Below are 243,528 nucleotides of genomic sequence, written 5' to 3'. Positions count from 1 at the left end.
GGTATCAAAAACACAGAGGTAGGGGCTCTCCGCATTCCAATATTCCCCAAGGGGGCTTCTAGAAATGTGTATGCATTATGTCGGGTCCCCCCATGCTGAACGCAGCTTGTGTGCACTTTTAGGAGACAGAGGAAGCAGACTCTCGGCTGAGCTCAGGATTCATACATCTGCCACCTGTTGCTGCTGCGTGTGTGCCCTGACTCAGAGCGCTTTGAAGCGAGATAGTCATCCATTTTTTAAAGAAGTCAGCAGTGGCAACAATTATATTTATCTCATAACAGGTTTCCTTTAAAAATAAGGCAGTGATGGCAGTTACTATATTTACATGCCTACTTTAATTGTATATACCGTATGCATTATGCAGTTAGACTGCTAGTGTTGACTGCATAATTTGTAGTCTATCATTATGGCATTGTGATATGAATAATTCCCTGTATTGCATATTTGTCAGTATACAAATAATGGCAGGCCACTGCGATATGATGCCTAGCAACAAGTGTCCTTCTGGAATACTAATAATAAACAATACAAGAAAAAAAAGACAAAATTCAACAAAACCCAAATATAATGTCTGAGCGCTACAATATACTTTTATCTATATATTTACAGTATGTTTTACTTTTCAGCTAGCAGTACTTTGTGCTACTGCTAACTACAATACTCACTAAGATGTTTAATGGGTACATGCATTGTAGTTATGTACAGTAATTGAAGCCTTTTTTATTTCAATGCCATTGGGAGGCATGGTGATGGTTGGAGTTCCAGCCATTTGTCATTACCTGGGAATTGCACAGCACAAAGTAGACATGTGCATGATGAAAAAATGTGTTTGTTTTGTTTACATTTGTTTAGATTCGTTAATCTAGTTATTTTGTTTCATTAAATTTCATTGATTCATTCAATCAGTATTTGGGATTTGTATTCGTAATTCATATTTGGAAATCATTTTATGTCTTTTTTTAAATTATCTTGGAATTTAATTTTTTTTTGAATTAGAGACGTTCAAATCAATAAATTTTGAATTGGTTGAATCTAAAAAAAAAATATGTATTTGAATGTGGCAAAGTGGACAAACAAAAGAAAAATCAAAAGAAAAATCTTCATCAAATGATTACAATGACTCTTTAAATCATCTTTGGCTTAACAAAAACAGCATTATTTTGAAATAGTACTCTAATAACACACAGGCTGATTTACTAAAAAACAATGCACTGCGCCGGTTCACGGCTTAATTGGCATGCCAAATAAATCCTTAATTGAGCGCATGAACCGGTGCAGCTGAGGGTGCAATGCAATAATAAATCTGTAAAGCCGCCAAACTCTCTTTAGGAGTCTATGGGAGAAATCAAAAGTGTTCATTTTAAAGGTTAATATGCTAGTTTTTGTCCTAAAAAGTGTTTGGGGACCTGAGTACTGCCATAGGGGACATGTATCAATGCATTTTTTATTTTTTTAAATGGACGTTTTTTTGGGAGCAGTGAATTTAATAATGCTTAAAGTGCAACAATAAAAGTGAAATATTCCTTTTAATTTCGTACCAGGGGGGGGAGGGGTATAACGTATGCCTGTAAATGAGCGCGTGTTTCTCGTGGTTAGAACTGTCTCTGCACAAAATGACATTCTGGCAGAAAAAAGTAATTTAAAACTGACTCGCGGCTATAATGAATTGTTGGCTCCCGGCAATTCAGAGCAAATTAATTCATAAAAAAAAAGAAAAGAATGGGGTTCCCCCAAATTCATTTACCAGGCCCTTCAGGTCTGGTATGGATATTAAGGGGAACCCCGCCGTCAAATAAAAAAATATATAACGTGGGGTTCCCCCCAAATATCCATACCAGGCCCTTCAGGTCTGGTATGGATTTTAAGGGGAACTCCACCCCAAATAAAAAAAAATGGTGTGGAGTTCCCCCAAAAATCCACACCAGACCCCTTATCTGAGCACGCAACCTGGCCGACTGCAGTAAAAGAGGGGGGGACGAGAGAGCGCCCCCCCTCCTGAACCATACCAGGCCACATGCCCTCAACATGCCCTTTTGGGGACAAGGGCCTCATCCCCCACAACCCTGGCCGGTGGTTGTGGGGGTCTGCGGGCGGGGGGCTTACCAGAATCTGGAAGACCCCTTTAACAAAGGGGACCCCCAGATCCGCCCCCCGTGTGAAATGGTAATGGGGTACATTGTACCTCTACCATTTCACCAAAAAAAGTGTCAAAAATGTAAAAAAAGACAATAGCCGGTTTTTGACAATTCCTTTATTAATGTCTTCTTTCCACGCTTCTTCTTCTTCCATCTTCTTCTGTTCTGCATTCATTCCAGTTTCTTTCTCCATCTTCTTCCTCTGCTTCTTTCTTGGGTCTTCTCGTCCGCATCTTGCACCGGTTTATTCCTCCATCTTCTTTGTCCTATGCTCCTTCTTTTGGTCTTCTCGTCCGCATCTTGCACCGGCTTCTTCTTCCCTGGACAACCCGCTTGCAATTGAAGTTCCCGCCATGTGACGCTCCCATTCTTCTGACAGTAATTTTATAACTGAGGACGCGGCGTCATCCGGTGACCCCGCCCCCTCTGACGCCACTGGGAAAGCCATAAGAAAGTCCCTGTGTGGTACATGTGCGTCAAAGGGGGGCGGGGTCACCGGATGACGCCGCGTCCTCTTTTCTTGCAGCCGGCCAGGTTGCGTGCTCAGATAAGGGGTCTGGTGTGGATTTTTGGGGGAACTCCACGCCATTTTTTTTAATTTGGGGTGGAATTCCCCTTAAAATCCATACCAGACCTGAAGGGCCTGGTATGGATATTTGGGGGGAATCTCACGTCATTTATTTTTTTAATTTGACGGCGGGGTTCCACTTAATATCCATACCAGACCTGAAGGGCCTGGTAATTGAATTTGGGGGGACCCCCACACTTTTTATTTTTTGAGCAATGACCGTTCTCTTTTTTTCCTTATAGCCACAAGTACTTTTATATTACTTTTTTTTCCCCTTCAGAAATGAAATCTTGTACAGGGACAGTTCTAAGCACGGGAAACATGCACTACTTCACAGGCATACTATACCCCCCGTATGAAATTTAAAGGAATATTACACTTTTATTGTTTCACTTTAACCACTTCCATACCGCGCCTATTCTGGCACTTCTCTCCTTCATGTAAAAATGATATTTTGTTTCTGGAAAATTACTCAGGACCCCCAAACATTATATATATATTTTTTAGCAGACACCCTAGGGAATAAAGTGGCGGTCATTAAATCTTTTTATTTCCAACGGTATTTGCGCAATAATTTTTCACGGTTTCATGAATTAAAAAATAACAGAGCAGTAAAGTTAGCCCAATTTTTAGGGATCATGTGAAATATGATGTTACACCGAGTAAATAGATACCTAACTTGTCACGCTTTAATATTGCATACACTCATGGAATGGTGCCAAACTTCAGGACTTAAAAATCTCCATAGGCGACGCTTGAATTTTTTTTACAGGTTACCAGTTTAGAGTTACAGAGGAGGTCTAGTGCTCTCGCTCTAATGCTTGCGTCAATACCTCACATGTGTGGTTTGAACAGCGTTTAGATATGTAGGCGGGACTTACATGCGTGTTCACTTCTGAGTGTTCGCTACTAGGGACAGGGGCGTTTTTTTTTTTTACAGATTTTTTTTTAGTTTTGCACTTTTTTCCCCTTTTTTTTATCACTTTTATTCCTATTACAAGGAATGTAAATATTCCTTGTAATAGGAATAGTGTGTGATAGATCCTCTTTATGGAGAGAGGCGGGGTCAATAAGACCCTACTTCTGTCCTCCAGGCTGGAAAGCATAAGATCGGAAAAAAAACACTGATCTCATGCTTTCAGCCGCAATCATGCTAGTTCAGCACAGTGGTGTAGTGGATAGCACTTTCACCTAGTAGCAAAAAAGGTTGCTGGTTCGAATCCCGCCCGTGACACCATCTGCCTAGAGTTTGCATGTTCTCCCTGTGCCTGCGTGGGTTTCTTCCCACAATCTAAAAACATGCTGTAAATCAGATCCTGTCTAAATAAGCCCTAATTTGCAGTAGTATATTTAGGTTTTGTGCTTTCCTAGCCCTGACTAAACTTCTGCACCTCCTAATAGAAAAATGACCCACCCCTTCCTGTCAAGGCCACACCCTGTTTTTTTATGACATCCCCAGAAATTTTCAGGGGGGGGGGTACACACTAGTTCTGGGGGGGTATTGGATCCCCTTAATTTGCATAGTTTTTCTCTCACTTCCTGTTTGGCTATGGAGCAGGAAGTGAAGGGAAATCTCCGCAATTGGACAGGGATGGTACAAAACTGACAGGGGCTGTAACCCTCCCTTACTCTATCCAAAATGAAAAAAAAAATCACCTCCCAAATGTTGTCACTTTCTACTTCAAATTCATTCACTTCCTGTCACATAGCCAAACAGGAAGTGAGGTAAAACCTTACTAATGTATTTTCTTGGGGACACACAGATCAATCTAAATAGTTTCCCATTATGTAAATTGCACTCTAGCATTTTGCTGTGTACACCCCAAATTATTAGGGATCTTGGACTTTGGGGTTCATTCACTAAAGGCAAATCCACTTTGCACTACAAGTGGACAAGCAAGGAAGAAAAGAAAAAAAATATTTGCTTCTACATGATTGGATGTTAACATCATCAGTGCTTCCCCTCAGATTTACAGCGACTACGCTTGTACTGCAGAGTGGCTTTGCCTTTACTAAACCCAAAACTAACTAATCATTTGGGGTGTACACAACAAAGTGCTGGAGTGCAATTTGCTTAATGGGGCACTAGTTGGATTGACCTGTGTGTCCCCAAGAAAAGACATTGGTAGGGTTTTAACCTCACCTCCTGTTCAGCTGTGTGACAGGAAGTGAAGGCAATTTTAAGAAAAGGGACACAAAGCCCAACCCAAAAAATACAAGCAGGGGTTCTAACACTCACTTGGTTTCCCTCAAACACCCACAATTAGAATATGATTGCCTTGCGCTAGATTTAAGCACAGTGCTGTAAATCAACACTTCAAGCCTGTCTGCCAATACCCCCCCCCCCAAACAGGCCATGTTTGCAGGTTTTCCTTCATCTTGCACATGTGCTTTAAAAGACAGTCTGGACAGCAATTCTTGATAAGATAAATCCACAAAACATGTCCTGTCGGGGGTACTTGAGGACTGAGGCTGAGAACCACTGCAGTAAAAAGGAAAACATTAAATACTTACCGCTCTGTATTTTTCCTTTCCTGGTGACTATACATGGCAGCACAAAATCCATGCATATGCCATCATGAAGGCACCAGAAGAGGAGCTTCAAAACAAAATCACACCTGTTTTGTTTTGTTTGGTCAATCAGCCTATTTCTGCTGCAGCTGTCAAAATCTGTAGCATGAAAAAGTAACAAAAAACAAACTTCAAAATTTGAAAGTAATTTTATTGGTCAACAAAACAGGACTTTTAAAAAAGAGCAAGGGAAGCAAAAACAAACAAAAATCAAACAAAAATAAATAATATAAAAAATAAAAATAAACAGGTTAATTTGAGACAGTAAACAAAATATAGTTTATGCAATGGAAATTAACAGAAGATTAAAAAGGCCCACAGACATCTATTAAGGATTGAAACATTAATAAGTCACAACATCTTAAGAAAGATTTAGCAAAATAATGCAGCACAGACAATTACATCAAAGTGAACACCCTAAAAACAACATACATTGACAACCTCACAAATATTTCAGGCGAAGATAGCCCCCACCCAAAATAAATAAATAAACCAGTCAAAAAACTCTTGATCAAAAACATATCTGTTTTGCAAAGACATAAATAAAATAGACATTCGATAAGGACACACAAATATAATCTTGCCAGCCGGCCCCACACACATTCTTGGCTCTTTTCAGGGCAAGGTAATAACTGCTCTCTGCAAGCTTAATATAACATAGGCTTGTGCGCTAGTGAGGCAATTGAAAACACATGCACAGCCCATGAAACACACAAAACGCAAGTTCACCCAATGTAGAGACTGAATTTTAAAGTGGGTACACCTGTTAAGGATATCCTTAAATTATTAACCCAAAAAACACGCTCTATGAGCATGCCCAGAAACATCCAAGTGCTGTTCACACACAAAAAGCAACACCAAGAAATCTAAGTCCCTGGGCATGCTCAGATCAACAGAAATGCAGCTAGCAGAAAATAAGGCAAAGCCCTGTCTAAAATGAATCACATCATCCAGCATGAATATAAGTGAATTATAGAGCAGGCACTGTTACATTAGAGTATCCAAATGCATCTATGTCCCTAAATAAGGTTAGGATTAGAAAAAATCCCTGAATCGGGGTAGGATATGGGACTTTCAAGATGAAAAAATTGGAGGTATGACACAAAGTAATGTTCATAGATAGCAGCGATTTTCGCCAAACCCACAACACATGAATTGAACAAACTAGTGTTTTTGATAAAAAAAAGTTTAGTCATTTATTAATACATAGCATTTGAAAAGATTTTTTAACATTCTTTAAAAAGTCACAGAAAAAGTGCTACTTATGCAGTAATGTAACAGGACTTCTTCATAAAATCTGTGTTACTAGTTCTACATGTTTCGCCCTAATACGGGGCTTCTTCAGGAACACACAGGTAAGTAGTGATCTACATGAAAAATATCAAAAAACTAATAATGATAATCCAAACAAATAAGTAAAAATAATAATAATAATAATAATAATAATGATAATAATAATAATAATCATCATCCATCAGTTAGATACTTTTAAGTTTTGGGACAGCATACATAAATTTAGCAGATTTCATGAAGTGTAAATTACATTCAAAAGTTGTATATGTTGTACAAGAGGTCTATATTGTTCAATTAGTTAAGATTTGGACCATATCTCCAAAGGTAAACTGGAGAGTTTCTCGAGCAGCGCAGTGAAAACAGTCTCCACTGGGCAGATAACCCTGTCTCATAGGGTGTATCTAGCATCCAGCCTGAATGGACAGGAATGGGGGTGGGGACGAGCGAGCAGTACCCTGTCACCGAGAACCAGAGTGATGAGATCACGCTGAAAGTACAATAACGGCGGCAGGTACTGTATGTCCCTTAGGCTGGGACCTGGGCCCCCATACCTATTTAAAGGTCAATTAATAGAAGATAAGCCAGCCAAGTGGGGTCTAGCAAAATGAACAAGTCATTTCCCATAGACTGCAATGGTATTTATGGTATAATTTTTGCCCATGTTAGGCTCTTTGTTTGCCCACCCAGACCAGGGGGTGTTTGTCCCATCTCTAATTGTGTAGCATGCTGGATGATGTGATTCATTTTGAACAGGGTTTTGCCTTATTTTCTGCTAGCTGTATTTCTGGTCATCTGAGCATGCCCAAATAACTTTTGGAATAACGCTGAGACACAGCAGCGCCCTGCACATGCGTAGCTCTGCATTGTAATGCAGTCGGTGTGCTGCTCTTAAGCTGGCCCCTGGAGGGCATCCTGCCTCGTTGGAGATGTGCCTGTGCCTCCTCCTCCTCCTCTCTCCTATCAGGCACCCACGTAGAGTCAGTGACCGCATCATCCCCTCCCTCCTCATCACTGAAGAAAACCTGGCAGTATGCTGCAGCTGGGGGAACATGACTGCCAGATTGCTGTCCTTCTTGGGCACCCCCTCTCTCTGGGCTCACGTTACTGCCTTCCTCTAGCTGTGTACCATCATCGGAGCCTTCAAAACGATGCGCATCCTCATGCAGCATGTACCCAACACTGTGTGCAAACAGTTCGGGGGACTCCTCAGGAGGACATGGTGGGGAAGGAGTGACTGATGCCATTGAGCAGAGGGAAGAGGACGCCTTGGCAGCTGCTTTGCCAGACAAAGTACCCTGAGCCTGGGTGAGAGAGGATGAGGAGGATGAGGACGGCTTGGTCATCCACTCTACCAAGTCTTCTGCATGTTGCGGCTCAACACGGCCAGCTGCCGAAAACAAGGACGCGCGTTTCCGGCCACGTGCTGATGAGGATGCACCGTGTCCACGACCAGCACTGTTGCCTCTAGACGCAGAGCCTGCTTGCCCTCATGACTCTCTGCCTCTCCTTGTTGTCCTTCCAGACATACTAATAGCCTGCAGAGGATACGGGCAGTACACACCAAGTAGCTTTAGGTGGAAACTACAGAGGACACGTGCAGTACACACCTAGTAGCTTTAGGTGCAAACTACAGAGGACACGTGCAGTACACACCAAGTAGCTGTAGGTGCAAACTACAGAGGACACGTGCAGTACACACCAAGTAGCTTTAGGTGCAAACTACAGAGGACACGGCCAGTACACACCTAGTAGCTTTAGGTGCAAACTACAGAGGACACGTGCAGTACACACCAAGTAGCTGTAGGTGCAAACTACAGAGGACACGTGCAGTACACACCAAGTAGCTTTAGGTGCAAACTACAGAGGACACGGCCAGTACACACAAAGTAGCTTTTGGTGCAAACTCCAGAGGACACGTGCAGTACACACCAAGTAGCTTTAGGTGCAAACTACAGAGGACACATGCAGTACACACCTAGTAGCTTTAGGTGCAAACTACAGAGGACACGTGCAGTACACACCAAGTAGCTTTAGGTGCAAACTACAGAGGACACATGCAGTACACACCAAGTAGCTTTAGGTGCAAATTACAGAGGACACGTGCAGTACACACCAAGTACAGTAGGTGCACGCGATATTGTGTCAAACTCGCTCCCTTTCTCGGCGAGATTGAGCACCTACGAGCCCCATCGCGGGAGCCAGCGCCGAGCTGGCCAGCCGCGATGGAGACAAAGCCGTCATAGAAGCGACGGGAGATCCGACTTGGATTCCCGCCAATTCTACACGTGTGCGCCGTTTGTTATGAATCCTGAAGGGGAAGTCCCCGCCGGATTTTAAATAAAAATTCGGCAGGGGTTCCCCCCTCAGGAGCATACCGGGCCCTTAGGTCTGTTATGGGTTGTAAGGAGAGCACCCCCTACACCGAAAAAACGGCGTAGGGGGGTCCCCCTACAATCCATACCAAACCCTTATCCAAAGCACGCTACCCGGCCGGTCAGGAAGGGAGTGGGGACGAGCGAGCGCCCCCCCCCTCCTGAGCCGTACCAGGCTGCATGCCCTCAACATGGGGGGGGTTGGGTGCTCTGGGGCAGGGGGCGCACTGCGGCCCCCCCACCCCAGAGCACCCTGTCCCCATGTTGATGAGGACAGGGCCCCTTCCCGACAACCCCGGCCGTTGGTTGTCGGGGTATGCGGGCGGGAGGCTTATCGGAATCTGGGAGCCCCCTTTAGTAAGGGGGCCCCCAGATACCGGCCCCCCACCCTAAGTGAATGAGTATGGGGTACATCGTACCCCTACCCATTCACCTGCAAGAAAAGTGGTAAAAACACAAATAAACCACACAGGGTATTAAAATATTTTATTAATCTGCTCCGGAGGCCTCCCCTGTCTTCTTTAGCTCTTTTACCAGGGGAGGCTTCTTCTTCCGATTTCCGGGGGTCTTCTCCTGCTCTCCGGGGTCTTCTCAGCTCTTCTGTGATGTCTTCTCCACTCCGGGGGGTCTTCTCAGCTCTTCTGTGACGTCTTCTCCGCTCCGGGGGTCTTCTCAGCTCTGGGGGGGTCTTCTTCTATATTCGCCGCTCTCCGCTCTTGACTCGGCGCACCCCGGTTCTTCCTCCCGCTGTCCGGTTCCTTCTCCTTCAGGGCTGGCCGCCGCTATACTGGCGGCGGTCAGTCCGCTCTTCTGTAACGTCATCTTCTTCTCTTCTCGTCTTCCGTCTTCTCCAGATGTTGACACGCCGGTCGGCTCTTCTCGCTGCAATGACGTGTGCCCGGCTTGCGTCGGATTTATATAGGCCTCACAGTCCCATCATGCTCCGGTAGGTACCACGTGGGTAGGTATCACATGGGTAGGTACCAGAGCATGATGGGACTGTGAGGCCTATATAAATCCGACGCAAGCCGGGCACACGTCATTGCAGCGAGAAGAGCCGACCGGCGTGTCAACATTTGGAGAAAACGGAAGACGAGAAGAGAAGAAGATGACGTTACAGAAGAGCGGACTGACCGCCGCCAGTATAGCGGCGGCCAGCCCTGAAGGAGAAGGAACCGGACAGCGGGAGGAAGAACCGGGGTGCGCCGAGTCAAGAGCGGAGAGCGGCGAATATAGAAGAAGACCCCCCAGAGCTGAGAAGACCCCCGGAGCGGAGAAGACGTCACAGAAGAGCTGAGAAGACCCCCCGGAGCGGAGAAGACGTCACAGAAGAGCGGTGAAGACCCCGGAGAGCAGGAGAAGACCCCCGGAAATCGGAAGAAGAAGCTTCCCCTGGTAAAAGAGCTAAAGAAGACAGGGGAGGCCTCCGGAGCAGACTAATAAAATATTTTAATACCCTGTGTGGTTTATTTGTGTTTTTACCACTTTTCTTGCAGGTGAATGGGTAGGGGTACGATGTACCCCATACTCATTCACTTAGGGTGGGGGGCCGGTATCTGGGGGCCCCCTTATTAAAGGGGGCTCCCAGATTCCGATAAGCCTCCCGCCCGCATACCCCGACAACCAACGGCCAGGGTTGTCGGGAAGGGGCCCTGTCCTCATCAACATGGGGACAGGATGCTCTGGGGTGGGGGGCCGCAGTGCGCCCCCCTGCCCCAGAGCACCCAACCCCCCCCATGTTGAGGGCATGCAGCCCGGTACGGCTCAGGAGGGGGCGCTCGCTCGTCCCCACTCCCTTCCTGACCGGCCGGGTAGCGTGCTTTGGATAAGGGTCTGGTATGGATTGTAGGGTGCTCTCCTTACAACCCATAACAGACCTAAGGGCCCGGTATGCTCCTGAGGGGGGAACCCATGCCGAATTTTTATTTAAAATCCGGCGGGGACCTCCCCCTCAGGATTCATAACAAACGCCGCACACGTGTAGAATTGGCGGGAATCAAAGTCGGATCTCCCGTCGCTTCTATGACGCGCTTGCTGGGATGTGCTGTCACTATTCCAGTGAGTGCGAGATGTCGGCGAGTTCTCGGCACCATGTCGCCGAGAATCAGCGCGATGCTGTCGTGCTAAAAACACAATATCACAAACACCTACTGTAGCTTTAGGTGCAAACTGCAGATGACACGTGCAGTACACACCGAGTAGCTTTAGGTGCAAACTAAAAAGGACACGTGCAGTACACACCAAGTAGCTTTAGGTGCAAACTACAGAGGACACGGGCAGTACAAACCAAGTAGCTTTAGGTCAAAACTACAGAGGACACGTGCAGTACACACCAAGTAGCTTTAGGTGCAAACTGCAGATGACACGTGCAGTACACACCGAGTAGCTTTAGGTGCAAACTACAAAGGACACGTGCAGTACACACCAAGTAGCTTTAGGTGCAAACTACAGAGGACACGTGCAGTACACACCAAGTACCTTTAGGTGCAAACTGCAGAGGACACGTGCAGTACACACCAAGTAGCTTTAGGTGCAAACTACAGAGGACACGTGCAGTACACACCAAGGAGCTTTAGGTGCAAACTACAGAGGACACATGCAGTACACACCAAGTAGCTTCAGGTGCAAACTACAGAGGACACGTGCAGTACACACCAAGTACCTTTAGGTGCAAACTGCAGAGGACATGTGCAATGCACACCAAGTAGCTTTAGGTGTAAACTACAGAGGACACGTGCAGTACACACCAAGTAGCTTTAGGTGCAAACTACAGAGCACACGGCCAGTACACACCAAGTAGCTTTAGGTGCAAACTACAGAAGACACAGGCAATACACTGCGTGAGAATACTGCAGCTAGCACAATCAACTGCCTGCCAGTAAATTAGGAATAGCTGATCTAGCTAAACTATACAGTGTATAAATATATGTACAACACCTGGGATGCATATATATCCTCTACACACTGTAACTTTAACTAACTAGCATGCCTGCTCTATCTACCTAGAAAAATGACACCGTCTCTCTCTCTCTGTCTTTAACCACCGCCGCAACACACTAAACAAGACCGACCTGCAGGTGGCCTTTTATAGTGTGGGGCGTGTACTAAACCCCCTGAGCCATAATTGGCCAAAGCCACCCTGGCTTTGGCCAATTATGGCTCTCCGTTTTTTGCGCACTGTGATTGGCCAAGCATGCGGGTCATAGTGCATGCTTGGCCAATCATCAGCCAGCAATGTACTGCGATGCCGCAGTGAATTATGGGCCATGACACGCCACTCGAATTTGGTGCGAACGGCCCGTAACATTCGTATTTCGCCAAACGGCCGAACATGGGTTCGACTCGAACACGAAGCTCATCCCTAATTACCTGTCACCGTGGACACTTCACTGCTACTGTCTATATGGACTATTTTTTATATTCCACAATCTTATAATCACCAGTCACTAGCACCGTTCTTTTCAGTGTGTTTACTGGTTAATTTTTCTTTTTTTATTATATAATTTTTTATATGGACTGATTTATTTATCAGTCACTGAGGATTTACATTTTTTCTGGTGGTTGTTGATTGATGCTTAGTTGCACAGTCATCTCAGGTGTCATTATTTATATTTAAATGTATATTCACTGTTATAGGGGGTGATTCACAGAGAGTTAGGCCGGCGTATCAGTAGATACGCCGACCTAACTGGGAATCTGCGCTGACGCAAATTTAGGCTTATTCTGGAAACCAGATACGCTTAAATTAGGCTCAGATATAAGCGGCGTAAGTGTCTTACACCGTCGTATCCTAAAGTGTAATTTTTAGGCTGACCGCTAGGTGGTGCTTCCATTGTGGTCGGCCTAGAATATGTAAATGAGTAGATACGCCGATTCACGAACGTACACTTGCCCGACGCAGTAAAGATATGCCGTTTACGTAAAGCACTTTCAGGCCTAAAGTTATTCCATCAAATAGCTGGAATAGTAATGTTAAGTATGGCCGTCGTTCCCGCGTCAAAATTTGAAAATTTTACGTTGTTTGCGTAAGTCGTCCGTGAATAGGGATTTACGTAATTTACGTCCACGTCGAAAACAATAGGACCATGCGGCGTACTTTGCCGCAATGCACACTGGGATATGTACACGGACGGCGCATGCGCCGTTCATAAAATACGTCAATCACGTCAGGTCACCCCCATTAACATAAAACACGCCCCCTCAGCCGAATTTGAATTAGACGCCCTTACGCCCGCCCGATTTACGCTACGCCGCCGTAACTTAGCAGGCAAGTACTTTGTGAATCATGTACTTGCCTCGCTAACTTACGGCGGCGTAGTGTAAATATGATCCACTACGCGTCGGATTTATATAGGCCTCACAGTCCCATCATGCTCCGGTAGGTACCACGTGGGTAGGTATCACATGGGTAGGTACCAGAGCATGATGAGACTGTGAGGCCTATATAAATCCGACGCAAGCCGGGCACACGTCATTGCAGCGAGAAGAGCCGACCGGCGTGTCAACATCTGGAGAAGACGGAAGACGAGAAGAGAAGAAGATGACGTTACAGAAGAGCGGACTGACCGCCGCCAGTATAGTGGCGGCCAGCCCTGAAGGAGAAGGAACCGGACAGCGGGAGGAAGAACCGGGGTGCGCCGAGTCAAGAGCGGAGAGCGGCGAATATAGAAGAAGACCCCCCAGAGCTGAGAAGACCCCCGGAGCGGAGAAGACGTCACAGAAGAGCTGAGAAGACCCCCTGGAGCGGAGAAGACGTCACAGAAGAGCTGAGAAGACCCCCCGGAGCGGAGAAGACGTCACAGAAGAGCGGTGAAGACCCCGGAGAGCAGGAGAAGACCCCCGGAAATCGGAAGAAGAAGCTTCCCCTGGTAAAAGAGCTAAAGAAGACAATGGAGGCCTCCGGAGCAGACTAATAAAATATTTTAATACCCTGTGTGGTTTATTTGTGTTTTTACCACTTTTCTTGCAGGTGAATGGGTAGGGGTACGATGTACCCCATACTCATTCACTTAGGGTGGGGGGCCGGTATCTGGGGGCCCCCTTATTAAAGGGGGCTCCCAGATTCCGATAAGCCTCCCGTCCGCATACCCCGACAACCAACGGCCAGGGTTGTCGGGAAGGGGCCCTGTCCTCATCAACATGGGGACAGGATGCTCTGGGGTGGGGGGGCCGCAGTGCACCCCCCTGCCCCAGAGCACCCAACCCCCCCCATGTTGAGGGCATGCAGCCCGGTACGGCTCAGGAGGGGGGGGGGGCGCTCGCTCATCCCCACTCCCTTCCTGACCGGCCGGGTAGCGTGCTTTGGATAAGGGTCTGGTATGGATTGTAGGGGGACCCCCCTACGCCGTTTTTTCGGCGTAGGGGGTGCTCTCCTTACAACCCATAAAAGACCTAAGGGCCCGGTATGCTCCTGAGGGGGGAACCCATGCCGAATTTTTATTTAAAATCCGGCGTGGACTTCCCCCTCAGGATTCATAACAAACGCCGCACACGTGTAGAATTGGCGGGAATCAAAGTCGGATCTCCCGTCGCTTCTATGACGCGCTTGCTGGGATGTGCTGTCACTATTCCAGTGAGTGCGAGATGTCGGCGAGATCTCGGCACCATGTCGCCGAGAATCAGCGTGATGCTGTCGTGCTAAAAACACAATATCACAAACACCTACTGTAGCTTTAGGTGCAAACTGCAGATGACACGTGCAGTACACACCGAGTAGCTTTAGGTGCAAACTAAAAAGGACACGTGCAGTACACACCAAGTAGCTTTAGGTGCAAACTACAGAGGACACGGGCAGTACAAACCAAGTAGCTTTAGGTCAAAACTACAGAGGACACGTGCAGTACACACCAAGTAGCTTTAGGTGCAAACTGCAGATGACACGTGCAGTACACACCGAGTAGCTTTAGGTGCAAACTACAAAGGACACGTGCAGTACACACCAAGTAGCTTTAGGTGCAAACTACAGAGGACACGGGCAGTACAAACCAAGTAGCTTTAGGTCAAAACTACAGAGGACACGTGCAGTACACACCAAGTAGCTTTAGGTGCAAACTACAGAGGACAAGTGCAGTACACACCAAGTAGCTTTAGGTGCAAACTGCAGAGGACACGTGCAGTACATACCAAGTAGCTTTAGGTGCAAACTACAGAGGACACGTGCAGTACACACCAAGTAGCTTTAGGTGCAAACTACAGAGGACACGTGCAGTACACACCAAGTACCTTTAGGTGCAAACTGCAGAGGACACGTGCAGTACACACCAAGTAGCTTTAGGTGCAAACTACAGAGGACACGTGCAGTACACACCAAGGAGTTTTAGGTGCAAACTACAGAGGACACATGCAGTACACACCAAGTAGCTTCAGGTGCAAACTACAGAGGACACGTGCAGTACACACCAAGTACCTTTAGGTGCAAACTGCAGAGGACATGTGCAATGCACACCAAGTAGCTTTAGGTGTAAACTACAGAGGACACGTGCAGTACACACCAAGTAGCTTTAGGTGCAAACTACAGAGCACACGGCCAGTACACACCAAGTAGCTTTAGGTGCAAACTACAGAAGACACAGGCAATACACTGCGTGAGAATACTGCAGCTAGTACAATCAACTACCTGCCAGTAAATTAGGAATAGCTGATCTAGCTAAACTATACAGTGTATAAATATATGTACAACACCTGGGATGCATATATATCCTCTACACACTGTAACTTTAACTAACTAGCATGCCTGCTCTATCTACCTAGAAAAATGACACCGTCTCTCTCTCTCTGTCTTTAACCACCGCCGCAACACACTAAACAAGACCGACCTGCAGGTGGCCTTTTATAGTGTGCCCACCAAGTATCTTTTTGTATTTTGTATAGACCCTGACCAGGTCTCTTGGCTGGAGCACCCCTCCCCCTCTTCATTACCTCACATTAGTGGCCACCAGTGTATAGGAAGAAACCCTTCAGTTCTCCCACATAGAGGAGTATATCTCCCATGGTTGAGACCCAGGTTCTTTCATTCTATTACTAGGGTAGGACCCACTAATTCGGGGTACTTTGTCGCAGTAAGTGGGCTTAGCACTATATGACTATATAGTGTGACCAAACCCCCGTATTTTTGAATATGTTCAGGTGTTTTTAACTAGCCTTGCAGGATAAATGTCATTTTTGCATGTGTGCGCTATAATCTGTTTTGTACTGTATTTGGTCTTATAGCAGCACCAGCTTAGATGTATAGCATTTTTAGGGTGTGCCCACCAAGTATCTTTTTGTATTTTGTATAGACCCTGACCAGGTCTCTTGGCTGGAGCACCCCTCCCCCTCTTCATTACCTCACATTAGTGGCCACCAGTGTATAGGAAGAAACCCTTCAGTTCTCCCACATAGAGGAGTATATCTCCCATGGTTGAGACCCAGGTTCTTTCATTCTATTACTAGGGTAGGACCCACTAATTCGGGGTACTTTGTCGCAGTAAGTGGGCTTAGCACTATATGACTATATAGTGTGACCAAACCCCCGTATTTTTGAATATGTTCAGGTGTTTTTAACTAGCCTTGCAGGATAAATGTCATTTTTGCATGTGTGCGCTATAATCTGTTTTGTACTGTATTTGGTCTTATAGCAGCACCAGCTTAGATGTATAGCATTTTTAGGGTGTGCCCACCAAGTATCTTTTTGTATTTTGTATAGACCCTGACCAGGTCTCTTGGCTGGAGCACCCCTCCCCCTCTTCATTACCTCACATTAGTGGCCACCAGTGTATAGGAAGAAACCCTTCAGTTCTCCCACATAGAGGAGTATATCGCCCATGGTTGAGACCCAGGTTCTTTCATTCTATTACTAGGGTAGGACCCACTAATTCGGGGTACTTTGTCGCAGTAAGTGGGCTTAGCACTATATGACTATATAGTGTGACCAAACCCCCGTATTTTTGAATATGTTCAGGTGTTTTTAACTAGCCTTGCAGGATAAATGTCATTTTTGCATGTGTGCGCTATAATCTGTTTTGTACTGTATTTGGTCTTATAGCAGCACCAGCTTAGATGTATAGCATTTTTAGGGTGTGCCCACCAAGTATCTTTTTGTATTTTGTATAGACCCTGACCAGGTCTCTTGGCTGGAGCACCCCTCCCCCTCTTCATTACCTCACATTAGTGGCCACCAGTGTATAGGAAGAAACCCTTCAGTTCTCCCACATAGAGGAGTATATCTCCCATGGTTGAGACCCAGGTTCTTTCATTCTATTACTAGGGTAGGACCCACTAATTCGGGGTACTTTGTCGCAGTAAGTGGGCTTAGCACTATATGACTATATAGTGTGACCAAACCCCCGTATTTTTGAATATGTTCAGGTGTTTTTAACTAGCCTTGCAGGATAAATGTCATTTTTGCATGTGTGCGCTATAATCTGTTTTGTACTGTATTTGGTCTTATAGCAGCACCAGCTTAGATGTATAGCATTTTTAGGGTGTGCCCACCAAGTATCTTTTTGTATTTTGTATAGACCCTGACCAGGTCTCTTGGCTGGAGCACCCCTCCCCCTCTTCATTACCTCACATTAGTGGCCACCAGTGTATAGGAAGAAACCCTTCAGTTCTCCCACATAGAGGAGTATATCTCCCATGGTTGAGACCCAGGTTCTTTCATTCTATTACTAGGGTAGGACCCACTAATTCGGGGTACTTTGTCGCAGTAAGTGGGCTTAGCACTATATGACTATATAGTGTGACCAAACCCCCGTATTTTTGAATATGTTCAGGTGTTTTTAACTAGCCTTGCAGGATAAATGTCATTTTTGCATGTGTGCGCTATAATCTGTTTTGTACTGTATTTGGTCTTATAGCAGCACCAGCTTAGATGTATAGCATTTTTAGGGTGTGCCCACCAAGTATCTTTTTGTATTTTGTATAGACCCTGACCAGGTCTCTTGGCTGGAGCACCCCTCCCCCTCTTCATTACCTCACATTAGTGGCCACCAGTGTATAGGAAGAAACCCTTCAGTTCTCCCACATAGAGGAGTATATCTCCCATGGTTGAGACCCAGGTTCTTTCATTCTATTACTAGGGTAGGACCCACTAATTCGGGGTACTTTGTCGCAGTAAGTGGGCTTAGCACTATATGACTATATAGTGTGACCAAACCCCCGTATTTTTGAATATGTTCAGGTGTTTTTAACTAGCCTTGCAGGATAAATGTCATTTTTGCATGTGTGCGCTATAATCTGTTTTGTACTGTATTTGGTCTTATAGCAGCACCAGCTTAGATGTATAGCATTTTTAGGGTGTGCCCACCAAGTATCTTTTTGTATTTTGTATAGACCCTGACCAGGTCTCTTGGCTGGAGCACCCCTCCCCCTCTTCATTACCTCACATTAGTGGCCACCAGTGTATAGGAAGAAACCCTTCAGTTCTCCCACATAGAGGAGTATATCTCCCATGGTTGAGACCCAGGTTCTTTCATTCTATTACTAGGGTAGGACCCACTAATTCGGGGTACTTTGTCGCAGTAAGTGGGCTTAGCACTATATGACTATATAGTGTGACCAAACCCCCGTATTTTTGAATATGTTCAGGTGTTTTTAACTAGCCTTGCAGGATAAATGTCATTTTTGCATGTGTGCGCTATAATCTGTTTTGTACTGTATTTGGTCTTATAGCAGCACCAGCTTAGATGTATAGCATTTTTAGGGTGTGCCCACCAAGTATCTTTTTGTATTTTGTATAGACCCTGACCAGGTCTCTTGGCTGGAGCACCCCTCCCCCTCTTCATTACCTCACATTAGTGGCCACCAGTGTATAGGAAGAAACCCTTCAGTTCTCCCACATAGAGGAGTATATCTCCCATGGTTGAGACCCAGGTTCTTTCATTCTATTACTAGGGTAGGACCCACTAATTCGGGGTACTTTGTCGCAGTAAGTGGGCTTAGCACTATATGACTATATAGTGTGACCAAACCCCCGTATTTTTGAATATGTTCAGGTGTTTTTAACTAGCCTTGCAGGATAAATGTCATTTTTGCATGTGTGCGCTATAATCTGTTTTGTACTGTATTTGGTCTTATAGCAGCACCAGCTTAGATGTATAGCATTTTTAGGGTGTGCCCACCAAGTATCTTTTTGTATTTTGTATAGACCCTGACCAGGTCTCTTGGCTGGAGCACCCCTCCCCCTCTTCATTACCTCACATTAGTGGCCACCAGTGTATAGGAAGAAACCCTTCAGTTCTCCCACATAGAGGAGTATATCTCCCATGGTTGAGACCCAGGTTCTTTCATTCTATTACTAGGGTAGGACCCACTAATTCGGGGTACTTTGTCGCAGTAAGTGGGCTTAGCACTATATGACTATATAGTGTGACCAAACCCCCGTATTTTTGAATATGTTCAGGTGTTTTTAACTAGCCTTGCAGGATAAATGTCATTTTTGCATGTGTGCGCTATAATCTGTTTTGTACTGTATTTGGTCTTATAGCAGCACCAGCTTAGATGTATAGCATTTTTAGGGTGTGCCCACCAAGTATCTTTTTGTATTTTGTATAGACCCTGACCAGGTCTCTTGGCTGGAGCACCCCTCCCCCTCTTCATTACCTCACATTAGTGGCCACCAGTGTATAGGAAGAAACCCTTCAGTTCTCCCACATAGAGGAGTATATCTCCCATGGTTGAGACCCAGGTTCTTTCATTCTATTACTAGGGTAGGACCCACTAATTCGGGGTACTTTGTCGCAGTAAGTGGGCTTAGCACTATATGACTATATAGTGTGACCAAACCCCCGTATTTTTGAATATGTTCAGGTGTTTTTAACTAGCCTTGCAGGATAAATGTCATTTTTGCATGTGTGCGCTATAATCTGTTTTGTACTGTATTTGGTCTTATAGCAGCACCAGCTTAGATGTATAGCATTTTTAGGGTGTGCCCACCAAGTATCTTTTTGTATTTTGTATAGACCCTGACCAGGTCTCTTGGCTGGAGCACCCCTCCCCCTCTTCATTACCTCACATTAGTGGCCACCAGTGTATAGGAAGAAACCCTTCAGTTCTCCCACATAGAGGAGTATATCTCCCATGGTTGAGACCCAGGTTCTTTCATTCTATTACTAGGGTAGGACCCACTAATTCGGGGTACTTTGTCGCAGTAAGTGGGCTTAGCACTATATGACTATATAGTGTGACCAAACCCCCGTATTTTTGAATATGTTCAGGTGTTTTTAACTAGCCTTGCAGGATAAATGTCATTTTTGCATGTGTGCGCTATAATCTGTTTTGTACTGTATTTGGTCTTATAGCAGCACCAGCTTAGATGTATAGCATTTTTAGGGTGTGCCCACCAAGTATCTTTTTGTATTTTGTATAGACCCTGACCAGGTCTCTTGGCTGGAGCACCCCTCCCCCTCTTCATTACCTCACATTAGTGGCCACCAGTGTATAGGAAGAAACCCTTCAGTTCTCCCACATAGAGGAGTATATCTCCCATGGTTGAGACCCAGGTTCTTTCATTCTATTACTAGGGTAGGACCCACTAATTCGGGGTACTTTGTCGCAGTAAGTGGGCTTAGCACTATATGACTATATAGTGTGACCAAACCCCCGTATTTTTGAATATGTTCAGGTGTTTTTAACTAGCCTTGCAGGATAAATGTCATTTTTGCATGTGTGCGCTATAATCTGTTTTGTACTGTATTTGGTCTTATAGCAGCACCAGCTTAGATGTATAGCATTTTTAGGGTGTGCCCACCAAGTATCTTTTTGTATTTTGTATAGACCCTGACCAGGTCTCTTGGCTGGAGCACCCCTCCCCCTCTTCATTACCTCACATTAGTGGCCACCAGTGTATAGGAAGAAACCCTTCAGTTCTCCCACATAGAGGAGTATATCTCCCATGGTTGAGACCCAGGTTCTTTCATTCTATTACTAGGGTAGGACCCACTAATTCGGGGTACTTTGTCGCAGTAAGTGGGCTTAGCACTATATGACTATATAGTGTGACCACACCCCCGTATTTTTGAATATGTTCAGGTGTTTTTAACTAGCCTTGCAGGATAAATGTCATTTTTGCATGTGTGCGCTATAATCTGTTTTGTACTGTATTTGGTCTTATAGCAGCACCAGCTTAGATGTATAGCATTTTTAGGGTGTGCCCACCAAGTATCTTTTTGTATTTTGTATAGACCCTGACCAGGTCTCTTGGCTGGAGCACCCCTCCCCCTCTTCATTACCTCACATTAGTGGCCACCAGTGTATAGGAAGAAACCCTTCAGCTCTCCCACATAGAGGAGTATATCTCCCATGGTTGAGACCCAGGTTCTTTCATTCTATTACTAGGGTAGGACCCACTAATTCGGGGTACTTTGTCGCAGTAAGTGGGCTTAGCACTATATGACTATATAGTGTGACCAAACCCCCGTATTTTTGAATATGTTCAGGTGTTTTTAACTAGCCTTGCAGGATAAATGTCATTTTTGCATGTGTGCGCTATAATCTGTTTTGTACTGTATTTGGTCTTATAGCAGCACCAGCTTAGATGTATAGCATTTTTAGGGTGTGCCCACCAAGTATCTTTTTGTATTTTGTATAGACCCTGACCAGGTCTCTTGGCTGGAGCACCCCTCCCCCTCTTCATTACCTCACATTAGTGGCCACCAGTGTATAGGAAGAAACCCTTCAGTTCTCCCACATAGAGGAGTATATCTCCCATGGTTGAGACCCAGGTTCTTTCATTCTATTACTAGGGTAGGACCCACTAATTCGGGGTACTTTGTCGCAGTAAGTGGGCTTAGCACTATATGACTATATAGTGTGACCAAACCCCCGTATTTTTGAATATGTTCAGGTGTTTTTAACTAGCCTTGCAGGATAAATGTCATTTTTGCATGTGTGCGCTATAATCTGTTTTGTACTTTTATAGTGTGGGGCGTGTACTAAACCCCCTGAGCCATAATTGGCCAAAGCCACCCTGGCTTTGGCCAATTATGGCTCTCCGTTTTTTGCGCACTGTGATTGGCCAAGCATGCGGGTCATAGTGCATGCTTGGCCAATCATCAGCCAGCAATGTACTGCGATGCCGCAGTGAATTATGGGCCATGACACGCCACTCGAATTTGGTGCGAACGGCCCGTAACATTCGTATTTCGCCAAACGGCCGAACATGGGTTCGACTCGAACACGAAGCTCATCCCTAATTACCTGTCACCGTGGACACTTCACTGCTACTGTCTATATGGACTATTTTTTATATTCCACAATCGTATAATCACCAGTCACTAGCACCGTTCTTTTCAGTGTGTTTACTGGTTCATTTTTCTTTTTTTATTATATAATTTTTTATATGGACTGATTTATTTATCAGTCACTGAGGATTTACATTTTTTCTGGTGGTTGTTGATTGATGCTTAGTTGCACAGTCATCTCAGGTGTCATTATTTATATTTAAATGTATATTCACTGTTATAGGGGGTGATTCACAGAGAGTTAGGCTGGCGTATCAGTAGATACGCCGACCTAACTGGGAATCTGCGCTGACGCAAATTTGAGCTTATTCTGGAAACCAGATACGCTTAAATTAGGCTCAGATATGAGCGGCGTAAGTGTCTTACACTGTTGTATCCTAAAGTGTAATTTTTAGGCTGACCGCTAGGTGGTGCTTCCATTGTGGTCGGCCTAGAATATGTAAATGAGTAGATACGCCGATTCACGAACGTACACTTGCCCGACGCAGTAAAGATATGCCGTTTACGTAAAGCACTTTCAGGCCTAAAGTTATTCCATCAAATAGCTGGAATAGTAATGTTAAGTATGGCCGTCGTTCCCGCGTCGAAATTTGAAAATTTTACGCTGTTTGCGTAAGTCGTCCGTGAATAGGGATTTACGTAATTTACGTCCACGTCGAAAACAATAGGACCATGCGGCGTACTTTGCCGCAATGCACACTGGGATATGTACACGGACGGCGCATGCGCCGTTCATAAAATACGTCAATCACGTCAGGTCACCCCCATTAACATAAAACACGCCCCCTCAGCCGAATTTGAATTAGACGCCCTTACGCCCGCCCGATTTACGCTACGCCGCCGTAACTTAGCAGGCAAGTACTTTGTGAATCATGTACTTGCCTCGCTAACTTACGGCGGCGTAGTGTAAATATGATCCACTACGCCGACGCAAAGTTAAGGCGCTCTACTTGAATCTAGCTAATAGAGTTTTGATACGTATATCCACTTATAATTCTTTTTGGTTCACGCTTTTTGCTCATGTATTCATCACGGTAATTTCTTTTATTTCTGCTGTGAGTACACCCTATATGAGTATGGTTGCTTAATGCATACACAGGTTCATATGTATAGCGCAACTTTTCTTTTTTACAGATGTTGGGCCAGATTCACATAGAATCCGCGGCGGCGTAGCGTAAGCCATTTACACTACGCCGCCGCAACTTACTGGAGCAAGTGCCGTATTCTCAAAGCACTTGCTCCGTAATTTGCGGCGGCGTAGTGTAAATGGCCCAGCGTAAGGCCACGTAATTCAAAGGGGGCGGCTTGTATTTGAATTAAGCGTGCCCCCGCGCCGATCGAACTGCGCATGCGCCGGCCGAAAAAATAGCCCAGTGTGCATGCTCCAACTCACGTCGGAAAACGCCAATGAAGCCGACGTGAGCGTCATTTCCGCAAATCCCTATTCGCGAACGACTTAGGAAAACGACGTAAAAAATTCAAATTTCGTCGCGGGAACGAAATATGGACATATTTAACATTGGCCATAGGTATTTCTTATTGATACTCAAGATACTCAATTGGTATCCAGAGCTTAGGGTATTCCTTAATGCCGACTGAGGAATAAATGATCCGCACTCCAGTAGTTGCTCTTTAAAAATCTTTTATTGACAAGCCACAGTGAACAAATGCAAATGATTTCAGCCTATAAGGCCTTAGTCATAACCGCCATTCCTTAATGCTGACTGAAAGAAGCTGTGATGTGTGAAATATTTCCCTAGGTTTTCGCTTAAAGGGTAAGTTCACCTTTACAGAAATATCTGTAAGGTGAACTTACTTTTTCAGGGCCTGTGCTGTGACCGGCGGCTCAGACGCACATGCACGGGAGTGATGTCATTGCGGCTCTGGCCAATTACAGCGCTGGAGCCCACAAACCCAGAAGTAACTTATGCGAAAGATGTCGGCCATGGGAGCGAAATGCTCCCCCGGTCATGAGGGCCACTCAAGGGGGTGGTGGGACGACTGACCAGGAACGGACGATGGCGACCCAGAACTAATGACGTCTGTCCCTTAAGTACTCTCCCCCAGCATGCACAGCGAGGCGATCAACTCCCACTGATTGGCTGCCGAGGAAGAACACCCAATACACCTTGACTCGACTGCTGCCACCCTCAGCCTGGAGTGGTACCAAGACCCCAGACAACAATAGTGGTCACTCACAGTACAGCCACGGCTGGAACAGAAGTCCAAATTTGGCAAAACAATACAGTCAGATGTAGTTAAATCTCTGACTACCCTCTAAATTTAAGGCAGTGCCAGCTATAAAAGTAGCAGGCCGCTACATATACTATATAGACTTCACTATATACTTATATTTTCCCTACTCATCTTTTCTGACTGTTTTTCACTAGTTTTGCATTTGGCTAGGGTCAGTGTCACTACTGGTAGCACGAGGCGATACTTGGACCCTATAAAGGTTGCACAGGCAGTCCAACTCCTCCATGATGGCACATTAATACGTGTCATTGCCAGAAGGTTTGCAATGTCTCCCAGCACAGTCTTAAGAGCATGGAGGAGTTTTCAGGAGAAAGGCAGTTACTCTAGGAGGGATGGACAGAACCGTAGAAAGTCCTTAACCCATCAGCACTGTGACAGACCTAGCTGTGACAGAGGATTTTGGAGAAGACTGAATGTGAGCCTCTTGCCTTCCGATTATGGGTTTGGCTGTTTGTGTACTTTGATTGCCCCCTGGGGCTTCTGTCTCATTACACATAGCAGTCCTCCTATTCAAGCTATCGGACCAATACCTGCTGACCCTGTTTCAAGTCCTCATTTGCATGGCTAAGAGGACCTAATTGAGATATACAATGTACTTTACAATTGACAAATAGGAAAACAGTTGTTGGGGGCGGGGTGTTCAAACTGCTTTATAAAAGTGTGTTGTGTGCATCCAATAAAAGAGTCTCCTGTTTGAACTTACATACAGCCTGCCTGGTGTTTGTTCTGATGGATTTCGAATGGCACATAGCTGTAGTTCGAATCCCGGAGCATTGGATGGCCGAACAATCAGACATTGCGATCTGCAATCTGATTCAATAGTAGCAGAGGAGTGTCGGGAGAGCGGAACCGAGCGAGCAAGGGTCTCGTTACAAGCACCTATCAGCAGGACCAGTATCTGCTCCTTTGTGCACGGAGGAACAGGATGAGCACTGCCAGAGCCCTACAAAATGACCTCCAGCAGGCCACTGGTGTGAATGACCAAACAATCACAAACAGACTTCATGGGGTGGCCTGAGGGCCTGATATCCTCTAATGTGCTCTGTGCTCACTGCCTGACACTGTGGATCTCGATTGGCATTTTCCATTGAACACCAGAATTGGCAGGTCTGCCACTGGTGCCCCATGCTTTTCACAGATGAGAGCAGGTTCGCCCTGAGCATATGTGACAGACATGAAAGGGTCTGGAGAAGCCGCGGAGAGCTTTATGCTGCCTGTAACATCGTTTAGCATGACCAGTTTGGTGGTGGGTCAGTGATGGTCTGGGGAGGCATATCCATGGAGGGACACACAGATCTCTACAGGCTACATAATGGCACCCTGACTGTCATTAGGTATTGGGATGAAATCCTTGGACCCATTGTCAGACCCTATGCTGGTACAGTGGGTCCTGGGTTCCTCCTCGACAATGCCCGGCCTCATGTGGCGAGAGCATGCAGCCAGTTTCTGGAGGATGAAGAAATGTATACAATTGACTGGCCCCCATGCTCACTTGACCTAAATCCACAAGAACACCTCTGGGACATTATGTTTCGGTCCATCTGGTGCCACCAGGTTGCACATCAGTCTGTTCAGGAGCTTGGTGATGCTCTGGTCCAGATCTGGGAGGAAATATCCCATCTGTCGTCTCATTAGGAGCATGCCCTGATGTTGTCAGGCATGCATACAAGCACTTGGGGGCCATACAAACTACTGAGGACCATTTTGAGTTGTTGCAATGAAATTTCAGCAAAATGTACTAACTTGCTGCATAATTTTTTCACTTTGATTTTCAGAGTGTCTTTGAATTCAGCCCTCTGTAGGTGGATCATTTTCATTTCCATCAAATTATGTGCCATCCTTTCATTCCTAACACATTACCCAGTCCATATCAGTATAGATATGATTGGGATCTGATATGTTTTCAAAGTGTTCCTTTAATTTTTTTGAGCAGTGTATATACTACACAAGGCAATATATACTCTGAACTGTATAATATATACTACACTAACTGCACTATATACTCTGAACTGTATACTACCACACTGGCTGACTGCACATTACACTACACTACCTGCCTAATCTCCATTCATTCACTATATACCGCTGCTGTGTAAGCAGCAGCCTTATATAGTGTGGGGCACCCTTCCTTTGGCCATTCATAGCTCTCACATCACATCGCGCTGGGATTAGCCAAAGCATGCAGGCCGGGTGCAATCACCAGCCGTCAATGCACTGTGATCTCGCAGTGCATTATGGGGTGTTCGGTGCTTGAATTTGGAGTGAACACCCCATATGTTTGTTTGCTCTGCGAACAAACGAACACCCAATGTTCGAGTCTAACTTACATTTGACTCAAACATTAGGACCATCCCTAGTATTCTGATGAAGGGGTAGTCTCTCCACTGTCAGAATAAGAATGAGGAATAAATATACATGCTTGTCAGCACACCATGGATCTTGAATTGCAGTCCAAAATCTTTATTGTGGAAAGATCACATGACAACAGGATAAGTGCCACGCACCATTTAGATGTTCAGTGTTTTTCCAGCAGGTGACATCACTGGCGCATGTGCTTGGGAAGGGAGAGCATACCCATGCCATTCCTTCAGAGTTCTGTGCAGTGGCTTTGACTCCCATGTGCAGGCATGGGAGTGACATCATTGCTTATCTGCCATTCAAATGCCCAGAGCCCATAAACCCAGAAGAAAGACCGGGTGAAGATCGAAATGCTGATGCGATGCATACTAGCACATTATGCTCTTAAATTGCAGGGAGACTTTTTTCTATATACAAGAGTTTACTACCACTTTAAGACAGACTTCATATACAATTTTGACAAGGAACAAGTTGAAAGGATGACTCATGAATGCCGCTGATGCATAAGAGCAGATGTTTACATTTAGTAGCTGTTTGTGTTCCATCTATTTTAGATGTAACTAATAAAGTTCAGAAAAGATAAAATTTGTTACATCTAATTTCTCTTGTACAGAGTGATTCATTGCCCAATATCAACTTCAGAAATGCTGTACAATTTGAGACACTAATATTCTTCAGTACAAATCCTCCACTGATGTGCACATATAAATCCACTTCCATGCATCTGTACATGCTGGATTTTAGTAACCTATGCAGCAGCATATATTGAATCTTAATAAACCACCCTGAAATCATAGTGTTACCCATCCTACATCCACTTGCCTTCAGTGTGGGATTTATGAATTGTGGGGATCCATTCAGTAAAAATGGAATCCTCTTGCAAACCAGAAACAAATGCATTTTGTTTGCTTTGATTTGGTGATCTTTTAAGGTTCCCTCCAATTATATATTTTTTAGATATTTGGTCATCAAATGTTTAGAGTTTAATGTTTGGTTTGGGGACAGTTATTTCCTTGGTAAATGCAAAATTAGAGATTTTATAATGCATTTTAGATGGACTTTTATCAATTGCTGACCCCAGGAGCTAATGAAGAACTTTAATGCCATCCCCATCTTTGGAACTAGATTTAGCCCCATCAAATATTAATTGTTCTGTTGGCCTATGGACATGGGCTGATTATTCAGTTGCATAATTTAATTGGTGCTTCTTTTTTCTGCATTGTCTCCTAGCAATGCGCTGTTTTATGAATTTCCTTTGATCTTTTATTGGCCAGTTTATGCAAAAGACATTTCCGCTTCTCATAACAATAGATGTTTAGATGTTCATTTAAATTGTAATTGACCAGTTCTAGGCACAGTCATTTGCTGGACAGCCTGGCGGCGGACATCACCGGCGAGTCTGTGTGTGGTGCCTTGGTGAACTGTTTTACAGGTAAATTGTTATGGATGGCGTTAGGGATGAGCCCGATGTTTGAGTCGAACCCAAGTTCGACTCGAACATCAGGTGTTCGCCTGTTCACCGAATAGCGAACAATTTGGAGTGTTCATGGTCAATTCAAAAGACACGGAACACCCTTTAAAAATCCAAGGGAGAAATCAAGTGCTAACTTTAAAGGCTTATATGCAAGTTATTTTCATAAAAAGTGTTTGGGGACCTGGGTCCTGCCCCAGGGGACATGCATCAATGCAAATAAAGTTTTAAAACTGACGTTTTTTCGGGAGCATAGTCATTTGACGTCCACAGAAGGGATCTGCAGCTAGAGGCATCATTCAGATATTCTTAAGTGCCGGCGATTCTGTGCACCATAAGAATGATCATAGCCACCGGGGGCCTGGAGAAAGAATCGTCCAGTGCAGGCTAGGAAGCATAGAGAGTCATCTCTATGACCGTCGGAGGCCCGGGTGCGATGTGATGACGTCACGCCCGGGTACCTGGAAGTAAACAAAGCCGCGATTGCGGCTAGTAAGCAATACTAAGCATGAGATCTGTGAAATTATTTTCACAATCTCATGCTTTCCAGCCTGGAGGAGAGATGCGGGGTCTTAAAAAAAAAAAATATTAAAACGCCCCTGTCCCCGGTAGCTCACGCGCAGAAGCAAACACACACTTAATTCCCGCCCACATATGTAAACGCTGTTCAAACCACATATGTGAGGTATCACCATGTGCGTTAGAGTGCCAGCAACAATTCTCGCACTAGCCCTCCTCTGTAAATCTAAACTGGTAACCTGTAAAAATGTTCAAAGCGTCGCCTATGGAGATTTTTAAGTACAGAAGTTTAGCGTCATTCCATGAGTGTGCACAATTTTAAAGCGTGACATGTTAGGTATCTATTTACTCGGTGTAACATAATCTTTCATATTTTACAAAAAAATTGGGCTAACTTTACTGTTTTGTTATTTTTTAATTCATGAAACCATTTTTTTTTTTTTTAAAAAGGCGTTTGAAAAATTAATGCGCAAATACCGTGCAAGCTAAAATGTTGCAATGATCGTCGTTTTATTTCCTAGGGTGTCTGCTAAAAAAACATATATAATGTTTGGGGGTTCTGCGTAATTTTCTAGCAAAAGAATGATGATTTGTACATGTAGGAGAGAAGTGCCACAATAGGCCCGGTATTGAGGTGGGTATAAAAGCCCGGTATTGAAGTGGTTAATAATGCTCAAAGTGAAACAATAAAAGTGAAATATTCCTTTAAATTTTGTACCTTGGGGGTGTCTATAGTATGCCTGTAAAGTGGCACATTTTTCCTGTGTTTAGAACAGTCCCTGCACAAAATGACATTTCTAAATTAAAAAAATATAATGAATTGTCGGGATCCCGGCAATACAGATAAAGTAATTGAAAAACACGGCATGGGTTCCCCCAGTCCATTACCAGGCCCTTTGGGTCTGGTATGAATATTAAGGGGAACCCCGAACCAAAATAAAAAAAATTGCGTACCTGGCAGGCCACAGGAAAAGAGGAGGGATGAGATAGCGCCCCCTTCTGGGTACAATTGGGTACAATTTTCCCCCGTTATCAATTCACATAGGGGGTGGGATCTGGGGGTCCCCTTTGTTAAAGGGGGCTTCCAGATTCCGATAAGCCCCCCGCCCGCAGACCCCCACAACCTCCGGGCAAGGGTTGTGGGGATGAGGCCATTGACCCCATCAACATGGGGACATCCCCCCCATGTTGAGGGCATGTGGCCTGGTACGGTTCAGGAGGGGGGCACTCTCTCGTCCCCCCTCTTTACCTGCGGCCTGCCAGGTTGCTTGCTCAGATAAGGGTCTGGTATGGATTTTTGGGAGGACCCCCACGCCAAGTTTTTTTTTTTATTTTGGCTCCAGGTTCCCCTTAAAATCCATACCAGACCTGAAGGGTCTGGTATGGATATTGAGGGGGACCCCTAGGCCATTTTTTTTTACATTTTAATATTCATACCAGACCCAAAGGGCCTGGTAATGGACTGGGGGGGAACCCATGCCGTTTTTGTCAATGATTTTTATCTGTATTGCCGGGACCCGACAATTCATTATAGCTGTGAGTAGTTTTAAATGACTTTTTTTCCTTTAGAAATTTCATTTTGTGCAGGGACTGTTCTAAACACGGGAAAAATGTGCCACTTTACCAGCATACTATAGACACCCCCCAGGTACGAAATTTAAAGGAATATTTCACTTTTATTGTTTCGCTTTAAGCATTATTAAAATCACTGCTCCCAAAAAAAACTGAAGTATTTTAAACTTTCTTTTGCATTGATACATGTGCCCTGGGGCAGGACCAGGTCCCAAAACACTTTTTATGCCACCAATTTGCATATTAACCTTTAACCTTTAAAATTAGCACTTTTGATTTTCACATTCGTGTCCCATAGACTTTAACGGTGTTCACGTATTCGAACACATTTTTTGCCTGTTCACATATTCTGCTGAGAACCGAACCGGGGGGTGTTCTGCTCATCCCTAGATGGCGGTATGCCCTATAGATTAATTACACAGGAGGCTCTATTGTCAATGGACATTTGATGTGTGGGGGTGTGAGTCACTCATGGATTTAGCTATAACAGGTTATAAGCAGAGGGAGTACAGGGGGTGTCAGTGGGTATATTTGCTCTATCCTCGTGGGATTAGGAGGGTGGGATGGTTTGGAATAGGTAGTAGTTTGAAACTAGGGGACTGCTTGTTGTTGTGCTGCCTGTGCTGGGACCCCTGCCCCTAATCCAATGGGGAAGCAGTTGTTTTGGAGTGGATGGTTGTTCTGTGTGGATTATGGTTGGTAGTTGGCTCTGTATGTGATCATGTGGAAGTATGTGTGGTGGTGTTTTGTGCGATGTTGTTCTCCTGATGATATGATTGGGTATGGATGTTGTTTTGTTGAGTGAGCATATTCATGCAGCACATGATTATCCTGTGCTGGTCTGGCTATATGATATTTTGTGTTTATACCATAGTATTCTAGGCATATAAACTGCTTTCCGCCTGAATCCACCTGTGTGCGATTTAGTCTCTTTGAATGGTTTGGCATGTTTGAGATCCCAGAGATGTGCATTTTAATAGACAACGTTGTCTTTTAACCCTTTGCAGTTTTCTATTGTAATTGTTCTCTGTCAATTTTTTTAATAAAACATTTTGGAGTATACCGCTGACATTTCCCATTCCTCCTTTGATGTATGGACCTCTTTTGGGACTTTCTATTGTACACAACTCCCCTCTTTTTCCAGTGATGTCCAGGTCCCATTGGTGAACTCAACCCAAGACTGGGTGAGTTGGTACTCCCTTTCCAGACCCTGACCTGTCCACCCTGCTCCTGGGTTCTGACACCATGGACGACTTGGCCAGCTTGCAGTCCTGGTCCCTTGCATCCATAGAAACATACACTGATATAGTCTGATGAAGTTGGTGAGCATTTTCTAATGGTTTATTCTTTGTATGTACCATTGATCTTTCTGAATAAGATGAATATATATATACTGTATATAGACCTGAAGGGCCTGGTATGGAATTTGGGGGGACCCCCATGAATTTTTTTTAAATTTTGGTTCAGGGTTCCCCTTAATATTCATACCAGACCCAAAGGGCCTGGTAATGGACTGGGATCGGGACGCGACAATTCACTATAGCCACGAGTAGTTTTAAATGCCTTTTTTTTCTTTATAAAATTTAATTTTATAACAGTAACTTGCATATTAAAATTTTGATTTTTCATGTTCGTGTCCCATAGACTTTAACAGTGTTTGCGCATTCAAACACATTTGTTGCCTGTTCTGCTGCGAACCGAACCAGAGATGTTCGGCTCATCCCTACTCTATATCAATGAACCCAATTTATATCCTTCCTGTAAAATAAGTATTAAAATCAACTCTAGCTTTGTGCTATTGTTTACACATTGTGATATGTTTTTATTCTTCTACGTGTAATTTTAACTATGTTTGTATAATAAATAAAATCATTTAACCATATTGATTGTGTGCTCACCTCAGTGACAACCTTATATCCTTGAAAGCCTTATTTTTTTAAAATGGAAGTTAATCTCCTTTCCATGTGTAGTGTAGCGCCCCCCCCTTTTAGTTAGTGGGGCGTTACGCTAAAGTTAGTGGGGACTGGGAGATTTAAGTTGCTCCCACTCACAAATTGTTTAGTTTGTGCTGTTATCAGTTTGGTACTGCCTCATTGGTCAGTCTGAGTGCCAGGGGTGTGTTATCACCCATGGGCGACAGTTGGCGCTAGAGGATTTCTGACGGACCTATCTTTCCTCAGCAGCCAATCAGAGGGGTTTTCCCTCTTCGGGCATGCTAGCGGGGGGTATATCTGTGGCGACCGCCATGAGTAGTTCTGTTCTACGTGGGGACCGGGTCCCAGGTGCGGCATCCACCTTCAGGGTGCGCGCATCCATGGGCCCCCGCCATTGAGGCCTGCCTGGCCGAAGCTACGCACCTACCGAAACCACACCTTGATGCTGAGAGGGACCCCAGCAGCTCGCTGGGTCCCAGATCCTAAGCTGGGAGCTGTACGATGGGGGTCTGCTCGGGAGAACCTAGATACAGAGGTTGTCTGCGAGGTCTGGACGTGCCATCGGGGATCCGGTCACCACACCACATGACAGGTACATTTTAGATCTCTATTGGTGACCCTGAATTGGACTTACTGGGAGGATTCGCTAGTTCTACCATTTAACCATTTTCAAATATATACCAGGCCTGTGCAGGGGCCCTGCTTTCCTCCCAGTGACTTTATTTGCAAGTGACCTTCTGGCTGCCCGGCTCAAGTTAATCACCTGTCCAGGGGCACTTTACCTACTCCGGCGGGAGTGGCGACGTTTGAACTGTCTATGCTGAGAGCAGACTTGCTCTCCATGCTCTTGATATCCAAGTCCTGATACTGCAGTTTTTTTTCTCTCTGCTCATCAACTCTTTTCCTATTGTGTGCCATGTTGATGTTGGCTATGTTGGCCTTGGAATAAAGCATTGGAAACTCACACTGTTGTCTGAACATTTGCTCCCTATCCACTTTTACTAGTTGTACCCCTAGACAAGACAACTTGGTAACATAATACGCCGATCCCCAAATTATCCAGCGGCTCTTTCGCGCTACAGTAGATTTTTTTTATAAACAACAACTGCTTGTAGACTATGTTGGTTGCTCACACTCCACCTCCTCCCTTTCTAAAATATCTTGTATTCTTTTCATAAAATACAAATTATTTGATATGATTGGAGAAGAGGAGATTATGACATGAATCTTTTCTTTATCCAATCATTCCCAAAAATGACAAGTTGTCATGAGAAAAAAAGTTTGGTGCTTTCTACTTAAAGCGATAGTAAACCGCTGAGAGAAAAAAAAACCTGCAACACAATAGCATGAAAAATCAAAAGTGTTAATTTCAAAGGTTAATATGCAAGTTATTGTCATAAAAAGTGTTTGGGGCCCTTGGTCTGTGCAGCGTCTCCCCGCCGCTATGTGGTCCCAAGAGAGGGGGCGAGCATGCTGACTAACCCCCAGCCAGAACGGCTCGGATGATGGGGGCAAGCTTACTGAGGAGGAACAGGAAGTAAAAAATTCAGACAAAGAAAAAAAGAAGGGAAATCACAGGAAAAGTTAAGTGAACCTACAGGGCACTAGCTTAAAGGAACATATTTATAAAATTAAAAACAAGATTAAATAAAATTAAAAACAACCCTTACAACCCCTTTAAATCATTACCCTTTCTTATGATTTTTGAAACATGTATGTGCATACACAAAGTGTTTTAATAATTAAAAAAATATATCTGCATGGCATGTATCCCACAATATCCAGAAAACCAACAAGTTTTACATACAACCTTGGTATCACTGTTGTGAGACATCAGGTAAAGGAACTACAATATAACATGTTTGAAGATGTTCTAAACATTTTCCACACCATGGGAAAAAATTACTGGAGCAGAACTTTTAGTTTAGCTAACAACATTATTTATTTATTTTTCACAATAATAATAATTCTTATTTTCTTCCTTTTTTCTTGATTTCTGTTTTTAAACATTGCTTCGAATTTGCATGTTTTCTTTTGTTAAATGTACTCTTTTGTTAAAAAAAAAAAAAACAGACTCAGCTACTGGCATTGAAGTGAAATGCTTGTCAGAAATAAATTTAGAAATAATAAGCATATTTTATTTCCAAGGTTAAACTTTTCACAAAACAGATTTCAGAAAGAGAATAGGTTTGCTGCGCTGCATAAATGGAGTATACATATGATGAAATACTGCAAAATTAAATGGTGTGCACAATCTAATAACACCTGTGCAAAAACATGATCAAACGTAGTAATGATAAATTAATAATAAATCAGTGACAAAGTTTATTCAAACAATAGTCCAATAGTCTATTCTGCTATCGGACACGGTTTCCTAGGACTATTCCTATTTGCACTTCTTTTTAATTTACCGTGGAATCACATGGGAATTCAAATTTGTATGGACTATTTTTTGAATACACTTTGTCACTGATTTATTATTAATTTATCATTACTACGTTTGATCATGTTTTTGCACAGGTGTTATTAGATTGTGCACACCATTTAATTTTGCAGTATTTCATCATATGTATACTCTGTTTATGCAGCGCAGCAAACCTATTCTCTATTCTGACACATGTTTATATCTGACATTTATTGCAGCAGCAGCGTTTTTTTTTTTATTTAACCTCTTGACCACCGCCCCATGTCAAAAAGACGTCCTCTTTTTAAAGTTGAATATCTCGATAACGGCAGCAGCTGCTGCCACAACCAAGATATTTATCTTTTCAGGGGGCGGTGGTGTACACGATAACGGCGGTCTCCGCGGCGGATTCGCCGCGAGATCGCCGTTATCGGTGGCGGGAGAGGGGCCTCCCGCCGCTCTCCCGCGCCCTCCGCCGCTTACCGGAGCCGTCGGTAGCGGCGGAGGGGATCGGATGTGTCCGGCAGCTGAGCGGGGACGGGACTGAAGGAGAAATCTCCTTCACCCGTCCTCATAGCTCTGCTGGGCGGAAGTGACGTCAAAACGTCAGTCCCGCCCAGCCTCTTAAAGAAAAATTTTTTTTTTTGTCATTTGAAAAAATTACATTTTTTTTTTTTTTTTTTTGCATTTAAGTCTAATTATGAGATCTGAGGTCTTTTTGACCCCAGATCTCATATTTAAGAGGACCTGTCATGCTTTTTTCTATTACAAGGGATGTTTACATTCCTTGTAATAGGAATAAAAGTGATCAATTTTTATTTTTTTTTTTCAGTGTAAAAAATTATAAAACTAAATAAAAATAAATAAGAAAACCAAAAAAAAATTTTTTAAAGTGCCCCGTCCCGACGAGCTCGCGCGCAGAAGCAAACGCATACGCGAGTAGCGCCCGCATATGAAAACGGTATTCAAACCACACAAGTGAGGTATCGCCGCGATCGTTAGAGTGAGAGCAATAATTCTAGCCCTAGACCTACTCTGCAACTCAAAAAATGCAACCTGTAGAATTTTTTAAACGTCGCCTATCGAGATTTTTAAGGGTAAAAGTTTGACGCCATGCCACGAGCGGGCGCAATTTTTAAGCGTGACATGTTGGGTATCATTTTACTCGGCGTAACATTATCTTTCACAATATATAAAAAAATTGGGCAAAATGTATTGTTGTCTTATTTTTTAATTCAAAAAAGTGATTTTTATCCAAAAAAAGTGCGCTTGTAAGACCGCTGCGCAAATACGGTGTGACAAAAAGTATTGCAATGACTGCCATTTTATTCCCTAGGATGTCTGCTAAAAAAAAATATATAATGTTTGGGGGTTCTGATTAATTTTCTAGCAAAAAAATTGTGATTTTCACATGAAGGAGAGAAGTGCCAGAATTCACCTGGTGGGCAAGTGGTTAATTTAATTAATTTTATTTTATTTATTTCAAGAATTAATTTATATTCACTATATAAATGTTTCACTCAATCAAGATTTGCGCAGTATGAACCCACAATTTTGCAGATTTCAGAAAGAAGCTTAAAATGTCAGCGTGGGCCATAAAATAATTATAATTTTTCAATGTCATTTTTATGTTTTCTGCTTTGAAAAAAAAAAATAAAGTTTACTATGTAGGAATTTTTGTATAGTGTAACTTTCTCATTAAACTGCTTCCAAACTGCTTCTCAAGCTCCTTAACTTCTCCAAGTTGCTTATATGTGTATACCCTTTCCTCTCCTCCAAGCATACAAATCATATCCAGGTATGTATCATGCTATAATCTTACCCTGATCTGGTGAGCGCATAATATATAAGAGGTGGTGGTGACACTAAATAAGGGTGAAAAGTCACAAAATGTTGGCAACAACACACGGCACTATTTCTTGGAAGTTTGAGACATTTTTTGGAAGTCTGAGATATTGGACTTTATTTCTGCATGTGCACATTGTATTTACATTTATTGGATACTGAGGGTCACGTAATATATGTTTTTGAGAAGATTGGTGTTATTTTATATATATATGAATATTATTTTATTTTATTTTATGCACGTGATATATTCACAGTGTCAACGAATTTCTGTTTGGGGTCAGCGCAGTAGTATATGTTCCACATATACGAATATCCATATTTTTCATACCACTGCACCTCCTGGAGGTGCCTATAGCAACTGCAGCAGACCTAGTAAATTATTAGATACCATTGTTGCGCCGGTGATAAACACACACACATATATATAAAAGCCGGTTTTTGACAATTCCTTTATTAATGTCTTCTCCTTTCACCGCTTCTTCTCCCATCTTCTACTTTTCTGCATTCAGGTTTCTTCCTCCATCTTGTTCTTCCTCTGCTTCTTCCTTCGGTGTTCTCGTCCGCATCTTGCTCTGGCTTCTTCTTCCCCGTGGGGAAGAAGCGGGGAAAGACATTAATAAAGGAATTGTCAAAAACCGGCTATTGTCGTATTTTTTAAAAAATTTTACACTTTTTTTGTGAAATGGTAGGGGTACATTTGTACCTCATTACCATTTCACACAGGGGGGGCCAGGATCTGGGGGTCCCCTTTGTTAAAGGGGTCTTCCAGATTCCGATAAGCCCCCCTCCCGCAGACCCCCACAACCACTGGGCAAGGGTTGTGGGGGATGAGGCCCTTGTCCCCATCAACATGGGGACATGGTGCTTTGGGGGGTCACAGACCCCCGAAGCATCCTCCCTATGTTGAGGGCATGTTGCCTGGTATGGTTCAGGAGGGGGGCTCTCTTGCCCCGCCTCTTTTCCTGCAGCCTACCAGGTTGCATGCTCGGATAAAGGGTCTTGTATGGATTTGTGAGGGAACTCCACGCCATTTTTTTTTAATTTGGGGTGGAGTTCCCCTTAAAATCCATACCAGACCTGAAGGGCCTGGTAATTGAATTTGGGGGAACCCATACGCATTTTTTTTTAATCAATGACTTTTCTCTGTATTGCCGGGAGCTGACAATTCATTATAGCCACGAGTGGTTTTAAATTACCTTTTTCCCTTCAGAAATGTAATTTTGTGCAGGGACAGTTCTAAGCATGGGAAACAAACTCTAATTTACAGGCATACTTTACACCCCCCCATAGGTATGAAATTTAAAGGAATATTTCACTTTTATTGTTTAAATTTAAGCATTATTAAATTCACTGCTCCCGAAAAAACTGCAGTTTTTTGCATTGATACATGTCCCCTGGGGCAGGACCCAGGTCCCCAAACACTTTTTATGACAATAACTTGCATATTAACCTTTGAAATTAACACTTTTGATTTCTCCCATAGACTTCTAAAGGGTGTTCCGCGGCTTCTACCGTTTACATATTTATTATTGCATTGCGCCCGTCTGCTGCGCCAGTTCACACGCTCAATTAATGATTTATCCAGCGCACCAACTAAGGCATGAAACGCATTGTTCATAGTAAATCAGCCCCATGGTGTGGATGTGAGACACTCAGGATGCACAGAAGTGTAGTCCTGTGCCTTCTGTTGTGAGTGCTGGCCGGGTAGGAGTCAGAAGGAGTTTTTTAAATGATAGATAAGAGCTGAAGATCCTGGGAGCCACACATTAGAACAAGACCCACTCTGTAAGAACAAGTTTAAATCTGGACCCCACTAGGCTACTCCCCCAATTTTTTTCACTCCACCCACTGCAGCTTACTCCCCATGAGACTGCTACTTGTTCTCACATAGCGGGTCTTGTTTTGATACTTGGACCCAGGGGTCTTCAGCTCTTACCTATTACCTCTTTAGCCAAATGTATGCAAATTGTTCTGTGTTTTTGAGATGCCTACATAGAGAAAATAAATAAATACGTAAAAAAAAAAAATGTAAACGCCCCTGTCCCCAGTAGCTCGCGCTCAGAAGCAAACCCACACGTAAGTCCTGCCCAAGTATGTAAACGTTGTTCAAACCACACATGTGAGGTGTCGCCGCGTGCGAGCATGTGCAACAATTCTAGTACCAGACCTCCTCTGTAACTCTAAACTGGTAACCTGTAAACAAAATTTAAGTGTCGCCTATGGAGATTTTTAAGTAACTAAGTTTGGCGCCATTCCATGAGTGTGCGCAATTTTAAAGCATGACATGTTAGGTATCTATTTACTCGGTGTAGCATCATCTTTCATATTTTACAAAATATGGGCTAACTTTACTGTTTTGTTATTTTTTTAATTCATGAAACCATTTAAAAAAAAGGCGTTTGAATACCGTGCAAGATAAAAAGTTGCCTAGGGTGTCTGCTAAAAAAAACATATATAATGTTTGGGGGTTCTGAGTAAACTTCTAACAAAAGAATCATGATTTGTACATGTAGGAGAGAAGTGCCAGAATAGGCCCGGTATGGAGGTGGGTTTTAAAGCCCTGTATTGAAGTGGTTAAAGAAACCTATTTAGAAAATAAAAAACAAACCTTTATAACCCCTTTCCCAGCTCATTAGATCTCTCACTCAGCGCTTCCCTGGCTCAGGAGTACCGCTTTGTTTAGTAGATCCTCCGTGCAGTTTCCCAGCCCAGTAGTAACACCCCTTACCCTTCGACGTACCCTCCGATCAGTAGTAATCCCGCCTGCCCTCACTCCCTCCTCACTCTGCTGATATCCCACTCTGCTGATCTTCTTTTTATCCTCCATTCTGCTGATCACCTGCTCTGCTGATCTAATTTCGTGATTCCCCACTGCTCAGTTTCTCGCTCAGTCCACACTCCAGGTCCCTGCTCTCCTTCCTGCCTTATCACTTCCACATTGTACACCATGTGTGATATCTGCTGATTCCCCACTCTGGTCCCCGTTCACCTTGCTGCTGCTCAACACTGAACATCACAGTCTGGATGTGAACACAAAGCACAACTAATGCTGAATAAGCACCTCTTTAACAGTTGCAGGTTAGGTTAGGGAGCACTATCACTACCATATTTAGACTTGCGATTGAGGGGTGATAACCTCCACTGCATTTTTACTACTCCTCAACCGCTCCCCCTGTTGTTGACTTGGCAGCAGTTGGGAGTGTATACAGTACATGCCACGGCTAGAAAATCCGATCGCGTTCAACGCGGTGACGTAAAACACAACATGCTGAGAAAAATGAAGTCCAATGCTTCCTAGCATGCGTCGACTTGATTCTGAGCATGCGTGGATTTTTTACTGATGGATTTCCCCACAGACGATCGTTTTTTTCTATCGTTTTTTTAACCATAAGAAAAATTTAAAACAGGTTCTATTTTTTTTCACTGATGGGGAAAAATCGATGGGGCCCACACACGAACTGTTCGTCTGATGAAAATGGTCCGTTTTCATCAGACGAACCGATCTCGTGTACAGGGCATGAGAAAACCATACTATTTAGTGAGAGGTGCTTTGATTGGCGTTCAAAGTGCTTTAAAAAATAGGGGGGTCAAATGCTCTATTTTGAAGCAAGTGTTAATGAGGCCTTATATTGTAAGTGTTTTTTATTCTTTTTATATTTAGAATACCAGACCGAATATAATAGTTTTTTTTTAGGTGTCACACCATTTAACATAGAATATTTGTTTTTCCAATGTTATTTTAAGTTTGCCTCTAGTAGTACCATAATCATGTGAATGATCATATACTGTTCCTGTACATTTACCCTATACAACTTACATCTCAGTACAAACACTCTGACATATAAGTCGAACAGAAATTATCTTTCAGACTGCATTGATGTTTTAATTGCAAGATGGTGGCTAATAGTTGTTATGCTTTTCTCAGACCCGTCTACTTCATCAGACTTTACTGGAATATTTACAATCCTGTAAACATACTGTTAGTACCAATGATAGTAAATTATTTATCAATAAACTAATTGATTGTCCATATTAACTACTTACAAAAAAAGTTGGAATCATAAAATGTGTTTGCACAGTACCCTGTGTGAACACACTGAGCCCATAGGAGTCTGTGGGGGGTAAGAAAAGGCCTAGTGGACTCTACCATCCCAAAGGAGACTACAAAAAAATATCATAAATACATTAGAATATGCACCGGGTAAAATAAGTATTGAACACGTCACCATTTTTCTAGGTTAATATATTTTTAAAGGTACTATTGACATGAAATTTCCACCACATGTTGGTAGCAGCCCATGCAATCTATACATAAAAAGACATCAAAACAAATAAGTTCAGAAATTAAAATACTTGTAATAAAATGGACTGACACAGGGAAAATATATTGAACACTGATTGGCCAGAGCCGCGATGATGTCACTCCGTGCGGGAGTCGGCAGTGACGGCACAGCCTCAATGAGGAACGGCACACCACAATGCGCCTGCCCCGCTTGTCTATGGCGCATGCGCCATAGACATTGGCGCCCGTGATAATAGTAAATATCTTCTAAACTGTGGACGATATTTCGTGGATATTTCAAGCACCTACAGGTAAGCCTTAATCTAGGCTCACCTGTAGGTTAAAGTGGTTGTAAAGAGTTTATAACCACTTTAACAACCAGGTTGTTTACTGTTTGTTAAGAATGCCGGTTCATAAACCACTTCAGCCCCGGAGGATTTTGCTGCCCAATGACCGGGCCATTTTTTGCGATTTGGCACTACCCTTTTTTCCCACAAATAGAGCTTTCTTTTGGTGGTATTTTATCACCTCTGCGGTTTTTATTTTTTACGCTATAAACAAAATAAAATCAATATTTTTTTACTTTTTGCTATAATAAATATTCCCAAAACCCCCCCCCCCCCAAAAAAATATATAAAAAAAATATTTTTTCCTCAGTTTAGGCCGATACGTATTCTTCTAAATATTTTTGGTAAAATCGCAATGAGCGTTTATTGATTGGTTTGTGCAAAAGCTATAGCGTCTACAAAATAGGGGATAGTTTTATTAATATTTGTATTACTAGTAATGGCGGCGATCAGCGATTTTTATCATGACTGCGACATTATGGTGGACACATCGGACACTTTTGACGCTATTTTGGGATCATTCACATTTATACAGCAATCAGTGCTATAAAATGCACTGTTTACTGTATAAATGTGACTGGCAGTAAAGAGGTTAACCACTAGGGGGCTAGAAAGGGGTTAAGTGTGTCCTAGGGAGTGATTCTAACTATGTGGGGGTGGGGCTTACTGTGACACAACACTGATCACTGCTCCCGATTACAGGGAGCAGACAATCAGTGTCCTGTCACTAGGCAGAACAGGGAAATGCCTTGTTTACACAGGCACCCCCCCCCATGTTCTGCCTCTCTGTGACCCGATCGCGGGACACCGGCAGACATCAAGTCCGCTGTTACCTCTGGCGTGGTCACAGGGAGTGCGCGCCCACCACATGCATTCTTAAAGGGGATGTACGGATACACCCATTTGCCTACTGCTGCTATTCTGCTGATGTATATCGGTGTGCAGCAGTTGGCAAGTGATTAAATACCTCATGTTGGAACCACTACTACTGCATTTTATTTTTTTATTTTTTGTGAATTGACTTTCACTCCTGTCGTATGCAGTATCTACTGAGCATGTTTGCTTTATGACATTAATACAGCATAAAGTAGTAATGAATTGACATTTTCAGGATTGCATGCAGTATTTGGGAAAACACCTAAATACCGCATGCAATCTAGTTCTGTAAATGGAGCCCCATATTTGTTCAGCCCAGTTTCTAGTTTAAAGATAACAATTCTATTAGTATGTTGATAAAAAAAAAAACGTATTTCTGTTCATTTACATATACAAACTGTGCTCTTTGGATAGCATCAAATGACAATTATGTGCTTCACTGCTTGTTGTATTTTAATGCAAATTAAACAAGAAAGCTCTGCCAACAGTTTATCACTAAAACCTTGGCTCATCCTAGAACAGATTTTTTTTGGAACAGTTGTTCCCTGACTGACATTCATATACTACAGTGTGTACCTAATGTGTGTACCTAATGATCTGCTTATTAAATATGGGAGAACATAAGACAAGTGAAAAAGATGTCATCCATTTTAAAATTCAGAGAAAATATTCAGTGTATTTATAGATCCATTGTCAGCTTTTCTACACCCCCGGAATTTTCTCCACTTGAGGTTTAAAATGATTGAAGTGATTAGACAGGGATTATTTGTAACAATATGTATATGTTTTGTATTATGATTATTTACAGGTACATGAATGACGAAAATGTGTTCATATACTGTAAGTTTAAACCAGCAGGTAGAAAAGTAATAACATCAGAGATGGGCCAGATCATTATCTGTAGGCAATTTGTTTCATACCAGGGATCCTTTTTTTTTTGTAGTTGTTTCCTATGGGCGATGCCAAAGAAACATTTTTTAATGGCCGAACAAGCTTTGGGAAATTATTTTCTACAAAGCTAAGCGCAGCTTAATTTTCTGAGAACATCTGGTGATTTTGCTTTTAACCATTATTGTGAAAATTGGCAGTCATCATCAACTGTTGAATGCAATATATAATTGTATGACTTACAGAAGCTCAGCTATTATTTCTACAGTTCTTGGTGTTCCAAAGAAAATTTTTGTCAAAACAAAAAGGCAAAAAATGCTGGCCTCTTCTTCGTAAAAATGCTGATTGCCTGGCAATCATACTAAGCTAATGCTTTCATATTTTTAGTAAATGACCAAAAAGGTGGATCACTGACTAAAAAAGTGTTGACGTCAAAGGTTCAGCATTGATGTCAGGCAACTAACATTTTAGAAGACAGCAACGGAGAACCCATAAGTCATAAATTGCATTGAATTTCTGTTAATGGAAATATATAGGGGCAGATCCACAAAAGGATTACGCCGGCGTATCTATTGATACGCCGGTGTAATTTTAAAATTGCTGGATCGTATCTTTGTTTTGTATCTACAAAACAAGATACGACGGCATCTCGGAGGGATCCGACAGGCGTACGTCTTAGTACGCCGTCGGATCTTAAGGTGCAATATTTCGGCGGCCGCTAGGTGGCGTTCCCGTAGAATTCCGCGTCGAGTATGCAAATGAGCTATTTACGGCGATCCACGAACGTACGTCCGGCCGGCGCATTTTTTTACGTTGTTTTCGTTCGGCTTTTTCCGGCGTATAGTTAAAGCTGCTATATGGTGGCGTACTCAATGTTAAGTATGGCCGTCCTTCCAGCGTCGAAATTTTTAATTTTTACGTTGTTTGCGTAAGGCGAATAGGGATTTGCGTAGAATTACGTCACCGTCGGAAGCATTGGCTTGTTCCGGGTTAATTTCGAGCATGCGCACTGGGATAACCCAACGGACGGCGCATGCGCAGTGCAAAAAAAATGTCGTTTACATCGGGTCACGACGTATTAACATAAAACACGCCCCCATTACATCCATTTGAATTCCGCGCCCTTACGCCGCCAAAGATACACTACGCCGTCGTAACTTACGGCGCAAATTCTTTGTGGATTCGGAAAAAAATAAATAAGTTGCGGCGGCATAGTGTATCTTAGATACTCTGCGCCCGGCGGATTCTTACGCGCAGGTATGTGGATCTGCCCCATAGTCTCTAAGGTTTTTTAGGTGCACGTGTAGAGTAAAATAATATAGCCTCTGTATCAATGTGTGCTATTGTTTTAAGAACCTGGGGGCAGATGCAGAAAGAAATACATTGGCGCAGCGTATCAGAGATACACTACGCGCAGTACCTTACCTGGCACATTTTCGAATCCTCAGCGAGTTCGCCCCGTAAGTTACGGCGGCGTAGTGTATTTCTGGCGCCGTATTTCAAATTGGGCGGGTTGGGGCGGGTTTCATTTAAATGAAGCGCGTCCCGCGCCGAATGAAATGCGCATGCGTCGTTCCTAAATTTCCCGCCGTGCATTGCGCTAAATCAACAACGTCATTTTTTTTACTTAGACGTGACTTACGTCCATCCCTATTCACGGACGACTTACGCAAAAAAATTGCATCTGCGATCCAAAGGTGTACGAAGCCGTACGCCTGTCAGATCGAACCCAGATGCCGTCGTATCTTGGTTTGAGGATTCAAACTAAAGATACGACGCGGGAAATTTGAAAGTACGCCGGCGTATCAGTAGATACGCCGGCGTACTTGCTCTGTGGATCTGCCCCCGGATCTCTATATAAAATATAAAAAATATACTATACACACACATATATTACGCAATAATTACTTTTCTGCTTCTTCTAACAATGAAATTAATGGTATGCCAGACCTTCAGAGTGCATGCGCTGTTGACGTCACCGGCCGCATCCATTTATCGATTTGGATTATCTCCTAAACACCACAAGTTTAGGAGATAATCAATGTACTGGTGAGCGTAGGGTTGCCAGCTGCCCAGGATTCACCCGGACAGTATGGGTTTTGAATCCTTTGTCCGGGTTTCAGTTTGCCTGAAACCTGGTCACATTATTAAGACAGGAATGTGGCTCCGAACAGGGCCTGACAGAAGGGGGAGGGGGCACTATGCAGGCCACATTGCTTAACTTTTTGGAACACAGTGTTACCTTGGATTATGAGCATAATTTGTTCCAGAAGAATGCTTGTAATCCAAAACACGTGTATATCAAAGCAAGTTTCCCCATAGGAATCAATGGAAACTCACATAATTCGTTCCACAGTGACTACTATTGTATACAGTAGCGCATGTGGCCAGAGGTGGGGGGCGCCAGAGACACTCGAACACACTCTGAGACTGCTCAGACCTGCTCAGATGCACTCGGATATACTGAGTGCAGCTCCGAATGCATCCGAATGGCTCAGAGCGGCCCTGAGTGTCACCGGCGCTCCCACACCTATGACCAAATGCGGTACTACGCACTCCATTGGCTTGAATCCTGCTCATCTTGCGAGACAACGCTTGCAAACCGAGTGAGGATTTTTTTGAAATATTAGCTCATATTGCGCAACGCTCGTAAACCACGCAATCCGAGGTATTACTGTACGTTACTTTATACAACTAAGGCAAGCTCATCAGGTACAACAAATAATAAAACACCAGGTTGGTTACAATAGGATCAGCAGTGCTGGACCAATGCATTGGTTAGCACTAATAGGTATGCCGACTCACCAATTTAGGTGGCGTTCATCAGGTATATGTCAGTACTTGCAAAGATATAATATCGCAATAAATTAATATGACTGTCATGGAGATCTGTGCTGAATATATATTATTAAAATGTTGCTAAGTCATACACTTTGAGATTGAAGTATATTTTTGTCTGCATGTTTCCTGTCTGCACAGGGGCCTGTTTAGGACATAATGCTACCCCTACCTCATTCAGTCAGTGCTAGGCAGAGGATGACAGCAATGTATATTCAGGTATTGATGCCTGCTTCATGTAAAACTACATTCAGTTGTTTTAAATGAACATCACCTAAATGCCGTGTTTTTACATCTGCCTGAAGTTCAGCTCTCACCCAATAGAAGCTAGGGCCAGATTCAGGTACAATTCCGGCGGCGTAACGTATTGCATTTACATTACACCGCCACAAGTTTTACGGGCAAGTGCTTGATTCACAAAGCACTTGCCTGTAAACTTGCGGCGGCGTGGCGTAAATCCCTCCGGCGCAAGCCCGCCTAATTCAAATGGGGCGTGGATCATTTAAATTAGGCGCGTTCCCGCACCGAACGTACTGTGCATGCTCCGTTTAGAAATTTCCCGCCGTGCTTCCTGACGTCGCACCGACGTAATTTTTTGAATGTCGACGTGAGTTACGTCCTTTCCTATGCACGGACGACTTACGCAAAAATAAAAAAATTTAAATTCGACGCAGGAAACGACAGCGATACTTTCCAAATGTTTTGCCTAATATATTTCTTTCCTATGATCATCAGCCCCATCTAGTGGCCATTAAGTTTTTTCCTGACTGAGGTATTTCAGTAAAATACTGCAGTTGCTAGATGACCCTGATGATTACAGGAAATAAATGTATTAGGCAAAATATGGAAATATTGGTGACAATGGACCAAATGCTTGAGACATTCGCACAGCAATTTTATGTAGAAATAGACCCCTTAGATTGTTTATTGAAAACTTGGCTGGATGGGCTAGAATCCATGCATGTTTTTTGTCTGGTGCTTAGCATACTCATACATCAAGCTCTCATTTTTTCATTTCTAACATGACCAGTTCTATCTATGTCTGACCTAGGGGTACAGTAAAAAAGACAAGGGGCCTGCTTTCCAAACTAGAGTATTATACATGATGAACAGCCAATGTAATTTATTATTTATTTAATACTTACAGTATCTCACAAGTGAGTACACCCCTCACATTTTTGTAAATATTTTATTACATCTTTTCATGTGACAACACTGAAGAAATTACACTTTGCTACAATGTAAAGTAGTGAGTGTACAGTTTGTATAACAGTGTAAATTTGCTGTCCGCTCAAAAAAACTCAGCACCCAGCCATTAATGTCTAAACCACTGGCAACAAAAGTGAGTAAGCGAAAATCTCCAAATTGGGCCCAAAGTGTCAATATTTGTGTGGCCACCATTATTTTCCAGCACTGCCTTAACCCTCTTGGGCATGGAGTTCACCAGAGCTTCACAGGTTGCCACCGGGGTCCTCTTACACTTCTCCATGATGACATCACAGAGCTGGTGGATGTTAGAGACCTTGCGCTCCTCCACCTTCCATTTGAGGATGCTCCACAGATGTTCAATAGAGTTTATTTCTGGAGACATTCTTGGCCAGTCATCACCTTTACCCTCAGCTTCTTTAGCAAGTCAGTGGTCGCCTTGGAAGTGTGTTTGGGGTCATTATCATGTTGGAATACTGCCCTGCGGCCCAGTCTCCGAAGGGAGGGGATCTGCTTCAGTATGTCACAGTACATGTTGGCATCCATGGTTCCCTCAATGAACTGTAGCTTTCCAGTGACGGCAGCAGTTTTTACAACCCCTTTAAGTACTCTGATTCTTTTGATAAGTTGCAGAATGGCTGATCGATTTCTGTATTTCTGATTTTCTATTTCTGATGCCACGTACACACGATCGGAATTTCTGAATCTGAAAGTCTGAAATTTTGATGTTCATTCTTGCGAGGTCAGTGATTTAAAGTCTTTAATTCAGCAAATCTTTATGATAGCCATGAAAATAGTTATTTTTAGGAGAGCAACAGTAGTAGCATATGCATTTATTTTGTAGAAGGTTATGCTATATTTTCTCATAACTTTTAATTTATGAGAGAGCAGTAACTGCATTTTACCTACACATTTGCAATTATTTTTCAGGATGAAATTTTTGATTTTAAAAATACCCTACAGGACATTAGGTGTCTTGATGCTGATAATAGAGCTACGGAATTGTGTACCTTAAGGATATTCTATTGACATACATATTAAACAGCTAGCTATCATTGCTTTGAAGCTTTTTAAACCCATACTGCAGTAATTGCTGTAAATACTGAAATACATCATTTGGAAGGGATGATTAAATCATGCAGAATTAGAAGCTCAGAAACATTTTATGGAATGCTATTACTTTCTGCCAAGCTTGAAATTGTATCTAGAACATTTTCACTTACATGATACATTATTATACATTAGTATATGCATATTCAACACATTATATAGACAACAAAACTCCATTATTTTCACTCTGCTGTAAGTTATATACTTCACACTTCTCTATTGCGCACCTTTGCAATGTACCATTGTCTACTGTGTCCATTCATTGTCATGAACTATTCTGTAAATAAAAAGTGAAAGGGGGCAACAAGATATGAAATAAAGTGCATACAGTGTCAACATATATAACACAACACAACTGTCCATAATTTAAGCAGATGTTTAAACAGTTTATAATGTGATATAATGAAAACAGTGATTAAATCGTCATTTTCCTGATGACGCGCGCATGAGCGTGAAATGCATAGAGAGATTGGTGCACAGCACGCCTGATACATGCACTTCCTGTCCCATTGAATCAGCTGAGACGCATGCCGTATTGTTTTGTATCACTTGCTAGTGACAGGACCGGCCCCTGCCTTCCTTCAAGCTGTGCCGCAACCCTGCTGTACCTAACACAAGATATAAGCCTTGTAAGTGATTTTGTTGAATAAATAAGACTGTATTACACCATATTTGCCTCCTTGTGGCTCATTGCGCTGGAGCCATACATTTTGCAGATTGAAGGATAAAAGGGGACCACAGATGCCTAATCTTATGAAGAGCAGTTTCATGATTATTGGATTAAGGTGGTGTCCTGTCAATCTCTGGAAGTATTGATTATAGCCTCTGAGAGGCTTGCAAGAGGATGGCTTGAAAGAGGATGGATCCTGATGAAAGATTCTCATATATGCCTGGTGGTCATTTATGACCTTGAATAACCTTGCATTTTAGCATAATTTGGACAACCAAAAATGTAAATGTATTTTATTGGGATTTTTTGCGATATATCGACACAAAGTGATACATAATTGTGAAATGGAAGGAAAATGATAAATGGTTTTCATTTTTTTTTTACAAATAAATATGTAAAAAGTGTGGTGTACATTTGTATTCAGCCCCCTGAATCAATACTTTGTAGAACCACCTTTCGCTGCAATTACAGCTGCAAGTCTTTTTGGGTATGTCTCTACCAGATTTGCAAATTTTTGCCTGTTCTTCTTTGCAATTTTGCACTGTCAGATTGGATGCAGAGTGCCTGTGAACAGCAAGTCTTGCCACAGATTCTCTATTGGATTTAGGTCTGGACTTTAACTGGGCCATTCTAACACATGAATATGCTTTGATCTAAAACATTCCTTTGTAGCTCTGGCTGTATGCTTAGGGTCATTGTCTTGCTGGAAGGTGAACTTCCGTCCCAGTCTCAAGTCTTTTGCAGACTCTAACAGGTTTTCTTCTACGCTCTCCCTGAATTTAGCCCCATCCATCTTCCTATCAACCCTGTCCCTGCTGAAGAAAAGCATCCCCACAACATGATGCTGCCACCAACATGTTTTATGGTGGGGATGGTAGTGTTATTTATTTATTTATTTTTTATTATATATTTTATCATTTCCTATTGAGTTCAATCCTAAACCATTTCCATTACTGTGGATGGTAGGCTCCCAATCTCTTACTATTTATTTCTTAATGAACTACTTCCTGTTGCTACTTCTTTCTATATTTCCCAACCATTATGATCTTTTGTGGTCTTCTCTGGTTTGTACACCCATCTCCATTTACCTTCATCACTATTAAACTACCCTTGGGTATCTTGGTATCTTGAATGCTGCTCTATGTCAGTGGTTGAGAACCACTGACATAGAGGATCGAGAGATGCTGTTTGATAATTTTAAGAATTTGATTGTATTCTGTTGAGCTAACTTTTTTGTTTCTACATTTTACCCAGTGTTTAGACTTGATCACAGCACTGCCCCCTATGAGCTCCTTTCGATCTTTAACCAAGGCTGTAGCTCTGCTGGTAGCAATCTGGAATTCACTATATCCTCTATGCTTTCAAACTGTCAGAAACCACTCCACACTCCCGATCAGAGTCGAATTGTGTGGAGCAGTTCCTCCTGGCTCTAATGAACTCTTCTGTCGGTTAAGACTTAATGGTGTGCGAAGGGTGACAGCTATTAGCCAGCAGCAAGGAATTGCTTGCACATTCCTTTCTATATATTTTTTGTAGTGACCGCTCCACTAACTGCATGTCCTGTCAGAGTGAGGTCCAGGTAAATGATGTGTTCTGAGTGATGACTAAAAGTACATTCCAAGTTAATATGGTTACTGTTCAGATAAGAAGTAAAAGAATCAACTTTGCTAGCTGAACCCTTCCACACCCTTACTAGGTTGTCAATAAAACGACCGTACCGGACTATATCCAACATAAAGGGGTTATTATTACACTTTCTTAACTGGGTTTTGCAGAGATGTGTGTCACATATGGATATTTTCTTCCCTGTACATTGCTGTCTGGACCCTAAATGAGCTGCATTCTAGCCTGCACTCACAGTGGTTGGCTTTATTGATTGAGATTCCTACAACCTGAGCTGCATCCACAATATTAGTTTGGGGTCTTGTGCCTGGGCTTCTACACCATGCAGGGTGTGCCCCAGCAAGGAGACCAGCGGGACCATGAGCCTAATTGTGGTACACCCTTAGTGACCATATAAGACCATTAAGAAGAATGGTCACAGTGCAGGACACAAGCAGCACCACAAGCTACAGCATTGTGACAAGTTGTCCATCCTTCACAATCACCATCTTATTTGTCTGGTTTGCCATGAAGTTGATACACTTCCCCTCCCCATGCTTACTTTACTACATGTTTGACACCTACAAAAAAGTTGCTTGTGCTTTTATATATAAACTAAATAAATAAAAACAAACTATAAATAAATAAAAACATAAAAATAAAACGTAAAATAGTGCACAGTGCTTAAAGTGACATCAATTGAGTAGTCTAAAAATTGTACAATGGCATATGTACTATTTAAGAATTTAGTGATGAAACAGTGGAGATTGCTTATTGATAGCACTGTTTGCACTTTATCATATACAATATTATTATTTTTTTCTGGAATGATTTACTTTCCTTATTTTAGTGTTTATGTACTTGCACATTTTATCACTATATACTTTTTATATTGTTGTGTCTTCGAAGCTGTGACCCAGCTGGTGAAGGGCTGGCAAAGCTTTCTGGACAAACATTGGTGTCTGGTTTCCTCTCCAGCACAGGCCATAAACTAGTGGGCATGTGTGTGTGTGTTTGGGGAGGGGGGGGGTTGAAAAAGGGCAGGGCCTAATTCTATGCTACTAAACTAGGGTTGGGTAGGGGTAGGCTTTGGCGTTTTCAGTTTGGGTGGTCAAGGACCTTGTCCTGAGCATGGACCCTTTTCTGCCTATGTTCCCCATTGCAGTGCTGCTCCCACCCAACTATTTGATACATAGTTCTATGTTTCTTCATGCACGCAGTAACCAAATGACTGTTTTTTTTTATCACTGCTGTTGCACTGCTTTCAGAAGCTGCAGACCATGGTGCTGTTGGCAGCTGACACATTAAAAAAAAAACACATTAAAAAGGGACTAGACTCCAGAACTCTTTCAATTTTCTGCCTATTCAAGTGTTTGGTTATATCTTTGAGTATTTTGGGAAAATTGGGGATGAAGGAATTGGAGAGGGGGTTTGGGAATTTAGGGATGTGGTTTTGAAGTGTTTTATGCTGTTCTCTTTGTACAAAGTTGAGCATGTAAGCATTATTTTTGAAGAGTACAATTCTCTTATAGCTTTCAAATCTGTTGTTGCTGCCTGCCAATCTTACAAAAAAATTCATGACTATTACAGATGGCTAAATATATCAGATGTCACATCAACAACTACCTGAAAAAGCTTTTTTTTCTGAGTTTTTCCAATAAATTTGCTTAGGAAGATGCTGATGCTATACTTAAGCCAAGCAATATTTTAATAGTAAAAAAAAAATGTATTACACTTGCAAATTATGTGATGCCACATGCTCTGTTGCCGCTGATGTTTGTGAGAATAATACTGTTATCTAACACTACATGCAACTTAATGACATCTCGAAAGCATGTAATTGAAAGGATTGCTGTTTTCCAAATGACACCCTCAAAGTCACCAACAAATTATAAAAGTAAGACCCTCTTCCAGCTGAATGATACTGATGTTTTGCATAGATACTTATCCCCATATTAGTGCCCAGCTCCACATGCTATTTGTTTGACAACCCCTTTTCTATTAACCTTGCAATTGGCCATTGGCAATTTTTTTTAATTTAAATTTGTAGCTTCTGGAATTTTTGGTGAGTTTGACCAAAGACACACAAAAGAACATTTGCTTATCACAGATTTTTCTAACATGTGTTGTGTAACTGACCTAAGAATAGAGTATTATCCATCCTTGTTATGTCTTTCCTTAAAATTAGACCATTTTAATCAATTGATAAGCATTCAAAAAAAAACTTCACATGTACTACACACTGTACATAAAAAAGTGACATAGTCACCATTACTTAATATAAGTTCTGTTTCAATCAATATGTTGGAATGTGGATGTGATAAAAAAAAATTACAGCCACAAAACGATATCTTGTGTATAGTTTCAAAGATTGTTTCCAAATATAAGAACTTTGTGGAAAAGTGCAATGTGGTGCGATGGCAATAAACACTCCTCGTTCTCATTGGAGCGAATTGTCATGCAAATTATGACAGCATTCAAAAGAAAACAGGTGGCATCGGGACCTAGTGCATTATCCTTAATACATTTTTATTTAATGGAATAATATAAAGGTGAATGTACTCAGAAATCCTTGTGTCAAAGCCTTATCATAAAATCATCCGCTTAAGTCCATATGCAAAATTCGTTATACTTATAGACACATCAGCTAACACGTTTTTAATGTTTCCCTCTTCTTCGGAGCCTTGTTTGGATAATAATTGACGCTCACCACAAAGGTAAATTTAGCCAGTTGGCAGGCACCAGAACCACAGAAGTATTGTGTCTTTTTCACTTGGAGCACACATTCATTGAAGAAGCCTGGTTTTACACTACTGGGATTTATGTTTTTCTTCACTTGGGACTGTTTATACTTTGAGATTTTTAAACCATTTTTTTTGTGTATTTTCAATTTTTTTTAAAGTGATTGGAAAGTCTTGTTTTCTCCCTATAAAAATAACAAACATGTTATACTTACCCTGCTCTATTGCAGTGGATTTGCAAAGAGCAGCCTAGATCCCCCTCTTCTTGGGTCTTTCTTCTGTGATCCTGGTCCCTCCCTCCTGTTCAGTGCCCCCACAACAAACAGCTTGCTATGGGGGCACCCGAGCTGAGTCACAGTTCCCTGTGTCCATTCAGACATGGAGTCCTGGCCCGCCCCTCTCTTCCATGATTGGCTAAATGACTTTGACAGCAGCAGCCAATGACACTGCTGCTGTGTTTGAGCCAATCAGGAGGGAGAATTCTGAATGGCTGAGACACTCGTGGACATCACTGTACAGAGAGAGACCTCGGGTAAGTGTTAGAGGGCTGAGGGGAGCTGCTGTACACAGAAGTTTTTTTTTTATCTTAAAGCGTAACTCCTTTTGTTGAGAAAAAAAAAACATTCCCCCGGGTGATCTATGTACATTGTGGGGATTATAACAACCTTTGATGCAGATTCCTAAATGTTGTTATTCCGAAGAAATCCGTGTGTGTGTGTCTGTGCCTCTGTGTGGGTCTGATGGGAGTGGTTTCACTCCCTAATTATCAGTCAGCTGTGGCAGCTGCAGAGCACTAATGAGGAAAGCTGCTGGGCCTGCATCCCTTTAGATGTGTTCCTATTGGGAGTATTTCTCCAAAAATGAGATTTTTGTTGCAGGGAATGCCTGAAATCTGACTTGTACCTTAGACAGACTTCTGGAAAAATTGGTGAGCCAATCACAAAAGCAAGAAAATGTTTCTGGGGAGGGGTCAGTACACACTCTGTGTACAGAACACTCCATGTAGCCATATTGCTTTGCATTTATAGAAAATTACAGCGGCTGCAGATTAAAAAGGAAATGTAATTCTTAATAACATTCAATTACAATATCGCTTGTCTCACAATTGTACACGCTATATTATTTTTTCTTTATTTGCTATTTTTTTCCCCACTAAAGTGGTGTTACCCTTTGATATATAAAATGCATTAAGATAAAAAAAACTTCTGCCTTTACAACCCCTTTAAAAAGATTTATACTGCAAAGATTTACATCTTGTACAGATCATTATGTCGTTTTCAGCGCAGCACGTTTATACCCATTTGTTACACATATAGGTGATTCAGGATGCATGCAGCTATAGTTAGGAATACATTACAAGTGCTATTATCACAAATAGCTAAGCAGATAAACATAACATTTTAAGAGAATAAATGGAACACAGCCTTGAGCAATTCACATTCTCTTTCTTTACAAAAATTACTTTACAATGATACACAATGATTTAATTACAATAATTCAGCCTACATGCAATAATATAAATGCAATATGCACAAAACTATTAAGTAAGCTACTGAAAGTTTAAGCTAATACAGTGTAACCTTACAAAAGGCTGAACTAATTAAAAAGGTAAAAGCAATTTTTGGCTCTTTGTCTTTTATCTTTTTAAGGGTGCTTTGCCAGTTATACCATTAAAGCTGTATTCCAACAGTTCTTTTTGTTAATTTGTCATTCAAATTTCACATGTTGTCTGAATCTTAATTGAGCTTCAATCCTTATCAACAAAAACATGTAAAATAAAAATATATCTATAAAAATCTGCTACCAGTTACATTAGGCAGTAATAAGGAGCAGAACTGATACATCTTTGAAAAAAGATGTAGAAAAAAAAAGACTGTGATGCCTCGTACACACGACCAGTTTTCCCATCGACCGCTTTTGGCCGGGAAAACTGGCCGTGTGTATGCTCCATGGCAGTTTTCCCAACAGGAAAACTGCCGGGAATCGCGGCAAGAAAAATGAGAACATGTTCTCTTTTTTCCTGCCACGATTCCCGGCGGCCTATTTCTCTGCAGTTTCCCTATGGGAAACACTGCAGTGGAGCATACAGACAGCTGGGATTCACGGCCAAAGCTCTCACCGCAGTTTTCCAGATGGGAAAACCTCTGGTGAGTACTTACCGTTTTAGAGATAGATGTTCTCCGTGGCTTCCGGGTATGGGCTGCGGGACTGGGCTTTCCTATTTGATTGACAGCCTTCCGACCGTCACATACAGCGCGTCACGAGTTTCCGAAAGTAGCCGAACATCAGTGCGCAGGCGCCGTATAGAGCCGCACCGACGTTCGGCAACTCGTGACGCGCTGTATGCGACCGTCGGAAGGCTGTCAATCAAATAGGAATGCCCAGTCCCGAAGACCATCCCAGTAAGTACTGCATTGATTTTAAAAAAAAAAAACCCGATTCTGCTTCCCGTAATTAGCCTCAATCTAATGTTAAAACATTTTTTTCGGGTGAACCCCCGCTTTAATGTTATCCTGGGCTTTTCTATACAAGATTGCCTATACTCGCCCTCTTTTCTCTCCATTGTTCCATTTGGCCATGGGAGCAAAATAATAAACCTCTAAAACCTCCAAATCAGTATTTTGCAATCGTATTTGCTCTGAGGAAACCTTTAATTTTTGGGGGTTTTGTGGGAACTCAAACATTTACTTTCATACCTACAGCTTGCAGGATAATAATCTGATCAGTGAAATTAGTATAATCATACACTAAGTCTAGGTTCACACCTTTGCAGCTGCGTTTGATGCATTTTTCAGGCACGTTTTTCAGGGCATTTTGCGTTTTTAAACCAGCATTTTTTATGTGTATTTGCATGCAGTTTACATGCATTTTGCGTTTTTTTTTCTTTAACCACTTAAGACCCGGACCAAAATGCAGGTAAAAGACCAGGTCCCTTTTTGCGATTCGGCACTGCGTCGCTTTAACTGACAATTGCGCGGGCATGCGACGTGGCTCCCAAACAAAATTGGCGTCCTTTTTTTCCCACAAATAGAGCTTTCTTTTGGTAGTATCTGATCACCTCTGCGGTTTTTATTTTTTGCGCTATATAAACAAAAATAGAGCGACAATTTTGAAAAAAATTCAATATTTTTTACTTTTTGCTATAATAAATGTCCCCCAAAAATATATAATTTTTTTTCCTCAGTTTAGGGCGACACATATTCTTCTATCTATTTTTGGTAAAAAAAAATCGCAATAAGCGTTTATCGGTTGGTTTGCGCAAAATTTATAGCGTTTACAAAATAGGGGATAGTTTTATTGCATTTTTATTCATTTTATTCATTTACACACAGCTCTCCCTGTTCTTCAGCTCCAGGGACCGATCGCGGGACTCCAGTGGCGATCGGGTCCGCGAGTCCCGTGCCCGTAGTCACGGAGCTTCGAACCGGGTCGCGGGCGCGTGCCCGCGACCCACCGCTGGGCTTTATACAATCATGTACAGGTACGTAAATTGTGCCCAGCGGTGCCATTCTGCCGACGTATATCGGCGTTAGGCGGTCCTTAAGTGGTTAAACGCACTGTAAAACACACTGTATAAAGCTGGTTGCCACATCCCTAACAATGGATAAGTCATTAGCTGTCAGTGGGGTTCCCGCTGAAAGCTGAATTGAAATAAATAAAAATTGCAGGCAAAAAAATATCACAAACAAAACAGTGTGGGGTTCCCCTCCCAGTTCCATGCCAGGCCCTTCGGATCTAGTATGGATTCGGAGAGGACATCCACACCGGAAAAAAATGGTGTGGGGTCCCCTCAAAATCCATACCAGACCCTTATCCGAACATAGCAGCTTGGCAGCTCATGGAAGGGAGGGGACGAGTGAGCACCCCCCTCCTGAACCACACCAGGCCGCATGCCCTCAGCATGGGGGGTACGGGTGTTTTGGGGCAGGGGGCTCTGCGCCCCCACCCCAAAGCACCTTGCCCCATGTTGATGAGGACAAGGGCTTCTTCCCAACAACTCTACCCAGTGGTTGTGGGGGTCTGCAGGCAGGGGGGCTTATGGGAATCTGGAACCCCCCTTTAACAAGGGGACCCTCAGATCCCAACCCACCACCCCATTCATCAAAAAAACAGTGAAAACTTAAAACAAGAGCCAGATTGACAATTCCTTTATTAGTAAAATAGCTCTGAGCTGCCATCTCTCCCGGTGCCCTTGTGTTCTTCCCCTGCCATGTTCTCTCTGTGATGTCATTTTCCTTCGTCGTCATCTTCTTCTTCCTCCTCGCATTGTCCCCGTCGTCTTCTTCTTCCTCATCATCACCACTAAAAAACAAAAGCTGGTCTTGTCGCAAAGCTATCTTCCTCCAGTCTTATGTTCCCGGCTGTCTGGCGCCTCTTATATAGGCATGGGGCATAGCCATCCAATGACATTGTCCAAAGAGCCAGCCCCTTGTGACATGTGATGTCGCATGTTACAAAGGGTGGGCTCTCCGGGCGACATTATTGGATAGCCACTCCCCATGCCTATATAAGAGGCGCGGAGAGTGGGGAAAACAACAACAGGGGAAGACAGCTATGTGCCAAGACCAGCTTTTATTTATTTTTAGCAGCAAGGGCGAGGAAGAAGAACAAGACGGTGGCAACGAGGTGAGGAGGAGGAGGAAGAAGACGACGACACTGGGAAATGACAGCTCGGGGAGAAAATGGCAGTGGAAGAAGGCGAGGGCACCGGGAGAGAAGACACCATGAGAGACGGCGGCTCAGAGATATTTTACTAATAAAGGAATTGTCAAAAACTGGCTCTTGTTTTTTTTACTTTTCACAACTTTTTTGGTGAATGGGTACGATGTACCCCTACCCATTCACATAAGGTTGGGGGCCGGGATCTGGGGGTCCCCTTGATAAAGGGGGTTACAGATTCCGATAAGCCCCCCTTGCAGGCCCTGACAACCACCGGGCAAGGGTTATCGGTTAGAGGTCCTTATCTTTATCAATATGGGGGCAAGATTCTTTGGGGTGGGGGGTGCAGAGCCCCCCTGCCCCAAAGCACCCGTACCCCCCATGTTGAGGGCAGGCAGCCTGGTATGGTTCTGAAGGGGGAGCTCACTCGTCATTCATACTAGATCTGAAGGGCCTGGTATGGACCTGGAGGGAACCCAAAACCGTTTTTTTTTCACAATTTTTTTGCCGGCAACTTTTTTTTTATACATGAATTTTTCAGCAGAGAACCCTGCTGACGACTCATCGGTTGCTAAGGACAAGGTGGCTGGCTTCCAGGCCCCCAGCTTAGCAACCAGCTATATACAGTGGTAAAATAAGAAACGCAAAATGCAAAACACATCAAAAATCGCATTAAAAACTTGCGTTTCTGGTGCAGCTCCATTGAAATCTATTAGCTGCAAATTGCTGAGAAAAAAGTCCCCTGCACCTGCACCAGCCACAAAACGCATAGATGTGAACTAGTACTATAGGAAACCATGTTAAATGGACTGTAGTGCATTTCTGCAAACTGCAAAAAGCACTAAAAAACACATAGGTGTGAACGTAGGGTAATAGTGCTAAGGCTTAAGTGAAAAACAGAAGACTCTTGGCCAGAGAGCAAGCATACACAACATCTATGAGGTTTTTTGCAAAATGACTTTCGACATTGGAAGCATTATGATGTAACCTTTGCTGTCTGCATAGGAATTAATACAATAGCTTACCAAAAAATGATTGTTTAATACAGCATTTTCCAGGGCATGCCTGCAGAGGTTATTTGCTCTGCTAAACATTGTGAAAAGTACTGTTTCTTTTTTTAGATAAATTCTTTCTTTTTTTCACAAAGATAGTAATACAGCATTACATAGAATACGTCTATACAACAGCTCTGCTATTTTACGCATTGTGGCCCGGATTCAGAAAGAAGTTATCTATTGATACGCCGCGTAACGTCTAGGATGCGCCGGCGTATATTTTTTCTGTATTCAGAAAACAAGATACGCCGGAATTTTGCTAAGATCCGACTGGCGTAAGCCTCTTACGCCGTCGTATCTTAGTTGCATATTTACGCAAGGAATATGCAAATTAGGTAGATATGCCGATTCACAAACGTACGTACACCCGGCGCATTTTTTTACGTCGTTTACGTAAGGCTTTTTCCGGCGTAAAGTTACCCCTCATAAGGCAGGGGTAAGTCATGTTAGGTATGGACGTCGGAAACGTACGAACAGCGTCGTATTTTACGTAGTTTGCGTAAGTCGTCCGTGAATGGGGCTGTGCATAAGTTACGTTCACGTCGAAAGCATTGACTATTTGCGGCGTAATTGGGAGCATGTGCACTGGGATGCGTTCATGGACGGCGCATGCGCCGTTAGTCAAAAACGTCATTTACGTGGGGTCAGCCTTCATTACCATACAACACGCCCAATGCATGGAAAATTTGTATTCCGCGGGCTTACGCCGGACGACATACGCTACACTGCCTTAACTTAGGGCGCAGGTTCTTTCTGAATACAGAACCTGCCTCACTAAGTTACAGCGGCGTAGCGTATCTGAGATACGCTACGCCCGCAAAATTTACACCGGACTTTCTGAATCCGGCCCTGTATCTTCTTTACATTGACATCAATTACTATTTCACAAAAAATCGAAAAGTAAAATTTTTGTTTAACTGTATCACCATTTTACACGTACATACTGTTTCTGGATGTTAGAAACTGAGTCTTAGGCAGGTCATACATGGGTCGAATTTCAAAAGAATTTTTAGGAAATCTTATTTAAGAAATTTTCGTTCTAATTTTGCACCAATAGTGGGCTGCAGCAACAGCCGATTTTTGTGCGGCCATTGAACTTGAGTAATCCGACATGTTGGAATTTTTTTAAAAAGCTAACTATTTTCTAATCAATGATGGGAGAATTGTGCGAGAAATGTAATCGAAAAAGAAATGCGCATGTGCAAGAAAAGAAAATTCACGGAAAGAAAAGAAGATTCCTAGCCACGAAAATTGTTTTTGTAGCAACAGGAGGTGAAATGAAAGGCTTGGTTGGTCGAATTTTGAAAATAATGTTGGCACTATCGGATCTCAAAACGCATAAAATTTCTCATTTTCAAAAGAAAATTATTTCCAAATTTGACCATGTGCCAGCCTAAGGATAGCACTCACAAAGTGAGCAGCTTCTGTGCTTGTTATTTATTTTTGTTAGACATTAACTACTTCCCACCCTGCGGCCGACTATATATGGCCGCAAGGTGGCTCTGATCTGCCAGGAGGCCGTCTATATACGCCCACTGGGGCACCCGCGTTTGGCAGTCACAGAGCCAGGGACGTGGAGCTCTGCGTGTAAACACAGAGCTCCATGTCCTGTCAGGGAGAGGAGACCAATGGTGTGTCCCTTGTACATAGGGACAACCATCAGTCACCTCCCCCAGTCAGTCCCCCTCCCCCACAGTAAGAATTACTCCCAGGGTACTTTATTTAACCCCTTGATGCCCCCTAGTGTTAACCCCTTCCCTGCCAGTCACATTTATACAGTAACCAGTGCATTTTTATAGCACTGTTTACCAAAAATATGTAGAAGAATACGTATCGGACTAAACTGAAAAAAATATATATTTTTTTATATGGGATATTTATTATAGCAAAAACGAAAAAATATTGGGCCAGATTCACATAGACTTACGACGGGCGTATAAGTAGATACGCCGTCGTAAGTCCGAATTCCCGCCGTCGCAACTTTAAGCGTATGCTTAAACTGAGATACGCTTAAATGTTGCTAAGATACGACCGGGATAAGTCTCCTACGCCGCTGTATCTTAAGTGCATATTTACGCTGGCCGCTAGGGGCGTGTACGCTGATTTACACCTAGAATATGTAAATCAGCTAGATACGCCGATTCACGAATGTTCGTCTGGCCGTCGCAGTAAAGATACACCGTTTACGTAAGGGGTTTTCATGCGTAAAGTTATTCCACCAAATACATGGCGCAGCCAATGTTAAGTATGGCCGTCGTTCCCGCGTCGACATTTAAAAATTTTACGTCATTTATGTAACTCGTCCGTGAATGGGGCTGGCCGTAATTTACGTTCACGTCGAAAGCATGACGATTTGCCGACGTCATTTGGAGCATGCGCACTGGGATAGGTCCACGGACGGCGCATGCGCTGTTCATTAAAAACGTCAAATACGTGGGGTCACTAGTATTTTACATAGAACACGCCCCCAACCGGCCTATTTTGAATTAGGCGGGCTTACGCCGGCCCAGTTACACTGCGCTGCCGTAAGTTTCAGCGCAAGTTCTATGTGAATACAGGAATTGCTGCTCAAACTTACGGTGGTGTAGTGTATCTGAGATACGCTACGCCCGCCTAATTCTACCTGAATCTAGCCCATTGTGTTTTTTTCAAAATTGTCGCTCTATTTTTGTTTATAGCGCAAAAAATAAAAACCGCACAGGTGATCAAATACCACCAAAAGAAAGCTCTATTTGTGGGAAAAAAAGGACGTCAATATTTGTTTGGGAGCCACGTCGCACGACCGCGCAATTGTCATTCAAATTGTGACAGTGCCGAAAGCTGAAATTTCGCCTGGGCAGGAACGGGGTATATGTGCCCAGTAAGCAAGTGGTTAAGGTGGCATTTACATCCTTATGTTATTCTTTGAAAACATTTTTTTTTAAAACAGTCCAGCTATCTGTGAGTGATGAATTGCTCTTCTTGCCGTCGCCGCCATCTTGCTACACCCTACCTTTGCCTTGGAAGCTACCGCGCATTCGTCAAAGTCATTTCGAGCATGCGCGGGTTTCCACGGCGACAGGTAAGTATACAGAGGTTCGGGTTTCTCAGCAGGAAAAAACTGCAGAGAATTCTGGGCAGTTTTCTTGACGAGAAACCTTAAAGCCTCATACACACGCACGGTTTACACTGCAAGAAAGCTCTGCCAGCAGCATTCTTGCCGAGAAAACCGTGCGTGTGTACGAGGCTTAAAAGAATATTGTTGTGCTAATATCAGCCATAGCAATTCAAGGCATTTATAGTTCTTTCTGTATTACTGGTAGTAAGTATGTATTTTGCTGCTCTCAGAATACACATATCAGCACTGCAGCAGATTGGCATTCCTGCAAAGCAAACAACAACAGTTACACACAGTAACAAGATAACATTAACAGCCCCGGAAGGATTTGCCCCCTTAATGACCAGGCCATTTTAACTGACAATTGTGCGGTCGTGCGACGCTGTACCCAAACAAAATATTTGTTTTTTTTCCCCACAAATAGAGCTTTCTTTGGTGGTATTTGGTCACCTTCAAGGTTTTTATTTTTTGCATTATAATCAAAAAATACCGACAGTTTTGAAAAAAAATGTGGTAAATGTTTTACTTTCTGCTGTAATACATATCCCCAAAAATCTATATATATAAAAAAACAATTTTTTTTACATCAGTTTAGGCCTATATACTGTATATTCGTCTACATATTTTTGGTAAAGAAAATCGCAATAGGCGTATATTGATTGGTTTGCGCAAAAGTAATTGCGTCTAGAAAATATGAGATAGATTTAGGGACTTTTATTTATTTTTTATTGTTTTTACTGGTAATGGTGGTGATCTGCAAATTTTAGAGGGGCTGCGACATTGCGGCGGACAAATCTGACCCCAAATTACACTTTTTGGGGACCAGTGACACTATTACATCGTATAAAAATTCACTGATCAATGTAAAAATTACACTGGCAGGGAAGGGCTTAACACTGGGGGGCGATCAAGTGGTTAAGTGGGCTCCATGTGTGTGTTCTAACTGTAGGGGGGATGGGCTAACAGGGACATGACAAGGATCGCTGTTCTCGATCACTGGAAACGGAAGATCTCTGACATGTCATTTGGCAGAACGGGGAATCGCCTTGTTTACATAGACAATTCCCTGTTCTGCCTCTGTACACTGCGATTGTGGGTCACCAGCGGACATTGAGTCCGCCGAGCCCGCGGGCATGCTCCCGCGACTCCCTGCGAGGCATGCGCCCGCTATCTCCTGTGCAAACGCTGATGTACTCCTACGGCGGTTTGCACAGGAGAGCAGACCTGCCGCAGTATAATGACGGTGGCTGTTTGGCAAGCGGTTAATAAAACAACAACTATGATTTACTTTTTTAACATTTTTTTGTAACGTAACTTTTCAGAACAATAACCTTTCCAGCCTTTGATTGTAGGGTCTCTCAAAATGTGATAGACAGTTTCTTGATTACCTACATCTTTAGAGACCCTTCTTGTGCAGAATTGTATGGACCCCATACACGGTGTCATGCTTTACCCCAGACTAATAGTACACTATGTTGTGGTAGCGACAGAAGCAGTCCTTGATGCAGAGACCAGGTTGGCCAGGACAGGAGGGCCAACAAAAATGTCTGTCACACCTTTTTTTGCGTTGAGGTAGGTGGGAGGACATCTGGAAAATGCCTCTTATGCAGCTGGCTAACTGCATCTCGATTTGGGATTTTGACCACAGCGCCTTCTGAATACAAAAGGGCTGAGATGATAGCTTCCTAAAATTTTAGGAGGGATCCAGTTTTACAATAATATAGACACTTTTTTGTGCCAGTGTCTAGCTCTGCGGGTGGCTAAATACTGTACCAATTCATCATTTGTTTGCTGAACTCTACACAACCAATATTTAGATTATAGCCATGGGTTCAGAGAAGCTTTTCAATGAAACCAGTCACCGTGTGAATTTGGACCGTCATGTCTGGATGAATGGAAGACAGGATGAATACATCACATTTCCCCTCTTTTTTTACTGTGAGTAGTTCCTCATTCACAAGCAGGCTTTCTCTCCCATTCTAAGTGGGGTGTTAATGAGCAGTTGGGGGAAGCCCTGTGATTAGATTACATGGTGCTAGGGCAGTCAGTTTTATTAATGAACACATTTCTAAAAAGTGGCATGCTTACATAAAAGTTGTCCATGTACAAATGGTACTCCATATTGAACAAGGGTGACAACAAATCCCACACTATCCTACCACTGCTCTTCATGTAGTCAGGGCATCCGGGGGACTCCACTTGACTGTCTTTTCCCTCATAAATTCTAAAGCTGTATGTATAGTCTGTGGCTTATACATTTTGACCCAATATCTGGTATGCTTAATAGCAAGCCTGTCAAATGTATAAGGGACTCGTCTATGCAGAATGCAAATATCTGGGACAGGTAATTTATGAGGGGCTGAATTTTGTGGGGTCAATTATAGTCAGGGCCACCCCAGGGACAATAGAAGGTATTGTCTCTGAAATGCTTAAAACACATTATTGTCTTATATTTCTTCTTGGCCATTGCAGACCATGGTCATATGATGAATCAGGTCTGGGGACCAATATGACCACAACTCATGCTTTTTGTAATGATAATGTTAAGCATTAGGCCCAACAAAGGTTTAAATTCAGAAACCATGATAGGTTTTCACCCAAATTGTCTGGCAAATTGTCTTGTCTGGTTGGCAGTGATGTACTGTTGGGCATAAACATTCCATTCCACAATCACATTGTAGGGGTCTTAGGTGTAAAAAGGTCAGAGTGTTAGTAATTTTGCTGCTTCCACCTGAACCCTGAGCTGTGATAGTGATAATGTGGTAATGTGATGTAATAATCTTTATGGTATTTACCAGTCCAGCTCTTTTTTTTTAATCCACAGTGGTGCAAAAACCTAAAACAGAAAAACCATTAAGGGAACATTTTCACACTGTGGGATCCCACACCCAAGTGTTGCTAAGAGCACCCCTGGGGTATTGCTTCAGATAACGTGAATTCTAGAAACGCTTTGGGTAGAGTCCATTTCTGTGAGGTACTACGCATGTTAACCCTGTATACTGTTCGATCGACTTCTATGATGCCTTGGATCTATTAATGCTCATTTTATAATGGATTTCTGTAAGTGTTTACCATTGATTTCTTTAAATTAACTGTCAAGCAGTTTTACACTATGTGGCTGTTTTATCTTTACTTCATGGGTCTATCATGGAGTAAACTTTACCATCAGCCATGACAGTACCACCACCATATACTTCATCACTTGAATCTTCTATACTATATCACACATATCTAGACTCTTAAGCCCTGTACACACGATCTGATATCTGATGGAATCTAATCCGATGGATTTTTTCGTCGGATATCCAATGAAGCTGACTTTCATCAGTCTTGCCTACACACCATCGGTCAAAAATCCGACCATGTCCAAACCCGGTGACTTAAAACACTACGACGTGCTGAGAAAAATGAAGTCCAATGCTTCCTGAGCATGCGTCGACTTGATTCTGAGCATGCGTGGATTTTTGACTGATGGACTTCCACACAGACGATCGTTTTTTTCCATTCTTTTTATTATCCATAGGAAAATTTTAAAACATGTTCTATTTTTTTTCACCTATGGAAAACAAACAAACACACAAACCGATCGTGTGTACAGGGCTTTATAATTTGGAGTCTAGATCTCTGGTGAGGAGTCATTTTATATCAATATTGGTGGAGATGCACTTGGGCGATCAAAATGTACATCAGTTATACTGTAATTGGATGTTTATCAAGGAATTTTCCTGCATTGTTCAGAACAGCACCAGTTGTTTACACTTTATAGACACTTGTTTATTCATTATCTATGTTTAGCGTGGCAACATTTGTTCCTTTCCTTCCATACAAGCCTGTTGAGTTGGTACATTCTTTTTCAGTCCTGAGAACTCCACAATGGCAGTGTTTGGTGTTAGGATTTGAGCAAGAAAACACTCAATGCCCTGGACCCTAACATTACCCAAACTCCTAATCACGGTGACGCTAACACATATTCCCATCTTTACATAAGCCTTAAAATGTAACTCAACACATAACATAATACCTCAACTTCTATCACCCCTAACATTAGACATGTAAACCTTAAACTAACCTTAAAACATAACCCCTAAAAGTCAATTAACCTCATCACCTAACCATTATCCTTGTCTAAGGGCTCTTTCACACGGAGCGGATCCATATTGATCTGCTCCGTTAGCCCGTTTGGCTCAGCGGGGATTCCTTCGTAAATCCCCGCTGAGCTGTCGGCGGACAGGGCGGTCCCCGCACACAGTGCAGAGACCGCCCTGTCTCTCCTCCACTCTCCCCTATGGGGAATCGGATGAATACGGACCGTGTGTCCGTATTCATCCGATCCGTTCCGACGGACGGAAGAAAAATAGGGTTTTCTTCCATGCGCAAAAGCAGATCTTTGCGGACGCGGATGGTGGGGGACGTTAGCGGATGCATCATCCGCTAACGTCTGCAATCCCATAGGGATACATTACAAGTCCGTAAACGGACTTGTAATAAACGGACCGGTTGTCCGTACGTGTGAAAGGGCCCTAACACTAGACATGTAAACCTTAAACTGATCCTAAAACATAACTCTTACAACTTAATATGATCTCATCACTTAACCATTAACATCATCCTAACTTCAAAGCCAAGCTCCATTCTGAATGTCTGTGAGGGTTGTATTGCGCTCTGTGTTCTCACTGGGGAGATTTTCCCTCACACCTTAGCAATAAATATATCTGACAGAGGTTTTCCACCCTGGCTGTCAGGGAAATGGCCGTAGGAGAACTGGCAATAGTGCCAGTACTGGTAATAGACCCTTCCAGTGCATTGCCATGTGCACTGGCACAAGAAGAACAAACAGGCGTACGCAGGTTAGCGATGGCGCTAATGTGAAAATGTGCATGCGAGACGGCACTAATTGGCGAACGTGCATGTGCAATAGGCGCACAATGTGACAGATGCTGCCATTTACTGACCTATGTAAGACTGCTGCTGAGCCCATCACATTGCTGGATTGTTGTCAGCCTTCCTGTGTTCCTGAGCATCTGTGCATATTCTACTTGGATTTCCTGTTGTGACCCGACTTGCTCCTGACATGTCTGATCTGCTCTCCTGGTTTGACCCCCTGGCTTGCTTTAACAACTTTGCTGTTGTCTCCAGTGTCTGATCACAGCTTGCATCACAGACTTTTACCATTACCTGTCCCTGGCTTGCCTTCTTGTCTTTGACCTTGGCTTGACCCTGTTCCTGCTACCTGCCTCTTCCTCCTGTCAGGTCCACAATGTTTGACCCCTGGCCTGGCTTCCACTACCATCTCCTGCACACACCATTGCCAAGTGTTACTAAGGATCCCTAGAGGCTTTGGCCCAGCTGTGTATCCTGCATTATACAATATACTTCAAGTGACCACCGGTTCTACCCTCCTTTACCCATCTGGCAACCTGTGCTTCTTTGGGCACTCCACCTTCTGTACCATCTTCAGGGAAGTACTGCACATAGCTGCAAGAGGAGCCCTCTCGGCACTGGTTGTGAAGATCTGCAAGCAGAGGGTTTATTGAAATCTGGAAGTTCATCCTATGTGAATAAATGAGGAATACATAGTACCCCTATTCAACCACAAAAAAGTAAGCTGTAAATTAGAACACCGTACATACATTGGCAACACAAAAAATATGTTTCATCATGTAAATTGGTCATCAATCACATTGTTTATCAATGCAGATCATCATCCATGATGATTAACTGCCAAAAAAGTTGTAATTTTGTTCAGCTAGTTTGTGATTTAATGCATTCCTGTTAGAGGGCACTGGCAGCATATGACCTCACTTTTTACTATCATAGTTACTACTTTGATAAAGACCATGCCTGTGGTCAGATAGTTAAAAGGCAGCAGAACACTAATGAGTTGAACCCTGTGCTCTGCCTCTTTTAGCCATATCCCTGCGTACTGTATATTGTAATAAAGACTGTTTTGGCTTACTGTGCTTCCCTCTCTGTCCAAGAATTATGTCATGCATGCAACCACAAGAGGCAAATACAAAGACACAATATTATCTAGAGACACTTTCATGGAGAAAAAAATTACATTACTGTAGGTATAGAAGTGTCTGCACTAACTGGCAGCAGTCTCCCTAACTCCTTTGTCAATGTTCAGTTATTCTGAAAGGCAAAGCCCTGCCATGTTTGATTAGTAACAGAGCTCAATGCTAAGCCCCACTCCCACACATTTCTATTAGTCCAGGCAGGAAAAGGCTGGCGAGCTTGGACACTGCTGAATCTCTCTGACTGTAATGCCACATACACACCATCACTTTATGTGATGAAAAAAAACGACGTTTTTAAAAACGTCACTTTAAATGACCGTGTGTGGGGGAAACGTTGTTTTATGTCTTGTGAAAAACGACAAAAAAAATTGAAGCATGCTTCAATTTTATGTGTCGTTTTTCAAAACGTTGTTTTTTACTTCACAGAAATTGACCGGGTGTAGCAAAAAACGACGTTTAAAACAACGTTTTTACACCCGCGCATGCCCAGAAGCTAGTTATGAAGCGAGCTTCAACGGAAAAACGTGATGAACGTAACCTCGCTTTGCTAGAGCATTGTGAAAAAACGATGGTGTGTAGGCAACTTCGTCTTTGAAAATTTAAGTTTCAAAAACGATGTTTTTACTTCACAGAAAATGTTGTTTTTTTTCATCACATAAAGTGATGGTGTGTACGCGGCATCAGAATAGTCAGCTATAATGGGTGGGTTTAGGAGGATGCTACAGGTATGTGGAGGAATCTCTAGGTGCCTGCATTTTATACCTGAAACCGTTTTGTGTTTTTATAACCTCATGGCAATGTCCCTTTAAGAATGTTTTAATTATTACATAACTGGGTTCAGTGGAGGTATTTTCTATCTGCCTACACTTCTGCTTTAAATGGAAAAAAAATGCAATTAAAAGGAACCTTCGGGCTATAACGAATACTTTTAACGTATGAAGAGCATGAAGCTCCTTATACTGAAAACATGCAACTCCAGAACAAATATAAGCAAATTAATTCATTTGTAGATGCTACACTAAATATAATATTTTCATTTTCATTGATACAGGGCCTTATTTTTTGTTATGTGCCTGATCAGGTGTTTGTTTTTACACTGAACACTACAAATTGTTGAACACATCACACTATCATTTACCCATACAATTTTAATTTGTTTTTACAAGTTATAATATTTGATACTGACAAACATTGGCAGCAGTGCTTGAAATCTTTTACTATATTAGGAAATATGGGAATCAAGGTTAGGTTGTCATCTTTCCCAAGAGGATATGTTTAACAAGGAATAAATAAATAGGCAACCTTGAATATAGCTCTGTGCTGCAAGGATAAAGCATTTTAAAATATTTGGAAAGTGTTGAGGAAGCTTAAACATGTGTGTATTCTGGTGTATTCTGAGTTTAATTTCCCAAAGGATTAGCAATCTTTCTTTGGGTTAAATTGAATTGGATGAATAAACATTTATTTTGACTATAATTATAATGACCTTTTTTTGACAATTGCATAAAGACTTGCGATGGGTGAACCATCCAGATTTGATTCACCAAGGGTTTGGCAAATGTTATGCCGCGTACACATGTTCGGAAATTCCGACAAGAAAAACGCATTAGTTAATGGACCCAAATTTAAAGATGAAATTAATGAGAGGGTTAATCTTGTTAAATTATGTAATTTTTTTTTTAACTATTGTAATAGGCAAATTGGATGCTGGGCACTGCCATGCGGGACATGTACCAATGCAAAATATATATATTATATATATATATATATATATATATACCATATAGCAAGCAGAGTGTTTTTTCAAGTAGCTTTCAGGGCAAATGCGAAAATCCTTTAAATGACAAGTGACATGCTTGGGTGATGCCTTATAGCTCTACATGGTGTTATGGAACTGCTCTCATTGATACAAATGTACCCTGCTTCTTCCAGTCTCCCAATAAGAATTAAAAGACTGCAGATAATAGAGCAGGGTAGGTGTTTAACAACACAAATTAATATATTACAGAGGTTACACAGCAGTTTAAAACTGACCAGCAGCAGGACAATTTTAATCAGAGATAATAGGAGGTGCAAGCCTAACTTTTAAATATAAGGTGATTTAGGTGCACATTGTTTTGCACTTAGTCCTTAAAGGGGTTGTAAAGGTACAATTTTTTCCCCTAAATAGCTTCCTTTACCTTAGTGCAGTCCTCCTTCACTTACATCATCTTTCGATTTTGCTTTTAAATGTCCTTATTTCTTCTGAGAAATCCTCACTTCCTGTTCTTCTGTCTGTAACTCCACACAGTAATGCAAGGCTTTCTCCCTGGTGTTGAGTGTCGTGCTGGCCCCCTACCTTGGACTACAGGAGAGTCAGAACGCTCTCTATGTTGCAGATAGAGAAAGGAGCTGTGTGTTAGTGGGTGTCCTGACTCTCCTGTAGTCCAAGGGAGGGGGCGAGCATGACACTCCACACCAGGGAGAAAGCCTTGCATTACTGTGTGGAGTTACAGACCAGGAAGTGAGCATTTCTCAGAAGAAATAAGGACATTTAAAAGCAAAATGGAAGAATGAGGTAAGTGAAGGAGGACTGCACTGGGGTAAAGGAAGCTATTTAGGGAAAAAAATTGTACCTTTACAACCCCTTTAACAACCATTAATCATTACCTGCCAGCGGGCTTCCCCACTGACAGATGAATGTAAAGAAAACAATGCTGGCAATTGTCCGGCAATAGAAATGTTTTAAAAAATAGTGTAGGGCCCCCCCAGTCCATACCAGACCCTTATCTGTGCATTCAGCCTGGCCCCCCTACTGAACCATACCAGGCCACATGCCCTTAACATGGGGGGTGGGTACTTTGGGGCTGGAGGGTGGGTGTTGATGGGGACAAGGGCTTCTTCCCAACAACTCTGGGCTGTGGTTGTCGAGGTCTGCAGGGGGAGGGCTTATCGGAATCTGGAAGCCCCCTTTAACAAGGGGGCCGCAGATCCTGACCCCCCATGTGAATGGGTATCGGGTACACAGTACACTTACCCATTCATCAAAAAAAGTTAAAAAAATATATAAAAACACAGACACTTTAAAAACATGGGAACAAGGGGGGTAATCCACAAAAGGGATACGCCGGCGTATCTACTGATAAGCCGTCGTATCCCTGTTTCTATCTATGGAACTGATCCACAGAATCAGTTTCACATAGATAGGGAGAAGATCTGACATGTCGGATCTTAGGATGCAGTACCTCAGCCGCCGCTGGGGGCATTTCTCGCCGAAAAAAAGCATTGAGTTCTAGCAATTAACTACTTCTAGAAAGCCTAAGGGTAAATCAGGGAGGAAACCAAAACTGACAGCTGAAATAATAGAACAATGCTCTCAATGTTCTGAATACTTTAATATCATTTAGTAAGGTAACTTTTTAGGGCCCAGCCATGACAAATTCTTATTGTATTTTAGCTTAATACATTGGCAAGGTGACAATATCTCATAAATATAAGTGAAACCTGGGGCAAATTTCTGAATATTTTTAGACACAATTAAATTACCTTACTAAATACACCTCAGCATGTCATTCATTATTTTTGTTGCTATTATTATTATTATTATTATTATTATTTGTAATAGATTAAGCTATGGTGAATGTTTTATTGTCAATTTAGCATTTTTGTGTTCTATTGTGGGTGTCAGGCTGTTACATTGGGCAAAATACACTCAAAGATAAATTGTTAATATGTTGTTGATGTTTGGCAAACCATAATTTATTAGCAGTATTACTTGACATTGTTCTGTTTAAAGTGCTAAGTTACACAGGTACCTGGCTACCTCATTTAACAAAAAAGTTGATTGGTTGGTTTTCTTCTGTAAATTCTGAACTTGTGGTAGTGTAATGTGTTATATCACTGAATGTAAACTTTAATCAGTGCTTTTGAAAGTCATCTTAATATTATGATTCAATTCTAAGTGATATATGACAATCCAGGGAAACTACTGATAACTTAGGTTTCATTACGCCAACCTTTCTAAACTACCGCAAGCTACTTTCTAATTGAATGATATGAGTAAGAACAATGACTTAAGTTGTACATAGATGGTTTGAAGATTCAAACCATCTATAGGCAGGCTTATTGTACTCATTGATCGACTTGGATACAACCAGCATGTTGGGAGACTTACACATGGTCACAGGAAAGAAAATATTATATGCCTGCCTTATCTGGATGTGCTTTAAGGTAGGAGCAATTATGCTGTACATTCAATGTTGAAAAAATACAATCAGAAATAATCAGGGATAACCAAAATGCCAATTTCTCTTACTTTCATTGATGGACACAACGCTACAACGCTTTTGATTCTTGACCATAGAGTTTTATAGCACCACCTACAGGAGTAGGACACTAGGTATGGACAGTCCCCATTGGTTTAAAAACCCCTTTCTGCCACAGGCAAGCCAGTTATTCTTTTTCCTAGTGTTTCAGGAGGGAGGAACTAGCTCCCTCCTGGGACCTGTGGTTCCATAGATTTTTTTTTTCTTTTCCTCTGTAGCTGATGAAGGAGGCCAGTTTTGGCCATCGAAACACATTCTGCTTGGTCACAGCACCCTGGATGGTTGACAACTTCCTCACATCTCCTTGACAAATTAAGTCTACCGTGATGGCTTGCTTTCTAGGAAACCTGCCCTGGCTTTACTGTGCTCCTGTCAGTGGCTTTGGTGTGGACTGGAATCAGAACTGATGACTTTTACATTAAGCTTGTTTCAATGCATGACACCAGCGATGTCTGTGAGTGCATAACCTTTGCATCTTAACTTTTTCTACTAATAAAACTTGCTACACTATTGGCGGCTTGGTGTCTCTCCCCTTATCCCTTTTCTACAACTGAACAATGTCACCTAAGTCACCTAAGTCAACCACTAGAGTGGCATGAGAAGTGTGCGGCAACACGTATTCTGAGGTGGGAAAAACAGTATGCTTTGGCTCACTCCAACCCCAGCATCGAGAATTGGCAAGCGAATTGCCTCAGTTGTCAGACGCTACACCCAGATATGTTTTCATTAGATTTACCTATGCTGGGGGACCCTAGGAATGACTTTTATGGTGATCCGCCTTAACAGAAAGGTTCCACAGTTTGTAGCATGAAGGCAGAACCTTCTAGCAGATGCAATGAATGCTCTGGTGGCACTGTGGGATCAGTATCACATCATTTTTGCATTTCCATTTCCTCCTCTAAGCTGCTCCCTCACCTGCTGGGCAGGATTTAGGCTGAAGGGATTCTGGTAGCTCCAGACTGGCATTGTCATTAATGATATGTCAGCATGGTGCAGCTATTCACAGAAGCTCCATGGTGGTCGCCCCTTCAGGAGGACCTCCTGTCCCAGGGTCTGGTAAACCATCTGGCTTCTCCAGCTTTGATGGCATGACTATTAAAAGCCACGTTTTGAGGGGCTTATGTCACCTGGTGCAGGGCTTTAGGTGCTCATCCATGTTCCTTCTCAGGGTCTCAGGTTTTGGCCTTTCTCCAACAGGGTGTTGATCAAAAGCTTGCCTTTAGTACTATTAAGGGTCAGTTTTTTTTATAAAATTGCTGAAAGACAGGACATTTATGACAGAAGAGACCCATTGTTTTTTTCTGTCATAAAAGCTCCCACCTGCCTGTCAGCCCTCATATACACTGAGCCGCGCATGCACAGCTCAGTGTAGATTTTACGGACCTAGATCAGTGTAGCGTCGATGTGACTCCCACACATGCATGCGGGAGTCACATCGATGCTGCACAGATCTAGGACCGTAAAATCTACACTTAGATGCGCATGCATGGATCAGTGTATATGAGGGCTGACAGACAGGTGGGAGCTCATGATGGCCCGCCCATTCAAGCAACCAAAAGCATGCAACCCAAAAGGATGACTGGGTGAAGATGGAATCACCAAGGGCCTGCTGGATCAATGACACTGCAGCGCTGGAGGGTTTATTTGTCAAGTAAGTCTGTCATAATGTGCTAAAATGTCATGCATACTAGCACATCATGGCATAACCAACCTGAGGGCCCTACAAAAATAAGTTATAGTAGACTTAATTACCGCTTTAAGGGTCAGGTCCTCCTTTCACAGTTACAGAACACTCCACCAGGGCGATTAGTGCCCCCTGGGCATTCTAACCTCAGGCACCTGTGTCATCAATGTGCAATGTGGCGACCCGCCATCTGTGCATACTTTTACAAAATTTTACAAAGTTGATGTGTTTGTATCTTCTGGTGATTTTTTTGGCCACAAGGTATTGCAGGCTGCTGTTTTAAGTTCCTTGTTTCCCACTTGGGGTTGTTTTGGGTGGTTGGCATGTTTGTCTGGTTTCTCCAGTTCTTGCTTTGCCCACCCCCCATTGGTGCACTGCTTTGAAACATCCCTATGGTCAAGAATCAGAAGAGCTGTGTCCTTCAATGACCATATGAGAAAATGGGATTTTTTTTGTTACTCACTGTAAATTCCCTCTCACCCTTTTCATTGATGGACACTGCATCCACCCCTCTATAAGAGTTTATGTTTATGATAGTGCTTTGTAACTAACTGGACTGTCTATGGCAGGGAGGGTTTTTTTGTTTTTTGTTTTTGTTTTTTTACCAGAGGGTATTGCCCATAGGCTTTTCTGTTCTACTCCTAGAGGTGATGCTATACAATCCTAAGGTCAATTATCAGAATCAGAAGAACTGTGTCTGTCAATTAACTCAGAGAAAGGGATTTTATGGTGAGTAACACAAATCCCATTTTATGTACAAATCAGTTTTTTCATCTGTAGTACAGCCATATAATGTCACCATAAGAAGAATAATGATTTAACATTTTCTCACAACTTCAATTTTAAATTATTTTTCTATATGTATTTGCACTTGCTAGTTTTCTGAATAGAATTGGGATTATTAAAATTACCAAAGGTTGTTGATTTGCTGTAATACATTTTATTCTTTTTCACCTTTATCAGGTTTTAGTGCATGTAGAACAATGAAAGTAGTTGATTGATATGTATTTATTCACACAGTTTTCATTGTAATCTAAAAATATATATATGACAGTACATTCTAGTTAAAACCAAGTTGGGAAGGGCTATAACCTCTGCCAGGTTTTTATTTCCACCTGTTTCTCTGCTGTGGAGATATCACAGGAAGTAAAGAAATGCCAGAGACAGTAATTAAAACATCTGGAGGTAGACCATTTTGAAAAATACTATAATTACTTTATATATTGGTGACATAAGACAAAAAAGCTAAGATATTTTTAGTTTCCTTGGGCACCCTATTCACCTAATAAGCTGGGAGATTTATGTATATAGCAGTGGAAAGATATAGTTCAGTTGCATTGTGTATATTTAGGGCTTCATAAGATGGTAGTAGGACATGCCTAAGCCCCAAAATCCATTGTCAGTTTTATCTTACTTTACCCTTGTATGAAATAATTAAAACTCTTCTTGGAATCTATGACCCTGGTATAATACTTCTCTTTAATTTTCTTCCTCCTGAATCTATTCTATTCAGGGTGCCCTTTTAAAGTGTTTGTAAAGGCAGGAGGGTTTTTATCTTAATGCATTCTATACATTAAGATACAAAACCTTCTGTGTGCAGCAGCCCCCCTCAGCCCCCATAATACTTACCTAAACCCATCTCTATCCAGCAATGTTGCATGAGAGACTCTGCTGCCTAGGACTCTCCTCCTCATTTGTTAAGACAGCAGCGGAGAGCCATTGGCTCCCACTGCAGTCAAAGGCAGTGAGCCAATGAGGAGAGGGGGGGGCAGGGCCTAATCGTGGCTCTGTGTCTGAATGGACACATGGAGCTGAGGTTTGGCTCAGGTGCCCCCATAGCAAGCTGCTTGCTTTTGGGGCACTTGTCAGGAGGGAGGGGCCCAAGAAGGGTAGGATCTGAGCTGCTCTATGCAAAACCACTGCAAAGTAGATAGGTAAGTATAACATGTTTGGTATTTAAAAAAAAAAAAAAACAAGACTTTACAATCGCTTTAAGTCCCTGGTTTATGAGAGCTACCTAACCAGAGCCAGAGAATCAAATTTGGTCTTGGCTATATTGGACTCCAAATGTGGGAGATTGAGTACCTCACCTCACTCACATATCTCAGCAATAAAAACAAAGCACAGGTTTTCACTTTTCCACACTTTGCAAAAAGTATTCATGACTATTTGTGCCTCTTTTATAGAAATGTTGCTTGATTCCTGCCTCAATGATCACACAGGAGAAGAAAACATATCCCTACTGGCTTTAGAAACAGCAGTAAAAACCTGCCATTCTGTCAAAAACATTTTTGGTGGGAATTAGGCTCTAATATTCTGGGATATTTGCCCATTATAACGTATTCATGTCATCACCATGGATCATTACCAAAGTTCTATTTAAGTAAAAAAAAATCTAAAGGACAACCATCAATTAATTTTTATTAAGAAAGTACATATTTAACAAAATGCATAGATATAAATTCCTAGAGCACCAAAGACATATTAAACAGTTTCTTATTTACAAGTAAGTTTTAAAGATGAGGAATCAGTGCTCTTTATTGTTTCTTGTGAATAAAGCTACCAAATTTTTGCATGAACCTACCAAATTTGTTTTCATTAGGCTGAACCTGAGTTGAGTTGTAAACATTGGAACTGTAGTTTAAGACATGTTGTGGTCTTGAATAGGTAGTCACATTATTTACCATGCTTTTATTTTGATAGTCTAAACCTTGAGGAGTGCTAGTTTGTTGATGTGAAGGAGGGATATTGTTTTGTAACCTATACAATGGTTCAAAGCGACTATACACTCTTCTTTCACTTGTGCGAGAAAGGCTGGAGTCCTCCTGAGGCTTTGCAAAATCTGACACAGATGGTACTCTGTTTATATCTCTACGTAATAACTCGTTATGATGGTGCATATCTCTGTGCTGTGAGTGCCTTAAGTGCATTTCTCTTTGCAGCATGGGTGGTATTTCACTATGGTGCACCTCTCTTTGAGACAATTCTCTGTGGATTGTTTCTTTTGGATGCCTCAAAGAAAGCTCCCTGTGAATTGTAGGTGCTACTATTCGTCCATATGGGTTGCTGCTGGTTTGCATTTTTGTATCCTGGAACTGAATTTGCTCTGTATTAAATCGTGGAGCAGAAGCATCACCAGTGTTTTCGAGAAACTTGTTTTCAACAGTGCTAAGACCCGAAGACAGGTTTGATTTACCTTCATCAGCAAGATTAATATTCGACTTCCCGGAACCTAGACCTACATTCTCCCTACTTTTGTTAAGGCTAATCTGAGAAATTGATAGTGTTGCCTTTTCTTTCTTAGGAGATGAATCATTTTTAGTTTCAGATTTCTTAGGACTTTTAGGAATTTGCTGGTTATCGTCTTCAGAAATAAGCGTATCAGAGCTACTGCACATTCTGTAGAATGCAGGGGCTTTATTTTTAGATAGGGTTTCTTTTTTATCTGGTGCAAGGTTAAGTAATGACTTGAGCTTCTTTGAACCCTTTTTAAGAAAATTAGGTGAACCTTTGCCTTCCTTCTTGCCAGGGGAATCTTTGTTATTTTCTTCATCTAAGGACTCAGTGGACAGTGCACCTTTCACAGGTTCTGCTGGCTCATTGCTGACCTTTTCATTTACTTGATATGAGCTTATTTCTAATATCTCGCTGCTATTAGCATTTGGGGGGGTTTGAGGTACAGGGGTTTCAGTCTGCCTCTTCACCAGTGAATTGTAAATATAGTTTGGTGGAATAATATTGTTACTTTGACCTAAATTTACTTTGCGGTTTTCAAAAAGTGGCAAGCTACGTCGTTTTAGAATATTGTCATTTGGTTGTCTTACGCTGTCTGTTTGCCTGTTTTTAGAAAGTGATGTATACAGGTAGCTTGATGGCCCCGGGTTAGTGTTGTAATGTAAACCATGAGTCATATACTGAGAATTATCTGGCACTTGCAGACTATGCCTTTTTAAGACATCATGTTGTTGTGACAAATGGGGTGTGTCATGGCTTGTGAAATTGCTGACACCTTGTGATTCTGCATATCTGATACTTTGTGGTGTTGATGCTTTTGGAGTGAGGCTACCCTGAGAATCTACAATAGTGGAATTTGAGTGAGAAGAGTTTGTAGTGCAACTGCTAGCTTCTTTTTGCTCTGGTAAAGTGGGCTTGTACAGAATTGATGAGCGGAGCCGTGTCTGGCTGTACAGTTGATTGTCCATTGCATTTTCAACTCTCTCATTACTGTCAAGTCTGTCTGCCATAATCTCACTTGTATCCGGAGGTATTTCAGTGTGATCGTTCAAGTACGATTCAATTCTCCAGTTTCGGAGGAAGGACTTAGTTGTATGCTCCAATGTGGGCATCCTCTGCTGCACTGATCTCACATGATTGTCTGTGCCATGGAAAGACCTTCGTACATTTGAATTTCTTTCAGGAAGGTTTGGTGTTATTCTTTGTGGCAGCCGATTTGTAAAGCTTTGTGTTGTCGAACCATTATAATTGCTAGAATAGCCTCCTCTAGATGAGGACCCTATACTGGGCATATCGGGCTGCCTATTCCAATGCATGTGAGGATTGTGCATTCTGCCGTTCATAGCTCTGTTCAGCATTGAATATGGAGTTGAATCTGTCTTTTCCCCTGCTGCATAACTGTGTCTTTTCCAGTTGTCATTGCGATCAAACTGTTGGAACTGATTGATTTTATTTTGTACATTGAAACCTCTAAATGAGGGGTTCCTTGTGTTGTACTTATCATCGTCATTATTTATAAATCTACTTCGTGCATTTAAATAAGAGGAGTCCAATGTGTGCATTTGGTCTTTTCTTCCAAAAAGGCTTCTTTGACTTGAAGCAGATAGAAGGGAAGGAATTGAGTTTTGATAGGAATATGAACCATTTTCCCATGGGATTTTTTTGTGTTTTGCTATGACAGATTCCTCTGGGCCAAATGCTGCAGGTACACAGGAGCGAGCATAGAGAGTTCGAAATTCTTCATCAAATGCCTCAATAAGTTTACCAGTGATGACTTGAATCATACTTAGGTGAACTTTTTCAAATGACCACATGAAGCTTAAAAAAATAATATGTAGTTAGATTATTGCAATGAATATATTAAAAACAATATTTAGAGTAAGCATTAATACGCTATTTAAAACACTTTTGCTCTTTGATCATTGTTATGTCAATCTAACTGATCTTAGTGAATCTTCATAACTATTAAACTGTTACATGAAGTAGCTATTTATTAAAAGACTAATCACAAACCTAGGTAATTCAAACTGACCATACCTGAGGCTCCCGTAGTGAAAAGTACAGGGTGGGCCATTTATATCGATACACCTTAATAAAATGGGATTGGTTGGTGATATTAACTTCCTGTTTGTGGCACATTAGTATATGTGAGGGGGGGAAATTTTCAAGATAGGTGGTGACCATGGCGGCCATTTTGAAGTCGGCCATTTTGAATCCAACTTTTGTTTTTTCAACAGGAAGAGGGTCATGTGACACATCAAACTTATTGGGAATTTCACAAGAAAAACAATGGTGTGCTTGGTTTTAACGTAACTTTAGTCTTTCATGAGGTATTTACAAGTTTCTGACCACTTATAAAATGTGTTCAATGTGCTCTCCAGTGACATGCGGTGAGTGCTACGCTGTGGGCTCTTGCTGAATTAAGCCACTGATGTTTCTTCATTAGACCCCTTTCACACTGCATACGCCTATAGCGAAGCGTTAAAATCACGGTAAAACACTGCTATTTTACAGCGATTTTACCGCTCCGCTATTGGTGTATCCAGTGTGAAAGGGGTCTAATGAAGAAACATCAGTGGCTGTCCTAGCTTCATTCAGCTAGAGCCCACAGCGTAGCACTCCCCGCATGTCACTGGAGAGCACATTGAACACATTTTTTAAGTGGTCAGAAACTTGTAAATAACTCATTAAAGAATAAAGTTACGTTAAAACTAAGCACACCATTGTTTTCCTTGTGAAATTCCCAATAAGTTTGATGTGTCACATGACCCTCTTCCTATTGAAAAAACAAAAGTTGGATTCAAAATGGCCGACTTCAAAATGGCCGCCATGGTCACCACCCATCTTGAAAAGTTTCCTCCCTCACATATACTAATGTGCCACAAACAGGAAGTTAATATCACCAACCATTCCCATTGTATTAAGGTGTATCCATATAACCCCACCCTGTACATTTCAAAATGATCACATGGGCCAAATAAACAGGACATAGAATTTGTTTAATCTCTTTGTCTTTGTTTAAGCTCAGCCTTGATTTACCAAACAAATAGAAGTAAATAGAGGTAAAACATACTGAAAAGATACTTAGCAAAGAATATCCAATCATGTGCAAGGATAATTAAATATAAAGCAGGGATATTTCTTGCACATAATTGGATGAAGTTATTATATGTTCATCTTAGTCACTAAGTGAATTTATTTTTTGCATAGAGAATTTTCCTTTAGCTTAGCAATTAGAATTTACACTGACTCCAATCATTCAGTCATGTCCAAGCAATAAGCCTGCTTTATTTTTTTACTTTCATTGTACATCATCAGGTAGTCTTTGAAAAGTGAATTTTCACATTGTTTTATCTCATTCACTAAGATACATGAAAATTCACTTTGCAAAGTGTAAATTCCCATTGCAAGTGCATATCCTTTACTCCTTTAGTAAGTCAGGGTTTATGTGCCTTTATTGTGATGCATGGTCTTGTTAAACTAAAATCACACTAGGTGCTGTTGGAAGTATTCTTCAGGTACTGTAACTATAGACAAATACACCTCAATGAGGGGAACAGTTCACAGCAATACACTGATGAGCAGCAAAATAAGAACTGAAATTATTCTTCTTAACAGGTACATCCCAAAGCATTCCTTTTGTATTCTATCCAAAGATAAAAAAAAAAAAATATTAAGGGGTCTTACTTCATTCAGTAAAACATTTTATACATTCATGTAGTATCCATCCTTATTACTTACATTTCTGAAACCTGTTTGATCATTTAGTCTATTATCTAATCTGTTAAAACATTCTAGGAAACTAAGAACTTCCTTTTCTTGGTGTGATTTTGCACAAATCTAAATTGGTTTGGCTATCACAATTGTTCACTAACTAACAAAAATAGATCTTTAAAGTGTAAGTTCACCTTTACAGAAAACTCTGTAAGGTGAACTTACATAGGTGCCCCTCCCCCCCCCCCCCCCCCCTCGATCCCACTCACCTGGACTGACACTATCTCCAGTTCTAAGCCCAGTATATCCAGGCCAGGACCCCCGAGGGACATTTGGAGCATTCTAATTAGTCAGCGCAGTCACGTGGGCGGCTCCGAACAATCAGCAGCCGCATAGCCGTCCTGTCAGCTATGGAGAAGAATTGAGGAAGGAGAGAGGATTTCTAAGCCCCAGGCTCCTGATGTGGATATACCGGGGCTTAGACCCGGAGATAGAGGCAGTAGAGGTCAGTGGGATGGAGTGGGATGGGGTGGGATAGGGAGGGGGACCTATATAAGTTCACCTTACAGATTTTTCAGTAATGCTGAACTAACACTTTAAATATCTATTTTTGTTAGTTAGTGAGAATTTGTGCTAACCAAAATTTAGATCTGTGCAAAAATCACACCAAGAAAAGGAAGTTCCTATCTTAGAATGAGAGTTTAATATTACGGAAAAGTGAGAACTGGTGCTCCTTCATAATCTTTGCCAGTGCACTACTTCCTATGACTCGGAATTTATAGATGTCTTTGAAACCATTCCAATAGCAAGAAGTATTCAATATGCAGAAAACCACTATGATTTTGAGGACATACTATAAATACAAAGATATCCCATCATTTTATATAGGGAGTTTATCCATAATTAATTATTTAAATTGATGTAAAAAATATATATATATTTTTTAGGATTTTATATACTGTGCATGTGGTGCCTCAACAGTCCACACTTTTCCTGTTTCATGAATTCTAATCCCTGATAGGTAGGACAGAACTATTACAACAAATGAAGGTTCTACAAGGGTTTTTACAAAGGCCCTTGCTACTGATTTCTCTTTAAAGCAGTAGTGGAGACAAATTACCTGTAAGTGCCATACATAACTTTCTCACAGTCAACTAGCAGAAACTTCTGTTCCATCTTCCCACAGAATTTGGCTCCTGATTTGGAAGTATATTCTTGTCCTTTAACTGTTCTTACTCGCATATTCTGTGGGAAAAAAAAATACAACATAAAAACAATAGTCAGTAGGTGAACTGCTTATCTGCTAGGGAAATTGTGAAAATGCAGAGGTGATTTCCCTTGCACAACTAACCCATAAATACAATATATGCTATATATACTGTATATGTAATAATTTCTGCCCGATATTGCTGTACTATTAATTCTGTCAACCTATCACACACATTTCTTCACTATTATCTTGGAAGGTCAGTACACAACCTTATTAAATGTATATAATCAATTTTCGATTATTTTAGATAAATGGTTGTGATAATAGCAGTCAACAGTATCCATGCAAACCATGCTAAAATCACCATAGTTTAAAGTGTATCTATAGCACAATTCCTTTTATTTGGGTAGAATAGGAAAGGATTCAAATAACTGCGGAATTTATTGCTGTCTGTGCCCTCAATAAAAAGCCTCTATATTTTTTAGAGGGAAATAACTATGCACTATAATCACATAATAATGCATGTGAAACATTAAATTGAATTCCCTTTCATTTAAATATAATGGGCCAAATCCACAAAGACCCGGCGTAACGGCGAAATTCTAATTTAAGTTACACTGCCTTAAAATTTCTACCTAAGTGCCCGATCCACAAAGCACTTACCTAGAAATTTCAGACAGAAGGGTCTGCTTTTACATGGTGTACTAACTTTACACCATGTAAAAGCAGCCCTAATTTTGCCTATGCAACTTAATACTTACCGAGAAAAAACGAAGCAGAAAAGCTTTGTGGATCTCCGTAAGTGCTAATTTGCATACCCGAGTCGGCATTTACAACACAAAATGCCCCCAGCGGCGGATGCGGTACTGCATCCTAAGATCCGGCAGTGTAATTCAATTACACATGCCGGATCTTCTCCCTAACTATGGAAAACTGATTCTGTGGATCAGTTCCATAGTTAGGACCAGGGATACGACGGAGTAACAGCAGTTACTCCGTCGTATCTCTTTTGAGGATTTGGCCCAATGTCCTTTTCATAAAAATAAAAAAAAATACAAAATAAATAAATATATATATATATATATATATATATATATATACATATATATATATATATATATATATATATATATATATATATATATATATATATATATATATATATATATATATATATATATATATATATATACACTCTTTGTGCACAATTGTAAGTATGTATACCTCTTAGATCATAAAACTCAATGTAGATTCATATTGTATATGAGCATCATATTTCCTTGGGGAAAGTTACAGGATGCCAAAAGTCCAATCACCCCTTTTGCATAGATGTCTAGCTGTAGGGATGTCAAAAATAATTGAACTCTCACCCAGGAGGCAATGGCAATGGTTTAAGGTTTAGAAAGAAAAATGAAAAGTGAATAACGTTTGGGGATTGATTATGTTCATGAAAGACGATAAGATATAAATATATAAACAAACAAACATAAATAAGATTTTTTCACTTTTCAACATGAATATTTGAAAATCACATACAGCAGAAAAACTGAATATGACTTATGACAAAAAACAAACAAAAAAAAACAAAAAAAAAACAAGACAACTCACTATGCTAATTGCATGTAAATAAAATAGCTTTGGTTTATTTATAAACGACAGACAAAAAAAATGTGTCACTATGTACATCAACCAGTTTATTGTGTACTTCAATTTTCAATCTAAACTCTGAAAATGAAAATTGAATCATGATTGGTTATTCTGGGCATTACTTCTACTTCTCCTTGCTGCAGCACCACTTAGTTTCATGATTTTGTTTAATATAAAAGCCATAGGGGTTGATTTACTAAAATCGGAGAGTGCAAAAGTGGGTGCTCAGAAACCAATCATCTTCCAGTTTTTTTTGTCAAAAAAACAAGCTGAAGTTAGAAGCTGATTTGCTAGCATGCACAGCTGCACCAGATTTTCCAGTTTTAGTAAATCATCCGTATAATCTCAAACAGATTCTCCCGTTCATTCACCCTCACTTTTTTGGTAGAAGTAGAGGGATCAAAATAATGTATTTTGAACTAGGGATGTGTGAATCTGCCTGTGTCATTTGAGGATGAGGCAAGGGGTATCTTAACACTAAATTAACACTAACTTTAAATGCTAAAAGGCAAGCTTTGGCAAAAATGGTATGGAAGCTGGACATACAACAGGGAGAGGGGCTTTTCAATGTGACTTTGAGGACAACATGGAAAACCCACCAAATTCTTCCAATTACATACTTGGGAGATACCTTTAAGCTCAATGTGGTGGTATGGAATACAGTGGAACCTCGGATTGCGATTAATGCAGTTTCCGAGGTTTGCCGAGGTCAGCCGAGCTGTCCTCTGGCCTTTCCTTGCATTTTCGAGGCTCTCCGGCGCCACCCCACCTCTGGCCACATGTGGTATTGCATGCCATTGAAGTCAATGCAGAACAAATAATTTTCATTTCCAGTGACTTCAATTGGGAAACTCGCTTTGATATGCGGGTACTTTGGATTACGAGCATTCTCCTGGAAAGAATTATACTCGTAATCTGAGGTTCCAATGTATAATGTTTTTTTATGTATAGCATCAGCAATACTGTATTCTAGACTTTAATATTTTGGATGTGTGATTATCTTTTTAAGTAGTACTAAACTCTCCTCTTTTTTCATGAATACACTACTAACATGTAGTGAGGTGTGCTCCTGTAAATATAAATGCACCAATGTGTGCCCAACACTCACAAAATGTAAACTTGATAAAAATTATAAACAGAAGTCCCTGGCTCAACATTGCTTGTGTGGATGCGATGATCTGAGAGTTTTTTTTCTGTTCAACCGGTAGGTGTATATAAAAATACATTATAAATACCATTTTCCATTTTTTTTAAATGATCATATGCCCTCTGTTCTCAGCTGCATAAGAGCTGGGAGGAGAAGAAGCAGCACAACAAGCTTCCCAGTGAATGGCTGTGCAGGCAGGGCGTGTCAGGACAGGCATAGATAAATAATTGACTACGGTGTACTATCTTGCTTAGTGTGGTCAGTTTTTATTAGGAAACCAGAAGGACTGGCAAGAACCCGAGTGATTTCACATAAAGGAAGCATACAAAGTGAACAGGATACTTTCTCATACAAGTACATGTTACAGCAGGCACATATCAGGAATATGAAGTTTTGGGGTAACAAACATTTTAAGTCCACCTAGTCATGTTGAATTAATGATAATTTGCAAGAGCTGAATCTGGACAACTGTATATTAAGTACAGTTGTACTTTATTATTGCCCTTACCAATGGGAGTGCAGTCTACCTGGGTAAATGTTTACCTTCTTCCCCAAGCCAATGGCATTCATTGTGGTGGCCAACAGTTCAGAGCAGTACAGTTTTTCAACAGGAAGAAACAGGTCCATGGTAAAGCAGTTTTTGAGGGACAAGGCTATGTGGCAGTCCAAGGTCATTGTTGGTCAAAAGGCTAAGTAGACCCTGACAGGACTGTACAGGAAAAAATCCTTGGGCCAGGAAGGAAGGTAAGTATTTAACCTGGAGGACATCGCTCATGGGGTGGGTGACATTAACATACAACTGTACTAATGGCACAATTTTCCTTTAAGACCTATGGCCACCAGTACAGCACATTTCATTTACAGAAGCCACTTTTCAAGGACACTTTATGAACTTTTGTTGGTGCTTCCAGGTGCTTCCAGAAACTGAAGCGCTAAGTTATTGTTCGTAACAAAGAAACTATTCAGCAGTATAAGCTAAGAAATGCAGACCATTCTAATGATAAAATAAACAACTATATTTATAAAATATGTTTGCATTAATTTAGGGGGCGTTACATTTTTTTTATAATTGTACATATAGGAGAACTGCCAATTCCCTTGTGCTGGTGAATAATATGCAGTCTGGTAACATACATTTTGTCTTTTAAATATTCCTTGAATCCTTAAAGTGGAAGTCCATGCAAAAACTAAAATCTCTGCATCTATAGCCACTATAGCCACCAACATTTTAACACTAGCCTCTCTAGTCCTGTAAAAATAAAATCACTATACATACCCTTTCTGAAGCCAATTCGACCCGATCAACCCAAGCGAAAGCTCTGCAGAGTACACGTCCGACAACGGCTGTAAAATGAATGGGAAGTGACATCACCCATAGAGTTACTATGGGGCTTCCGTTGACGGATATGTTCTCTGCACCCGTGACCACAGCCATGCCCAGGTTGACAGCTCAACGTGGGATCAGAGCTTCCGCCGCTGGAGATTGGTGCAGATCTCCTGCATAAAAAGGTATGTATACAGATTTTTTTCATTTCAGGGCTAGAGATTTTAGTGTTAGAATGTTGACGGCTATACAGTAGACACAGGGATTCTCGTTTTTGCATGGACTTCCACTTTAAAGATATATTTACACAGTGCAAGCATTAATATTCATGATGACTTACTCTGGAATCACACATGAAGCTGTACCTGGAGTAGCTCAGAACCTGCAAGTAGGACGTTCTACTTGGCAACAAAAGTGCTGCCATGTTTGCAGTGTGTATGTATCTTGACATAGAGACTTCTGGATGTTGAGAGCACACTCTTTTTTGAAGGGACATTTTGATGCCATCATACAGTAATTAGTTTGATTGCAAATATCTGTGATTGTGTCAAAGTGTTTTTTATTGTGTTTAAGTCTACATCAAAGCGATAATATATTCTGTAATATGTACTATTTACCTATACAATGCTGTTAAGTGTTACCATTATAAAGTGTACACTGAAAATAATGTAAAAAGCATAGCAATACAAGCTATTCCATAAACTATGTTTTACAGACACTGTGGTGTACTTATAGTTTCTGTATTGATACGTGTAATTATCTCCATAGGATAAATTGATCCTACTGTGGTAGCAAGATTTAAGGTACAACGTAAATGATATAAAATACATTATGAACTGTTATGCATGCTGAACTGAAACAGAGAACAAGAATACAGTTTTATGCAACTGGTTACAGTAGGAACTGTGCTGCAGTTCGTAGGCTTGATTAGGTAATGTTCAATTATCGAGTTTACATTATAAGTTTTATCACAGTTGCATGATGTTTGGGTGCATGTGAGTAACAGGAATTAATGTTAATAAACTATGCAGGGCTCGTTTTCCTCCACAAGATGGTAGCAGCAGGTGTGCTTGTTGTTGGAATTGAACTTAGATTGCAGAACACTAAGAAATGTAGTTTGGGCAGAGAACAACGCCATTACCACTGTTGGGAAGATAACTACTATACCCAAGTGCACCTAGGAGCAGGAGGCATGGATACAAGGGTGTATAAAAAGGAAAACCTGGGAAGCAAGAGGGGGGAGTTTGAGATAGTCGCCAACTGGAGAGCTGCTGCATTATGGGAGGTGCTGTTTAGGACTCTCTGGGGAAGAAAAAATGGTTGATCTAGTGCTGAGCACTGCTGTATCTTGACACAGACTGCTGAACTGAGCAAGACAAAGCCTGCACTGTTGGCTGCCCGGGTGCTAGTTTAAATCACCAACCAGTGATCTAAGTCACTGCTGTCTAGGCCTGATGCAGGAGTAAGGGAGGTGTCACACTGCTTCTATAGCCATCATTTTTTCCTGCCAAATAGATAAAGAGCTTGAAAGGGAGGGCCCTCCAAAATCTTGGCAAGTTGCTAAGGGATATCCCAAGGGAGAGCGGTGAGAGGGTCAAAGACCCACAGTTAAGCTGGAATACTGACATTATTTATACTGTTCACTCGCAAATTGTTTGTGTTTTCAAACACATAAGTGCCCTAGTATTCTGTTATTGCTGAACTATGTCCAACTTAGGCTTAGTCCTCATTGTGAGAGCTCCCAGGTGACATATCCCATACTCAGGTATGTTTACCCATGTGCTGCAGTTCATCTTAAGAGGAGAGTTATAGATAGTGAGGTTTCAACTTTAATCTGTGAGAGCCTCCATGCTGGAGCATATAAAGCACTGGATAAATTGAGGCCAGGAAAGCCTGAAGGAAACCCATTCCTGTTCTGTTATCCACATGTATGCTGTTTCACATATTTAAGTGTTTGCAGAAACATTATGTTAACTTACCCTAAGCCTTTGAACTTGTATGCCTTGCTTTTCAGCCATTTTCAGAAAATGAGGAAAGTTCACATCGTCAAGAAGAAGGTAAACAGGAACTCCTCTAGTTGATGCCTCCACGACTTCTCTGAATATGTCAATATCAGTAAACATATCCATAACAATGGCAATCACCTGTAATAACAAAGGACAATAACATAAGAATTTAATTTTGGACTGTAAGTAATTAAAAATGCCTTATTCAATATGATGAATAGATTTGTTTTAATGTGAAGGTATTAAATAGTAATTTATAAAAAAAAAAATCAAAAAATAAACTGATAAATCTATTTTGTCTGTGAACTGACTATATACTGAATATCTCCCAAGATATTTATTTATAATACAATATAGAGAATCAATCATGGGAGTATAGCATTAGCATTATGTATACTGTATATCTCCTGGCAGATTTGGGCAGAACAGGGAGTTCACACTAACTACAGTAAGTTTCAGGGAAATCTAAGAAGCTGGTATGTGGTTTAATTTGAGCCTTATGAGGTATTACATTTTATTGCCATTGACTCCTAAAGTACAGATAAAGCAGAAAAAAAATGAAAAATAAATAAATAAAGAGGAGCATGGGGTTTTCTTTTAACATTCTGTCTTTAATAATGTGACGTGTCATACAACACTGACAATTTCATGATCGAGTCCTATCCTGTCATGTATACTGGAGAGAGATAAAATTGACGATATTTTTTTGGAAATTAAGAAAAGCCGGTTCACTAATATAAATTTTTGCTGTGAAGTGCAAAAACTATACAATCCTACAATCATTTAGTTTTTAGGATATTCATTACTGCATCAATAAATGGCTACATTAGCATACCCACAATATATTGTGGTGGATCACTTTAAAAATATCTGTAAGCATTAAATCAGACATTTATGAAAAAAAAAAAAATTCAAACACTATTTGTGCAACCACCTTGAATGAGTATTGATTAATATATATTCTATCCTTAGAGGGGTATACAGAAAATAGATACCTTTTTTCTTATTTATCACATATTACATACCCATCACCACTACTACTATCACCACATTAACCACTTGACACCCGCCCGCCGTAAAATGACGGCGGGCGGAATGCTCTATTGTTCAGACAGGACGTCATATGACGTCCTGTCATTTAAAGCCTCTAGGGCGCGCGCGCGCACACCCGTCGCATCACTGGGAACACAGTGCGCGTGCCCGGCGGCCGCGATGGCCGCCGGGCACCCGCGATTGCCCAGTAACTGAGCAGGGACGTGGAGCTCTGTGTGTAAACACAGAGCTCCACGTCCTGTCAGGGAGAGAGGAGACCGATCTGTGTTCCTTGTACATAGGGACACAGATTGGTCACCTCTCCCAGTCACCCCCCTCCACACACAGTTAGAACACACCCAGGAAACACATTTAACCCCTTCCTCGCCCCCTAGTGGTTAACCCCTTCCCTGCCAGTCACATTTATACAGTAATCAATGCATATTTATAGCACTGTTCACTGTATAAATGTGAATGGTCCCAAAAATGTGTCAAAAGTGTCCGATGTGCCCGCTATAATGTCGCAGTCCCGAAAAAAAAACGCAGATCCTAGTAAAAAAAAAATAAAAAAAAATCATTATGTCCCCTATTTTGTAGGCAATATAACTTTTGCGCAAACCAGGTTATTGCAATTTTTTTTTTTTTAACAAAAATATGTCGAATAATACATATCGGCCCAAACTGAGAAAAAAAATATTTTTAAAAAAAATGTGATATTTATTAGCAAAAAGTAAAAAATATTGTGTTTTTTTTCAAAATGTACGCTCTTTTTTTGTTTATAACCCCAAAAATAAAAACCGCACAGGCGATCAAATACCACCAAAAGAAAGCTATATTTGTGGGGAAAAAAAAGGACGTCAATTTTGTTTGGGAGCACGACCGCGCAATTGTCAGTTAAAGCGACGCAGTGGCGGAAGCTGAAATCTTGTCTGGGCAGGAAGGGGGTGTATGTGGACAGTAGGCAAGTGGTTAACAGAAATGAGTATATAAGTGATTGCAAATATTTGCTACCAAAACACTTTGTGATTTAATGCTTTTCAAAATTACCTTTCCATTTCAATCTACAGCTAAACAATGATTTTCTAAATCTTTTCAGAAATGTGATGTCACTTTCTTACAATCATGGTAACAATGGAACCAAGTAGTAGGATGTTTTGTTACAAATCATCCCTAGAAGTTTAATTTTCTCCTTGTGTGATTGGTTACCTCCTTTTCTGAGAAGTTGCGAAAACAGAACATGAGGTACCCACCAAGAGACATAGTATGCTGCCTGGTCAATTTTGTGCAAAAAGAGGACATACTGCGCTTAGCACGCAACCAAGCTAACCTGGAATATGAGGGAGCTCGCATCCAGTTATACCAAGACCTATCAGCCATCACATTGCAGCATAGAAGAGATCTGCGCCCATTGCTACAACTCTTACGTGATAGGCACATATTGTATAAATGGAAGTTTCCGTTTTGTCTTCAAGCCACAGCTGGGAACAGATCTGCCTCTCTGAGAACACCTGCTGACCTGCAACAGTTTTGTGACACATTGGGCATCCCTGTTGCCAACGTCCCTGACTGGTATGGCACGTTCTCCCAACCTGACCCTTGGATCCCCACCAGGATGGATGACACCCCAAGATCGCAGAGGAGCAGGCAGAGACGACGCAGGCCTTCCGAGACTTCTCCACACAGAGCTCGAGGAGACATGGAGACGGAAGAGAGCCCCCGGGCGTCGCCGTCCTCGGTACGACGGCGGACGGAGAATTAGGTTCACTTTGGAGACTGTGGTAGGCTGATCCCATTTCCTGGCATATATTCCCCCCCCCCCCACTTACACACACTTGGGCATTGTAGCTCACAAACTGAACACATGGTCACCCCAGACCTGCTTCATCTTGAACTCCCATATACTCCTGAGCTTTGTAGCCTGTAGGTAGAACCTGGATAGCCGCCTATGCTGACTGGCGGAAATTTTGGGGAGAAGAGGATGAACTCGCCCCGTGCTATGGGGTACTGACTGGTAAATCTGGGGTGTCCACTCCGACCACTTCTTCCCCCCCTCTCACATGTGTAACAGAGCCCAGTATCCGGGAGGTGAGCTAACACCTTCCGTGCTCATGTCCCCTCCTTGTGGCAATGCGAGATCATCTAGGCACAAGGACTGCAAACCTGCTGGAGGAGGGGTATACTACTGGCCTATATTCTGACACTACCATCTTGCCTCCTGAGGGAATCTCTGCACCTTTGGACAATCATTGCTCACTTCCCTCACGAATATGTGGGTCAAGGGGGGTACATAAGCATAAGTATATTTTGATGCTCTACTATTGTATCTGATGACTCATATGGGAGTTCCCTAGACCCCCTTCCCTCTCCCTCCCCCCCCTCCTCTCCCCCTAAACTCCCTTTTTCCCTCCCCCTCCTCTATCCCTTCTCCCTTCCCCTTCTTCCTACTTACCCTCTCCCCCCCTCCCCCTCCTTTGTTTTTTTTTTTTTTTTTTTTTTTTTTCAGGGGTGACCATGTCATGAATACACTATTGAAATATCTATGATGATAACTTTCATGCTTGGGGATGGCAGCATATGATGTAAGGACCAGCCTACAATAACTTTATTGTGTCCTAACTTGATATTGTGATTCTTAGGTGGGACCCTTGCGGTGCCTCTAGATTTCCGTCCTCAGAGGAGTCGAGGTGGCACAGCAGGAGGCCCTAAACGCAATCATATTTGTGCAGGATGAGTAGATTTATGGAGTCATCTGAGTATGGCTAATTTGATGCATATTGACGGGGATCTGCATTTGTGCTATCGCCCCTGCGGGGGTCGCCTATAGAAGTTTATACAAAATAAGGGTGCTTTTATAGTTATGTTATACAGTTAATTTAAGGTTCACTATGGTTATATTCCGCGATCACTGTGCAGATGTCCTATGTACAGAATATGCTCCCTCAGTGAGTGAAGTTATGAGGTTGGTATTAACGTTCAAATTCCCAACATACATAACGGTCACTCACGTGGGGAAGGGCATCCAGGCGTTATTCAGGGTAGTTCAAGTTGCTCAGGTTTTTCATGTTTTTAAATCCAGTTTCCATACCTACCTTTGGGATAGGTTTAACGAACCATATGAGAGCTTTGGGAGTTGCCGTGGGGAGTCCTTCTCCTTTTGAGATGGGTGCCCTCACAATGCAACCTTCTTACTCTGGTATTCGCTGAAGGGTTCTTCTTTTTTTTTTTGGATCAGGTACGATCCCATATTAGTCTTGGGGATCTGGACGGCGGGTCCAGTAAGTCAGTTCAGGTACAGGTTCACATTCCCACCTCAAGTGAGGCTGGATCTCCCTTGTTCCCTCCGGAATAGTACTGGGTTTTCTACTTTTTGGATCGCCCTTTACCCTATATAGGTAGTTCAGCGGGACTTGGATTACCTCCGGTTTTTCTCCTAGGTCTCTTATTAGGGATCTTCTTCTCTCTATTTCTTTCCTTCTCTCCCCCCCCCCTTTTTTTTTTTTTTTTTTTTACTTGTTGTCTGTCTGTTTGTGTTACCCCTTCCTCCCCCTCACCCTCTCCGTCTATTTCTTGGAACACAGATATATATTCATACACTAAACGCTCATGGCTTCCATAATGCAGTCTGCAGCTCCTCTATCGCTCAAGATTCTATCGGTGAATGCTAAAGGCCTTAACATTCCTGAGAAACGTTCAAGCTTTCTCGCAGAAGCACGTAGACAAAAGGCTCAGGTAGTCTTCTTTCAGGAGACGCATTTCAAAACAAATAGTATACAGCGTCTTACCGACAAAAGATATTCTGAGGTCTTTCATGCGACTTGTGCTGAGTCTAAGACGAAGGGGGTAGCGATCTTACTAGCAAAATCAATGGCATTCCGTCTCTCTGACCAGATGGTTGACCCGGGGGGCAGATTCATTTTTATTAAAGGGATGTGGAAAGACAAACCGCTGACATTTGCTAACATATATTGCCCTAACTCCAGACAGATATCCTTTTTGAAGGATATCCTTGCGAAGCTTACTGCTTTCAAATCGGGTCTCTTGATCCTCGGGGGGGATTTCAACATGGCTCTTGACCCGACCCTTGACACATCCACAGGAGCCTCGTCCCTCCCCTTCTCAGCTCTGAGGCAAGCGAAACGAGGTCTGGCCTCTTTAGCTCTACATGATACGTGGCGCACCCTGAATCCCAAAGGTAGGGACTACACGTTTTTCTCGTCCCCGCACCAGCGATATTCGAGATTGGATTATCTCTTTCTTTCCCAAAAAGACCTTTCGTATTTGCAGGATGCGACGATTGAGAACCTGGTTTTATCGGACCATCATCCTGTTACTCTATCCTTACGATTCCCTCAAAGAGAACCTTTCACGAAGGTTTGGAGACTAGATGCCTCCTTGCTTACAGATGTGGCGAATGTGGCGTCTTTGAAACAGTCAATTGGAGAATACTTCCTCCATAACGACACGCCTGATGTGTCGCCCATGACTCAATGGGAAGCACACAAATGTGTGGTGAGGGGACATCTGCTCTCCATGGCAGCGAGAAGGAAAAGGGAACATATGGCCCTCATTCAGGAGCTTACAGATAAAATTGCAAGGCTTGAAACGCAACACAAAGGCTCCCGAGCTATAGAGGTGGCGGATGAGCTAGCGGAAACAAGAACACTCTTACGAGAAGAACTGTTTAAAAAGGCACGCAAACGCATAATGCTATCGCAGAAACTTTTTTACGAACACGGCAACAAGCCAGGTAAGCTGCTGGCAAGGTTTACGCAAAAACGTGTTCTGACTTCCACTGTTCATCATCTGAAAGATAAACAGGGTAAGATCCATACTAAAACAGAAGATATTCCTCGTCAATTTCAAGAATATTATAACACGTTATATAACATTGGGGAGAAGGAGAAAGGAGTGGGGTCATTGGCTGCTAGGGAGTTCCTGATAAAAGACTTTCTAAGCACATACTGTCCCAGAGCACTGTCTGCAGAGGATCGACAAATATTAGAGTCACCGTTATCATCTGAGGAATGGGTAGAAGCCCTAAAAGCCACCAAACCAGGCAAGAGTCCAGGCCCGGATGGCCTAACGGCGCAATATTACAAGTGCTTCTCTGACCTCCTAGTACCGGGCTTCCTTAAAGCTTTTAATTCCTTGACGACTTCCTCTTCCAACTCTACCTCTTTGTTAGAGGCGTATATCGCAGTTATACCTAAAGAGGGTAAAGACCCCTCCGACGTGGCGAACTACAGGCCGATATCACTCCTAAACGTCGACGTGAAAATCTTTTCAAAAATCTTGGCGACTCGACTAGCCTTTTATGTCCCGGCGTGGGTAGGTCTAGACCAGGTGGGCTTTGTCCCTGGCAGAGAGGCCAGGGACAACACCATAAAGGCCATTAATTTACATCATTGGCTTACCTCCACAGACAATGAGGGATTCTTTTTATCACTGGATGCGGAGAAGGCCTTTGACCGGGTGGCCTGGGACTACATGCACTCGGTTCTAGAGGCCCTGGGTCTTGGGACCAAATTGAGGGCCCTTATTGGAGCTCTCTACGCAAATCCCCGAGCTAGGGTCCGGGTCAATGGTCACCTGTCAGAGGCCTTCTCCATCCATAATGGCACCAGGCAAGGGTGCCCCCTCTCTCCTATACTATACATCCTCACGCTGGAACCCCTACTCCGCTGCATTCGGGCACACCCTGACATTACAGGGATTAAATTACCCCAAAAAGAATATAAGCTAGCGGCCTTTGCCGATGACATCTTGCTTTTTCTTTCCTCCCCTCTAATATCCTTACCTAACTTACTACAAGTGTTTGAACAATTTCGTTTCATTTCATACTTGAAAATTAACTACTCAAAGTCGTTTGCTCTCAATGTCTCGCTCTCTTCATCACTAGTTCTCCGCTGTCAAGAAAATTTCCCATTTCGCTGGAAATCTGACGATATCACTTACTTGGGTATCCGGCTCCCGGGAAAACTTTCAGAACTCTACGAAAAGAACTTTGCGCCCGAACTGAAGGCCATACAACAAGATTTGACCCAATGGGACTCTCCAGTAATCTCCTGGTTCGGACGAGCCGCCATTTTGAAAATGACGGTTCTCCCCCGTATGCTGTACAAACTCCAGACGATTCCGATCGCGCTCCCGCCCTTTTTCTTCACCACATATAAAAGGATATGTAGGAAGTTCCTTTGGGGGTCCAAAGCGCCCAGAATTAGCTGGACGAAACTCGTCTTGCCCAAAATAGAAGGAGGCATCAGTCTCCCGGACCTGCAGAAATATTACTGGGCCACGCACTTAACGCGTGTGGTAGATTGGCGGATACACACGCGATGTAAAGACTGGGTAAGGTTGGAAAACCAGATAACAGAAGCGCACCTAGGAAAATTGCCTTGGATATCTAAGAGACACTGGACACCTGATGTCCTGTCCCATCCACTTGTAGGGGCAACCTTATTGGCATATACGAAGACATGTCATAAATTCGAAATATCGCAGACAGATTGTAGACTAACCCCTATTAGGGGTAATCCGGACTTTATCCCGGGACGAGAAGATAGCTTCTTGGCGGCTGAATGGCCACATACGGATATGCTGGCCAAGCATTTTTTCTCAGGAGATAGGTTTTTATCCTTGAAAGACCTTGAGAAGATGTCTCTTACAAAGAAGTTTCCCTTCTATGCATATCTCCAACTGAGACACTATCTAGATACTCCAAAGTTCAGGGGTAGCCTCACGAAACCGCCCACAGTGCTGGAATCACTATGCTCCAGTAAGTTGCCTCAGAGACATGTGATCTCGATGATCTATGCATCCATGTTTAAGGAACCCTTTCTGGGTATGCAGGCAGAACAGGCCTCCTGGGAAACCCGGCTGGGCAGACCAGTTGAAAGGAAAGACTGGGAAAGGATCAATTGGCTTATCTTTAAAGGCTCACTAAATGTGGGCATTCAGGAAAATGGATACAAGCTTAGGACACGATGGTATAGGACGCCAGATATCGTACATAAATTTTCTCCCTCGATAACGGATAGATGCTGGAGATGTGGACGGGCTCTAGGCACTTTCCTCCACATTTGGTGGGAATGCTCCCTGATTCAATCATTCTGGCAAAAGGTACATGATGTGACGACAGCAGTTTCTTCGCTCCCCCTGGAGTTCTCACCAGCACAATATCTTCTTCATTTATCAAAGATTAACAAAAAACGGTATCGCGACTCGATAGCGATACATATGATCAATGCCGCTAGACTATGTGTTCCTGTACATTGGAGAGCCACAATGCCACCCACTATCAAAGAATGGATGGCACGCATTGACCATATTGCAGCGATAGAGGAATTGATAGGCATTGCACATGACAAGATTTCCAAATATACTCCTGTCTGGAATGCGTGGTTCGAATTTCGGAACACCACGGAGTACCAAATCCTTATACGGAATACGGGCTGATTGAGAACCTGTGATACTGCCACTTTGTGGCCCTGTTGAAGTGAAGTAGACGGTGAGGGTAATGAAACCCCCCCACCAACCCCCTTTTACAAATATATATTTTCAGGAAACCCCCCCCCCCCCCCACACTCCCCCCCCCCTTTTTTTTTTTTTTTCTCTCTCCTTCTCTCCCTCTTTCCGTTTCCTTTTCTTTCTCTCTATTTTCCTCCTCCTCTTTTCACCTATTGAAGCTGGATGTGGGGAGTGGACGGGGTCTCCACTGGTAGGCCCCCTCCCCCTTCCCACTTGAATTAAGAAGAACGAAATGACAAATAGGAGATGTAGACCAATAGACAGGGTTGTCAGGTTAACTGTGGTCTCTGGGAGTCCACGGAAGCCCTTTTTATTGGGAACGATTAGATATGTTACCCCTGAGCCACTTTACTGTACATCTTCTTCAGGTACGGGGTATGGTAGAGATGTCTTATAAAGATTTTGTGATTGTTCTCTGATACATGCCTTGCATACCTAAACTGTACCTTTAATCCTCCTGTAAACGTTTTGTTACATATCCTCTTGTAAAAATTGGGCTTTTCTATGCGTTGCCCTCTGAGGCTATGTTTGTACCATTGTATTTGCCTTTCTTTTTTAATAAATTCTTCATGGATTAAAAAAAGAACATGAGGTAACATTTCATGCACTCAAATACTGCCCTTTACCATGCTGTAAAACAGCATTTGGCTTCTGCTTTTTCCCTTGGACACCACACACAGCATACCTCCCATTTGGTTAGTAGGTAACACATCCAGGACATCATTCTCTCCACTTTTCACCATCTCACTTTTTACTTTTGGGCCCAGCAAATTATTTTTTGTGGGAGCTCCTTCACCTGTTTTGCCCTTCTCCGATTCCTGGTATCTGGTCTATTTCATACACCTTCATGCACTATTTCCCCTTTCCCTATCTAGAGATCTCACGCACTGTTGTTTAACATATATAACTTTTTTCATTTACTTTTTACTGCCCCAATTTGGTTTTTGCGATCACACATGTTCACCCATATATCACAGCCTGATGTATGACCATCATTTGGAGGGTTGCCTACCACGTCATTGTGGGTTCTGTTTATGCATTATGTATTCGATTATATTCCAATTATGTATGTGCTATCAACATTTGGGTTTTTTCTATGTGTATTATGTGCTATAAATTTTTTGGATTATTTATGGATTTTGTATTTATGTATTAATAAAGTTTTTAATTTAATATTTAACGTTATGCAGGTATTTAATTATGTGTGTAGTTTATTCATTTTCTATTGAATATTAATTAATATGAGGCAAATGTCCTACTTTTTTACACATATTGATATGTTAACTATTAACTCCACATAACATTTGACCCTCCACGTACTTCATTTAAAGTCCTGCTTCCTTGTTCTCTTTTGTATATTCAAACAGGGATGGAGGCTGATGATAATGTCATCTCCTCATATAAAGTCCCATAGACCCCTCTTTTAGAAACTACTATCACCACATTAACAGAAATAAGCAAGGAGTAATGGAATAACAGTTAATGCAGAATTGGCATTGAGTGACCCCAATATTTTATATAAGTGATGGATATATTCGCTACCAAAACACTTTGTGATTTGATGCTTTTCAAAATTACTTTCCATTTCGGACTGCAGGTAAACAATGATTTTCTAAATCTTGACAGAAATGTTGATGTCACTTTTTGGCAATCATGGTAACAATGGAACCAAGTGGTAGGAGTTTTTTTTTATAAATCATCCCTAGAAGTCAAATTTTCTCCTTGTGTGATTGGCTACCTCCGAGGAGTTCCGGAAAGAGTACATGAGGTAACAGTCCATGCCTTCAAATACTGCCCTTTATGATGATGTAGGTAATTGTTTTTATATAGCAAACTGACTTTCTCAGCAGTCTGCAAAACAAATTTACTGCCTGGGTAGCCAGAGAATAGAAGCAAGTAAGAATCTACAATTAATTTTGCCAAGACCCCTGCATTGTATATAATAGGCCTGGAGAGAACTGTGTTTCTTAACAAATGTAGCGTTTCACCTTAAAATGTCTTTGTATACTGGAAAGGCATTATATTTCGAAAATACAATTTCCTTGAAATTGCATATTGAATAGGATTTAAACACATAGCCCTAACTAAAAAAAGTATTCAATGTAATGTTACCCAGTTAACTGGCTTTCTTTTTAAATGCCCTAGCAGTTTAGTAAAAAACAAATTTACAAGCTTGTGTTTGAATGTAAAATAAATGAAATGGAATGGAATCCAAAGCCGTCCTCCTCCACGCTATGGAAAAACAAATATTTGTGTTTGTTCTACCTAAAACATTTTTATAAGTGTTTCTGAATAGGATATTTAAAGCCCCATCATCTTTTTCCTTTTTCTTTTTTTTTTTCAGACTAGCAGGCGGTGTCTTAGGTAATTTTTTTTTTTTTTAAACTTGCTTCCTTTTGGATCATGAGGGTTTTTCTGATGTATTATTGGTATCGAGGTGGGAGGGCATGTATATTTGTAAGAGAGGGAAGAATGATCTTGGTGGGTGGAGTAGGGGACATGCTTCTATTCGTGTATGATGTATGCCTTGAAGGAATCAACCTCTATCTGTGCACTGGAGAGTTGTACTGTCTGTCTAAATTTGTTTTTGTATCAATAAAAACCTTTCTGATTTAAAAAAAAAAACTTGCTTCTTAAATTTGTTTTCACCTGTAGACTCTGTCTTGACCTTTAAATAAAATCATTCTGCATGTCATTTACACATCTTACACTGATAAAAATTATTATGTTGGCTTGTAATTTTAACATAAAATTTGTATAATTTTCAACAAATAAATAAATGTTAATTAATTTACTTTGATATTTTAAGTACCTTTCATAATTTTCATTCGTTGTTAAAACACACCTTTTACATTTACAAAAATAATGTATAATATTGAGTAATTTAGACAAAACTTTTTAAGGTATGTGTATTTCCATATTCTAATTGAGTTACATTTACTTAAAAAAAATATCTTTTCATTTGACTGAAATTGAACCAGATGTTTGCCAAACCTGAAACCGCATGAGTTTTGATGCTGTAATTTTAAAGAGTTTGACATCTTTTGGAACTTTGAAAGCCTGCACAAGGCAGTTCCCAAACGTTTAGGGCCCATCAGGACAAAAGAGCGCCACCAGTGACAAGAATTTTTCCAAGTCACTACAAAGCCATGCAATGGCATTGAAAGGTAAGAATGAACATTGAACAAATTATCTTTCATAGGCTTTAAATGTTGCTTAACATACCATCCAAAATGTTTATTTTATTTGCCGATTAATATATTTATAATAAATGGACATACGACCGTTGTATACACCTATTGACACAAAAATGTATGTTTCTGCCATTCGGTTTTGAAGTTATTGCATATTCAAATCTAGATTATGAAACCTCAAGCCCCACCCAATTTACGCCCCATGTTATTAAAATTCAAAAACAAAGATAGCATTGTTGTGATGCAAAAATGAACATTTATGCAGTTTGGTTTCAGAGATATTACAGGTTTACCCTGCCCAATTTTTACTCCATGCTATTCAATTTAAAAAAATAATTATACCATTTGTTTGTGCTAATTTGTGCCACAAAAATGAATGTTTCAGCTGAGTCGGTTTTTGAGATATTGGAATTCAATTCAGATTATGTAACAACAAGCCCTGCCCACTTTGCACCTAACGTTATTAAAATGTAAAAACAAAGATAACATTAGTTTGCACTGCATCTTTGCTGATGTGTGCTGCAAAAACTAACATATGTGCTGGTTTGGTTTCTGAGATAATGTGCATTATAGTTGATGAAACCTCGGCCACTTTGCACCACATTTTATTGCATTTTAAAAACAATTATACCTGCCAGGACCTGGGACCTCAGCTGTGTCTGGCAATGACTCTTGTACAATGACCTGTACAATTTCTTGCATGATCTTGCTGTGAATTTTATTTACCTTGAACTGTGAACTCTTTTCTCCTCCCACGAACTTCCTGATTTAAGCCATGTCTCTGCACTTCCTGATTGCCAGAATATTGTGCCTTCTCCAGCCAATATCTGGCTTTTTTTTCTCCTACTGCTCTCTGTATCTTTGCAACATTTGGCTTGCTTCTCCAATACGCTTCTGCTTAATCCCAACTTGCAACTATTTGTTACCAACCTTTGGCTTGTTCCTCGACTATGCTTCTGCTTGATCCATATGTGCTATATCTGCTATTGGGCCCCAGCTTGCTCACCACCTGGTGGGGCGATCCTGAGGACCGCAACCTGGGGCTAACATGCAGCAAAATCCATCTCCACCATCAGGAGCTCTGGTGAACACTAGTTAGTACTTAGATTCCACACCTTAAGTGAGCCTGTGACATCTACCAGGGTGACCTGCCTGTGTTCCTATCCTGCTGGTTCATGTGTGAGCTTCCACTGCTATAGCAACTGGTCTTCAAGCCTGATCCCTTGATCGTGACAATACCATTTGTTTGTGTTGATTTGTACCACAAAAACAAACTGTTCGGTTTTTGAGACATTGGACATTCAACGTTCACACTTTAAAGTCCAAATTACTTTTCTAAAAGGCTTTTTAGTTTTTTATGGTGTGGTGGGGGTTTCCCTGTTAGGTTTTTATGCTCTCTATGTCTATATCAGGGAGATCCATACACAATATTATCAAAAGTATTGGGATGCGTGCCTTTACAAGCACATGAACTTTAATGGCATCCCAGTCTTAGTCTGTAGGGTTCAATATTGAGTTGGCCCACCCTTTGCAAATATAACAGCTTTAACTCTTCTGGGAAGGCTGTCCAAAAGGTTTAGGAATGTGTCTATGGGAATGTTTGACCATTTTTCCAGAACTGCATTTGTGAGGTCAGGCACTGATGTTGGACAAGAAGGCCTGGCTCGCAGTCTCAGCTCTAATTCATCCCAAAGGTGTTCTATCGAGTTGAGGTCAGTACTCTGTGCAGGCCAGTCAAGTTCCTCCACCCCAAATTCGCTCATCCATGTCCACGTCCAACATCAGGTCCTGACCTCATAAATGCAATTCTGAAAGAATCGTCAGATATTCCCATAGACACACTCCTAAACCTCCTCGACAACCTTCCCTGAAGAGTTGAAGCTGTTATAGCTGCAAAGGGTGGGCCAACTCCATATTGAACCCTACCAACTTAGACTGGGATGTCATTTAAGTTCATGTGCGTGTAAATACAGAATACTTTATTAATCCCAAAGGGAATTGGGACATTTTTACAAAGACACACTTAACAAAGACAACACAAGATCACAATAATAAACTAAACAAGATGCAAAAACACAACCAATAACAGCCACCAAATAACAAATAAAAACTATGCGACAAATAAAACATCAATACGATTAAAATACAACATAGAATACATAACATAGATTAAAATAACAGGAAAACTAATAAAAAACAAATAATACACCACTCTCTCTAACATCACCACAAATAATACCGACACAATACCAACATACTATATTAACCACTTCCCACCCAAGGACGTCATATGACGTCCTGGACTTTCAGTGTGGATATCTGAAAGATGCCTGCAACTACAGGCATCATTCAGATATTCATCTCTTCAGCCAGCGATCCTGTGCACCATAAGAATGATCATAGCGGCATTTCCACCACATGATCGTTCTTATAGGCAACGGGAGGGGACGCCCCCCCTCCCGCCTCCATCCGGTGCTTCTCTGGGCTCTCCCGTGCCAGGAGAAATGATCTGCCGGCGCCGGATGGGAGGCATAGAGATGACTGGTGACCAGATGGTCACCAGTCATCTCTATGATCGTTGGATGCCCGGGTACGATGTTATGACATCAGGCCCGGGTACCGGAATGTAAACAAGGCCGCAATTGCGGCTGTAAGCATGAGATCTGTGAATTTTTTTTCACAATCTCATGCTTTCCAGCCTGGAGGAGAGATGTGGGGTCTTATTGACAATGCATCTCTCCATAAAGAGTACCTGTCACGAACCATTCCTAGGAATAAAAGTGATCAAAAAAATGTAAAAAAAGTGTAAAAATAAAATAAATTAAGTAAAATATATATATATATTTTTTTAAACGCCCCTGTCCCTGGTAGCTCGCGCTCAGAAGCGAACACATGTAAGTCCCGCCCACATATGTAAACGCCGTTCAAACCACACATGTGAGGTATTGCCGCATGCGTTAGAGCACCAGCAACAATTCTAGCACTAGACCTCCTCTGTAACTCTAAACTGGTAACCTGTAAAAAAAAATAAACAATGCCTATGGAGATTTTTAAGTACTGAAGTTTGGCGCCATTCCATGAGTGTGCGCAATTTTAAAGTATGACATATTAGGTATCTATTTACTCAGCGTAACTTCATCTTTCACATTATACAAAAAAATTGGGCTAACTTTACTGTTTTGTTATTTTTTAATTCATGAAACCGGTTTTTCCCCAAAAAAAGGGTGTTTGAAAAATGATTGCGCAAATACCATGCAAGATAAAAAGTTGCAATTACCGCCATTTTATTCCCTAAACAAAAACCATATATAGTGTTTGGGAGTTCTGAGTAAATTTCTAGCAAAAAAAAATATGATTTTTGCATGTAGGAGAGAAGTGTCAAAATAGGCCCGGTATGGAAGTGGTTAACAACGCAAAATCCAGATCATAAACCAGAATTAAATCTTCACCTCCAGCCCTCACAGAAAATAAATATATATCTTGATGGCCACAGGCAAAAATGATTTCCTGTGTCGCTCTGTGGTGCATTGTGGTTGTAAGAATCTGTCACTGATGGTACTCTGCAAACTGACCAGTGTATTGTGGAGTGGGTGAGAGGAGTTGTCCAAGATTGAACGTAACTTGAATAACATTCTCCTTTTCAACAATGTTGGGCTTGTGAATCAGTTTATTGAGTCTGTTGGTGCCAGACACCCTAAGCCTGTTTCCCCAGCATGTCACTGCATATAGGAGAATGCTGGCCACCACAGACTCATAAAACATCTTCACGATCATCAGGCAGATTTTAAAGGCACCTCAAAAAGTAGAAGTGGCTCTGGCCCTTCCTATAGAGCACCTCAGTGTTCTAGCTCCAGTCTAGCTTATTATCTGCGCCCCCAGATACTTGTAACTCTCTACTACCTCCACATCCACTCTTCGGAAATTGGGGTCACTGGTGGCAGTCGTCCCAATACTTTTGACAATATGGTGTATGTCCTGGTAACCACTGTGATGGGAACTGGATGTTGGGGAAAAATCCAACATTTCTAGTTGTCATCCCATCAGAACAAAAAAAAGATTTAAAATCTTCTAATGGGTAAACTTGCTCTAGTGACAACTATTTAAGAGGTGATTTGTCTAAAGTTGCCATTCCTGCCACTTCCTATAGTGTTTACAAGACAGAAAGGAAAATCACCTTAATGGTAAGAAAAAAAAAACTCAGGGGTTAAAACCATTTTCTACTCTATTCAACAAGAAACAAATTGCTTTAGATATATTGAATGTTTAGCTCACCCAGGCAGTGTGAGTCACATACAGTATTTCTAAAGCAATTTGTTTCTTGTTGAATAGAGTAGAACATGGTTTTAACCCCTAAGGTTTTTTGTTTTGTTTTTGTTTTTTTAACATTAAGGTGATTTTCCTTTACTTTCTGTCTTGTAAACACAATAGAAAGTGACAGGAATGACAACGTCAGACAAATAAAAGTTGTCATTAGAGCAAGTGTACCCATTAGAAGATTTTCAATCTGTTTTTGTTCTGATGACAACTTGAAATTTTGGATTTTTCCCTAACATCCAGTTCCCATCACTGTGGTTATCAGGATATACACTAAATTGGCAAAAGTGAGAGGTTTTTATTCTACCTCAAGGACACTTTCACACTTTCACACTAAAGTACTGGCCGCATTAGCAGCACTTTTTAGGTACTCGTGGGGCATTTTAACCTCCGCTAGCGGCTGAAAAAGGGTTAAAAGCACCACGACTGAAGCGCTTTGCAGGTGCTTCACCAGCGCTGGCCATTGATTTTAATGGCAGGAGCAGTTTAGGAGCACTAAATACAGTGCTCCCGAACTGCCCCAAAGATGCTGCTTGAAGGACTTTTTTTCCAGTCCTGCAAGAGTACCGCCCCAGTGGCACTGGGGCTGCAGAAAAGGCAGTTTACAGGTGCTTTTCAGGCACTATTGTTAACGCAAAAGCACCTGTAAAATGCCTCAGTGTGAAAGTGGCCTAAAGGACAATTGTCCATGGTTGAACACTCATGTGCTCTCATCACAGGGATGTAGTTTGCTATAAGTGATCGCACACCCAGTAAAGAATAGGTAATTTTATATAGTCTTCAGCAGACCTTTTCAAATGTCATGGAAAAAACATATATTTAAAATTGTATTTCAGTGTCTTCGTCCTACCTTTATTTTAATTGAGCAAGGTTGTTGCAATTGTACATGAACCAATACATTGACGAAGAACAGTGTGACAGAAACACATACTCATTAGAGTTTAACATTGAATGCACATATCTGCATTGGATATGTATGTTGTAAGATTTAATTTCACATTTACGAGTTGCAAGCTTTTGTCATGTCCATGTGTGCTTCCATGAATGTGAATGAGTGCTATATCTAAAATGTGTATGTATTTATTGTTTTTTGCACTATAAATAAGTAAAAAATATGAAACTATGAAGGCCCCCTTCTTCAAATAAAGCATGATCAGCAACAGTGGAGGTGGTGGTGGGGGTAATGGGATGAGTGGCAGTGATGGAAGAGAATGGGATGAGTGGCAGTGCTGGAAGGGAATGGGATGAGTGGCAGTGCAGGTAGGGAATGGGATGAGTGGCAGTGCTGGTTGGGAATGGAATGAGTGCCAATTCTGGGGGGTAATCAGTGGCAGTGATGGGGGGCTTATGGAATCAGTGGCAGTGCTGGGGGGTTAATGGGATCAGTGGCAGTGGTGTTGATAGGGGGGGCAAGTGGCACTGCTGGTAGGAAATGGGATAAGTAACAGTGCTGTTGGGGGATAGGATGAGTGGCAGTGCTGGTGGGTGATCAGTGGCAGTGCTGGGGGGTTGATGGGATCCGTGGCAGTGGTGGTGGGGCGGGGGACGTGTGGCACTGCTGGTAGGAAATGGGATAAGTGACAGTGCTGTTGGGCGATAGGATAAGTGGCAGTGCTGGTGGGTGATCAGCTTATGGTGCTCACTCACCATACTTTATCTATGAGGAAGCAGCATTGGCATCCATATTAACTTAAATTTTCCTCATCTACTAACTTAAGGGTAGGTGTTCTGTCCACAGAAATTCCACAGAAATTAACTGGGCAGGACTAATAACTTTGCTTCAGATTTTAGTGTAACATAAGTAGAGTGTAAAGGAAGCTATGAGTTGCTGGATTTCTGGCATAATTAGCAGGTATTTCTCTGTACTTGCAGCTTCCCCCACATGACACATTCACCGATCACCACTGTGTACGGTACTAATGACAGCTTGGGTCTGCCTGTCACACAGGGTGGGCACCAGCACAAGGCAGGGGGGATTGTAAAATCCAAATCTCCAGCCACATACTGGGGATTTAGATTTTTAAAGGTGCTGCAGTACTATGTTTTTAACACACTCTCGGCGGCTATATGTGCTTCAGTAAAGCTGACTATTGGCTTTCAATGTGGAAGTGATGCAAGCGGCTGTTAGACCGATGATCACTTCCACAATATTCCGCCCTCCCCTGCAAGATCCCTCCGCCATGTTTACCAGGCTCCGTTATCCCACTTGCATGCCCGGTGAGGGCATGGGGGCTCCAGGGAGGAGGGCCAGAGCTCCACGGACATCCATACACTTAGCCTCCCTCCTGAGCAAAGACCAGGAAGTATGTATGACGTCACTTAATGTCCTGCCAGAACTGCGCCCCCCTGCATGCCCGATGTGACGCGCATCAGGCACATTCTGTGATTGCTGTGTCCTTCAGACACAGCTGATCACAGATCGAGGTTAAGGGCCATTAACAGTGGCCCTTTACCATGTTATTAACTGTGTCCAATCACAGCTGGTAACAATGTAAACACACTTGCCGGTTAACAGCATTACTTTCCTAACGCTGTCACAACGTGAGGCGAGAAGAGCCGGTAACCGGCAAGTGTGAAAGCGGACAGCTACACTGATAATCAGGGTACTGATCATCAGTGTCCTGATGATCAGTGCAGCCCCAACAGTGCCTATTAGTGCTGCAATCAGTCTCCATCAGTGTATCCTATCAATGCCTCCTCATTAGCCACCCATCAGTGCCGTCTATCAATGTCCATCAGTGCCACATATCACTGCAGCCTCATCAGTACTGCCTCATCATTGCCCATAATTAAATACCACCAAAAGAAAGCTTTAGCTGTTTGAAAAAACAATAAAAAAATGCATATGAGCACAATGTTGCATGACCGGGCGATTGTCATTCAAATTACAACAGTAGTGAAGGGAGGAAATTGTCCTGGGCAGGAAGGGGTTGAAAGTGTCCAGTAGGCAAGTGGTTAAACAAAGTGCAGTAATTAGCAAAATCTCTTTTCTGCACATTGAGACTTGCCAAACGTACTAGGCATGTACAACATAGCAAGCAACTGAATATTAACACAACGTTTTTGCCACTTCTGTTAAAATAATTCACTTAGTTTCACATAAAGGACTAGTGACCTGCTTACATTTTCAAACTAGTAACCCTACAAATGGATTTTCCCTATTTTCTCTGCTATATGATAATTACCAACTGGTAACATTCTGATGGGTATTTCTAACTAGTGATGTTACTAATAATCACAGACTAAAAACGTTGTTGACCGGGGGCGTGTCCTGGACGCGAACGAGGACGGACGCATTGGAGAAGAGCTCCTTTGGCCCGGACAAAATCCAATACCATCCGCGATCACCGTTGCGGTTTCTTGGCCCGAGACACATCAATCCGACAACCAGGGGCCCTCCTCAACAAGCATATACCAATCTGGAGACCCACGGCTAACCGCCCGCCTTGTAATTGATCTCGGGGCTGCAGACACCCAAAGACACGCCGCCGCCATCTTAAGGCCTACAAGCCTCCAGACCCAGCGCTCTCGATTACCTGGGGGACCACCGCCGGACCTGTTGGAGCTACGCCACACTCAGCCTGCATCCGGAGGCCTTCTAGACGGGATTACCCCTGCCTGGAGATCCACAGCGAGCAGCCCACCGTGTCTCCGGCTTCGCGGCTGTGTCCATCCACGGGCATACCGCCGCCATCTTGAGGCCTTAACGGCCGGAGCTAATCCTCCACACTCAGAAGGATACGGGACTGAATCACCACCACGAGACAAGTGACGCTCACCTCCGGACTCGTGCACTGTGACAACCCCCGGAGGTAAGCCTGTCAGAACCGCGCTCTCGGTCCGACGATCGCGGACCTCCGGCCATCTGTAAATCCAGGCCGCGGCTTGGGCCTACACGCGGCGACCATCTTGCCCCTCCTAATCGCTAGGCCAGCGCTACTCCTACCCTCGGCTGCAGATCCCTGGCCAGACACTCTCCCACAGACCCACCAGGATTACCCTCCCCACATCCTGTGCCCTGCAGTCCGGTCTGTGACACCCCCCCTAGAAGTGACTGCAGGCCCTGGTGAACCTCGGCAGCCATCTTGGTACACCCCAGCAGACTTTAGGCCTGAGATATGCTTCCATCCATAATGTAGTCTACCATGGGGGGTATGGCCTAGAGGGGACACGAGACGACCGCATGAATTGATAACTTCGGCATATTGAGGACGAACAGAAGCCTTTTTCTTTTGGGGACATAACTTACACTTCCGAATATGGGAAGAACACACAGGAGCACCTCAACCCCCCGATCATCAACGGAGAACGGATCGCAACTCGGATCCAACATACCGGAGATGTTCCGTACTCGGGCATCGACTCACTCTGCGGAGCTCCTGGCCTCCCAGACTTCCCTGTTACCACAGGCCCTATCTCCATCTCAACCAAGCAGGTCTATGGCACAGGGGACCGGAGATACCAGAAGCGCAGCGCCCAGCCTTCTTGATCTGCAAAGAGATCTACAGTCGGTTGCGCTAGACATTAAACACACCCTGACGGCGGCCATTTCTGATCTGAAAACCGACCTCCAGGCGATGGGGAATCGCCTGAAAGACGTGGAGGAAAACACACACCTCCAGGCAGCAGCAATAAGGCAAGTACAGAAGACCTACGACATGCATCTCCCCCACATGTTTGACCTGCACAGACATGTGGAAGACCTCGATAATAGAGGCCGCAGACACAATATTAGGGTGCGGGGCCTCCCCGAAGGGATCGACCAGGCCTCAATGCCCTTGGCAGTTTGCGCCATCTTTAATGACCTGCTCGAGCGACCTGCTGATACGCCCATCGAAATGGAAAGGATCCATCGTGCCCTGAGACCCCCACCCAGAGACACTGAACCACCCAGGGATATAGTGTGCTGCATAGTGAACTTCCCCCTGAAAGAAGAGATTCTTAAGAAAGCCAGAATCCGGGGACGTATTTTACACAATGGCGTAGACATAAAGTTGTTCCAGGACCTGTCCCAGATAACTTTGCAAACTAGGCGCTCCCTGCGCCCCCTGCTGGACACTCTTCGGGCACGGAATATTCAATATAGGTGGAAGTTTCCATTCTGCCTGTCTGCTACCTCCAGAGGGCGCACCGCTCTCCTACGTACACCGGAAGACCTTCCTGCCTTCTGTGAACAACTCGACATACCGCCCATCGACATCCCGGAATGGTACGCATTCTACTTTCCGACGGATCCGTGGAAACCAGTCTCACACGCTTCATCACCCAAAGCACAGCGCCAGAGGTCCAGACGCCGCAGACTGGACCCTTCATCTCCTGAGGACCGCCCATCCCGCCGCGACTTCCAGGCTCACCCTCCAGGTCATGCTGACACCCCGCGGAGGGGGAACCGAGACATGTGAGCACCTCAGTGTTCGGCTCAGGAACCGTGGTACCGTGAGTTAAACTGTTCCCTCATTTTTCCTGCTCCCACTATGCCTCACCTCACCTCTATCCTTGCAAGAGCTCATAGAACTACCCTAATTGGGATTTGCTCTGATTATACACCATGGGAGACGACCCTCTCCCAGGGTCTCATCCCTGTGGCCCAGACACGTCTTTATACGCAACAGAAACCTAGCGGAACTTTAGCTTGCTACCCAACAGGGCCCTACGAACTCTCATGTGGGTCAGCTTGCTCTTCTCCATGACATTGGGTGAACGGAGATGAGGCCTACTCTGATCCACCCGACATACACCCTGAACTAGACGCTCCCGAGCAATGACAGGAAGGGCTGCTCACTGACCCTTATGCCCCCTTTTTTGAATCCTTGTTTTGTCACATGATACCTACGCATAGACTCTGTGCCTGCTCAACCCTGCTGGGTAGCTACAGACCCTTACTACCTTGATTACGAACCCTGGGAGAGGCCTCGCTCACTCCCAGGCATACCTACTAAACCCTGAGGCTAGTTAAAGATTGGGATTGAGACAATTTTTGTTATCACCGTTATGATGCCCTTTAACCTTATTTCTCATTTTCAGGAAATGTTATGTTCTCAAACACGGTTACCTGTCCTACAACTCCAAGGCTGAGCTAAACTAAGTTGCAATAATCCAGGTTTCTAGTTTATGTTATGCATGTTAAAGTTATGCCTATGTTGACGCAAAAGTCGCCTGCCACCTCACAGCTAGGCCCACTAGTCTGACCCACACACCGGGGCTTCTGAAGGACTCCCCCACGCACTTCGTCTGTCACGCCCCTCCTAGGCCTCCTTCAACTCTCTTGACCCCATATGGTTTCCAAACTGCCTTGCACTGTTTTGTTACTCTTTAAGTAGCTTTGGTAAACCAATCTACATTTCCTTGTCGTCCTCCCTAATGCCAAGTCTCGGGCTCCCCTTTGGGTTTACTACCCCCACACAGTTGTCCAACAGGACTACAACTGACATTCCGGAACCCTCACCCTTCTTACCACACCCTCTTTCCATTCCCCCCCGATTAGGTGTCTCGGCTCGCCTCGCAGTCACCTCCGGATTTTTCCCCTTTACCCCCCTCTAAGACTGAGGGGACGTGATTACCGAGTTTCACATATAAACCCTCTCCCCCCCTTGTCTCATCTGTAGACTCGGGTTCCCAACCCATACCACTCGATTACCTGATTCCCCCCCCTCTTCTGCCTGTCCCCTACTACCTTTTAACCCCCCTCCTTGTCCTATCTACATCCCACGCAAACCAGACCCTCAATCCTCTCTTCCCCCTCTCCTTCTCCTTTCCCTCCTAGAGGGACGCTCCTTATCCTCCCCCAGCAGGGTCAAGGCTTTTCCCGAAAACCCTTTTGATCTCTAGAATCCCACGAAATGGATAGGTCCAACCGTTTATCTCTCAAATGCCTCTCTATGAATGTGAAGGGCCTTAACATCCCCGAGAAAAGGTCGAAAGTCCTTGCAGCCCTCTCCAAACACAAAGCACACTTTTTACTGCTTCAGGAGACGCATTTCAAGTCGGGATCAGTGCCAAAGCTTGCAAACCACATATACAAACAAGCCTGGCACTCCACGAACCCCTCCGCGAAGACCAAAGGGGTTTCTGTCCTCATTTCTAAGCATGCCGATTTCCGCCTGACTGACACTTTGATTGATCCAGAAGGCAGATTTATTTTCCTCAAAGGCAAATTCGCAGCTAAACCAGTCACCAGAGTTAACATTTACAGCCCCAACGAACACCAAGTTACATTCTTCAGGAGGATGGGAGATTTGCTCTCCACCTTCCAGGAGGGACTGTTGATCCTCGGTGGGAATTTTAACGCTTCGTTGAATCCCGCCCTAGATTCTTCCACTGGCTCCACCACACTCCCTTATCGAGCCCTACGCCAGATTAAGTTGCAGCTCCAGACCCTAACGCTACACGACACTTGGCGTACACTATTCCCAAATGTCAAAGACTACACATTCTACTCCTCACCTCATCAAAAATATTCAAGGATAGACTATTTCTTTCTCTCCCAAGCAGACTTATCATTTCTATCTCACGCCACTATAGAGCCAATGTTCTTATCCGATCACCATCCGATAACAGTGACACTTTCATTCCCGGAAGTTAACGTATCCACGAAAACTTGGCGCCTAAACCACTCTCTATTGAAGGACCCTGTTACAGTTGCCCAGATCAAGTCCCACATTCAAACTTACTTTCAGGAAAACTCTGATCCAGATGTTACACCTGTCATTCTATGGGAAGCGCACAAATGCGTAGTGAGGGGGAAACTTATAGCCTTGGCGACAGCTGCCAAAAGACAACACCAAGAGCGTGTCAGATCGCTCATCCAAACTATCAATAGATTAGAGAGAATACATAAACAAGCAGCCTCACAAACTGTCCTACAGGACTTGGTGCAGGCCAGATCTACACTCCTGGATGAACTCGGGAAACGTACGAGGAGGCGTTACATTTTGCAACAAAAAGTGTTCTATGAACACGGCAACAAAAGCGGCAGGATGTTGGCCCGCATGATACAGGTAGCCAGGCCTTCCTCTAAAATCCACCAAATTCAAGATAAACACGGGTCTCCTCTTTCTAAGAATGAGGACATAGCGAAACACTTTGAGAAATTCTATGCTAACCTTTACAATCTACCCCGAGCGAATCCAGGATGCGGCACTGCCTCCACCCGGGCCTCCCGAATACGGGATTTCCTGGCTGAGTACTGCCCCAAGCCCATTTCCTCACAACAAGCCAAAGCCCTTGAATCTCCCCTTTCCAAAGAGGAGCTTCACCTAGCCATAAAACAGATGAAAGTGGGGAAGAGTCCGGGGCCGGACGGCTTAACCCTGGTTTACTACAAAACATTTCAGGAGACCCTAAACCAGGAGATGCTCAAAATGTTTAACTCCCTAGCGGACCCTCAAACCCAGATGGGCAGGCTCCTAGAAGCTCACATAACAGTCATCCCTAAAGAGGGCAAGGATCCTTTACTAGCCGCAAACTACAGACCCATTTCCCTACTCAATGTAGACATAAAACTCTACGCAAAAATTTTAGCCAATCGACTGCTCCCTCTCATCCCGGGACTGGTCACGTTGGATCAAGTAGGGTTTGTACCAGGCAGGGAGGCCAGAGACAATTCCATACGCGCTCTTAACATACAACATTGGCTACAGACGTCGACAGCTAGGGGCTTCTTCCTATCCCTTGATGCGGAGAAGGCTTTGACAGGGTAGCCTGGGACTACATGCGGGAGGTCCTGAAAAGCATAGGCCTAATGCCTCGCATGGCCACGTATATTGACGCCCTCTATTCCAACCCGTCGGCCAGGGTAAAGACCAACGGCTTCCTGTCAAGCGCCTTCTCCATTAGCAACGGCACCCGTCAAGGATGCCCCCTATCCCCCTTGATTTTCGTTCTGACACTAGAGCCCCTCTTGAACAAATTACGCAATAACCCTGACATTAAAGGAGTTACCATAGCGGGGAGGGAATTCAAGGTTGCTGCTTTTGCAGACGACATCCTGCTGTCCTTACAACTGCCCAGGATCTCACTGCCAAACCTTCTAAAAGACATAAACCAGTTTGGAGAACTCTCAAACCTAAAGATAAATTATTCTAAATCATACGCCTTAAACGTCTCGCTGCCACACCAGGAAATGCTACACTGCCAGGACTCCTTCCCATTTAAATGGAGGGAGGTGGCTATCACATACCTGGGTATTCAGATTGCCAGGAATATGACGGAACTCTACAAACTAAATTTCCTGAAAGCCCTATCAAGAGCCCAGAAAGACTTGAAAGACTGGGCTAATTTGAACATTTCCTGGTTTGGCCGGGCAGCCCTAATCAAGATGGTGATCCTACCCCGTTTATTATACTTGATACAGTCTATCCCAATCCATCTCCCCCCTTCTTTTTTTGCGGCCTATAGACGAGCGTGCTCCAGTTTTTTGTGGAGTAATAAACCCCCACGCATTAAATACCTACGTCTCACTCTCCCTAAAGAACATGGCGGAATCGGACTACCAGATCTTTACAAATATTACTTAGCCTGCCACTTGACAAGGATTGCGGATTGGAAAATCCACTGCCTAGAAAAGGCGTGGGTAGCCCTGGAAAGGCTCTCAATTCACACTCCAACACACATACTCCCGTGGCTCCCACCTCATATATGGCCCCAGACAATTAAAGCTCATCCGCTTATCTACCCAATTCTAGTAGCGTTCAATAAAGCAATCTCCCAACATAACATCTCCTCCCATCTGGGCCCACTGACGTCACTAAGGGGGAACCCGGACTTTCCCCCGGGCGACCCCTCGTTTCTCCAGAAAGAATGGCCACATTCGGATATTTTCGCGAAACACTTGTTTCGAGGAGGGAACCCGAAGCCTTATGAGAGTCTGGCAGCGGAGTCACGCACGCAATCTATCCCTTTTTGGCCATACAGACAAATGAGACACTATCTTTCGTCTAAAGCCCCGAATACGACCTGGTCCAGGCCCCTTACCCGCTTCGAATCACTGAGCCTCCGACAAGCCCCACAAAGGCACCTCATCTCATCCATCTACACCTTCCTCCAGACAGACTCCTTTCCATCCTCCTCCAAACACCTACACGAATCCTGGGAGAAGGATCTTAAAGTAACCCTCACAGACGAGGACTGGACAAACATATACATGACGGCCCACAAAAGTACATTAAATGTAGCAATCCAAGAAAATGGGTATAAAATCATCACCAAGTGGTACAGGACCCCTTCACGGCTACACAAATTCTCGCCCACAATCCCTAACATTTGTTGGCGATGTAACACTGATGTGGGATCAATGATTCACATATGGTGGGAGTGTAGGTCCATCCAACCGTTCTGGGAGAAGGTGCACTCCATCATTAAGACGGTAACAACATACGAGCTAGATTACAACCCTGCCCAATACCTCCTACACCATTCAACTCTTCCAAAAAGCTCTTACCACAAGTCTTTAGCCATGCATATGGTGAATGCAGCCAGGTTATGCATCCCTAATCATTGGCGCTCACCTGACGCACCAACAATCAGAGAATGGCTATCTAGAATTGCAAAGATCGCAGAATTAGAAGAACTCATTTACACATCCTAGGAACGTTTACAGAAATTCACCCTAACATGGGCATGCTGGACCCATTTTAAATGTTCTGATAGCTACAAATCCTACTTCCCCCCCTGAACAAATGCGTCAATGGCTTGACCAAGTCCTGTGGGATCCAAGCTCTCCCCATCCTTTTGTCCAGACCCTTCTCCCTATAGGACCATCTGGGGGAGGAGTGGCCTTCATCACCTCTCTCCACCCCCTCTCCCCATCCTTTTCATCTCTTTTTTTCTTCCCCTCTCTTGGAATACCCCAACCCCCTATTTGGTAGTATCGTTTGATGGATATTTTTCTGTTCACTTATTTGTTACAATGTATGCATGTCACTGAAACCAGTTATATTTCTGTTTTGATACCTGTCTATTGTGACTATCACATATGCTTGTAATGCTTCTTTTTACACCAATAATAAAAAAATAAAAAAATTTGTGGAAAAAAAAAAAAAACGTTGTTGACCAATATTTATTGATTGGTGATTTTAATCAAAAGGTGTGTTTAAGAAAATGAGCTATAATGGCAGATCATTTACTAAGTGTATCCCCCATGATTTCAAAGTTCAGGATTTCTACAATAATTCACAAAACTTCATTTATAAGCAGTCCACTCACAATGTTGCTCTTGACTGGGTTGTTGATTTTAGACAATGCTGCAACTTTGGTTTGTTCTGGTTTGCTAAATGTGGGTATGTTGCTTCCTATTACTAAGCATTATGATATTCAAAATATTATATATAGGTAATTATACATAATACAAATCTATAAGTAGATTTATTAATAGTAGGTTTAGTTATTTATTTTAATTAGAGTGTAAAACAATATAAACATATACGGTAATGAACATTCATTCCAGATGACACTCTCTAACAAAACACAATAATACAATATATGCAATACAATAATGTAAAATACTGGGGAAATTTGCTTTCAAACAATGGTAAAATCCCACAATACAACCAACATGAATATATACCTAACTTCACAGTTTAATAAATAAGCATGAGTTCGTAATACCTGTTCACCAGTCGTTGCAAGCATAAATTGCTTTGGCAATATCTGTAAGAATTAGGGCCAAATCCTCAGAAAACTAGCGTAACTTAACTTTTCCGAGTTAAGTTACACAGCCTTAAAATTTCTACCTAAGTGCCTGATCCACAAAGCACTTACCTAGAAATTTCAGGCCGTGTAACTTAAGTCCCTCCGTCGCAAGGCGGTCCTCCTCTCCGGGGGGCGATTACAATTTAAATGAGGCACGCTCCCGCACCAGCCGTACTGCGCATGCGTGTGACGTCATTTTCCCGACGTGCATCGCGAAAAATTATGTTACGTTGGGCTTTGTGGATTGCGACGGGACAATAAAGTTGCGTCGGGTAAAAAAAAAGTTACGCGCCGTTAAAGCTAAAAAGCTTTGTGGATCTGCCTAAGTACTCATTTGCATACGCAAAGCGGCATTTCGACTCGAAATGCCCCCAGCGGCAGATGCGGTACTGCATCCTAAGATCTGACAGTGTAAGGCCCCGTACACACGACAGAGGAACTCGACGTGCTTGGCACGTCGAGTTCCTCGTCTCGTTTTGGGATGAAGCCGCCGAGGAGCTCGGCGGGCCGCCTTCTCCTATAGAACAACGCAGCCAACGAGAAAATAGAGAACATGTTCTCTATTTTCTCGTCGAGCTCCTCGGCGGCTCCATCGAGCCAAAACTGTACAGACGACAGAGATTCTCGGCAGAATCCGGGTTTTGACCGAGTTTCTCGGCGAATTCTGCCGAGAATCTCTGTCGTGTGTACGAGGCCTAAGTGTCTTACAGATGTCAGATCTTCTGCCTATCTTAGGAAAAATCCTTTTGAGGATCAGATCCAAAGATAGGCACAGGGATACGCAGGCTGAACAGCAGTTCCGCCTGCGTATCTCCTTTGAGGATTTGGCCCAAATTCTTTACTTGCATATGGTGGAAAACATACATATGAGCAGTTTGAAATCCTTTACTCCTACAAAAGGAATTGTGCACTTGCCATTGAAATCAGTTAAAGAGAAAATTACCTATGGAAACTATGCCCCAAAAAACTCAGACAGAGAGTAAAGTCTTCATTATAGCTTGTGAGCTATCTGCAACTGATATTTTTCCCTATTACCAATTTACCATGCTGTGTTCTGCATTGTGTCTCTGTATGGAGGTGACCATACGGGGAAAGACAGGACTTTTCTTCCTCATGTCAGAGCCTCAAGCAAGGGAAATAGTGAGAAGTATCATGGTAACATCCCCAAATCTCACTGCATATCTCCTGAGAGTAGCAATCAGAGGCAGTGTCTTAAATCTTAGGCCCCGTACACACGAGAGGATCGATCCGCTGAAATTGATCCGCGGATCGGTTTCAGCGGATAGATCCGCTGGTGTGTACGATCCAGCGGATATTTATCCGCGGATATATTTCGGGCCGACCGATTTCCAGCGGATAAAAATTTCTTAGCATGCTAAGAAATCTATCCACTGGAATCGGCTCCAGCGGATCGATCCGGTGGTCTGAACAGACTCACCGGATCGATCCGTCCGAACCCATCCCTCGCATGCGTCGTAATGATTCGACGCATGCATGGAATTCCTTATATGACAGCGTCGCGCACGTCGCCGCATCATCATCGCGGCGACGGCGCGACACGTCATCGCAATGGGAATTCGGCGCGGATTTCGATCCGATGGTGTGTACACTCCATCGGATCAAAATCCTCAGAGGATTTATCCGCGGAAACGATCCAGAGGACCGTATCCGCGGATAAATCCTCTCGTGTGTACTAGGCATTACACTGCAGATGTACAACTATAAAGATGTAGACATGGGAGTGACTAGGCACCTTCACATACCAGGAAGTACACTGTTAATTTTCAGGAGGAAATGAAGACAAAAATATTTTTTTTCACTGTATTTATTAAAAAAACAATTACCATTTTTACATGTTCTCTATAAATTAGAAAATATTTTGAGTTCAGGTCAACTTTTTTAAATAGTTATTTTTTTCATACCCTAATTATTACAATTAAAGAAGTGAAACATTTTTAAGAAACGCATTCAGAATGAAATGTTTTTGCATTCAAGTTATTTATTCATTAAATATGCACCTCTTCAATCCGTGAGTAACTTACCTAAAACAAATTGCAGAGGGAATCTGAGGTCAACTTTTGTAAAATAGACCCTTAATACAGTATATAGTCAGAATTTCTAAATTTGGCTTTATACCTTCCTCCCCTAACCATGCTGATTATATAACTGGGTATACATGGAGCAGATTTTGACCAGTTCCTGATGAACCGGCGAAAGTCCCAAAGTGGGCGGTCCTGTTGGCTACCTCCTACCAGAGACCCCTTGATTACAAACATTGAAGAAGCTGGGCAGAAAATTGTCAGCTGAACACTGCACCCATTCAGATGCAGGCACTGTTCAGGTATTTTGACAGCTGATGGGAATTATGCCGCGTATACACGATCATTTTTCGGCATGTAGAAAAAACAAAGTTTTTCCAACTTCATCATTAAAACGACGTTGCCCACACACCATCGTTTTAAAAAAATGCTCTAGCAAAGCACGGTGACGTACAACACGTAAGACGGCACTCTAAAGGAGAAGTTCCATGCGGATGACGCCACCCTTGGGGCTGCTTTAGCTGATTCCGTGTTAGTAAAAGACGATTCGCGCTTTTATGTCTGTTACAGCGTGATGAATGTGCTTACTCCATTACAAATGGTAGTTTTACCAGAACGAGCGATCCCGTCTCATAACTTGCTTCTGAGCATGCGCAGGTTTTTAATGTCGTTTTAGCCCAACGACATCATTTAAAACGTCGTTAAAAAATGCAGCATGTTCAAAAAAAATTTTGTCGTTTTTCAGAACCTGAAAAATGATGTGAAGCCCACACACGATCATTTTAAATGACATTTTTTAAAAACAATGTTTTTTCATGCCGAAAAATGATCGTGTGTACGCGGCATTAGTTGCAGTACGAGAGTCGACAATATGCACTGTGTAGGGTGCATGAGGGAATCTACTGTATTTGATGTTTTTCCTTCAGCCTGTAGGTTAAATAGAAAAATAAGTACGTTTATGGCCAGCTTTAGGAGCACTACCCCTCCATGTTTACTTCTTTTGTCAATACACCAGCCTTTTTCATACCTTGGGCAATGTTTGGAACTTGAGCTCCCTTATCACACATTTTGATTAGGTGTTTAGTAAGTGGTAAACAAAAGGACATTCTATTTGACTATTCAAGTGTTAACGCATTCCTACTAAATGCAAACAAATATATAGATTTTTAAGGAATAGCTCTGACATTAGTGTATTTTCACACATGTTGCCTGATACTCAGTTTGATGTTGATTAAATAAAAAAGAAAACACTATTTTCCTGATAAAATTACTTATAGACAAGATTTCATCTCGCATTCACCTTAGAAAAATCATGTGAATTTTTTTTTTTCTTTTTTTTTTTAAATCATGTGAATTTTGAGTGAGATGATATTTAATAAGAGCAGGCAATGCAACTGGAATCCTTTGGTTAATTTCCAATGTATAAGTACTATTATTCCATGCTTATATTTTGTCATAAGATTATTAAACGGGCACAATAAACATGTATCATGTTTTATTATTAGCTGCCACCATTGCATATCTGATTACCACAATCTTATGTCTATGAGTAACTTAATGACAAAAAAAACAAAAAACAAAAAAAACAAAGCACGCCCTAAATAAGTTAGTTCCCTATATCATTGTCCTGTTTTTACTGACCTAAATATTTGAATACATATTTTTCTGGGCTGCAGAAATCATGAAGTTCAACAATCCTAGGAAATCTGGGCCAGATCCACAAAAGAGATACGCCGACTTAACTCGATTTTTCTAAATTTACACGGCGTGTATCTTTGCGCCCGATCCTCAAAACGAGAAGCGCCTGAAATTCCGGCTTTTCCGTCCTACCTAAAAATATTACGCCGGCGCATTCTCGTGCGCAAATTACGCTAGGCACGCCGCTTTATTTGATAGGCAAAGATGCAAATGAGGGAGATAGGGCGATCCACAGAAGTGTGTGCGCCGTAGATTACGCCCTGTGCGCACCTGTTAGTTTTTTGGTGGGAATTTACACTTTATAAAAGCAGCCCTAATTTTACACATGCCGTCTGAATGTCTGCTGAAGCAACACCATTCAGGAAGAGCTCAGCACACACACGTTCAGGACTGAAATCTCTCTGCCAAAATGCCAGGACCAGCAATGATACTAGCTGCATTAGTCGATATAGAGGCACAAAGAAGGAGGAGGGCACAGAGGAGGAGGAGGAGGGCACAGGAGAGGGTCTACCGCCCACGGCAAGATTTGTTTGGCATGCCTGCTTCTGAAGTTTACCGCAACTACAGATTTACCCGTGAGGCCATCCTGGAATTAACAACAATACTTCAGGATGATCTTACCAGCCCAACCCAACGCTCCCATGCACTGCAGCCACTCACCAAAGTACTGGCCACTTTGCATTTTCTGGCCACTGGCTCATTCCAACGCACAAGTGGAGGCGTGGCTGGGATGGCACAATCCTCCATCAGCAGGTGTGTGCACCAAGTGGTCCCTGCAATCCTGCGGCGCATGGGAAATCAGTTTCAAAAACCCACCCAGGAGGATCAGCGTTTAAAGACCATGACCGACTTTTATCACATTGCCAGATTTCCACGCACCATCGGGGCCATTGATTGTACCCATGTGGCACTACAACCACCCCATGATACTGAGCACATGTTCCGGAATCGTAAAGGCTGGCATTCCATCAATGTGCAAGTCATCGTAGATGCCCATGGCCTCATCTGGCACGTCTGTGCTAAATTTCCTGGATCCTGCCATGATAGTTATATTTACCGGCAGACCCAGATCTCAAGAGATTTTGACCAGAACATGTATGGAGACAGCTGGCTGATTGGTGAGTGACATGTGTGTCAGGTATGTCCCCCCCATGATGCTGACATCACAAGGGGCACATGCATGACTAATATCCTCCTGTCTTTTCCCTTACAGGTGACTCAGGATATGCCTTGGGACCTCATCTAATGACCCCATTCAGGAACCCCCAAACCCCAGGAGAGCAACGCTACAACCAGGCGCACATACGAACCCGGGGAGTGGTTGAACGGACCTTTGGGCTTCTGAAGTCCCGCTTCAGATGCCTGGATAAGTCTGGGGGTACCCTGCTGTATTCCCCTGACTTTGTGTGCCAAATAATTGGGGCATGTTGTATACTCCACAACTTTGCCCTCAGAAGGGGACTGCATATTGACTTATGTGATGACCTGACCCCTGACCCAGGCAATACTATCCCAACCAACTGTACCCGGTCTGCTGAGGGCACAGCAGCTAGGAGACGCCTTGCAGAAGGCATTTTTTCCCAGTAAATGTACATGATTAATGTCACAATAAGAATGTATCTTTTCCCTGTAAATGCACATCAATAAAGTCACAATGATAATGCATGAATGCACACCACTGTGGTTCCTTGCACAGACACATCACATGCACATCGAATTGGATTAGATCCAAGTCCCCCCCCCCCCCCTTTGGGACTTGGGAGCAGTAACGCCACGCCACGGCTCCAATTATGTCACTGTGCATTCATACACCATTCAGGAACCTGGGATTGCACTTCTCCCTGGTCCTGGGGATCCCTTCTCCACCAAAACTGAGGGTGACAACCTTAATTTCTTAGGAATGCCACCCCCCCACATTCACACATCATTCACACACATAAATCTAATCATAAGTACAGAAGACCAAATAAAAAAAAAAAAAAAATGCATAAACAAAAAAACAAAAGTATCCCAGCAAATTTATTAGCGGCGGCGATTGCTACGCCTTGGCTGGGCAGGGGCACGGGCAGGGGCAGGGGCACGGCCACGGCCACGCCGTCGCGGAGGATGTCCATTGGGGGGGGGTTGAGCTGGGGAAGGAGGAGCCTCCTGGGGGGGTTGAGCTGGGGAAGGAGGAGCCTCCTGGGGGGGTTGAGCTGGGGAAGGAGGAGCCTCCTGGGGGGGTTGAGCTGGGGAAGGAGGAGCCGCCCCTGCTGGCCTGCCCTCCATGGCCCCTGCAATGCGAGTGAGACAGGCAGTGAGGGCAGCCGCATTGGCCTGGCCAGACCTTGTATTGTCCTGCACAGCCTGGGTCAGGGCACTCAGCTCATGGGCCACGCGCGTTGTGGCGGTCTGTATGTCATTCAAACATGTAATGACCGCCGTTGAGTTGGTGGCCACATCACCGAGTGCCTCCATTATTTCACCCTGGCTGTGCTCCATCTGCGTAAGTTTTTCCAGTATTTTTCCAAGAATGCGGGTCTGCCGGGCATTGTCCTTCACCACACTGGCCGACAGACGCTCGCCCACAGCCACGGTCTCCTGGGTTGTCCCCCTGGCTGCCGCTGAGTCTTGCGGGCCTGGAGGAGGGGAGAGAGTGACCCTGGTGACTGGAGGCCTGTTGGGGGAGAAGTGGGAGGGGCTACCCCTGATGGTGGCCTGACTGGTGCCAGCCTCAGGGGTAGTCTCAGGGGAAGACTCAAAGGTCATCATATCAGTGGCCAGGAGGACTTCCCGGCCAATCTGCATATTTTCCTCCTCCTCCCCCTCATCATCCTCCTCCCACTCATCCTCCTCCCCCTCAACCTCCTCCCCCTCAACCTCCTCATGAGTGGAGGTTTGGCCAATCCCCTCCCCTGGGGAATCCTGCCCTTCTTGGGACTCATCATCAGCCTGTCTTGGGGGTGGTGCTGCAGCCTGGCCCGATGGGCCTGCAACCTCCTGGCCTCCAACCTCCTGGCCTCCAACCTCCTGGCCTCCAACCTCCTGGCGTGTAACCTCCTGGCGTGTAACCTCCTGGCCATCTGTGGAGGACACAAAACAATCACATGTTTGAGGAACCACACACTTGGCACATCTTCCCTTCCCCCACCCACACATGCTAATCAACAGAGAATAAACAAAAAAACCTACCTGTCCTCCTAGGAACATCTGACGTATAGCCAGGCAGGCCCACCACCTGCTGTGGGTGGAAACACTGGGCCACTGCCCATTCCTCCTCCGTCAGTCTGACTGGGCAGGGTCCCCCTCCTCCAGTGCCCCTGGTATGGGCGTCGATCCTTGCCATCTTATTCCGGACGACGCTTCTCAGATCATTTATTTTTTTCTGTATGCCAGCGGGGGTCCTAGTCTCCCCCCCCCCCCCCGCCGCATTGATCTGGTCGGTGATTTTTTTAAGAAGCTGCCTCCTCCTGGCCGGGGTGGTGTTCTGGCTCTCAGGGCCATGCAGAAATCGCCCATATTTCACAATGCCCCGAGCAAGAATTTGCTTCTCTCCCAGGGTGAAATTAAGCTTCCTGCGTTTGGGGGGCATCTCATACACCACCCAGCAACAACAAACACACCCGACAAACAATCTACAATACACACCCAAAAACCTGACAAAAATATATACCACAAAAAAATAACCAAAATCTAAACACACAAGGACACAGCTAATAGTAATTCAAAAACAAACACGCACCAACAAACAAACAAAAAACAAACACCAAAAAACAAACACCAAAAAACAAACACCAAAAAACAATCAGCAAAAACAATAACAAACAAATTAAATAAATACACTTGTCAAAAACAAACAACAACTAGACTCTCCAACTCCTCAAACACTTTTCTCACAAACACAACTTACCAACACACAAACAAACAGAGCAGAAGCAAATTGCTCATGGAAGGGGAACAATGGGATATACTTTTGCAAGGGAAGTGTGTGTGTGTGGTGCTTTTTAGACACAGGGCGATCCTCAAACTAAGTACACTTGGCCTTTTACCTATCTCACTGATTGCGCCGAGATCAGTTCTGCACATGCCCAGTGAGGTCCCGATTCGTGCGCGCATGCGCAGTACGGCCGGCGCCTCATTTGCATGGGGTCACGGCTCATTACAATGAAGCACGCCCACTTCCTTCCCACTTGCAAAAACCCCGCCTTACGCCTCTGAATTTAAGTTACGCTGGCGCACATTTAGACGCAAATGCGCTGTGGATACGGCACTTACGACACCAACTTAGGGCAACGTAACTTAAATGACATAAGTTAGGACAAACTAAATTTGCACCGCTGGCTAAGGATCTGGCCCTCTATGTACATATATTATAGTAAAACAAAACCTTTGCAAATCTTTGTGACATCTGACTTGTGAGTAGGAATGGGCAAATTGCTTTGAGCGAGTCAGAACTTGCAGCAAAACTGGTCAGTTCTCTCCTTGCTAGTGTTTGCAAAGTGGTGATTTTTATCAAAATTGGTACTGGTAACTTTACCCAAATGACCAATTTTCATTCTACGCTAGCTTTTAAAGCGCCCAGCAAGCATCTCCCCCCACACACATATGCATTCCAATGGAATCTCCCTTAAAGTTCTTAAGGCTTATTGGGTAAACATATCTAATGCCCTGTACACACGATCGGTTTGTCTGATGAAAACGGACCAATGGACCGTTTTCATCGGACAAACCGATCGTGTGTGGGCCCCATTTTTTTTTCTCCCATCGGTGAAAAAAAATAGAAGCTGTTTTAAATTTTTGTTATGGTTAAAAAAAACGATAGAAAAAAACGAATGTCTGTGGGGAAATCCATCGGTCAAAAATCCACGCAAGCTCAGAATCAAGTCGACGCATGCTCGGAAGCATTAAACTTCATTTTTATTAGCACGTCATTGTGTTTTAAGTCACCGCGTTGGACACGATCGGATTTTTAACCGATGGTGTGTAGGCAAGACTGTAGAAAGTCAGCTTCATCGGATATCTGATGAAAAAATCCATTGGTCCGTTTTCATCAGACGAACTGATCGTGTGTAGAGGGCATAACGCTCGCAACTTCAGAAACCTAATTATTAATTATTATTAGGTGCTGTTCCTATAAGTTAGTATATTATCTCCTTATCAGCCCACGCTCATATCGGGCCGATGTGGCATGTGATTTGACATGTAAAATCTCATGCCAAATCGGTAGCTATTTATGGAAATGACACCGTCCGAATCTGTGCAGCGCCTACTTTTCCAATCTCCAATAATTCCTGTACTACTTTTGATGACTTCGGAGGCGATTTAAATAGACATCTGTGCAGGAACTCCCAAAGAACTCTGGTGGGGGGGGGGGTGTCCCAGAACACAATAGAACAGCAGGGGAGATCGCTGTACCAATGTCAGATAATTAGTACAGTGGCTCCTCCTGAGCTGTCAAGTTTTTTGGTTCAGCCCCACTAGTGTGTACTAGGGTTAATATATATATATATATATATATATATATATATATATATATATATATATATATATATATAAATATATATATATATATATATATATATATATATATAACTTGAATTATAAACATACTGTCAGAAAAATAACATACCAGTCAGTCCAACACAGCAAAGCAGTAATTGGATTTGTTATATACTTTGCTTTTCATTTACAAGAGCTACATCATATACTATAACAACAATGAAACATCATCAATAGCTATACTATTTTAATAGCTATAATTATCATCTGAAGCATTATTAATGTAAACTCCACCCATGTAATTTTTCACTTGATGAATATTGTTATTTTGCTCTTAAGAAATCTTGTGCCTTTTAGAATGCCTAAATGTGTCTTGTGCGCTTTCTAGTCTAACAACTCAAACTGACTCCACTCTCAGTATTTAACCACTTGCCGCCTGTGCACCGTCAAATGACGGCAGGGCGGTGCAGCTCTCGTTCTGGAAGGACATTGTATGACGTTGTCCGAGCACGTTCTCTCTCAAGCGCCCGTGGGGGCACAGAGCAGGGCAATGACGGCCCTAATCTCTGAGCAGATGACACAGCTCTTTAAACATGTGATCGGCTGTGCCAATCACAGCCGGTCAATATAAACATGGAGGTGCCGGTAATCGTCTCTCATCGCCTCACACTGACAGAGTGTGTGGTAAGGAAAGTTGATCAGTGACATCTCCTCCCAGGGGACAGCAAGGCAGGTAATCAGAGCACTGATCATCAGTGCCCTGATTACAATAAACTGCCAGCAGTGCCAGCAATCAGTGCCCACCAGTGCCAGCAATCCATGCCTATTTGTGATGTCAGTCAGTGCTGGCTCTCAGTGCCCATCAGTGCTGCCCATCAATACCCATCAGTGGTGCCCATCAATACCTAGTAGTGCCACCCACCAATGCCCATCAGTTCCCATTAGTGCCGCCCATCAATGGTGCCTACCTGTGCCACCTATCAGTGCCCACCAGTGCCACCTATCAGTGTCCATTAGTGACACCTATCAGTGCCCACCGCCGCCACCTATCAGTGCTCATTAGTACCACATATTAGTGCCACCTATCAGTGGCCATAAGTTCTGCATATTAGGGCCTCCTTAGTACCACCTAATCAGTGTCCATAAGTGCCGCCTCATCCGTGCCCATAAGTGCCACCTCATCAGTGCCCATCAGTGAAGCCTATCAGTGCCTATCAGTGCAGCCTCATCAGCGCACACCAGTGATGGTGAAAAATTACTTATTTACAACATTTACTGACAGAAAGTAAGAAAATGTTGTAAAAAATAAAAAACCAAGCAGTGATTAAATATCACCAAAATAAAGCACTATTTGTGTGAAGAAAATGATAACAATGTTATATGTGTACAGTATAGCATGACTTCTCAATTTTCATTCAAAGTGTGACAGCGCTGAAAGCTGCAAAATGGCCTGGGCAGGAAGGGGGTAAAAATGCCCTGTATTGAGGTGGTTAACCACTTCCCGCCCAGCCTATAGCAAAATGACGGCCGGACAGTGGTTCAGTTATCCTGTCATCATATGATGTCCAAGCAGGACATCATGTGATCGGAGGTGCGGTGTGTCAGTCTGACACACTGCTACACCGATCTCGGGAAAGAGGCTCTTTACCACCTGATCAGCCGTGTCCAACCATGGCTCATCACGATGTAAACAGGAAGAGCCATTGAGGCCCCGTACACACGGCCGAGGAACTCGACGTGCCAAACACATCGAGTTCCTCGGCCAGTTCAGCCCTGAAGCCGCCGAGGAGCTCGGCGGGCCGAGAGCTCCCATAGAACAATGAGGAAATAGAGAACATGTTCTCTATTTCCTCGCCGAGGTCCTCGTCGGCTTCCTCGGCCGAAAGTGTACACACGGCCGGGTTTCTCGGCAGAATTCAGCCAGAAACTCGGTCGGAAGCTGAATTCTGCCGAGGAAACTGGTCGTGTGTACGGGGCCAGATCGGCTTTTCCTCACTTGTGTCTGACAGACACGAGTAGAGGAGAGCCAATCGGCTGCTCTCCTGACAGGGGGGGTCTGTGCTGGTTGTTTATCAATGCAGCCCCTCTCGGATGCTCGCCCAGGACCACCAGGATGTTGCCGGGACCACCAGGGATGGGAACCCACACTGGATCACCAGGTATGTCCCCCTAGAACACCAGGAAAATGCCAATCTGTGCTCAGGCAGCTGCCAATCAATGCCCAGGCACTATACCTACCACTGCCAATACCACCAGGGATGCCTATCAGTGTCGCGTATCAGTACCCAACAGTGCCGCCTATCAGTGCCCAGCAGTGCCGCCTATCAGTGCCACCCATAAGTACCCATATTTGCAGCCTTTCAGTGCCCATCAGTTTCGCCTATCAGTGTCCACCAGTGCCACCCATGAGTGCCCATCAGTGCTGCATATCAGTGCCATCAGTGCCACATATCAATGCCCATCGTCAGTCCCGCCTAATCAGTGCCCATCAGTGAAGGAGAAAACATACTTATTTACAAAATGTTATAACAGAAACAAAAGCAAAACTTTTTTTTTCAAAATTTTCATTTTTTTAAATTTGTTAAGCAAACAATAAAAACTGCAGAGGTGATCAAATACCACCAAAAGAAAGCTCTATTTGTGGGAACAAAATAATAAAAATTCAGTTTGGGTTCAGTGTAGGATTACCGCGCATTTGTCATTTAAACAGTGACAGCGCAGAAAGCTGAAAATTGGCTTGGGCAGGAAGGGGGTGTAAGTGGCTGGTATTGAACTGGTTAAAAAGGCTCCCTAGGTGGTAAAGTGGTTTTAACAGAATGGAAACACTCCAAACATTGGTACGGCATTAAAATGGAACTTTCTCTGCTGTTTGTGTCTGTTGCATTTAGTGGGTTTTTCTATGCAGTAATGGTAAGCTGTTATCCATAACACCACAGCTAAAAGCTTAAGCTGTCAGTTAGCTTTTTATGTTTCATCACACCCGGCATTTTAGTAATAGTCATTAAATGATGACTAGCAGTCTCTTTTTTAAAGTTGTTGGCATCTCAAGAAAAAAAAGGTTATCAGAGCCAATACTTTCTTATCTCTGCTTGTGCATACAGTTAGGCGTGCATTTTAACATATTGTAGACCTTATCTAAAGCTAATCTTGTACCACCCAGTGCTGGGTTATTCCATTACAAAAACTTGTGTGACTCCAATCAATAAAAATATTGCAATAATCTCTTTTCTTTAAATACCATAACCTTAGTTTTCAGATTCTTGTTACCTTGACACTTCATGTTTTTCCTAAGTAACAACAGTGAGCCAGCTGCTCAGTAATAAGAAGAGACTATATTGTATTTAGGTGATCATATATAGAAGGATGAGGAAAGTGAAGTGTTTTTTTTTTTTTACTTTCATTGAAGACCCGGCTCCTATATTTCACCACTCCATTGATTCATTCTTTACTATGTGTTTTCCAAAAGGAAGCCTTTGGAAAAATGGTAACACCACGGCTAATAAAGCACAGGCCAATGATACCAGCAATAGTAAAAATGGAAATTTCAAGTGGTATATTGAAGCATCAAAGTCCCAGAGATGTGTATAATTTGTAAACTATTTTTTTCCTACAAGGCCGGGTACTAACGAGCAAACATGTACGATGAAACCGGTCCGTCGGACCGTTTTCACCGTACATGTCTGCCCGAGGGCTTCTGTACGATTGCTGTACTAACCATCGTACAGAAGTCCACGCGTAAACAATACGCGGGGCGTGGCCGCGTCGTAGCCGCGACGATGACGCGGCGATGACACGGCGACGTGGGCGGGCCTGCCATTTAAATGCTTCCACGCATGCGTCAAACTCATTTGACGCATGCGAGGGACGGCAGGCGCTCGGACATGTACGGTAGGTCTGTACTGACGACCGTACATGTCCAAGCGGGCAGGATTCCAGCGGACGGTTTTAAAACACGTCCAGGAATATTTGTCTGCTGGAAAAGGCCCGGCGGGCAAATGTTTGCTGGAAATCTGCCCGCTCGCGCCTACACACGACCAAACATGTATGCTGAAACTGGTCCGCGGACCAGTTTCAGCATACATGTTTGGTCGTGTGTACGGGGCCTAACACTACACACTTTCTTGCACAATTCACATGGATGTACTTCTCCATATTGATTTACTAAAGGAGCAGAGTCTGTTTAATTTGCAAACTAAGGCCTGGATTCAGAAAGCACTTACGCCGACGATATGCACCGCGTAAGTGTAAATTAGTGCCGTCGTATCTGTGCGCCGTACCCAGAACACAAGATACGCCTGAAAACAGGCTTCTTCCGACCAACGTAAATTTCCTACGCCGGCGTATCGTAGGCGCATATTTACGCTGGACGCATCTGGCGCTCCCATTGATTTCCTATTCAAATATGCAAATGAGTGAGATACGACGATTCAGAAACGTACGTTTGGCCAGCACAGGCTACGCGCGGTGCGCGTAAGTGCAACGTCCGGCGTAAAGTTACCCCTCATAAAGCAGGGGTAACTTTGCACCAGAGTTGCACAGGTCAGCTGGAGAGCAGCTACAGCAGCACCATTACAGACAAGCTGAGCAACCACACTTGCAGGACAACACATCTGTATGCCAACATGCCAGGGGCAGCCGTGGTCATAGCACTGCGGCGTCTACGGGCACGTAGGAGGGCACGGGAGAGGATATACCGAACACGCATGAACGTCTTTGGCATGGGGGAATCGGAGGTGTATCGCATCTTCAGATTCAGCCCTGATGCCATCCTGGAAATAGCCACAACCCTGCATGATGACATCACCAGCAAGACACAACGCGTACATGCAGTGCAGCCACTGGTCAAGGTACTGGCAACACTGCATTTCCTTGCAAGTGGATCTTTTCAGCGTACAAGTGGAGTAGTGGCTGAGATGTCACAATCCACCATGAGCAGATGTGTGCACCAGGTTGTCCCCGCAATCCTCACACGCATGTCCCACCACTTCATCAAACCCACCCCTGAGCATCTGCGGCAGAAAGCAATGGCGGATTTCTTCAGAATTGCAGGATTCCCACGCACCGTGGGGGCCATTGATTGCACACATGTGGCACTACGTCCCCCCCAAGCAACAGAGCACATATATACCATAATCGTAAGCATTGGCATTCCATCAACGTACAGGTGATAGCCGATGCACAACTATGCCATGAGAAAGGGCCTGGAGATTGACATACGTGATGACCTGACCCCAAACCACACAGTCCCCCCCTAACCGAGGCTACCCTGTCTGCTGAGGGAAGACCAGTTAGGAGATGCCTCATGGTAGGCTTCTTTGCACGTTAAACACACACATTCATCATGGCACAAGGAGAATGCACGCATGCACACCACTGTGGTCCCTAGCTCACACACACCACATCCACTTCACATTGGATTAGCCCAAGTCAACGCAGGACTTGGGAGCAGCAACGTCACGTCAAGGCCCCAATTATGTCGCTGTCCATTCATACCACATTCACACGGTCGTGGGGATAACTTCTCCCCAACGACCCAGGGTGACACCCCTTTGCCGGCAGGAATGTCACCCCCACATTCACACACCAGTCACACTGTAGCCTGCACTACTCCCCGTGTGTAGGAATTATTAAAAAAATACAACTCATAACCTGAGTTTAAAAAAAAAACACTCATCACCTGAGTATACAAATACAACAAAAAACTCATCACTAAAAGAAAACCAAAAAAAATCATCTGCCCTGTCGTGGGCTGCGCCTGGTGCCTAGGCTTCGGGGCCACAGTTGCCTGGGGGGGGAGGGAGGTGCAAAAAGGCATGGAAAGCCAAGACAATCTATTAGAAATTAGAAAGCAATCCTGCCCCTTGTCAGTGCAAATTAGAATCAGCTGGGTAAGTCTCAACTAATGGCCTATAAAAAGGTGTCTCATTACCAATGTGTCACACAAGAAACATCTCATGATGAGTAAAAGCTCTCCCAAGACCTTTGTTGCAAAACATACTGATTGCATTGGTTACAAAAGCATTTCTAAACTTCGGAATGTTCCAGTGAGCACTGTTGGGGCCAATAATTTAATTTACTAACATGTGGTGAATTTCATGTTAATAGCAACTTTAGAAATATATTTAGCTAGAAAAATGTGTTCAATAATTATTTTTACCTGCTGTAATTTTCATTTAGCTTAACGATTGTGGTGAAAATTTACTTTGGAAAAAAAAAAATACCCAATCACAAGAAGGAACTAAATAAATAAATACTTGCTCATAATTGTATTATGGAAGTCAGCAGAATTTAATTCCAATCGTTAAGCTAAGGGAAAATGCTCTTGCCAAGTAAAGTAGGACAGCCTACTTGTCATTAATAAACCCCAGTGGTTTACAGAGGATGTACATTCCCAAACATTAAGATCTATTTTTTTAAGATTTTTTCCCATCACCTACAATATTTTCTACACATTTTGTTTTTACTAGTATGCAAGGGCGGATCCAGAGTCTAGTCTCGGGAGGGGCACTGCCAGAAAATACGGTGTTGCTTACAGAACTCAATTAGGTGTCCGGTGTGTCCGCTGCAATGTTGCAGTACAGCTAAAAAATCAATGATCACCGCCATTACTAGTAAGAAATATTTAAATATAAATGCCATAAATCTATCCCATAATTTGTAGACGATTGTCAGGGACTGCAGACATGGTACAAGAGATGGTCAGAGACTGCAGACGTGGTACAATAGATGGTCAGAGACTGCAGACATGATACAGGAGATGGTCAGAGACTGCAGACGTGGTACAAGGGATGGTCAGTGACTGCAGACATGGTACAAGAGATGGTCAGAGACTGTAGACATGGTACAAGAGATGGTCAGAGACTGAAGACATGGTACAAGGGATGGTCAGAGACTGCAGATGTGGTACAAGGGATGGTCATGGTACAAGGGATGGTCAGAGACTGGAGACATGGTACAAGAGATGGTCAGAGACTGGAGACATGGTACAAGAGATCAATGCAGCCTCATCAGTGCCCATCATTGCAGCCTCACTGTACATATGAATGCAGCCCCACTGTATATATGAACGCAGCCCCACTTGTGTATATAAATTCAGTCCCACTTTTGTATATAAATGCAGTCCCACTTTTGTATATAAATGCAGTCCCACTTTTGTATATAAATTCAGTCCCACTTTTGTATATAAATTCAGTCCCACTTTTGTATAAAAATTCAGTCCCACTTTTGTATATAAATGCAGTCCCACTTTTGTATATAAATTCAGTCCCACTTTTGTATATAAATTCAGTCCCACTTTTGAATATAAATGCAGTCCCACATTTTAGTAAATAAATTCAGTCCCACTTTTGTATATAAATGCAGTCCCACTTTTGTATATAAATACAGCCCCACTTTTGTATATAAATGCAGTCCCACTTTTGTATATAAATGCAGCCCCACTTTTGTATATGAATGCAGCTCCACTGTATATATAAATACAGCCCGACTTTTGTATATGAATGCAGTCCCACTTTTGTATATGAATGCAGCCCCACTTTGTATATAAATGCAGCCCCACTTTGTATATGAATGCAGCCCCACTTTGTATATGAATGCAGCCCCACTTTGTATATGAATGCAGCAGCCCCACTTTATATATTAATGCAGTCCCACTTTGTATATTATTGCAGCCCCAGTTTTGTATATTATTGCAGCCTCGCTGTGCATGGCACTCACCATGGGATTGCCTCGATCACACACAGCAGGTATCTCCTCTCCCAACGTGTGTCATGGAACAAACAGGAGCTGTAGGTCTGTGTTCGGCAGGGCAGTGTGCTCTAGCAAGGTCCCCCCCTTGACGGGCTTGTTTGATAGACAAAACACTGATTCAATCAGTGTTCCATCTCCTATCACACAAGCAGGTCTAGCACAGGCAGCACAGCCAAACACAGACCCAGCTCTCACACACAGCGAGAGATGCCCGGTGTCATACACGCAGGAGAGAGGGGGAGCGCTGCAGTCAGCTACAGCTCAAAGCAGCCTCAGGACAGGCAGCCTACCGGGCTGGGCCAGTCTGGCCCTGGTGATGAGAGAGAGAGAGAAAGTGAGAGACTTGGCAGTGGCAGCTGCAGGCACCACAAAGCAGTTTTAAAAAAAAAAAACGTTGCTAGTATGGAGCTATAAATTAGTCATTATGGAAGTAGTAGTTGATTCACTAAAGGAGTATATGCTGTTCATCTAACAAAGTTAGATTTTACTTTGTAAGGGATTTTCACTTAGCTGTGCAAATAAAGTTGAAGCTCTGCTGACTCCCATCACGCAATCATGAGCAGAAAAAAAACAAAAGATGTATATGTACCTGATTCTTTGGAAATAAAACCACCACCATTGCCTTTCAAAGTGAAATATCAGCCTAAACACCTTTAATTAATCAACCCTCATGTGTTAGGGAAGTTACCTGTATTACAAAATGTATAAACACAATTTCCCAAATATTATAATTCACTATTAACTATAGAATACCATACCTTTATATAAAACTGCACTGAAAATATACAAAGGCTAATGCTGCTAATCCCACCTTTTGAAAGTTCAGGCTGATGCAGATACTAAGCTTCCTGTGCTGAATCAGAAAGCAGGCAGAGAAAATGCAAGCATACCTTTTGCATCATTGTTGCGCCCAATTGGCAGGCATTTATGTTTAGACTTCAAAGTGTCAGAGTTCCAAATCAGGGACCAGAGCACTTAGACTTATCATAGACATTGTGATAAATACAAGTGATATTTCTGATTTTAAGTATTGCCTGCAATTAGTGGGCCATTTCTATATTTCAAAAGAGAATCTGCTACTAACTATGCAGCATAGAATGCTGGCGTTGCACTTTTTTGCCTCTCCCCTTGCCTTAAGCACAGTGAGCAATTACCTTTTCAGCCTGCCATCAGTCTTACCCTGTTTTCAATTCGTTCTAAAATAAGAAAAAATATGCTGTTCATAGTTTTGACGTCACTCTAATTTTATGTTTGTTCTAGGCTAGTGACACAAAAATAAGTTTGATGGCAGAACCAGGAAAATAGTATATTCAGTATCTCCTGTTTTCGTTTCAGGAGTCAGTGACAGGTGACTATTGATGCATATACTGTGTATATATTTGCTGTCCCCTCAAAATAACTCAACACACAGCCATTAATGCTGGCAACAAAAGTAAATACACTCATAAGTGAAAGTGTCCAAATTGGGCCCAATTAGCCATTTTCCCTCCCCAATGTCATGTGATTCAGTGTTAGAAGGTCTCAGGTGTGAATGGTGAGCAGGTGTGTTAAATTTGATGTTATCGCTCTCACTCTCTCATACTGGTCACTGGAAGTTCAACATGGCACCTCATGGCACAGAACTCTGAGGATCTGAGAAAAATAATTGTTGCTCTACATAAAGATGGCCTAGGCTACAATAAGTTTGCCAAGACCCTGAAACTGAACTGCAGCACGTGGCCAAGACCATAAAGCGGTTTAACAGGATCGGTTCCACTCAGAACAAGCCTCACCATGGTCGACCAAAGAAGCTGAGTGCACATGCTCAGCGTCATATCCAGAGGTTGTCTTTGGTAAATAGATTTATGAGTGCTGCCAGCATTGCTGCATAGGTTGAAAGGGTGGGGGGTCAGCCTGTCAGTGATCAGACCATACGCCACATGCTGCATCACATGGGTCTGCATGGCTGTCGTCCCAGAAGGAAGCATCTTATAAAGATAATGCACAAGAAATCCCGCAAACAGTTTGCTGAAGAAAAACAGATTAAGGACATAGATTACTGAAACCATGTCCTGTGGTCTGATGAGACCAAGATAAACGTATTTGGTTCAGATGGTGTCAAGCGTGTGTGGTGGAAATCAGGTGAGGAGTATAAAGATAAGTGTGTCTTGCCTACAGTCAAGCATGGTGGTGGGAGTGTCATGGTCTGGGGCTGCATGAGTGCTGCTGGCATTGGGGAGGTACAGTTGATCCCCTCCCTTCAGGGACTGGGCCGCAGGCCAGTTTTCCAACATGATAACGACCAGTGTTGTCAACCCCCTGAAATGAAATTTACTGGCAGGATGCCAAAATTTACAAACGACACCAATTTTTCACTGGCAAAAATCATGAAATTTACTGGCAGAGACGCACTTTTTACTAACACTGCAAAAAAGTACCTAAAATTACAGTTTTCACTGCTAAACAGTGCAAATATCAATATTTTAACGATAAACATGTAACTAGTGCTATCAGCAGTGTGTTTAAGTTAAACAAAAGTCAAAAACCAACTGCCTCCATTGACATGAAGGTCAGGTTACTGTAAGTCAGCCAGCACAGTTCCCCCTTACATCATAGTCTGCAGGATTCCCCCTTACAGTGCAAAGGGAAATGCTGCAGATCATGATGTATGGGGAACTCTGATGTAAGGGGCGGGCGCCTGTGACCTACACAGGGAAAGACACACCAGTGCTTAACAGAAGGCGGGAACTACTGAATGACTTTCCATATTAACAATGCTAATGATTGGTTGCCAGCAACCAATCAACCTGCTAAGTGACAGAATTTCCTGTCTTCTATTCAGCGCTGCCCACTGTCTCTCTCTCCCTACCCTGCTAATTGAGATTGAGACTGTGTTAATTTCTCCTACTCCTGTTGTGCCGGCCTGACACCCCCCCCCCACAGTGTGTGCCTCGTGCCGGTCTGACCCCCCCCCCCCGCAGTGTGTGCCCCGTGCTGGCCTGACACCCCCCCCCGCAGTGTGTGCCCTGTGCCAGTCTAACACCCCCCACCCCCGCAGTGTGCGCCCGTGCTGGCCTGACCCCCCTCCCCAGCAGTGTGCACCCCCTCATACTGCCTCCAGACTCCAGCAAAAACAGCGCCGATGTGCTGAATACCTCGTCTCTCACAGCTCTTATCGTCCGTCCCAGGGGATACCCGCTGTGTGTGTGTGTGATACACAAGAGGAGACCGCTGCAGCTTCAGCTCAAAGCAGCGCCACGACAGTCCAGCCATGCCGCTCTGTTTCCTCCTGCTGACAGTTTCCTGGCTGATGGCTTCAGCTAGGAAATGGTCAGCCTGCTCAGTCCCTGTACCTCACTCGCCCTGCACTAAATTCCGAGTGGAGTTTTTGAGTTTTTGAGGGCTGCTATATACAGTATATATATATATATATATATATATATATATATATATATATATATATATATATATATATATATATATATATATATATATATATATATATATATATATGTGTGTATAGATAGATCTATCTATCTATCTATCTATCTATCTATCTATCTATCTATCTATCTATCTATATGGCTTACTATTGAGAATACATAATACTGATAAACTAACTGTACAACTTTGCTGACATAACTTTTTTGTGTGTACTGACTTATCATTGCCTATTATTGAAAGTGGTGCTGTTGTTGTCCATGTACCTTCTTAAGACTTAACTTTTGGATGGTCATAGGGATGGATCCTGTTACTATTAACTATTTCCTCATTATATAAAAATGTTTGTCCTTTCCTATTGTGAGCAATTTCAATGCTTAAGACGTGTATTTCTTCCTTCTTTTGTCATTTCTTTTGGTTTATTGTTAACTATAAAACCCAATAAAAATATATTGCAAAGAGAGTATAGAATAATTTAAATAACAGAATGACATAACAAAATGCTAATATTTCCTTTTAAATGATACTGTAACACATACAGCCTCATATCCTTGAAAGTCGTATTTTTTATGGGAGTATATCTCCTTTCTATTTGTTGCTGCTATTAGCAGGATGTGGATGTGATAGCTATCCCTAGAACCGGTTAACTACAATTTTATTTTAAATAATACTGTATTCATAAAAATTGCTTAGTACAAATTCATCATAAAACACGTTACCAAATGGTTTTAACGGGTCTCATGGGAGGAAAAATGCAAATGTGAAATTTTTAAAAACTTTTCTTTTGTTAAGAAAATGGTCCCACGACTTAGTAATTTCATTTGTTCTTGTTATTTGAAATTAAAATAAAGTAGCTTGTTATGCAGAGCAATGCTGTCGTGTCTGTAAATGTTCTAAAGTCTAAATTGATGAATCAATTTGATTGTTATGCTTCAAATGAACCACAAGTGCAAAATCTGTATTTAACTTAAACACACTAAATCTTACTCTAATAAGTAGAGGGAGTCACCTTGAGACAAAATATTAGCAGTATTTTCATGGTATAATATTAATACAACACATTGTAGTTCACAACTATACAGATGCTGATAAATTGTATAGAATGAAGATTCTCTCAGATGTTCCCTGCTGTAACGCACTTTATAGTCTGCAGTTATCACACCAAAGTGCACACAGACCCAGTATGTTTATCCACATAGAAAGTTAAGGTTACTGATGGGATAAAATAGCAGCTTGTTCTAAACAAAAGTTGTAACTGTGTGGATCTATGAAATCCTTCCCTTTTCTATCACCTACATCTATGCATTGTGATAGGTAGCCTCACCTACAGGTAGAGAGGCACAGGCAGTGAGAGGAGGTAGGGCTACATGTCAACTATGTAGTTCCAGTAGAAGGCAATATTAAGGCTCCTGGGACTCCTCAAAGGTTGGAGGCAAAAAGCTATATTAAAAAGGAGGCCGTTTTCAGGCGCTTTACAGGCGCTATTTCTAGCGCTAAAATACCTGAAAACTGCCTCAGTGTGAAGGGGTCTAAGGTGGAACTCCAGGAGAAAAATGATTTTTTTTTTGTGACTTGTATACAAACAAGTTACATTTATTGATGCTCAATCCAGGTACAGAACATTTCTTTAGTAGTGGAAAAATCATAGTTTCATTAATGCCTGCTGCTGCGGCTGTGAGAGCTGTGGATCTCATGCAGAAGCCAGTTTGTTCTTTATTCGCCCCTCATGGAATGCATTGTATTCAATGAATGGGTTTCACTTTATGTATCCAAACCTAAAAACAGCGTCATACATTGCAGCTTACCAGTCCTTAGATGTAGTGGCTGCATTAGTTTTTACCTTTATTCACACATAATGATCCTGAGGCCCCATACTCACGAGCAAACATGTCTGCTGAAACTGGCCCGCAGGCCAGTTTCAGCAGACATGTTTGGTCGTGTGTGGGCGCGAGCGGGCCGAATTCCAGCAAACATTTGCCCGCCGGGCCTTTTCCCAGCAGACAAATATTCCTGGACTTGTTTTAAAACAGCCCGCTGGAATTCAGCCCGCTCGGACATGTACGGTCATCAGTACAGACCTACCGTACATGTCCAGGCGCCCGCCGTCCCTCGCATGCGTCGAATGACTTCGACGCATGCGTGGAAGCATTTTAAAGGCGGGCCGCCCACGTCGCCGCGTCATTGTCGCGGCGACACCGCGTCATCGACGCGGCGACACCGCGGACACGCCCCGCGTATTGTTTACGCGCGGACTTCTGTACGATGGTGTGTACAACCATCGTACAGAAGCCCTCTGGCAGACATGTATGGTGAAAACGGTCCGACGGACCGCTTTCACCATACATGTTTGGTCGTGAGTACCCGGCCTGAGAGTAATACATTGCCTGTCCTAGGGTGACAACGCTTACTCACTGAATTGTAGCTGCGGAGGAGAAGAGTTGTCAATCTAGGACAGGAAGGGTTCATGCATATTGCAGCTCAAAAAAGAAAACCGCTATTACAGGCATTTGAGCTTTTATTACTCTGCCTAAAAGCTTGAAGAAGCTTGTGCATTTTTGTGCTGTTTTGCAAATTTTTATTGAGCTTATTTGAGATTGTTTGAGCATAAACTTTTTTCACAAACCCTCCCCTCAGCTAGTTTTTCTTTCCACGTTTTTGTGCTTTTTTATTTTCGTGCATTTTAGGGCACTTAGGTGTCTTTTCTGCTTGAAAGCTCCTGTTAAAGCGGAGTTCCACACAAATATGGCACCTTTCAGAGGGGAGGGGGGAACGGGTATCTGCTTTTGACAGGTACCTGTCCCCACTTTCAGGAGGCTTCGCGGTGACCCTCTCCTCATTTCTCTACTGCTAGGCCAGTTAGAAAGCGCAATGCACTTTGCGAATCCGCAGTAGGGAACCGGCTGTGAGAGCCGATCTGAAAATTGTCTGGTGTGCCGATATCATGGGATCCTTGGACAGTAAAGTGTCTTAATATTAAAAGTCATCAGCTACAGTATTTGTAGCTGATGCCTTAATTTCGTCATGGGGGGGGGGGGGGTGAACTCCCGTTGCATTGACCCATTGGCTAACATGGAGGGGAGTTTCCAGGTAGAAAAAAAATTGAGCTAAAAAAAAATCACAAAAGCCTGTAGGAGCTGTTTCTTTGGGTTTCATTGAGATGCAGTGTGCATGAGCCTGAATTTTTTTTAGGTCTACAGATATTATCTATTCTACATGAGGTGTTGTACAGTTCATGCTGCTTCGGAGCACCCACTAAGCATATTAGTGTTTATGGACTCCTTGAGCACGGTCATTAGTGACATAGTTACAGTAGATGTCATATATATGCACAGGGGCACTTGAATTTACTTTTAAACTTTGATACATGGACCTTTGTACACAGCTCTAAGTGGTACAATTGGTAGTCACCTGTATGCACAAGAGCACTTTTGATTGATTTATGTGTATTATATTTTACCTTTGCACTATTGTCACTTTTTTAGAATTGTCACATATTCATTGACATATTATTTATATATTTTTAATGTTATGCACTTTGGTTTTCACACAAATATAGTGTGCATTATACTTAGTATAATTTTCTTTTATCACAGCGTATATATTTAATTTGACTGTATCTGCACGATTTATGAGACGTGTTCAATGCTAGCAGCTCATTTCATTGTGTTTAATAGGCATCTGGTTAGCGGAGGCTCGCAGGATCCTTTTTTATTTAGATAAACATTACCCATTGTTAGATGTAGCCTTCAAATCTGCATCAAAAACTGAAAGTGGCACAATAGGCAAAAAAAATATTAATTTTTGATAGAGCAAGAGAGGGCTATAATGCCTGTCAGATTTTTTTCCCCATCTGTGTCCAATTACTGAGATTTCCCTTAACTTCCTGTTCCAAGTGAGAGAAAATCCCTGAAAATTATTAGAATTCCTTGGGCACCCTCCGGGTCACCAGAACTAATAGCTCCATTGGAAGTTTTCCCATCTATTACTTTTTTGGGGACGACTCAAAATTTGGGTATTTAATTTACTTTCACTTTCCGTGATAATGGTAAACAGGACAAATAGAGAGGGTGAATCTCCTTAATGGGGGCACAGACAGCAATCAAAAATGTCAGGTGTTCCAATCCCTCTCTACTTTAAAAAAAAAAAGTTTGCCTTTGTTATATTTTAAGAGCGATAATCAATACACTTTTACAATTGTTGCATCATAACAATGTGAAACTGATGGCTTTAGAAACTTTCCAGAAGCCAGATGGTGATTCAGCCCACTGGTCTCCACATAAAGATAACATTTTGCTTTTGGGCAAACCTTCCCCTGCAGTAAACACTTTTTTTCCAGCTGTGCAAGCATGATGTTTGATTTATAGTATGCATTTATTTTTATTTTGTTGACAATGTGTGTCTCATTCTAAATCATTAATTTGTGAACAGCCAACTTGCTCTTTTACTTATTGTATCGGAATTTCTTATGAGGCCTATCCTTTTTAGGTTACTGCTAAATACAAGACAAGTACTATGAAAAAGAAAATATAATTTATGAGCAGGCTTTCAACCTCATTCATTTTTTTAGACACTAGTTGAGTAACTGAAAATTGCTGCTGTGAAATTGTCCTGTCGGGTTACATTTTTTAAGGCGGCTGGTGCTCAATTTTTTTGGGGGGGCCACAAACAAACCTGGCCCCCATCCACCCCTGTCATTTGATCAATCGCCAGCTAGATCGCCACTTTTCTCAGCGGACATATGCCAGCCCCGCACTTACCCCATCCAGGTCGCAGCTACGGCGGCATCCCCCTTGCATCTTCTCCCGAGTCCCGACGGTTGCTTCTCCTTCTGGCCAATTGGGTCTTAGGACTCCCGGACAAACAGGTCTTAGGACTCCCAAACAATCGGGTCTCAGGACCCACTTCTTGATTGGCCAGGAGGAGAAGCAGGAAGACATTAGCGAGAATTAATTTGCTAATATTACACAAGTTGGGCAGTGCTCTGCCCCCTGAGCCCACCATTTTTGAAGCCAATTAGAGCCTCAGGCACATTGAAATCAATGCGCCCTGCATGGAGATTAGGGGCCGGGCACATGGATTAGGGGGGCGGCACCACCATTTTCTTAAACATAACTTGGACAAGCTAGAGTACACGTGAATGCAGTAATATTGTCACACATATCAGATGATAATCCAGAAACTCAGCAAACTTTCCAAACCCCTTTTTGACTGCATATTGAAGTAGTAATGCCATTGAAGATTGTTGCACATTGCAACAAAAAACGGTTGTCCTTTTTTAACAATTAGGCTTCATTTCCACGGACGTTTTTACAGCCACTTTTCTGAGGGTTTTTTGCAGCTTAAAAACGGCTCTCCATGTTAGTCTATGGTTTCATGCTCACCATGAAGTTTTTGAGCTGTGACGTTTTTGACTGAGCCGTTTTTAAGCTGCAAAAAAAAACAGGACCAGTGCGTTCTGAAGCTCCAGCGTTAGAGCTGTAAAGACATCAGACGCTGGCAAAAGTGATTTAACGAGGCTTAACGCTGTGTTAAGCCTCGTCCTGCGTTTCTTTCTCTATTCAAAATCAATGGTTCCCTATGAGAGCTCATTGATTTGAATAGAGGTCGCACCAGAAGTCAGTTCAAGATGATCCGACTTGCGGGGCGACTGGTGTGCAGAGAATCTTGAAGGGGAACCCTGCGCAAATTTAAAAAAATATGCGTGAGGTTCCCCCCCAGGATGATGCCAGACCCTTCGATGTGGTATGGATTTTAAGGGGAACACCTACGCCGAAAAAAACGGTGTGGGGGTTCCCCCAAAATCCATACCAGACGCTTATTTGAGCATGCAGCCTGGCCGGTCAGGAATGGGGATGGGGACGAGCGAGCGCCCCCCCCCCTCCCGAGCTGTACCAGGCTGCATGCCCTCAACATGGGGGGGTGGGTGCTTTGGGGCAGGGGGGCACTGCACCCCCCACCCCAAAGCAACTTGTCCCCATGTTGATGGGGACAAGGGTCTCTTCCCGACAACCCTAGCTGTTGGTTGTCAGGGTCTGCGGGCAGGGGGCTTATTGGAATCTGGGAGCCCCCTTTAATAAGGGGGCCGCCAGATCCCGGCCCCCCACCCTACATAAATGAGTATGGGGTACATCGTACCCCTACCCATTCACCTGGAAGAAAAGTGTCAATAAAATAAAAACACACCACACAGGTTTTTAAAATAATTTATTAGCCAGCTCCGGGGGTCTTCTCCTGCCTTCGGGGGTCTTCTCTGCTCTCCCCTGTTCTTCTCCCGCTCTCCAGTGCCTTCTTCGGGGCTGGCCGCTGCTATCTTCTTGCAGCTCTTTTACTAGCAGCTGCCAGCCCGCTCCGGTCTTCCTCGTCGCCTTCTGCCTTCTTCTTCCGATGTTGCCACGACGCTCCCTCCCGCTGTAATGCCGGGTGTGCGGTGCGCAAAGATTTATATAGGCCTCTTATGACGTCACAGTCCCAGCATGCTCCTGGTGGTGTTGACACTTTTCTTTTCTGGCAGAAAACTAGCGCGGCAAAACGAGCATTGAATTCAATGCAAAATGCGGAATTTTATTGGAATCTGTGAGCACAGGTCCCAGAAGGGCAGAGGGATGGAAATATGTATATCAGGCCACTCTCTTCTATACCTCAACACCACAGTCCCAGAAACTGTGAGAACTCTGTTTCTAACTGACTAAAACAATATAGCCCTTTAATATCTAGACTCGCTCTCCCAACAATAGAGTCCTGGGTGTAGATGGGGGTCCCACAAAGCACAAACAGGATCAACCCCTTGAGCTGGAAATGGGTTGCAAGTCTTTTAGAAAGAAGGCCTTATGTCTTCTGCTAACTCTGTGTTGTGCACTTGGGATCCTGTTGGCAAAGTGAACAAGCTGTATTTAGAGATGTCCTGGCAGGCAGGGGTGATATAAAGTGTGCTGGCAGTATCTGGGTAAGCAAGGTGGATACTATAACTGCTCAGCAGGGTATTAGTGTAACACAGGTTCTCCTAATTAGGTGAGGCAGAGAAACAACACGGGTGTCTGCATGCAGAGTTCTGACATGTAGGAGGATTGGGCAAGTGTCCGCTCATCAATCCTATGACCAAGGCCCAAAGGAGATGTCCTGGCAGACAGGCCCTTCAGGTTGCCCGACTGGCTACCTCACAACCAAAACTCCTCACACCTTAAGGAATGCACCTGGGAGATGCCCTTCTCTGATGGGATGTCCTCGGCCAGTCGTGGATCTGTGGCAGAAAACGGGCACACTGACCCTGGATGGAAGCACCTCTCCGTCCGCTTCCAGTCCTCTCCCTTCTCACAGGCAGCCTTCCCCCAATAGGTCTGTGAAAAAATGTGTCTCTCTCTCTCTCCTTCTTCAGGTGTCCCTGGCTGGCACAACCCAAGTGATCTTATGGCTTCATCTACAGAGACAGTCTCCTGTCACACACACTCCTGTCAACTCTCTGGTGGTTCCCAACTGTGAAACAGCAAAGGGTTTTTTTTTTTGGCTTAGTCTCCGTCTCCCTGTGAGCCACCTCAGCCTTCCCTTCCTCTCTCCTCACACAATCTCCGCCTCAGCCCTCCATATCACTTCCTGAAACTCACCCTTTTCCCAGTGCTCTATGGGCCAGATTCTCGTATCCTGGCGTAAAACTATGCGGGCGTAACATATCTCGTTTATGCTACGCGGCCGCAAGTTTTACAGGCAAGTGCTTGATTCACAAAGCACTTGCCTGTAAAGTTGCGGCGGCGTAGCGTAAATCCTATGGCACAAGCCCGCCTAATTCAAATGATCCAGGTAGGGGGCATGGATCATTTAAATTAGGCGCGTTCCCGCGCCGATCGTACTGCGCATGCGCCGTCCCTAAAATTTCCCGATGTGCATAGCGCTATATGACATCGCAAGGACGTCATTGGTTTTGACGTTAACGTAAATGGCCTCCAGCGCCATTCACGGATGACTTACGCAAACAACTTACATTTTTAAATTTAGACGCGGGAACAACGGCCATACTTAACATTGGTTGCCCCTCATATAGCAGGGGCAGCTTTACGCGTCGCAAATGCTACGGAAACAACATAAATTCACTGCGTCGACCGCGCGTACGTTCGGGAATCTCACGTAAATAGCTAATTTGCATAGACGATGGGGAAAACGACGTCGGCGACACCTAGCGGCGGGAAAAAAAATTGCATCTAAGATCTGACAGCATAAGAGCCTTACGCCTGTCAGATCAAATGGATATCTATGCGTAACTGATTCTAAGAATCAGTCGCATAGATACGCCGGGCCAAATTAGGACTTACGCCCTTTGAGAATCTGGCCCTATGTGTCTCCTCATATTTAGGAAGGAAAGGTCAGCTACCATCTCCCTATCTCATCTTGTGACCAAAAGGAGAAACAAATAGATTTACATTATAATCTATGCATGTCCTGAATAAGCCAATGCCAGAATGCCTGTTACAACTATATCTTCCATGGAAGTCCAGCAAATCCTTCAGTTTAATTATGAGTAAAGCCAATGGTCCAGAAAAAATGTACATAAATTGTAATTTTTTTAGAGATGTATATGTTTTTAGTACCCACTTACTTAATTTACAATGATTGACTGCCCTGGAAAATGCAATTTGCAGGGTTGGAGTTCTCAGAGGAAATCAGAGGTATCAATCCTTACTAACAGATTTTTCTTAATAATTTGAAAAAAAAGAAAAACCGTGCTCTATTGTTTAGCATTTAGACAGGCTTAGGCTATAAAAGTGTTAATAGTGACAGATATATTCCCTTATAGAAACAGCTGTGAGAGATAGGAAGACAAATTTTTGTTCCTCACATCTGCTAAAATGGTATCTTGCTCAAGTGAAAAGTGTCTGCAACACCTGGCTGACTTAGGTGCTTTAGCATTACATCATTTAAATGGCTCCCCTAATGCACCCCCATCCTCCAGGAAGGAATGTCAGCACTGCACATTAAGAAACCACAGTACAGTATGCACACAGAGTGTCTATGTATGAGCCTTTCATATACTTGCTACCTAACGGAGAAAGAATATGTAAAAACGTAAAGCTATTTGTAGAATTTGTGGCACAAAGTAACAAACCAGATTCTGGATAATTTTTGTAACCTGCAATGGAACCAAGCTTAATTTTTATCTTTTTCCTCTGATAACATTTCTGTAACCAATAACAGTTGCTGTTTTGTACTTGCAAAAGCAGATTTTTAATTTTTTCCAGGAATAAACTGATAACTATATAATCTATAATATTATGATTATAGTTAAAAATAGTTTCTAAATAATTGATATCTTGTTGCAGCAATAGTGTGCCTTCCTACAAGACACATACAGATCTGGAGGGCACTCTTAAGCCTCGTACACACAGTACGATTGTTGGCCAACCGAGCGTCTGATTTTTGTCGAATGGGCGTGTGCCAGGATCTTGTCTTGCATACAATGTTACACAATTGCCGTGCCACAAACGTATTGACGTATACTACGAGGAATTCCAGCTATTGAGCGCCACCCTTTGGGCCCCTTCTGCTAATTTCGTGTTTGGCGAGCATTGATTTCGAGCATGCGTGTTTGTACTTTCGACTCTTTTGTGACAGATTTGTGTACTGGCCATACCAAAATCAGACGTTGAGCCATTGTCTGGTGAAAATTTACTAGCCTATTATCCAACATTTTTTGGCCGAAAATTGAACAAATGTCAAAAGGAGCGTACTGGTAAGATTTTAGAACAACAGTCTGTCAACAGACAATCCCCTGCCAACAATCGAACTGTGTGTACAAGGCTTAAGGTTATATTCGCACCACCACACACTGCATCACAACACACACATTTCTGTACGACGAAAGCACATTCCAGAACACATTTGGGGGAATTCTGGCTCTATGGCCCTTTAAAATGTCTTGCGCAAGGTTCAAAAATCCCTGCCTCCCATTTTGGTAACTTTACCTATACCGGAAGAAGATTCAGGTAGTTCTAAATAGTGCCACTTTCACAAATTTGTGCTTTTAATGCACCAAATTAAAATCTAATTACTTCCAGTTTGTAGATAATGAAACTGAAGGTTATTAAGACTGAATGCAAATTGATTTAAAGATACAGACAGAGTGCATGTCCCTGTAGGAAGGGTAACAGAGTGGCATATTTGACTGCACTACCCCCTTTTCCCATTACTGGTTGTCAAAGAGGAAGAAGGGGATGATAGTTCAACCAATTTTAATAACAAAAGGATTAAACGATATATACTCACAAAAGTGCATGAGAAGCACCTATGTAAAAACAAAGGGGATGATGAGCCTGTGGTGACAGCACTGTCCCAAACATCTGCAACTGGATGGATATAAGAGCCTCTGAAGACGCAGGGGTAGATTCAGATACGTTACGCCGCCGTAATTTAGGGCACAAGTTCTGTATTCAGAAACAACTTGCGCCCTTAGTTACGGCGGCGTAACGTATCTGTGTCGGCGTAAGGCCCGCCTAATTTAAATGTGGATGATGTGGGCGTGTTTTATGTATATTAACTGTGACCCCGCGTATTTGACGTTTTTTACGAACAGCGCGGGAACGACGGCCATACTTAACATAGGATACACCTCATATAGCAGGGGTAACTATACGCCGAAAAAAGCCTAACCTAAACGACTTAAAAAAATGCGCCGGCCGGACGTACGTTTTTGAATCGGCGTATCTAGCTCATTTGCATATTCCTTGCATAAATCTATGGAAGCGCCACCTAGCTGCCAGCGTAAATATGCAGCCTAAGATACGACGGTGTAAAACACTTACGCCGGTCGGATCTTAGGGAAATCTATGCGTAACTGATTCTATGAATCAGGCGCGTAGATATGTACGACCGGCCGGACTCTGGAGATATGCCGTCGTATCTTCTATCTGAATCTACCCCACAGAGTCCTAATCAATGTGCTGCTGGCTGCTGGATAACAAACTGCTCTGATAGTCTGACATGCACAATATGCCTCAGTTTCCTCACTCCCAGGATTAATGGCCAATGGATGGTGTAGTTCATCTGATGTCTAGGGTCAAAGCCCCCAAGATCCCGGAAACCCAATGCTGGAATGAGCTGTGCAGGCTGCTGGAACACTGGGCTGGCTGCAAGATGCGGATGGAAAAATCCACTTCCAGCTGAATCTGTCACAACCTCACACAGCCTCCCATGGTTGTTAAAGACACTGTCGGCTTCACAGCCTCCTGGCCATCTGTGATGCCCCAGTGGGTGGATTTTCATGGGTAAGCTGGGACATTATTTCCCCATCGGGTCTGCTCTCTTCTTATAATTGACCACAGGTACTGGCTGGATTGTATAGCCAATAGTAGGCTGTTAGCTAAGAATCTGCCCACTGCCTGCTGTCAATCACAAGGGAAGTGGATCTGATTGTGAACTAGTGTATGTGAGTCCTCGTAAGATGCTGCCCTGTGTATAAAATTCTCCTCTGCTGCACTGTATGACAGTTACAGCAGTGGGGTGGAAGTGAACTGAACCATCTATATGGACATTCCAGGCCCCGTGTGTCTCCACATGTAGTGTGTGCCTCAAATTCATGTACCTGTTTACAACAGGTACATGAATCTTTGACTTGCACTGGCATTCGTTATGTGGTGGCATGTCGGAATTCTAAAGAGTGTTTAGATGTCTTAGACACTCTTTATGAATTCCTTTGATTTTGGGATGTGGTATGCTGTGTTGCAGTGCAGGTGCATTCTAATGGTGAATTAGGGTGCCAAAATGAAGATGAATCTCACTGCAATGATCCTACACATACAGTAGGTGTTTGTGATATTGTGCTCGCCGACATCTTGCACTCACTGGAATAGTGACAGCACATCCCAGCAAGCGCGTCATAGAAGCGACGGGAGATCCGACTTGGATTCCCGCCAATTCTACACGTGTGCGGCGTTTGTTATGAATCCTGAAGGGGAAGTCCCCGCCGGATTTTAAATAAAAATCCGGCATGGGTCCCCCCCTCAGGAGCATACCGGGCCCTTAGGTCTGTTATGGGTTGTAAGGAGAGCCCCCCTACGCCGAAAAAACGGAGTAGGGGGTCCCCCTACGATCCATACCAGACCCGTATCCAAAGCACGCTACCCGGCCAGCCAGGAAGGGAGTGGGGACGAGCGAGCGCCCCCCCCCCTCCTGAGCCGTACCAGGCTGCATGCCCTCAACATGGGGGGGTTGGGTGCTCTGGGGCAGGGGGGCGCACTGCGGCCCCCCCACCTCAGAGCACCCTGTCCCCATGTTGATGAGGACAGGGCCCCTTCCCGACAACCCTGGCCGTTGGTTGTCGGGGTATGCGGGCGGGAGGCTTATCGGAATCTGGGAGCCCCCTTTAATAAGGGGGCCCCCAGATACCGGCCCCCCACCCTAAGTGAATGAGTATGGGGTACATCGTACCCCTACCCATTCACCTGCAAGAAAAGTGGTAAAAACACAAATAAACCACACAGTGTATTAAAATATTTTATTTTTCTGCTCCGGAGGCCCCCCCTGTCTTCTTTATTAGCTCTTTTACCAGGGGGAGCTTCTTCTTTGACGTCTTCGGGTGGGTGGGGGCCGCCGTCTGGTTCTCTTCCACCGCCGGGGGGGGGTGGCTTTTAAAAAAGCCCCCACCCCCCCGGCGGGTTTCCTCCGGCGTCTTCGGCGGGGCTCTTCTTCTTCCGCTATCCCGACGGGTCTTCTCCGCTATCCGGGGGGTCTCGCCGCTCTCCGCTGTTGACTCGTCGCACCCCGGTTCTTCGTCTCGCAGTCCGGTCCCTTCTTCCGTGCTGTACGTCTTCTTCCGTGCTGTGAGTTCTTCTTCCGCGCTGTGACGTCATGTTCTTCACTTCTCTTCTTCTCCCGATGTTGACTCGCCGGTCCTCCTCGCTGAAATGACGGATGCGCGCCTTGCATCGGACCTATATAGGCCTCACAGTCCCATCATGCTCTGTACCTACCCATGTGATACCTACCCACGACTTTCCATCTATTAAATCCTCTGCCTTTGTTGTTTTAACTTTGGATAGTAAAAAAAAAAAAAAAAAAAATCTGTTAGTAAATACCGTATACAGCCCACTTCCTTTTTTCTTGTCTGGTAAAAAGCCTAGACTTATGACATCATGTACAGCTCCCTCTCTCACTCTCGTGAGAATTTGCCAGGAAGGGAGGGGGTCATAAGAGGGCCAATGAGGGCTGCAGGGCTGGAGGTGTGCCTCTGTGTGTCTGTGAAAATCCAGGAAGTGAACAGGCAGCAGCTTCAGATGCCCACAGTTAAAATGGTGGCATCCAGACTCAGTGGAGGGAGATTTCTGCAGCATATTTGGCAAGTACAGAATCACGGTATATATAAAATAATATGCAAAGTGGTTGGAGGAAAGCTTCAGAATGGCAAACATGTTCTTATTACAAATTATGTGAGCAGACTGCAGTTTCTCTTTAATAACTTAGCAGTGAGATCTTATCTTCCCCTTTAAAAAAAAGTAGCACTGACATCACCACTCATTTCTTACCTATCCCTCTCATATCTCATAAAATTATACATTAAAAACAAGCTCCATACAAGTTTATGGAGCATTTGTTAGAGTATCTTCCCTAGGACGGTCAGGTTGTAACTTAAAAGATATTAAAGAATCTTAATGTGCTAGGAAATGTAGATCCTTAAATGTGCCCTGCAAATCTGGCCAATAAATGTGAAGTCAAATAGAAGCCATAATGTGTGTAGAAAAAAATATATACTTTATTTTTTAACAAACATATAAATATATTTCTAATCCTCCTAGAAGCTGTTTAGCTGTTTTTTATATTTGAAAGCAGCACATAAAAAAGCCATGGGCAAAATGCAGTTCACTTTGTTCATTCACCAGGGTTGGGCTCTGACAATGTCTGACTCAGCTCATATTAAACAGGGAGGGGAACTTTTCAGAAATGACGTTTTTTATTTCTGTACTTTTTGTTTTTCAAACTACTGTATCAGCAAAATTAAAAAAAAAGGTTTTAACAGCTCACAAGGGAACACAATACCTACGAGCCCTAGAACAGTGATGGTGAATCTTGGCACCTGTTTTGGAACTACATTTCCCATGATGCTCTACTACACTGCAGAGTGGATGAGCATCATGGGAAATGTAGTTCTAAAACATCTGGGGTGCCAAGGTTCACCATCACTGGTCTAGAACATATTTCTAGGATCTTTACATACACAACACAAAAGAGAGTACTATGCACACAATTAAATGTTTCTTTACCACTATTTGTGTTAGAAGAACTATGCAATGTAAATTGATTTATTCAACAAAGCATGGATATTTTTAGTAACATCCCCTTAAATATTAGAGGACGTTTCTCTAATAATTGTTATTTGTTCAATAAATAGCAAGTCAGCTGAGTTGGACATTTTTATATTATGCACTATTATTCTGTTGTCAGTACATGGACAGGAGTGGCACTGTTGGTATCTATTATTCAAATATACTGTAGGAGCAATTAAATATACATGTGTGCTTTTGTATGTAAATGTTTGGAGGTTTGGAACAACCACTATATCCCTATATTATATGATATATCTTGACATAATATCCTTATTTGCTTAAAGCAGAGCTTTTTTTTTTTAACTCAGCAGCTGCAAATACTTAAAGGAGTTGAAAAGGAAAAACATTTTTTGCCTAAAATTAATGTCTGCAAGGTAGACAGACAGAATAGTGTAATGATTCTGTTAAAAAAAGAGAAAATACCTATTAAATTCCTTCATCTATATCCCTTCACGGTGGTGAGTAAAATCAGACAAGCAGGAAGTGAACAGAACAGAGAAGAAATAGAGCAACTTCTGAGCAAAAACGAACAATGAGGAAGTGACAAGAGGAATGTCTGCAGGTAAAGGATGCTTATTATGAAAAAAAATGTTTTCCTTTACAACCCCTTTAATAAGGACACATACCTGTCCTGGGCGCCCGCGATGTCGGCCCCCGAAGCCAATCTGTCCCTCGGTTCTTGGGTGCTGCCGCCGCCATCTTCGGTAAGGGAATCAGAAAGTGAAGCCTTGTGCGATCCCACTGGTTCCTGCTGTCCTCTGGGACCTCTGTGTCTCCCAGAACACAGCGGGGGGGATGGAGAAGGTGCCGGACATGGCGTAGATAGCTGTGGTTGGCTTGGCTATATATGCCCGGAAGTGGGAGCAAAATACCTGTATTAGACAAGTATATGCTCCCCCCTCCCCCCTGAAAGGTGCCAATTGTGACACCGGAGGGGGGTTACAAAAAGCGGAAGTTCCAATTTTTAGGTGGAACTGTGCTTTAACTTCAGACTAAAAATAATGTTTGCTTTACACCTCTATTATCAGTGGCAAAACCATGATAAAAAGCTTGTTTTCAAGTTTTGGACCAAGACCCCTTCTTACATGCCTTGCTGGGTACCCACAACCATATTGCCTGACAGTGTCTCTACACAGAGCATGTCAAAGGGGTATACTGTGTCCAACTGCAGAGCTGTACATGGAATTTACAGAACTAATTTCTCATGCATTACCTGAACTTGGTCATATGAGTTGATTTTACCTGACCCAAAAACAGGGGACACATGAGGAAGCATTACTGAGCTGGCCCTGTAGTTTGCTTACTCAGCATTTGCAGTGGCAAATCTAGTACTTCTGCTCAGCACACTAAACTTAATTCAAATTCTCAACAGTACAGTCCATATTGTGGAATAGAAAGCAACTGGAGCCCCCATGGATTAGGAGGCAAGTAACAGCTTAATTTGCTTAAAACCTAGTTGCTATACCACTGCCTCTTTCAAAGTACATACAGCTCAATGAGAGTGCCAAACAAACATCTAACAGTCCAAGCATTGTAATTATAAAATTAACTCAAAGTGGAATATGTTTCAAGGTCCAAATGTATTCCCTTCTCATCAGGGCCATGCTCTGAGTCCACCTAATGTCAGTCATGTCTGGCTCTGTCCTTGAGGTCTCTTGAGTGTTTCTTTCAAGTGAATGATGTTTCCAATGCCATGCCATTAAGTTTATGTACGGTAATTGTTTCTATTAGAAATACAAATTTGTATATGTTCTACATTTAAATGAAACTTCAAGCAGAATGCACATTTCTATTAAAATATCAACATTACAAATGAGTATTTGTTTCAAAGATCCTTCTTGTTCCCAATTTACAAACATGAAAACCATGATAAATCATGATTTAACACCTTTTAAATTCTATGGGTAGAAAAAAATCTAACTTCAAACCAAAAAAAAAAAAACAGTCTGCCAGGTGAAGTATGTTTTGCCAGGATTATAGAAATGTCTATTGAAAATTCCTACCTGCTTCTAATTTCAGTGGAGACGTGCCATTCTATTTTCAGATTTTCTTAAAAAAAGCAGAGTGTGAATTTCTGTCTCTTTTTAAAACTACATGATCAGCCTCAGTGCTATCGTGAAAAATACTGCTCCCTAGCATTCCTTTGGAGATTTAGAATTCTAAGAAAGAATCTCATCAGCAAACTTAAAGACATTGCTTAGGATGTAATATTTCATACAGCAGGGAGGGGCAGTGAGCCAATTACACAAGCAGCAGGTTAAGGATTTTTAGAAAAGCTGACTCCTATAATCTCAAAAAATGAAGCCATAGTCATTTAGATTACATTGTAGTGTAAAGACTGGAGAATAAGGCAGATCTTGCAGGAAAGAGATGTGCATGATTCCCCCATCAAAACAGACAGTGCTGTCAAAGTAATCCCTCCTGCTGAGCAATTGTCTGCTTGAAGTGGGGGGGCATGGGGCAGGTGGGATAAGCTGTCGCCCCCCCCGGCAAAAGACAGTGATTATTGCTAGCAGCTATAGCAGCTGATAGCGATATTTGCAAGAAAATCCGGCAGGCTGGTTGTAACCAAGTTGATCAATCGATCAACTGGGTACATTCAGCCTGCCAATTAGCAGTTTGAATCGCAGCCGGTTCCTGCTGAACCGGCCAAGATTTGAACCGTGTATGGCTCGCCTAAGTTTCTCTTGCAGTGTGGATACTGGTAGAATCAAAGAAGACAAAGAAGTAAAAGTTTTCCTTGAGTTTCAGAGATATACTTGTTAAACCTTTGTCTATTTATAGCCATATTTGGCAAAATACCAACTATTGCAGTTCTAGTTGCTTTTGCTATAAAAATTGGCAGACAGTGTGAGAAATATCATGCCTGGGCCTATTTTATGCTAAAATTCTTGCAGTGTACATAGCTGTCATGGTAGGGATTTTTATCCAGAAAAACTGCAACGAATAAGAGACTACCACTGCCTTCTGAAAATTATAATTGCATATATGTTATGTTCAAGCCACCTTTAATAACAAACCCCAGCTGCTGGATCAATAAATATTCCCACATATTTAATGCACACGATTAATAAAAATAATACATCGCCAATTGATTATCCGTGAACATTATACAGTGCAAAATCCTTTTTAAACTAAAGTGCTATAATTAATTGCTCCACTTCTGTTTCCATAGAGAAAGATGGCTGACAATCTCCCTCCACACATCTCACCAAAAGAAGGTCAGGAGACAACCTACCCCCAAACCAGCGACTTTTATCGAGTGGAGCCTGACTTACCTACCACGTTTAATCACCCGGAGACATGGAGACCAGGATATAGAACCAAGCCTGGCAACCCTCTGTACAGGACCACAAATCAAACATATGGTAGTAGGCCACCTACTGTGCACGAGATGCCGACAAAGGTTAAAGGAGTTTCTGACAAGTTTTCAGAAGCTGCTACAAAATGCGGCAATTATAGAAACAACGGACTCAACACACACAGAGAAAAGTTTTGTGACGGGACTAGACAATCTAATCACCTTCCATGACAGGCTAAATTTTCACCGGAGCTACAACATCAGTGGGCCATCACAATCAGCTTGATTACCATTGATTTGACATAACTTTACTACCTGAGCTGGGAACTGAATAACTTAATATACAGATTCCTGCATTTGTGAAGGACCATTTCCTGTGTGTTAGATGGTGGTTCATAAAGGGTCAGTCTATCTAGTGATATTTCAGTTATATGTGGAGTCTAAAGGCGGCCATACACGGTTCGAATTACGAAGGAATTTTCTTTCGAAAATCGTATCGAAGAATTTTCGCAACGTTAGTGGGCTGCAGCAACAGCCGATTTTCGTGCGGCAAACAAATTTGAGAAATCCAACATGTTGGAATTTTTTTGAAAAACAAACGATTTTCTGATCAATGATGGGAGAATCGTGCGAGAAATGTAATAGAAAAAAAACCCCCGCATGTGCAAAAAAAGAATATTCCCGGAGAGAAACGAATATTCCCGGCAACATGAAGGTTTGGTCGGCCGAATTTCGAAAATCAATGGTGGCATCATCGGATCACAAAAAAAAAAAAAAATTCTGATTTTGAAAGGAAACTTTGTTCGAAATTCGACCGTGTATGGCCTGCTTTAGTCTTTCTTTGATTTCTTTCTTTGGGGAAATTCAAAAGCATTCTTGTCCACCTTGTGATGTTGCCATTTTTTTATAATATAAAATAAAAAAAAATACAAATGAAAAAAAAAAAGTGTCTGTGCTTTTAAAAGCTTCTTAAAACATCTTATGCACATACATATAATAATGTGCAAATAGAAGAAATTATGTGAAAAATACAATCCTGTGCAACACTCTGCTGGAAGCTGTGCATACACCAATTCCTTAAAATATAATAATGTGCAAAAAAAACGATATTGTGCAAAATCCCCCAAAAAAATCTTTGTGCAAAATCCCCCAAAAAAATCCTTCAGTGCAATCTTCAATAACTTTAAAAGTGCAGCCTTCGTTGTTCACAGTGTGCCACCTTCAATGAATCTTGTGTGAATTGTTCCCCAATTCTCAGAGAACTTTACCATATTATCCTCATATCTAAAAAAGCTAGGCAATCTGATAAAACACAAAAAATGATTACAATTATTAGAAAACTTAAAGCGGTGGTTCCCCCTTAAAAACAACTTTTTTTTATTCCACTGGCCCCCCACATTACAATCGAATTAAGGCTATTATTTTTTTTTTGCTGCTGTACATACCTTGATACAGCATCTTCACCCGTGCATCCGGGTTGCGAGTCCCGCGGGAGTGGGCGTTCCTCACATGTGTTTGATTGATGTTTTTCCCAAAAACGAGCTCTCCCCCCGTCGCGTAAGCCGCGTCACGATTGGCGAAAGGAGCCGAACGGCGATGCGCATGCGCAGTATAGCGCCGACTCGCCGTTCGGCTCCTTTCGCCAACCGTGACGCGGCTTACGCGACAGGGGGGAGCTCGTTTTTCCGAAAAACGTCAATCAAACACATGTGAGGAACGCCCACTCCCGCGGGACTCGCAACCCGGATGCACGGGTGAAGATGCTGTATCAAGGTATGTACAGCAGCAAAAAAAAAATAATAGCCTTAATTCGATTGTAATGTGGGGGGCCAGTGGAATAAAAAAAAGTTGTTTTTAAGGGGGAACCACCCCTTTAAAGACTAAATTATAGGGGAGAATATTGCCTAATTTTGAGGTTAATTTTAAGAATTACACAATGTTTTCCATTTATCCTCACTTGATTTTATGTATAATCCATATGGAAAAATAATGTTTTTTGAGATCTGGATATTCACAAGTGAGTATGACCCATAAATCTTGAGGGTCTTGGTTTTTGGTGAACTCTCTGAGGAAATGGGGAAGAATTAACCCAAGATCACTGCCACACCAGTTTTCCTGATCACTGCTACATTAGTTACAGTGTCCCTGATCACTGCCACTGTAGTAACAGTGTCCCTGATCACCACCACACCAGTCCCAGTGTCCCTGATCAGCGCCACACTAGTCATATTATTCCTAATCACCACCACACCAGTTACAGCATCACTGATCACTAGCACACAAGTTAGAGAGTCCCTGATCATTATTAGATGCATAATATATGCCCTAGATAGCCTGAAGGTGCTTATTGGATGTTGGGCCCCTTAGTGTGGATAGGCTGTGAAACAGTTTTGCACATGTGGTATCGTCATACTTGGGAGGAGTAGCAGAATGTGTTTTGGGGTGTACTTCCAAGTAAACCTATGATGTGTGTAATAAATATCATTTTATTTCTTGCATTTTCCAAAAACATGTTGTAAAAAATGACATTTTCAAAACACTCAATATGCCCTTCAGAAAATAACTTGGAGTGTTTGCTTTCTAAAATCAGGTCATTGTGTGGCTGTTTCTACTTCCCTGATGCTCCAGGGCACCAAAATATGTTTTAAGATTGTCTGGAAATTAGGGGCCAGATCCTCAGCCAGCGGTGCAAATTTAGTTTGTCCTAACTTATGTGATTTAAGTTACGTTGCCCTAAGTTGGTGTCGTAAGTGCCGTATCCACAGCGCATTTGCGTCTAAATGTGCGCCAGCGTAACTTAAATTCAGAGGCGTAAGGCGGGGTTTTTGCAAGTGGGAAGGAAGTGGGCGTGCTTCATTGTAATGAGCCGTGACCCCATGCAAATGAGGCGCCGGCCCTACTGCGCATGCGCGCACGAATCGGGACCTCACTGGGCATGTGCAGAACTTATCTCGGCGCAATCAGTGAGATAGGTAAAAGGCCAAGTGTACTTAGTTTGAGGATCGCCCTGTGTCTAAAAAGCACCACACACACACACTTCCCTTGCTAAAGTATATCCCATTGTTCCCCTTCCATGAGCAATTTGCTTCTGCTCTGTTTGTTTGTGTGTTGGTAAGTTGTGTTTGTGAGAAAAGTGTTTGAGGAGTTGGAGAGTCTAGTTGTTGTTTGTGTTTGAGAAGTGTATTTATTTAATTTGTTTGTTATTGTTTTTGCTGATTGTTTTTTGGTGTTTGTTTTTTGGTGTTTGTTTTTTGGTGTTTGTTTTTTGTTTGTTTGTTGGTGCGTGTTTCTTTTTGAATTACTATTAGCTGTGTCCTTGTGTGTTTAGATTTTCTTGATTTTTTTGTGGTATAGATTTTTGTCAGGTTTTTGGGTGTGTATTGTCGATTGTTTGTCGGGTGTGTTTGTTGTTGCTGGGTGGTGTATGAGATGCCCCCTAAACGCAGGAAGCTTAATTTCACCCTGGGAGAGAAGCAAATTCTTGCTCGGGGCATTGTGAAATATGGGCGATTTCTGCATGGCCCTGAGAGCCAGAACACCACCCCGGCCAGGAGGAGGCAGCTTCTTAAAAAGATAACGGACCAGATCAATGCGGCGGGGGGGGGGGGAGACTAGGACCCCCGCTGGCATACAGAAAAAAATAAACGATCTGAGAAGCGTCGTCCGGACTAAGATGGCAAGGATCGACGCCCATACCAGGGGCACTGGAGGAGGGGGACCCTGCCCAGTCAGACTGACGGAGGAGGAATGGGCAGTGGCCCAGTGTTTCCACCCACAGCAGGTGGTGGGCCTGCCTGGCTATACGTCAGATGTTCCTAGGAGGACAGGTATGTTTTTTGGTTTATTCTCTGTTGATTAGCATGTGTGGGTGGGGGAAGGGAAGATGTGCCAAGTGTGTGGTTCCTCAAACATGTGATTGTTTTGTGTCCTCCACAGATGGCCAGGAGGTTACACGCCAGGAGGTTCCACGCCAGGAGGTTGGAGGCCAGGAGGTTCCACGCCAGGAGGTTGGAGGCCAGGAGGTTGCAGGCCCATCGGGCCAGGCTGCAGCACCACCCCCAAGACAGGCAGATGATGAGTCCCAAGAAGGGCAGGATTCCCCAGGGGAGGGGATTGGCCAAACCTACACTCATGAGGAGGTTGAGGGGGAGGAGGTTGAGGTTGAGTGGGAGGAGGATGATGAGGGGGAGGAGGAGGAAAATATGCAGATTGGCCGGGAAGTCCTCCTGGCCACTGATATGATGACCTTTGAGTCTTCCCCTGAGACTACCCCTGAGGCTGGCACCAGTCAGGCCACCATCAGGGGTAGCCCCTCCCACTTCTCCCCCAACAGGCCTCCAGTCACCAGGGTCACTCTCTCCCCTCCTCCAGGCCCGCAAGACTCAGCGGCAGCCAGGGGGACAACCCAGGAGACCGTGGCTGTGGGCGAGCGTCTGTCGGCCAGTGTGGTGAAGGACAATGCCCGGCAGACCCGCATTCTTGGAAAAATTCTGGAAAAACTGACGCAGATGGAGCACAGCCATGGTGAAATGATGGAGGCACTCGGTGATGTGGCCACCAACTCAACGGCGGTCATAACATGTTTGAATGACATACAGACCGCCACAACGCGCGTGGCCCATGAGCTGAGTGCCCTGACCCAGGCTGTGCAGGACAATACAAGGTCTGGCCAGGCCAATGCGGCTGCCCTCACTGCCTGTCTCACTCGCATTGCAGGGGCCATGGAGGGCAGGCCAGCAGGGGCGGCTCCTCCTTCCCCAGCTCAACCCCCCCAGGAGGCTCCTCCTTCCCCAGCTCAACCCCCCCAGGAGGCTCCTCCTTCCCCAGCTCAACCCCCCCAGGAGGCTCCTCCTTCCCCAGCTCAACACCCCCCCAATGGACATCCTCCGCGACGGCGTGGCCGTGGCCGTGGCCGTGGCCGTGCTCCTGCTCGTGCCCGTGCCCCTGCCCGTGCCCCTGCCCAGCCAAGGCGTAGCAATCGCCGCCGCTAAAAAATTTGCTGGGATACTTGTTTTTTTTTGTTTATGCATTTTTTTTTTTTTTTAATTTTGTCTTCTGTACTTATGATTTGGTTTATGTGTGTGAATGATGTGTGAATGTGGGGGGGTGGCATTCCTAAGAAATTAAGGTTGTCACCCTCAGTTTTGGTGGAGAAGGGATCCCCAGGACCAGGGAGAAGGGCAATTCCTGAATGGTGTATGAATGCACAGTGACATAATTGGAGCCGTGGCGTGGCGTTACTGCTCCCAAGTCCCAAGGGGGGGGGGGGGGGACTTGGATCTAATCCAATTCGATGTGCATGTGATGTGTCTGTGCAAGGAACCACAGTGGTGTGCATTCATGCATTATCATTGTGACTTTATTGATGTGCATTTACAGTGAAAAAATACATACTTATTGTGACATTAATCATGTGCATTTACAGTGAAAAAAAACATACTTATTGTGACATTAATCATGTACATTTACTGGGAAAAAATGCCTTCTGCAAGGCGTCTCCTAGCTGTTGTGCCCTCAGCAGACCGGGTAGAGTTGGTTGGGATAGTATTGCCTGGGTCAGGGGTCAGGTCATTACATAAGTCAATATGCAGTCCCCTTCTGAGGGCAAAGTTATGGAGTATGCAACATGCCCCAATTATTTGACACACAAAGTCAGGGGAATACAGCAGGGTACCCCCAGACTTATCCAGGCATCTGAAGCGGGACTTCAGAAGCCCAAAGGTCCGTTCAACCACTCCCCGGGTTCGTATGTGCGCCTGGTTGTAGCGTTGCTCTCCTGGGGTTTGGGGGTTCCTGAATGGGGTCATTAGATGAGGTCCCAAGGCATATCCAGAGTCACCTGTAAGGGAAAAGACAGGAGGATATTAGTCATGCATGTGCCCCTTGTGATGTCAGCATCATGGGGGGGACATACCTGACACACATGTCACTCACCAATCAGCCAGCTGTCTCCATACATGTTCTGGTCAAAATCTCTTGAGATCTGTGTCTGCCGGTAAATGTAACTATCATGGCAGGATCCAGGAAATTTAGCACAGACATGCCAGATGAGGCCATGGGCATCAACGATGACTTGCACATTAATGGAATGCCAGCCTTTACGATTCCGGAACATGTGCTCAGTATCATGGGGTGGTTGTAGTGCCACATGGGTACAATCAATGGCCCCGATGGTGCGTGGAAATCTGGCAAGGTTGTAAAAGTCGGTCATTGACTTTAAACGCTGATCCTCCTGGGTGGGTTTCTGAAACTGATTTCCCATGCGCAGCAGGATTGCAGGGACCACTTGGTGCACACACCTGCTGATGGAGGATTGTGCCATCCCAGCCACGCCTCCACTTGTGCGTTGGAATGAGCCAGTGGCCAGAAAATGCAAAGTGGCCAGTACTTTGGTGAGTGGCTGCAGGGCATGGGAGCGTTGGGTTGGGCTGGTAATATCATCCTGAAGTATTGATGTTAATTCCAGGATGGCCTCACGGGTAAATCTGTAGGTGCGGTAAACTTCACAAGCAGGCATGCCAAACAAATCTTGCCGTGGGCGGTAGACCCTCTCCTGTGCCCTCATCCTCCTCCTCTGTGCCCTCCTCCTTCTTTGTGTCTCTATATCAACTAATGCAGCTAGTATCATTGCTGGTCCTGGCATTTTGGCAGAGAGATTTCAGTCCTGAACGTTTGTGTGCTGAGCTCTTCCTGAATGGTGTTGCTTCAGCAGACATTCAGACGGCATGTGTAAAATTAGGGCTGCTTTTATAATGTGTAAAATCCCACCAAAAAACTAACAGGTGCGCACAGGGCGTAATCTACGGCGCACACACTTAATTCTGTGGATCGCCCTATCTCCCTCATTTGCATCTTTGCCTATCAAATAAAGCGGCGTGCCTAGCGTAATTTGCGCACGAGAATGCGCCGGCGTAATATTTTTAGGTAGGACGGAAAAGCCCGAATTTCAGGCGCTTCTCGTTTTGAGGATCGGGCGCAAAGATACACGCCGTGTAAATTTAGAAAAATCGAGTTAAGTCGGCGTATCTCTTTTGTGGATCTGGCCCAAGATGTGCAATTTATGCCTTAAGAATACCTGAAGGTGCTCCTTGATTTTTGACCCCTCTATGCGGCTAGGCTGTAAAAAAAGTCTCACACTTGTGGTATAGCCATACTGGGGAGGCATAGTATATTGTGTTTTGGAGTGTAATTGTAAGTATGCCTATGCTGTGTGTGAGAAATAACTTGTTAAAATGCCTTAAATCTTGAAGTGGTTAAAGAGATTGTACACAATATAATGCTCATGGCAGTATGACATTATTGTTTTTATTAATTTTAATGCTAGTTGCTGGGATGTTATTCTGTTCTAATGACTTCAGTACTTACTGAATCTCCGACCTGTAATTATAATGCAGATCAGGATTTTTATCGTCATTGTGACTTTCTTTTCTGCATTCTTGTTCCCATTCAGTGACTTAGAAAGCATAATAGCCATAAAAAACTTTTGAAAATAATCTATATTTCTTTCAGTTCAGGTTTCCTTTAACCTCCCTGGTGGTATTCCTGAGTTAGGCTTGGGTGAATTTTTCATAACCCCAAGCCAGATTCAGGATTGCATTGCAGGATACAGGGAAAGTTACTTACTTTGTCCCTGGATCCTGTGATGTCTCCCCACTGTGTATGCAAGCTGTCTCCTCGCTCGATTCACACTGCCAAGTGCTGAGCTCTGTTCCCGAGCGTTGCGACGCACGGGGGCGGAGTTTGGCGCCAAATTCAAAAAGTTAAAAACACAGTATAGTTACAGTATACTGTAATCTTACAGATTACAGTACTGTATCAAATAATTACACATTCCCTTTGCCCCTAGTGGTCTGTCCAGTGTCCTGCATGCATATAAAAACTGTTCTTTCTGCCTGGAAACTGGAGATTGTCTATAGCAACCAAAAAGTAGAAAACAGCGATAATAAATTAGAATCACTTGCAGAATTGAGCGATAGTGATTTGTGGGGAAATTCGTCATCAAACACTGAAAGCAAAGACGGCGAAAATTCTGCAACTGAGCAAATTTCAGTGTTTTTGATTTGATTAAATTATTGTAATTTTATTATAATTACATTATTATTTGTTATAATTAGAGGTGCGCCGAAATGGAAATTTCAGAACCGAAACACAACCGAAATAAAAAAAAATTTCAGGCCGAAACCGAAACCGAAATCGACTTTTTTTTTTTTTTTTTTTAATTGTATGTTAAAACATACACTCACTGTGCCCCCAATTACCGCCTCACTGTGCCCCCAATTGCCGCCTCACTGCGTCCCCAATTGCCTGCCTTTTGTTTCTTTTTTTTTTTATTTTTATTTCTTTTTTTGTAAGCTTGTCGTTTTACTTTTTTTTTGTATAATTTTCTTATTTTTAATATTATTTTTCTTATTCTTTACTTTAATTACTTATTTTATTCATTGAATTATTCTTTCTTATTTTTTTTTTTACACAATTGGAGGTGACAGGTTCTCTTTATTAACCCTGTCACCTCAGGAGTGGATTGGCGTCAGGGACAGTCACAGAAGCCAGACTAGGCAGCAGGGGGGGAGGGGGGGGACAGAGTCCCGAACATATAGCCAGCCGGAGGGAGGAGGAGGGGGGGGACAGAGTCCCGAACATATAGCCAGCCGGAGGGAGGAGGAGGGGGGGACAGAGTCCCGAAGATATATCCAGCAGGAGGGAGGTATGTGGGGAACGGGGGGGGGGGGACGGGGTGGATGGAAGGCTGCTAGAAGGAAAAGCAACTCACCATCGCCCGTATGCTGAAACTGTCTGCACACACTGCTAGCACACAGCCCCCGCCTCCTCTTAACACCACGCTGTGATAGACAGAGCACATCTCAGCATTAGAACGGCTTTCTGTTTATCACAGCGTGGGGTTAGGAGCAGGCGGGGCTGTGTGCGAGCAGTGTGTGGAGACAGTTCCAGTGTGTTTTTCTGCTCTGCAGCCACCAGTCCTATCGGCAATTTTACAGCTGTTTCGGCATGTGCCCAAAACAGCTGTTTTCGGCCGATATGTTTCGGCACCGATATATTGATGCATCCCTAGTTATAATTATTTATAGTTATTTATTATATTATAATTTATGATTTTTTGTTTCAAACTTTATCATATGTCTACTAGACTCTTGTTTGGACAGATTTAAGTGAGTTATTCCTAAGAATTACAGGCCTAAAATATAAAACGCAAAATTTCCATGCAAAATAATGGTACCGCCAGGGAGATTAAAGGGAAATCTAGTGACATAAGTTGGAGCTAAAGTCATGACTACAACAGTGGTGAGAATCTGAGTATTCAGTATACAAAAAAATTCACATATATCAGAACTATAAGTTGAGGGTGAATTTACCCTTTAAAACCATCTGAGATCAGACTTTGTAGTTTTTGTTCCTAGTGAGTGGCATTGTACAGTTGTGAAATGTTTTCATTTATCCATTGTATTGTAGATAAATGATATATGTCAAACTGCATGTTATGTGGGAAATGTCACAGTCATATTTAATCTGACAGCATTGATCCAGAGTATTAAAATGGCCAATTATTTCAATTTTAAATGTGATTACAGAAAATGGAACAAGGATGAAAGTCCACTTAAATTGCTGAATAGTAGCATATTATTTTGTGTGTGTGTATATATATATATATATAGATAGATAGATAGATAGATAGATAGATAGATAGATAGATAGATAGATAGATAGATAGATAGATAGATAGATAGATAACTGCAATGTTTTTTTGAGGTGACAGCAGTTCTTTTATATCAAATGTTGTATTTTAAAAGTATATATACATGAAAAATTCCCTTTTAAGTATTATTAGAGAACAACACCTAACTAGCAATTAGCGAGTTAGGTGTTGTTCTCTAATAATACTTAATTACTTATACTTATAGGCATAGTCCCCCTTTTGTAAAATTGTAATAAATGCATTTACATTAATAAAAGAAAACATTTACATTAATCACATTTTTCACCCAAGCCCTGCAGAGCTTTGCAACTGTGTTCAGTGCATTGCAGGTGTAATGCAATTCTGAATTGTTTACATCCCAGCCCTAGGGTTATAGGGTCGTACCTACCAATATGGGGCTAGAGGAAGTAAACAATTGACTACAAGTGCAGTGAAGGCACCATACTTGTGCTCCATTGAGATCTGCGAATCCCTCTGCCACAGTTCAGATGGGACTTGTAAACTTTCCATTCACACCCCTGTTAATGAATGACACAACTGTGTAGATGAAGCCACGATCAGCTTCGTCAAATGCAAATAAAAACAGGAAGTTGCAGATAGAAACATCCCATGATGCGATAAGTGAGGGAGCTGTTTGAGGGTCCATGTCACAAAGATGAAAATAGATCTTAATTCAAAATACAAAATGATTGAACAAGTAAAACAGGCAGCCAAATAGCTAATAGCTTTTTTTCCTAGGCTTTATTTTTTGGATGATCTTTTGAAGATAAATATATTTTGCCATGAAGTCTGGGCCTTAGCATAAACACACTTAAAAACACAGGCTACAAATAACAAGCTGATCAGCGCTTCACTGATATGCAGATAACAAATTCATAAAATCATATAAAAGTCCATAATATGATGAATAAAGCAGTAGGGGGGGGAAGTGGCTGGATATTCAGTTTAGAGATGATCAACACCAGCAGTTACTGACAGCTCCTCAACAGGGCCTGGAAATCTCCCAAAAACATGTAAATAGAATGGAAGGGCACCAAGCATGGGTATAAAACAACAATAATTTATTGCATAATCACTTACATATACGATTCCTTGGTTCTGTATGCAGGGCTGGTGTGGTTTCTGACAGCGGCATGTGTATAAGACCGAGACGTCGCTGGTCTCCATTTCCCACAGTGGGTCCACTCCTGGCTCTGTGCCCTGCCACTTTACCACCAGTCCATCCAGATTGCTGCCAGCCTGCCTTGCATACCACACCAACCTTGGAATCTTACATGAAAGGGATTCTGCAATAAATTCTTGTTGTTTTAAATCCATGCTGATCTGGCGCCCTACCATTTTCTTCACTGTGACAGAGACAGATGCCTTTCTACAATAATATTTAGCCATGGCATAAAATTCATTTCTTCCTATTAAATTACTTTCTAAAAGGCAATTTAAGTCTTTCACTGTCAGCAATGTTCATTTAAAGCTGAGCTGTAGACATGCAGTATAAAAGGCACAAATGAACGCAGCTTTGTTCTTACTAATATAGCACAAATGTTTTTGTTTTTTCATTATTTAATTAATTGTAACTAGTAAAACATATACCTCAAAGTGTATATCTAGCCAAAATTAGAACAAATACAGAAAATAGGCTGTGTGAATGTCTTAAGCATTCAAATTATGAATAATACTCATATTTTGCCTAAAATTGCCATATTGGAAATATTTTTTTCCTATGACCATTAGCTCCATCTATTTGCCATAATGCAGTATTTTCTGAAATACCTCAATCCAGGAAATACTATCTTGTAGCCACTATATAGTGCTGACAATTATAAGAAACATAAAATTTGTGAAGGCCAGGCAAATGCTCGATTTATCTGCACAGATTTTTTTTATATAAATAGACCCCTTTGGGTGCTTCAAATAAACAAATTTAAAGTTCTTAAAGAAGATCTTGCACTAGAATGTAAAGTTTGTTCTTTACATTAAAGCACCCGCCTCATTATTAAAAATTAGAATATACTGTATACTTACTGTATCCCAGAGAGGATGACATCACCAGCATTCTAGAAAGATCTCAGAGAATTGTGAGTATTTCATTTCTCTGAAGACGACACTCTAGTACAGTGCAGGAGTGCCTTATTGCTAGATTTGGAATCCTCATAACTCTCAGGATCTTGCTGGGATCTAGTCATCCACACCTAGGTTACTGGGGGTAGAAGTAGACATTAAAGTATGCTGATTAATAAAAGATGTTGGGCGTCCTCATATAATGAGCTGACCATGCCTTCTAGTTCAAGCTTTACTTTAAATGTATTGTATTTGCTTTGTAAATGTTTACTGCATAGGACACTTCTCAGACAACAGCAAACAAAAAAATTGCCATGGGTACTGGTCCAAAATTTGAAAAATTTGAACATGTGTTTTTTTGTTCCATGCTTTTATATATGTTTATCTATTAGAAATACACATGTGGTATATTATTATGTTTTTGCATTGATTCATGTTGTCACATGCAACTTCCACCATTGGAAAAAAAGTAATTGCTGACACAACATACTTGAAGCCTGTAATCACTAATGACGATCTTTAAATGAGTGCTTTATCATTTAATTTCCCTTGCAGATAATGATTCATTCATTTTTCCAGTGTAGATATATAACCATCATAAGCAATTTTCTCACACATTCAGCATTTAGTCATCAAGCATGTGTACAATACACTGTGAGCAGAATATTATGTACATTAATACACGTGTGAACACTGCTATCTCATGTATAAGTGGATATTATAGAATCATTTGGGATATTATAGAATCATTTTCTAAAATTTTCTTAAAGCTTAAATCCTTACCTTCAAACAAGATTTGCTAAACTGTTTGTAAATCTCAATTGGGCAGAGCCAATCATCCCTAGTAGCCCATTGCTGGCATATTTTTTTAAAGGTGACACTACAGTTCTATTCCTCAGATTCTAAATGAAATGAGGTGAGAACTGTATTTTATTGCTGGTTGAGGGTTATGAGCAAAGTAGATCAATAATAGACTTGCAACTCCATTGTTGTACCTATTGTTGATAGACATAAGAGAGTTCTGTTTCCCTTTGACTACTTTCCAGACTACAACAAATAAAACATTTAGGTTTATGGAAGGACAGTAAAAAAAATGTAACTTTTTTGTTTCATGAAAACCTGAGAATTATAGAGTGATATATCACCTATGTGAGCCTGACTTATACTAGACAAGAGTATAAACAATATACTGTTGTATTTCCTAGACCTCATCCAACAAAAACATAGCAGAATGGTGCTAGAATACACTTGTATCTCTCCTCATATGTACAGATTTGTGCATACAACATACAGCATATATTCATGGAACGCACATAAATAAATAAACAAATGTATACAAAGTTAAAACCTTAGTACAGTAAGTAAGTGTTGTCACCAAGGACAACAATTGTGTTGCTATCACATGTAAACATAAAAAAAACTACTGCAGCCACCACATTTAAGGCCTTTTAAGCAATATATTCTTTCTCAAGACTCAATATTATTTTTATTATGGCTGCATATATGACGCAAAGGACTAGTGATGTCTACAAATGTTTTAGAGTGCCTTAATTTCCGCACATAGCATACACATTAGATGGTGGAACATAATATGTTGCCATGTTTAGGAACCAGGAAAGGAATATTACGGTGAGTATTGATACAATTTTCCATCTTCCTGGGGTCAATATGGTACTTTATGAGCAGTAAATAATAAATGGGAGTGGGGTATAACACAGAAACTAGTTTTAATGAAAAAAATAAAAATATCAATTTAAAGGTTTGTTATATACCATGTACAGACAGCAAAATAGTGCTAAATTATCAAATATTTATTTAGTAATCTTTAAAAATACTCACACAAACACTGTATACACCTGTATCCATACTAATGTTTTCTTTATTTTCAACTTCCTGTGCTAGGTTGACAAAACTCACTTGTTTATTGAATCGAAGGAGGAGCAGTGTTTTCATGCTAGAACAGAAAGTGTATCTAGGTTAAATAACACCACCACCCTATACCTTTGACTATAATATAGGGGTGTGTATTTTATAGTTCACAGAGGTGAACTGGAAAGGGCTAATAACATTGTTTCAGAATGTATAGAAAGTTATGAACTCACTGTATTGCACATACCAAAAAAAAAAGAAGCAAAGAGCATACTTGAATGAAAATTCTAAAAATATATATTTACCAGGTTAAAGGGAGAAATTAGACAAAGTCTAGATAGGGTTTCAAAGCTATTTTGAAGAATGTGTTGTGTTGTTTGGTGAATAAGCCCTTGTTTATTCGCTTATTAATAAAACTGTTCATATCATTGACTTCTCATTTTATAGTCAGTATTATGTGTCTGTGATGAAAGCCTGTCATTTAAAGAATAAATAGCAAAAAATGTTCCTGTTCTCTGAACTCTAGGCACATATACAAAACACAAATGTATTCAGCTATGTGTTTATTAATACATAATTACAATTCCTTCACAGCAAAGCTCAGACTGGGAGAAGAAGCAGCACAGGTAGCCCATCATTTTTGGGCCTGTGAGTTGTCCTGCAATGCTTATGTGTTAACGAGGAACATGCTGGTAGGTAGAGAGAGCAGAGTGACAGACGAGAGCTTACCTCATCAGTCTGTAGTGTCTGTCTTTCAGCGTCCAGTCACAGACTGGGAGAGGGAAAACTGTTACTTAGCTCATGTTCACACTTGGCTGCGGGAGTGAAGCCGTTTTCACTCCCGCTTGTCAGTCTCAATTTTGTCTGCAATTACAGACATCTGTGCAGGTTTAGGACGGCGCCATTGACATGTCAAATCGCATGTCAAATCGCATCAGTGTGAACCAGGGGTTAATTGTAGCAGAAAAAAATCAGGTCCCCTACCTTGCCAGCCAGAACTGTGCCTTGTAGCAGAGCTTTGCAAATTTCAGGACTGCAAAAATAAAAATACTAATCCTGACAGATATTAGTGTCTGGCACATACAGCAAACCAGTACCTGTATATGTGTTGTGTGTGTTTTTTAGCTGTTTTTTAACTGTTTCTCTGGAATTCAGCTTTAATATTTATTTATTTTTAGAGAAAATCACACTTCAAATTCGTTTCTGTTCAAAGAACCAGTTTATTTTTTGTGACTGTATTTGTAAACGAATGAGCCTGATTTAGCTCTTAGTCAGTATCCTACACATTGCTCTGGACAGGAAATACATTTTCAATGATGACCTATCCTGAGGTGTTTTCAAACACATTCCTGATCCTGCTAAACTAGAGACTATTGCTGCATAATATTATGCCATTTCAATGCAGAAAGATGCTGAAAGGGCTTGGTAAATGAGTTGGACAGAAGCTTTTCTCCCACTTCCTTTGTTTATCCTTGCACATGTATCCCCCCAAAATGTCAACACCCCCCCCCCCAGAAAATACTTGTAAGGCCATAACTAAATAATTCCACAAGGTCGCATTGAAGGAAACTTACTGTCATCGGCACATACATTTTCAAAAACATGTATAAAATATTCAACATAATAACATAAATTTAAGTTTGACTTACATTTTTACAATTATTTAAAGTGGTTGTAAACCTCAGGCATGAAACATGAACAAAGCATATACCTCTATAGTGTGTACTTGTCTCAATTGTCTGCTGCTTTGTTCCTCTGCTATCAGCATTAATTCCTTTAGACAAGTTTTCCTGACACCAAGAGAGGAAAGGTGACAGGAGAGGGACCTCCAGCTGATAGACAGCTTCAACTCTCTTCCTGTGTTGTGTGAAGGGGGTGTCCTTTCCCTCCAATCAGCTTTCAGAGCTTTCCTTGCTGAGCTCTGCAGTGTGTCATTTCAACTCTCCGCCCCTTTTTTCTGGTAGTCAAACAAGTTTTATAAATTCTTCACTTTGAATGATGTAGAGTTACAACTTATGTAGGAGGATTTGTTTCATCTCTGTGTATCACCTGAGGCCAGTAGCTTCATTGGGTATCTGTGAGGATTTACAACCACTTTCAGAAATACACATGAAACCAGACTATATTTATTGAAAAAAAATCTCAAAGTATAGAAATAATTAACACTCCTTTGGTACAATTCATAGGCACCAGTGTGCAATCTCCTGATACAAATGTGCCTGTTTGTACCACTAGATTTTGTTAGAAGGCTCATCAGTGGTCGGACCATGTAGGATCCAACTGTTGAATCGTTAATCTTTGTTAATAAACAATTACCTGTTGTGCATTTAAAGCTTATCTTAACTATTTTATTACACAAAATATGTTATACAGCTTAACAATTCTTAGACTTTGTGACTGCATTATTTTTTCAGGCTTTTTTCCTTTATTTTAGCCTGGCACTTCTGTGAACAACATAGCTCCCAACTGTCCCTGATTTCGATGGACTGTCCCTGATTTAGAGCAATGTCCCTCTGTCCCTCATTCCTCCTCATTTGTCCCTCATTTTGGTCTGATCTATATAGATGTATATAAACTATGTACTATTTATCTATCAAAAAGTGTTTCTCAGTTCTAAACCTTTCATCTGATTTCTAAATTGCTGCATTTGTAAATTCCAAAAGCCAATATAAAGGAATAGTAGTGGTAAAAAAAGCACTTGTGGGTTTAACCAATCTTGTTTTTTTGTACAATTCTCCTTAAAGGGGGCATGGCAAGGGGTGTGTCCCATGCCTGCATACTTTTACTGATAGGTGTCCCTTATTCCCATCTCAAAAAGTTGGGAGTTACGGAATAATACATTTCCTGTTCTCGGGTATCAAGGCTCACTCGCTCCACTTTTTGTATGGGGGAAACTATAGTTGCCACCCAGGCTGGACACAAGCTGTGTCTTCCTTTCTTCATCTACATTACATGAGGTGAGAGGATTAGCAGTCTACAGTGAGAATATAACTTTGTGTTTTTTTTTTAAAAAGTGTATTTTGTGCGTGTACTCGAGAGAGGAGCCGGACTGCAGGAGTTGGGAGTAGGCAGGCCTCCCCCAGAGGCAATCTGCCACCTTTCTCCATGCCCCGGGTGGCAATGGTGGGTGTGTGAGGGGGTCCTCCCACACAGCCCGCCCTACCTGCTCCGCTTTGAAGCCCAACGGGGCAGAGGGACTCCCTATAAGGGAGTGAGAGGATCTAGCCCGCTCAACCAGCCCCATTAGTCCTTCGCCTCTCTTTTTAGAGACCGCGTGGTTAACCCAATTTCGAGTGCGTGCAAGTGTGGTGGTTTTTGTGGGAGGGGGGTGGGCGTACTAAGAGCAGGCTTACCTCGCATAGCCGGGCTGAGACCACCAAACTCAATTCACATGTAGCTGAGACCAGGATCCGAACCCCTAGCTGCAGAGGTGAATGGCTTGTCAGCGCAGTGCCAATCGCGTTGAGCCACCACAGCTCCCATAATAACTTTGTGTTTTGAGTTCAACTAACAGGAAGTGACAAGGATACTGTGGGGTTGATTTACTAAAGGTAAATTGACCGTGCACTTTGCAAAGTGAAGTTGCACTCTGTAAGAGCAATTACTCCAGAGCTTAGTAAATGAGCAGAAGCTTTGCTGACTTCTATCATCCAGTCATGTGCAAGCAAAAAAAAGCTGTTTTTGTTACATTTTCTTTGCATGTGATTTGGTATTTTTGCAAAGTGAAGCTTTACCTCATTTATTAAGCTCTGGAGCAACTGCCCTTGCAGAGTACGACTGCACTTTGCCTTTTTTATTATTATAATACAGGATTTATATTGCACCAACAGTTTGCGCAGCGCTTAACAAAATGAAGGCAGACATTACAGTTACATTACAATTTTGTACAAGAGGAATCAGAGGGCCCTGCTCGCTAGAGCTTACACTCTAGGATGTCGTTAGTAAATCAACCCCTGTATTTTTGTCATGTTCCACACATATTTTCTATAAGTACTAAAACTATTCTTAAAAATCAAAACAAATGCACGAGGCTGGGTTCACACCATCGTCGCATGCAGCTCCCAGCAGGTTCACCGTTTCAGGTCCTATTTCAGACAACATTTTTGTCTGAATTAAGACCTAAGATGGACCAAAAGACGCACAGGGCTGCTGTGCAAATTTGCCCAGGATCCACAGTGGAGATATTTGGATTGGCTCCATAGAGAGCCTTTCAAAATCTCCTGCTATTGCGAATTGGATTTGGGGAATTGGCATCCAATTTGCAATGGTGTGAACCCAGCCTCAACCAAATACTAAGTACTGGTACTAAAATCAAAGGGTCCACAAGTTAACGTCCACCCGGCATATAATAGATCACTAAAGTATGATGGTGAAGCCGCCACTTAAATAAATAAATGATCGTAAACATCTACCATATATAAACTAACAGCCACTATTTACCATATTAGTTTATACAGTAGATAAGTACTGGTATTACATTTTTCTTCTCAGATTTTGATATCCTTTAGGCAGACATTCAGAAATACATACAAACACTGACCTACAGTAACTGAAAATGCAGACATTTAAATCTGCATAAAATGGAACAAATAAGCCACCTTTGTTATCTCTTACTTCACAATTCTGCATGCTCAGAAGAACTACCCTTTAAATAACAATCAATGTAATCTGTCCTATATATGTCTGTGAAAAGTCAAAACATTCATATTCAGTGCATCTCTGCAATACATTCACATAAACCAATGTTTTGTCACTTTAAATGCATTGCAAGTACAGAAAAATACATGTTGATCCCACAAGAAGTCTAATGATCTACCTGCGGTGAGATGACAACACTTCCTCCGCTGCCATGAAATCCCAAGCAGCGCTGACAGCCTTGCCTTTTTTCTCAGCCCTGTTATTTTCTCCTGCAACACAGAACACATCCTGCATGCTATGAAGATGAGACAAAAAGATGTTCTGTAGTCCAGCAGGGAAAATGTACAGGGCTGTCGAGCTTGGCATGCATCAAGGCAGTGCTTTCAGCTCACACTAGAAAGTTAAGAACTTACTGGCATTATAAAGGAGGTATTTTTCATGTACTTTCAATGTTTTTAAGAGACAAACAATGGGATGTATGCATACATTGCATACATGTACTGTGTTCTTTTTTGCCCAGAAATACATTTTAATTTATGCTTAGTGGGCAAATGATTGCGTTGGCACAAAATACAGTGCATTAGTTCTACTAACAACAATAAATCGGTAAGCACATTGCTGGCCGGTTTGTCAAAATGCATGTTCATGAATACAGATGTGTGTACTTTCTTTTCCTGAAGCAATGTGCAAATTCCACCTCTAAGTATACCTTTCTGTTACATTAGCTACATTTCATTAAATTACTCTTCCATTTTGCTAAGGCTTTAAACAGGGGTGTCAAAATGCTCGTAAAGTTGTTTTCCTTTCCAAATTATGTATAAATTATGAGAAATTTCAGGTTCTGTAATACATAATGCTTAGAGCCTCGGGTCTCAAAACATTGCAATTTTAATATATCCATCTAACAGAAAAATATGTAACCCTCTGCTTCTGTATTTCCTACAATGCAAATATTAAGATGGAAAAAATTCAGTGATGAATTGGTTAGCTTATGGTTTATTAATTACAATCCACACAAAGCCTGGAGTTGAAACTTTTTACTCATTAATGATTAAGGTTTAACACACATATAAGATGTTACTGAAGAGAGAGCTTTCGGCAACTATGAAATCAGTATTTAAGTTTTGTTCTTCTCTATAAACCAACTGTTGAGTTTGGCTTTCTTTAAATTGACTGTAGGCTACATAGTGCTTGGAAACAGCATCTGTCTATCTCTCCCTTTGTCTTGACATCAATGGACAGAGAGAAACAGCTTTTAGCATGTGTAGATGAAACAACTTTATCTAGTGTTTACTGTCAAATGACACATATTAACAGTTGACTGCTGATCATGCCTTTTATTACAACCCCCATCCTGATAAATATACAGTATAGTGCTAATGAAGATGTACTCTTCTGTGAGGGTACATGCTCCTATAGGCAGTTGTGCATTTATTAGCAGGAACCTTTGTGTTTAATACTCAGGTATTATGTGTATGTATCTTTGCAATACATACACATTTCTCAATTACCAGTTCATCCTGGTAGAAATGCTCTTAGCTCCTAAGTTTCTGATTTCGATTGATTTTTTTAGGCTGTACTTGCAAGGAATGGTGTCAGCCCTGCCTAGTTGTCATTTTCTAAACTACAGTGCCCCCCTCTCATCTCTACACCATGAGGTGGGGTATTTTGTAGACCAAGGGAGGACCTGTGAAGACCGATTAGTCTCCTTTAAAAAACAAATACAGAGTAAACAGGACACAGGACAGCTCTGGATTACTCTTAGGCCCCGTACACACGATAGAATCCATCCGCAGATAAATCCCAGCAAATGGGTTTCTGCGGATAGATCCTATGGTGTGTACACGCCAGCGGATCTGTTTCCGCGGAGAAATCTCCTCTGGGATGGATTCCAGCGGATCGGATATTTGCTGTGATGCACAACAAATCCATCTGCTGGAATCCATTCCAACGGATGGATCCGCTCGTCTGTACAGACTTACCGGATCCATTCGTCCAAAGGGATTCCCCGCACGCGTCGTAATGATTTGACGCATGCGTGGAATTCCTTATATGACAGCGTCGCGCCCGTCGCCGCGTCATAATCGCGGCGACGGCGCGACACGTCATCGGCAGAGGATTTCCGCGCGGATTTCAATGCGATGGTGTGTACACTCCATCGCATCGAAATCTGCGGAAATCTTTGAGAGGATTTATCCGTGGAACCGTATCTGCGGATAAATCCTCTCGTGTGTATGGGGCCTTAGGATCGACAGGTATGTTTTGCACCTTTAGAACAGATATAATAAAGTTTTTTGTCAATTGTATATTTAAGAGGCCAAAGGGCAGCGAGTAAGTAAAAGGTTTTTATTGGTACAGTTTACATTCTTATGTCTAAATCCTGATGTAATATGGTCTATTTCACTAGGATATGCAAGTGCTATGAATGGACCACATGTAATGGTAAATCAATAATCTTTAACAATGGCACTTTTTGTTTTTTTATATGATGTTTGTTTTAGTTTTTTTGTTTTTGTTTTGCCTGTCTTATCTAATCTCCTCACAGATAAGAGAAGGTAAATTATACTGTTGTCGATCCACTGACCTAACACCACCCTTTTTTTCTTAAAAAATTGGGCTAACTTTACTTATTGTTTTATTCAAAAAAGTGATTTTTTTTCCAAAAAACTTGCACTTGTAAGACCGCTGTGCAAATACAGTGTGACAAAAAGTGTTGTAAAGACCGCCATTTTATTCTATAGGGTGTTAGAAAAAAAATATATAATGTTTGGGGGTTCTAAGTAACTTTCTAGCAAAAAACTTGTAAACACTGTCTGAAAAACAGGCTCGGTCCTTAAGTGGTTAACTAGTATATTATCAAACTATTTAAAATATATTAGGACCCACATTCAGTTATGATGCCTGTGATCTATAAGATGAGCAAAAATAAACACCAAACAGACCTGGGCTCAGTTTGTGCATGGGTTGTGAACATTACTAAAATGTAGGTGCTAAATCCATTGAAGCCAAATGTACAAATAAAAAATAAAAATAAAAAGACCTGGGCATTTTCTGGGCTAAAGTCATTATCAAACAAAGGAAATGGGGGCCTGTCCATTGAAATGGACAAAAGCAAGAACATTTTCTTTTAAGTTTCATTTTAAATTTGAGAGCAGTGACGTTAGTAAAGACACTTACACAGAGGCTGAATGTCGGGCTAGCAGTGTGTGCCAGGCTTAATGCTTAAAGCAGGCATGTCCAAAGTCCGGCCCGCGGTCCGATTGCGGACCTTGTGCCGGTTTAATGTGGCCCCCCTGGTAATTTGGATATATATATATTTTGCCGCCCCCCAGGCCACTAAAGATATATACTGTATTTATCGGCGCCACCTCAGAGGGGACAGGGAGGGGGAAGAACGAGCGCCGTCAGATTACATACAGCAGAATCTTCTGTTTACTCAGTGGCATCTGAACTAGGAAGTCCTATCTCCCGGGCTGCCATTGGACGAAGTTCTGTCTATCATAGGAGGCGGGGCTTTGCATTAAAGAGGCCGCCGACTAAACAGGAGATTCTCCTGTATGTAATCTGTAGGCGCTCGTCCCACCCCCTTCCTGTCCCCTCCGAGGCTGCAGATGTGCATGGATCAGGCTGTACTGATGGCAATGGGGAGGCTGCATCCATGGCAATAGGGAGGCTGCATTCATTGCAATGGGGAGGCTGCAGATGGGCACTGACCCTTATTTTGCTTCACAGTTCTTTATTTAAATTTTTTTTTCTGAAACTTCCCTCATAAGTGAAGGTGCGTGTTATACACCAATAAATACGGTATATCCAAATAACACTCTCGAGCTCATCCTTAGTCCTGAGCGGCGCTAGGGGATTTGTCTGGGCCACAAAAGAGATAGAATTCTTGTTGAGCAGTGTATTGGTGCTCTGACAAACACACATAGACCAAATTTTAATGGTTCAAAGAATGTCAGGAAAAATGGTCGGCCCTCACGCATGTTCACTTCATCAAATCTGGCCCTCTTTGATAAAAGTTTGGACACCCCTGGCTTAAAGTGAAACAGTGAAAATACAAAACTCAATTAAATAACATGATTGAGGGTGCCCTGACCCTGTCCATGAAGTAGCACATCTGTGCAATTTATACAACCTACTACAGCAAAAGTAACATTTACAAATAAAAAAGTGTTACAATTGCCAGCAAAATTTAAAGCCTTCCAGGCAGCATGCTCAGGGGTCTGGCATAATTTGTATTTGGGGGGGGGGGGACCTCACACATTTTTTTTCTTGATTTGTGTCTGTGTGTGATATAATTTAGAAGGGACCTAATGCATTTTTTTTTTGCTCAGGGTCCCCCTTAAAATCCCCCTAAAGGGTCTTATATCAATTATGGAGGGAACCCCAACCTTTTTTTAAAAGCTATACATGACTGGGGACTCCCAGCCATGGAGCCAGTGACACCACTGGGGTTGTTATGGACTCTGCAGTCCCAGCACCTACCGGTGTCCTCAACAACCATTGACAGCAGGAAGTAATCACGTAGAATAGTGGAAGTAATTCTATTATACATAACATTCGACTTGTCAAACTTGTGTCCAGACAAAACCTGAAGCTCATTCCTACTTATTATATAGCAGTATGATTTTGAACCCCTCTGTTTATTAATCTATCTAAGCAGTGGGTTATTGGACCCTGATATAGTTTACAATTGGTTTAAAGAAGCCGGTTGCTTAAAAAAAAGGGACCCTGGTGAGATGTTATGGCAGATACAAAAAATTGAACAAAACCCCTAGAGAAGAATGTGTTTCTTACTGAACACAATGTACAGGTTAATGGAAAATAGTAGTGACATGAACATACACCCCAAGTCCCCTTTCACATTGATATTTTTGATATTAAATTGTGGTAAAAACGCACCGTGGTTTGTGTTTTTTGGTGCGTTTTTGAGGTACATTTTTTACAGGTGTAGGCAACCCAATAACGCACCAGAAATGCACAGGTAATGCATATGAAACACAGCAAATTTGCTGTATATGCGTTTTTACCATGATTTTGCTACAGAGCAGTGTGAAATGGGCATGAAACTGGAGAGAGCAAAATCTGGTGCAGCTGTACGTGGTAGCCAATCATCTTCTGACTTCAGCTTGTTCAATTAAGCTTTGACAAAAAAAATAGAAGCAGATTGGTTTCTATGCAGAGCTGCACCAGATTTTGCACTCTAGTTTTAGTAAATCCCACCCACTCTCAGGTTTGACACAGGTTCAACCAGTGTAACCTTACCAACTATGTAACTATGTAACCCCTGAAGTGTTTCTGGTGTGGGGGGACTACAGGGGCAGGAGAAATTTTATTATGAAACAAAAGTATGAGCAGGCAGTTGTCATACGTGAAAAACATCCAAATAATGAGCCAATACCTTAAAATGGACCTTCGGTCATTTAATCTTTCCATCTATTAAATCTTCTGCCCTTGTTGTTTTAACTTTGGATAGTACAACATTTTTTTTTCTGCCAGTGAATAATTTATACAGCCCACTTCCTGTTTCTTGTCTAATAAAAAGCCTAGGCTTATGACATCATGTACAGCTCTCTCTATCACTCTTGTGAGAGTTTGCCAGGAAGGGAGGGGTGGTGAGTCATAAGAGGGACAATGAGAGCTGCTGGGCTACAGAGCTGAAGGGTGTGCCTCTGAGTACATCCAGGAAATGAACAGGCACTCCAGCTGCCCCCAGCTAAAATAGTTGCAGACAGACTTAGTGGTGTGGGGGGGGGGAGGGGCATTTCCGCAGCATATTTGACAAGTACAGAATCACAGTATACAGTTATACAGTTTATAAAATAATATGAGCAGACTGTAGTTCCTCTTTAAGAAAAAGGTGAACACCAGATAAGAGAGATCTACTTTCATGCTATACTCTAGAAATTCACAAATTCCACATACTCTTGTTATCTAACATTTGCCATTGAAAGATCTACTCTTCCCCAGGTCAGTCAGTACTTAGCAATTATGGAATCTCGGGAATGTTTACAGTCATTCTCTGCACTTAAAGCCTTACTTTTTTAGCATATATATTTGATATATTTACAATTCCAAATAAAATGCACACACAAGTTTATTACAATTTATATCTGGTTACTTATTGCTTTAAAATTACATTACAGTCTCACACTATGGGGTTGATATACTAAAACTGCAGAGTACAAAATCTGGAGCAGCTTGCATGGTAGCCAATCAGCTTCTAATTTCAGCTTGTTCAATTAAGATTTGACAAAAAAAAAAAAAAAACTCAACGCTGATTGGTTTCTATGCAGAGATGCACCAGATTTTGCACACTCCAGTTTTAGTAAATTAACCCCTATGTGAAGTCCTTTCAGGTCTAGTGCAGTGCATGTATAGAATGTATGGAAGAAAATAGAAACTCTGTGATCTATACTGCAATCTTCATTGTTTTCACAGATGTATTTATTCAAGCCCAACTAAACATTTAGTTTAAATTATCTAAATAAATGAAATATGAATATAAAACAAAAAGTATACAATGTCTTATATTTCATGTCTTCTGCCAGCATGCTGTAGAAGAGGACTATTGCTCTCTGTGCAGAAGCAGAGGTCTCTCTACCGAGGTCCTTCACACCCCTAATATAGCTCCTGCTTTGTAGTGATTGAAGAGCTCGAACTCTGAATCAGCAAGGGGTGTTTCAAATGTTTGTAATAGACCACTGCTTCCACACAAACAGCAAGGGGACTTCTCTGCAGCATGCTGGCAGGAGACTAGATATGAACTCAGGCCAGGTCTAAAGAATGCAAATTGTAAGACTATGAACACCTTTGATTTTGATGCATCTAGAATGCATTTAGCTGATTTAAACTACAAGTTCAGTTGGGCTTTTATCAAGTTATAGGATTGTACTGACTTATAATATTGTCATTAATTTATTAAAAACTCTATGGGCCAGATTCACAAAGAGATACGACGGTGTATCTACAGATACACCATCGTATCTCTGACGTAAACTGGTCCTATCTATGCGCCTGATTCATAGAATCAGTTACGCATAGATAGGGCTAGATCCGACAGTGTTACAATGTGTTACACTGTCGGATCTTTTTTTCAATTTAAAAATGGCGCCGGGGGCGTTCCCGCTGATTTACGATAAATAATATGTAAATCAGCGAGATGCGCAAATTCACGAACGTACGCGGACCCGTCGCAGTGTTCTTACGTCGTTTCCGTAGCGGTTTTCCGTCGTATACTTACCCCTTCTTTTATCAGGCGCAGCCAATGTTAAGTATAGCCGGCGTTCCCGCGTCGAATTTGAATTTTCCTACGTCGTTTGCGTACGCCGATTCACGAACACGCGCGTCGCAAGTCCCGCTCACGTCGCAACCACTGACGTCCTAGTGACATCAGTGGGAGCAATGCACGCAAGGAAATTCCAAGGGACGATGCATGCGCATTTAAATTGGCGCGGGAGCGCGCCTGATTTAAATATGACACTCCCCTAGCCGCGGAATTTGAATTCCGCTGGGGGATTTAGGATCCGCCGTCGCAAGTTTGGAGGTAAGTGGTTTGTGAATTAGCCACTTGCCTCCTAAACTTGCGGGAGCGGATCTTAATTCACGTAGAACGAGCGGATCTATAGATCCGCTGCGCTACGTGAATCTGGCCCTATAACTCTTTACTGTAATTCCTCAGTATAAAACTTTACAATTAGTAGAGATACAGGGCTTTTCAAATGACAGTTGGGTGATCTAACTATGTAAACATTTGTTAAAAGATAAAATAGAAGTGTCCAGATGATTTGGGTAAAAGCTAGTAATACATTATGACAGCTTTTCAACTGATCCATCGTGAATAGGATTTATAAACTTAGGGGCAGATCCACGTACATCGGCGCATATTTGCGTCGGGCGTAGCGTATCTAAGATACACTACGCCGACGTAACTTACTTTCTTTTTTTGGTATCCTCAAAGCAAGCGCGCCGTAAGTTACGGCGGCGTGGTGTATCTTTGGCGGCGTAAGGGCGTGCCATTCAAATGGATGTGATGGGGGCGTGTTTTATGTAAATACGTCTTGACCCGGCGTAAATGACGTTTTTTTTCAACTGCGCATGCGCCGTCCGTGGGGGTATCCCAGTGCACATGCTCCAAATTAAACCGGAAAATCCAATGTTTACGACGGTGATGTCATTCTACGCAAAGCCCTATTCGCGAACGACTTACACAAACAACGTAAAATTTTGAAGCGGGAACGATGGCCATACTTAACATTGGCTGCGCCTCATATAGCAGGGGTAACTATACGCCGGAAAAAGCCGAACGCAAACGACGTAAAAAATGCGCCGGCCGGACGTACGTTCGTGGATCGCCGTATCTAGCTAATTTGCATACTCGACGTGGATTTAGACGGAAACGCCACCTAGCGGCCAGCGGAAAAATGCACCTAAGATCCGACGAAGTAATAAAGATGTACGCGTGTCGGATCGAGCCCAGATGCAGTCGTATCTTGTTTTGTGGATACAAAACAAAGATACGACGCGGGAACTTTAAAAATTACGCGGCGTATCAATAGATACGCCGGCGTAATACGTTTGTGGATCTGGCCCTTAAAGTGTAGCTCCACCCAAAAGAGGAAAGTCTGCTTATCTGTCTCTTCCCCCCCTCTGCTGCCATATTTGGCACCTTTTGTGGGGGGGTCAAATGGCAGTGCCAGCACCCGTAGCCGATTGAAAAACTGGCTCGGATGAGGACATCGCAGAATTCCCGAACAGGTAAGTGCACTAATATTAAAAGTCAGCAGCCACAGTATAGATACTGTAGCTGCTGACGTAACTTTTTCTGCTCCTCTTTGAGTACATTTGTAAACACACACTTTGTTGATTGACGCATTTTCATTTTCCAGCGTTTTATAAGAATAATGCAAGTGCCTGCCTGCTTTAATTTCTTGCTCACTATTTAGTGTGTTTGCTACACCAGTTTAGGTTTTCATTTTTAAAGCTTCGGGGGAATTCATTGGTACAATGTAAAACAATGGTAAAACAGATAGAAAACATACCCAATACAGCAATATAATTACCATCATGAAAAGGAATTTTAGTAGAGGGGAAGGTGGGCATACAAAGCAATACATAATATAGAAGAACCTTATCTTTTTTTTTAACCAATGACCCTATGGGTTATTTACTAAAACTGGAGAGTGCAACATATGGTGCAGCTCTGCATTGAAACCAATCAGCTTTCAGTTTTTATTGACAACACTTAAAGCGGTTGTATGGACAAAAAAACAAACAAACCTGTAAGCTAAAGACATAAAGGGCTGGTATGCACCACATACTAGCTCATTATGAAATACTTACCTTAGAACAAAGCTCCCACAGGGCTGCCCCATCACCACTGAGGGAGCTGACATGTTCCCTCTGTGTTTATTCTGGGTCCATGGCTCAAGCGCGCGGGAGCCCATCCTTTTGCCAAGTTCCGGCACGACATGCCGGACCTTCGCCAAAACCTCACTGTGCATGTGCTGCTGACGTCAGCGGCTGCATGCAAGGGAAATATCTCCTAAACTGTACAGGTTTAGGAGATATTCATTTTATCTACAGGTAAGCCTTATTATAGGCTTACCTGTAGGTAAAAATGACCAAGCAGACAATACAACCGCTTTAATTGAACAAGCTGAAGTTAAAAGCTGATTGGCTACACCAGATTCTAAGTACACCAGTTTTAATAAATGTATCCACCAAAGTTCAGCTAAAACAATGAAAAAAATATTTGATTGGTTAGTTCACAGGTGTCAAACACAAGGTCCGCGGGTCGGTCCTCCTCCAGACCCTTACTTTTTGCTTTCAAGCAGTGCATCCAGCTTCTTCCCAGAAGCAGCTTAAGAAAAGGGGGGTACACTGTGATGTAAGGGAGAGTGAGGGACTCAACTTCTGATGGTGGGGTGGCTCTTGACATCGAATGTAAGGGGAGGGGATGCGCTAGACATCTAATCTTACAGATACAATCGGCCCTTTTGAGGGCAATCATAATGCTAATGCAGCTCACAATGAAATTGAGTTTGACACCCCTGTTACTTCCACACCAGTTCAACAGTAGTGTCCTGCACACGCATAGGTAGACAGAAAATACATTCTGTACATTATTTATATAATGTGAACATGTCCAAAATTAGTAGAAAAAAAAAAGGATATGGCCCAGATCGGCTAACAGTTGCCTAATTTAAAGCTGATTTACACCTTTACTATCACTTTAACTATTTTGTTTAGTCCTTCCTCTGGGAGCACTCTATAAACTGTATTTACTTTCTGCTACATACATTATACTGCACTGTGTTCCAGTAAAGGATGTGAACTTCCCGCACCGGAACAAAATTGAGTCAAGCCTAGCCATTCATAGGCAGCTGTGTATTCTATGAATGAATTAGATCAAGTTGAGTCAAAGACCATTATGTCATCCTGCCACCTCTCTGGCTGGCACATCCTACATCCCCTGCTAAGTCTAAGGCCTTGTACACACGGTCGGACCAAACCGATGTGACTGGTCCGTCCGGCCGTTTTCATCGGTTCACCTCTGAAGTGGCCGTACGGCCTGATATGCGTACACACCGTCAGTCCAAAATCCGATCGGGTCAGAATGCGGTGACGTCAAACACACGACGTGCTGAATAAAATGAAGTTCAATGCTTCCAAGCATGCGTCGATTTGATTCTGAGCATGCGCGGGTTTTGAACCGATGCTTTTCTGTACTAACCATCGGTTTGGTCCGATCGGGCAGCGGTCCATCGTTTTTTGAAGCATGTTTTAAAATTTTGGACCGAAGGAAAACAGACCGATGGCCTATACACACGGTCGGTTTGGTCCGATGAAACTGAACTTCGGTTCATTCTCATCGGTTCGGTCCGACCGTGTGTACGGGGCCTCAGGCAGGTCATACATAGATCATATGATTTTCTTTCCTGTAACCACGTGTTGCAGGTATGAAAATTGGTTGGTTTCTCCATCAACACAGTGTTGATGGAGGAATCCATCCCATGGAGCTGTGTTGTCCTGGCGGGGGGTGGGGGGGTTTGGTCTGGGTAGCTGTCCCTGCCAGGAGAACACTGTGAACACAGTGATTACGGCTAGTGGCTATATCACATCCAACATGCTGGTTGTACCCAAGTAAATGTATGTATTGACTTGGGTACAGTCAGCCTGCCCATACATGGTTTGAATCTCGTCCTGGTCCCTGTTGAACAGGCTGAGATTCGAACCATCTCCGGTGGGCTTAAAGAGGAGGTTTGTCCATCCCTGCAAAAATTAAAAACCAGCAGCTACACATACTGCATCTGCTGACTTTTAATAATAGGACACTTCCCTATCCTGGAATCCAGCAATGTCGGCACTGCAGCTGATGTTTCCATCATCTGTCAGGTGCTGCAACCCAGGGCCGGATTAACAATGGGGCTGATGGAGCTGCAGCTCCAGGCCCCTTTCTCAAGATAGGCCCATTTGCCCCAAAAAAAATATATATATTTTTTTTTTAATTTTTTTTTTTTTAAGATCGAAATTGGGGGGTTGTAGCTCGATGACCAGAGGTCACAGAAACCCCACATTTGGGGGTAGGCATGGGAAGACCTACCCCACAACTGGTTAAAATATGGGACGGCTATCATTTATGGTTCCGGAGATACGGGCCTGCTTGCACAGCCTGTCAGAAGCTACATTCAGAGCGGCCAATATAAATACAAGCTGACACACTACAGCAGACTGATAGGATCACAGGGTTTATAATAATTATTTGTATATTACTCATGGTAATTAACCCCTTGCCACCCAGGCCAATTCTGACACTTCTCTACTACATAGAAAAATCATCATTTGTTTTTTGCTAGAAAATTACTCTATGGGCTAACTTAACTGTTTTGTTTTTATGGTTTTTATTATTCATTCAAGTGGGAAAATGCAGTGTGACATAACATATTGCAGCAATAGCCATTGTATTCCCTAGAGTCTCTGCTAAAATATATATAATGTTTGGCGGTTCCAAGTAATTTTCTAGCAAATAATATTGCTTTTTAACTTAAGAAACAAGTGTTGGACTTTAAGTGGTTAAATTTAGTTACAATGTTAGTTAGTTACAATGTTTCATTTTGTTTACAAACTTCACAGACTGCCCAGATTTGTTCTTTACACACAGAAGTGTATCCCTTTGGTCTAAGAAGGAAGTGTCAGTTACAATGTTTCCTGTTAAAAACTTGGCAGACTGCCTGGATATTTTCTTTTGACAGCTGAAAGTCTCTCCACTTGTTATATGAAAGAATCAGCAAACTCTGCATTGGAGATTGTCAGGGGGGTTGAATCGAGATCACGATTTTTTTAACGATTAATTGTGCAGCTCTAGCACGGTATTTGCGCAGCAATTTTTCAAACATGTTTTTTTGGAAAAAAAAAATGTCATTCATTAAAAAAACAGTTAGTTAGTTAAGTTAGCACAATTTTTTTTGGTATCCTAAGCGATGCTTTACATTTTTTTAGGTTACATGTTTAGAGTTACAGAGGAGGTCTAGTACTAGAATTATTGTTCTCGCTCTAACGATCGTGGCGTATGTAACCTGTGTGTATCTGGCTCTGATACTACCAGTGCCTACCCAGCCACTGACTACTATCTCTCCCCAACCTGTCCCCACACACCCTCTCACCTGCTGACCTGTGGGTGGGGGAATCACTCCTGCAGTGTTATTGTGTTCTGCCAGTGAGTACAATGATCAGTGTTGCTAACTTTAGCTGGCAGCACTGATTGTTTTAAGAAAAAAAAAAAACAGGCTGGTTGTACTCAAGTTGATTAATAGATTGACTTGTGTAAAACCAGCTAGCCCATACATAGATCGACTATGGCTGGTCTCTGCATAATTGGCGTAAATTCAATCCATGTATGACCCGCTTAACCACTACTCAGTCCCTAAATATCCTTCCACTCCTGTACATAGTGCTCACTGTCATACTCTCCATACTCCACTCCTATACATAGTACCCACTGTCATACCCTACACACTCCTCTCCTGTACATAGTGCCCACTGTCATACCCTCCACACTCCTCTCCTATACATAGCGCCCACTGTCATACCCTTCACACTCCTCTCCTGTACATAGTGCCTGCTGTCATACACATCTCTCCTGTACTTAGTGCCCACTGTCGCACCCTCCACACTCCTCTCCTGTACATACTGCTCACTGTCATACCCTCCACACTCCTCTCCTATACATAGTGCCCACTGTCATACCCTCCACACTCCTCTCCTATACATAGTGTTCACTGTCATACCCTCCACACTCCTCTCCTATACATAGAGCCCACTATCATACCGTCTACATTCCTCTCCTGTACATACTGCCCACTGTCATACCCTCCACACTCCTCTCCTGTACATACTGCCCCATCATACCCTCCACACTTCTCTCTGGTACGTACTACCCTCTGTCATACCCCCTCACTCTTCCTGTACATACTGCCCATTGTCATACCCTTCACACTCCTCTCCTGTACATAGTGCTTTTTTCCATACCCTTTGTACTCCTCTCCTGTACATAGTGCCCACTGTTAGACCCTCCACATTCATCTCCCTCACCTGCACATACTTCCCACTTATATACCGTCCATACTCCTCCCCTATGTCGCTTACCCACAAAAACAGTTCTTTAAAATTATACTGAATATCCTCAATGTTACCAGCTCTAGAATGGACACACTTTTGTTAGTTCAACTAAAGGAAATATCAGTTCTCATATTTGTTCTGCCCCATTATTAGTACTAATTTAATTTTGTGATTACTACTATGATGTATAGAGGAACATCGGGGATCTCAGCTACTCTAAATATAGCACTTATATAAAAAAGTGGCCCTGAAAATATTTTTTAAATGTTGGCAACTGTGCACTTAGGCACTGCCCAAGGGCCACCGTCCACCGGGTCAGTAGGGGGCCCCATGAGAGGCTCCTGGGATCCTGTGATAATAAAGCGGTAGTAAACTTTCCTGACATTACTACTTTTTAGAGGCCCTGGGGTAGGTTATGCCACAACGTACAAGTATGCACAGCATATTAGCACATTAGTGTACACTTACATTTTCAGACTGAGCCCTCCAGTGCTGCGCTGTTATGAATCAGGCGGGGCCTGGACACTTCCATCTTCACCCGGTCTTCCTTCTGGGTTCTGTGCCTTTGGTCACTTGCCTTGGCTGGGCTGCGTTCATGTCATTCCCACGCATTTATTTATTATTTATTACACCCCATTCACACCTCCGCGACAAAACGCCCGACGCCGGCCGCTCGTGCCGCTGGAGGGGAGAATTCCCATTGCTGTCTATGAGATGGTTCACATCTCATAGACGCCGTACACCTGCGGCATGAAAAAAGTCCCGGACCCTTTTTTTCAGGCGGCATTGGCGTTCGGCCATACAAAGCAATAGGAAGGATTTGTAAAAAAAAAGTTACACTATTCGCGGCAAAATACGCCGCGTACGTGGCGTTACTTGTCGCGGAGGTGTGAATGCAGCCTAAAAGGCCCCACCAAAATCCTCAGCACCAGGCCCATGATGTTCTTAATCTGGCCCTGCTGCAACCTTCATTGCATGAAAGGGAACCTGGCAGTACAGCATTAAGGCTTTATGCTGGTTCTCTATTGTGCATGCGTGAGGCTTCGCTGTGCTCTCCTACTGGCCCAGTGGAGTGGAAAGGAGGAGGTAGAAGGAGGGAACTAAGCTGATGAAGTAATGCGCCGTGGGCCTGGTCTGCCAGAAGTGGGGACAGGATACCTGTCAAAGACAGGTATCTGCTCCCCCCGAAAGGTGCCAAATGTGGCACTGGAGGGGGGAGACAAATGAGCGGAGGTTGCACTTTTGGGTGGGACTCCGCTTTAAGCTAGAACTCAGCAATTAGCTGGGAGCATGAGCTTTGGTGATTACAGAGCTATAAATCATTCAAGAAAACAAACTTTGCACACCTCTTTTTTTGATGCACCTGGTATGTATTTAGCCGATTTATTCTGAAAGCTCAGTTGTGCTTAAACATTAAACATCCATCTACATTAACATTATATAAGCATATATTTGCTGTGGAGAGCCATTAGGTTTAAATATCACCTACATTTTTCTCTCTTTGCATTGCTTGATATATTTAATTACTTCATGTTTCCTCCAGGGTTACAATATTTAAAGATGATTAATTTCATTTACCTTAGAGTAACCTGATTTTTGGGTTAATATTCTGGAAATCCCTTTGTGACTGGTCAATACTTTCCATAAATATCAGTAAAAGTTAAGGATCCAAACACTAATTGCAAAAGGTAATTACCATAGGGGGTGTTCTTTCTAAAAAAGGAGTTTAAAAACACTGGCCCGGATTCAGAGAGCAATTGCGCCTGCGTAACCATAGTTACGCAGCGCAATTGCTTACTTGCGCCGGCGTAACGAATGCTCCTAATTCAGGAACCTCGTTACGCCGACTGCAGCCTAAGATATGCGTGGCATAAGGCTCTTATGCCCGCATATCTTGGGCTGCATTCTTGCGATGGCCGCTAGGTGGCGTTCCCATTGTGCTCTGTGTATAGTATGCAAATTGCATACTAATGCTGATTCACAACGTTACGCGAGCCCTGCGTACGCAGTTTACGTCGTTTGCGTATGGCGGTTTTCGCGTAAGGCTGCCCCTGCTATTAGCAGGGGCAGCCAATGTTATGTATACCCGTCATTCCCGCGTCGCAAAATTTAAAATTTACGTAGTTTGCGTAAGTGAATCGTGAATGGCGCTGGACGCCATTCACGTTCACTTTGAAGCAAATGACGTCCTTGCAACGTCATTTACCGCAATGCACGTCGGGAAAGTTTCCCGACGGAGCATGCGCTCTACGCTCGACGCGGGAACGCGCCTAATTTAAATGATTCCCGCCCCCTACGGGATCATTTAAATTGCGCGCGCTTACGCCGGGCATTTTGCCGGAGCGCACACGCAATTTACGGAGCTACTGCTCCGTGAATCGCGGGTAGCGCAGAAAATTTGCGGGGGCGCAGGGCAAAAACGTTGCCCTGCGCCTCCGGTAAAAAAAGCGCAAAAGGTACCTGAATCTAGCCCACTCACTACAGTCATTAAGCATTGCAATCAGTCATATCTTCCCAAAAGTATAAACCCGACTTCATATACTATGCATGACAGTTCAACGGCACATAATCAAAATGCCTGGATAAACTGAGGCCTTCACGTAAACATTTAATTTTTTGTTTTAATATGCATTTGGGACAATGCAATCTCTATCCCATACTTCCTATTAATGATCCTTGCCTTTCTTCTCTTCATGGAACAGGGAATAGGGAATTTTAATTTTTTAGGTTGCATCACTATTGAACAGTCATTATCAAAGGGAGTCATGTGGTTAGTAAAAAAAAAATATATAATAATTTAAACCTGCCAGCAAATTAGGCTACACGACTGATGTACAGTACATATTTTATGATGTGCTAATGAGAACAAAACAATTCAATTGGCACATAACCAAAGAAACCATACTCACAGTTACACCAACTATATGAATATACAAACTGTAAAGTAGTAATTTTAGATATCAGTGTGACTTACAGACAATTATAATCCCCTATTTGGGAAGAAATACACCCAAGTCTAAGAATTTCAAGTTATATCACATATAAAATATATGCCCTACAGATTATTTTAAATGTTCCAATAATCCAATCCTGTGCAAATCAATAATCATTGTCGTTGGTGCCATATAAATACTTAAATTAATCCCCTGATATAGCAATGACAATAAACAAACAAAAAAAATATATATTTTTCAATAAAAATAAGTAAAAATACTGATAAGAGGAAGGATACAATAAAAAACATAAAGAAATCTGATAAAAGTGCTACAATGGGGCGTAGCTTGGCCATAGAAGTGAACGGCCGCTTAAACTGGGAGCTCTGATCCAGACCTGCAGCAAATGAGCCACCCATCACAACTACAGTCTGCAAAACAATCGAGGGGTTTGTGTACCAAATCCAAAACAATAAAAGGGTTTGTGTACCGAATCCAGAATGGCCTGGGGAACATTGCCCATTGGTGCACAAAGTCCTGCTCTGTGCCCTTTCTTTTTTAAAACATCTATAACCTAAACACAAGTACTAACATGTTTTCAAACGAGAACCGTGGGGCCTTATGCCGCTTACACACGATCGGATTATCCGATGAAAAAAGTCAGATAGACTTGTTTCATCGGAAATTCCCATCGTGTGTGGGCCCCATCTGACTTTTTTGCCATCGGAGTAAAAAAATAGAACATGTTTTAAATTCTTCTGATGGAAAAAAATCTGGTGGGGAATTCCGATCGTCTTTGTGGAATTCAGTCAGAGAAAAATCCACGCATGCTCAGAATCTAGTCTACGCATGCTCAGAAGCATTGAACTACATTTTTTTAGGCTCGTCGTAGTGTTTTATGTCACCGCGTTTTGGACGGTCGGAATTTAGTCTGACAGTGTGTAAACAGCTTAAACGGAGTTCCGATAAAAAATCCATCGTATTTTAGACCATCGGATACTCCGATCGTGTGTATGCGGCATAAGTGTTACCATCTACAAACCAGGTTAATCCCCACCATAAGCTAATTATCATCCTATATCTCTACTAAACACAGATATTCAATTATACACAAAATAATAGCTACAAGCTTAGAACATATACTGCCTCAGCTGATTCATTCTGATTAAGTGGGGTTTGAGGAGGGAAGACAGGCCCCAGATAACATTAGCCATATCCTAAACTTTCTACAGAGAACTGAGCAAGGTCAGATGCCTTCTCTGCTCATCTCCTTTAATGATGAGAAGACATTCAATAGAGGGACAAAAAACTTGGTCTCACTGGATTTAGGATCAGTGAATAAAGCCTTTTATACTTTCCCTAGCCCTAGGGTATACACTTTAGGCTTTTTATCCTTTCATCTTTAAAGGAGTTGTAAACGAAGCAATGGACACAAATCAAGCAGACCTTAGTGGGTATTAATACTCAAGGCCTTCAGGCAGCTAATTTACTGGGATACCAGTCACAGCCTTTTTTTTCCAACTATTACTGCAACTGTTAAAACCTGGAATCCTTTGTTCACTATCTATAACTACCGCTTTATAAGCACTGCAGCTTCCCTTACTTTGATTTTTTGGAACCTCTAACTGACCAATCCCTTCATACATGGCCATAGGTCTCCAAAATGTAGGACAACTATTTATAGAAGATTTGTTAAAAACATTCAAGACCTTCCCACAATCTTCCTAACAAAGATTTCTATCTATATACATAACTTTTAATTGGAAATGTATCCTCCATAGTGTTAAGAAAACCTTGCATACCAAGTGACATTCTCTCTTACTATTCTCTCTTAAAAAAATAAAAAGTTACAACTATTACAACTGGAGAAAACTAAAATCATGCTGAACTGAGAACAGGATTAAGTCAGACATTTGGGAAACCTGATGGCAGCAGATTGCAATTTCAACCTTCTGAACCTCACAGTGTTTAATACACTGGTAGTTATCTATTAAACTACTTGATCACTGGTACTACACTCCACAATGATTGGCAAAACTTCTCCTGGACTCTTCACTCTGGTGCTGAAGGGAATGTGGTAATAAGCAGGGCTCGAGTCCTGCGGGAACGCGTGGGAACAGCGTCCCTGCACTTTTTTCACAGCAGGAACGTTGTTCCCTTTGCAGGACTAGAGCAGCCTCGAGCAGCCGAGCCGCCCGAGCCGATCCTTCACTAAGCGGCGATGCCCAGCATCGCCGCATAGTGAAGGACTCGAGTCACTGTCAGGGCCAGGCGAACTGAGCCGAGCAGACTCTGAGCTCCTCCTCCAGGCTCCGACCTCGCCTGCTACCTGTCCTTCAGTACGCGGCTGGTTGCGTGTGACATCACGCGGAGGCAGAGTCACACAGCAACGCTAGGGTGAGCCCGTGTGTCCTCTCCTCACACTGTCACACGCACTCTGCCCTGACACTGACACACTGACACTGTGTGTGCAGTGAGCTGTAAAAAAAAAAAACGTTTTGTACCCTGCTATAATATATATTTATATATATATAGATTGACCAGTCAGCCAGCACCCTGAGGCCAGCCAGCCAGCCAGCACCCTGAGACCAGCCAGGCCAGCACTGAGACCAGCCAGGCCAGCACTGAGTACCCTGAGGCCAGCCAGCCAGCACCCTGAGACCAGCCAGGCCAGCACCGAGACCAGTCATGCCAGTACCGAGACCAGCCAGGCCAGCACCAGTATATTCTGTAAAATATATATGCATATGAGCGTATCATTTTTTTTCCCCCAGGACTTGACCCCTGGTAATAAGGGCACTCTGTTCTATATTTGGTGGTAATGTATTAGAAGTACGCCTTTCTGAAAAACAGGGAATTTTACCATGACAAAACAATTAATGTTCTTTAACAAAAGAACACAATTCCACAATAATAATTTTAATATATAGGGTAGCAGAGCACCTAGTTGAATTCAGCATTGCCCCTGCTCCATCTTCATACAGGACTTTGGTCTTGTAATTCCTGGACATGATTTATGCACTCCCCATTGCAACTAGAAGGACTATAGCTGCAACTTGGAAATAAACAAACACCCCCACACCCTGATCAGGCATATTTCTTCAGGGTTCTCAACAAACAAACCTAATCTGAGTATATGTTTCAAAAATGGAAAAAGGGAGCAGTTCTGGCAACAATGAAATGGATGGCGTGCACATAATAGATGTAAATTATTACAATTCTCATCTTATTTTTATGACTGTAAGCAGGTTTCTGACATAATGTACTTAGTTGTTATCACAAAGCGGGGTAGACTGTTCCCACCAGACAGTGGGGTAGATTCACTAAAACTGGTGCACTCAGAATCTGGTGCAGCTGTGCATGGTAGATAATCAGCTTCCAACTCCACCTTGTTCAATTAACCTTTGACAATAAAACCTGGAAGCTGATTCGTTTTCCATGTAGAGTTGCTCCAGATTTTGCACTCTCCAGCTTTAGTAAATAACCCCCAGTTTGTTGACTATCTTGCACTAAATTTATACTATGGAAGGGATGCCTATTTCCATATTAATTCACTGTAATTGTATTGGCTAACTGTGCAATAATATGTCATCTATGCATTGTATTAATGTGCATAGAGAATGGTGGGGGAAAATAGTGGCAAAAACGCAGAATGAAAAAAAGGCAATGATAATAAAAATCCATGCAGTTTTATGAGACAGTTTCAGTACATTTTGCCATGCAGTCTTAATCTGGGTATACACACTATACGTTTTTTTTTCCATTCAGCCCAGCAGGCTGTATGAAAAAAAAACTGGGAGATCGCTGTACTAACACAAGCAATGATAGTATAGTGATCCCCCCCAACCAGAACACACTGGCTGAATTTTTAGCTTTAGCTGCCAGGATTTCTGCAAAAAAGATTGCCCACCTTATAAAAAGACAATATACTGTATTTATTGGTGTATAACACTCACTTTTTTACCCTGAAAAATAGAGGGTAAACTGTGCCTGCGTGTTATACGCAGGGGGCGGTGGAATTTTTTTTCCTGAAACTTTCCTTTTAAAGTTAGGATGTGTGTTATACGCCTGTGCGTCTTATACACCGATAAATACGGTATTTGCTTGGATTTAAGAAATTAAGAGATCTCTATTACTGGGACACATTAATTTCCCACAACAAAGTTGAAATGGTGTACTTGGAATGGCTGTACTTATCTAGTGCCATAAACAATCAAAACTTTTATGCAACAGAACCAATTCTCTGTATTTCCTATTTGGTTGCCTTATTTGTGCAATATGTGCATTATGCAATTATTATCATGAAGCCTCTTAGTGGTCAATAATAAAATGTTACAAATAGCATTCAAACTAATCTTCAAATAACTTTTTTTTTGTTTTGCAACAGTTGTATTTGCCATTTATTGCTATTCCTACTGTTGAAAAGAGGGCCTGGATGTCCCCTAGGTAGGTACATAACTGTGACTCAGCGAGTGCCCTACAAGTTTCCCAGGACCCCCTCAGACCCAACTTGTGTCCAATGTTCCATTTGATAATTGTCACTTATGCATTGTGGATGGATGAGCATAGCTGCCATCCCCGGTGTGCAATTTTAATTGGACAACGTCATCCTTTTTTGTATTTGGTTGCAATAACCTACTGCTCTGTTTTTTGTAAATGTTATCATTTTTGAATAAAGGCTGTTTAAGGAGTATTCTGGAGTATTCTTCCCCTTCCCTCTCGCTTTTTTGGCAATTATTCTGGTCCTCCAGTGGTAAACTCCACCTAATCTTGGGTGAGTCAGTACTCCTGCACCTGACGACCAGTGGGACTGTGGTCGTCAGGTCCATGCCCTTCCTCCCCCTCCTTTTTTTTTTGATGGTCTGCTAAAAGGGGGATCTCATCAAAAATAGTACTAGCACATGAATTTTTTGGCGTTACAGTCACAACCGAAACTGAAAACCTAAATAAAGATGTGAAATGTGGCAAAGAGTTAAACACTTTGACATTTCAGTTGTATATCAACATATCAACTGTATTTTGCTAATAGAAAATACATAATAAAGCACTGCTTCCAACACCAGAGCATTCACTTTTATTGTTCTGAATAAAAGCAATAAAGTTTGAGCTGAGACCAGCCGATCTCACTGAATGTTGAGATCAATGGCATGTACAGCTGCATTGCATATGGTGTCACAAGAATATTTTAGTGAGCTAAATATAAATCCGTGCACACAAGCTGAGAGTAATTTGTCAAACTTATTTCTCAGCATGCATAACAAGGTTCTAGCTCAGATGTTCTTTCCAGCTTTGCAGAAAGCACAGCCAACACTCCATTACAATAAATTTCATATTAGAGGGGAAAAACATTAAACTATCGGTAAAAAGTTCTGTGCTTGAATGCATTTTATTAGGTGTTTTATATTTATATCAGGTAGAAGTAGAAAGGTAGAAGGTAAGATATTAGTGACTGCTGTGCATTTGCACAGAGATCAGATATTGCTTTTGGTTTCTGAATGTCCTCTTATAGACAAATGTCTGCCAACCTAGTCTAGATCAGAAAGCCCTTTTTGACTTGCTTGCATTATACTGTCTTCTGTTATTTATAAACGCAAATTATCAAGATCAAAACTTGTACAAATTAGAGGTGGAGATGTCATTTTTTTCAAAGTGACTCACTTGTATTATTTTCCTTTTTATGATTTTGCATTATCTGATTCTGAGATATTGCGCTTTTTCAGTAATAAACTGAAGCAACCTTTGCCTTAACGTATATTCATGTATTAAATGTCTGACTGAGGATAGATTACAGTAATCATAAAAATGATACAAACATATGAAATCTTTGTTGTACTGTAATAAGAAAATTAACATCAAAACATATGTTTGAATATTACACATGAAATCCTGTAAAGCTAAATAATGAAATTGTAAGCTAAACAATGCAATTTTCTTTCACAAAGTCATAGTAATCTTTTTCTTAAACTATTTATTATCAACTAATCTATAAACCAATTAAATAGGCATTTGTTCCTTGGATGAATATGAATATAAAAACATATATATTTTTTTTTATGCTTGTATCTGTATTTGATACACATAAATACATGATTTACATGATATTCATACATCTTTAGTTACCATGCACAGCTTCACCAGATTTTGCACTCTCCAGTTTTAGTAAATTATCATCAAAGTCTTTTACAGCGATCTCTGCCTCCAATGTAAACTTCTACTCTATTTAGTGTACTTAACCACTTGATACCAAATCACATACCAGTGTGTCACCTGACTTCAAGTGATTGTACTAGAGTGATGCCTACAGCATCACAAATTAAAAACAAAAAAAAATCGTCCCACACATGTGATGTATCACTCTAAACCTCAGATCATGGGGAGTAATTCTAGCACTAGACCTCTGTACATCTAAAGTGGTAATTAGAGATGTACAGAACTGTTCGCCGGCGAATAAATCGCGGCGATTTTTGCGCGTTCGCGTTCGCCGATGCGCGCGAACATATGCGATGTTCGATCCGCCTCCTATTATTTTTCATTGAGCAAACTTTGACCCTCAATGTCACAGTCAGCAGACACATTCCAGCCAATCAGCAGCATACCCTCCCTCCCTGACCCTCCCACCTCTAGGGCAGCATCCATTTTAGATTCATTCCGAACCTGCATTCTTAGTGAGAGGAGGGATAGTGCTGCTGCTGCTGAATTGATAGGGAAAGAATAGCTAGAGTAGTGTTTTCAGTGTCCTGAACGACTCATCTGATCTCTGCTGTAAGGACAGCACCCCAAAAAGCCCTTTTTAGGGCTGGTATATCAGTCTGCTTTTTTTTCTCTGTAATCTTATCTCATTGCAGTTGCCTGCTAGGAAGACAGCCTGTGTGTGTGTCAGGATCACAGCGTACACTGCCCAGTGCCATCCACCACTCATCTATCTTGGTGGCTTTTTTTTCTCTGTAATCTCATTGCAGTTGCCTGCTAGGAAGGCAGCCTGTGTGTGTCAGGATCACAGCGTAAACTGTGCCCAGTGCCATCCACCACTCATCTATCTTGGTGGCTTTTTTTTCTCTGTAATCTCATTGCAGTTGCCTGCTAGGAAGGCAGCCTGTGTGTGTGTCAGGATCACAGCGTACACTGCCCAGTGCCATCCACTACTCATCTATCTTGGTGGCTTTTTTTCTCTGTAATCTCATTGCAGTTGCCTGCTAGGAAGGCAGCCTGTGTGTGTGTCAGGATCACAGCGTACACTGCCCAGTGCCATCCACCACTCATCTATCTTGGTGGCTTTTTTTTCTCTGTAATCTCATTGCAGTTGCCTGCTAGGAAGGCAGCCTGTGTGTGTCAGGATCACAGCGTAAACTGTGCCCAGTGCCATCCACCACTCATCTATCTTGGTGGCTTTTTTTTCTCTGTAATCTCATTGCAGTTGCCTGCTAGGAAGGCAGCCTGTGTGTGTGTCAGGATCACAGCGTACACTGCCCAGTGCCATCCACTACTCATCTATCTTGGTGGCTTTTTTTCTCTGTAATCTCATTGCAGTTGCCTGCTAGGAAGGCAGCCTGTGTGTGTGTCAGGATCACAGCGTACACTGCCCAGTGCCATCCACCACTCATCTATCTTGGTGGCTTTTTTTTCTCTGTAATCTCATTGCAGTTGCCTGCTAGGAAGGCAGCCTGTGTGTGTCAGGATCACAGCGTAAACTGTGCCCAGTGCCATCCACCACTCATCTATCTTGGTGGCTTTTTTTTCTCTGTAATCTCATTGCAGTTGCCTGCTAGGAAGGCAGCCTGTGTGTGTCAGGATCACAGCGTAAACTGTGCCCAGTGCCATCCACCACTCATCTATCTTGGTGGCTTTTTTTCTCTGTAATCTCATTGCAGTTGCCTGCTAGGAAGGCAGCCTGTGTGTGTGTCAGGATCACAGCGTACACTGCCCAGTGCCATCCACCACTCATCTATCTTGGTGGCTTTTTTTTCTCTGTAATCTCATTGCAGTTGCCTGCTAGGAAGGCAGCCTGTGTGTGTCAGGATCACAGTGTAAACTGTGCCCAGTGCCATACACCACTCATCTATCTTTCTTGGCACAGTAGATAACATTAAAAAAAAAAATATATATTACTGCAATATAATTGCAGTCAGTTGCCTGTCTGCCAGCGTGTGTCAGGGTACAGCGTACACTGTGCCCAGTGCCACCCACCACCCATCTGTCTTGGTGGCACAGTCGATAACATTAAAAAAAAAAAAAATATTACTGCAATATAATTGCAGTCAGTTGCCTGTCTGCCAGCGTGTGTCAGGGTACAGCGTACACTGTGCCCAGTGCCACCCACCACCCATCTGTCTTGGTGGCACAGTCGATAACATTAAAAAAAAAAAAAATATTACTGCAATATAATTGCAGTCAGTTGCCTGTCTGCCAGCGTGTGTCAGGGTACAGCGTACACTGTGCCCAGTGCCACCCACCACCCATCTGTCTTGGTGGCACAGTACATAACATTTAAAAACCCCTAAAAATTTACTGCAATAGAATTGTAGTCAGTTGCCAGCGTGTGTCAGGCTCATAGTGTAAACTGTGCTCACTTGCCCAGTGCCACCACTCATATATCTGGTGGCATAGTATATTAAATTTAAAAAGAAAAAACACAATTTTGACTGCAATAGAATAGCAGTTAATTGTCTGCCGGCGTGTGTCAGGCCTACAGCGTCTACTCTGCCTACTTCCGCCAGTGCACAGTGCCACTCATATCTGGTGTCACAGTAGCTTGCACGCATAGTACAACTAAACAAATACTAAAAAATGACTGGCAGAGGCAGGCCACCCCGCAGGGGCTATCGTGGTCGTGGTGCTGTGATTCCCTTTGGCCCTAGAATAATGCCGAGTGTTCAGAGGCCACGTACCCTGAACTCGAAAAGTTCTGAGGACATAGTTGACTGGCTAACACAGGACACCCAATGTTCTACAGCTTCTGCTCATAACCTTGACACACCATCCTCCTCCAGCTCAGCTTCGGGCACCTCTCAAGTTACCACTCGCCCGCATGCCGCCACCACCAACACTAGCATCACAGCTGCTTCACTTGATCCGTCAGAGGAGTTATTTACACATCAGTTGGAAGAAATGAGTGATGCGCAACCATTATTGCCCGAGGTTGTAGATAAAAGGGATATGACTCAGTCAGGCAGCATTACACACATGGACGTATGGTGTGATGATGATGTACCCGCTGCTGCTTCATTTGCTGAGTTGTCAGATACAAGTGAAGCGGTTGATGATGACGATGTGTCCGGGGATGTCACGTGGGTGCCCGCTCGAAGAGAGGAAGAAGAGGGGGAAAGCTCAGATGGGGAGACAGAGAGGAGGAGGAGACGAGTTGGAAGCAGGGGGAGGTCGACGCAGGGAGCAAGTGGCACAGTCAGACAGCATGTATCGGCACCCAGGGTCAGCCAGACAGCATGCCAATCAACACATGCTGTTGCCACCACCAGAATGCCGGCATTGCAAAGCTCAGCAGTGTGGCATTTTTTTTGTGTGTCTGCCTCTGATAACAGTGATGCCATTTGCAACCTGTGCCAAAAGAAACTGAGTCGTGGGAAATCCAACACCCACCTAGGTACAACTGCTTTGCGAAGGCACATGATCACACATCACAAACGCCTATGGGATCAACACATGCTGAAGAAGAGCACAAGCAGCACACAAGCTCAAAGCCACCATCCTCCTCCTGCTGCAGCATCTTCAGTCACATCAACCACTGCTGTCTTCCTTGCCCCCTCTCAACCATCCGCCACTCCATCTCTCACCTTGAGCAGTTCCTGCTCATCTGCCCACAGTTTGGTGTCTGTCAAGGACATGTTTGAGCGTAAGAAGCCAATGTCACAGAGTCACCCCCTTGCCCGGCGTCTGACAGCTGGCTTGTCGGAACTCTTAGCCCGCCAGCTTTTACCATACAAGCTGGTGGAGTCTGAGGCCTTCAAAAAATTTGTAGCTATTGGGACACCGCAGTGGAAGGTACCCGGCCGAAATTTCTTTTCACAAAAGGCAATCCCCAACCTGTACTCTATTGTGCAAAAGGAAGTCATGGCATCCTTGGCACACAGTGTTGGGGCAAGGGTCCATCTGACCACTGACACCTGGTCTGCAAAGCACGGTCAGGGCAGGTATATCACCTACACTGCGCATTGGGTAAACCTGCTGACGGCTGACAAGCATGTAATGCGTGGCTCTGCAGAGGAGTTGGTGACACCGCCACGACTTGCAGGCAGGTCTGCTGCCACCTCCTCTACTCCTCCTACTCCATCCTCTTTGATAACCTCCTCGGCTGAGTCGTCTTCTGCTGCTGCGTCTTGCTCCACATCAACTTCACCCCCCCAGCTCCCCAGGGGCTATTCCACATCACGCATACGACAGTGTCACGCCGTCTTGGGGTTGACTTGCCTGAAAGCAGAGAGTCACACCGGACCAGCACTCCTGTCCGCCCTGAACACACAGGTGGATCAGTGGCTGACTCCGCACCAACTGGAGATCGGCAAAGTGGTGTGTGACAACGGAAGCAATTTGTTGGCAGCATTGAATTTGGGCAAGTTGACACATGTTCCGTGCATGGCACATGTGATGAATCTGATTGTACAACGCTTTGTGCATAAGTACCCAGACTTACAGGATGTGCTCAAGCAGGCCAGGAAGGTGTGTGGCCATTTCAGGCGTTCCTACACGGCCATGGCGCACTTTTCAGATATCCAGCGGCGAAACAACATACCAGTGAGGCGACTGATTTGCGACAGCCCGACACGTTGGAATTCAACACTCCTAATGTTCGACCGCCTGCTCCAACAAGAAAAAGCCGTCAATGAGTATTTGTATGACCGGGGTGCTAGGACAGCCTCTGCGCAGCTGGGAATTTTTTTGCCACGTTACTGGACGCTCATGCGCAATGCCTGTAGGCTCATGCGTCCTTTTGAGGAGGTGACAAACCTAGTCAGTCGCACTGAAGGCAGCATCAGCGACATCATCCCATTTGTTTTCTTCCTGGAACGTGCGCTGCGAAGAGTGCTGGATCAGGCCGTAGATGAGCGAGAGGAAGAGGAAGAGTTGTGGTCACCATCACCACCACCAGAAACAGCCTTATCAGCATCGCTTGCTGGACCTGCAGAAACGCTGGAAGAGGAGTGTGAGGAAGAGGAGTCAGAGGAGGAATGTGGCTTTGAGGAGGAGGAAGACCAACCACAGCAGGCATCCCAGGGTGCTCGTTGTCACCTATCTGGTACCCGTGGTGTTGTACGTGGCTGGGAGGAAGAACAGACCTTCAGTGAGATCAGTGAGGACGAGGAACGGGACATGAGTAGCTCGGCATGCAACCTTGTGCAAATGGGGTCTTTCATGCTGTCGTGCCTGTTGAGGGACCCTCGTATAAAAAGGCTGAAGGAGAACGACCTGTACTGGGTGGCCACACTACTAGACCCCCGGTATAAGCAGAAAGTGCCTGAAATGTTACCGAATTACCGGAAGTCGGAAAGGATGCAGCAGTTCCAAAATAAATTAAAAAGTATGCTTTACACAGCATACAAGGGTGATGTCGCAGCACAACGGGAATCTAACAGGGGAAGAGGTGAAAGTAATCCTCCTCCTACCATGACCACGCCGGCAAGGACAGGACGCTTTACAGACGTGTTGTTGATGGAGGACATGCGGAGCTTTTTCTGCCCTACGCGTCGCCACAGCCCTTCGGGGTCCACCCTCAGAGAACGAATCGACCGACAGGTAGCAGACTACCTCGCCTTAACTGTAGATATCGACACTCTGAGGAGCGATGAACCCCTTGACTACTGGGTGTGCAGGCTTGACCTGTGGCCTGAGCTATCCCAATTTGCGATAGAACTTCTGTCCTGCCCCGCTTCAAGTGTCCTTTCAGAAAGGACCTTCAGTGCAGCAGGAGGTATTGTCACTGAGAAGAGAAGTCGCCTAGGTCAAAAAAGTCTAGATTACCTCACCTTTATTAAGATGAATGAGGCATGGATCCCGAAGGGACTGACAGTGGGCGATACATTTGACTAAAGGCCTGATGAGATGAGCTTCCTTGGGCTACAAATGGTCCACACGCTGCTGTATTTTATCTCTGCCGGATGACTTGCGTGGCTTATCCGCCACCAACTAGGGTTCAAGCCTCAATGTTTTAGTGCACTTTCTGCCTGGAAAACGTAAATTTTTCTGGCCGCTGCTACAGCAGCAGCTGCAACAATACTTAATTTTTTAGACATGTGTACATGCCTAATTTTTCTGGCCTCTGGTGCTGCACTGTGGCTGCAAAAAAAAAAAAAAAAAGGCACAAACATGTGTCAATTCCCCTTCGTGATCGCTACCTTGTTGTGGTGAAGGGGCTTGCGTATCACGATGAAGCGACCACCTCTATGAGTGTGTTGGCAATGACAATGCTGGCACACCCCAGATGATAAGGTCGTTGCTTCATTGTGATCAGACCAAAAGCGATCAGCTGGATAATTTTGCATAGAAAAACCATTAAATTTCTTTGTGATCATCTAAGGTGATCATTAAAGCCTACTAGGCCAACAATGGGCCCACACTGCAGAATCATTGTTTTCTGGGTCACTTAACTGTCACTGAACTACCTCAGCACGACCATAGGCTTTGAAAAACCCCCATCGCTTGCAATCTCAAAAACGTTCATTGACGTCAGTGAGGACAAGGAACGGGACATGGCTAGCTTGGTATCCAACCTTGTGTAAATGGGGAGTTTGCGGTTGTGCAAATGGACTGTTTGCAGGTGTTTGCGGTGCGTTAAACGGGGAGTTTGATCTGTCAGAGTTTGGTCTGTCACTGTGAACCCTAACCCTATTACAGACAGGGTTAGGGTTACAGATAGGGTTAGGGTTACAGATAGGGTTTGGGTTAGGGTTACAGATAGGGTTAGGGTTACAGATAGGGTTAGGGTTACAGATAGGGTTAGGGTTAGGGTTACAGATAGGGTTAGGGTTAGGGTTACAGATAGGATTAGGGTTAGGGTTACAGATAGGGTTAGGGTTACAGATAGGGTTAGGGTTAAAGAAAGGGTTATGGTTAAAGAAAGGGTTAGGGTTAGGGTTACAGATAGGGTTAGGGTTACAGATAGGGTTAGGGTTACAGATAGGGTTAGGGTTAGGGTTACAGATAGGGTTAGGGTTAGGGTTACAGATAGGATTAGGGTTAGGGTTACAGATAGGGTTAGGGTTACAGATAGGGTTAGGGTTACAGATAGGGTTAGGGTTAAAGAAAGGGTTATGGTTAAAGAAAGGGTTAGGGTTAGGGTTACAGATAGGGTTAGGGTTACAGATAGGGTTAGGGTTACAGACTGTAACCCTAACCCTATCTGTAACTCTAACCCTACCCTAACCCTAACCCTAACGCTATCTGTTACCCTAACCCTAACCCTATCTCTAACCCTAACCCTAACTGTAACCCTATCTGTTACCCTAACCCTAACCCTATCTGTAACCCTAACGCTATCTGTTATCCTAACCCTAACCCTAACCCTAACCCTTACACTACCTGATCGATATAACATCATACTTGATGTTTTAGAGCACGTTATTCCAAACAATTTATGAATGTTAGGTGATTTATACCCCTTATGGATTAAAGACGGACTCTGCGACAACTACGTAATTTTCCATTGGAGTTTTGCCATGGATCCCCCTCCGGCATGCCACAGTCCAGGTGTTAGTCCCCTTGAAACAACTTTTCCATCATTATTGTGGCCGGAAAGAGTCCCTGTGCGTTTTAAAATTCGCCTGCCCATTGAAGTCTATGGCGGTTCGCGCGGTTCGCGCATGCGCGAACATATGCGCAAGTTCGCAATAGGCGTTCGCGAACGCAAAATTTTAGGTTCGCGACATCACTAGTGGTAATCACTATGGACTGCCTATGGATAGTAAAAGTTTATGATGTTTGTCACCATTGTGTGGGCATGCACAATTTTAAAGTGTGACATGTTTGGTATCTATTCACTCAGTGTAACATCATCTTTTATATGTTACAAAAAAAATGTGTTTTGTGTTCATTTGCATACACATTTTAAAAAGTGTATTGTTTACCTTTATTTTCCCAAAAACTGTGTTTGAAAAAACGTTGTGCAAATAACTTGACATAACATAACAAAATCACAAAAAAAAAAAAAACATTTTATTCCCTAGAGTCCTTGCTAAAAAATATGTATATTGTTTGGTGGTCCAGCAAAAAATACTTATTTAAACTCGTAAACAAAAAGTGCCAGAAAAAGCTTGGTCTTCAAGTGGTTAATACAGTCATACACAAAGTAGGGCCAATTTTAGTTGAAGGAATGTAACCTATCACTATGGTTATGGATTGTGGAATAAGCCAGGAGCTCTCCAAGGAAACTCTCTCAGACTCTCTCAATCATCAAGATATACTGTATAAGCTCACTATATGTAGAATTTTATCCACCCTACTACCCATACAGATCTCTCTGTAAGATATTTAAAAACATCACCTAAACTAAATGAACTATATGCAGTAATAAACCAGATATTGAATACATGTTTGCTTGTTTTTTAGGGGATGAAATAAGAATTTCATTTACCCACAGTCCTTTAGCAGCTGATTATCCAGCACTGAAATGCAGGCAGGCATTCCTTAGTCATTACATACAATGCAGTATTAGTGTTGACCATTGATCCTGCATTGTAACATCAGTGAGAGAAACTGCAATAAGACTGATCAGAGACTGTCAGTAAGAGCAGCTTAATTAGGATATCAACCCTCAAAACAGGAAACAAAAGAAGCGCGAGAAGGGTGGGACTTTATATGAAGCACATGGTAGAAAGAGCGTAGATAGGTAAACATGTAGGAAGTGGTGAAGAGGAAGACTGCAGGACCTTAGATTAAGATAGATAACATTCTGGAAAAAAAATAGCTAACATCTTTTATTAGCTGCTGGAATATTTATTTATTTTATTCCCTAGTAAGTTTGTTTTCAATACTGAACATGCATCAAGTCACTTTCTACAGAGTATGAGATTTAAAAGTGAACTGTGGAGAAGAAAAACAAAATACTATTGTAGTAGGGCTACCACCCACATTGCAAGGGTCCAATGTTTTGAATTTTTGCTTAGGGTACCATTAAAATACACATTTATTTACCGTACCCCTTACTACTAAAATCTTATTTTTCCATGCAACCAATCCCTCATGGCCTCTTTTCTTCTTGCGGATGGCCACAGCTCTACCATCATCATGTAAAATGCAGGACCATAATGCCATATTGTAAATGAGAAAACTGAGCTGGAACATTGAAAAGAAGATGTCAACTCTGTTTGCCATGGAAGTGAGGGATAAGTTAACACTGCCTTTTACTGGTACTATAACCAAACAAAGGCACTTAACCTTTGCAGCTGGTGGGGAGTTCCAATGCAAGGTTTGAGTGCTTTTTTTTTAAATCCTCAAATGTTCCAATAAGACAACTCTTTCCAGGTGAGTTATACACAGTACATCTCCAAGCGTTTTTGTTGCAAACTACAGTTTGTTACCTGTAGATCATAAGCCTCGTTGTGCACGACTGAGTTCCTCGGCAAAAACCAGCAAGAAACTTGCTGGGATTTTTTTTTTGCCGAGGAAACCGGTCGTGTGTACATTTTTCGACGAGGAAACTGTCGAGGATCCCGTCGAGCCAAAAAGAGAGCATGTCTTCTTTTTCCTCGACAGGAATGGAGAAACTTGCCTTGTCGAGTTCCTGGACAGCCTAACAAGGAACTCAACGAGGAAAACAATGTGTTTCGCCCGTCGAGTTCCTCGGTCATGTGTATGAGGCTATAGACTTACATAGATCCTTACCTGCTTTTGTTCTGAGACATACCATCCCATGAGCTTTCTGTGGAGCTTAACCTTAACTTGAGTATGAACAAAGTTTGTGCTATCCATACTTGATATGTCATTATATTTGCTATATTACACAATCTTATCTTACCTTTCTTGCTTCTTTTAACATCTTTCTGACCATTTCTTTAATTGTTAGAGGATGTCCTCTTGGGGGGTGGAAGTAGAGACTTATGTCCGTAGGTCCTATGTGTCCTGGTGTTACAAAGGGCCACCCAAGGTCAAGATTTGGTGCTTCTACGTCTGATTCTATTGGCCAATAAGTGCCAGAAGATGAATTGTCATCTGTTGTATCCCCCTGTGCATTGTCCACTGTCTCTGCTGGCTTCTGGATGTGGTTTGTAATATAGTTGACTTCATCTTCTGCAAGAAACTCTGTAGCTCTTTCTTTGTTAAGGAATTCTTGATATGAAGTGACACCTCCCTCGATAAGTTCATCTATGGCCACCCTATACCATTCCTTGTAATGAGGTTCTATGTAGTTTTCAGATTTACATTCATCGTGCAAAGATGATAGCAATGATAATGATTCCACCAGTGCCGACATTTCGAGAATTCAGGCTGTAGTGAACATAAAGATCATATATAAATAACAACATATATTTGGGCTTTGCTATCAGAAGTAAAGTATAACAATAATAGGATATAGTGTAACACATTATTTGCATTTTTATAGTCACATAGATACTGGGCGGCTAATAAAAGTTTGTGTAGGTATTCCTGCTGTTGCTATTCACACACGTTTTATGATCAAACTTTTACCATTGAGCCAATGATAACAGCTGCAGTGTGCATCTAACCAAATCAGAGTACAATGATTCATGAATTATGGCCCCGGATGTTATGTGTGAATAGCATAGTTGCCATGGTTTTTAACATAAGTAAACCAACAGTAACTTAAGGCTATGTTAGTCATATGGTTAACCAGTACCAACGACATTCTGAAATAGATAAGGATTAATTATGTATTATCTATAGGGCAGAGGGAGCAGATGTAATGTTAAACAACAAATACAATGTAATTCAAGGAATTGCTGACCCTTAAAAAACAGCCAATTAAACATCAACTGGGCCTGATTTTATCAATTTTATTTAAGTATGTGATTGACAAATTCACAAGCAAATATGGTTTGCTAAGGAATATATGCTCCAACATAAAAATACACCAGCTAGGTACTAGTGTGCCTAAAGTAGATACTGGATTTATAATGGCATAAAACAATGTAGCATCTGTTTTGTGACAGCATTTATTTATTTATTAATTTCATTTTATTTTATTGAGGTGTGCACTGACCACTAAATGTGATTATGAAACAAGTAAAATTCCATATCCTATTCTACAGTTAATTTTTTTTTATAAACATGTTCACTAAATTATTTCCTCCTATTTATTCTGATTTAATACTAATCATAATTATAAACACTTTCTTGTGTTGTTTTATCAGTGAAATGCTGTGTATCATAGGTGTGCACAGCTTATTGCATTAGGGTGTGCACCCCAAAGTGCATATATGTGTGCATGTGTATATATATAATGGTGTTGTCAGTAGAGCAGTGGACAGTGTCATTAGGGCAGAGATTGGTGAAAGTAGGGTGTCAGTCGTTTTTTTATTATTTTATTTTCAATTTTTTTAATTTTTTTTATTATTTTTTACAATTGTTTTAGGAGCCCCATTAGGGGGCTTTGGTGAAATATCAGGTATACAAACAGGGGGAATCCGTGCCACATCGGGTGATTAGGGTGTGCCCAGGCACACCTGGCACACCCTGTGCGCACACCTATACTGTGTATATTTTAGATTTGTAGATATGAGGCATTTCCAGTGCTATGCTTCATGTTTAATGAGTGTAAGTCAGCAATAATTAAAACTTTCTAAGCAATTAATTGGTCTAATATACAGTATTAGGGTATTAGGGTCCCCTACACATGATAAATCGCAGCATGAAAGTAAAAAAAAAAATCCTACAGGGAAAAAATGGATACATTTACCTACCATTTTTTCCAGGTGAACAAGCTTTGTTAAGTTAGTATATTAGCCACTTTATCTCTCATGCACACATTTGTCAAGTGAGGTAACAAATATTAAGGCTGGGTTCACACCTCTGACGGATGTGGCTCGCAAAAGGGGTCTGGTGCATCCCATTTCTCTTTTTTCAGGGATGGGTCAGGGACAGATTTTTGCCTGAATTTGGCCCTGAAATGGAGCCAAGGAGCAGGTCACAATCTCCTGTCATGCGAAATGGATGTGGTAAAACCTGTATCCAATTCGCATAGGTGTGAACCCAGCCTAAAAGTTCAACCATTCCTGTTAGTATTCTACTATTGGTTGTTACCCACATGCAAAGAACTTGGAGTTCCAAACAAAGCACTACAAAGCTTCCCCCTGCAGTCCAAAGCACAAAAACATGCGTCAGCTCATTCAGGCCAGCAGAAGTAAATTAGAAGACTAGATGATGGAAACACTGCCCATGCACAATACATAGAGGTGAAGATATGGCTACAACCTAAGCTCCTCTTGACTACACTCCTCCGACATTCCTTAAAAAAGGAATAACAAAAAAAAAAAAACTATAATGTCTTGTACAATGTATCGCAGCATGTGTGCACAATGCACACCAGCAGATGTTAATTGATCCTGAATGTTGTTAAATGGTACATTCATTTGTTCAGAGAGAAATATTAGTCTTTGGAGCATTATGAAACACATGGTATGAGGCCATGTAAAAATTCGAGGAGAAAACCTTACTTGCTTACATCCTTCCTTGATGCATCATCTAAAGCCTTCAATAACTGTGTTATCATCAAAGGATAATTTTAATAAGCCTGCATGCTTTATTGAAACCAATACATGATCAAAGAATCGCTGAATATATATAGTAAATGTTTAATTAGCTTATGTAAAAACATATACACTGCAACTAGGTAAAAGTTGGAATTTCAGTTATGTCATGAGGTTTGGTCTTGTTATCTCACTTTAACTTAAAGCAAAACATTTTAAGTTCTAGTTATTTTAACATTAGCATGTAAAACATCGAGACAGCTAAAACTCTTGCCCCTAGTTTAGTTGACAAAAAGCCAATCCTTCATATTTTTATTATGGCATGCTTGAAAAAGACAAAGCTGAAATGTTCTTATCAGTGGGTCTGCATTGTGGCTTTGAGTAAACATGGCTAAGTTGTGGCATGCAAAAAAGGTCAGTGAACCATGACATGTTGTATTTTGCATTCTTTTGTAAAATACTTTTAATGACGCACATACAAGCTATTTTGCTGCACACATATTTTTCATCATCATGGTATTCCTTTGGTCTTAGGTCCAATATTCATAATACATGCTGGGTAATTTCTAAAGCCACAGTCAAGAAAGCTGAATTTCTAGGCCTCTCAGTCTTGCACAGTTGTACAGGCTCCTTTCATGTAGTTAAAAAATACTTTGTATGATTCCATACAATACTATGTGCTCCTTAAAGTATTCATTAGAAGCTGCAACAAGTCAGATAGAACCAGTAATAAGTTCACTTTAACCACTTCAGCCTCTGAAGGATTTACCCCCTTTATGACCAGGCTTTGCTATACGGCACTGTGTTACATTAACTGACAATTGCTATTTTTTTCCCACAAATATAACTTTCATTTGGTGAAATTTGATCACCTTGGCGGTTTTATTTTTTGCGCTATTTGAAAAAGCGCTATTAACAAAAAAAGAACAACAATTTTGAATAAAAAACATATTTTTTTACTATTTGCTATAATACATATCCATTAAAAAAAAAAAAAAAAAAAATCTTCATCAGTTTAGGCCAATATGTATTCTGCTACATATTTTTGGTAAAAAAATTGCAATAGGTGTATATTGATTTGTTTGCGCAAAAGTTATAGCGTGTACAAAATAGGGGAGAGACTTATGGCATTTTTTAAATGGTGGTGATCAGCGATTTTTAGCGGGACTGCAACATTGCGGCAGACAGATCAGACACTTTTGACTTTTTTTTTGGACGAGTGACATTATTAAAGTGATCAGAGTTAAAAATATCCACTGATCACTGTATAAATGACACTGGCAGGGAAGGGGCTAACACGATTGGGGGATCAAGGGGTTAAGTGTGTCCTAGGGAGGTGTTTCTAACTGTGGGTGGAGTGAACTGACTGGGAGTACAGAGAGATCACTGTACTCTCCTATTAGAACGGGGATCTGCTTTGTTTAAATTGGCATATCACCACTCTGCCTCTCTTACCCGCGATTGCAGGTGTCCAGCGGACATCAAGTCTGCCAGACCCGTGGACAAGCTCCCGTGGCACGTGCTATACCTCATGGACAGGTACATCGGTTTGCACAGCTGAGTCGCCTTGCCGCAGTATATGTGGGGAAGGCAGTTGAAAAATGGTTAAAAAAATTGCACTTTTTTTTTTCTAGGAGCCTGCAAAGCATTGCAGAACACCACGGGCAGACAGTTACTTAAGAGCAGGAGAAATCAATGAACTATGAGGTAAAGACGCTCATCGGTGCCCTCACATTTCATTGAGAACTACAAGCCTTCTGCATAGCTGTGAATGAATGATGCGGATATGTGGGTAGTGCCCAGCACAGCCTCATTGTATTTAAATTTTGACAGTAGGTGCAAGGAGAGGATCACAGTGGGGGATCACAGAACGGGGATCTGCTTTGTTTAAATTGGCATATCACCACTCTGCCTCTCTTACCCGCGATTGCAGGTGTCCAGCGGACATCAAGTCTGCCAGACCCGTGGACAAGCTCCCGTGGCACGTGCTATACCTCATGGACAGGTACATCGGTTTGCACAGCTGAGTCGCCTTGCCGCAGTATATGTGGGGAAGGCAGTTGAAAAATGGTTAAAAAAATTGCACTTTTTTTTTTCTAGGAGCCTGCAAAGCATTGCAGAACACCACGGGCAGACAGTTACTTAAGAGCAGGAGAAATCAATGAACTATGAGGTAAAGACGCTCATCGGTGCCCTCACATTTCATTGAGAACTACAAGCCTTCTGCATAGCTGTGAATGAATGATGCGGATATGTGGGTAGTGCCCAGCACAGCCTCATTGTATTTAAATTTTGACAGTAGGTGCAAGGAGAGGATCACAGTGGGGGATCGGGGGGCTTCTGGGCTGCTGCATTAGTAACATGTTACACCTTACACACTGAATAAGGGTGTGACATGTAACATGTTACTAAAGGTTAAAAGAGAAGTATGGGTTTCTGTTTTTTATTTTTATTTATACTTATCTAGGTGGATGCAGCATTAGTCCGATGCTGCATCTGTTCCCCGGCACCTCTATACTGAGAACTGAGTGATCGCACACTGCTGGTTGCTCGGTTCTCAGAGCTCCCCGAGCAGAGAGCAGTTCTCTGCTCTGCCCCTCCTCGCTTACTGGAATGCTGAACTGGGGGAGGGGTGGCCGATCAGCCTCTCAGTGACTCACTAAGAGGCTGAGCCGGGTGTCGGTCCAACAATCTGGAGGATCCCGACTCTATGGTCGTGATGACGTGGATCATGGACCGACTTCTGTGACGTCAGCAGAGAGCGGACCTCAACCTGCTCTCTGCTGAAAACGGGTCACAGGAGTGCACTACTGTGATACACAGGAGAAGTACAGCCAAACAAGCTTTGGCTGTACTTCTCCTTTAACTTAGCTTATTAATTCTCTGACTGGAGAACATTCAGCATCATCCATCACTTTCCTCCTCATATACTTGGCCCATCTCTTTCTTTCATTGGATGTCAGTTCTTTCAAGCATGGAGTCTGCATCACATGCAAATTCACCCTACCTAGTTACTCCATTAGACTGATATCCATTCATTAAGGCTTTTCAATGTTAGCATATCTCCTCTCAAAAGTCTGCTCACTGTATGTATCAGGGCTGAGGGCTCTTGAGAGGAGTATTTAGCCAGGGTGCTATGATGTCTTAAAAAAGCTATGTACAGCACCCTGACAGCCCCTCCTAACATCTATGATCTCCCTGCATTGCACAGGAAATCACATGGTCACCAAAACAAATTAATTTGCGGATTACGGCCTGCACAGCATGTGAATCAGATCTGCTCTCTCTGCCGAAAGCTCCAGCCAGTGATCCTGTTGGCACTGCATACCTGCAGCAGATCTAATCTCTCTACACTGGAGGAGATTCATTTTGCCAAGAGCTCCCTCCTGACACCTTTCATTGTTCACTCTGACATGTCTAAGCACAACAAAGACACCATATCCACAATGGAGATGGCCAGCCAAGATAGCGAACTCCCGCCCAATCTAACTAGGGGGTGGCACAAGGAGGCAGCCCAGAAGCTCTTTGTTAAGACACCAGCTAAGGAATCAGCTGGTAAACCAACTCAGGAGGAGGCCAGTGAGCTGGGGACAGACTTCTCTGCTTTGCAGACTGAGGAAGCCAGAGACTCCAGCCACATCCTGACTATGAGTACTATACCCCCTCCACCTGACATGAGGCAGGGAAATGATGGAAATGAAAATGATCTTGAGCCTACCCTACATGAGATTATTACTGCAGTTACTACCTCTAACTCTTCTATAACTGGCTTAGCTGGTGAGGTAAAAGGCGTGGAAGTGGAGCTTTCTATAGTGAGGTACGACATGCAAAATTTGAGAGACCATACATCAGCCCTGGAGGGGAGATTGAGTATTATTATTATACAGGATTTATATAGGGCCAACAGTTTGCGCAGCGCTTTACAAAATTAAAGCAGCCGTTACAGTTACATTATAATTTGGTACAAGATGAATCAGAGGGCCCTGCTCGTACATTAGTAAATAATTGGCAGCCATTACAGTGGGATGTATTATATGTGCACTTTCTCCCCTAACCATGCTGCTAGTCTGGGGGATATGGGTAATTGGCTGTGCAGAAATAATGTAAGGGCTGTTGGCATCCCAGAGAGAAAAAAAATCAATCTCCTTTATTGAATCCTGGTTGTTGGACACAGTTGGAAGCATGCAAGACCCCCTCAGTCTAGCTCGCCTCCAAGACCATTCATATACTGACTTCAATTATAGTCTGAGATAGAAACATTATTCTGGCAAAGATTAGAACCACAAACAATATGATAGTTGACAATGTTCAAAATTAAATGCATGTTTTTTTTTACTTTTAAAAGGCTAACACCCTCGGTGGTGTGCATACAGCAAACATATTTGAAAATTCACTCTTTACATTTGCTTCACTCCTGATTATATTGTACACAGATCCACTACACATACTCATATTTCTCTAGAGGAGTGAGAATATATAATTTCCCATATGACACTGTTGATATGTATACAACAACAGATTGACAAAGGTGGCAGATAGGTGTCCCTTTTGTGTAAGCTCAACGGTTTTACTTGTATTGTGGCTAATATTTATGTCTCTCCACCCTTCTCCACCGAGGTCCTCAAACACCTGGCTCAATTTATGGTTCTATACCCTGATATCCCATTGTTAGTGATGGGAGACTACAATAACTATTTAGATCCTACTAGATAGACTTTCTACCAGTATTAGAGGTGCTGTGTGGATATCACACCTTACACCATTCGCCAGTTTCATTGTTGAACTAGTCCTCAGAGATGTGTGGTAGGATAAGAACAACAGGAGTAAATGTTATTCATGTCATTTTGCTACCCATGGAGGTTTATCATGTATACAGTATGTCCCAAATGTATAATTTATAGGGGTGACTTTATTCATTTGTGACAAAACTGACCGATATTCTATATACCATATCTTCAGGTGTTTAGTGTACCATTCCTCAGGACTCAGTGGTGTGCCTACTGAGTGCATTAGATAAGAAGGTACTTCAACCAGCAGTGTTGTCACGGTAGCGAGACTATTGTATTTAGCTAGAAAACTCATAGTTATACATTGGATGTCACTCAACCCTCCCAAGAAGAGACATTGGTGTGATCCAGTTACTTGGCTTATGCTGTGAGGGAAATTAACGTACCAACATCGCAACATACATCACAATATCTTGAAAATCCGGCAGGGTTAGTTTGATGTTTTGGTGCTGGCTCCTTCTCAACTGATTATGGATAAACTGCTACAAGTGTGATTGAAATGTATGGAATTTAGCCCTCACCTATAACATGAAAAGCGACAGGCCTGGTCCAGCTCCAATGTATATGAAGTTAAACATGCCACTGTTGCTTGATGTTGTGGATGTGTGAGTGTAACCTGCCTATATACAGTATATTTAATGTTACCTGCTTGTTCAGTGTAGCATTCCCCAATCTTGATAATAGAATGTACTTATTACTCCTACTCTTTTTCACACTGACAGAATGTTTGCTACAATCAATAGATTCTTGTACTTACTTGCCTTTTTTCCAATAAAAGTTTTGGATGAAAAATACGTAATTTGCATACTGATGAGGTAGATTTGGATTAAACTTCAGTTCAAACGCAACATAAATGCTACTTCTACACTGAATACCCTGAATTTAACCTTTACTGCATGTGCAAAAAGAACAGTATGTCAAGACTGTGAACTCTTCATTCACAGAGAAAGTTACAGAGATCTGACAGATAAAAGTGTTAAACATCTGCTAACAGAGGAGGGCAATGAGTATTGATATTTGCTGGCATTTCCCATATACATGGCTAAATGCAGTGAGAAATATTTTTCTCACAGAGGAGACAGTTCACATTGCTTTAAAAATGTCAACACATTTTTGAAGAGGCAAAATATTGCTTTCACGCTTCTGTTAGGCTCTAATTTTGTTTCTTCACTAAACCCTAATTAGTTTATTTAAGGTACCTTGGTGATAAATTGGCTTCTAGATTTAGGTACTGTGTGTTTGAGTAATCAAAATGTTGTCTGCTAGATAAGTAAGCGAAAGATAGAACATGAATTTTAGCATGCAAAACAGATGAGGGGGACAGGAAGCATATTTATAAGCAGGTAATATGGTATTTGGCTTCGGGAAAAACTCTGTCACTGTCCTACAACTGCCACTCTACTCACAATGGGGCAAATAAGCTATTCACTTTGCAAATGAATTTGCCACAGAGTTAAGTGAATGAGGTTATATTTCACTCACCCAATCACATGCAAGCAAAATAAAAAACAGCATTTTTTTACTTGAACACTTTTGGATGATGGAAGTCAGCTTCACCTTCTTCACTAAAATCTGCGGAAAATTCCCTCGCAAAGTGAGCAGTTTATTTGCCTTTAGTAAATCAACCTCAATTTATGCTTCTAAGAAACCCTAGAAAAAAATTACTAATTATTAGTTGCACTTTATTATGCCGCGTACACACGGTCGTTTTTGTGATGAAAAAACAACGTAATTTTTTCTCATGAAAAAAAACAACGTTTTTCAAACTTCATTTTAAAAAACGACGTTGCCTACACACCATCGTTTTTTCAAAATGCTCTAGCAAAGCGCGGTTACGTTCAGCACGTACGGCGGCACTCTGTACCATTCAAGCTTGCGTCATAACTTGCTTCTGAGCATGCGTGGGTTTAAAAACGTTGTTTTAAACTTTGTTTTAGCCTACAAACGGTCATTTTTTATGACACAAAAAACGACATTTTGAAAAACAACATAAAAAATTTAAGCATGCTCGAATTTATTTTTTTGTCGTTTTTCAGAAGACATAAAACAACGTTTTCCCCACACACGGTCATTTTAAATGACGTTTTTAAAAATGTTGTTTTTTTTTTCATCACAAAAAACGACCGTGTGCACGCGGCATTAGGCTCAACTCTAAAACATAGACATGCATATTATCAAGCACATGTACAGGAAAACTTATTTTTAAAGGAGAAGTCCAGCCTGGGCTTCTCCTATGGGTCACAGGAGTGCAATTTATTTTGCACTCCTGTGACCTGTTTTCAGCAGAGCAGGCTGAAGTCCCCTCTCTGCTGACATCACAGGAATCAGTCCAGGCACCACGTCATCATGGCAATAAAGTCTGGATCCACCAAGTGCCTGGACTGATGCCCATATCAGCCTCAAAGCAAGCCACTGAGAGCCTGAGATGGCCGCTCCCTGCCCCTCCACAGTTTAGAGCTCCAGTGGGCATGGAGGAGCAGAGGGGAGATCTGCTTATTGACAGGCAGCAACTTTCTGCTCAGGGAGCTGAGAGAACCGAGCCATCGGCAATGTTCGATCGCTCAGTTCTCAGTACAGAGGCGGCGGGGGACAGATACCGCATCCACCTAGGTAAGTATAATGGGGAAAAAACAAGCAAACCCATGCTTCTCTTTGAAGTATATGCTACCAAAGGTACAGATAATCACAGGCAATGTAGACTTGAACATTTCTGGGGAGAGATTTGAGGACCTCACTTAAATTTTGTAATGGGTCATGTACAATTTTGCTGCCTCCATGCAGTTTCCCAACAGCTAACAGTGTCTGTATTGGTTTATGTGCACATAGGGGATTTCATTTAACCCCAGTACTTCAGGAAGGATTAGGATACCTGATATCTCCCCATGCACAGAAAAAATTTACAATAATTCCTAATCTGTTTGATATTGCTAGTTTAATTGGTGTATGGAGAGTCAGCAGCAATACCACCCCTGTATAACCTTAGCTTGTAGAAATTAAACCATTAGGCTTGCACAAATGCAATTACGTTTTAGAACATACATATAAAAGTGGTATTCACCAAGTTAGGTAGTGAGTAAGGTAGATTACTTGCATATTAACCCCTTTATGGCTGCCCAACATATATGTGCGGTGGCAAAAGGGTGGGCTTTAATGCCCACACACTGCACATATGTGTCACTGGGTGGCTATTGTTTATGCGCTGAGTGCGGGCTCACTGCTGCTCTCAGCATAACGACTGTGCTGTTACAGACAGATTTTGGACCAGGCAACAGATTGGTAGCCAGCAGGACTGGCTTCTGATCATTTGATAACTATGACAATGGTCACATAATTGATGATCCTTCCTGCCCGATGGGCATTCTGAACTGTGTAAAGGGACACTGGGTCAGTTGGGAAGGGTTTAAGAAGGATACATTCCCATATTTTATTGTGCAGGGTGACATATACAGAATAGAGGCATGTTGTTTTACAGGACAGTCCTCTTTTGTCAGCACCTAAAGTATGGATTTTACCCATTTTAATATTTAAGTAAGCTTTGCTACCTTACTTTTTGGGATTCATTTTGCACTGTTACTGGAGCAGTCTTGTGAGCTTACTTTAATTGTATTTTATTATATTTTGTAATAAAACAGTACAGCAAGCCATGGTTTCTATTACTTTAAGGAAAACCAATCTTGAAAAAAAAACAGCTGCCATTGGTGATTTCTCATATTGGAAATGCTAGTTTTCTGGCTATCATGCTAACACTAGGGTATCAATGCTTTGGTGTACAAATACTTACTATAATAGTAGAAAATGCTCACTTAGCAAAGTGAATGGTAACTTAATTTGGTGAATATGGTGAAACTATGTTAGTTTATGAATATATTATTCACTAAGGTAACAAAGAATGCAGTTATGGGTATCTAGGGGTACCCTGACTTTTCTGCTTTGCATACTTGTGTCATGTCAGTAGCCCATAACGTATGGAAACCAAATAGTCAGCATAACAGTTAGTAAAATAACTTACTTAATAGAATATGAGCAGTGACAGCCTCAATAATTTTCTTAGAAAATATTGACTAACTCTTTTCTTGGGAAAGCAACAAAAAACAGAATGCACCAGTGATCTTGCAGAAACTCTTACAATGACAATAGGACCACCATTTCAGCATTGTTAAAATGTTTGAAAAAATATCTGTAGGGCAAAGTAATAAACACTTGAATGACCTCAAAGTGAATTCCAGCCGTGTCGTTTCAGAAACCTTTCAGCTTGTTTAAATTTTTTTCTTCAGACTATCATGTGATTAAAATTAGCCTCAAGTTGTGTGCCTAATAACCATGTGTGAAAAGCAGCCAGCAGTTTATATTGTTTAGTAAAGATTTAAGTTTTTATGTGTTTTTTTTTTCTTGTTGTCGAAATGAACCCCTGTTAAAGTTTTAATGAAAACAGGGTGCTTTTTGTATTCCATTTATATTTTTGAATAAGACACAGATAAAACTTTCATCAACATATAACAAGTTGATGATGAGTTCAAATATTTAGAAAAACTTTCTTAATATGCTTCTTATAACAGCCAACATTAACTTTGCTGAAGCCATGGTTTTATTATATAAAAACACTACAACAGACTGGAGTCTTAAGGAGAACATTAATGCAATAACAATAATCTCTGCCCAAAAAGTGGCCACGCTGGTGTTCTGGCTACCCAAAGAGCAAGGAAATGACTGCATTATATACTAACTAAATAGGAGTCAAACCACAAATGTATTAAGAAAAAAATTAAAATACTCTCCTCCCCACACACACACATACATACAGAAACACTTATTAAACCATACCCATTTTTTACAGTTTTGGGAATCTTTGTTTTCTACCATTTTTTTTTTTTGTGAATTTAGAAAAATCTACAACAGTCTCATCTTTTTTATTTAACTTATTCGCAGTGGCCCTGCTGCTACATTAAACATGAAAGTCGCTACCTCCCCTTCTTTTTTATTTTATTTTTAAGTTAAAGCATCTCCTTAAAGTGGATGTAAACCCAATTTATTTATTTATGTGTTGATGTTACAATGTACAGTATAAGATTTCCTATCATCTGTGCCCAGTCTTGCCGCACAGAGTTAATCCAGCTCTGAGCAATCCTCTTTTATTGTGAGTGACAGGTTATTTACATATCTCATGCACTATCCTGGAGACAGGCATTATTTTTTACTTCCCACCCCCACTCCTTTTCTGAAGTCATGTGGTTACTTTTCTGGATGTTAGTGATCATTGCATAATTTCATGTAAGGAATACACAGGAAAAAATGCATGTTAACAAGGGGAGTGAAGAGGAGGGCGGGGAGTCTACTGACATCACGACTCCACCCACAGAACTACAGACAACAGATCCACCCACAGAATCTGCAGTTTTTCAGTTCTTATAACAGACAGAGGGGAGACATTTGACAGGTAAGGATACATGGAGGAGGCATCTATATCCTTATAGATCAGCACTATGGCAGTAGTTTAGAAAGAATGAGACCTCGTATACACGACCGAGTTTCTCTGCAAAAACCAGCAAGAAACTTGCTGTTTTTTTTTTTGCCGAGGAAACTGGTCGTGTGTACATTTTTTGACGAGGAAACTGTCGAGGAACTCGACGAGCCAAAAAGAGAGCATGTTCTCTTTTTCCTCGATGGGAATGGAGAAAATTGGCACGTCAAGTTCCTCGACAGCCTAACAAGGAACTTGACGAGCAAAACGATGTGTTTCGGACGTCGAGTTCCTCGGTCGCGTGTACGAGGCCTTAGAGTGGGTTTACATCCACTTTAATTCTGAGCAGAGTTGGAAACTATGTACTGAACCTATTATTTATTTTTTACCCCTTAATGACTGTCCCTCATACATTTACTGCGGCAGGGTAGCCCTTAAGCGCAAAAAGGTACCTGTACGTGAAGTTGTTCAAGGGCTCTGGGACGCAAGCAAGCCAACCAGCAGGTCTGGCAGGCAATCGCTTGAAGAGAGGCAGAACGGCGGTCTACCTATGTAAACAATGTAGTTTTCTTTCCTGACGCATTCATGGCATCACACACTGGGTTGTGACTCTGCCCCCACAACCTGACAGGATTGGTTAGCTATAAATTTGAAGGGTAGACGCCCCGCACCATTCTCTTTTTTTATCCTCATCTGACAGATTGGACGGACAAGCAGCAATGCCTCTTACCGCAAATCGCCCCAGCAGGTTCAAGCATCTCCTGTTTGGAAGTCCCTCCTGTACAGTCTCTAAAGGATCTTTTATGGAGGGAACCCCATTCTGGTGGTCTCAGGGGCGCAAGGAACAAGTTTTACTGGCATTATGTGACAAGCTTTAAAGAAGCTTAAAATTTTTCGCAGTGGTCCCACTACTATTTCATTTACAAAATTCCTTTCTCAGGCAATGGAATGGAATGTCAATGCTCCAAATGATTCCCAATTGGGTAAAACAATCAGTATGGTGGTGGATGCACCTATCCAACCTCAGGAAATTCAGACCGATAGTTCCCCCAAGTCCAGAAGTAGTAACATCGGATGCCAGCCAGAAGGGATGGGGAGCACATTATCTGGACCAAGCAGCCCAAGGTCAGTGGCACTTTCAAGCTCAGGGCATAGTGTCAAATGTTTTAGAACTCAGGGAAGCCTTTCAGGCTCTCGTGACCTTTGTGCCTCTTCTGGAGGGGAAAAGTGTCCTTATCCGAATGGACAACAAGGTAGCAGTGTCATATATCCAGAGACAGGGAGGTACCAGAAGTCGCACGCTTCTGGAGGAAGTTCGCCCCATATTGGAATGGGCCCAAGTGCACCTGTTAGACCTGAGGGCAGTGTATGTCCCGGCATAACAGAATTTGTTGTTCGACTACCTAAGCCGAGAGACACTTTCAAACAACGAATAGTCTCTGAACCACTACGCATTCTCCCTTCTTACGAAGACCTGGGGAGTACCAGAGATGGCCGACAAACACCAAATGTCAGAGGTTCCTGTCCAGAGCCCCCTTTCCATCAGCCGAAGGAACAGACTGCCTAGTCCACCCGTGGAATTTCGAGCTGGGGTACATTTTCCCTCCAACTAATTGCAAGTTTCCTGTCCTGGCTTCGGAAATCCTTAACCACGGTTATAGCGGTAATACCGTTCTGGCCGAGAAGGCCATGGTTTACGACCCTGTTACAACTCAGTACGCAGCCTCCAATTCATCTACCGGTAACCAGGGATCAAGGGCAATTCTTCCATCCACCCCCAGAGAAGCTGCATCTGACAGCATGGAAGTAGAGAGGGTTAGGTTAAGGGAGCAAGACTTGTCCTAGGAAGTAATATTGACCTTAATGCAAGCCAGAAGGAGCATCACTAATACCACCTACACTAGAATCTGGGAGAGGTTCGTTTTGATGTCACAGCAAAGAGATTGGAATCCTATCTCACCAGAACCATCTCAAATTCCAGAATTTCTTCAGTCAGGTCTTGACAAAGGCCTAAGTTCGAGTATCCTGAAGGTTCAAGTATCGCCCTTTCTGCCAAGACGGGTACTCTTCATCCTCTGGTCACTCAATTTCTGAAGGCCTGTATGAAAATCAGACCACCTAGGAAGCCAACTTTTCAAGCATGGGATCTCTCAGTAGTACTCAAGGCCTTGTCCAATCCACCCTTTTTTCCGTTTAACTCAGTTTCACTGTGGAACCTAACTCTGAAGCTGGCTTTCCTTATTGCAATTACTAGAAAGGTGTCAGAGATACAAGCACTTATGGCTACGGAACCCTATTTAGTTTTTTTCCCTGACAGAGTGGTACTGAAGCCTTCAGACCGATTTATACCAAAGGTAGCTTCCTTCTTTCATTATAACCAGGACATCGTCCTTCCGTCTTACACTAATGAGAGGGTCGAGCCTCATGCCTTGGATGTCAAATCAACCATCTCCAGTTACCTTACAGCTACATCTCACTTGAGGAAGACGGATTCTCTCTTGGTTATCCCACAAGGGAGCAGACGAGGTCAAGCAGCTACCTCCCGTACCATCGCCTCCTGGCTAGTTAAATCTATCAAAGAGGCCTATTCCATTCATCAAATTATGGTTCCAGAGTGCATCGGGGCTCACTCGACCAGGGCAGTGGCTACTTCATGGGCAGCATATTGCGGGATTTCACCAGAGACCATATGCAAAGCAGCAACTTGGTCTTCCCGACATACCTTCATTTCACACTACAGAGTGGATTCTGCTCACTTGGCTACTGCCGACTTTGGCAGATCTGTTGTTAGAGCCAATTATTTCCCAGTGTGTGCCGCCATGAATGCTTTAGGAAAACGGAAAATTGTATACTTACCTTTCCGTAATTTTCCTTTCCTTTCTTCATGGCAGCACACAAATGCCCACCCCGCTGTTTGATGATGATATATACAGAGAATGGTGCGGGGCATCTCCCCTTTAAATTTATAGCTAACCAATCCTGTCAGGTTGTGGGGGCGAAGTCACAACCTAGTGTGTGCTGCCATGAAGATGCGTCAGGATAGGAAAATTACGGAAAGGTAAGTATACAATTTTCCGTTTTCCTGCTATTAAGGAATACCGAGATCTTGTGTTTCTGCAAAGCAGGAACAAGGATCTCTGTCTTCCTACAGTGCAACCATCCCCCACACAGTTAGAGAGCACTCCAAGGGAACACAGTTAACCCTTTGAACACCCCTGATGTTAACCTCTTTCCTGCCAGTGTCATTAGTACTGTGAAAGTGCATTTTTTTGCAATAATCACACAATTGGTGTCACTGGTCCCCAACAAGTGTCAAAAGTGTCAGTTAGGTTCCTGATTTGTCCACTGCAATGTCGCAGTCCTGCTAAAAATCACTGATTGCCACCATTACTAGTAAGAAAAAATAATAATCAAAATTCCATAAATATATCCCATAGTTGTAGGCGCTATACTATTGAGCAAACCAGTCAATATACGCTTATTGGCATTTTTTTTTGTTTAACTAAAAATATATACCACAATACATAGTGGCTTAAATTGATGAAGACATTTTATTTTTTTACATTTTTTATTGGATATGTTTTATAGCAGAAAAAAACATTGTTTGTTTGTTTTTTTCAAAATTGACGGTATTTTTTGTTTATAGCGCAAAAAAATAAAAACCACAGAGGTGATCAAATACCACCAAAAGCAAGCTCTATTTGTAGGGGAAAAAGGACATCAATTTGTATTTGGGTACAGCTTTGCACGACGGTGCAATTGTCAGTTAAAGCATCACAAAAAAATGGCCTAGTCAGGAAGGGGCTAAACCCTACTGGAGCTTTAGTGGTTAAAAGGGGTTGTAAAGGTAAATGTTTTTTCACCTTAATGCATCCTATGCATTAAGGTGAAAAAACATCCAATGGTACCGCCCCCCCCCCCCAACCCCCGTTTTACTTACCTGACCCCTCGAAAGTCCTGCGCGCATCCACGTGATTCTCTTTGGTTCCCAGCCTGGCCGTTGATTGGCTAGGCTGGACGGATTCATAGCAGCGCAGCCATTGGCTGGCGCTGCTGTCAATCACAGCGGATGATGCGGCGTGCCAGGGGGGCAGGTCCGTGTGATACAGTCGGCGCCGCTGTATTACGGGATGGCGCTCGCAAAAGCTTTCCACCATGTGAGCTCGCTCCCATGAAGGTGGAAAGCTTTTGCGAGGAGGAGCCGAGACAGCCACCGAGGGACCCCAGAAGACAGGGTTAGGGGACACTCTGCAAAACGAGCTGCACAGTGGAGGTAAGTATAACATGTTTGTTATTTAAAAAAAAAAAAAAAGTTTGCCTTTAGTGTTCCTTTAAAAGAAGTGCACAATTAAAAAAAAATTTTTTCACACTATGCATACAGTAAAAGGTGTCTGGAAAGTGAGAGATATCACTATTTTACAGAGATGCATTTCAAGTCTGTCAAGTCAGACGGTATTGCTAAATCAGTCAGGGAGTTGTCCACATCAGACTTTATTAATCTTTAAAATTATGCTTACTGGCAAGTGGCAGCAAAGCACCAAAACACTTAACTTACTCATCATCCTCGAAATCACTCTATTGTCTTCTTTCAAAATAGCGTGTTATCTCATTCCTAAGAAGAACAAACACTTCTAAGAGTGCCTAAGTCAAACAAAACTTTCATTGCAGTGCCAACAATTAATGTCAGACATGTCTGCATAGAAACATAGATATCATACAACCCTGTAAAACTAGTGAAACATGAGGATGTTCTCTTTATCAAGTTGCTCCTTGCTTTCCAGAAAGAAGAGAAGATTCCCAGCCACAAGAATTATTTTCTGTAGCAACATGAGGTGAAATTGAAGGCTTGGTTGGTTGAATTTCATAATCAATAGTGGCTTTGGATCACAAAATGCACAAAATTTCTAATTTTAGAAAAAAAAAATGTTCAGAATTCAGCCCATGTATGGCAATAGGCTAGCCATAGATCAGTATTTTTTTTTTCATTTTACCAAGGGGTTGAACAAAAGAAAATGGCTTGATTTCCCCATCCACATCAAGAGTCATTGTACTGTGACAGTGAGGATATTTCCCTACTGTCAGGATACACACAACAGCTATAGCTGGTGGTGCTGATCTAGAGAAAAATTTCCAACGGGTGGTGGTACACAAGTTAACTGATAGATCAACCTGTGTACAACCAGCCTGCCTGACCCTGCCAAATTTTGATCCATGAATGACCAACTTAAGAAAGCAATAATAACAAATCTGGCGAGTGGCAGAGATTTGTGGTAAATTATAAATCACAAAAATACAATTTGGCTAGGGAACAGTAAACATATCTGTGTTTAAACTGTATATCTAGCTATACTGCATGTCGGTATTTCCACTTAAACAATAATCCTAACATTTGAAATTTATAATACCTATCCATCCCTGAAGTGGACAAAAAAGGGCACTTGGATCAAACTGCTGTTGAATGAAGATGAAATTTCTTTTGTCACAGGTAGTAAGATTTGTCATAAGTATATCCTAAGATCTTCTCTCTATAACGATTATCTGTTTCTTGCGCTACATATAATTACATGAGTAACCTCCACATATCCAATTATTAGGGAAGAGCTGCAGTTTACTGTTCTCACTTTAATGTTAATTAAGAGTTTTATAACAGATTCACATCCAGAACAAAGTCAGCAAGAGCTCTAGTTTTTGCTATACTTAAGAACAGCAGTAAAACAATAAAACCATGCTGAAATATACACTATATTACCAAAAGTATTGAGACGCACGCCTTTACATGCACATGTAACTTGAATGACACCCAGTCTTAGTCCGTAGGGTTCAATGTTGAGTTGGCCAACCCTTTGCAACTATAACAGCTTCAACTCTTCTGAGAAGGCTGTTCACAAGGTTTAGGAGTATGTCTATGGGAATATTTGACCATTCTTTCAGAAGTGCATTTGTCGACCCACAAATGGACCTTTTTTTATAAATCAGATAAACACATTACTGTGCAGTACCAACATTGTGATGGTCTATATTTTTCATTTTAGCCTTTTGACATTTTCAAGTGGACATATCATCTACACAGAAATTGTCCATAAATATATCTGAAATAAAAAATTAAATGTAAAAATAAACACCAAGTACTGTAGCTCTAAATCATTTTCACCTTTTAAAATGGCTGTATGAGCCTTTAAAAGAGAAGTTTGGAAAAAAAACTTTCGTTGGATGCAGCTGGGTTGTAGAGGGGGTAGGAGCAGCTGTCTCAGGCTCTTAGCAGCTCGTTGAGAGGCTGAGCCGGGTACCGATCCAGGCATGTGGGCAGATCCCAACCATATGGTCATGATATATCCTGAGCCTGGACTGGCTCTGGGATGTCAGCTAACAGCGGGCTTAAAGTGGAGGTTCACCCGATTTTATGACTTTCGCTTAAATAATAGTCCGCCCGATGTACATAACTAGTTCGCAGTTTAAAAAATAAAAAAAAAATTTGATACCTTAATTATCTGTCTTCAACCAGGCACTTCCTAGTTTTAGCTGTGCGGGACTGGACGTGTCGCGATCTCCCCAATGGATTATGGGATTGATCACGAGGGTCTCTTCACGATGACAAGCACAATATTCTTTTCAGTAGCCAGAGACGAATTCTCGAGAGATTTGAAACGTCACATAACTCTGCAGCCGGTCATGTGACGGTCATGTGACGAGGGCGAAAACAATTCGTCCATTTTAACTGGGACAGCATTCACCGCATCCCGGAAGTATATACAGGAGGGCTTCAGAGTGCCCGCAATTAAGATGGCAATGTCCATCATAAATTTTTGTAAAATATCCTTTTTGGTGAAATTGTCCTCCTAGCGGCTGCGACTATGGGACTGGTGAGTACAAGTTTCTTTGTACTATCAGCGTTACAAAAACCTATTTTAAAAAAAAAAAAACGTTTTCCCACGGAACCCCCGCTTTAAGCCTGCTGTCTGCTGAAAACAGGTCACAGGAGTGCAAAACAATCTTCAGTTCTGTGATCCACAGGAGAAGTACAGCCAAACAAGCTTTGGCTGTACCTTTCCTTTAGGCTGGGTTCACACTGCTTTGCGGAGCGGCTCACAGCAGAGGCCTCATGTGTCTCTGTTCTCCATTTCAGGGATAAATTAGGCCCAAATTTTGGGCTAGATTCGGACCTGAAACAGACCAGAAGACGCACGGGACTATATTGCAAACCGCTCCACAGCCACCCCGGAGATGTTTAAACCGGCTCCATTGAAATGTGAATTGGATGCAAGGAAAATTTGCACCAGTGTGCACCCAGCCTTAATGTTTAAGACACATATAATTATTTATTCGCAAATTTTTATTATGAGCAAATATAATGAAAAAGACTATGCTCATTAAGATTTTGAAAATCACTGAGTGTAGCGATTTACTGGTCTTTTTCGTACATTCTTTTTAAGCATTTTTACAGGCTTTTTTAAAGCATTTTTGCTGCTTTTTACAAGTGTTTTACAGCTTCGGGCATTTTAGTTTAGCCAATAGAAAGCACTAGGGGGAGGAGAGAGAGAGGAAATTAGGGGTGGAGAGCTGCTGTTTGAACAGAAAATGAGCAACAAATCGCTCGTAAAACACTTGAGTCAAGTCAACTTTTTGAGGTGTTTCTATTAAAGTCTATGGGGCCAAATACGCTTGTAATCAGCCAAAAAGAAGCTCACTTTTTTGAGCAACAGACGTTTTGGCTCTGAACCGGGCCTGAAGATGCAAACTCTTTGTTTTAGCATAGATTATCATACTTGCTAAATGTTCATGTCATGCTTATACACAGATAAGGTGGGGAAGAATTTTGCAAATGGCAATTCTCCTGAAGGGCAAGTAATTATGAATGATTGTTAGACAATTCAGGTTTTACAGCATAAAGCTAGCCTCTCCAGCAGAAAACAAATGCTCTGGAATTAACAAAAGATTTTCTAGTTGAACAATAAATCAATCTATATAACAATGATTCTCTGGCATACAAAAGAGATATTAAACATTTTTTATATTTTTAAAGTAATCTTATTGTCTTATTGAAATTGTATTTGCTTAATAATGTGCCGTTGCTTCAGTGACCGTGCCGTTATCGTGGGGTCCCACGAGCATGCACGGGAGTGACGTCATCGCGGCTCCGGCCAATCACAGCACGGGAGCCGGGATACATGGAAGTGACCTCCGGGAGAGATGTCGCCGCCGGAGGGGGGACAAGGCCTGCTGCGGGGGCTTCAATGTAAGGTAAATAATTCATAATGAGCTAGTATGCTATGCATCGCTTTTTTTTTATTATCTTTCCAAGGGTTTACAACCACTTTAAATCAGGGGTGCTAAACCTTTTCAAGCACAAGGGCTACTTAAATGATTTGGTAACCAGCTGCGGCCTGCAATGAAATGGTTCGGAATTTAGAATTTTTATATTTTGAAATGCATAATAAGCATTTTCCTGCTGCATCCGATGAGTGCCGGCGGGAAGGAGAAGAGGAAAAGTAAGTTTTTAGCAGTTGCAGGAGAAAAATGGAGGGGATCAGTTTCTGTATATGCCGACCCCGCTGCCCCTACTGACCGAGTATAAAACAGAATGTGACAGGGAAGCCGCACGGGCCCCAAGGAGCATGGGGCGGTCAATTTTGCAAGCCCTTGACGCTACACCAGTGGTTGGGGTGTGTGGCAAAATCACGACTCAACTATGTGGGTTTACCGCCCCCAAACTGTAAAATTAGCCCTTACGGTCCTGAACCCACTATATGGCTGCTTTCACACCGATGCACTATGATTTACCCGCACCAAAGGGGCAGCACAGTGCACCTGCGGCTTTCCTGTGGGTTTTTCGGCACTTTGCAATAGACTTCTATTATATCTTGCAAGTGTAGTACACTTTCTGAACATGCACCAAAACTCATGCATTCATGTGATTTGGTGTACTTTCAGAAGGCGCACCAAACCCACGGGATTTAATAGAAGTGCACTTCCCTGGTTTGAGGTTGAGGACCACATCAGAGGGCTCAGTGGGCCACATGTGACCCATAGGCCACAGGTTGAGCACTCCTAGCTGAAATAAATTGTCATCTGGCCTGGATTCTTTCCTAAATGTACATAATAGAACTGGGTACTAACATTCATAGGTAAATTTGATCCAGGGAAAATCCGATTGCCTCTCGGGGGATCAGGCAGGATTTTTTCCCCCTGCTGTAGCAAATTGGATCTTGCTTTGCAGGGGGTTTTGCCTTCCTCTGGATCAACTGTGTGTAAAAGGATTGTGTATTTAGGATTGTATTTTTATTTTATTTTTTGGTTGAACTAGATGGACTTGTGTCTTTTATCAACCTGACTAACTATGTTACTATGTTACTTGGAAACGTTTGTCTGTCATATGTCTTTAATCCATTTGACAGCTACATAAGTAGCTGACATGTTTCCCTTATCCTACTGTCTAGAAAAATATATAAAAAACTGGACAAGTCATACTTTAAAAACCACTGTCTCTTTGGCATGCTAAGACATGCTTTGAAGAATTGCCAAACTAATTGTTCTGTATGTTACAGCCCATAAGTATGTCAATAACTAAAACCAACATGTTCTGATGCACAGTAAGTCAGATATCGCTCTATCTGTTATTGGAGTAATATTTGTGCATCTTTGACCAGCTTAAGTTACATAATAAAATGAAAAATAATAAATAAAAAAAAATGAAGCTAAAAATGTAATTTAATCAAATTAGAAGTAGTCTATTAAGCATAGCGTGAGACACTGTACACACGGGCAAGAATCTCGTCAGGAAAAACCCGTTGTTTTCCCTGACGAGATTCTTGACAAGAATCTCTTGCCGCCCGAGTGTACACACTGACCTTTCAAAAGAACCACTGTTCTCTTGAAAAGCAAGAACGCGGTGACGGCATCCGGTACAATGAGCATGCGCTCGTCACATTCGATGGCGTCACCGCCATCTTGCTTCACCCTACCTATGCCGTGGAAGCTACCGCGCATGCGTCAAAGTCATTTTGAGCATGCACAGGTTTCCACGGCGACAGGTAAGTATACACACTCTCGGGTTTCTCATCGGGAAACAGGCAAACGAGAATCTCAACGAGAAAAAAGAGAGCAGGTTCTCTTCAAGATTCTGGCCAGATATCCAGACGAGAAACCTGAAAGCCTCGTACACACAAACAGTTTTCTCGGCAAGAAGCAGTTTTCTTGCTGTTTTTTGCTGAGAAAATCGGTCGTATGTACGAGGCTTAAGACTTACCAACACTCCTCCATTTGCATTTCCTAGATTCCAATGAGGCTACTTACATAGGTGACTTGTAATTAGCTGCAATGGTCATGTACTTTCAGATTTGTAGTTAAAAAGAAACTCCAGCCCCCTGGCCAAAAAATTTAAAGTCAGCCGCTACAAATACTGTAGCAGCTGACTTTTAATATCAGGACACTTACCGACTTCACAGCCAGTCCCTTGCTGCTCATGCGCAAAGCATGCTGTGCTTTGTGAATGGCCCGGTGGCAGGGAAAGGAGAAGGAGGGCCGAACTTCTGGGGGACCTTGCCGCAGCAAGGTCACCCAGAAGTGGGAACGGTTACCTGTCAAAAACAGGTACCCGCTCCCCCCGAAAGGTTCCAAATGTGGCAGTGGAGGGGCGGGAGGAAGCAAACAAGTGGAGCGTACCCTTTTGGATGGTGCTCCGCTTTAAAGAGGAAGTAAACCTTCTGAAGCACATCTTTAAAAAAAACTGCAAGATAAAGGCATAATGAGCTAGTATCCATAGCATACTAGCTTATTATGCATTACTTACCTGAGATCGAAGCCCCCGAAGTGACTCTTGTTCCTCACCTCCACCCCCGCCATTGATACCCGAGTTACTTCCAGGTATCATGACTCCGGCGCTGTGATTGGCTGGAGCCACGATGACGTCACTCCTGCGAATGCGCGCGGTAGCTGTCAGTGGCGGCACGCATGTGCAGTCTTTTCAGCAAATATCTCCTAAACCATGTATGTTTAGGAGATATATGTTTCACCTACAGGTAAGCCCTAATCTAGGCTTACCTGTAGGTTAAAGTGGTCTGCATGGGCTTACAACCACTTTAAGATCAAAGATTTGAAAATGTATTCAATATAATGGGCTAAGCATTGAAAATGAGCCTTAAAGCTAAACTGCAGATGATTATATAAAAGGCACACATGAATGCAGCTCTGTAACTACTGATACATTATCGCATGCATTATTTTTCACATGCAACAGTGTAGGCACCTGAATTTTATTTGGTGTAAGCCTTCTTCAATACACTGTACAATGTGTAAAGCAGAATGGGAAAGTAAAATTAGCACAAGGAGTTAGTCAGTAGTGATGTTGTGCAAGGCGCACACTGGTAGAAGGAGAGGGCAGAGTGAAAGAAAGAGAAATTCCTGAATGTATTGTTTTTCCCTTTTATCTCCAATACAGAGTGTGGAGCGGAGATCAGAAACATCAGGTCCCTTCCCCTTGCTAAACTGGTCTGTGCATTATGGCTGGGCAGTGTTCATGTCAGACATTAAGGACTGAAATACCAATTCTTTGGCAGGTATAACAGCTCTCATATATGAATTTCATCTGTATATTTAGCTGTTTGTCTGGACGCTTGGTAACAAAAAGACATTGAATATCTAGAAATGTTCACACTACGGTATTGTGCTCCTGAAAAAAGACATTCCGAATCACTAAAACTCTTTTGTGCAGCACAGTGCACTGGAACTACAACTATTAGAAAAAAAAAACGTATTCTGAATGAAAGGGATTATCTTTTGAGGTCAGTCACCCATGTAGCCTAGCCCTAAAGGGATACTTAAATTTAACGGGGGATACCAATTCATCTTATCATTAGAGAGAAAACAAATCTTTAGTCGCCCTAGGCTACAGGGTCATAGCTCTATGCTGCTTAATAGACACTTCACAATATTTAGAAGTACCATGACTGGTATGAACATTTGGGATATTTGTGTTGGGCACCAAAAGTCACTAATCTTTAGCCTGGGGTCAATCAAAAATGTAATGACATACGGTTGTTGTTTTTTTTTTTCCTAAAAAAAGTATTGCTCTGTTTTTCTGCCCCGATAAGGCAAGAAAAATCACTTTAGTTGGTTGATTGTTCTGGAAGGATCCCAACAATAATTTATTTATTACAGTTACTTATACAGCGCCGTCAACTTACGGTACATATTTCACATATATATTGTACATTCACATCAGTCCCTGTCCTCAAAGAGCTTACAATCTAAGGTCCTCAACTCACATTCATACATACACATACGTGGGAGAATTTAGACAGGAGTCAATTAACCTACCAGCATGTCTTTGGAGTGTGGGAGGAAACTGGAGTATCTGGAGGAAACTCACACAGGCACAGGGAGAACATACAAACTACAGGCAGGTATAGCTAGATTCAGGTATAGTTACACCGGCGTATCAGTAGATACGCCGTCGTAACTCTAAATCCGCGCCATCCTACATTTAAGCGTATGCTCAAACTGAGAACGTCGTATCTTAGCTGTCTACTTACACTGGCCGCTAGGGGCGTGTACGCTGATTTACACCTAGAATATGTAAATCAGCGAGATATGCCTATTCACGAACGTACGCTCGCTCGTCGCAGAAAATATAGGCCGTTTACGTAAGGCGTTTTCAGGCTTAAAGATAAACCACCAAAAAGATGGCGCAGCCAATGTTAAGTATGGACATTGGAACTGTCGTCGAATTTCACGTTGGTTGCGTCGTTTGCGTAAGTCGATTCAGAATAGGGCTGGGCGAAAGCATTGACTATTTGCGACGTGATTTGGAGCATGCGCACTGGGATACGACCTGCAGATGGCGCATGCGCCGTTCGTTCAAAATGTAATTTACGTGGGGTCATGCTTTATTTCCATAAAACATGCCCACCTCTTCACAATTTGAATTAGGCGCGCTTACGCCGGCACATTTACGCTACGCCGCCGTAACTTAGGACGCAAGTGCTTTGTGGATACAGCACTTGCCTCTCTAACTTGCGTCGGCGTAACGTAAATTACATACGCTACACCCACACAACTTTAAGCCGCCGTACGTGAATCTGGCCAGTAGTGTCTAAATGTTGGGATCTGCTCAGATGATTGACCTGCAGCTGGCTCAGCCATCCTCTCCACAGCCCCAGGGAAGGTTTTCTGTAATTTTAATACATTTCCTGTCCTATACTGACAACACTGCTGTATTACTGGTAGGATCATCAAATAAAATTAAAGGAAAAAATGCTTGAAAAGGAGAACTAATGCAGCCACCAGACCTGAGGACTGGCAAGCTTATTTATAAAAACGTTCTGCAATCAGGTTAGAAAAACTTAAAAATAACCTAAGACATTAGATAACAGTCTATGATTATGGTCAAACTTACACTCAAATGTCCACAGGATATCTGCAAACACAGTTGAGTGAAAAACAAATGATATGTTAGAAAACATTGTAAAATGACTATTAGGCCCCATACTCACGACCAAACATGTTTGCTGAAACTGGCCCGCGGACCAGTTTCAGCATACATGTTTGGTCGTGTGTAGTTACGAGCGTACAGAATTTCACCGTACATTTGCCCGCCGGGCCGTTTTCCAGCAGACATTTATTTCCAAACTTGTTTTAAAACCGTCCGCTCAAATCCTGTCCGAACGTACATGTTTGGTGGTGAGTACACAAAACCAACGTACAAAAACCCCGCGCATGCTCAGACTAAATGAGGCCACGGGAGCGCTCGTTCAGGTAAAACTCACGTTTCTTTGGGATATGGCACATTCGTCAATAGAAAGATTAATTCTAGCAATAGAACACTGAAGCAAAACACACAATAACCAATGCTTGATGCCGTCGTTTTATTCATTCTTCTCTTGCTATAACTAATCAGTTATTTAGCTCATGTTATTTCAACTGAGTTGTTCCATACTGAAAAGTGACATTTGTTAGCTGTGATGTAGTAAGATTTTTGCAAACTTTTATTGGCCCGACGTATCATATTTTTAGTGGTCCTCCACATTTCAAATTTTTTGCTTTTAATGTTTAATGGTTATCTTTCCCACTTTCTTTAGGTGTTTATAGTTATGTCACCATTTAGAATATTTTAATAGGAAATATTTTTGATTTAGCTTTTGTTTGTATATTTAACATGATTTTGTTGAAGGTTGTTTAAATTGTCTACCATGTTGGCACACCAAATTACCCCCCCCCCCCCCCCACATGAGTTAGTGAATATTTTAGATTAATCATTTTATTTGTTTGTAATGTTTGATGCCTAAAATAATACCCACAGTATTACAAACAATAGGCAAGTTTTTCAAATCAACAAAAAGGCTTTTATTTGAGCAAATTATAAAAAGGATCAAAAACAGAATGGCAGCACTTGAACAGCTAGCAACATACATGCAAACTTGCATTTGAAACATGGTGAAGGATAAACTAGCCAACCTCAGGAAGCACACTAAATAAAATCTGAAGCAGCAGCACATAACCAAAGGAACCCAAGCTGTGGTAGTCCAAACAAGATGCCATTTGTGGGGGATCAAATGGAAGGCAGGGCATCAACGTCTCCTCTTCCTTGAAACCTTCCTTCCAGGCTGCCTTCCAGCGGGTCTTCCCTGGGCCCTTGCAGGTGGGGATGATGTGGCAGCAGGAGAATGGTGTTCAGCAAGCCGGGCCGGGTCACATAGCCCAGTGTCTGGGGTCAGCAGCTCCCTCTGCATCCACCAAAGGGCCTGGTTGATCACGCCCTTTGCCAGTTGCCTCTGCTCCTCCGTGCCTTGATTCAGGTCATGTGCCACGGAGGCACTGTAGGCCTCAGTGGGGTTGAGGGGGGCCCTCATGATGGCACTCGCCTCCCTAATCATTTGGAGGCTGGCTTCCTCCACTGCCCCCAATTTCTTCTTACGGCCTGGTGGCCTAATATAAAGGGGAGGAGCCTGGCTGGTGGTGCTTGTCCTGGGGAGCTGCTGAACGCCACTGGGCCCGGCCTCCTCCTGGCTGCCACTGACCCCTTCGGCCTGGCTGTCAGTGAGGAGAGGATCTGCCACCTCCTGGCTGGTCTCTTCTTCCTGTGTAAAAAAAAGGGACATGTTGTAATATATTTAGGAATATACTCACTCACATTTTCATGCTTGAATCTTATTTTTTGCCTTGAATTTAAACTTGAAAACAGACTCACCCTCTGACCCCTGCAGTTGTCATCCCTGACACCTATTTGTTTGCCCACGATTTTAGATTTTTACTTCCCAGCTTGTATTTTATTAACCAATATCAAGTCAAGAATCAAACAATAATTAATATTATTACATAAATAGTTATGAAACTACTATACCTCATCATCGTAGAGGCGCAGATCTGCCTCTCTGTCAGCCAGGCCCTCTTCATCTGACTCTGCAGGGCTGTGGTGATCTTGGGAAGTCCCGCTGGGAGGTAGCGTGGAGGAAAGGTTGGGATTCAGACTCGACATTGATGGCCTGCCTTCCAGTTGATCCCGCAAAAATGACATCTGGTTGTAATACCACAGCTTGGGTTCCTTTGGTGGTCTTGCTGCTGCTCCAGATCTTAGCTGTTTTTGGTGAGCTTTGTACGCTCTCCTATATGTGCCCCTGAGGTTGGCAAGTTTATCCTTCACCATGTTGGCACTGCATTCTGGCACCCATGTCCTCATGTATGCTGCTAGCTGTTCAAGTGCTGCCGCTCGTACGTCCTTATTGTGGTAATGGTCCTGCTTTGAATCCCACAGGATGGGCATTTCCCGAAATTTATCCAGCAAATGCTGGATAATGTCTTGGCTCTGCAGGAGATCCATTGTGAAATAAATTTTTTTTTTTTTTTATTCTAGATTGAAAAAATGAAAAGAAACCAAAAACACAATTAAAAAAAGCCTCAGCATTTACATTGATAGAATATGTTGTTAAAAAAGTAGTACCTATATAGAAATACAAACACAGTGTCTCTTGTTTAGAAAATGCTGGCCAGCTCTGCCCCATTGGTTGGTTTTAGCTAACATTTTTTTTTAACATGCCGCCCCTTTGGTTACATTGCAGGAAATAATATAAATCTACAACCATACACAATTATTACAAATGACAGCATTCATCAAGGCACTATTGCATGTGTAGATATCCTGCCCCTCAGCATTGATTACATGAAAGAAACTTCCTAATGACCTCTGTCCAACCAACACAGAACAATACTTGGCCTGATCTGAATACACCCTACATAATTACTAATGAGTCACAGCATTTTTGATCTCTCTATTTTGTGATGTCTACAAAAGCATTTGGGTACGAAAATCACATTCTGGTATCCAAGAGACATAATAGCTTAATAAAACTGTGCAACCAACAGACCAAACCCCCATCCCATTGCTCTACATTTTAGAGCCCGCTGCTGATCCCATGTTTAAATTTCTTACCTGCCTCTCTCACAATCCTCGTTTCTTCCGCTCGCTGAATTAACACGTAACCTACGTAATCACGTCAAGCGCCTTTTATACACTCCGCGTATGTATGAAACGCCGCCCTCGTCACCTTTGCCATGCCCCTAATCAATTGAAAAAGTAAATATGGCGTTAACTGTGTAGGTTCTGGAATCGCGCGAATATTCTCCGCGTAACCTACGTCAATACGTTGTTGGCATTCGCGACACTCCGCATATGCAATAATCCCCGCCCTCATCTCCGCCCCTGACGGGACATTTCCTCGTTTCCACGCCCCTAATCTCTGTGGGAAGGAAAGATGGCGATGTCACACGAGCGGGCACGGAGCTCTCATGGCGCAAGTGAAGGGACAGAGGCTGGACCGTCCCGATCCAGGCCTAAAAGATATAAAGCCACTAATATGGCGTTCGAAGAAATGGTGGAGTTGGTTTACATCATGAGGAGGAAGGATTATGATGGTGAATGTGGGCCCTACAAAACACCGAACCGTAGGAAGTCACACATAATGGACAAGGTGGCAAGGAGAATGAGGAGAATGTTTGGTGTCACCAGGTCAAAGGAGCAACTACGGAAGCGTTGGTCCGATTTAAAATTGAGGGAGCCACATCACATGAAGAAGATCCTCAAAATTCTGCGTAAAAGTAAGTCCATATTATTTAAGGGGGGGGGGAATGTCTGCAATAATGTGTTGACATGTATTTTTTCACATCTGCCTCCTTGGCCTGCTTTTACTTTTGAACATGTGTAGATACTGTATTGTGTTTATGTCAAATAACAACCTTAAACAAATTTGGTGAAATAGTAAACACGCGTAATATGACATTGTTTCGCAAAAATGTGACGTTACTCCAGGAACAACACACCTGGACATGGCTGACTGGCCCCAAACTTGGTTTTCCAACATTGTTGACTAGCAAAATCACAGAAATTAAATTGAGTGAATGTGACAGGCAAACAAGATTCATTCTCCAAAATGCAAATAAAGCTGATGTTTTAACATCTTGAAATGCAAAGCACCTGTGTCTCAAAAATCAAAGTATATTTATTTGGAGGGTCGACGAGAATTAATGTTTTGGGGGGACATCCATTTGTGTCACTTCTTTGCAAAAAAGGGGCAGCATCAGAGCTTGGCCTAGAACTACGCCAAAAATGGAGGATTGCTGAAAGAAAAAACAACCAAAAATCATCATAAATGTATCGTCTATGCAATGTGTGCGATTTATGATATCCAATATCTGTGTGCTGATGAGTATCCCTTTTGTTTTTTATTATTTCTTATAGGGGAAAGAAGACGCCAGCAATTGGAGGAGGCAGAGAGGGCCAGACACCCGGAAAATCAAACACCTCCACATGTTGAGCAGGAGGAGGCTGGGGAAGGAAGAGAGGAGGATGTGGAAGGAGAAGAGGATGTGGAAGGAGAAGAGGATGTGGAAGGAGAAGAGGATGTGGAAGGAGAAGAGGAAGGAAGAAAGGAGGAAGGAAGAGAGGAGGAAGAAGTTATTTTGGACTTAGAATTTATATCAGATGAAGGGCAAGTGGCGGAAGAACAATTTGGCGAATTGCAAGAAGGTGGATTGATGGATGAAGGAGGAGTCGAAGATGATGGGGAGGTGGTGGAAGAAGGAGGAGTGATAGAAGATGATGGGGAGGTGGTGGAAGAAGGAGGAGTGATAGAAGATGAAGAAATTGGGGATGTGGAAATTATCAGGCCATCAGGTCAGTGTCACCCCTATATTAATAGGGCCAAACATATGCAGATAGGCTGGAAATTATTTACATATTTTGAATGCCAATTTGTTTCTTTTTAGGGGATCAAGATGGAGTAGCACATTTTTCACGTGCAAGTGCTTCTATCATTGTACAGCAACTAATGGAGTGCAGCACGGAAATGGACATTATGCAGGAAAGGATGCTAGTCATGGAGCAGAATGTGCGAAATGTCATTTCAGAGTGTAGCACGGAAATGGAGAACATGCGACAAAGGATGCTAGTCATCAACCAAAATTACAAAAATATCATGGACATGATGGGCCGTGTCAAAGACTGAACCACAGAAGCCCATCCCCCGCCCATCCCCCGCCCACAAAACCCTTTTTAATTTTTGTACTTTATAATACGCCAAAATTTCTAAATGCACACACAGTGTGCCAATATGTGCTATCTGCCATCACAGACTATCTATTGTCTGTGCTTTGTGGGTACAAACCCCTCCTCGATCCTCAAGTAGTTGAGAGGAAGGGTTTGCTCCCACAAAACACAGACATTGATCACCCATGATGTCAGATAGCACATGTGGCCATTTGTCTGTTTAACCAATGACATTTGGCGAGTTTTCACTGAATGTGTGCATTTAGAAATTTTGGCGTGTTCCAGTGTGAAAGCACACCATCCATATGACTGACTGCTGTTCTTTTTTTCAATTTTTGTTTGGTGTTGATCTTTTTTGGTTTGTAAATGTTTCCAGTTTCAGATCACAAAACGAACAATAAATCTCACCTAAAGAAAGAAGTTAACTAATTTTAGAAAAAAACAAAAAAATTTTTGTGTTGTGTTAAAATCTTGTTTAAAAAATTAGACACAAACAAATGACAAGCCCAAAAATTCTTGCGTATAGTTTCAGTGAAATTATTGTTACATTGTGTTTCGATCATTATTATTGATAATCACTGTCAATAAAGACCAAAAAATAAATAATTAAAAGCCAATATTTTGTCTCCAGAATTTGCAGGAAATGTGTTCTGCCTAAAAATACACATTTCTTGTTAAAAAATGACTAAAATAAAAAAAATAAATGAGACATCAAAAGCAGAAAAAAGAGTGGCTTCTTATTTATAGACTGAATACCCAGTTTGTAGATGAGTGAATAATGTGCAAATGTGGTTAGTTAATACATCTGAGTAAGTAAATCTGGCACTAGAAGTGCACTATTTTTGGAGATAACCTGGAAGACAGAAAAATAGAGAAAAAGCAGTAATGACAAACAACTGTATAAAGTCCAATGGTCTAATTATTTATTAGTTGTGAGAATATTCCTTTCTTTTGGGGGCCGAATTAGAAAGAAATATGATCTGGCATAGCAATGGCCCCCCGACCCATGAAGTACTCAACATATTTGTCGCGTACCTCACGAGCAGATTGGGGGGCCAAGCCAGCGCGACCAGTGTCCAGGCCAGGAATGTTCTCTGAGGGTAGTCCTGCCTCAGAGCCCATGGGGGCTAGGTACGTCTGGGAGTGCCTGCGTAGAAAATTGTGCAAAATGCAGCAGGCAAATATAACGGTGTTCAATTTATATTCCGCCAAATGTATCGATGTCAGGAACAGGCGGAACCGGTTGCTGAGGATCCCAAAGGCATTCTCGACTACCCTCCGAGCCCTGGACAACCGAAAATTAAACACACTCCTCTCTGAGGTGAGGGTCCTCTGGGGAAAAGGCCGCATTAGGTGAGGTCCAAGGCCAAAAGCCTCGTCCGCTAGGAACACAAACGGAAGTCCTTCCACATTATCTTCATCTGGTGGCAATGCCAGACCACCAGTTTGGAGACGATCATAGAAATCAGTCCGTGCGAACACTCCCCCATCTGACATCCGGCCGTTCTTCCCCACGTCCACATAGAGAAACTCATACTGTGCCGACACCACCGCCATCAACACTATACTATGATAACCCTTGTAATTATAATAGTAGGACCCCGAGTGGGGTGGGGGCACAATGCGGACGTGTTTCCCATCTATTGCTCCACCGCAGTTAGGAAAATCCCACCGCTCGGCAAATTGGGAAGCCACAGACTGCCATTCCTGTGGTGTGGAGGGTAGCTGTGGGGACAAACAAAAAAAGAGATTTAGTACTTTGGCACATAAACATTGCAAACATAATCCTACAAGCATCCTTGTGCAACTTTACAATTTTTAAATAGCATTTGCAAATTTTGAAGGGAGAATTTCGGGGCACAAATATATAGGGCCACTTAATTAATAACAGACTCCACAGCCCTCTGATGGGGACAAAAACACTTTGAAGGGGGGGTGGGGGGTGTTTAAACTGTTTTTAGAAAACCAAAAAAATTAAAATAAAGTGGCATGGTGGGGGTTGGCCCGAAGATAGCATGCTGGACAGGTTAATATTGGGTAAGATCAAAATATGCAGGTAGGCCAAAATAAAAAGAACATGTAAAAGCTGATATCAACATGCATAGTGAGAAAAGGGAACGTTAGTTAAACACACAGCATATCTGGGAAATAAAATAAAAAGTTAGTTTGCCACATTATTAAAGACACATTGTGAGGTTAAAATGAGGAAACTTACCTTCATATACTCCTCGTGCATAACTTTAATGATGGCAGCACACGTGTCCGGTATGATGACCCCAAGCGCCTGCGGAGAGATGCCTGTCGAGAACTTGAGGTCCTGCAGGCTCCTCCCAGTCGCCAGGTACCGCAACGTGGCAATAAGCCTCTGCTCGGCCGTGATGGCTTGGCGCATCACAGTGTCCTGCCTCGTGATATAGGGGGACAGAAGATCCAGCAGACTGTTGAATACGGGGTCCGTCATGCGGAGAAAATTCCTATAGTCATTAGGATTATTCTCCTGGATTTCCCTAAGCAGAGGCATATGTGAGAACTGGTCACGCTGGCGCAACCAATTCTTGGTCCAGAAACGCCTCCGCCCCCTGTTTCTGGCCAAAGTACTGGAATAATGAACATATCCAGCAGCCATCCCATAAACAGCACCAACTCGCGAAAATTGACGCTGCTGCTCCATCATGGCTTCAAACCGGCCGGCTGGTCAGTCAAGAACACACTCCAACAGAAAGCACAATCAAATCCAGCGGTACCTGCAAAGAACGCACGACACACAGATACGAACGCACAGTACGAATCTGCTAAGCAGAACGAACTGCACGCCTGTACCCGAATGCCAACTACGTACCCACAAGCACACGCACTGAACGAGAAAATACTACCTGCTAAAGCCTGGAGACCGAGAAGCGCGAATCAGCTCTAACCAAACCTTCACTAACACGAGCAAAGCCGTAACTAGCAAAAGCGGAACAGAGGGCGTCGCCATTGACTTTGGCCTTTCCCTTTATAGTGACGTCAAACGTGGATTACGTGCACGCGTTCAGGTCCGCAGGGAAATATCGTCCGCTGGTGTGTACAAGCCAGCGGGCCAAATGAAAAAACAGCCTTGTACGCCGGAAACAGCCCGTCGGACATTTCGAACGGACATGTTTGCTCGTGAGTACTCGGCCACACTGTATCTTCTACCTGATAAGTGGGAGCTGGCGGTGAATGCAGACCCCTTTCCCATGTGAGTAACCACTGTATAATCACTGTATAAGCAATAGCTTTAGCTGTCATGAATGGGTTTCACGTTCATCAGCAGCTTGCTTTTGATTGTGATCTGTGATTTGCTAATCTAATCACATGGTACAGGTAGCCAGGTACCATGTGATTGCTTTAAACAAAATCACAGATAACTGCAGTAAGCAAGCTGTCCATGAATGGAAAGCCATTTGTGACAGGTCGTTTACATTGGTATGATGTGATCACTTTCTTTCATAATTCCAAGGGGGGTTTTGTATTAAAATACCTCACTCTTTGGCTTATGATTGCTGCATTCTCACATTGGCTTCAATGGGTGAGTTTGACAGGCAGCCAAGATAAAATTGATAGCAGCTCCCGCTGCTATCAATCTGTCTAGTTAGGAGGGAGACCGTGGGAAGAGCTGCTGCACTCGTGCACATCACAGGATCGGGGTCGGGCTTAGATAAGTATAAGGTAGGGGCTAGAGGGATCCTGGATCACAGAAGGTTTTTTACCTAAATGCATAGAAAGGCTTTAAAACAACTTTAAGCTAGCCATGAATTTGTAGATTAATGAACAAAATTTGTATATATATTCATATGAAAATTCTCAGTCTAGTTGATGAATTGACGAACGTCGTCGGAAAGTACTTTAACATTTTGTTTGATTTAACATTTGATTTTTTTACATGAAAACCACATTTACTGTCAGAATTTCTTTCATTTAAAGTGATTTAAAGTCTCTTTTATAAAAATAACAAACATGTTATACTTACCTCCTCTGGGCAGTTTGTTTTGCACAGAGCAACCTGGATCCTCCTCTTTGCTGCTTCTGGCCCCTCCCTCATATCGAGTGCTCCCACATTCAGCAGCTTCCTATGGGGGCACTGGAGCTGAGTTACAGCTTCCTGTATCCATTCAGACATGGTTTCCTGACCTTGCCCCTCTCTGCCATGATTGGCTGACTGACTTTGATTGACAATCGCGGGAGCCAATGGCGCCATTGTTGTGTCTCAGCCGATCAGGAGGAGAGTCCCAGATGGCTTAGACATCCATGGACATTGCTGGAGAGAGAAGGGGCTCAGGTAAGTAATTAGTGGGTTTTGGGATGACTGCTACACACAGAAGGTTTTTAAACTTAAAGGGGTTGTAAACCCTTGTGTTTTTTCACCTTAATGCATCCTATCCCATGTCGCTCTCTCCACTGCTTCTCGGCTCTTCATTGGATAGATTGATAGCAGCGCAGCCATTGGCTCCCGCTGCTATCAATCAAATCCAATGACGTGGCGACCGGGGGGCAGGACCGAGACATACACTCAGTGTCTATGGACGCCGAGTGTATAACACGGGAGCGCACCTGCAAGGTAACCCCCTTGGCAGAGAGCTTCCCAGAGGGGGCTAGCTATTGCGGGGAGGAGCCGAGACAGCCGCCGAGGGACCCCAGAAGAGGACGACCGAGCCACTCTGTGCAAAACCAACTGCACAGTGGAGGTAAGTATAACATGTTTGTTAATTTAAAAAAAAGTGAACATTTAGTGTCACTTTAATGCATAGGATGCATTAAAAATAAAAACCTTCTGCCTTTACAACTCCTTTAAGATTTTTTTCCATCCAGACGCTTTGAATATTCTCATCAATGCGGTTTAGAAATCAATACTGAGTTTATGATTCTTAATCAGTGCGTTTTTAAAATGAAACATTTTGAATTGCATTCTATTAGTGTATGGGCAGCTTTAGCCACACGAAAGGCAGCACCTACATTTTTACTTTACCATTACAAGTCTACTGGCATTGCTTTACTCCAACAGAACAGGCATATACATTATATATTTTAAAATGACCCAGAAATTGTATTCCGTACCAGAATGTTAAAAAACCTACTTTTAAGACAGCAAACCAAAAAAAAAAAGAATCAAAGATTGATTTTACAGACAAAAAGAAAGAGAATAATATGCTTTTAAAGAGTATATGCAGACTGTATCTAAATTAAAATAGTTTACTTTTTTTGATAACAAATATGTTGTAATATAAAAAACACATGCCTGGTTTCCTGTGTGTTGATAAATCTCATAGGGATTTGTTCACAACATAGTTCATAACACTTAGCTCTTAAAAATCTGCTTTACAGGATGACAGATTGCATCTCCCTATGCTGTCTATCTGGCTCTCACTTGCTACTTGAGGTTTTATTATGATAAGACTAACATTTTACATAAAGCATTGAAATAAAATCTATTCTTTACCTCAGACTTCTTTGAAGACTGCCTAGAGCCTAGAAAGCCATGGGGAAATACAAAGAGCGAACACAAAAGTGATCACAGTACAGATAACTGCATCCACAACACCCTGTATAGACACAACAACAGGAGGAAGTAATGCTACAGACACTGAGCTAATGCACGCCATATAAGTGCATAACAAAAACTCCCTGAACTCAACTTCGCTATAGTCATATAAAGGTTTTTTCTTTATCAGAAATTGAACGACACATTTAAATAACACTATAAGTGGAATTCTATTTTCATGTATACAGTGTGTAGAAAAGATTAATAGTAACATTGGTTTGAATGGGAACATACACCATCATTTATTTTCTGACTTTTTTCAAAAGTTTTGGATGTGCTAAACAGAAGACGATACAAAGGTTAAAGATAAAAAAGCAAAGGTGGCAAACAAAGTGCGGTTATTTCCAAGGACGTTGTGCTGCCTAACCCCTCCAGCTATTCCCGTCTCGCACAGAACTGTCCCGGAGAAGCACGGAATGCTGCATTCCACATTATGTTTACTAAACTACATGAGCTCATTCCTATTTAAACTGCGGCGCTTCCATTTATTTAAACTGTCCAGAGAACATTAATCGGTTGTGTAACCTTAAGAACTGCATCTGATACGAAGAAACATTTGGCGCCGTTCTTAAGTTCTAAAAAACAAAGACAGCAGACCTTCCGTGACTATTCAAGGAAATCATGGCTAGCCGTCCTCTACAGCTCATAACATTAGACTCAGGGCAGAAAAGCCTGGATTTTCAGTGAAAACAAGAACACGTGGCTTCGCTACTCACAGTGCGAGCCAAAAAAGTCACTTATCTTATTAATATAAAACATACTTTATTGCCTTTTTTTTTATTATCAGCTCTAGGTATTTCCTCACAAAGCAACTTAATCTATAAGAGTTCTATTGCTCTAAATAAATGCTCTAGCTATTTCCTCACAGAGCAACTTAATCTATAATTGTTCTATTGCTCTAAATAAATACATTTGAACTAACTAGCTATTGATACATCAGAGTTTGGGCTACTTACCACCATGAAATGGATACAGTGAAAGGGCCGGCAGGCAGAGGCTTGTATGATTCCAGGCAATCCAAATAGTGTCACGGCAGCAGAGGAGATATGAGAGAAATGTTTGGGTTTGGCTACTCCTTGTGAAAAGAGCCTTTGGCAGACAGGTGTGTTAACCTGTTGAAACATGGAAATGACTTGTCATACGAAACCGCCTTTGAATGGAGAAACAGTGCAGAACCTGTTTAAAATGAAGGCCCAACCCTTCTGCAGCAAAGCACGTTACAAGGCCAGACAGTCCTAGGGATTTCACACAGCAAGCTAATGTAGGAGGTACTTACTGATAATGACAGCTCCAGTCTGTACTTTTCACCAGCAAACTAGAAACTACACAAATTCCCTGTTGGTGACAAAAGTAAAAGAAATGGTGCTTATTGTATTTCATTAAAATCATAGAAAAGCACATCATTTCATATTCTAATACTCCTAAAATGGCATATATTTCATGAAATACATCGTTCATTTATAACAGCACTAGCAGCATACACATTTACGATTTACAAACAAGGACAAAGTACATTTGTCAGACAAAACACTTGACGCGGCCTTATTCAATAAAAATGTCAGAAGCTATATTTCATTCTTAAGGGCTTGTTCACTCCAGAACACGGGGTGGGAAAACTCCAAATGCACTGGGTATATGTTGTGATGCAGGTGCCAATATGTTCCTAACAACACCACAAACACTGTGGGCTTGATTTACTAAAGGCAAATAGACTGTGCACTTTGCAAAGTGCAGTTGCACTCTTCTGCCGCGTACACACGATCGGACATTCCGAAATCAAAACCGCCGA

General features: G+C 42.5%; 1 protein-coding gene across 4 annotated transcripts; it reads right to left on the bottom strand.

Annotated features, from left to right (window-relative positions):
* Positions 1-76,301: 76,301 nt before the first annotated feature.
* On the bottom strand, positions 76,302-243,050 carry FAM83B (family with sequence similarity 83 member B). 4 transcript variants are annotated; one of them, XM_040349844.1, is made up of 6 exons: positions 243,016-243,050; positions 242,696-242,851; positions 204,714-205,183; positions 88,156-88,320; positions 81,969-82,093; positions 76,302-78,952 (listed from the first exon to the last, which is right to left on the bottom strand). In XM_040349844.1, the coding sequence occupies exons 3-6, from the start codon at positions 205,167-205,169 to the stop codon at positions 76,438-76,440; spliced, it is 3,261 nt and encodes a 1,086-aa protein (XP_040205778.1). In that variant the 5' UTR covers positions 205,170-205,183; positions 242,696-242,851; positions 243,016-243,050; the 3' UTR covers positions 76,302-76,437. The 4 variants fall into 4 exon arrangements, with proteins under 4 accessions (XP_040205778.1, XP_040205777.1, XP_040205779.1 ...); XM_040349843.1 differs by lacking the exon at positions 243,016-243,050 and having other exon boundaries at positions 242,696-242,929; XM_040349845.1 differs by lacking the exons at positions 242,696-242,851; positions 243,016-243,050 and adding an exon at positions 241,638-242,689.
* Between the last annotated feature and the right edge of the window lie 478 nt (positions 243,051-243,528).

Source organism: Rana temporaria, chromosome 4 (assembly GCF_905171775.1).
Source record: "Rana temporaria chromosome 4, aRanTem1.1, whole genome shotgun sequence".
Lineage (NCBI taxonomy): Eukaryota > Metazoa > Chordata > Amphibia > Anura > Ranidae > Rana > Rana temporaria.
Note: the sequence above shows the minus strand (reverse complement) of the source record. Positions and strands in the feature narration are given on the sequence as shown.

Bases quoted from the DNA above. Each gene is read 5' to 3' on its own strand.
- FAM83B (XM_040349844.1), bottom strand. From the start codon at position 205,169: ATGTCGGCACTGGTGGAATCATTATCATTGCTATCATCTTTGCACGAT. The intron at 88,321-204,713 runs GTAAGATAAGAT...TTGTTATTACAG, and splicing joins TGTTAAAAGAAGCAAGAAAG to GTGATTGCCATTGTTATGGA. The intron at 82,094-88,155 runs GTAAGTTAACAT...TTTTTCCCACAG, and splicing joins TACAAGTTCAAAGGCTTAGG to AATATGCGAGTAAGAACAGT.